Source organism: Plecotus auritus (genome assembly GCF_963455305.1).
Source record: "Plecotus auritus genome assembly, chromosome: 1".
Classification (NCBI taxonomy): domain Eukaryota; kingdom Metazoa; phylum Chordata; class Mammalia; order Chiroptera; family Vespertilionidae; genus Plecotus; species Plecotus auritus.
This window is the reverse complement of record NC_137770.1, coordinates 40,948,027-41,236,384: the sequence shown is the minus strand read 5'-3', so window position 1 is coordinate 41,236,384 and position 288,358 is coordinate 40,948,027. Positions and strand designations below refer to the sequence as shown.

The window sequence follows — 288,358 nt, the reverse complement described above, 5'->3', positions numbered from 1 at the left end:
TTTAAAGTTCTTAACTTGCCCTGTAGTAGATGCCTGTTGTCTTTTCTTGCTAAGTATGCTCTTCTCTGGTGATAAAATCTCCGTTTATTTCATTCTCTTCTCATGCGGAACAAGGGTGGCTTGTGGACCAGACCTTGCTAATCAGAACATCCCACTCCGCCACACATGGAATCAGTTCAGGGGTGAGCATGTCTTAAGCTGGACAGATAAAAGGCAGCCCATCTGGGGGGTAGTAATGCTGACGTTAAAGACTGTGGAAACCTTTCATTTCTGAGAATGCTTTTGTCCACCATGCAGACAACTCCTGCTACTACAGAGGAAAGCAAGGCCCTCGCATGTAATGAAACAGATTTCTGATGCCACCACTGACCCAGCAGAGCCTGAAGCCAAGCAGATCTACGAGCCATGGACTATTCAGTGGCACAAACAAGTAAGTGAGGCTTTTATGAAGGTAGCTTAAATTTCTCTCCCATTTTAAATCAAAACATGTTTGACACGTATCTGCCTTATCTTTAGGATGATGAGGATTTAGCCTGGATGCAGAGAAAATTATGAAGGCATCAATGGTGGGTGTCAATTAGTCAATAAATGGAGAGTACACTTGAGGGTAAGTTACACATAAGGCAATTTCACAGCAATAAATGAGTCTAGCTTTTAAAAGTATTTGTTCTCTTTTATAGGGAGTTCGACATTTAAAAATAAAATGGTTTATTTTACTGTAGAGGCCTAGGTGGTTATGACATGAAAACCAGTTTTCAAACCTGCTGGGTAAAGTCACTGGAAATCACTGCATGATCAAGCCAGCTTGAGGGAAACCCAATTGTTTTGCAAGCATTTGGAACTAGAGTGGAACAAATCAAATGACAAATCTCTCTGCCCTTCTACTCTGTCATGAAAATACGAGGTGCTGAGCCTTATCATTAAAATGAACGTGTCATGATACATAATTTATTTTAGCAATGGAATAATTTGCAGGCACTATAAATTGGTTACATAGCACAGACAAATCAAAAGCAACAGTGACTTGAACAGTACAGGAGCTTATGTCTATCTCATGGAAAAAGTCTGAAAGCAATCAGATCAGAGCTGCTCTGGGGCTCCACTGAGTCATCAGAGACCCAGTCCACTCCCAGCTCTCCACTGTGTCCTCCCAGGTACTCTGAGATGGTTTCTTGACATCCAGTGATCATATCCTTACTCTAAGCAGCTAGATGGATGTAGGGGAAAAGAACATACCCATCCCTTTAAGGAAACTGCCCAAAAGTCACATGGAAATCTATGGCCTAAATGTGGTCACCTGGTCTCTCTTCACTAGTTTTATGGCCTGGTGAAAAGTCTTTCAATTTAATTGGGAAGCAATATGCTAACCTGAATATCAGGGATTCTATTACTAAGAAAAGGGGGAGAGTAGATATGTGAGGGAGGGGGAGGGGGACAGAGTGGGGTAGGAATTCAGGGGTCCTGAATCTTTCAAGGTTGAAAGATCAGGACTTCTTAAACTCAATAATCTGCAAGGAAGCTATTGAATTGTTCATGATGATGGATACTTGGACTCTTTGAAAAATGTGTTCTAGCTTTCTCTGCCTTGTCTTTCATAAAAAATCTAGCCTCCAAGATGCACACACACAAACGAGGTATTTCCATCACCCATGGGTTTTTATTCATTGCATAAGCTAGGCTATTTATATATTTGCTGATAATGGGTGTAAGTCAAGATTTTAATGATAAAAATGAAATATGGATATGAATTTCCTCTCTTTCTATGCATATTTTCTAGCTCTTCCCTCTCTGCCAAATGGAAACCAAACAATCATAGCTCTTAGACTCAATGAAATTTCATTTGGTTTAAATAGTTGGATGATGGCAGAAAAAGGACAAATGCTATTTGGAAGAATTAGACTTAGGGTTCTTTTTCAACCATTCATTGTTTACCAACCTTGCACCACACCTTCCTACATCTCTGTAGCCTTCCAAAATCTAAAAGACATTTTATTGTGGGGGAGGGGGAGGGAGTTTCTTCCTGGAAACATGTGTGGATTTTGGTATGTGATTGTTTGACTGACTGACTGAGTGCTGAAAGAAAGAAGGATCAAAGAGTTAATAAAAACCTGTCAAGATGTCACAATAGGTTTATACTTTGATGTACCATGTGTGAAACGTAGCAAAAATTGGTTGATTAAGATGAACTATATATATAAAGCTGCTAATATTTGACAATTTTGCCAACAAACTTTTCATATTGTACAATCTAGTAAGAGAGAGAGAGAGAGAGAGAGAGAGAGAGAGAGAGAGAGAGAGGGCCCACATGATATAGCTAGGATAAAAAATAAGATAAATATAGCTTAAGACCAGATTTGGAAAATAATCACAACCTAATAAAAGGGGCTGAAACCACTGGACAATATGGCCCTTAGACTCAGACAGTGGCATATAGGAACTTGGCTCTTGTGAAGTAGTGAGGACTCAGAGTGCTCATTACAAGATCCTCAAATTAGCAAAGCTACCCGACCCTGACCCTGAAAGGAGTATGAAAAAAAGCTGCTTTTGACTGCTGCTTGGAGCAATGGCTCTGATAAGCTACAGGTCTAGGAAGATAGGAAGACCCAGAGGCAGTCTCCCAACCTGGAACCAAACTAAGCCCTTGGCTGTCGAGGTAAATCTGCTTATCACCATTATCACATCAGGGCAGAATGTGACCAGATCTGGGAGCTGAGTAATGATACCTACAAAACTACTGCATACGGAAAACTGAGCACAGAAGGAGAAAGAAAGGCAGTCACTGAAAATTGACCTGCAAAGCCAAATTTCAAAATATATGAAGCAATTGAATGCTAACAAAGATAGCCACTTTAAAAATCTTTAACATAGATTTATTCTAGAGGGAATAAATCTTATGTCAAAGTTTGACCAGAGACTTTAAGCCATGAAACAAAACCAAGGATAATTTAAACAAGAACAGGAAAATAAATAATGAGAAATTTTCAAAATTAAAAAAAATAGTCATGGAAATAACATTTTAACAGATGCAGTTTGCTCTAGATTGGAATGAATGACAAGACAATAAATGAATTGGTAATTCATCCAGAACACAGCACAGAAAGAGTTTAAAATTGTGAATGAATAGTTAAAGGATATGGTATAAACTAAAATTATCCAACAGATATTTAATAGAAGTTCTAGAAAAAGAAAAGATAAAGAATGATAAGGAGTAATTTTCTGAAGAGATAATAACTTTGACTTGCAGTTAAAAATGCATTTACTGATGTTTTGTGTTAGATTTCACTGAAATGGCAGTAAAATGATTAAAAGGACATACATCTGCAAAGTTATAGATAGGAGAAAAAAATAAACAAAAGTTAAGAAGTGGAAAAGTAAATGAATAAATTATAAGAAATTTGGCCTCTGGGAGTTTACATCTAATCCAGAAAAGGAGAACTTATAATAATACCCAAACTGATTTGTACCCCCAAATACAAATATGTTCAGAAATCTGAGGATTGGTTAAAAGGAGAATTGGTTGAAAGTTTTCATAACAAATAATAAGACACCTCATCCCCTCTCAGCAGGTCCAAGCAGTGGCCAGAATCACTTACTTTTCCAGTACACGCACAAATGTTGCTAACTTTCCTTAGCTTGGTGATCCCAAGGTTTTTATAGCCCTGGAGCAACATAGTAAAGCTGTAAATAGAAAAGTGATAAGGCCTTTTTCCTCACAGTGGCAAAAGCAGACTGTGAAATGGATTATTTGTCTGAAGGCAAGATCACAAGAAGGTCAGTTATCAGTAAGAGCGCACCTGAATGTCAAAGATCTTTCTTCAGATGGGCCTGCACGGACCTCCCCGTGGCAATGAGCCTTGGACAGGCTGGTGACTTCCCAGTGGCATGCTGCCCTGGTGGAGGTCTACTGATAGCAGCAGACCTGGGAGTAGCAGCGGCAGCCTGGGGCCCAGTCCAGTCTACCCCAAGGGAAGCAGTAGGAATAACCCAGTTTCTCAGTGGCCTGGAGATTAGATGCTAACAGGCTGGCCTACAGTTTGGAGCAGGAGGAGCCAAAATGAGAAGCCACCAGGGAGATAAGTGTACAAAGGGATCCAGAAGCAGGAATCGCTAAGACTTGACTCCCAGGTCGGGGACAGTCAAAGGGCCTCACTGCTGCTTCTTAAGGGGATTGTTCTCGAGAAGCCTCCTCTTACCTGTAGGAAGTTGGCTTTTGTCTGTTAGCAAACACTCTGCTGTTTACTGTAGGATTGGGGGTTTGGCCCAGTCGTAGGCTCACAGGATAGAGTGGCCTGGCAGTCAGCAAATTCAGCAACGTGGGGAGAGCAGAAAACAGGGTGTCCTGATCTTGGCCTACCTCTCCTGGCGAGGCACGTGAGTTCTCAGTGTTGCCTCCCAGCAGTAAACGATCCCAGAAGGAAAATTCCCACAATGGCAGGGGATTCATCGGCCTTAATGGATGGTGGGTTTTATGTCAGAGAAATGGCTTTCCCCCATTTATCTTTTGATATAAAATTTTTGTATATATGAAGCTCCTTTTTGTGTTGCTTGAAAATAGGATATTTAGCTATATCCCTCCTCATGTGTTTTACACCTATAAGTGAATGCAGTCAAATTGCCAGTTATTTTTTAAATTACCAGTTATTTTAAAAATTCCAGACCATAGCTGGCTAGGAAATGCCAGATACTTTCATGAGGTGTGGGTGGGTGGGTGGTGTGTGGGCCCACACAGCCCTTGCAGTGAGGTACCCATTTGAGGTCTGGTTGCCCCAATAACATATATAACCTCACACCACCAGCCCACACCAAACACCAATTACATATCACCTGATCCTGGCTGTTCTGGATTATTAGTTATATTTTGTTGCACTCTTGTTCTGGGAAGGTGGGAAGGCAAGAAGTACAGAGAGATTCAAGAAATTTATTAAAATTCTATGTAGTTGTTGGAGGGTTTGCTAAGCACCAAATGCTTTATGCCATTTTATAAAGGCATCCTATAATCAACAGCCAGGATGTAGGGATGTGATAGGACATTCCCATAGAAAAAAAGAATGAGAAAGAATATTTAAAAAAAGGTAGACTTCAAAAGGCCCTAGGAGATTATTTATACAAACAGCATCAGACAATGTGAACTGACAAAATTATTTTCCAGTGTTAGATGGCCTGGTATCACTGAGGGAACTTTCCATCTGATTAAAAATAATGATTGCTGGCATTAAATCCAGTTGGAATTGCCCAGCGCGATTTATCTTCTGGTTCACGCTGCTACCATATGCCTGACGTTGTGGAGCAGAAACATTCTCTTTCATTCTGATAAATAGAACTTGGTAAATATTTGGAGACGAGAGCTCTGGATCGCTGAACACTTCTGATGGGGAACATGTGCAGACGAGCTCGTTATGCATGTTCCTGACAGACTCTGAGGTGTAGGGACCGAAAGCATCCAGGGAGCCAGGTAGACCTTTCCCAGAAGTTTTGTTCTGAATTAGCAGCAATTGGAGGAGTGTGGCAGGGCTCTCCCACATGAGCCGTGCTTTCCAAAAAGGCACATAGACCTCGAGGAAGGCATCTTGCCGTCTGGCTAGTGCTGTGCAAGATGACAAACCGCCATGTGTATTAAGCTGGCTTTCTCTGGAACACTTGATTCAAGAAAGAAACCATACTCGACGTGCCCTTATTCGGAAAGAGGGTCTTTACAGAGGTGATCGAGTTAAAATGAGGTCACGGGGTGGGCCTTAACCCAGTATTTGGACACAGAGACATGCGTAGAGGGAGAGCAGGTGAAGAGACACAGAGAGAAACGGTTATCTACATCCCAGAGAGAAAGGCCTGGAACAGCTCCTTCCCTCCCAGCCCCCTGCCAACACCTTGATTTGGGACTTCTGGCCTCCAGAATTGTGAGAGGATCAATTTCTGTTGCATAAGCCACCCAGTTTGTGGGTCTTGGTTATAGCAGTCCTAGGAAACCAATACAGAAAGAAACCATCCCCAATAGTGTGTGGGGGCTCCTTTTGGGGAATTTGAGTCCCCAAAAAGAGAGGGTCTTCTGCTCCACTCTCCAGGCCAGAGGACTCCTGCTCCTCTCTCCCCTCCTGTAAAGTGCGGCTTATCACATCTCTGACACTGGGATGGGCAACTGTGTGTGGCATGTCTCTCTGGGACTGTCAAGCTCTCAGACTCAGCCTCCTCTTTCCTCCAGCTGCTTCCTTGTGGCAAATTGGTCAAGTCAAGCTGCACACTGCCTGTGGTGGGGCGACCCGCTTCCTCCAGAGCTTTCCTTGGACTCCCCCCATTCAAGGGAAGGAGTAAGAACTTCCAAGTCAGTCTCATACCCCAGCTGGCTCTCTGTCCAGAGTAAACAGTGAAAAAGTAGTTTGACATCTGTTGTCTCAGTTATTTGGGAAAATACTCTTGTCCGGGACTCTAGTACTCTGAATAAACCCCTTAGAGTTTATTTGATATAAATATTAATTTGGCCCTAGCTGGTTTAGCTCAGTGGATAAAGTGTTGGCCTGTGGACTGAAGGGTCCCAGGTTCGATTCTCGGTCAAGGGCACATGACTGGGTTGAGGGCTTGATCCCTAGCAGGGGGTGTGCAGGAGGCAACCAATCAATGATTCTCTCTCATCATTGATGTTTCTATCTCTCTCTCCCTCTCCCTTCCTCTCTGAAATCAATAAAAATATATTTAAAAAATAAATACTAATTTGTGGTGGTCCCTGACTGTTCTGGGGACTAGAATTGGGTTATAGAGCTCATCCTGGTTGAATAGATATGCGTGTGCCCCCCACATTGGAATTTTTGGAGGAACATAAATGGTAGTAATTGTAATACTCAGTTACTATTGGATTCAGATTGGAATTTTCTGTTCACGTCATTTGTGGACATCTAACATCTTCCTCAAAGAGAGGAAACTTGCTAGATTATCATTCTCTCTGTAATTGTTGCTGATGTTTCAAGAAGCCTATAAAAATCATTCTCTAACTCTTTCTAAATCATTCCTAATGTACTTTTTTTTAAGGAACATTTCATCTTCCAGGGATATTCTGCCCCCATTCTGGAGTTTGTAGCTTTAAACTTAGCATCTGTCAGGAGCAAAGATGTCTTAAGACACTAATTTATGTCTTACCTGTTCATTGTTAAAATTATTTACCATCTTGAATATATATCCCAAAATATTTTACCATCTATAATTTATCAGAGTGAGTTTTTATACTCAGAAAAGTCAAGGACCGGTAGCTCTGTAATACAGAAAATGAATTGCACAGAAAATAGTGTCAATTGTCATTAGAAACAAAGAACAAGATAGGAACAAAACGCAGGGCAAATGAGCAAAGTCATTGTTATTAAAGTGCCCAGAAAAATGCTCTAAGGAGTTAGATCCTGCTTTTCCTGTTCTCCTGAAATGATGGAACAGATTCCAGCCATGCAGTCAGACAGAGGGAGGGGGAGTGAGGGAGAGGAAGATGGAGATGAAGAATGGATATTAGCAAAGTTAGGAGACATAGAAAAAAAAGTAAAGGATGTTATGTGTCTGCATATATTTTCTCCTGATGGCACATGAACAGATAAAATTAAATACCAGGCTTTATCTAAATACTCACCAATTCCTATACCTAAATACTAGATTAAATGGTATATTTAAAATAGCATTTATATAGAATATAGGTCCATTGTTCTTTGTCTTTTATCATATAAAAATACTTTACATAGAAACACTTGAGTTTTTCCAGGTCCTGTACCAAACTGATATAGGTTAACAACTTGCTAATGGAAAAAAATGGATGGCTTGGAAAAGAGCAGTTTCAGCATTTTTCACTAACTGGTGAAAAGGAAAAGTTGTTTAGTAGCAAGAAAATATACATGCATGAGGACTGCTGTCCAAAGCCGTTATTAAAGGATGGACGCACAATTCATTTCAGAAACGTGTGCATTTTCTGGTTTTGACCACAGTGGACTCTGAGAGGGCCAGAGGAAATTTGGAGGTACTGGGTTCACTCGGATTCCTTCTGAAGAATCTGGCAAAGTCCATTGTGGAAATGGAGGAGGAGTAGCTACTCCCATCACTGACACCTGAGGAGACATCTCAGGGGGATGAGAGGTGATGCATGATGACAAATGAAACCTGCAGCTCCAGCGTATGTGTTGAGAAGTGTTGGAGTCTCTTTAGGAACATATGTGGACAGATCTTGCTTAGTGCTTCAGCGCCATCTCAAAGATACGGTTATTAATGTTGTGCCATAAAACTTCATGCTTATATTGCCCATAACTGGTATGAATTTTGCTCAACTACAATACTGGTTTGACAGGGGTGGGGGGGGGGGGGGGAAGGGACCAAGTAATGAATTCATTCCAGTACCAGGATGTCCTCACTGGTTTTTTTATATTAAATTAAATTACTTGGAATCCCACTGGCCAGAATGACACCCCCCCCCCCAAAAAAAAAAAATCATTCTCAGTGCTTATTGGGATTCACTGCCCCATCCCTTCACTCAAAGGCACCAGGGGTCTTACATAATCTAGCATAGTGCTTTTGTCTCCTGGGTGTTTCTGAGATGCTCCTTAACCAAATCTACACAATCTTTTACAGCAGTCGATTCTGCCACCTTGGGCATGGGGGTCTCTGAAAAGGCTGGGGCTCTAGAGCATAGGACATGGCCCTCCCTTAACATCACTCTGCCATTTCCTCATGAGTATGTCCATCCAACAGGAAGCCATAAAGGTTAAGTCTTGAAAACCCTGGGCCCTGAAAAACTCAATCCCAATCTAGTCTCAATTCTTTTTGCATCCTGGATCCCTATCTCATTTCCACCTCTACATCTCCAAATACTTTCTAGTAAACTCTCCGCCTCTGGCAAATCCCATGTAATTGTCTTTCAATGAGCCTTCCAGAAACACATCCTGAGGATGGGGCGGGGGCAGGATTACAGACGTTGAACAGTTCTTTCTTATCTACTCACCTAATTATACACTCATTTGGCATTTACCAAATAGAGCTTTATAGTTATGACTTGTTATCCTTTCAAGTTCAATGTCTCATCTACCCAACTAGATTGTAAGGTTTTTTTAGACACTGACCATACTAGGCACACATGATTTATTTTTACTAGTAGATGGAGAGAAGCAGTCGGCTAGGTGGCACTTTTTTCCTACTTATTTTCTCTTTGTTTAAAATGCTAGTAAGTGAGGTTTTTTGGTAGGGCTTTTTTGTTGAAAGGTGAAAGAAATTCACTATAATCTCTACGTGCTATTTATATGTTAGGACCTGATTCAACCACCACCCCATCTATGAAGCCTTCCCTGAGTTTTCTAAATAAGAGTAATCTTCCTTTTCTATGAATTCCTCAAATATCTTAACCCTTTCTTTCCTTTTGTAAGCTTTGATTTCTAGTTCTCAAGGAGGTAGTGGTGTGGAGTGACCAAGAGCACAAATTTTGAAACCAAATTGTTTGGGTCCAAAATTTAGCTATGCTGCTTCCTAGGTTTATGCCTCTGAGAAGGTTTTCTCATTAAGAAAATAGTGATAATAATGGTACCTATCTCATCTATGAATTATGTGAGTTTATACACAAAGCACTTGGGGCAGAGTAGCTATTAATACATGCTGAATTGTTTTTTTAAATTGATTTTTAGAGAGAGAGAGGAACATTGTTTTGTTGTTCTGCTTATCTATGCATCCATTGATTGATTCTTGTATGTGCCCTGATTGGAGATCAAACCCACTACCTTGGGGTTATCGGGATGACACTCTAATCAACTGAGCTACCCAGCCAGGGCCTTAATATATGCTGATTTGACTTATGATATTTTAGTGTTAATTTAGACATACCTAATCACAGTAGTAAATGATAAGAACATGGGGTAAATGAAAGAAAAAGAACATATACTAATAAAAATGAATGTTTAAAATAAATCACTGACTGAACATACACAATAATCAGAACTAAATTGATAAAGTGTTTTCTAAACAAGGCCTTTTGGTGGTCTGCTTTAAAGAGGAAAATAATCTATAGTTAGCATGTCAATTTTTGCAAAGAGTGCTTCTAAAATGTCTGAGTGTTGTAAACTACTTGGTCTGTTGAGCCCTAACAGACATAATCTGCTTTAAGTCTTGAATACTAGATATAAGGACAACATTTTACAAGCCAAATGAATAAGGGTATGGTTCTACATTTAACCAAAGAAGTCACCATATTACTTAAAATGAGCCCAGTTAAGCAATGTCTAAAGGATGAGAAACACTAACGTGGCTCAAATCAATGAGGTTTTCCAAGTTTGTGATTATTTATCTGAGTCTACCAAATACAAATAAGTTAGAATGCTACTAAGACTGAGTTGTACCCAATTTTTCAAAGGATAGTAGAGATGTAGCTTAGATTGATTTCCCTTGGAAACCATTTGAGATAGAGATTCGTTTGCAGGAGATTTGGGGGGAATGCTCTGGGGAAAAATACCTGGAAAGAAGGAAGGGGAGCTGAACTGGACAGAAATCTCTTTTGATCTTAGAGGGTGCTCTGGCTCTTCAGAGTTACCCAAAATTTAGGCAAGGGTCTAGCCTTTGTATGACTACTGCTACCAACACACACATACACATACACACACATGCACACACACATGCACACAAACATATACACCTGGCAAAGGAGGGACATTACAATGACAATTCCTAGAGGGTAACTTAACTGTGACCCTTTATTAGCCAAAACTCCAGAAAACTGAAGGAATGTGTGTCCAGATCCTGATACTGGGATATGGGTGCCACATTGTAATATCTGCTACAACCCACAAAAGAGACAACAATTCATATGACTTGATTTCAAAGTCCTGGTTAATAAAGGAGGTGATATAGACCCTACTAGTGGACCCAAATTTCAGTACTGTGTCTTTATTAACCAGGGTTCTTATATAGAAGTTAAGATGCTAGATGAAGAGTGACAGGCAGGCTCTTAGAAGAGTCACCTGATCTGTTTTAAATAGAATATTCATGAACAGCCATTATCAAGACTTATGCTAATCAAACAGGTTCCCAAGCCCTTATGATTTTTTCCCCTTAAGGCCAAAAGAACAGCTCATCCATCCCTTGCCTAGTGAATTTACCTTGAATCTTCATGGGTAAGAAAGGAGGAGAGGTGTCAATCTGGCAATTATGTGAACAATGAAATTCATAGGTAGTCTTTCTCACCATCAGATCTACACTGAAAATAAGGAAATAGAAGGATTATGCCTTTGTACTGGGGAGTTGGGCACATCTTGCTCCCTGGAGGTGTCACAATACAGGGCATTTGTTTCAAATCTGATTAAAACCCGAGTAAACAATGCATATTAATTGATCCATGCATTTTGGTGAACAATAAATTTGAGTCCCCAGATTGATTTTTTTCTGAGCAAGCCAATAAAGTGAGTAAACCTTGCATTATTTATCATTGGCCATCCAATGTAATGTTTAAGTCAACAGAACTGGTGTGCTCTCTGTGTCTCCTCAGGAAAAATAGCAGGCTGATTTGGAAGAGATTAGGATACAACATCAGATTTTTACTCTGAACTTTTCAAAAAACTCAGTAGAAGCACCATCTACAGTTTTCTGTCTTCTTTCTTGTTAGGTGAGTACACATGTATACAAGGAAAAACAGTCCATCTGTAACCTTTAAAAGAAGACAATAGACCAAAATGAAATCAAGTATATTTTTACCAGTCGGATGAGTCATTTTCCCCATGAGGTTAATTATCATTAATGGCTTTAATTAAGGAGTCATGCAAGGTATTTATCTTGGAAAATGTGGATCCATGTGGTTTGCACTATTGGATTTTAGCTCTCTGCTATGATTGCGCTCTTTCTAAACACCCTATTAATGTTAAATCTCTTTGGTGCTATGTGCTAAGGTTCTGATTCCTGAGGGCATATATTACAGTGACATTGGCTTAGTCTTGCATTTAACTAACTGTAGAGCTAGAGTTATTCTTGTGCATTTGAGGCTTCCACGTTGAAATTTGTAAGATAAATGAGTCAGTTGCATTTACTCTCTAGCAATTAACTGGTAATTGGGGCATTTAATCAGAATACTGACTTGAAAGACTTTAGCCTGATTAGATGCTATTGGCATAAAACAAGATTCAACTCCTAGTTCATCTCATTCATGTGCTATGTTCATACCATAAGTCCAGATCAAATACAAATCTAGCTTGTCAATGAATATTTTACAAATAAGTAGATTAAAATGCCTTCTAGTAACTTAATATGTTTAGAAGACAATCTACAGAATACTTAGGTCAACAATATTCATTCTACAATTTTTTATTATGCCTCTATTTGGTGCAAGGAAGTTTCTCATCCTATATAATAAAGAGGTAATATGCAAATTGACCCTCACACCCTTGTGTCACAAGATGGCCACCCCCATGTCTTCATAAGATGGCTGCCCCCATGTCATCACAAGATGACTGTTCCCACGTTGTCACAAGATGGCCACCCCCACATCATTACAAGATGGCCGCCAATTGATGGCTGCCCCCATGTCATCACAAGATGGCTGCCCCCACATTGTCACAAGATGACTGGCAGGGGAGGGCATTTGGGGGTGACCAGGCCTGCAGGGGAGGGCAGTTGGGGGGAACCAGGCCTGCAGGGGAGGGCAGTTGGGGGCGATGGGGCTGGCAAGGGAGCAGTTAGGTGTCAATCAGGCCATCAGGGAGTGGCTAGGGGGCTATCAGGCTGGCAGGTAGAATGGTTAGGGGCAATCAGGCAGCCAGGCAGGCGAGTGGTAGGAGCCAGCAGTCCCGAATTGTAAGAGGTTGCAGGCTGGGCTGAGGGACACCCCCACCCCCAGTGCACGAATTTCATGCACTGGGCCTCTAGTCTACACTAATAAAAGGGTAATATGCTAATTAGACCGGGAGACCTTCCAGATGTCCTTCCGGACAAAGCCATGATGGCAGGGCCGAGGCAGAGGCAGTTAGGGGTGATCAGGCCAGGAGGGGAGGGCAGTTGGGGGCAAGCAGGCCGGCTGTGAGGGGCAGTTGGGGGCAATCAGGCCTGCAGGGGGGGCAGTTAGGGGTAAGCAGGCTGGCGGGGGGGGGAAGTTGGGGGTGATCAGGCCGGCAGTGGGGGGCAGTTGGGGGTGAGAAGGCTAGCGGGGGGGGGGGGTGGGCAGTAGGTGGTGAGCAGGACAGCAGGCAGAGTGGTTAGGGGCAATCAGGCAGGCAGGCAGGAGCCAGCAGTCCTGGATTGTGAGAGGGATGTCCGACTGCCAATTTAGGCCCGCTAAACCAATAGTTGGACATCCCCCGAGGGATCCCAGATTGGAGAAGATACAAGCCAGGCTGAGGGACACCCCCCATGCATGAATTTTGTGCACCGGGCCACTAGTAGTATATAAACATTAATAACACAGCCATGAAATTCAGAAAGCTTTGGTTGGCCTAAGTTTTACTTCAATCAGATTATAAACCAAGGTAAATAACTGTACTTCACTGTCTTCTCTGTAAACCAGATAACCACCACACTTCATGACCCATGTACAAAGATGCAACAGACAAGTTTTAAGTTTTTATGGTTTGCACAAAAATAACCAAGATTAAACACATATTAGCAAATCAGTAGTGATTCCTGAACCCCACCCTAGACCTGTTAGATTAGAATATCTGTGCCTAAGACCTTTGCATTCATTTCTCAAGTGGTTTAGATTATTTTAAAGTATTAAGAACTGTTGACATAAGCAAAAAAAAAAATTTAAATTTAACTTTAAGGGTATGGATACAGAGTTGTAGCAAGAAGATGGAGGAATCTAACAGTCTGTGAGGCCATAGGAAAAATAGGTGTGGGTATACAGGGATGGAGGTTGGCACAGAAGCCAAGAAGCCATTCTCTGGCCATCTGAGTCTGGCCCTGCAGTTGCCTCTCCAATCATGAATAGTTGACTCTACTTATCAACGGAAAGAACTCAAAGATGATGGCCTCTGATTCACATCTGCCTCTAAATCTCATGGAAGTGTCATTTGAGTCCTTTTCACTTTTGCTGAATAGGAAGATACTATAAAAGGAAGGTGAAATGGGGCTGAGTTAGACAATCTCAGTGTTCCTCACAGCCATCCCCAGGAGATCAATCACATCCATTCTCTTGGTTTCAATTACTATATAAATGATGATGCCACTCAGATCAATATCTATAGCTAACACATTTCCCATGAGCTTCAGATTTATATATCCAACTACCTGCCAGACAACTCCACCTAGATATTCCAGGTAATGCAAAGTCAACATATCCTCAAATGAACTCATTTCACTTGTCACACTTGCCTCTCTTCCTATGCCTTCAATTACTGTGAATGTCACCCTTATTCACCCAGGCACCCATATAGTTCTGAAATTATATGCTGGGCTCCTTCCTTTGCATCATTCCCATATCCAATCTTCTAGAACTATCTGTTTGTCTTCTGAAACTTTCTCAATCATCCTGTCCTCTTCAGCCCAGCTTGCGCTATTCTAGTTTTAGCCTCCATCATTTCTCACCTGGATTTCTGCAACAACTTCCTAATTGATTTTCCCTAGGACCAATCTTCAACCCCTGAAGTCTATCCTCCATACAGTTGACAATAATTGTGTTTAACACAGACATGATCACAGCAGCTCCCTGCTTAAACCTCTTCCATGGTTCTTCATCACCCATTACAATTGCCTTGTACTCTGGCAGCACATTAAATTCTACATGGAGTATGTTATAAAACATATCTTGAGGTTTTAAAACTATCAATACCTGAGCTCCACATCAGATCAAGTGAATCAGAATCTCTTGGGATAGGGTTTTGGAATCAATATTTTTTAAAAGCTCCCCAATTGATTTTAATATGCAGCCAGTGCATATTAGATCAAATTCTCTTATGGTTAACTATTTGCTATACAACACAACTTGGTTGCTCAAAAACTTAGTGGCTTAAAACAACCACCATTTTATTATATTTCACAGTTTCATGAATTGTAAATTCAGAGAGAACTTTCTCGGGCAATCTCCTGCTCTCTGTCAACTGAGGTCACTTGCTGGTATTTAGATGACAGATGGACTGGTCTGAAGGGTCCAGGATAGCTTCACTGAAGCTAGAAAGGCTGGGCTCCACGGGCACCATCAGCTTAATGCCTCCATGTGGCCTCTTCAGCACACAGATCTCAGATTAACTGGACTTGTTTTATGATGGACTACTTATACAGCCTGGCTGCCCAAAATATGGTCCACACACCATCAGTATAGGCATCATCACCTGGAAACTGGTTGAAGAATGCAGTAGTGAGGAAAATTATCCCTAGACAAAAGACGGCGCTGAGCCTGTGTAAGTCTTGAGAAGATCAAACTGTTTCCAATTAACTGTGTTTCAGAACAAATTAAAAAATAGTTAAAAGAATACAAAAATTTGGCACTCAATAAAGTAAAACTCACAATGTTTTAGAACCCAGTAAAAAATTACCAGGCATGCAAAGAAACATGAAAATATGACCTATAATGAGAAGAAAAATCAACCAATTAAAATCGACCCAGAAATGACACAGATGATAGAAGTAGTAGGTAAGGACATTAAAATAGTTATTTTAACTGCATACATGTGATAAAGAATGTTGAGGAAACATGGAGCATATTAAGTAGAGGCATGACAGATATTCTTTTTTAAAAAGCACCCAAATAGAACTTCTAGAGATGAAAACTGTAATGTCTGAGGTGAAAACTACATGGAATGAGATAATGGCAGATTAGTCACTAACAAAGAAAAAATTAGTAAATTTAAAGATATAGCAATTGAAACTAACTAAAATAAAACACAGAAAAAGACTGAAAAAATAAATAAACAGAGCATCGGTGAGCTGTAACCTAATATACATGCTGAGTATAAGGAGTGACTTTTTAAAAATGCATATCTACACTAATAAAAGAGAAATATGCAAATTGACAATCACTTCGCGACGCCCACCAGCCAGTCAGGAGTGAGTATGCAAATTAACCTCATCGCCTCCATGGAGACTGACAGCAGGGAGGAGGCAGCTCCCATCATGGCCTACTTGGCTGTTGCCGTGGCGAACCAGGAGCAGGCCAGTGCGGCCCGCAGGCAGCTCCCAGCATGGCCTCAGCAACCCAGGAGCAGTGAAGTGCAGCCCACAGGCAGCACCCAGCACGACCTGCTTGGCAGTCGCCATGGTGTGGAGCAGGCAGGCCCCTCAGAGAGCAGAGAACCATGGGGAGCAGGCCTAAGCTGTCAGTAGGACATCCCCTGAGGGCTCCCAGATTGGAGAGGGTGCAGGTCATGCTGAGGGACACCCCCCTCCATGCACGAAATTCTTGCACGGGGGGGTGGTGTCCCTCAGCCCAGCCTGCCCCCTCTCACAGACTGGGAGAACCTCAGGGGATGTCCTACTGATGGCTTAGGCCCACTCCCCATGGGGAGTGGGTCTAAGCCACAGTCTGGCCTCCCTCTGCGGGAGATGACTGGGCTGATCAGGGGAAGGCGCCAGCCCCATCACCCCACTGCTGCTGCCACTGTCGCAGCTGCCAAGGTGTTTTCATCAACACAGACTCCAGTCCCTTCACCACGAAAAAATGATAACTTTCTTTAGGCATTTTCAAGATGTGTCTTTCATAGGATATGACATTTCTTTCTTTTTTTTATCCTCACCTGAGGATATGTTTCCATTGATTTTTAGAGAGCTTGGAAGAGAGAGGGGAAGACAGAGAGAAATATCAATGTGAGAGGGACACTTCAGTTGGTTGCCTCCTGCATGAGCCCTGACCTGCGGCCCGGCCAGGGAGGAGCCTGCAACCTAGGTGCATGCCCTTGATCAGAATTGAACCCGGACCCTGTGGCCGGCAGGCTGAGGCTCTATCCACCGAGCCAAACTGGCTAGGGCAGGATATGATATTTCTTAGCCCCTCCAGCAGTGGACCTTAGTTTTTTCCTCCAGGAGTGTGGTGGAAAAACCATAGATCACCTTCTTGGATTCTTATTACCCAAGTTACCAAGAACACTGAAAGTGGTGGCGTACAGGGAGCTTAGCCAATGAGTGGCCAGAAAAGGTGTTTCCTCTGCAGCTCATGCACAGAGGACCCCCTGCATTGTATCTGCTGGGCTGGGGGCATGCTCTGAGCCACGCGGCAGCAGCTCGGAGCACACCCCCAGCCCAGAAGCCCTGTGTTGTGTCCGCAGCCCTCCCTCCCTCCGCATCCTGCCCCGGCTGCTATGGGCGCTACCATCGTTGTGTTGGAGTGATGGTTAATTTGCATATTACCCTTTTATTAAATTAGATAGATACTAGAGGCCCAGTGCACAAAATTTGTGCAGGGGGGGGGGTGGTGTCCCTCAGCCTGGCCTGCTCCCTCTCCAATCTAGGACCCCTCAGGGGACGTCCGACTGCCGGTTTAGGTGCAATCATAGAGGAATATAGTGATACTGCAAGGATAGGGCCTAAACCGGCAGTCGGACATCCCTCTCACAATCCAGGACTGCTGGTTCCTAACCACTTGCCTGCTTACCTGCCTGATCACCCCTAACCGCTTCTGCCTGCCTGCCTGATTGCCTCTAACTGCCTCTGCCTGCTGGCCTGATCGCCACCTAACTGCTCCCCTGCCAGCCTGATCTCACCCCCAACTGCCCTCCCCTGCCAGCCTGATCACCCCCTAACTGCTTGCTCCCCCGCGCCAGCCTGATCACCCCTAACTGCTTGCTCCCTTGCTGGCCTGATTGCCCCTAACTGCCTCTGCCTCGGCCTCTGCCACTGTGGCTTTGTCTGGAAGGAAGTTGGATATCTGGAAGATGTCTGGTTGACCCGGTCTAATTAGCATATTACCCTTTTATTAGTATAGATATATATTTGAAGAAAATAACCAAAATTTTTTTCAAATTTATTACAATTTATAAACCTACCATTTTAAGAAGCCAAATTAACCCAAACACAAGCACAAAAAAAATGAAGAAAGAAACTTGCTTAAAACTGGTAATAAAGATAAAATCTAAAAGCAATAATAGCAAAAAGACCCATTATTTTCAGAAAACCAAAGATGAAAAATTATAGCAGATTTAATCACCAGAAACAGTGAAATCCAGGACACAGTGGAACAACATTATTAAAGTACTAAAGGTAAAAACACAAAATTTAGTATTCTGTAGCCTGCAAAAATATTTATCAAAACAATGGTTAAACAGAGACTTTTCAAACATTCAACCGCTGAGAACGCCTCCCAGGAAGTCAGCACTTCTGGAGGTATTAAAGGAAGACCTGGCAGAAGAGAACCAATACCAGACAGAATTTTGAATCTACACAAAGGTATGAGGCACACCTCATACAAGAAAATTGTTTCTTCTTTTTAATCATTTTAAAAGATAACTGACCATCTAAAACTCAAGTCATAACAATGTGTTCTGAGGTATACTAGTATAACATATGTAGAAGTACAATGCATGAGAACAGACAGTACACAAAGGCCTGAAGGAAGGCTATGCAAGCATGTTGGTATAAGGTTCTTATGCTACATGTGAAGAAGTATAAGGCCACTTGGCATTAGACTGAGGTAAGGAGAGCAGCAAGAGGGAAGGATTCTGGAAAGACATGAGAAAATTTGGGGGGTGACAGACATGTTCATTATCTTCACTATGGTGATAGTTTAGGAGTATAGATAGGTCAGAACAGCAGATTGTGCACTTTTTGCACAACTTGATGTATGCCAATTGTACAACAACAAAGCTGTAAAAAGAAAAAAAATACATGAGATACTGGGCCAGGCAAAAGAAAGTTTAAAGTTCATATGGGCAATAATATAATAATTAATAAATCATAATACAAGAATAAACTCTGTGTTTTGCATATTCACAACTATAGACCTCATTTTGCCCATCCCTGTATAATTTTACAGTCACCATACTTAGGAAATTTAAAAAGTTCTTAACAATATCAAGTCAAGGATATAAAAGGGAGTATGACATTTGCACAACCTCATTGGAAAGAAATTTAGCAATATAAAGTTGATGATGAACAGATGAACATACCTTTAACTTTGTATTCCTACTTTCAGGTAAATACCCTAAAAACACTTACACGTGTATTTTAAGACATGCATAAAATGTATTTATTGCAGTATTGTTTCTAGTAGTAAAAAACTAGACACAACTTGAATTCCCATCAATAGGGAACAATAAATATTTTACACATGTATTGTAATATACAGCATTTGTGTATTATATAGCACAAGTATGGTGTCATCATATAGTAAAATGCAATAAAGTAGGTTGCGTTTTCTTTCCTGACATTCATACGAAAAGGAACCCCCTGGGAATCTGGGGATCTTTAGATTTGAGATGGGGCTTGAGGTTCTGCCTTGTAAAGAAACCCGTGGTGATGTCAGTACCTCTGGTTCATGGTAATTTTGTGTAGCAAGCAATAATACATGAGTGAAATATATATATACATATATATCTCAACATGGATAGGTCAAAAATAGAGGGGGAAAAAGTAAGTTGCAGAAAAAGTTTGTACAGTATGATAGCTTTGGTGTCAAAGTTTAAAAATACAAAGCGGTACTATATATTGTTCATGGATGTGAATGGACATGAGATTAAAAAATATATTAAAAACATGGACATAGAGGAGGTGATTGTAGGTGGGGAGAAAAAGGAATAGTGCTGGAGAGGGAAACAAAATCCTCCACTTTAACCACAATATTTTATTTTGTTTATATTTAAGAAAATTGAAAGTAAAATCTAAAATTAACATTTTCCCTTGTTGAATGTGTACACCAAGCATGTCAAACTCAAAGGCTAACACAGGCCAAATAAACAAGGTTTAAGTTTATGTGGGCCGTAAAAAAACAAAAGCTTCAATTTTCATAGAAACATAGGTTTATTTTGATAGAGACATGCTGAATACAAAGGGCTGAAATAATGAGTAATCTTTAAAATAATAGAACATTTTAATAAAAATTAATATTTTTCTTGAACATTAACTTACCAGACACTGAATAACTGCACAAATTAATAAGCCTATTTTTCTTGTTCTCCGAAAGCGAAATACTTCCTGTTGCACACACCAAACAAGTCAGTCCAAGACTAACGACGTGGCAATCGGCTGTTAAAATATTCACTGCTAGTATTAGTGGAGAGAAATGGTGCGCCTGCGGGTAAGGTAAGGGAAATGAATGCAACACGATTAGAGTAATCAGTCATTAGCAAACATTGTAGTTCATTATTAACAATTATGTATAACAGGTTATTGTAAAAAAGTAAGTTACGAAATTTTTATTAAAACGTTTCTTACATACCGTTATATTGGCTGGGCCACAAAAATATTTGTTATGGGCCGCGAGTTTGACATGCTTGGTGTACACAATGTTTTATAGGATTCTGAGAATTTTGACATATTTTAAGCTTATAAAAACAAATACAAAAGGAGATTAGTACCCAAGTATAACCTATTACACAGTTCAACTTCCATGATAATAATAATAGTGCTAGAAATCTACACACCTAATGCTGACATGGCTGTGTGGCCACGGGGTTCTGAGGCCAGAGAGCCTCACTAAGGCCTCACAGAATGAGGCTGAATCCCCCCTTTGGTTATGTGAAGTATCTTGGTAGAGACCCTAGCCCCTCCCCTTTTTTTATGAACTTAGTCTCTCTAAGCAAATACCACTTTGTAATGAGGCTCTCTTTTGGCATCAACTGTGCCTTCTTGTAGTTAGAGTCTGTGGGATAGATGTATATGGCTGATGCAACTTGATTATCATATAGTATTTTGAATGTTGGTGGCAATGCTGTGCTGGAAGTGTAAGTATGGGAATGGTGGAAGCCAGGATTTTTAGGTGAGTTATTTCCCTCTGTTGCCTATGATATGACAAGACAGCTCAGCCGTCAAGCCTGGCTACTGTCTTTCAGAGACAGGTCCACATGAGCTGGCCTCCGAAAGGAAGGGCCCCGGAGCAATCGGGGGAATTAGGGCTGTCACCTGTTCTGTCTACTGCTATTGCAGCTGCTGAGACCTTTAAACATCTAGGCTGTTTCTTCCCCTGGGTGAATGAAAAAGAACCCAGCTTCCAGGAACCCATAGGCCATCAGAATAACCCCCTCTTTCCTGTCAGGTTGCACAGAGCCCTGCCTGAATGAATGAGAAACTTTAGCCCTTTTATTTTATATGAATCCAGCCTTTTTCTCCCCACTCGGTCATGGGAGGACAGAAGGTCGCATTAAAGTGTGCTTGTGCTCGGTGTGTACTCTGGGTCTCTGCTTTTGTGTAAAGGAAAAAGATCACACTTCATTTCCAGGACTAAAAAATGGACCTTAACCATCCTGAGAGATTCAGATGGGTGCAGGGCCCCTGCAGCGATCATGAGTGAGCCTCAAAATGTGATCCAGCCTTTCACTCACTCACACCGCCACTGTGGTCAGTATCAAGCTGAGCCAAAACCTGCAGCCCAGGGCCCTGGCAGGACCCCAGAGTGGCCCCTCTAAGGGTGGATCTTGGCTCCTGTCCCTCTAGCCACCTGCGGAGGTGGGCATCCATTGCACCTATTGTTCAGGAAATTGGAGTAATGCCTCTATGCCTTGAGGCCAGAGATCTTGTCACCATTTTGGCAAAGAGAGAAGAATGCTCTTCTGTATTTAGCCCAGGAAGGGGGTGAGAAAGAGAAGGAAAGTTGTCAGTGAGTTTTATTGAGCCCCAAAGTGCTATGGTGCTTAATATACAGCTCATTCCATTTCACACAATTAAGCCCTTTTTTCTACAATGATAAATGCTGTCACCTGGACTAGGTCAGGAAGACTCTGGTATCACCTGTTAGGCCATTCGTGCGATCACCTCTCCATTTTGGCTCACTGGGCCAGACTCCTTCTCTGTGATAACTTCTCTCTAAAGACTCTGTTGTCCTCTGGCTCCCATTAGGGCCAACCCAGTCCATTGGACATGGCTGTATGGTGTGATTCCCAGTAGTGTTCAACATTCAAGTCTTTTGTTTTCCCCAGGAGACTTTCAATCCCTGAGTAAATTAGTGGCTATAAAAGGAAATGTTAAGGGGAGAGTCAGAGTCCAAATCTCTTTACCAGGGGCCGCAAGGACTCAGTTCCTATCTAGTGGAGACTTTGTATTGTAAGCTTATTGACTTTGTTGTGTGTTTCCATCTGATTTTCACATGAATTCTGTGACCTGGATGATATTATCCAGATATTTCAAACTAGGCTCTGTGAATTATAAGTGAAGCAATAGGTTAGGGAAGAGAGGACTTGGAGAAGATAAAATAGGCTAAGGCTGGAAAGAGAGGATTTAGAAAGTGACTATGAAACATGGCATTTTAAGATGTTAGTCTTTAGAGTGCGTCAATCGGGCAAGCAAAGAACTCAAGGACGAATGAGTTTGGTGCACACGGGGAGCGAGTGGGGAGACTGGCCTCCTGAATCAGAGCTCATGGTGGGAGATAACTCAGATAATCTGCGTCTCCAGAAGCCTTCAAAGCCAGGCGGGTGTTGGAGGCCAGAGAAATCCAGTGTCAGTTATATCCAGCAAATACTGAAAGAGCGGCCTGGTATAAAAATAATGTGGGGTTGAAGACAGGGTCAAAAGAGTGAGAGGAGAGAAAAAGCATATGAAGAATAGAAACTACTGCAGGGAAAATCTGGCTTAAGATTGGAATGGAAAAGAAAGAACAAATCTTAGATATTTCAAAGGTATAGCTCATAGTAACACATAGAGGATAATCAGAATGTGAGAGTCCAACGTGATTTGAACCCTGCTATGGATGGGACAATTGAAAGGAAGAGCCATTTTGGAGGAAAGGACAAATTCTCTTTGGGATATGTTGAACTTGAGGTGACAGAACAGTCTGAAATCCAACAAAAGATAGATTGTTAAAGAGTCTATTAATTATGAATTTGAACTTCAACATCTGAGAGGAACAATTTAAGATTTAGTATAAAGTATTATACTTTATATATATTATAAAGTAACCCTGCAGTGCTAGGAATTTTCCACAGGTAGACATGGGCAAATGGTCTCAGGAATTAGAAATAAGAGGAACAGGCATCAGGATAACATTCTGAACTGTGGGATGATTCTGTTGAATGTCACTAAGACCAGAAGACACAGGTGTTACCATGGGGAGAATTAACCTATTCATTTCTTGTTCAGCCACATTACCTCACACTCAGAAGTATGCACACGTGGATAAAGAGAACAAGTGTCTGACATCTCCAGATGTTGAAGGCTTTGCATTTAATTTCAGTAAAAGACAGACTTTAGAGAAAATCCCAAAACTTTGATGGGAAACTTGGGGCAAAAAATGAGTAGATTCAATAATGTAAAGAGGAAAATTGCTATGTAGTTATGATTGAATTCTGGAAAACCATTTTAACTTGCTGGACAGCTTATAGGCTTTAATATTGCAAAGCTAATCCTGGAACTTCAGAGGTTTGAATGGCTCTGCATTAGAGTGAGAAGAATTTGGAGTTTGGGGCTTGGAGTGGGGACCATCTGGAGTGTGTGGGAGTGAAGGGCCAGGAGATGGGGTTTGAAACATCTCTGCATGGAGTCACCAGTGTGAAGCCATGATGGAGGAGAGGCCAGCCAGGATGTCTCCTGTTCAATTTAAAATTACTTGAAATCTCATGCTGTTAAAAACACCTCCTCTTTGGACTATACAAAGATTTGTCAGGTAGGACTGAAAATGTATGAACCACAAAAGAAAAACCAATAAATTTAACTTCAAAATTAAAAACTTTTGCTCTTCAAAGGTCAGTATTAAAAAAGTGACTAGAAAAGCCACAGAATGGATCCAGAGATGTGAACCCACATTTATGTTCAAGCCACACTTGTCTAGGTATTGAGAGGAAGGGATAGTCCAGCTTCCATGTGTGTTCTATTATGAATAACCTTCACCCAGGCCATTCTGATATGGCTGGCTGGGTTTGGATAACAATTTGAAACTTTTGTATTAGAGCTTGAAAATTGTTTTGGATAAACTCTCATCATCACTGATGTACTCAACAATAAGATCCAGTGATGACATAAGTTCAGTCATTAAATTCTATTTTCCTGCTCTTTGTAAAGGCTTACACAACCAATATCCCCCCTCTTGCTCTCTCTCCTTCCTCTTCCCACCCCCTCCTTCCCTTTCTTTTTCATCTTCCTCTTATTTTCCACTTATTTATAACTTTTCTACCTTTTTATAACTTCAATATTATTTTATGTAAAGCATTTCTCCCCTTGGTAAAAGGGCCAATAACTATGCAAGTATAAACACTTAATTAAGATTGCTTTTACAACATGAAGCACTATTTTACCTCCCAAAAAGTGAAATTCGAACTTGAAACAATTGGTTTAAATGGTAGCACCAATCAGAGTGGACGGAATCTATACTTTACTGAATTATCACCTGAAAAACATGAAACTAAACAAAGATCTAGCTAATTTATGAATGAGAGCCTTGAATCAATTCACACAAAGAACACAACTGTCCTTGTAGTGTCCTCCTGTTGAGACTTTTAAGTTTGTAGTGTTCATAGTAAATACTAACAAGCAATGTTAATCCAAGTATGCACAGTGCTGAGCAAGGTCGCTGACACGTGCAGAAAAAGATGTGTTATTTTTGTGTATCTTTTGTTTGGATTGTTTTAAAGTATGAACTTGGTAAAACTAAAAACACATAATCAGTTTTGAGACAGACATAAAAATCTTCTGAAATTCTCTCCCTAGAGAGAACAAAAATAGGCAGTTTCCAATGCAAGAAATAACTGTGGTTACATGGAAACCTTTGACTCTTAGATTTTTTCCTCTCCATCATTCCAGAGCTCCAAGAGCAGCTTACAATCATGGAGAGAAAACCTTTGAGAACTTGTTCTAAAGGGAGTTATTTTGGGGAAAGTGTAATTGAAAAAAAATCATGATTGGTTGGTTTAGAATTTGCTCATGTAAAATGCATGTGCCTTCCACAATGCACAAAGAATTCCTGTTATAAACCTCCCTTATACCAGTGAGGAGAACTGGTCTACTGGCAAATTTATCAAGGGATTTCTCAGCTTAAGTGCTATTTGTCTGTGAAATCTTTTGCAGATGGTGAAATTATTTTAGTCCACTCTGATATCCTCCAGATTTGTTTTAAAAAGAAGAAAAAATTGGACCGATGAGTTGTTAACAATGCCAGGATTTAATGAGATACACTATCTAGATATTTTGTAAGAATCCACAATATCCAGATGATTTCAACAACTCTTATTTAAAAATAAAAATAAAGATGTCCCAAATAATTTCATGGTTCCTGGCAGCAAACAGGAAAAGAAAAATAGAAAAGAAAATCGAGGTAGGAAGGGTGGGAAGGAGGGAGGGAGGGAAAAGGAAGGAAGAAGGAAGGAAGGAAGGAAGGAAGAAAGGAAGGGAGAGAGGGAGGGAGGGAGGGAGGGAGGGAGGGAGGGAGGGAGGGAGGGAGGGAATAAGGAAGGAAGAAGGAAGGGAGGGAAGAAGGGAGGGAGGGAGGGAGGAAGGGAGGAAGAAAAGGAATGGAGCTCCCATTCACTTTGAAAAGGGAAACTTTACTGGAGAATGAAATCCATTCATCTGCCACTAGAAGCAACAGTTTTCAGCTCATGGGTCACTGCTTCTGAACAGGATGCCAGTTGTGTGCCATGCATGCTGTTGACAATGAAAGATTTTGCTTCGAAACCTCTGGTTGGTGTCATATCACCAGGAAATCAAACAACCTGATGGTCCAAGGGTGTCATTTGTCTTTACAGACTAGATGAACCACAGAGCAAAGGGTGAGCTCCTTAGCCCACAACACTCAATCACATTAAGGACATTGTTTGACCCATATTCTCACCAGGGACTTGATGGCCCTGGCATCCACAGTTGGTGAAACATGTGAGGTGACAATGATTTAGAACATGTGGCTTGAGTACTCTTTCATTTTATTGTAAGCTTCTAGAGGCTAGAGCACACACCTTTGTCCCCACAGGGGAAAACAATAATGACTAAAGTACAAAAAAGAAAATTTGAAGGTTAAATACTGTGTTAAGGTCAGATAAAGAGATAGAAGCAGAGCAGGATTTAAACCCAAGTCATCTGCCTATTCCACACTGTCTCCCACTGCATAAGGAGAGGGCAGAATTAGGAATACTTATTATTCATTATTTCCAGTTTACAAAATCTTTTCCATGATTCATTAGTCAACTTCTCTTGCTTTACCCCCACCTCAAACGGTAGTGCAGGGAAAGGCAAAGACGTTCCCATGGACTAGACAAAGACAAAGATAAATAAATGTCAATCTACCCAAATAGCAGCAGCTATTCACCTCAACAAAAGCCTGTAGCTTTGGAAGACCATGTGAGGATGGAGTGGGAGGGGCAATTAGAAGGAGCAGAAATGGGGCCACCAAGATGCAGGATTCAGGATGCATTTTTCTGTTTAGTTTTATTCTGCAGCTCTTCAGTGCTTCTTCAATGTAGAGAAAGGGAGCTGTGAAGCAGAGAGCTGCAGAAAACTCCAAAGTGATTGGAAATAGCCAGGGGTCCAAGGGCTTTTAGCCAATAGGAGGAAGGGAGAGGTCATTATTTATGCTCTTCCAAGCTCTTGGGAGAGAATCTGCTCTGTGTATCTGATTTCATATGGCTGGCTTTCCAGGCCACAGAGGTGGATGAACCATTGTGGAATTAACTGGAAAAAAATCTTTTCTTTCTTCCTTCAGTATATAGTCTAATCTCAAGATAGCATATCTACTGTCTATTAGATATTCAAAAAGGTAAACTGGTTATTATGACTGTAAAGCACAAAGGGTACAGGCCGTCAAACATAAGGACCAAATAGCCAACATCAGAAACCTGGTGTATGAAGTGTTTGTGAAAGGGCAGCAGCTGGGGAGGGGACGCCCCCAGGGCAGGAACTCAGCTGTGCCACCAGCAGCCCTGAGTTGTCATTCTTTGTCAATTTCCACCCAACTCTGTTTCCAGACTCCAACTCCAACCTCCATCCTCAGTCCCATTGCCATTTCCCAAATTAACCTTCGGATTTCAGTAAGGAGCCATTTACAGTTTTAACAGCGCATTGGAACCCTTTGTGCCCTTGCAGACTTGACTTTTTCTAATCATTTTAGTCTAATCATTTTACTAATATAAATCTACCTCATTTATCTGAAAACGCTCAGCAATGACTCATCTATTTGGTTAGAGTTTCTGTAGAGAAACATCCTATGTCAAATCAGAGGAGTCAGTGTCCTAACCTTTGAAACAAAGCAGGACTTTTCCCAAGAGACCAACTCAGAAAAAAAAAAAAAAAAAAAAAGGCTATGTGAGTGTGGGAATCAAACTGTTCTTCCATAGTAATATGCAAAATAAAATAAAAGATTAGAAAGAAAAATTATTTGGTATTTGATTTAATTATGTATTCAAGTGTTATTCAGTAGTCCTGAGAATTATATTTTTCATGGGCCTTCTTTTTTTGATGCCAATTTTTTTTTGCAAGATTTGTGTAAATATAAGAAATCCTAATAGGAAAAGTAGCATTAACTGAAGATTTTGAGTTAATTCTTTTATGTACTTCCTGTCCATGTCATAAATTGGTAACAGTGTGGGTGGCCTGAAAACCACAAGTATAGGCTGCATCTGTGTTTTACAAATCAATTTGATAAGTGTCAACCAGCAATTTTTAAAATTGAAATAGAAAGAGGAAGCGTGAAACAGAAAATATCAGAGGTAGTCACATGTGGTATTTTTGTATGAAGTGTTTGTTTCAGTTGTGTGTGTGTGTGTATTGATTTTTATTTTACATCTATAGATCTCATTTAAAAGTTTGAAAACTGTAGGTTAGACAGATAACAAAGAAAATGGCAATTTCTCTTTTATTGAGAGTTGCTGGATTACTCAGGATGCTGAAAATCAAGCTTAGGAGCTTGACTTCATGAAGAATTCATCATACCTTCTTAAGCATATATTAAGAAATGATATGATAAAGGCGAAGTTTTCATAAGAGTTTGGCAGTGGTATGTATGAGTGATAGCTTAGGGGAAGGGGCAGATATAGAGATTGGACTGACAGAAACCAATTCTTATTACCTTAAGCATGAAAGGAATTTTTCAAGTGGCTTATTATTATGTAACTCACAGAAATGCTAAGAAGTTTAGAGAACCAGACTGAGGAAATGAGCAGAACTGAAGGGGGCTATATAGCCAGAGCCACAGTTGAAATCACAGTACCAGCATAGTGGCTGAGCCCTGGGCACTATAGCTATAGCTGACCCTGTGTGGCCCCTGTGTAGCACTGCCACTGCCGCCACTGCCACTGCAGCAAAAGAATTCTCAACTGTGTCCACCCCTGCACACCATAGCACCAGGCGAAGTATCTGGGATGAGTGCTTCTGCTTGGACAGGCCCCGGTGCAGGTACCTGAGCTCTAGCTGCAAGAGAGGCTGAGAGACAAATCATCTGCTGTTTTGGCTCCTATGGAAGAAAACAGTCTCTGCCTCTAGTCATTCTGAATCCAATTCCAACAGGTGGTGGTAGGGGAGGAGTTCCTACACACCACCCAGTAGTTCTCCGACACCACGTGGATATCCTACAATTCAACTCAATTCTGAAACTGTCTACCCAGACTTTGTATTAGATTCCATAGGTTAAGGACTCAGTCCCACAAGACTGCCCTCCACTTCAGGTATCAATAGAAAGTCAAGGTTGTCACCTGCACTTCTGACCAACTTGCTATAAATCAGAGGTTCCCTTGACCCCCTCCTTCCTTGGTCAGATTACTTTGCTACAGCAACACACAGAATTAAAAAAAAAAAAACACAAAAAACATTTTGCTTATTAGATTACTGGTTTACTATAAAAGGATACAACTCAGGAATAGCCAGATAGAAGGAATGCATAGGGCAAGGTATAGGGAAAGGGCGCAGAGTTTCGATGCCTTCTCTGAGCATGCCTCTCTCTCTAACTCTCCATGTGTTCACCAACCCAGAAGCTCTCTGAACCCCGTCTTTGTGGTGTGTGTGTGTGTGTGTGTGTGTGTTTATGGAGGCTTCATTACATAGACATGATTGATTAAATCATTGGCCATTGGCAATTGATTCAAATTCCAGCCCTTCTTCCCTCTTTGGAGGTTGTTGGTATGGCAGAGAGTAGAGTGTGTGTGTTGGGAGTGGGGGGGTCGGGGGGGGGAGAGGGGTGTAGAGTGAGTGGATTGAATGATCTAATCTCTAAATCACACATGGTTGGGTCCCCTGGCAACCACCCCCATCCTTTGGTTACCAAGGGGTTTTCCAAAAGTCATTTCATTAACATAAAAAAGACACCTTTATGCACATATCACAGCCTCCCATCCAGATTTACACTGTGGAGAGTTTTCTAAATACAGAAGAGAGGTTGGTTAATCATGGACTAGCTAGATGATTGCAGAATTCCAGCTGAGGTGATGAGGGTATGGAGTTCAATGGTGACAAAGAAAAAGAACCTCAAAGAACTAACCCAAGAGATTAATGAAGGAAGAAACAGCCGTGGAGATGGATTGTGTACAGATGACTAACAATGGGAATGGAAAAGGCTAACTCCAGGCTTCTGTCTTGGAGGAGATGAGAGGTTGGTCCTGCTGACAGATAAAAACCGAGAGAAGAGGAAACTGAAGAGTGATTGTGAAGCCATATTGATAGGTTATCATGGCTTACTCATTCTTGAAGTTAGTGGTCACAATGAAGAAAATACTTTCACTATACCCATTGTTTGAAATAATCTGTAATGACTAATAATCATATCATTATCTTGTGTGATTCTTCTATATATTATCACTGGTAGTATGATATTTTTGTGGGTTCAAGACTTCTAAAGCCAATGTTCCCATGTAGCCTTGTAGCCTGCATCCTGAATCCTTTCAATATTTATTGTTATATGCATTGGGAAGACTCAAACCAGAAAGAACCTTAAGAATGCTTTAATTCTCTTAAAACTGTAACACTTAACGCCCACATGAATCATAGTTTCCCAGTGAGATTCAGCATGTTAAAAGACTCAAGAGCATATACACTTAATGCAAACACAGAAGCACAAACACTAGATAATAAATCTATGTGGCTACTGACTGCCCTTGCTCTCCCTGCACACTCCCTCCCCAATGAGAGGTGTTCTCTATCTGTCACAGCTCCAATGCCCTTATTCTCCCCATTTGGAATTAGGACCAGAACTCCATCCATATCCATGGATCAAGTTGATGTGCGAACTTCCTCATTTGCATCTTGTGTCTCATTACAACTTTTAACTACTGTAGACCTTGCAATTCAAAAAGTATAGAGGGTTGGCTTATTAAAAAAAGATAAAAAGACCACACGAAAGAGGTGCTCAAATCAATTTGCAGCAGTTCACATCTAGAAGAGCAAACTGAAAACCACTAAAAGCCCTACAGCATTACTTACCGGGTGTCTCCTTTCCTAATTACTCTTTCCCACCTCCTTCTATATGCTGAGCTCACTTATGCGTTTCAAATTTCCTTGCTTTTAAGATGAAAGCAAGATATTGAAGTCTCCCTAGTAACTCTTAAGTCCTTATTTCCCATCTGGCTTCATGATCTCTATGCTTCCCAAGTTATGTGCTTTTTCCTTGTATTTCAGGAAAAGAAAGTAGGAAAATGTAAATGAGATTGAGTTTAATGGGAATTAGGTGAAAATCAAGATATTTGAGATATATTCCAATCTGGAATAATATAAAAGAAGACCAAAAACTAAAGCTTTGATGAGTCGAGAATGAGTTCCAATCAATTCTTTATTTTCATAATTTTTAAATCATACCAAACACATCACTCCAGTTTTACATTCCTCCTAAGCACAGTGCCTGCTGATTCGTGTCACCAGAAGGGATTGATGACTGGACATTATATTGTTCAATTACACCTACCTAAATCAAAGGAAAGATAAAAACAAGGTGACTGAAAAACCTGCATTTTGTGTGATTCAATGGTCAAAAGTAGTGATATACACTGGAAAATATGTAGGCTCTTTGCACGTGTGGCCCCTTCTACCTGGAATCTTCTACTCCCCTAGACCACACTCCTTCATCTAGTTAACTCCTACTCATCCGTCTGTCAGTTTTCAGCTCAAATGCCATTTCATCAGGGACATCGTTCCCTGACCTCCAGATCAGGTCAAGCCTGTTGTTATCTTCTTTTCATAACATTTGAGTTTGTACTTGTGGATCTGCTCTTCCACTACACCTGAGGGCAGGAGTGTGTCTTTTTGACTGGCTTATTTGCTCTGGTATCTTGCATAGAGTTTGACATATAGTAATTGCTCAACAACTATTGTCTTTTGTATGTATGTAATAACTATTATATGTACATATGTGTAAATATGTAATAACTATTGTATGTATGTAAGTATGTATGTGTGCATATATGTATGCATTTATGATCAACCAGGAGTCAGGGGTCCTGGTTTCTAATTCTAACCCTGCTTCTAACCTTGGAAGAATTTTCTTGTGACCTTGGAAAGATTATCTTCATCTTGTTGATCTTGATTTCTTCATCTCTAAAGTGAAGACTTGGGGCTGGCTCATAGCTTAGGACCTTCTGTTTCAAATTTCACAGTCCTGAAATGTTATGTGCAAGTACTTTTTTGATAAATTAAATAATATTAACATTTATGTCTAAGAAAAATTCTATAGTAAATTATTGATAGGTCAAGGTAAGAGACCATCCAACCAGTTCAAGCATATATTATCAGGATACTACCCTTTACCTCTTTGCACACAATATGCCACAACTGCCTAATCCTCACAGCTTCCAACTACACGGTAACATTTAGTCTAGTCCAGTGGTCGGCAAACTCATTAGTCAACAGAGCGGCAAACCGCGGCTCGTGAGCCGCATGTGGCTCACGAGCCGCGGTTTGCCTACCACTGGGATAAGTAAATTGATTATTCTGAGTAGGGGAGGATGCTTATTTTTAAGATGTTTGTAGATTTCCTGACTTCCTTAGGTTACCAGGTTTTGGGAAATTCAAACTTAGATAAATAACTGAGAACAGGGGTGGGATGAGGAGGCATCTATTCAGGAGAATTTAAAAGGCTGTTACAGAGCAAACTGGTGGGGAAAATAAGAAAAGAAAATTTTTGTATATATTTGTTAGTGGATCCTTTTGACAAGTGAATAGTTGTATGCTGAATTGTTTTGTAAATTCATGCTTTCAACTAATGAGATTCTGAAAGTGCCATCCAACCACATTTTGATCTCTCTGCAGGCTTTTTTGCATCAACTTCCTCATTCTACAACCTGAAACCAGTTTCCGAAAGATGCTCTAGTGGGGGGGAAGGCTGAGCTCCACAGGGGCCCTAAGTGGGAATGCATTTCTGCCTCTGCTCATGGCCAGAAGGAAATATCCTGTGCAGATGGTTGAAATTCAGATGAAGGCTTTCGACACTTTTAGACAAATATTTCTAGAAAATATTTGTCTAAAAAACCAACTGCATCCCAACCATCTCTGAAGCGTATCTTGTTTTACTTTAGGACATTTATCATCTTGGGTTCCTTCCTCAGCTGTGCTTTAATCTCATGCGAGTTTTCATTAAAAAGTGATCTGCAGAGTAGAAGTCATGTCAGTGTTATGAATGAGGACAGGTTTCTGATAGCATCTCCTATCAGTGTGGGAGGAGTGGTGTATTGAACTAGGTTGCTGGGTGAAAAGTAAACTTGAATGAGAGGCAGCTCTGGGTGGAACAGGGGTAGTGGTTGGTTGCTGAGCTGGTATTGGACCATCATTTCTCAGGTTTGGCAGTTCTGCCCTACAGACTAGGGCCTGTAGAGAACAGGAAGAGTACTGGGATCGCTGCCCTCAAGAACCAATACCTAATGTACGGCATGGTGACTATAGTTAATAATACTGTATGGTATGTTTGAAAGTTGCTAGAAGAGTAGATCTCAAAAGTTTTTATCTCAAGAACAAGATATAACTATATGCAGTGATGGATGTGATGATGGATCATTTTGTAATATATACAAAATTGAATTAGTAAGTTGCATATCTGAAACTAATATGATGTTATATGTCAATTATATCTCAATTTTAAAAAGTAATACAGGTGATGCTACTGTTCCTGAAAGCTTTTCTATAGATCACATTTTTATAAACTGACAAATTTTATGCTAATAAAATAACCTTTTTAAAAACAAAAAAGTAAAGAATCAGTACCATTCACTGAGGAAAGAAGAAGAGGCAGCCCAGAGTCTATTGTTCCAGGTATCCTCTTGCATGATGACCTTGGAGGTGCCCTTGGGAGTGCCCTTGAGAGTGCAGTGTAGCTTCCTCTTAGCTGCCAGTAACCCTGAAGGCCACATAGAGATTCCAGTTCAAGACACTCAAAGGATACCACTTCCTGGACCCTCATTACTCTTACATCTCTCCTCTCCTAGCAGGATTCAAGCCAAGAAACAGACAGGCTAATACAGCAAAACAATGATAACTAGTATTAGTTGAGTGGTTCTGGACCAGGCAATGTGCTAAGTGCTCTATATATACTACCTCTTTGGTTCACACAGAAATGGCTCTAATTCTTTTAAACGGAAGCATGGAGTCAAAACAGTAGTTATCTCTGGGTAGGTGAGTCGGGTGGATTGATTGGGTAGAATTATGAAAAACCTCCTGGGATTTGGGAAATGTTCTATTTCTCTATCTGGTTACACTGGTGTACACATATGCAACAACTCATCAAGCGGAACCCTTAATATTTGTGTATCTCTCTGTATATAAGCTATTCCACAATTTTCAAAAGGTTAGGAAAACGAACAGGAGCTCCATAGGGCAGAGTTTCATGTATTTTGTTCATCAGGGTGTCCCCATTACCTGCAGGACCTAATTAGTTGCTCAGTAGATATTTGCTGAGTGAGTGTAGGCACAAAATCTGGTTTTGCATCCTAATTAATCATATTTATTTCTATCCATGTTTTGTTTGTAGCTCCTGGTTAAGCAGGAATATGTGAAAACAGAGGCCGAGAAGTTGAATAAGTACCTGTCTCAGGATAACCTAGCTAATTAGAGGATGGAAGTTTCTGAGGTCTGTGCTCTTATACCACCACTCGAATGCTCCACACTCTGCTTCATGAAGAGACAGGTGAGAATCATGGGAATGGGGGTGTGCCCAGGGAAGAGGAAAACCATATTCTTTTCTTTTTTAAAATTTCTCACCCAAGGACATGCTTTTATTTGTTTTAGAGAGATGAAGGAAGAGGGAGAGAGAGAAACATTGATGTACCCTGACTGAAAATCAACCTGTGGCCTTTTGGTAGGGGCTTAATCACAAGGAACAACAACAGCCTGTAATTATTGGAATCGAGAGTCTAGTACAGGATGAGGCTCCAACAACTGAACCACCTGTCCAGGGCTATATTCTTGATCTAATAGCCATACAGGTAATAGCGGAGGCAGCCAGGGAAAGGAAAGGGTCATTTTTTCAGGCTCAGAGAAGCTGCTTTTGGACTCAGGCTGTGTTGTGAGAGTTCTCTGATCCTGGATCAGCGACAGTGGCCATAAGCACCGTGCATATGCAGTAAGGGGATCTTTGCTGAGGGCCCAGAGCTTATTATCTCAGCATTCCTGGGAAATCAAACAAACTGGTCATTGTACTGGAGGTCAGTCTAGTCCACACTTCATTTTGTGCCAAATGGACTGTAGTGCGGATGATGAAAAAGCAACCAGGTTCTGAACAAGCGAGGAGAATTCAGATCCCTGTTGACTGCGCTCTCCTTTCTCTTCCCTTTGCCCAATTCCACCCCGCCCCCCTCCCCCGCCCCAATACAACTTGAATGAAAAAAAGAGTCTTCAGTGATTAGTAAGACACAGAAAAGGCTGTTGGGACCTTTGGGTCTTGTGGCCCCAGGGACACGTAATTGATGGTCCTGAGGGTGGGGTCTTAAATGCTGCAGTGTTCCTTTCTTACTAGTAGGGCAGAGAAAATGGATGCACAAACTGCAACAAGAGAAAGTAAGTTCCAGCAATTTCACTTCTGGATATTTAGACGAAAGAAACAAATCACTGTCTTGACAAGCTACCTGTACCCCCATGTTCACTGCAGCATTACTTACAATAGCCAAGACATGGAAACAGCCTAAGTGTCCATCAACAGATGAATGGATTTTAAAATGTTATATATATATATATATATATATATATATATATATATATATACACAATGGATTATTATTTAGCCATAAAAAAGGAAATTCTGCCATTTATGAAACATGGATGGACCTTGAGGGTATTATGCTAAGTGATATCAGTTAGACAGAGAAAGACCAATATGATATGATCTTACTTATATGTGAAATCTAAAAAAACTAAACGCATTGAAACACAGAACAGACTGGTGATTGCCAGTCAGGGAGTGGGGGAGGAGTGGAGGGGAAATGGGATCTAATGTATAGCATGGTGACTATAGTTAGCAGTACTGTATTGTATATTCAAAAGCTGTGAAGAGAGTAGGTCTTAAAAGTTCTCATCATAAGAACATTTGTAACTATGTGAGGTGATGAATGCTAACTAAACGTATTGTGACTATTTCACAAAATATGCATATACCAAATTATTATGTCATGCACCTTAAATGAATACAATGTTCACATCAATTCTATCTCAAAGGTAGGAAAAGAGAAAGTAAAATGTTCTGCGAGAGGTGTTGGTAAACATTTCAAGGGGGTGTGAATGAGAGAAATGTTGAGAGATCAAGTAGCTAAAATTTCACGTAAACAGCACACGCGCGCGCGCGCACACACACACACACACACACACAGCCAGGAGCAGAACACATATTTGACTGAACGACTGCACCTTTTCTCCTTGGTATCTTTCTCACACCCTGATTTCTCTAAATGCTACTCAGAAACAGCAACCTTCATCTGTGACCCCTGCCATCCTATTATGGGATCTAGCAATCCCAAAGCCACCTAAGCTGCAGCAAACTCTTCAGTTCTGAGCGGTGCCTGCTTGGCTGACAATGTGTGGTACACGGGTGGGAAGAACGAGGAAAGGGAAAGCAGAGGAGAAGAGGGAGGTGGAGTGGAGGAAGGAAAAGAAGATAAATCCCTGAGAAAAAGGCTTCAGTAAGCAGAGGAGGCATCTGGGGGTGTTCATCTGTGTATTGTACTCCCATATGGCACTCTCATAGAATACAGAGGCCAGGGATTCAGGAAGAATTGCAGTCGATGAGGTGACCATCACTTTTGCACCAACTTAGACCACAAGGATGAGGCCACATGCTCGAGAGGCAGGAGTTGCAGGGAAATAGCCCTGGATTGCCTACCTCCAAAGAAATATAGTCCTCGCCTGTCTGAGACACAGTTATTTTGGGTATCTGTTATTCACAGTTAAAGCTCACCCTGCCCGAGACAGACATTTTTCAGATACAGCATGGTTGTCTTAACAAATTAAAATGTGAAAACCAATGACCAGATGATTACCATTACACCTGATGAGAGCTGATAGGATCTTTCTTGCAATTATATTTTAAAACTCAAAAACAATTTATAGTTCAAACAATATGAAGATATTTCAGTAAAGAGTAAAATTTTTTTGAAACTCCCTCCTTTCTCTTCCCCTAAATTCTACTCTCAGCCTCCAAAATAGGACTGTTAATTTCAGGGATTCCCCTTTAGGTCCTTATCTGGACACATACAAACATATATGAGAATTTCACATACACTTTTTTTAAAAATATGTTTTTATTGACTTTTAGAGAGAAGAAGGTAGAGGGATAGAGAGATAGAAACATCCATGAGAGAGAAACAGCATCAATGGGTTGCCTCCTGCACGCCCCCTACTGGGGACTGAGCCCATAACCCGGGCATGTGCCCTTGACTGGAATCAAACCTGAGACTCAACTGCAGGCCGATGTTCTATTCACTGAGCCAAACTGGCCAGGGCCATAAGTGAGATTTTGATAGGACATATTTCCAGAAGTGAATTTCTAGAAGGATTTTGACCTCCTGAAGTCAACTTTTACATTTCATAAGGATTGAAAGTCACATGGAGCTTTCATTGTCTTACCTCCCAAGAGCATCTACAAGATGCAGAACTAAACGGATGAGAGAGGGATAGCAAGAAGGCAAGAGTCTGTTTCCACCCTCTGTCCTTCTCAGCCTTAGGAGGCTGAAAAATATGCAGCTTCATGAACAGGGAGAGGGCCTGTGACTCCAGTGAAAGGACAGAGGGGGCGGGGTCACATCTGGCCTTGAGGTCGCTGAGCTGATCACCCCCAAGATTTTCCTCCACCCAAATGTACAAATTATTCTTAGTGGCTTATTGGGCATCAGGATCTGGATTCAGGAAAGGAAAAGACCTTCTCGGGGTCAATTATGCAATTCTGTCATTTGCTTTACATTCTTCTCATCCTAATTGACTTGTACAAACAATTCAAACTCGCTGCTGAGTGATGTTCATTTTCAGAGTGCCCAGGGATCTGTTGACACCGTCACCTTGGCTCATGGTCTCCAGTGGCGCAGATTCCCCAAGAGCAACAAGGGAAACCAGCCCAGAGCACATTTTGACGGAGAAGCTGGATCTATAAAGGCCAGCTATTTTGGGAAGGAAGCCAGAGGCTTTCTAACCAAACAAGTACAAACTTCGTTTTCTTTTGCAGTCAACTGTTTCCTCTTGGTCCCAGTCTATTTATGGAGCCCCTGGAATAGGTCACATCCTTCTCAGCATATTGTTGCTCAGCAGAAGTCCGTGAATTATTGACCAGCCCTAAGACTTCAAACGCTGGGCCAGAGGTCCTTGACCTTTCTGTGATCCATGAAAGCCCGCTGGAGGCCAGGGACTCCTTCCTTGAGGTTTTTAAATACTAATAATATGAAGGGGGTTACAAATAAGGCAAGTCATGTTGAAATACAGTTGTTAAAATGTTAAAAAATACATGTTATGTAATATGTATGCTTTTTCATTACTGTTAAATAACAAGTTAGCAGCAAGTCTTATAATGGCTATCATTTTTAAGAAGCGATGAGCACAAACAATATTTAAAGATGTTTGCAATAACCGAAAAAAAAGGATATGAATATATATGTGAGTCCTGCTAGTGACAAAGTTAGAGGTACTGCTAAGACTATTGTGTTTGCTGCCTGCACACATAGTCTGCCTGCTGTTTTGTCTGATTCGGCCTCCTGCCCACCAGCCTATCCTCCACCCTGCTGCGGGAGTGACTGCTTCAGAACATCAATATGCTCACATTCTTACTGTGCTTAACCCTTCCATGACTACAAGATAGAATCCCATCTTCCCAGGGTAGCACAGAAGGCCTTCTGAAATCTGACCCCGCCATCTTTTTTCACCCCTGTCATTTAATTCCCTCAACACTCCAGGTCCCAACAGCAAGGAAAGGCTTACACTCCTGGCTCTCATGTTCCAGGAAACTTTATGTGTCCAGGGACTCCTCCCTGCAATGCCCCTCTCCAACCAGGTCTCCTGGTTGGTGCAACTCATGTTGACTCATCAACTTATACCCCAACCCCTGCCTGTTGTGTGTCCATGTACACACGCCCCAAACACACAGTTGATTGACCATTTTCTCCTTCATTTCTTCAACACATCCATTAATAGCAACTATAAGATTTTGTCTCTCTTTTTTTTTTTTAATCTACCTTTTTCTTATCTTGCTTTTCTAGACACTAGAAGCCCTCCAAGTGCAGGTACCATGCATTTATTTCTGTTTATTTTCTCTTGGATTTGTTAACATCTAGCATAGTATCTAGCATGTAGAATAGCTTAATAAATTTATGGGCTTTTTTTTTCAAAAAGATAAATAACTGAAGAAGGAGTGAATTCATAGTGAGAAGCAAAAGATGCACCTATCATTTCTTGCAGTTAAATAGTGTCTATTGTAGCACTGAGTTATATTAAAGACAATCATGACGCTAAAAACAGAACCTTGGTAATCTCATTTCTGTTACTTCCATAATCTCATTTACTTTTTAGCCCTTCTGTTGAGCATGCGCCTCAGAGATGGAGGGACCAAGGGATGGAGGAGGCTGCTTTTCATCTGAAGTTTGAGAGGGACACTCCAGGACTTCATCTTTGGTGCAGCTGCTATCTTGCTATGAAATATGTTCTGAGAAGTATAGGCATTGCTGGCCCCAGAAACTCATGTTATCCTGCCAGTGAGGGAGCGTTCCAGTTCCTATTTGAAATAAATTCCAGGTTTGGAGGTCATTGAGAACAAGTTTCATAATGTCTGAAAGAACAAAACCAGAATTTTGGCTTTCTCCTGTATTCGGTCTATGTTTTCTATTTTCTGACACCAAATGCCCAACATTCTTCCTCAATGACCTGGTCCCTCACTCTTGAAATCTATTTCTTCTTTAAAAATGTGTTGTTATTCTCATTCACTCCATAAATGTGTAAATATCCACTAGACAGTACTCATATATTCATGCAGTTATCTACTTGTTCTGTACAACTTATCCCCAAATGAGTGTGGTAAAGTTGGGGTGGGGACATTTTCAATTTTCTATAATTCTTTTAAAGGAGGGGGCAAATTTTACCTTTTCACTTTGTCCTGCTCTGTGCTCAGTATGGTAATATTCTAAGGGTTGATAAAGCAAATGTTTGTGCATATTATGATCATTTTGGGGGGATTGCTATCTTTGGAAACATTTTTGCATTAATATCCTATTGCTATGTGTTGCTGGCCAGCAGGATTCTCCTTTGGCTATAAACTGTATGTGAAGTAGGTGGGCAGCAGCAGTGGCCTTCAGTGAAGTCACTAGAGCATTTTACTTCCTTGTTAGGAAGACCCTCATTATCACTAACTTGAGAACTGCTGCCAGTTCTAAGACAAATGTGTTGGTGCCAGAGCCATTCATCAAAGGAAGGGAGAGAGCAACCTTTGCCATCCATTAGGTGAGATGAAAGCTTTGGTGTTAGCTCAGTTAAAATGGTGTACGTGCCCATGCCTACCCTTTCAAATTCAGAGTCGGAGCACGGCTCTGAGTCATTGGACTGAGCTTTCTGCTCCTGCACAGAGGGATATTTTATGATCCACTCCCGAGTTCCATAAGTCCAAAGCCTTTCATTGTCACCTGCCCTGTGAGACACTTCTCATTCAGTGCCTTCCATACTTTTAAGAATGAGAGGCAGCTTTTGCTAAATGTTGTTGGAATCCATAGACATTTGGCTGCAACTTCTTAAGTTAAAAAAATCTCCCACCAGAGGTAGCTATCTTTAGCAAGGTCTCCCCTTCCTCTTTTTTTGGAAACACAAAGCACCCATATTTCTGGCTAATTAGTGTTTCAAAAGCAAGCTCAGAGAGAAGGCAAGGAATCCAAAAAACTTTATAATTTGTTGAAATGCTTTGTTTTTTATATAGGCAAGGCAATTTATTGTTTTTTATTTTTGTTAACATTTAAAAATATTTTTATTGATTTCAGAAAGGAAGGAAGAGGGAGAGAGAGATAGAAACATCAATGATGAGAGAATCATTGATCGGCTGCCTCCTGCACGCCCCATACTAGGGATTGAGCCTACAACCTGGGTATGTACCCTGACCAGGAATGGAACCATGACCTCCTGGTTCACAGGTCAACGCTCAACCACTGAGCCATGCTGGCTGGGCTAGCCAAGGCAATTTAAACACATACTTTGTCAGAAGCAGGAAAGAGGTTGGGAATGGGATCTGTGGTCTCAGGGATTCTTGAGCAGCAGCCTTTGGAGGACCTAAAGATCCTTGTGTGGACATGGTATCTTGGGATAAGGATGCAGCTCTAGCAAGGGATGACACAGGAGTGACCCCATCAACTACTGCCTGTATCACCACCTTCACATTAGTCTACTTTGCTCCCCTTTGCCAACCTCCCCGCACTCAACCCCACCACAGGGGCTGATTGCCTTAGAGACAGAACTAGGGCAAGAGAAAGGAGAAGTATCTACTGGGCTGGAGTGTTGTATGCTTCAAAGGAAGCAGAAAAAGGTGCTGGGCTGTCGGCGGAGGCTCCATGGAGTCAAGTCAATGCCAGAACCCTGTGCCAGGGAGAAAGTCAGGGAGCACCAGGTCCCAGGGGCCAGAGCCAAGCACACAGAGCTGTGTCCAGAGATGCCAAGCTGGAGGAGGAAGAGAGAGGAGATCCCAGCCACTAACCTCAAAGTCCAGGGATGGAAATCCAGGAGACACTCAGAGCATAGCTCATGAGCTAAGACAAAATTGGGGAGTTTACTATTTTTGAGCTGCACCATGTGTGTATTAAAGTAGTCAAGGGCTTTCACAAGTAGACACCAGTCCTCTTTCCTGTATCACAAAGAGGCATCTCTCCATCCTAGATTCTGGAGCAAAGGCCTCTGCGGGTATGCTGGATTCTATGTCCTGCCCTCTTCCCTACAACCATGCTGTGAATCACTCTATCTCTGGTTCCTTGGTCTCTCTCCAGTGGCTCTTTCCTATTAACTTATAAACCTATTCCATTTTCCCCACCTCAGGAGAAAAATATGCTTCCTAAATTCTGGCTTTGCTGTACTAGTAAGTAATAAAATAAGAAGGAATGCAGGAATGCAGGAAGGAAGGGAGGAAGGAAGGAAGGAAGGAAGGAAGGAAGGAAGGAAGGAAGGAAGGAAGGAAGAAGACAGGTTTCTGTTTAAGAAAGTGTGCGTGGGTTGTAAAACTTTTTAAAAGCTAGGAAATGATTATTATAAAGGTCAAGATAGAGGGGAGGGAGAGACCATACAGTAGCCTTCTGGGAAACTGATAGTATTCTATGTGTTTATTGGTTGTTTATTTTCCTATTATTTGTTAACTGAACATGTATATGGAATTTTCTACAACTGTATGACATCTTAAAATTTTAAGATTTTTTTAATTGAAAAAATAAAACAGCAACAAATTTTGTGCTTTGGGTCTATCCCTTTGTCACCTCTTATTCTTCCTTCCTTATGTGGGTTGATTTTCTTCTCAGGCAGATTCTGAACACAGCAAGAAAGTTGGACATTACCTCACAGTTTACAATCCAGATTGAGAAAGAATACTAGTCCTCTGAGACCTATTTATCAAATCTCTGGGCAATGTTCATTGCTTTGCATTGGTTCACACCCACATCCAGTAATGTGCGGTAAGCTGACTTTTGGTGGGGCGTGGGGCAGGGGTTGGTGTGTAGTGTCTGCCCACTTCTGTGGTTTAAATACCTTCACCATTGCTGATTTTTGTCTGTTTGTTTATTTTATGTTTTTTCAAGAAAAACGATTTTAAATATAATAATGTTACATGCAATAAACATTAATATTTTAAGAAAAATGATTTTAAATATAATAATGTTACATGCAATAAACATTAATATTTCAAGAAAAATGATTTTAAATATAATAATGTTACATGCAATAAACATTAATATTTCAAGAAAAAACGATTTTTAAATATATTATTACCAAAACTGTACTAACATAGTATAATATCACAAAAGTTTTAGGAAATATTAAAAATCTGAAAATAACAGGATTACTTCTATTATATTCTAAAATATTTTTTTCCTCTGGCTCTATTTTTGTTCATCAGTTTATGTTGTTCATTATATTCCACAAATGAGTGAGATCATGTGATATTTATCTTTCTCCCACCGGCTTATTTCGCTTAGCATAATGCTCTCCAGGTCCATCATTCTGTTGCAAACGGTAAGAGTTCCTTCTTTTTTACAGCAGTGTTTTATTCTATTGTGTAGATGTACCACAGTTTTCTAACCCACTCATCTGCTGATGGGCACTTAAGCTGTTTCCAAATCTTAGCTATTGTAAATTGTGCTGCTATGATCATAAGGGTGCATATATCCTTTCTGATTGATGTTTCTGATTTCTTGGAATATATTCCTAGAAGTGGGATTACTGGGTCAAATGGGAGTTCCATTTTTAATTTTTTGAGGAAACTTCATACTGTTTTCCACAGTGGCTGCACCAGTCCGCATTCCCACCAACAGTGCAAGAGGGTTCTGTTTTCTCCACATCCTTGCCAGCACTTGTCATTTGTTGATTTGTTGATGATAGCCATTTTGACAGGTGTGAGATGGTACCTCATTGTTGTTTTGATTTGCATCTTTCAGATGATTAGTGACTTTGAGCATGCTTTCATATGTCTCTTGGCCTTCCTTCTGTCCTCTTTCAAAATGTGTCTATTTAGGTCCTTTTCCCATTTTTTGATTGGGTTATTTATCTTCCTTTTGTTAAGTTGTTTGAGTTCCCTGTAAAATTTGGAGATTAAACCCTTACCGGAGATAACATTGGCAAATATGTTCTCCCATGCAGTGGGCTTTCTTGTTGTTTTGTTGATGGTTTCTTTTGCTGTGCAAAAGCTTTTTATTTTGATGTAGTCCCAATTGTTTATTTTCTCCTTAGTTTCCATTGCCCTAGGAGCTGTATCAGTGAAGATATTGCTATGATATATGTCTGATATTTTGCTGCCTATGGATTCTTCTAAGATTTTTATGGTTTCCTCTCTTATGTTTAAGTCCTTATCCATTTTGAGTTTATTTTTGTGTATGGTGTAAGTTGGTGTTCTAGTTTCTTTTCTTTCTTTCTTTCTTTTTTTTTTTTTTTCATGTATCAGTCCAATTTTCCCAACACCATTTATTGAAGAGACTATCTTGACTCCATTGTATGCTCTTGCCTCCTTTGTCAAATATTAACTGAGCATAATGGCTTGGGTCTATCTCTGGGTTCTCTGATTCCATTGTTTCTATATGTCTGTTCTTGTGCCACTACCAGGCAGTTTTGAGAACAGCGGCTTTGTAACATAGCTTCATATCTGGTATTGTGATCCCTCCAACTTGGTACTTCTCACTATTGCTGATTTTAACCTACCAACATGATGCCACTTGTGAGCTGGAAGGAGCCGGCTCTAACACATCACTGCCACATTCCTAATAAAATCAGTGTGGCCAGGGTGATTAGATGCTTACTGTTTCCTTCTTGGGGCAGAGGGCAAGTATAGTTTTAATAAGGCACCATGAAGATTTCCTTCACCAGAACTGCACAAAGTGGGAAGGGTGGCTGGTTAAAGGATGAACGAAGAAAATGCACCAGAAAAAATGAATGAAAACTGTACAGTTGAAAACAGCACATACCCACTGGACTCTGTTTTTTATTTCCTTTTCCCTTCTCCTTTCCTCTTCTTATTCTGGGTATGCTCTGTGTGATCTCATCCATCCCCATTGCATCAATGCTGACGAATCAGTGATTTCCAAAATCTACATCTTCTACCCAGAGCTGCCTTCTGAGTTCCAGCCTCACATTTCATCTATCAGTTGACGTTCTCCATCTGGATGGCCCTAGCAACCACAAACTGTGCACATCCATAATTGAATTCATCCTCTCTCCACACAAACATGTTCCCCTGATTCACTAGTTACAAACTTCAAAATCATCTCTGAACATTTCACTCTCCCTCCTTCCCTATGTCCCTGCCCCTGCAGTCTGGTCCGTGAGCCCCAGTTTTATTCATGTGTGCCTTTAAAATATTTGTGCGATATAACCCTTTTCTCCCCCTGCCAGTCGCATGGCCTTAAATAAAACACACACCTTGACTCTTACAGTGATCTCCTACCTGGTTTCCATGCCTCCTCCCATCCATTCAAGTTTCAAACAATGTAATCTTTCAAACATGCGGATGTGATTGTGGCTTTTCCTTGGGCCAGACTCCTTGAAAGGCCCGATGACAGTCCAGACTCCTTAGCATGGTGCACAGGGCCTCTGACTATGTATCCAATCTCATCCCCTGGGTACACCGGGCATCTTGCACTCCTGCGCCTTCACGTGTGTATTCTTTCTGCCTAGAAATCCTTCCTCACCCACTTGTCTGACTGTGAGTCATCCTCACTGCCCACCCTCAGCTCCAGAACAAACTGCTGCACTATCTGTACTCCCACAGCTTGTGGGCCAAACCTTAAAAATAATCCTTACACTGTATTATAGTTAGAAGAATATTAATAAATATGTTGAGTAAATGAATTCTAGATGAATAGCGAATGGAAAAGGCATATGGATCATACCCACCACGCTCTATAGTTCTGGTCTTTATTTCAGAGATCCAAACTCTTATTCTGCCTCACAGACAAGTAAGACTTCTGCTTTAGTGTTAATAACAATAATAAATCACCTGGGCAGAGACTTGACAGTTCAGGCCATAAGCTCATCAAACAATTGGCTGAATGATGCTGACAGTTCAAGAACACATTTCCTTTTTTTAAAAAAAAAAAGTGTATTTACATCTCATGTCCAGATGAGTGCCTTTCCTCTTATTTCATTTATAGTCAGATATATTTTAATATTAAATAATTATTTTTGAGATTGCCTTCTGTCTATTAGGTAGCACAGCACTGCAACGAAACCTCTTTGCAGTAGGGCTGGCATCACCACGAATCCTGCGGCACTGTCAGCTTTTGTGTGGCTCAGTCCATTCGAGTGCAGAGGCATTAACTCTCATTGTCTCTCACTTTGCCAGAAGACAAATTTAGGTACAAAAAAGTCAAGTTTGACTTAAAGGAAAAGAATTTGATCAGTGTGCTTCTATTCTTCGCTCCAGTTTCTAGGACACACTTATTTTCTTTAAAATATATTTTTGATTTCAGAGAGGAAGGAGAGGGAGAGATATAGAAACATCAATGATGAGAGAGAATCATTGATCAGCTGCCTTCTGCACACCCACTACTGGGGATCAAGCCCACAACCTGGGCATGTGCCCTTGACCAGAATCAAACCTGGGACCCTTCAGTCCACAGGCCCACGCTCTAACCACTGAGCCAAACCAGCTAGGGCCACACTTGCTTTCTTAATAAGGCTAAATAACTTCAAGTGGGAAATGAAGAGAACTGATTACTAAAGATATACGGATCTTGTTATAAAAATAGGAAGACTTAAGGAGAAAAACTAAAGCACAGGACCAAGGATAGACTATGGCACTAAAATTATATCAGACTGGAGTTTTTCCAAAATCTCATCTGTCAGTTGTAAATTCTATAGAACAATATAGTTTTAGAGTTTAAAATGTCATCCTAGTTATAAATAATTCCCTTTCTTGGTATTGGTATTAACATCTGAGTATCTGCAACATGAAAATGAAAACCATTCGTAAGCCTCAGCTAAATTACCAGATCAAAGACAACTCTAGAATAAAGTTACTTATGGCTCAGTCTTTACCCACTATGTCAAAGATCTAAGATAGGAGTAAGAAATATATGGAATTCTTGGTGGTTTTTCCCCTTTCTCCCATGCCCAAGGTCAACGCCAACAAAGAATTACAGCACTTGTTATTGTGGTCTGTTTGCCAGTCTTTGGATCTTCAATACAACATTATTGGGGGAGCCACTAATAGTCCATCACGGTTGACCCACATTTCAGTCGGGAATGCAACAGGAAGCAGATGGAATACTCAAATGGTAAGTTTTAGAGTGTTTACTGCAAGGACTTTTGCCAACCCTTGCCACTCCTAGGCCTGAAGGGACAAGTGATTTGGACAATCCAAAAGGAAAGGCTATAGAGAGAGAGCATTTGACAGGAGCTTGACTGTTGATGGTAAAGCAGCCAAGCCATTGCAGTCAGGCAGGGAGGGAGCTGAGGAAATAAATACCCAAGCCTCACACTCTCTCACCCTCCAGTCTCCTGCCAGTGTGTTCCATTAATCAAGTCCAGTTTGTACACTCTGTATCGGTCAGGCCCCTGTTTCACGGAGCGGAATGGAGCAGATTAGAGAGTAGATCTGGGTGGACAATAGAATATATCTGACTGAGACCAGACTGAAGACATGTTGCCATTTAGAGCTACCTTATTATACTCTTTTTCTATATACGTATGCAAAGACAAAACAGGCGGAGCTGCTGATGTTAGGATGTCATTGAACTTTTTACGTCTTCATTTCCCACCAGTTAAGCAGGAGTGAGCCTGTAGACCTCTGAGATGAATGATGCAATTCTCCAAGTTTAACATTCTAAACCAATTGAATTGTTGGCAAGAGAACACCAGCCGATGTTGTTAGAAAGATGTGGTAGACTATATCTTGTTTCTAACACGTCTCAAGCAAAGCACCCAAAGAAAATTTCCTCCTTCTTTTCATCTGTCTGCAGATGGGATCCTTGTTTCTCTGGAGTCATCTGCAAGTGTTACTGATCTCTCATCTGAATCCCCAGCCAGTAGAGAAGCATGAGCTTTCGGGAGAGTTTATTCATATCCAGTCTATATATTTTTGTTTGAAACTCGATATCTTGTCTTCAGAGCCAAGTGTCTTGTGATCTGCCATCTCCCAAATATGTTTGTAAGGCGTCATCCCAATGGTGTTTTCTTCTGCTGGAAATAGGATGTTGCTGGTATTTTTCTATTGTAGAGAATGTTTTGTGTGCTAGTTTTCAAAAATAAAAATTCTAAAACTGCCCATGGAACATTCTAGGAGGCCTCTCGAGAGTGGTGAAGGTCTTGTCCTAATAGGGTGTGTTTTGGCATCTGAACTGTGTTTAAATAATCACATTAGGAGAGCAGCTTGTGAGAGTTCAATTCAATTGAGATATATACTGTTAATGCAAAGGAGAATGGGGGGAAATGAGAGAAACTAATATTAAAAATGAATTTAATGTATTGCTTTTTCCCTTCCTTTGGGTACAACGATAAGTAAAACAAAGAGATATAAACATGAATTCTTTCTCTATAATTTACCACTATTTCTCATCTGGTCATTTAAATTTTTATTCAATAGATGTTTATAGTCAGTGTGGTCAGTGTATCTTATTTACAGAGTTTCATCAGGAAAACTAAAAGAAAGTCTTATGAGATATTTTCTACTTGTGTTAAGGACATTTGTCTCACTTTAATATTTAAAGACTGCATATGAAATAATAAAATCCCTCTCTTTTCTATACTTCATGTTTAAAGATCTTTCAAGCCTTTATAAATTATAAGTTCCCAAGTACTCTTGTAAAATTTGGTTTTATTCTCCCTGGGCCAGAGAAATATATGAGAAAACAAAAGCCCAAAGCCATGGGACAGGAAACAGGAAGCCCCTTTTCTGTTACCTGCACCCCTGCCCTCTTGCTGGCTCTCCTTGCTCCCTGTTTCCCTAAGCATGCCCTACCTTTTTTTTGGTCTCTTGTCTCAGTCTTCTCTCATGGTTTTATAATCCCCAACATAGTTTATTTATATGCTTTCCTCTTTTGATTTCTCTTTAACACTCACATTTCCTGCCTTTGCTGAGCCATCCCATCAATTTGGAGTCTAGTTGGGAGGTACTTAGGAATCTGAATACTCACCCCCGCCCCCCACCATGCCCTTTCCATCAGTCCACATGGGTTCAGCCTACCATGAGAAATACACCATATTCAGCATGTGGGGAGCAAAAGGGTGATTAAAATATGGTCCCTGCCCTATGGAGCTTACAATCTAATGAGGGAGCTAGAAATACATACACCCAATCATAGTTCAAAGTAATACTATCCATAATAATAAGTACAGAAATGGGAATCTTTATAAAGTGAGGCCTTCCAAGGTAGAGCTGAATTCTGACTAAGGATGGAGGAGATTAGAAGACTTCATGAAGGAGATGGCATTGAGGAAGGGCCTCCACCAGAGAAGGAGAGCAGAGGACCTCCAGCCAATCAGAACAGTCATGGTAGGGGGTGGGGCTAGAGATGTCCCTATCACCCTGGGGAGAGGGAGGGCTGTGAGAGTGAGTTGAAGCTCTGAGGAAAAGAACACAGGAAAAAGGAGAAAGCAAAAGGCCAAAGCTTGGAGAATGCCTATATTTAAGGAAGAGAAGAGAAGGAGGGCTAGTGAGGGGTCTTAGAGAAAACCATTGGAGATTGGTTAAGAGTTAAATGGCAGAGAAGAAAGGGATGAAGGAATTTCCAAAAGAAGGGATGGCTAATAATAGTTGTGAGGAGAATAACAACTAACACTTGTGGACTACTTACTCTGTGTCAGGCTTTTTGTTAAAGATCCTAACAAAGTTAAGGAGGGACGGAGTTAGGACTTGTACCCGGGCCTGACCGATGCCAACACTCTTCACTCTGCAGATGCTAAACGGAACAAAGACCTAAACACGCCATTTACCATGGCGATTAGGAACCTACTGGTGACATCACAAGTGAGAGATTTCAGTAGAATGGTCAGGACAGGTTGCAATAAAAGGAAGTAAAGGTATCAAGAGTTTGGAATCTCTTTCAAAAGGTTTAGCAGTGAAACTTAAGAAATGGGACAGTAACTTAAGAAAATAGAATGACATTTTTTAGAGGGGAGCTACTTAGACATTAGGTTGAACATAAGCTTGAAAATGTGAGAGGAGATTCTGGAGATTCCCAAGGCGAGGGGAGGAAGTGGGATCAAGGACACTCATAAATAGATTATCATGGGAATGATGAGGGACACTGCTTCCTGCCTTTGAGATAAGAGAAAGGAGGACAGGATGAGTGTGAAGCAAATCTGCTACAAAGATAGAGGAATTGAGGAAGTTCATCTAGGATGGCTTCCATCTCCTCACTAAAGATTGCTAATGAAAGGGGCTGGGAACGCTGAAAATAGAAAATAGAATGGCCACTGTAGATCATATGCTTGGTAAAGTTGATCTGCGCAAAGTGGTAAATGTCTACTTGGAATGCCTAAGAAGTCTATTTGGGACACAGAATGCAGAGCAAGAAAACAACACCACTGTAGCGTAAGATGAAAGACAAAAAAAGCAGATTCACATTCCAGCTGAGTGTCTCTTCCCTTCCAGGGTTTTTGGCTAAGAAAACAGTAACCAAATAGTTTGGGCATCTACCAGAGCGACCTCTGATAAATTAAAAGTCACCTTGGCAAAAAGCAATATTCTGAATGCCCACGGTATAACAAAAGGTCTTTTGTAGCATAAACCCACAGAAGGGCTTAAAGGAGGAGTTTCTGAAGTATCTGGAGAGCCAGATTAAGGACAGGGGAGAAAAATCCTGCATCACCTACTGACATAGCATTTGCCTTCCCGATTGATTGCAGAGCAAAGAACATAACCTTGAGCCCTAAGAGTCCAACGTCCAAGTCTGGGTCCTCTACTTTCTAGTGTGGGGCTTTGGGCAAGTTACTTACTCTCTCTGAACCTTACTTACAAAATTCAGATAATAATACCTACTACTTAGAGATGTCATAATTTAATGAAGTAACACTTCTGATTCCTATTCTTTCCCTACCTGCCTGGACACTGAAAACCTTAAATTCTAAGTGATGGGAGCATGTATTCATTGCATCCATCATAGTTCTCTACAGTCCCCTCTCAGAGACTTAAGCAGTTGGTTTTTTTTTAATGACAGAAATTATTTTATGTTGGTTAAGCAGAGAAAGAAATGATCAAGGACAAATCCAGTGTATATCTGGGAAAACCAAGAAGATGCAGGCACCTTTGTGGAATTCCTCTGGGGTCTCTTTATTGGTCTGTAGTCACTACTACTATCTTTATGGCATGCTCTCCTGAACATCTGAAAAGAGACTTAACAGAGAGGGCAACCTCGTGGAAGAGAGGAAAGGCAGGCACTCGTGAAATCGAGATAATGGAAGGCTTGGTTTCTCTTCAGCCAGGAATGACAGAATTGGGTATGTGAGACTTCCTCAAAACATCAGGAATTTGTTTCTAGAAAGACGGGCCTCATCCTAGGATAGTAGAGTCCTATACTCTTCAGAACATGATCGTTAGGTGTAAAACTAAGACTAGCAGCACAACTCTTAGGTTTCCCAGTCACAAAATTCTTGACACTGACATTCCTTAGCTTTGCAACAATGTTGGGAAGTAACTTCTGCATGAAGTACACACACTACTTCAGCAAGACAATGGGAGTGATCAGAGAACTGTCACAAGGTTCTACCTGATCTCTACTGACCCCCTGCCTCTCTGGCCTAGTCTCTGTCTTCTCTCCTGTCATTATGATGATCTCGCCTTGCTCCTGCCTGTGACCAATGTCCCCCCCTGGGCACTATCCCATCCCTCAGTCCTACCCCAAAACATTTGCTCCAGCAATTGTTCCCCCCTCTCCTGCACCTTCAATTTTTTCTTCTCTACAGGATCATTCCCATCGATATACAAACATGCTGTTATGCCTGTCATCTTAGAAATAACCCTCTCTGACCCCATTTCCACTTTTAGTTATACCCCAGTTTTCTCCTTCTCTGTAGACAAAAGCCCCTTAAAAGGCATCTGTTCTTGCAACCTCCAGTTGTTTCTCCCTCCCTCTGAACCCGCTCCGCTGACATTGCTCAAGGTCACCAACGAGTTACAGTATTGCTAAATCTACTAGTTGTAACTTCTCAAACCTCATTTTAATGGACCTACAAACAGCATTTAACCAGGTCAATGCCCCTTTCCTCCTTGAAATACTTTCTTTTCTTGGCTTTCAGGTTCTCTTGGTATTCCTCCTACCTCACTGCTCAACGTCTTCATCTCTTCAAACTGTAAATTTTGGGCTTCCCAGAGCTCAATCCTTGGTTGTTTTACCTTTCTAAGTACATTTACTCTCTTGGTTAATGTTGCAGTTTTATGACTTTATTTACCATCTCTGTGCTGATGACTCCCATAATGGTATCTTCACTCTAGACCAGGGGTGGGCAAACTTTTTGACTCGAGGGCCACAATGGGTTCTTAAACTGGACCGGAGGGCCGGAACAAAAGCATGGATGGAATGTTTGTGTGAACTAATATAAATTCAAAGTAAAGGAGCGGAGGGGAGAGCAAGAGGACCCTCCGCTCTTTCGGCTCCGCGGGCCGGATAGAACAGCCGAACGGGCCGGATCCGGCCTGTGGGCCGTAGTTTGCCCACAGCTGCTCTAGACCTTTCTCTAAACTCATAAACCACCTGTCCTCTTGACATCTTCAATTGGATGTCTACTTAGCATCTCAAACTTAATGTGTCCAAAACTGAGCTCCTAGCATTCTCCCCGAAACCAGCTTCTCCAGTTACCTGAGTAGGATGGCTATTCCGTTCTGCCAGTCGTATCAGCCAAAAGATCCTAAGGGCACCTTTGACTCTTTCTTCTCTCTCATGTCCTATATATGATCTTGCAGCAAATGCAACAGCATTCATTCTTCACATCACCTTCCTGTTATTGTCCTGATCCAGCTCTCCATCATCTCTTACTACTACAGTAGTCTGCCTGCTTCCACCCTTGCCCCCATCAGTTTCTTCTTACTCCAGCAGCCAGAGGTATCCTGTTAAAACACAAAGTCAATCATGACACTCCTTCCTCAAAACCTGAGGGTTTCCCATCTCATTCAAATTCACACAATGATTCCCTGTCATCTCTTGACCCCATTTCCTACTGATCTCCCTCTCAGGTATCTTAATGAAGCCACACTGGCCTCCTTGCTGTTCCTTAAATACACCTGAGGCATGTTTCTGCCCCAGGGCCTTTGCATTTGCTATTCCTTCCACCTGAATTGTTCCTCTCCCAGACACACTTATGGCCACATCCCTCACTTCCTTATTTGCTCAAATAAAATCATCTCAGGAAAGTCTATTCTACTTTCTGCTTCATTTTTTTCTCTCCTTAACACTTCTCTCTACCTAACTATATATTTTACTTACCTTGTTTATTGTCTTCCTCACTAGAATGTCTGTCCCACAGGAATGGAGACTTTTCTCTATTTTGTTCACAACTTTATGCCAGCACCAATAACAGTGCCTGGAACATAGTATCTATTGAAAGATTGAATGAATGAATGAATTTTATTAATTGAATTTATGTGAAAAGCTAAAGACATTGTCATCAAATTTTAAAAGGTATTTGGTGGGGGGTAGGCATGGCAAAATCTAGTAATCTGGAGTATTTAAATACATGGCAGAGATATCACCCAATAGTAAACTTACCCATGGTAATCAAGGATGAGATTATCAGGGATAGCATTTTCTTAGTTGCATGCTGATGGCAGGCCGCCAGCCAGAAAGCTCCCTGCTGCCAATAAAAAACCAACTGTATGGCTCTACCATTAAGAATAGCCCAGCTAGAGTGACTCAGTAGGTTGAGGGTAGTCCTGTGCACTGAAAGGTTGCCAGATTGATTCCTGGTCAGGGCAGATGCCTGGGTTGCGGCTTTGATCCCCAGTTGGAGTGTGTACGGAAGGTAACCAATGTTTCTTTCTCAGTGTCTCTTTCTCTCTCTGTCTGTCTCTCTCTCCCTTCCTCTCTCTAAGCATATCCTCGGGTAAGGATTTAAAAAAAGAAGAAGTGGAAAAAAGAATAAAACTGTGATGGTCACATATACCAAGTAAGGAATCCTGGACAGAGTGGAGTCACTCCTTAATGATTTATTATATGAAAGTGATATGATGAGGAAAGTCACGGTGTTATGGACTTGGTGATGGTCATGGATAGGGATGGGAAAATTTGTTCTGTCGAGTTTGTGACCCAGTCACATTTCCAGGGCTCAGGAACGTGAATTGAATTAGAGTTAATGTTTCTTTTGTATGAGTGAAACACGGCTCCTTCTTTGGAGGAAGGAAACTGTGCTTTAAGCATCCAGGTATAAGAGATTGGTGGATAATAAATACGATGTAGCAGCTGAACTCACAAAGAAAATTTAAAAATTCCCCCTCCCCTCCAAAAAATGCATGCAATGATTAGTTGTGTGATGTTAGGTAAGTCTTTGGCTTTCTGAAACTGGAGTGTCTGCATCTATAGGGTGGGCAATAGGATTACTAAGGTCTATGTTCTACTTTTATATTCTTTTGACATGACATCATCTAACCTTTTTTTCTGTAAACCAAGAGAATAAAATTTGTCCTGTGTAGCTCATATTTTACTTATAAGGATCAAATAAGATAATGTTTTTGAAAGCTCTTGGTAAACTAAAACACTTTGCCCATGCAAAGCATTTATTATTACTACGCTCTATGAGTTTGATAAGATGTGTTTATAATGTTATTGTCCCCAAAATATTTTTAGGAAAAGATACAACTCTAGTGAAGAGCAAATTTGACTGTGCTAATCCTTAAAATACTTGAATGATTATCCTTTGAGTTTTTTTAAAGTGAAGTAATTTTTAGAGCTGTATCCGTTTTTACTGTTTTGGTGGTAAGTGACTGCTAACTCAAGTCATTTTTGTAAAAGCTTGAATAAAAACTGGAGCATCCAAAGAAAATCACCTTCAGTTGTGGCTTTATTGGGCTTAAATAATATCAACATAAACTGATTATTCTCCTTTTATCACATCAGCTTCTTTCCTAGCAGGTCTAATCTCAGACCTTATGTAATCATAAAGTGTCTTCCACCAGATCCCAGAGCTACATCCTTTTGAGTTTGAATACAACAGGAAATAGAAAAGCCTTTGTACATTTAGTACATCCGGCAATTCACATATAAACTTTCTGAATCAATTTCTATGGCCAGAAAAAATACAATATGCTGATTGGTTTAGGCCTGGCCATAAGTTCTACCCTAAGGCCACGAGTGGATCCCCCAACCCAAATTGGCCCATTAACTCAGGAAGAGAGTCACGGTGGAAGCAGGCCCTGTGTGTACATTTCATAAGAAAAGCACGAGCATCTACTCTTGCCATGGCTGCTGTACACGCTTTCCAGTTGCCAAGAAAGCGGCATATTTTTTTTTACTGTGCCAACATGCACGCCGTTGGGAGACCGCATTAACTTTTGTTAATAAGAACGCTGAGTTTGCAGAGTGGAGCCAAATCTCCCGTAAGAGCCTGCGCAGTCAGATGTGTTTATCTTGTCCTTGCTGTCAGGTAAAGCTGCCTGGGAGAGACCAGCCATGCCACTAACAGCCATGAAAAGGGCATGTCCATCCCAAGCATCGGGACCACCTTTTCCAGGTGCACAGTTCGCGGGGAGAACTCAGTCTATCATCCAAGAGCAAATTAAACACAACTTTGTGGGTTTTGTGGTTAGCTGCCAACAAGAAGACTGATCTCTGAATTAACAGGTCATGACAGGATGACTTTGCGGAGTTCTTGGCAGAAAGCATTCTTTCTAATACGAATGCTCCTTTATAGCAAGAAAAGGCATCTATGCTAAGTGGCCCATAGTCACTGGTAGCATTTGCATAAAGGATCAGCTCTATTATTTCATTTAATGCCAAGGTTTCCCAAGATGAAGGAGATGGTGGTTCCTCAGCATGAATATGGTAATGAAGCTGGGCCACTACAAACCCTGTAAATGGTTTAACTGTGGAAGAAGGACCATCAGCGTGACAGGTTTTCACATGAGATTACACTCTCCTACGAATATGAATTTCCCTCCGTGGCCTGTGAGAACTGAATCTTACTGTGGAACCCTTGCTGCAAGGAGATTTGGTTAAGCTGTCAGACTGTTAAATCAATCGTCTCTTACAATTTGTTTATACCTCTACTGAGCACGACATTTCAATAAAGAAGGAAACTTTTAACTGCCTGAAGGGAGATGGAAAGCAGATTACGGCATCTACATTGGTGGCTCACCTTTATCTCATTTCAGGGACTTTATTGTTCTGAGCAGTGAGGAGAAAAAGGTAAGAAAGTTGCTTCTGAAGATTCAGGGGGGATCCCTGCATATGTTAAAATATGCCAGCTCTTTGTAGCCAAATCAGGGTCTTTCTCACCATAATTTGTATTGGAATAGAAGTCAAAGTCTATAGTTTCAAAGCAATCTTGTCTTTTTCCTACCTTGATTATGCTGCATCTTGATTTACTATGACACTATTGTCCCACCCATGAAGGCAAGATTAAAAAGCCAGAAAGAATAAAAAACCCTAAGGTTTGAGGTTCATGCTATTTCCCTTGCAAACTGTTTACCTGCCTAAAAATGTTGCTTGTTTTTGGCTTGTGTGATTGCTAAATTTTGTCCCCATATATTTGTCGCCAGAACTACTACAGGAAAGTTTGGCTAACAGTGAAGCCTCAGAAGCAACTGCTCCAGCTAATTCCAATGTTTCCAGCAGCCAGAACCAGCTTCTCTCCATACGAGACTCATCTCTGGCCATGTCTACACTCCTGTATACAAAACATGTGGGAGGGATGGGCTGAGGCATGCCAGGGAAGCCTTTACTTCTAGTGGGATTGGCAAACACATCCAGAACAAGCTTTTCCTCACAAATTTCTAGGGAGATAATCAGTTGCCATTTGTCAAGTGCAGGCAGGCGAGTGTCGTGGTTAAGTGTTCAGATGCTGGGAACAGATAGGCCTACCTAAGCCACGTACTAGCTGCATGACCTTCTGCAAGGTACTAAATCTCTCTGATCTCCATTTTTATCATTTCTAACATGAGGATAATACCAGTATCTAACGCAGTATTGTCTTGAGAATTTAATAAGGCAATGGGCATGCAGTTCTTAGTATAATTTCACACTCATATGAAGTATTATTATTATTACCTGATTTATCTTAAATATTTGCTTTTGCTCCCATGAGTTGAAAACTATAAAGACAGGGGAAAATGTATAAAAATGTTGGAAGATGCTTGTCTCCATGTTTTCAGCAATGAAGATGACCAATCCATTCTTCTTTAAAATAAAAAATTAGAGAATCAAGGTTTTAATCTGACGAGCCAATTAGCAGTAGTGAGGGATTTTAATTTGGGAGATAACATTAGTCTTATTCTAGGATTACCTTAATGAAACACATCATTAGTTATTTACTTTTACTTTGAATATACCGTTGCAGAAAAAAAACAACCAACTTTTAAAAAGTGCCAGATGCTGCTGTTAAGGTAAGTATAAGTGTAAAATTTCCCCAGTATAATACACACACACACACACACACACACACACACACACACACGCTGAAGGGGAATGGATTTTCCTCCAACCAGAACAGCTCCTTCCGGATTTGCTGAAATGTTTCTCTTAACAGTGGTACATCTGTGAAAGGGATTTAAAAACATGAAAGTTTTGTCTTTCTAGACTTGACAGAGCCAGGCATATCCCGGGGACACAGGGAGGGCCTGGGGGCTGAGATGCAACCCCGAAGGCCCCAGTTCCTATTGATCCATCCATCAGTCAGTGCCAGCAGCCACTGTAGAAGGTAAGGCCAGGAGTGCCAGGCAGCTGCTGCTGGCCACGTGTGCCCGTTTTGCCTGGCAGAGGGTTAATCAGACAGCCTTTCCCTTAAATGGTGTAAAACAAAGTACAAATACATACACACACTCTGGAAAATTATCATGTGGACGCAGAAGAAAAATAAATGAAAGCTTTCCCTTGCCCTTATGTTAAGAGAAAAACATTCCTCACATTTCCTTTCGGTGAAGAAGAGGCAGAAGGAATACTAAGTAGGGAAAATAGGTGGCGAGACAAAAAATATTTGTATTTCCTTGGCCGATGACCTTTGAGAAGTTGGAATTTTCTTTGGAGCAGTCAAAATAGAAAAGTAATAAGGAAAAACGAAAGCCTCCTCTGGCTTCCTTTGTTACGTGCACATTCACAGCCACGGAGTGGCCACTCCAGGACGATTTATAGGCGGTGACCGTTGAGTCGTGGTCTCAGGTGGTGCCTCGCAGGTCACCGGGGCTTTGGCCTGGAAATGGAAGGAGAAGGCCATTTATCAGTGTGGCGTGTTGCTCATTAGTGGCAAATTTGGCTGGTGCCTGCGTGTGATGACGCCTGAACGGACTCCGGCCCCATCTGCTGTGAAAATAATGATGACCAAAATGTTTTATGCGAAGGCTTTTCTTTCCCAGGGAACTCCTATTTGGTCTTTCACAGGAAAACCATCCACGGAGATTTTTAGTCTTGCCATGGCAGTTTTCCTTTCTTCTTTTGGTTGACTGTATAAGGGCTGTTCCTCCATGGTGTTTTTGTCCCGGGGCTGGTTAAAGAGCTCCCGATTTGAGGAGTTCCTGTAACCATGATTTAACATTATCAATCCAGTGATTGGAGTTATGTAAGTACCTGTCTCAGGAGTTTGGCTTTTGTGGCGGCAGGCAGCATGACCTGGGTATGGCTACATACTGTTTCCTTTGTTGGCTGATTCTCCCTCAAACCCTGAACCGTGCAGGAAGTATTAGCAAATGAGATCTAAACTTAGCTCTGTAGAGTACAGTAGCTTCCCTTTATTCCCTCCACCTCTCTGCATCTTTTCCTGCTGCACGGGCGCCAGGCCTCCGAAAGCTGATTTATTGGGGAACTGACTTTTCTTGGAGAAATTGTCAGGAGACCCTCCCTGTGGTTTCTGAACTGGGAAACTCTCTTCTTGTTTCTGTGTGTTTGTTTATTTTTTTTCCAGGCAGCACTGCTCATGTTTAATCATCTGTACCTGCGATTAAAAAAACAAAAAACAACAACAAAAAAAAAAAGGGACAAAAGGAAAGAAACAGAAAAACATACACAAGAAAACAGAAAAAAAGTGTGGCTTTTCTCTTACCAAAACAAGTCAGTAAGCAAAGGTATGGACCTGTCAGACCGGTTCCACTTTTTGTCCCTTTTCCCAAAGACTGAGCAGGGAAGCTGCCACTCCTTTGTTGTTGCTTTTGTTCTTTTGCCACCTAATCTATTCCTGGTTTTCCTGGGAGCTTTCATACATATCCCTCATCAGCTTGATGCTTCTAATAACTCCCATCCACTCACTTTCAGCCACATTTATTTTAAAAGTCCAGTAAAGCCCTGGCTCGTTTTCTCGGTGGTTCGAGTGTCGGCCCTTGGACTAAAGGGTTGTGGGTGTGATTCCTGGTCAGGGGTAGGTATCTCAGTTGCAGATTCCCCAGCCCTGGTAGGGGCACATGTGGGAGGCAACCAATCGATGTATCTCTCTCACGTCGGTGTTCTCTCTCTCTCTCTCTCTCTCTCTCTCTCTCTCTCTCTCTCTCTCTCTCCCCCTCCTCCCTCCCTTCCACTCTCACTAGAAATCAATGGAAAAATATCCCTGGGTGAAGATTTAAAAAAAATAACAGTCCAGTAAGAATGCAAGAGGCATGTACCACTTGCAGCAGATAACCATTTCTCTGTTAACTAAGTTATTTTGATCTTATTTCTAGGAAAGGGATTTTGCCTGTACAACCCTCCACTCTGTAGCCCAAAATAATGAAAGCTCTGTAAGAACCTTTGCTGATGAGTGCACCTTTGCGTTTACAAAGATTAATGATTTTAAAATTGACTCTACAGACCACTAGTAATGAAATTGACCATATCCAATTTTGAAAGCCCTAAGACCCGAGAGAAACTGCAAATTAGCAGAGAAAAGGTAGTGCGTTCCTGGTGATGTGGAGCAAAGCTGATATTAGTCCAGTGAAGTGTTGCAGAATGCAGCGGTTGGGTTAATACCGTAGCACTAGGTTAAAGGTCAACCCAGACATGAAATGTGTAGGCAAGTTTAGGAGACATTCACTTGCAATTCCTGAAGAACTTGAAATAGTAACAGGCCAGTGACCATATGATTATACTTGTTATAATTATTAGTTATTATATCCTACTGACATGAGATCTGAATGAAAAAGAGAAGGCAGTCGTTACTGTCTTGCTTCTGTTGAAATCATAATAATGGTAGCAGCAGTACTAGCTAGTTTTTTTTGAGTATTTGCTATGTTCCAGATGCAAGGCTTGGCATTTATTGCACATCATTTCACTTAGTTCTCACCAGAGCCCTTAGTGGTACACAGTATTATTATTGTCCCCCTTTTCCAATTGAAGAAACTAAAACTTAGCAATGACTTCCACGCCTTAATGAGCTGTCAAGTGGTAGGTATAAGGGTCGAACCTCCATCTACTTGATTTCAAAGTAAAAACATTTAGTCACTATCTCTCACTGCCTCTGTATAGAACACTGCTGCTCTATTTTATTGAATCCCCTGCCTGGGAAGGGAGAGCCAAGATGGACATTATGGCCAAGGCTTTAGTCAGTCATTTAAATAACATCTCTAGCTTCTTATGGGAAACATTCTCCTGTTTAACAATCAGATGAAATTCCTTTCAAACTCAATACTGTCCTTTCAAACTCTTAGCTGTCACATACATCCCTCTATGCAATCAGAAGCTCAATGTGATCCTCTGCCTCCTTCAAAGGAAATAAAAGCAAAGGTAAGTGCTGTGGTCTCTACACACCATAGTTAACATGTCCAAGTTGCCATCCAACTCTCAATGAGACCCTCATATTCGGGCACCTTCATGGTTGACCTGTGTGACCTGTGGTACTCAAAAGCCTGGACCCATCCACCAAGGGCCCTGCAGTGCTAAGGCACACATCACTGAGAAGTACTGTGTGTAAGCCCCCTCTCACTGTTCTCATGTAAATCCATTTCCCTTCTAAATATTGCAACATGGGATTTATAATTCAACTGAGGAAGGATTTATTCAAGAGTTTTTTTCCAAGTACAGGTTTTCCTAGACATCATGGGTTAAAGGGAAAATGCTATTTTGAAGATATTTTCATGAGAAGGAAAACTTTTTATGCTTCCCTGTTTCTCTTCTCTCCCCTCTCTCCATCCCATTTCCCATTTCCCAATGGCTTTATTCTCAGCAATACAACTTTTAAATTGAACACATCCTTTACAGTATCAAAGGCTAAAGAGTGGTGCGTATACCAGATTGATTTTCCATTTCTTTTCAAGAAAAACTAAGAAAACTTGGCTCAAAAGAAGGGCAATCACACATAGAGCATTCTGCCTATTTCTCAACTCAGTGCTGGGTTTTGGTTCCTTTTTTTCTCTCTCTCTCTTTTTTTTTTTGAATCTTAGTGCATATTTTGGACTACAGCCTTACCTGTACTACCCCTTAGGCCTAGCAATAAGTTTTGGCCAGTCTCCAAGTGAATTCTATATCTGTGATATAATACTAGAAAAAACAAAAGTAGTTTGTCATCACAAGCACTAGGAAAGTATGCCATACCACTCTATTATAATCCTCTTCCTTCTGTATTTCTCCCCCACTCCATGATGTTTCAGGGCAGTTAGAATACCCAAGACAAAGTTTTCACTGCCAATGAAGCTCCCTCAGGTCTAGAGAAAATAACATGGAACAGACAGATTATTTTGTCTGTCTTTACATGATGGTTTTATCTGTTTAAAGAGCCAATGAAACTGCAGGTTTGTACTTCAATCTCGTGAAAGATAGCATTTTTTATTTTTACTTTTGTAGCCACGTCACATTTCATCTAAATTTGAATATGTGAAACTAAGAATCTAGAGTTAGATTTTGTGGCTTATTTCTATAGCAACTGGAGTACAGAACTATATACGGGGGAAACCATTAGATAAATATATGCCAGCAGCACCTCCCCGCCTCATAAAGATGCTGGAACATTTGAGCAGCTTCAGAGGGGTGGATAAGAATGATGAGCACAAGAAGGCAAGAATGACGGGTAGGTTGTTGCTGATATCCAAGCTGCCTGCATCCTCTGTAAGTGATGGGGGTGTGAGCTGATGCCAGCTGCTGATTGCTATGGGAAATTTAAGGGGGATCCCAGTAAACCCACCAGAAAGAAAACATTTCTGAAACATACTGAAATGTATAACTGAAAGCATAATTGCTATTGAAAATTAGAGGAAGGGGAACTGTGACCCAAATTTGATAATATCATTCAATTAAAAAATATGCAGAAGCACAGATGACAAGGATGGAATTAATAGCACTGCTAAAGTGTCCATTCACAACTTAGAGAAGGGCTAGGTTGTGGTATCGGTTGAGCCTGGACAAAGGAGCATGGAAAGAGAAATTTTAAAAAACTGCAAAAAATTAGGATTTCATATCTAATGGTACTGCAGGCAGCCTTGCCTCCTCCTCTCTTCTCTCTGAGTCAATCATGGTGTGAAAACAGGGACCTTGGGGGCTCGAGCACTGGAGATGAAGTGCACAATGGGGGCGTAGAAGGAACTGGGAACAGTGTGTACCAGTCAAATATGCATTTGGAACCATGAGCTCTTTAAAACTCAAACCAACAGCAATGAGTCCTTAGGGGAACTGGCAGAACGGAAAGGCCCAGAACGGTCTGAGTCCTAGCTTTGGGGCAGGGGCCGTTACTGAAGTTTTCTGAACTTCAGGTGCTCGGCAGGCCTTGGGGCTGTGGGGCCTGGGTTGCTGACCTACTCATCCCCTGGAGCTGCTGTAAGAAATTAACACAAACTGGGTGGCTTCAAACAACGGAAGTTTATTCTCTCTCAGTTTTGGGGGCAGGAAGTCCAAAATCTAGATGACAGCAGGCCAGGGTCCCGCCAAAGGTTCTGGTGGAGGCGGGGAAGTCCTTCCTGCCTCGTCCAGCTTCTGGGGGCTCCAGGCATTTTTTAGCTTGTGGCTGCTTTGCTCTCATCTCTGTCTCTGTCTTCACACATCTTTATCCTTGTATCCCTGGCTTCTCCCTTTCTTATAAGGACACTTAGGGTTCAATTTAGGGCCCACTCAGTTAATATGGGATGATCCCATCTTAAGATCGCTTACTTAATCACATCTGCAGAGACCCTTTGTTCAAATAAGGTCACATGCACAGCTACTAGAGGTTAGGACATGGACATACCTTTTGCGGGTCACTATTCAACCCATGGTGCAAGTCCCAAGACTTGTCTGTCATTCATAACTTACTGTGAAATAGCCTAACCAGGTAACAAATGTGTGTGAAGAATAATAAGAGTTGCTTCACTGAGAACTGAGGGGGAGCCATCTTGGAGCTCCAGATATTTTGCAGGAGGGAAGATGAGGGTGGAGTACCACTGGCGGAGCATCAGGGGTCCTGGTAGAGGCTGGGTCACCCTGTCCTGGCATTGAGAGCGGGATGCAGGGGAGAAAAGGGGAACAGGAAGTTCAAGACAAACTTCACTCCCAGAGCCCCAGAGCTTGCCGAAGCTTCTCACAAGGAACAAGGACTCAAAGACTTAACGAGTGAGCCCAGAGTATTTTCAGACCTTATGTTCATTCCCAGAGCCCTGGAGCTTGCTGCTATCTATGTGTGGCACAGAAAATCACTTCAGTCAGTGCTGCTTTGGCACACTTATGTCGCCTGGATCTTACTTAGGCCTGACCTGTTACAGAAGCCTGAAGTGAATACACTGTCTCCCTAAAGAGCTAGTGTACATTTGAATTGAGTAGCCAGCCCCTGTGGCAGGTGGGAGTGTATGTTCTCACAGAGAAAGCCAGGGTGGACCTGGAGTCTGGAGCCTGGAAGAGGATGCTTTCTGTTAGCCTCCTCGTGTCTAACCCTGCTGGGTCTGCACTAACACACACCGCTTGTTAAACCAGTAGTGCATGGCCTCGTTAGGGGCCTGATCTTGGCAAAGTCCATCAGTGGGGCTGTGGGTGATCTCTGGGGGCATTTTGTATTGACTTTAACAATTTTGCCTATTCCTACCACTCCTGGAATAACTTTGAAGTCTAACGGGCATCTTAAGAAGAAGGATCTGGACTCTAAAGCTCTTCCTTGCTAATATCTGTTACATACATTCATTATTCTCAGTAATAGCTAATATGCAGTTACAGGGTAAGCACTCTTCTAGGTTGTTATAATGCATTATTTCTTTCATTCTCATGAGACTCTTGCAAGTTAGGTGTATTCTTGTCTCTGCTCTTAAGGTTACGAAACTAAGGACCAGCCCTAGCTGGTTTGGCTCAGTGGATAGAGCGTCGGCCTGCGGACTGAAGGGTCCTAGGTTCGATTCCAGTCAAGGGCATGTACCTTGGTTGCGGGCACATCCCCAGTAGGGGGTATGCAGGAGGCAGCTGATCGATGTTTCTCTCTCATTGATGTTTCTAACTCTCTATCTCTCTTCCTTCCTCTCTGTAAAAAAATCAATAAAATATATTTAAAAAAAAAGAAACAAACAAACAAAAAAGAAACTAAGGACCAGAGAATTTAAGAAACTTGTCCGAAGTCACACAGCTTATAGGTAGAGGATCCAGAAATGAAATCCAGGTGTCTCAACTACAAAGCCCTTACTCTAAATCACAGCTGCCCGGGGATGGGGAAGGCTGGTACTGGGGCAAGCAGTTTGCACAGTAGAAGGAACTGGGGAGGGAGCCAACAAAAAAGAAGCTTCTTACGAGGAACAAGGACTCAAAGACCTAACGAGTGAGCCCAGAGTGTTTTCTGACCTCGTGGCAGATACGGTCCTGCCCTGCTCAGCACCGGGCCTCCTCCGTGTCCTCGACTGGTGGCACACAGCCTTTCTCAAGCACTGACAGGACGGAACGGGGCCTCTGCAAGAAGGTGCTGGAAGAAGGAATGGTCGCGTTTCAGGTCAGCCCTTACTAAAAAATCAGGGAAGCCTGGAAAAATAACAACAAAACATTACAGGACAGATGGCTGTTCTCAGGAAGGCTTCCTTTAAGGAGTGGGATTCCTTGTCCCCATTTAACATAGTGCAAACCCTATCTTCGGGTGTCTTGTGTCTCTACCTCATTACAAGTATTCCAACTTTTTAAATGCAGGCCTGGCCTCTCCACAGTGATGCTGCGCAGAAAGCGGCACAGCTGGCTCACAGGAATTCAAAGGCGGTATACATGTTAGTTGATAGAGACCCTTTCACCGTTTTAACAAGTGGCGGTGAGTAATTCTGAACCTGAGACCACTAGCTGTTTTAAATGCTCAGTGATAATTGAATACAGCTGTTTGACCATTTCTAAATGATTTCTAGTTCAGAGTTAGAAAACACCAGAGAGACTTTCGTTGCTCCAGTTACAAAAAAAAAAAAAAAAAAAAAAAAAAAAAAGACGTTATTCTTGGGAATTCTAGTTCTAGAAAAATAATTGTGCACGTGTTGGAGGAGGAAAACCATGCAGACCTTTTTGACATATAATATATAAACATCAGTTCCAGGCCCTGCCCATCAGCTCCTGAAGGAAAAAATATGATTGAAAATGTCTATTTTTCAAGTGACTCCCATGAATTATTATGAAGGGGGCCATATTTTCTGTTCATTGAAAAATAATTTTTTTCACATGTTCACTTCAGAAAAGTTTAAAATAATGGAACTTTCTCCTAGAAAGAAAGTGTTCCAGTTACTGTTGGTGCATAACAAACAACCTCAAAATAGAGCAGCTTAAAACAAGCACCATTTTTAACATGCTCCTGGATTCTACAGGTCAGGAGTTTGGATAAAGCACAAGAAGGAATGCATCGATTCCGCTCCATGATAGCTGAGATCTCAGCTAAGAAGGCTTGCTTAAAAGCTAAGGGTGATTCAAATACTGGGGCTACAGTCCTATGGGGGCTGCTTCACACCCATATCTGGCACCAGGGTTAAGCTATAGTATTGTTGACCTGAGCACCTATGTGTGGCCATTCCGTGTGGTTTGACTTCCTTATACAAACAAGGCAGAAGCTGAATCACCTGTTATGACCCATAGCATCACTTGGATAAAGCACAAAAGAGATGCATTGATTCTGCTCCTCCACACTCTATTGGCTAAAGCAGTCAAAAACTCACCCAGATTCCAGGGGAGCAGGACACACCACCTATTTGTAGAGAAGTGACAGGTCACTTTGCAGAAGAGCATGTGAGATGGGAGTTGCAGTTGTTTTTGGAAAAATACCATCTGCCATAAAAATAGAAAGTACCAAAGTGGTTCAAGATGAACATTATCCAAGACATGAGTTGACAACTGGAGGGGAAAACTTAATTGGAATAAGTTCCTTGAAGGGATATGTACATATTTTATCCAGGATAGTTATCAACAGTAGGAATAATGACAGTAACTAAATCTTATAGTATTCACTATGTGCCAGACACTGTTCCAAGTGTCTGTATTAATTCAGTTCATCCTCAGTGGAAACCGAATTGCAAAGAGGTTAAGTAACAAGCCTGAAGTTACACAGCTGGAAATCGATAAAACCAGGCTTTGAGCCCTGGTAATTCAACTCCATTTGCTGTGTGCTTAACCATTCTACAATATTGTCTCTCCAATTCAATGGGAGAAATAGGTAAAGTATAATGAAAAGCAATCTATAAATTGACATTATTTCTGGGCCATGCTAGGGAATAGAAACTGATCTTCCTCCCTTTCTTCCTTTCCTTCCTTTCTTTCTTTCTTTCTTTCTTTCTTTCTTTCTTTCTTTCTTTCTTTCTTCCTTTCTTTCTTCCTTAATTTAAATATGTTTTTATTAATTTTAGTGATTGAGGAAGGGGGAGAGAAATAGAAACATTGATGAGAGAGAAACATTGATGAGCTTGTGATCAAACCCAGGGCATATGCTGACAGGGAATTGAACCGGCGACCTCCTGGAACATCGCATGATGCTCAACCAACTGAGCCTCACTGGCCAGGCAAGACTGATCTTTCTTGATTGCCTACCACATGCCAGGTACTATGCTCTACATGTTATAATAACCCTATGAGGTAGGTACTATTACAGCCATCTTACAGAAGAGAGAATTTAGGTTCAGAATTGTTAAATAACTTGCCCAAAGTCACAGAGCTAGCAAATGATGGCCCTGGGATTCAAAACCAGATTTGCTTATATATTTATTCAACTTACCTGCTTGTCTCATCTTTCCATAGCTACAGTCTACCTACTATCAAGGGGTTTTGTGTCAGGGTCCATTCCAAATCATTCACTCTGTAGTCTTTTGCTTCTTCTTCTTTTTTAAAATGGTGTCCACTTTAATAATGTTCATAAAGTTTAAAACTGCAAAGAACATGATCTCCATCAACAGAGTTGCTAAATAAATATATGTCCATACAGTGAAATAATATGCAGTAATAAAGTACAACTATAATACCATCATGGAAGGTATTGAGCGACTTGCACAATGCATATGCACAAACAGAATGCCATGTATGTGTTTCCAAAACACCCACAAAATAATACCACATACAGTTGGTTCTGCTATTGTGCTTGTTTTTAAAACAACTTGTTATGACCCAACTGATTAGGAAACTATCTGAGCATAACACAAATTTCATGATTGCTTAAGGGCAATTTCACCCACGAGAAACTAGGTGAAAACAGCAAGCCAGCCACATGGGAATCCACAAATCGCACAGACACATCTCAAACCCACCAGCCACCTCAATTTGTTGTGTGTGTTGGCAGCCACAACCCTCTGTTCCACTTCAGACAAGCCTCCTTCGGCCCATGTCTGCAAGCCAAGAACAGGGCTTTTTCAAGGTAAAAGCCATTTTTATTCTAGAAATTACATATTTCTTAGCAATTTACTATGTGCCTAAAACTGTGCTACAACTTCTATTAAGTTGCTAGACTTTAAAAATTTCACATTACTGGCAAGGGTTTTTAGCATGATGCCCCCCTTCCTCCCACTAGTCAGAATTCCTGTGGTTTTTTACTCTGAGATTTTAGCACAGTGGATTTTTAGGAACACACATTACATTACAGCAGAACTAACTATACAATGGGTACAAATGCAAGTAACTTGTTTCATTAAAATTGTTCGCACCACCGTTAGTTTAGTTTCATGTAATCATGCAAAGCAAGAGAACATATCATATTGTTCTGCAAGGAAAACTGGACTAAGGCTTAGGAGTCCTCATCCTATCTTTGACATAAACTTGCCATTTGAGTAAGTTTATGCTATCTGAGTCTGACAGTAGAGCAGCCGTCCTTACTTCACAGTATGTCCTCGCGTTCCCTGTCCTATATCCAACGGTAAAGGAAGCTCAGGACAGGATGAAACACTAAGAAGGTGATGCACCAGGGACCTCATGTACAGGTCTCCTGTTTCCCATGCAGTGTGGACAGCGGAGGCTAGCTCACCTCCTTTCCATTGTTGGCAGTGGTCCCCCAGGGCTGCAAGAGTCTTCAGTATTATCTTGGGATCGGATGTCCAGACCAGGAGGCACTGGAGTGTTGGGCTGCTCTCAAAGTCCAAATCCACACCCTGATCATCCTCTGACTATAGCTGGGAAGGTAAAACAGAGCAATAGGTTATATTCTTTGAGTTCTTGATGCAAAGCAGCACAAAAGCTCTGACCTACAAGTCCAAATGAACAGTCTAGACTCCTCTGGCCTGTGTATTTCCTGATTTTATTGTGTAACTATCCCAACTCAGCCAGTCTGACTATTATATCCCTCAAAGATGTATTTAGGGTTGCCTTTCCCTCTACTTTGTAACAATGCTCAGTGTTGCTCATCTTGATGATTTTGCCATCTATGCCCTGCAATACATACAAAATGTCTCTGACAAGGGCTGCCTCAGTAATTTCCACATGTCTCCTTGCCCTTGTCACATTGCAAAAAACAGTGTTGGGGATGCCTTTTAAGAAAGCGGGTTGTAAAGAAGGCTGGTTTGCAGTTAAAGTCCATGCAAGACATGACCCCCAACTGCTGTGGAAAACAGTCTTCTACTCCCGGGGTCTTGGTGAGACTGTGGGCTTGCACTGCTGGTGCTGCTGCTTCCCCTGGGGCCAGAGAGCCCTTTGCTGACTCGGGGCTGCAATCCTGGTGGTTCAATGGGAGAGTCCGAGGCCTGGCATAGGAGCAGGGAGGTGAGTGGGCATCTCTTGGTAATGCGAGAGCAAATAACGTGGCATAGCTAGAAACCTTGTTTGGCTGCTTGCATGGATCTTCACTAAGGCTCAGCAAGAGGTAGAGATGACTATTTTTCAAAACTCCTTATGAATGAAGTTTCTATGGAGTTTTGCAGACAATGCAGTATTTGCTTCTCTTCTTTGTCAAGTGAATACTGTCTTTATTTTTTTCAGTTACTAGAATTTCATCTCCTTCAACAGTTAAGGCGAAGTTGCTGCCAATAACTTGTGTGCCATCCTGGAACCGTTGGGCTACATCAGCTTCGCTCTTGCCCAGAATCCGGCAACACAGGTTCTGCAGCAGGACGTTCTGTGACTTCTGGTCAGGAGCTCTCATGGAGCCGCAGACCCCAGCCCGCCTTCCCTGGCTGAGTCCCGCGGTGCCCTAATGCCTGTGCCTGGCCCACACCCCTTGGGCTCCAGGCGTCCCCAAAAGACCCCGCTGGAGTCTTTTGCTTCTTGATAGCATGACATTTGGCAGAACGTAGCTGAATAAATCAGAACAGCTAAAATCCCCCGGGGTTGATGATGGAGCTTTTGGGACTAATGTTGCAACATTTGTGTTTTCTTTGTAAATTCCTGCTGGACATGACCCATGACTTTTATCTTAGGTAATGAGCCTGGATTCTGGAAGGATTTTTTTTCTTTCTCTCTAAGAATATGACTTATTGAATACCTGACATTTTCAAGAATTTATCTTTTGCCCTACCAGACCATTAAGTGAGCAGTAACTGCTCTGAAAATGTCTGTGTTTTGCTTGATCTTCAGCTATAATTTGATAGGCACTCAACCATAACATTATGATTATGAAGCACTTAGGGAGGACAAGATGCTCTCTAAATACTTTCTTATTTTGTGCTTTCCCCTCTCAGTCTCCAATCCCAACTGTGCTGGGACCCTTAACAGATTCTAAGATGGTTTCTTGAGTTGTCATGGAATAAAGAGGCAATTTGATTTAGGAATCCAAAGATATTTGTATGTTCTTCTGTATTTCGTCGATGTGACGGACAGCTTCAGCTCTTGGCCAGACTGCTCTCTTTGATTTGCCGTGCTGACAGCTGATGTGTTACTCATGAGCTGTAGATTCAGAAAGTTATACTGTTTGCCCCTTTCTTCAACAGCAAAAAATGGCCCAAATATATCATTGCTTAAAGACTGACACTCTGTTTCCAGGGCTAGGACTTAGTGGACTTTAACCATAAAGCAAGTTGAGGGTTTTTAATTATCAATGCTCTTCTCAAATTATAATGACATTATTTGGGACCACATCTGTTCCTAACAGGATCAAATTTAAACTAATGACAGGAGATCAAGAAGTCACAATGGTCTTAGACGGTTACAGAATCTATCAACACAACTTTCAGGCATCAATACATACAGGGGTCTAATGAGTAAATGGTATTTCTTATCAGGATAAAACACTTGGATGTGTGTGTGTTTTTTTGTTTGCTTCCTAGTCTAAAAAGCTGTTTTCATCTTAGAGTATGTTTAGTTCCCAACACTAGTTGATTTTTAATAGATGTTCATTGACTTGTTTGGAATTACCTCAGAAACTTGCTCAAGGGGCTTTGTTCAAAGCAAGAAAGGGCTGATTTTTTTATATGTGGTCCAAACCTCCCAAATCTCCAGCCCAGTGCTCTTCATTTGAACTCATGCTTAGCATTCAGTGGTCTAAGGTACATTATATAATAACTGATTTACTCATGGTCCCACTGGAAACTTTATAACTTGCCTAATCTCCTAAGGGCTCCAGAACCATTCACAAGGACTTAGCACATACAGTGGATGCTCAGTATAATTTGCTGAACAATTGCAATGACTGAATCATCCCTCTTATTAGAAAAAGCATTTCTATTAAGTTCCATCTCAGTCACAGAAGTTACTCATCAAATCCCATTCTGGGTGAAACTGCTGTTCTTTGCAATTATTTAAGAAATGCATGCTTTGGTGTTTGCCTTCCATTTTCTTCAGGGGGCACTAGCAGGAGTGGAGGCCAACCCCTCTGTCTCCCGAGGCATCCTAAATCCAGTCTTCATCCAGATTAAAAACATGCACATAAAAACAGAATTATCTTAATCTCATTACAGGAAAAAAAACACACCCACACACATACTCAAGCGAGTTGAAATAAAGAGGAATTTATTGTAAAGGTCTGAAGAAATCCTATGATTAATGACACAGCTCGGGACCTCTGGGGACCTCGTCTTCAGGCAGATCATTTCTCTTGCTCTTCCTCAGAATATTCTCTTTACTTCTCCTTGCATGTTGGATCCATCTTTCCTGGGGAAACCAGCTTCTTCCACAGGCCTTTTAGGTCTGCTTCCCCATAATTTCAGCTGCTTTTAACTTTGCATTTAGCTACATTTTAAATTTGGCTATAAAGCCAATTCTATTACCAGTTAATTATATTCAATCTATAGGCTCTGGAGCCTAACATGTGGATTGATCAGGTCTCTATGTTTAAATTTCCCAAATTTCTAGGAGAACATGAATGACCTAACTTGACTCACATGCCCACTATTGGTCCAATTACCAAAGGGATGAGTCCTATCTTTCAGGGATGTTGTGGAGCGAGCGCGAGTGAACGACCACTGGAGTCCAGACCAAATTTAAATTTAGGGAGCCTTTATTAGCCGGCCGGCTGCGACTGCTCTGCCTTTCTCCACACAGGGAGTCCAGAGAGCAGCACCTACCCTTTTTGCAGGACCACTTTTAAGCACATTAACCACATCCTGTTTTTGCAGAGCAAGTAACCCAAGATAAAACAGTTTTTCCCAAGCAACGTCAGGATCATGCCATTGACGACCATGTTATTCACAGGGTCATCCTGTTCTTCAGAAAGCTGACAGTGTTCTATCTTGCAAGGCTATTTTGTGAGGTGCAAGGGGAAAGGGGCCATGAGACCATATCTCAAGGCCTGGCCTGGTGTCAGCACTGACAACTCTATCTGGGGCATAGTCCACGGCCTCTCTGGAATGGTAGTAGTAAGCATGCTCAAAAATTCCCACTCTCTAACAAGGGATATGAAAGTTTATCCAAAAAAGGGCTGTGGGCAAGAAGAAATGATGGATTTATCTAGAACAAGAAATTTCAAAAATTACCATGGAAATCCGTCTTTGGAAGAAGGAGATACTCTTGATTAGATTGTGGTAAGAACATTTTAAATTAAAATGATGAAAACTCATACTTTGTAGCTAAAGCTACTTCACCTTTTATTGCTAAAATATATCTTCATCTTGGAATTTGTATCTCTCTTCCACAAATTATCTTTAGAGGATACTTTTTTTGAACCTTGGCCTTGTAGATCCTTCCTAAGTTAGAAACCAAATAATAAGGATAAGTCCTTCGAACATTTCTTGTTGCTTCTGGCAGTTTCATTTGTAATGATCATTTGGGCTAAATTAAAGTAAGTTTGTAGATAGTGGAACTCAAACTCCAGGGAAAAAATTGAAAAAGCTGAGGATACTTTTGAAGCTTAAGAAGATGAAAGAGATTGTAAGTAGTATTGAATTTTTCTTTGATAATTTACTCATTTAAAAATCTGCTTTCTTCCAAAATAGTACATGATTTTATTGAAGAATTAACTTTGAAAAATATGGATAATCTTACATCTTAAAGATTAAAATAAAGGCTGACTAGAAATTATTGTAAATTTGAACATTAAACTTTTAAAAATCGTGTCACTTTAATTTAATTGTGGAGATTTATAATGTTAATACCATGTTACCAAGAGCTTGTTTCAATTCAGCCTCAAATATCCCATTTACATTAAACATGTTTATAGTATCTACCAGCCCATAGTAGCTTCTAGTGAGGCAATCTGCACTTGAGAGACAGAGAAGAAGAGGGAGGGAGGGAGGAGGGAGGGAGGGGGAGAGAGAGAGAGAGAGAGAGAGAGAGAGAGAGAGAGAGAAACAGGAGAGATAACCCAGCCCAAGACTGACTTGTAATACCTGATGTTCAAAAGATGTGTATTCCCTCTTTCAGAAATGTGAAGTAAGAAATGCCAAGAGAAGGAACTCAGGAAGTATTATTTGGAGCAGAAGCTGACCCATTATGATTCAGAGGAACTTAATTTTCAATGTGTTCTGCAAAAGTCAGAGAGAAAAGAAAATAACAGCAGAGGAAACCCGCCTGGAGAGAGAAAGAGAAACACAGCAACACATTAGAAATCAGGCATCTTCTGAGGGGTTGATGGCCCACTGGTCCCTAGATCTGCCTCACTTCCATTTTTTTAAATATATTTTATTGATTTTTTACAGAGAGGAAGGGAGAGGGATAGAGAGTTAGAAACATCGATGAGAGAGAAACATCCATCAGCTGCCTCCTGCACACTCCCTACTGGGGACGGGCCCGCAACCAAGGTACATGCCCTTGACCGGAATCGAACCTGGGACCCTTCAGTCCGCAGGCCGACGCTCTATCCACTGAGCCAAACCGGTTTTGGCCTCACTTCCATTTTTAATCCATGTGGAGACTTACAGCAAAACCCTCTTTTCTTAATAGTATCATGAGTGGCTCTCTGTTACCTTCAACACCATCTTATCCATGGCTCATGTAAAAAGGCCAAGGGTTGCCAACTTACATCAGACAGTGAAACTTGATACTTTGATATTTATAATACTGACATTGAGCCTTTGAAAATGGAAATTTGAAAAAAATTGAGCTTGGCCTGTTTTCCCAGAGCAATGAGCTTCGACCTCTCCTTCGCCCATGCTGGTGTTAGCATTTGGCTGAGGACTCAGCTACAGTAGAAACAGCCACCAACAAAGGTGGCCCAAGTTTGGCAACTCCAGTCCAGGGGTGAGATGCCTGCCCAGTTCCTGAACAAGCAGGCAGTTCCTTGGCAAAACCATGAACTCCTATCCTAAGAGCGAGGCGTCAGAAGGGCACAGAAGTTGAAGTAAGCTTTTAGTAACTAGGATGGAAGTGATCTGGGGCGGAGGGGCGGGGGGGGGGGGGGAAAGGGGGGGCAGGAACAGGAGAGCTGGATGTGCCAGTCCCCCTGTAACAATGAGGAGGAGACTGAATAGGCTGGCTCACCGAGTGGAGTGAGAGAGAGAGAGAGAGAGAGTGTGTGTGTGTGTGTGTGTGTGTGTGTGTGTGGCGCTGAGGCAGCAGAGCAGTAAGCAGAGATGAGCGTGGCATCTGCTAAGAGTGAAATGGCTGTCTTGCATCTCAGGGAGAGTGTTAGATTCCTTAGATGGCCTGAGCTTTAAGCTTTATGTTTAAGCTCTCACTGAAGGGTCAGCCAGGACAGGTTCTGATCCCCGCCCTCGCGCCCCCCCCCCCCCCCCCCCCCGCAACTCCCACCGCCCAGTGTATTGAGAATAGGCATCTTTGGCCCTGTGCTTTTTAGTCACTTTGGGAGATGGAAGTGCATCCTACATGCTAGAAGTGCTGACAATGATAGACATATAAAAGGACAGTCAGCCAATAGGTATAAGTTAAACATTTAAAAAGCAATTAAGAGGCACTATATTGCATGGATTCTAGAACCAGATATTCTGGGTCTAAAGAACAGTTCCACTGCTTACTACCTGTGTAAACTTGGTCAAGGCACTTAAATTCTCTATGCCTCAATTTTTTCATCTGTATAAAGGGGATGATGAGCACTGTATCTACCTCATTTGGTTACTGTGAGGATTAAATGTGTTAATTTGTGTGAAGCCTGTACAATAGTGTCTGGCACATAATAAACATCCAGTCAGTGTTATTATTATTATCTACTGCACTCTATGTATAAGGCTCTCACTCCATGGAGACTTATTGGAGGCCATACCACAAAGTTTATGTTTGACACTGGTTCTTTTTTTTTTGTATTGATTTTGGAGAGGAAGGGAGAGGAAGGGAGAGGAAGTGAGAGATAGAAACATCAATGATGAGAGAGAATCACTGATTGACTGCCTCCTGCATGCTCCACCCTGGGAATTGAGCCCCCAACCTGGGCATGTGCCCTGATTGGGAATTGAACTGTAACCTCTTGAGCCACACTGGCCGGGCTTTTTTTAACATTCTAAAATAAAACTAAACCTTGCATTTCTCATGCCTCTGCAAATGAAGTAAAGTATTACCCATATTTTATCCTTAATTATAAGTGGAGAAAACTAAAGAATGAAAAGGAAAATTTCACCCTAAAGGTGATGTTGCTCTCATCTGCCTTCCCCCTCTAGTCACTGAGCTGTCTGACTTTGCTGTCATTCTCCCTGCAATAACATGCAGGAGTAGAGTCCATTGGCCGAACTCCAGGCAGTGCATGCCCTTCAGATGCTCTAGAAGCACACCATTAAAGCATCCCAGGGCTCAGCACAGGGTCTGGCACAGAGGAAACACTCACTGCTTATTCACTTATTCTAAGTGATTGAAAGTCTGCTTCTCTCCTGTCTTTTTGACCTCATCGCCTCCTGTCTCCAGTTCTTCAACAGGACTTCTCTTTTTCAAGTTTAAATTATGTATCCAATATTTCAAACCTTTTCAGTGATCTCACCTAGGGTGAACCTCCTTATCTCCTGTATCTCCTTGTCCCTTTCACTGTTCCTTGCTTCTTCAGTTAATGTATCTTCTTTGGCTGTGCTCTTAATCATTTTTATCCCACACATAGTACTAAATATAACTCCTTCTTTACTTGAACATTTTGTTTACACTCAAATTGCCCTGCTTTCTCTTCCTTGGAATTATAGTTGTAGTTGACAATTTAGAGGTATTTCACAACCCACATCCCCTCTCTTCCAAAACTTGCTCCATAGTAGCTGTATTTGAACTTCATGACCCTGCCTTTAACCCAGCTGACAGACCATGGGTGTTTTTTTAAAGTTTTAAGTCACTAAGTTTTTGTGGTGTTTTCGTTTGCAGTAATAAGCGATTTTATCATTATCCTCAAAAATTGCTTCATAAAATCTCTAATTGAGCATGAAAAATATACTTAGAGCTATAGACATTTCAACTGAATATACATATGATTTTATTACAAAATTATGGAATGCAAGAAACTTCCATAAGGAATACATTGAATATGATGTATGGTACGTAACATATGGTAAGTCTATGATAAATGCCAGAGAGATTATAAATTTTAAAATGCCCTGAGAAGGAGGGAGAGGACAAGCAATTTGATTTTTAATTAATTTATTTTTTTTTACTAGTTTTTAGTATCTGCTGGTCTGGACATAGAAGAAGATACAGTTAAAAATACTTAACATTGAGAAAATGTTCATAATTTCTTAGAGGAAATAAATTTGGTTCACTCAGTTAAGATTCTTTGGTGTATTTGTGGCTTGTTTTTGGTCAACTGCAAGTTCTTTTTGGCATTTTGACTTTAGCCAATCACAGCACAAGGACTGAACACACAAGAGGAAAGACCCCCTAATATAATTGACCGGTCACCAAGAAAAGAGAAAGGCTAGTAGGAATATAATTTACAGGCAGGTGAACTTTTGTGAGATAGCAGTTTTGATTTTTGTGGGCTTAATGTGTTTAACTCCCCCATTACTGCGATGAAGCCGCAACCTTGGGTTAAAGTCTTTCCTAAGGAATGAAAAATGTCATTTTGTCTTATTATTTTGCTTAGGGGAGTAATTATAATTTCTACCTATCTGGTGTTCGTTCCTACTTTAATTGTTAACCGGGAGGTCAGTTCCATCTGTGCCGAGCCGTGTGTATTAGTGTGCCCTTGAATGTCCTCTGTGAACGGGCACGTGGCAACGGAGATGAGGTCACTCTGCGGCATGTGTTGGTTTTGCAGCAAAACATACCTGATCACCCGTGCAGTTGCAATGGCTGAATGTAAAAGGTTATGCAAAGGTAAGAATAAAACAAGTGCATTCCGTTTCATTTTAAGGCAAATGGACATTCATAAGCAACTTGGAGATGGATGAAACATTAGATCAAAATTTGAGACCTAGCTTCCTGATATCAGCTCATCTTTTAGTACTTCCCTCATAGAACCATGCTATTGTATAGCCCTTGCCAGTTTAGAAAGCACTTTCATTTGGGTTCACTTCTTAGATTCCCAGGTCCTAGTTCCTACAACTGGGACATTTCACAACTAGCAGGAAAGTTACAGATTGTGCACACTCTGCAGCCAGAGTCCCACACCCTCCCTCCCGGTCCCTCATTCCGGCAGCAGGATTTTTTACCTCCTGGGTGGGAGCCTCTGGGACTCCTGGTCTCCTGCTGCCTTACTTGCAGCTGTGCCACTTGCTCTATCTATCACCGTGCCTTAACAGAGTAGGTCCTAAATAAACATTTATCGAATTGATTTATTATCACTGGGCTGCACAAAACGAGTACAAGAGCTTTCAACACGTATTTGTTAATTCATTATTATTTAATATTTGCACATCCTCCCTCCCACAATATTACTTGTGTAGTTTTATTAAAAAATGACAATACATGTTTTAATGCTTCGTAAGGCCTCTCTGTCTCCTGTATTTGAACTTCATGACCCTGCCTTTAACCCAGCTGACAGACAATGGGTGTTTTTTTAAAGTTTTAAGTCACTAAGTTTTTGTGGTGTTAAACAAATATGTGGCTAAACTAGCCTTTTCTCCACTCTTTAGGATTAACCTCTTTCCTTGAATCCCCGTCTCAGTGGTGAATGAGAGTAGGGAGGCCCTCTTCTAGGACTATCTCTTTGCTACAAGTTCTTTTCACTGTTTGCAGTGACTCTGGCCTTGGGGTAAGAATGTAAAAATAAATTCTTTTATTAAAAAAATCACTAATCATGTAGCTTCTAAAATGTGTATCTTGATTTCAGCAAAGGGTTTGTGATCTTATGATATCTATGTAGATAAAGTTGCTAGAAGATTTTATTTTATTATTGTTTCAATACCAATACCCAACTCTCCAGTGACTTCCACTATCAAAGAGAAAGAGAAGAACATTGTATGTTCACAGCATTACCCTGATGCCCTGTATGATCTGGCTCCTACCGACCTCTCCAACCTTATCTTATACCCCTTTCCTGCTCATTCAGTAAACTCCAGCAACATGAAGTTCTTTTTGTTCCTAACAGATGCCAAGTTCTTTGCTACCTTAGGGCATTTGTACTTGTTAAACCTGCTGGGTGGAATATCATCAAATCCCTCAAATCTCGCACAGGTGACTCTGCCAGTTAGTCATCTGCTCAAGGGCTTCTTGAAGGGCCTTTTCCTGGACTCCTTGTTAAGTCAAAAAAGCTAAGTATAGGATAGTGTATATAGTGTGTGGCATTTCTCTTTGAGATTATTTATACAAACACATACACAGAGAATAGCACGGGAAACACTCATAAGAAATTGATAACAGTGGTTTCCACTAGGGAGAACTGCAGGATGAAAGTCGGATTAAGAGACTTTTCACTCTTTTGTATTATTTGAATTGCTTATCGTCTGTGTTAATACCTATTAAAATAACTAAAGCCTCTTTAAAAGAATGAGAAAAAGAACTCATTGAATTATTCAAACTTTACAAATTGAAAATGTAACAAGAATAAATATTTAATATTTCACTTAGATTCAATAATTCAATTGTACAGGTCGTGGTGAAATGGACCATACTTAAAAGCAGTTCATCTGAAAAAAACCTAAGATTTTATTGATCACAAGTTCAATACAACCCAACCATGTGGCTATTTAAAAAAGTAAATGCATCCACCCAACAGCAGCAGAATACACACCCTCCTCAAGCGCACAGGTAACGTTCTTCAGGATAGATCACATGTTTGGTCACAAAACAAGTTTTAACAAATATGAGAAGACTGAACTCATACCAAGTATTTTTTCTGATCACAATTGACTGAAACTAGAAATCAATAGCCAGGAAAATTAGAAACTTGAAAAATGCTGTATGCAGAAATTAAACCCACACTCTTGAACAATCAATGGATCAAAGAAAAAATCAAAAGGAAATTAGAAAATATATTGAGACCAACAAAATTACAATGTACCTTATGGGAAGCAGTGAAAGCCGAACTAAGAGGAAACTTGGCAGTGATAAATTCCTATATTAAAAAAGAAGTAGGAGCTCTAGCTGGTTTGGCTCAGTGGATAGAGCGTCGGCCTGTGGATCAAAGGGTCCCAGCTTTGATTCCGGTCAAGGGCATGTACTTTGGTTGCAGGCTCCTCCTCCCTGGCCCTGGCCCTGGCCCTGGTCAGGGCTTATGCAGGAGGCAACTAATCAATGTGCTTCTCTCACATTGATGTTTCTCTCTTCCACTCTCCCTAAAAATCAATGGAAAAGTATCCTTGGGTGAGGATTAATAACAAGAACAACAAAAAGATCTCAAATAACCTAACTCTACACCTCAAGGAACTAGAACAAGAACAAACTAAGCCCAAAGTTAGCAGAAGGAAGAAATAAAGCTTAGAGCAGAAATATAGAAAATAGAAAAAGACTAGAAAAATCAACAAAACAGGACTGGGTAAAAAACATGGCATTTGCATGCAATGAAATATTATTCATCCATAAAAAGAATAAAATCTTGTCATATGCTACAATATGGAAGAACTTGAGGACAATCTGCTGAAGAAGACAGCAGGACAAATACTGCGTGATTCCACTTATATGAGGTATCTAAAATAGTCAAATTCATGGAAGTAGAATGTACAATGTTGGTTGCTAGGGGCTGGGGAAAGGGAGAAATGGGAGTTGCTGTGCAATGGGTATAAAGTTTCAGTCATGCAAGATGAAAAAGTTCTAGATATCCGTTGTACAATGTTATGCTTGAGTTAACAATACTGTGCTATACTCCTAAAAATTTGGTGAAGTTTGATCTCATGTTATGTATTTTTTACTACAATAAAAAAACTGAGTGCACCTCACAGTAGCAATCAAAGAAATGCAAATAAAAAAATTACCACCTGTCAAATTAGTAAAGATTTTAAAATGCTGGTGATAGTTCCCTGAGGCAGGCTCTCCCATTTACTGCTAGTTACAGTATAAATTGGCAGGCACAAACGTTTTTAAAAATGCTTTGGAAATATGCATCAAAGGGTCTTAGAAATGTTTATACCCTTTGATGTAGTAACGTTACTTGTAGGAATCTGTTCTCATGCAGTAATAACAAATGTAAATATGTTTATTATTTATAAGACCAAATATTAGAAATCTTCCAGACATTCCATAAGGGAATAGTTAATAAATGTTGATAGATATGATGAAACAACAAAAATGTTATGAAGTCTTAGGGACAAGAGAAAACTGCTCAGAATATATTATTAAGTGAAAAAATGCAGGATAAAAAACTGTGAATGGTGGTTATAGACAGTATTATCACTACTACATCAACAATTAAAAGTAAAAAAGATTAAGAAAACACAAAAAATGTTATATGGTGTTGTTTCTGGGTAATGAGACTATATATATTTGAAATAAGATTTTTTAACCTCCCCCCCACATTTTCCAAATTTCTGACAAAGAGCTCTCATTATTACTCTCCCAATCAAGAAAAACAGGTATATTTTAAAAATGAAATGTGATCTAGATTTCATGAAAAAGATGATCAGTTTGTCCAAAAATATATATTTTCACATATTGCAAGACTAAATTACTCTTTAGTCTTTGCAAACAATAAACATCTAAGGTGGAATGCAGAGTGATGAAAAATTAGACTCTTCATCCCAGAAATACTGAAAGGTATTTGATTTTTTTTAAATGTATGGCAAGATAAACATAAACTCTTTCACAAAATCTTTTAATTCTTACAAGGGGTAGACATAACAGGGAGAGAAATCAAGAAAAAACCTTACATTATTTATCTGTGTAGTAAACATATGCCCTCTCGTTGTCCAAGAAGCAGCATAACCTCCCTCTGGGGTGCTGTGGGGGGGTAATCTGATTCAGGAGAGTGGTTTAGGGGAGGCAGAAATGGAATGGCAAGCAGGGAGGAAAAAAGAGGGTCTGCCCTGGCAGCCAGGTCAGCCAAACCCTCTCTGGCTTTCAGTGTGTTGGCAGATGGCACAGCCAGATTGTCCCACCAGCCTGGAGCTACTCACTAAAACAATTACATTCAAGAAGAGATAAATGTATGCTACAATCAGATTCCTAATATTAGCTGAGGATGATGGGGTGATATTATAATTGGCTTAAGTTGTGAGAAAAAAAACTCTAGTCAGGGATGGGCAGAGAAAGGTATAAGCTGGCATCCTTAACAACACAAAAACTGACTCTTTGAGAAAATCAATTATGTCCCACCACTCTGCTCTTCTTCCTGCCCTGCCATTGAATCTCAGATGAGATGTGTTCTTTTACCTTCACTTATATGTTTCCTTGAAATCAGAGAAAGCAAATTTAGGGAATTTGGGGTGAATCTAGAAAATATAAATGGTTTTGGTTGGCCAGGGTGTGTACATATATAAAAAAACACACAAATCACAAAACAAAAATCTTGAATAAGTTGACAACAGTTAAAAATTGAGAGATTTGTCATAAAAAGAAAGATTTGGGGCTTTTAAAAATTAAATTTAGCATTGATGCATTGATATTGTCAAATGACAACAAATAGCTGGAGATGAGTGACATATGCCCCTTTTAGGTGACCAATTGGGCTCACCAATTTGCTGCAGTCCTCACTTAGTTCATTTCCATCCCCATTCCTGGCCCCTGCACACATTCCTGAGGTTTTCATGTCTCAGTGATTTACAAAACTGGTGCGTCAGCCCTGAGCTGCCTAGTATAAAAAGCTTCCTCTGATACAAAAGTCATTCAAAGCAACCCTTTCGGTAAGTAACTCTGATAAAGACACTATAAACGTGCTCAAAGATATGCTGGGAAAGTAGAAAGAAAGATACTCCTCTGGAAGTCAGGGGTGCCATGGGCAGACAGTAGAATAAAGGCCCTTAAAAGACTAGGACATCTTATGGGAAACTCACAGCCTAGTGTTTGGAACTTAGTAGGAGGTTAATAAATATTTGTTTCCATCCTCCTAAGAGCAGATGCAGAGCACAGCGAGGAGGAAATGGAGCCAAAACAGTGTAATGCAATGCACAAAAACACAGCATGCCAAGAGAGAAGGAGGGAGGAAGTAATTTTAGCCCAGAGAGCAGTTGAAGCAACAGAACAAGCCTAGAGAAGTTAGAATGACAAGAGCCAGGTACTATAATAATGGGGACTGCATAATTGTGACATGATTCTGACAGATCTTTGCTAGCCACACATCCATATGGTAAGCAGGAGCATAGAGTAGATAGATGAAAACAGCATGAAGCAAGCAGAAAACCAGACAGAAATTCACACCAAGACACTGGTCATGGGAAAGAATTCAACCCTTTAATGAAAGATTGTTGATGAAAACTATAACCATATATATAAAAATACAGAGAATATGTAAATTTTGCAGAATAGCTATATTTAGTTGAATAGAATTTCTATGCTTAGCTGAAATAAGTTGTTTAAAATTATGTTTTGTATTGTTTTGGGCTTACCTTTGGTGAAGCTTTAGTTACTTTAGAATAATTTATTTCTAAAGCCTCAATTTAAAACAATAGTTACTGCCCTGACGGGTTTGGCTCAGTGGATAGAGCGTCGGCCTGCGGACTGAAGGGTCCCGGGTTCGATTCTGGTCAAGGGCATGTACCTTGGTTGTGGGCACGTCCCCAGTAGGAGGTGTGCAGGAGGCAGCTGATCAATGTTTCTCTCTCATTGATGTTTCTAACTCTCTATCCCTCTCCCTTCCTCTCTGTAAAAAATCAATAAAAAATATATTAAAAAAACACACAAAACAATAGTTACTAAGTGAAGTACAATTTCCTGAAGCATCATGCCACTACAGTAATAACCTGTCAGAGAATGTTAGACAAAAGGGTGCTGAATGCTGGATGGAAGGTTATAGATGCAATTCTTTTCTTCCCAGCCCTTTCTTAGGGTCTTAGCCAACCAGTCACCGTTTATGCATAGGGAGCTTTTGCAGTATTTATTTCTTTAAATATTTAATAGTCTTGAGAGACAGTGACTGGCAGTAATATGTAGAGTTTAGAGCATGTTTTGAAAGCTTAATAAATGGTAACAATAAAATCCTGCATGATGAAAACAGCAGTCAGTACACCTATTACACTCTAAAATATTTTAAAGCCATAGAAAGAACTATTTAGAAAAGTATAAAAAGCAAACATAGTGCATTGACTAAATTATAGTAATAAAGGAACATTTATATTCACTAAAACGTTCAAATTTCCTCTTAAATTCCTTAAGGAATTGAGGGAAAGTATGGGAAAAGTGGATAGAGCATGGATTTGAAAATAAAAACACAACAAACTTTTTTTTAAAACCATGTGTAAACCTGCTATGGACGAACCCGTACAGCTACATCCTGTACAGTGGCGGGGTGCTCCAAGTGCCTTCAAAACCCTCTCTAATCCAGCACCAGTTGGCAAAGCCCTCCCACTTTTTAGACATCCTGAAGTTTTGAAGGAGTTTGGTTTTGGAAGAGGAAGCACGCGGGTGCGTGTGTGCGACACCTCCAGATGGAAGCCACGACACAGTGACACCGGGGAAACAAATGCTCTCACACCCCGAGAGGAAGTTCTTTATGACGTCTTAGCCAGGAACTAGGTTACCTAGGAACCTGGACCGCCGCCTTGGGGATCCTGCGCAGTCTTAATCAGCCCGAGAACTCGGCCGCGAGGGCTGAGGACCCCGCGCTGTAAGTTTAGGGAGGGAAGAGAGGAGGAAAAAATAGAACTGCTCCTTTAAGAACTTCCTTTCCCTTTTACTCTATGTTTACATAACACGGGGGCCGATCCGCCGCGGGGCCCGGCGGGGGAAGGCGGAGAGTGGGCGCGGGAGGCCCCACGCACCGGGGGCGGGAGCGCCGCGCGGGCCGGGGATGCCGGTTCTCGGCGGGGGGCGGGGCGGCTCCCACCTGCCCGCGCGGCGGGGCGGCTCCGCGGTCCTGCCCCCGCCCCTCCCCCGCCCTCCCGCCCTCGCTGGTTCTCTTCCTCCCTCCCGCGGGGTTTCGGCGGCGGCGGCGTTCGGCGCGGGCAGGTCCCCCTGCTGCCCAGTCCCATTTGTTGCCTCGTCTGGCTCGGGGCGGCCGCGACTCGCGGAGCTCCCGGGAGCCCAGCGGGGCAGCCGCGCAGCCAAGACGGAGCAACCTCGGGACTGGCCGCCCCGCGCCCCCTTCGCCGCCGTGCCCTTCCCCGGCGCGCTCACCCCCTTCTCGGGATGGGATTGTAGCGGTGGCGCGGACTCGGCGGGGATCGCGGCGGAGGAGGCGGCGGCGGCCGAGCGGGGCTCCATGTTTTCCCCCGGCCAGGAGGAGCACTGCGCCCCCAACAAGGAGCCGGTGAAATACGGGGAGCTGGTGGTACTGGGGTGAGTTCGGGCATCCCCGACCTCGGGGAGCTGGGGCGGTTGGCGAGCGCTTCGGGCTGGGTGGCCGCCGGGCGCACGCATCCCCTAGCGGGACCGGTGTGGGGGCTCAGGCGCTCTCTGGGGACCCCCGGAGCGCTCTCTGGGGACCCCCAAGGCACTCTTTAGGGACTCCCGGGCGCTGGGAACGGCGGGAGCGGCTCGGAAAGCTGGGACGGCGGCCGCTGAGGCAGCAGGCGGGATGCGCTCTCCGAACGGAGGACGACGGCAGAGAGAGTGGGGGAGCGGGGCCGCCCCGGGAGGCGGCGGCGGCGGCGGCGGCGGCAGGGACTGGGGCGACCCCAAGCTCCGCGGGGCTTGGGGCTTGGGGATGGAGTCTGTGGTAAAACTGCGGGGGCAGGAGCTCGACTTCCCCAAGCGCTCCGGGCCGCGGGGGGTCGGTTGGGGCCGGGGCTGAACAGCCACCGTCTCGGGCTCTTCGCTGTGTCGCACGAGACCCCCCGATTGGCGGAACGGAGAGGCCCGGAAGCCCGGCCCGAGTCCTGGGTCCCCGCTCTCTGTGGGCCGGGGCCCCGGCTCGGCCGCTGCCCGGGGCTGAGTGTCTGCGCGCTGGCGTCCCCGGGCAGCCCTAGCATATTGTTATGGTGACCGCGCGGTCCGCCGCAGCCGCGGGCAGTGAACTGTCTGTGACCCGGCGGGCCGCGGGCCGCGGGCGGGCGGGCCCTGGGCTGTCCGCGCCCGGGCGTCCCGGAGGGGCAGGGACGGGGCCGCACCCCCTCCGTCCCTCCGCCCCTGGCCGCTGCCTCGCAGAAGTCCTCCGGGCGGCGGGGAGCTCGCCCGCCTCGCTTCCTTCTCCGCTGGTGAAAACCACATATGAAGATAGTAATTATCTACAATCGTTAAACGACTGCAATTAGAGACTTCATCTACTTCCTGAGTTTCCTTGTGACATTTCTATTGTTTACCCTTAATAAGCCGGGAGGGGAGGCTTCCCCGGATTGAAGCCGGATAAAGTGGGCAGTGAAAGGGGAGCGGAGTGGAGACGGGGAAGTGCGGGAAACTCGGGAGAGGGGCAACTTGGGTTTAGTAACGGAGGAGAAAGGATTATTTTTTCCTTCGGATATGTCACTCCCGGGAACTCGCGCTTTTGTCCTTCTCTGTTGGAAGACCTGTATTCAGAACATGCTGGGTGTTGATAAGTAGGCTTAGCACACATGTGAGAAATCACGGGTATGGGAAAACTCAGAACTCTGAAAAAAGTGAACACCTTTGATAACTGAACACCCTGAAGTAAGTGCCGACTTAAAAATAATTGTAGAGAGAATTAAGAGAAGCTTCTAGATACAGTACAGCCCAAAGTTGTCTAGTCCTCCTCACTTGGTTGCTACAGTATTAAGTGCGTTATTATTGGAAATCTCTCTGCCTCTTTTGAAGCTGTGCGCAGAGAAGCGTTTTTTCTCACCTGCATCCAATTGCACTTAAAAGACAGATGTTAGGGTTCACTGGAAGGAGGGAGGGATGACAGGAAAAAAGCCAGAGTTTAGCTTGTCTTATGTAACCTCCAGCCCAACCTAATTTTGTGGAGTTTGGTTTTGTTTCTGTGGCTGGCTTCAAAGTATGTTTAACATTGTGAACCTGACAGGAAAGATTAACTTATGCCAGAACTTTATTTCATTATTTCCTTTTGAGGAAATCATTGCTGAGATCTTTTAGAAAAGCAATGTGTGAGTGGGCCTGGAGAGGTTTTGTGTTCATAGCTGGAAGTGCAGGGCATTTCAAAGCCCTGAAAAGGATTTATAACCTGGATTGTCCTGGTATCACAGGCTTATGCTAAAGTAGGCTATGTAAATGCATGGTCAATTGCCTGTGCTCTGTCCTTTACTAATGCTTTTCTAGGAGACCCTGAGTATGACATAATTGCCACTTACCAGACACTCAAGAGATGTATGCACCTACTGTGTGCCAGCACTGTGTAGGCATTGAGGATTAGCAGTGAACAAGGAGCTTTCATTATAGTGTGGTGTGGCAGGCATAAACAGAAAAAACAACATGTAAACAAATGAATAATAAATGACAACTCAGGGGTTGCCAAGTGCTCAACAGAAGTGAGTTAACTTAGGAAATGTCTGCTCTAGGCAGGTATTGCGTTCTTTAGCTAGGAGGTCGGGGCAGGTCTCTGGGGAAGTAACTGTGAGTTGAGACCAGACTGCTAAGAAGATGCTAGTTTGGTTTTTGAATACTTGAAAAGAATTGTGGTCTTTTCCTTTTCTTTTTGGAGAGTAGGTTTTTGACTTTCTAGCAGTATTGAACACATTGAAGAATGCTGGGCGGGGGACCATAGGTAAGAGTTTTAAAAGACCCTTAGGACCTGAAACAGTGCCTTCCCTCTTAAAACAAAAACAGTCAAATAAACATTAGTATCAACTTTGCATGCCTGAGCATCTAGGATATAAATACTGGTAAATAGAGAATTTCTATTAGGTTTTCTTATTGATAAAATTAATCTTGAGATCCCCAAATGCTCAATATTGATAGAAGCTTTTGCTTATAACATGCAGTACCTTCTTTTTTGGAAACTGTTGTGTGACACTCCTTTTTTTGTTCTCTTCTAAATTTCATAGAAAAATGTCACTGAGAAATCCTGGAGTGCAGACTGAGGAATTGTATATGTCTATATAGTGTGTATATATATATGTATCTGTGAGGAGCTATATTATGTATATGTCTGTGTCCATGTAGAAATAGTTTTATATCTTTTCGTGTGTTACACAATATTAAGGGAATTTCCAGGTGGGTAGGATTTTTAGTATAGTCATCATTTTCTTGGCAGGTAAGTGGAATTTACTTATTTCATGACTCCAACCAGTAAATGTATCATAGTCACAACTCTTTGTTGTGTCCATGATGGAATTAGAGGTAGAGAAAATGATTGGTCTGTCACTGGTTTAAACCAGGCTACACTGTGAAAGTTGGGGAAGTGTGTCAGGATTTGAGAGGCAGTTCAGTGTAGTGGGAGACCTGGGTTTTATTCCTGCTTTCTTGCAGGCTGGCTTTGTGATTTTGGCTTAGTCCCCCACTTTGTCTCTGTTTCTCTGGCACTAATGACATATGATCAATGGCCTTCCTGGTCTGTATCCTATAATACTGTTCATTGTCTGAAAAGTGGAAAATGTGTAATTAACATATTCTGGGTAACTCGGCTTGTGTTGATTCTGTATATCCGTGAGCTGGTGGTGCTAGAATTTGAATGGGAACTTCGTTTAAAAAGTAGATACACGAGGGCATTTAAATTTGGTAAAATTTTCTGTTCATGCCCTGACCGGTTTGGCTCAGTGGATAGAGCGTCGGCCTGCGGACTGAAGGGTCCCGGGTTCGATTCCGGTCAAGGGCATGCACCTTGGTTGCGGGCACATCCCCAGTGGGAGGTGTGCAGGAGGCAGCTGATGGATGTTTCTCTCTCATCGATGTTTCTCTCTATCCCTCTCCCTTCCTCTCTGTAAAAAATCAATAAAATATATTTTAAAAAAAATTTTCTGTTCCATGTTTACGAAAGGCATTGATGTTTTGAAATTAAGTAGGCTGAAATAGCTAGAATAAGGAAGAGACAATCTGATAGAATTTTAAAACTGAAAGGAGCCTAAGAAATCATGATACATGTTCAGCCCTTTTATTTTGCTGACGGAGAAACTGAGGCTCTAGGAAGGAAGATTTTTTTCAAGTTCATAGCTGAGCTGGGGCACTACACTGCCAGGTCACTTCAGTGCTGTCAGTTCCTCAGAGCTTCAGGGTTTTATTGTAAATTGCATAAGGGGAACTGAATCCCTTTTGGATTCAACTTGAAGCATGTAGTGCTCTTGCTGACTAATGGTCCTTCATGGTTTTTGGGAAAATATTGCTTATACTTTTAGTTTTCCTAACCTCACAGTTGAATGGATAGTGTATTTTTGCAAGGCTTTACTTTTCATTTGATGTTTCACAAGTGTATTTTTATTGGCTCTTTCAACCGAGGGTTTTTAACCTAGGGTCCACAGATGCAATCCAGGGAGTCCTTGAACATGGATGGGGGAAAATGGCATCTCTGTTTTCACTATGACTCAAACTGAAATTTAGCATCTCACTAAATTACGGGAATAGGCAACAAACAGACTTGCTGCCAGATTTGTTACTTACTGCATTGATACAGAGTACATATACTATTTTACCACAATTTAAAACTATCTTGATAACTGAATATAATCGACTTCACTTGTTATCTGTTGTATTTTACTTTATGCCCTTAAAAACATTTTTCTTAGAAGGGCTCAGCAGGTTTTACCAGACTGCCAGTGGGATCCTTGGCACAAAACAGGGTTAAAAACCTCTACAAATGAAGGCTTATAAATATGACAGAAAAGGAAGTATTTTAGTAGAAACTGACCAAGGCCCACATAAAGGTCAGGGAGTACCTGCCTTTTTTTTTTTGGATGGTGCAGCATTCTATCAAAGAAGACAGAGGACTGTTGCTTGAAGAGTTTATGGTCTTCTTTTAATAAGCAGCTCCTGATTTCTAGGTGCTGTTTTTGTTTTAACCTTGGCACTTTGCCTTGATTCCCCCTCCCCTTGGAGTAATAAGAAACCTTAAAATATTCTCTAACACTTTCCCTTTTCTCATCCTCTTTAATTTGGGCCTGAAGACATCAGACACTAGTATCCTTTCTAAACTAAAAGAGGCCTTTGAAAAAAAAATTTTTTTTAAAATGAAACAAAACCTTTACTGTCACTCAGTGTCTCGGCGTGTGGGGTGATCTGAAGAGCTCAGATCTGTTGGTGTGGATGGAGTGTCTAATTTTGTAGGCTATTATGGGTCATGATGTTCCAACTTTGGGTTGCTATATATTCCTTTACTAACTTTAGCCTTGTTTGGGGTGTGTGGCTGTCTGTATGATTTCTCGTCTGGCTTGCTCTGATTTGTTTCTCTTAACACACCAAGACTGAAACCTTCACTAGAACTTTTTATTTTTGGTTGTATTTTATCATGCAATCAATATTGGGGTATGTTTTATGTAAACACAAATAAAACCAGGTTCATTCAGGTCCCAGTAACTTTACCAAACATGTTTTATGCAAAAGATAAAGCTCGTACACAGAAAACACCAACAAACTCAAAAACGTACCAGTTGCTGTATTTGAGGGAGACTAACATTGCCCCTTCGGGCAGTGGTTTTGTAGCTGCTGTGCGGGTATCAGCAGTGGCCTCCCTAAAGTATGTATGTGGGGCTATAGATTGGCTTTTGAATGGAGACCACAGCAACTTTGTGGACTTCATTGGTATGGGAGAAAAAGGTATTTTTAACCTCTTTCAACTTAATTAAAGACTTCTCCAGGGGTGTGCAGAATCTGTTTCATAAAAAGAAAAGTGAGGATAAGAATTACTTCATTATTAGTTCTTATTAGGCTTATTGTCACCATCTTTTGGAAAATAAAATAATGAGAGCAGAAAGTGCTCATATTTCCAAGTTTTATCTAAATCAGCTATTTTCAACCACTGTCCCAACTACCTCATATGTGATGATCAATTTTGAGGTTGTTACCAGTAATTTATGATAAGTAATAAATAATAAACTGTGGGATCTTTCAAATGATTCAGAAATGTCCTTTTAATAATGTCACTTTTTTACCCACTTGTATTCTGATATATTTTCTCAAGTGGGAGAGAAAGGGTGAAGAAAGGGGCAAGCCAGGAATTTATTCATTCAACAAATATTTATTGCGTGTCTACTCCTCCGCACATGGGGAATACTAGTATAGCTAGACAAGCCGATGTTTCCTGCCCTCGTCAATTGCTATCTTATTCTTGTCACAGCCCCTAAGTGAAGAGCCATTACTGATATACAGTTCATTAATGTATTCCACTAATATATGAGCATCTACATTTCGTGTTCAATGCAGTGGTGAGTAAGGCAGGGCTGGTTGTTTTCTGTGGAGCCTACATTTCAGTTAGGAAGATAGAAAGCAATTTAGAGCATAAGCTATGATGGGGGACACATTAACAGGGTCATCTAACCCTGTGCCAGGATAAGAAGACAGTGGCCTGTGGAGGTGTGAGAGAGAGAGAGAGAGAGGGTGCTGTAGGAAGAGGAGACACCTTATTCTAAGACCTAGAGGTGAGTGGTTCTAATGCTCCTCTGAGGACCAGAGAAGAGTGGTTGAGTGAACTAGTAAGAGCTGAGAATGGGGGGACAGGTCATGAAAGGCTTATAAGTTATTGGAAGGATTTGGGATTTTATCTTAAGGGCATGGGAGACTAGCTGGTGGGAAAAGCAAAGAGGAATGCGATGGGAAGTGAAGGGAGAAGCTGAGGCTGGTGCCCCAGAGGCAGGCAAAGAGGGAACCAGAATGTGAGCCAGCAGGCAGCTGTCCTGGTTCCAGTTTCTGGTTCTGGTCCCCTGTGAGACCTTGTTACAGCCCCTTCCCAGAGTTCTGTGTGATGGGCCATTTGGTCACTCAGTGACCAGCACTGCCCTACGCACTGGGCCACATACAGCAGACTATGACCCTGCCTGTGTGGATGGTGATAGTTGAGCCAGCAAACGGGTAGATAAAACATTTAATCTCAGAGAGTGCTGTGAGGAAAATAAAGCTGGATAAAGGGGAAGAAGGTGATTGGGCCGGCAGGAGTGGGACTAATGGGGTAAAGTGCTGGGATAAGGTAGTGGGAGGGGGCTTATAGACAGAATACTCAGGAAAAGCTTTTCTGAGAAAATAGCCCTATGTCCTCTGGGAGCACCCACCTTTTTAAAATTTTTATTTACTTTTTTTTCTGTTTAAGCCACCCTGTGTGGGTTCTGTTCCTATAACCAAAGAATTCCAAGTTTTCCATTAGTTAAGGAGGCAAATATATACACAGTTTACCAAAGGGAAAATAGAAGTGTGAACAAACATGGGACATGTATTTAATATCTCTAGATACAAACAGGATTCCGTCCACTGTGCTGCTCGCCACGTGCCGGGAGTGGTAATTGCATTCCACCAGAGTTCATTGAAACTGTCCAGGCTTTCCTTTGAAGTTTGCCCTTTGAGGGCAGGGACCCTTAAAGTGTGGGATTCTTCTTTCCAGGTGCATGGTAGGTACTTACCAAATGTCTCGAAGGAATGGATTTCAGTGGCACACTCCAGGGCTCTGCTCTGCACTGCACGGAGGTGTCTCTGGGGCAAAGGAACTTGATTCTGTAGCACAGCTGCAGCTTTCTAAACAATCCTCCCAATCTTAAGGGCCCAAGTTGCAGGCTCCCTGCAGTACTAACCACCTCCTTTACTGACATCAGATACTCCAGTTTCAACCTTTGTTTGTTGTCCTTTTTGTCAGTCACCTAACAGTCATTTTGTCACCTGCAGAAAGTTCTGCTTTGAAGGGAAGCAGGCCATCTGTTCTGACTCCACCAGCTGCTCGGAGCTGCATTGCAGTGCACCACGGTGGCGTGGCGTTGAAAGGCTGTGGTCATTAGTGCCTGTTAATGATGGCTGGAGATACTATGGGATTCAGCCTCTTGGATGACAGAACTAATAAATATGCATCAGGGGTATTTTCAGTAGCAGGTTTTAAGACTATTGCAAGTCTTTCTCTATTGAGGTTTTAGTTCCAGCCATCCACTTAATGCTTCTCGCTCTGAGACACTTAACTCTGTTTATTCCCTGCTTGTGCAGAATCTGTTTTCAGGACAAGAATCATTGTTTCAAGCTTTGTACTTTCATTCTAATTAATGCTGGTTTAACAGAATCCAACCAAAGCAGGCAGTTGCATGTTTTGCTTCTAGGCTTTCAGTATAAAACGATTGTTTCCTATTACCAAACCCCTCAGAGGAGCCTTGGAAGTCCCTCCTCCTTTCCTGTCCTTACCTGGCCTTCATATGCTTCCTGCCACCCCGTTATAGGACATGGAACTTGTGATGGGTGAGCAATTAGGGTTTTCTGGAGCACTTGATTGATTGATTACCTTGAGGAAAGGCCCTTTCTGTACAAGGACGATAGACACAAAGGAGTATGCTTCACACCAGATCCTAGAAAATGAGTCAGACTGGATCCTTGTAGTACATGAGATTACTTTATAGTTTGGGTGCTTTTGCTATTATAAGCTCTTGGATAGGCTTCAGAGTGGAATCTGTATTTTTCCTCCCTGTTTGTCAGTCATTTATGCTTCTCAGCATAATTTTTCACATACTTGATTTATTTTCACTTAATAAGCTTTCAGTTGTTTGGCCCTTTAAAGCATCTAATAATGGCCAAGTTATTGAAGGGGACATTACCTAACTTCTCCAGTTGGTGTTACAGCCAGTTGGAGACCAGATAAGGGAACTCAGGGTTTTGACTTTATCCCAAGTTCTTTCTCTGTTATCTTCCAATGCGTTCAGAAACAGTTCCTCAGATATGCATGCTATACCTGCCAGAAGGAGGGGAATCCCCCTCTCTTGAATCTGGGCTAGTTTTGTGATTCACTTTGACCAGGCCCTATAAAGGAAGTGAAGCTTTGAGACTTTGGGATGTTGCCTTAAGGGGTGTTGTAAGCTTCTGTTTTTGTCCTTTGTATTAATTTGCCTCAATGGCCATAACAAAATGCCACAGACCGGGTGGCTTAAACAACAGAAATTAATTTTCTTACAGTTTTGGAGGCTGAAGGTCCAGGATCAAGGCATCAGCAAGTTTGGTTTCTCTCTTTTTTAAAATATATTTTGTTGATTTTAGAGAAGAAGGAAGAGGGAGAGAAAGATAGAAACATCAATGATGAGAGAGAATCATTGATTGGCTGCCTCCTGCACACCCCCTACTGGGGACCGAGCCCGAAACCCAGGAATGTGCCTTGGCCAGAATCGAACCTGGGACCCTTCAGTCCGCAGGCTGACGCTCTATCCATTGAGCCAAACCAGCCAAGGCTAGTTTGATTTCTCTGGCCTCTGCTTGGCCTGCAGATGGCTTCTCTCGCTGTGTTCTCTTTGTGTGCCCATCCCTGGTGGCAATTCCTTTTCTTATTAGGACACTAGTCATATTGGGGTAGGGCCCGCCCATAGGACCTAATTTAACTTTAATTACCTCTTTAAAGACCCTATCTCCCAATATCGTCACCTTCTGAGGTATACTGGGGGTTAGGACTTCAACGTATAAATTCAGGTCGTAATACCTTCTTAGCAGGCAATTGCCATAAAAAGTCTGACTGCCCTGCTGGAGAGAGTGGCTCTGGTGGGTGCGAGATTATAAAAGCAGAGACCTGCCAACCCCCAGCCAGTCCAGCTGAGGCAGCAGACCTGTGAGTGAAGCCATCTGGATCCTTGGGCCCATCAAGCTGCCCTAGTCCTGTCCACATGGAGCAGAGATGAGCTGTTTGCTCCAGCCTCTGACAAAATAAAGAACTGTTACTGCCAGTTGTTTTAAGCCACTATATTGGGATGGTTTGTTACACAACAATAGACAACTCGGACACCACAGCACTACATCTGCATGTGGTTCAGTTGTCAGAGACGACAGACTAATACAAAATAATTACCTGAGTTTTTGTTGAGTTTTCTGTTTCCTTCAGGTTATTGATTATTTTAATATGCAAATTTTTAGCCTTTTAGATGAGTTATTCCTATAGTACTATATGGTCTGAAAATCTTAGCTAACGAAAGCATTTATTTAATAAATTTATCATGTATAAGTCATCTACGATTCTCTTTGCATTTGTTAATCTCCATAATCAATATTATCTCATGAAATTCACTGAGAGCACGACAGTTGAAGAATGGCCTAGCTTAGCTGAGAACCATGCTTCTGGTAGACTCGAACATAAGCAGTTTTAACCTAGGACAGCTAATGCGTGACATGTTTTCAGGCTTTAAAGGCCTCCTGACATGAAATAATACAACTAACAGGTTTGAGTATGGGAGGTCATCTTTGCAGGTACAGGGTGGTGAATGGGCCAGAAGAATGTTTTAACACTGCAGTTGGGTGGGGAAATGTCAGGATGAAAAGATCACTTACATTGGTTATTCCATGTGGAAGTAGCAGGCACAGTTTCAGTTTTCTGAGAAGGTAAGTCAGCACATCTTTTTTCTTTTTTTTATATATCATCACCCAAGGCTATGTTTTTATTGATTTTTATAAAGAGAGAGAGGAATAGGTGGTGGGGGGCGAGCAGAGGGGGGGAGAAACATCGATGTGAGACAGAAACACTGATTGGTTGCCTCCCATACACACCCTGACCAGGGATTGAACCCCCAACCTAGATATATGCCTTGACCAGGAATTGAACCTTCAGCCTTTTGTTGTACAGGATGACGCTCCAACCAACTGTTCCACCCAGCCAGAGCAGGACAGATCTTATTTGAAATCTCCAAAATGGTCTGCGTTTTCTCTTTTGTCATTCATTTCCTCTTACTTTTGCCTCCTTCCTCTGCCACTGGACAGTGACTCATGCTGGTCCTAGCCCTCCCCCGAGAGATGGTAATGGTGGAAGAAAGCCATCAATTCTTTCACTTAGTAATGTGTTTCGGAAACTTGTGCTGGGACCTCTGAATGTTTTGGGGTCCAACTCCACCCAGCAGAACAATCAAGGATAAAAGAATCTTTATGCTCTTAGCCAGCTGTCCTCTGGTGCCTCGCTTTCCCTGAATGCCCAAGTGATGGTGTCCCGTGTGCATTGTCCATTGACAGAGAGGATCTGCAGCCCCATGGCCCTCCTTCCCCAGACTGAGGAGGTTGTGTGCAAACCATCTATGAATCCCCCTTGGGGAGGAATAACTGGGTTCTCTTCCTCCCAGGTAGGCCATTTTTTTCAGCCCAGCGTCTTGTCTGTCTCAGACTCAATTGTGCCAGCAGCAGAACAGGTGGGACTGTGTTGCCAGTAGAACAGCCCCTCTGGGTATATTGATCCTGTTACCAGGAGAGCAGAACAGATTTATGTTGTTGTGATGTTTGCAGTAGGTACAGGACCTCCGATCACTGTCCTTTTTGCTCACCCTGCTTGCCCATTGCTCCCATATCAACCTCTGTCTCATCTTCAGGGTTTTCTGTACCTTTTGATTTGAAGTGCAGGTCCCTGGTCAGAAACTTACAGTTTAAAATCATCATTAATGGGGGAGCATCAGGATTTGAGCTTTCTCTCTTTTTTTTCCTGCAAGAAGGAAGAAATTCTGGCCAGGCTGTTGCTACCTAGTGGCCTGGTTCTTTCTCACTTTGGGGAGGTGCACAGGATGATGTTTTAGTAACTTGTACTGAGTGCTTACTCTTAGGTCCTGTGCAAAGTGCTGCTCATGCTTGGCTTCCTTACGTTATGACGACCAAGGGAGTTGGGTACCTTCACTCATGTGCAGCCGTTGAGAAACTTTTCCAGGTTCACTGGATTGTTATGTGACAGAGCTCTGATTCGAACCCTGGCCTTGCTGACTCCAACACCCTTGTTCATAAATCCTGCCTCTACTGTGTGTGTGGTTTTGTGCCTTCTTTATTTTTTTAACCAAATTCTTTCTATACTGGATATTCTCATTAAACAGTGACAAACCTTTACTCATTTAATGAAGTTACCATTAAGGTTAAAATTTTTTTTTTAATGTTTACAACTTACATGTACTTTTTTGGGGGGAAATTACAAAAAAAGTACATGTAAGTTGTAAACATTAAAAGTACATGTAAGTTGTAAACATTTGGATTATATTATTTTATAATCCAAAATAATTCAAGGTTTATTTCTCTGGTTTTGAAGCTGTTCATTGAGGTGTCCTTTCTGGAGAACAGCTTTCTAATCTCATTAATTGTGGCATGCACCCCTGAAATCTTCCTTTTCTTATTTGCTGTTGTTGGTGATAATGTAGGCTAGCATTTGTGTTTTGTTTCCTAGCATGGAAAAGGAGCTTCAAGCACTGTCTTCTCAAGTGAAGGTCTGTCTTTTCCTGGATAGTGGTGTCTCTGCATGTTGATTTTTCCTTTCCCGTCTCTTGATCTTCCTGTTAGTATTGATTAAGGAAAAAAACCTTCACATCTCCTCTTGGTCTCTTCACTAACAGTTCTTGACACAACTTGTTCGGCAGTGGCACTACTTCAGCTAATCCGAAAAGCATAGGTCACGAAAAGTGCCTTTTATTTGTTTATCCTAAGTGTTAACTTAGACCAGATGCCAACTTTAAGGCTTTGATGGAAGTGTTGACTTGGACCCTTTTGGAAGCTGGCGTGGATTCATGCTGTGCAGTTTCGACCTTCCTGTGAAGGCAGTTAAGCCTTTTCCGTTACAGATGTGGAGAGGTGCATAGGACCCAGCATTTCTGGGGGGAAAATCTTAATAAACATGCGTCCTAAGATATCAGATGGCAAAATACCAAAGGACAAATATAGCATCTTGATAAGCAATATTAGATATTATATGGAGGAAAAGCAGAGACTTGGAAGCACTGCAGGGAAGTAATTCAATCTGGAGGTTCTGATAATGTAATAAACTACACAAGAATGAAACTTGAGAGGTTTACACACCCTAGAATACCCTTCAATTGAATTATGGTTTTATAATGGTTGTCTGCTTATGTACTACTGTTTTAAATATATATAAAAAAAATAACAACTCACCTTTCTCCCAGATGGGAGAGAAAAGAAACAAATCTTCATCACCTTAATAATCTGTGTGCCCATCTCCTCCTGCCCCCTTCCTCCCATGACTGTCAAAGCTCATGTTTTGTGTTTATTAGTTGAAAATCCTGTTCTGGGTAATTAAGCATATAGACTCTGTGTTGTAGGGGAAATCAAACTGCTTCTCGATTGTACTGAATACGGTTTAGCCATGGTGGCAAGCCTGCAGGCTTCTTTAGCTCAGAGGGGTACACCCCGATACCCTCTCCCAGCCCCCTACCCCTGTCCTGTCCCTCCCTGAAGAGAAGAGCATGGTTCTCCCGTTAACCTGTTTTTCAGGGGCAGCTGGTAGGGATGCTTCTCCTTTTGTAGCTAATGAGGTCTGAGCAGAGAGTCTTTCCCCTTACTGTGTTCGCCTGGCTCCTGGACACTTGACTCACTGCAGGAGGCAGTAAGAACTTGGGATCCCTTGCACGGTGTGAAAGGTTTGCAAGGGGGCCCAAGCCCCTGACATGTGCTAGTTGCTCCATCTCAGCAGGCCTCAGAGGATGCCATGTCATCTGCAATGGAGAAATGGGGAAGCATAGATGCCCGGAGATTTGAGTGACTCCTATGAACCTGCATAGTTGTTAGTTTGTAAAGGATTTTGAAGTTTAGAAATTTGAATCCAGGTCTCAGATTCTAAAACTTACACATATTGTACTTCCCAAAGTCTATACATCGTACATCACTGTCAGTAATAACTTTTGATAATGATCTGAAAGGTGTAGCTCTTAGTGTTTGGCATTAGGTTCTGAAGTGTATATAACAATAGAAATGCTGGCAATATCCCCGCTGGACTGGCTGGGATGGGTTGGACAATGGTGTAGCACTGTAGGCAATAGCCCTGCAGGGAGCCGGCCCCTCCTCACTGCTTGATGGCTCTGCCTGCTAACACTTCCCTTTATGTTCTTCTCCTTCAGGCCCACGGAAAGGGTCAGAGGTTGCCTGTTCTTGTTTTTCCTGTTACCTCCATTCAGATCAAATGTGGACAATAGCACTCTACTCCCTCAGGAGAAGGGCACTTCGGGGCCCCTTAAATTTAGTTGAAGTGAATTTCTTTCTGATCTCATTGTATTGCTTTTTTTTTAATCCACTTGAAGACTCATTATGTTAGTTACCATAAATCACGTACTCTTGGAGTTTGCTTGTGTAGTAATTTCACCCCAATTTCTCCTAGGGTTAAACCACTTTTAAGTTATGTGTCATAGACTCTGGTAAGTTTTAGGTGTCAGCACTAATCATTAACACTAATCATTTTGCTTTCCTCCATTGACAGATTTGTAAATGGAAATTTTTTTAAGGCAAACAATTTTTATTCAGCTAATACGGAATTAATTTAAAAAGCTGTATGCTAAAAAGATGACATATAAAAATTTGAAAGAAGGAAAAAAGTCACCCACAATGCTAATATTTTTATTTTTTCACATACACTTTTAGTTATTGTCTATGTACATAAATATTTTGTATACTTCATTGTATACATAGTATATGTCCTGCCTTAGTATATGTGTTAGCTAACTGGCCTTCATTTTAAGAATTTGATAAATGCTAGAAAAACATTTCAAGTAAGCCAAAGATATTTTTTCTTGATCAGAGCAGCTATGTTTTTATAGGTTATCTAACACAAATTCTGCTTTTTGGGGGGTTGGGGTGGAGTATCAGGAATTGCTATATGATTTCTAAGGTTCTTATCTGGAAATACAGGTTTATTATATCCACTGTTTCAGATCTCCAAAAGATCTCTGAAAGACTAGTAGGTGCACTAAAGGCATGGCTCCTGAAAATAAGTTTCTTAGGCATTTAGAGGAAAGGACACTTTGAAAGACACTAAATCCTAAACATTCTAAAGACACTAAATTCTCACCCAGTCCAGCCCAAGATAACTTACCTTATTGCCCTTGGGGCCTCCCTCCCTGCTCCCCATTATACCTTCATTCATCTTCTGTGCTTTTGCACCGCAGTTCCCTCTGCTCCGGTCCTGCTCACCTGCTAGGAGTTAGCTCAGGTGTACTTCCAGCATGATGCCCTTCCTGACTCTGCCTCCTTTCTCCTCCAGCCCGGAGCAGTTATTTCTAATGAGGTCTTTGTGCCTTGGAAATGTTCCCTTCTTAAAGGGCCCCTTCAGGCCAGTGCAGTTTCACTCACCTGCACTCTATCCCAGCACCTCGTGTAAGTCAAGGATATTTACCCAGCATATGAAGAAATGCTGCCCAAGAAATGTAAGCATTCTTATATGGATGGCTTTTACCCCATCCCCACCCCACCCCACCCTGCTCTGGTTTTAAAGAAGGATCATTAACTCTTAAATAGGTATTTGGTTTACTTATATTACTTTAATTAGCTTCCTAGAAGTATAGTTCTGTTTGTGTCTTCCGAGTTGCATGATGGGTTCTCCCTGACAATTGTCTGTTTGGCCTTGAAATGTGATGGTGGTGAATTTTTAATTTTCTTTTTAAACTTCAAGAAAGAGAAGGGGTTAAAGTGGATGAGTACTGGGGGGATGTGATCTGAAGCTGACAGTAATTTCAGCTTTAAATTATCTTAGTGTGTAGTATTAAAAATCTCCCTAGAAAAATCAACAAACCCAAACATGTTTTGACAGTGATAAATCTTTATTTTTACTCAAAATTAGTTGCTCTGGTGTCTTATCTTTTCACTCTGAATTCACAGATAAATATTCTTTCCATTATTTTTTCCTGGTGCTTATCACAGCTGGCTTTTGTGTTTCTATGCTGGCTGGTTCTGTGCTTTTTCACTCTGCATCTTTTTTTCCAAGTCCTTTCCTTTGATTTTTAGACAGCTTTGAGCTTATGATGTATATATGATGTTTACTGTTTAGCCAGTTTTCATGTGTTCTCTTTAAGGTCCCTACAAACATACTTGTTTGTTGACTTTTTCCTTCCTTCAGACCATGTTAAGTACAGCTTGTTATATATTTGAAGCAAAACAGCTGGGGTACTCTGGAAGCTTACTTGAGTTTATTTTTTCATTTATTTCCTTTTTTTAAATCATTATCCTGAAGAACCGGAAATCTTGCCATTAAGTTTTGTTTCTATTTTGCTGGAGAGAGGAATATAAACCATCTTTTTCTCTGGTTTTCTTTTATTCTTCCTCTCCCTTACTCCCAACCCTGCCTTCAGTTTGTAGAATTCGCCAATGAATGCTTGTCTCCTTTCTTTATTCCCACTCCAGTTCTTATAGGAACCATAAGAGATATGAAATGTCTCAAATGCAGGTTATTCATGGGATTTATAACAAATAAAACCGGAAATGTGATATAACATAATGAGGTACACATTGGAAAGCAGTATGTGGTGGTATAAATTAGTCTGAATTAAGTCCTTTTCCTTTGTGTTGTCTCTGCAACCCCAACGCTGCATTCTGAGCATCAAACCTGCACAAATCTGGTTCTGTAAGTGAAAGGGCGGGGAGACTCCATGTTCCTTTTGTTCCATGTCCTCCACCTCGTGGAATCAGGTTCCTGCCCTAGAACCTCTTCAAGAGCCCAACCCACACTTTTGGATTAGCCAATAGAAATGCAAGGGGAAGGTAAGCCGCACCCTGCCCCATGTGCAACCTGATCCCGACCAATCAGCAGAGATCACACTACCTCACCCCTCCTACCTCTCCCAGGCCCCCTATAAATCAGCGCGTTTGGGGGCTGACTCTCTCTCTCTCCACCTCGCCGCTGCGCCGGTGTGTGTGTGTGTGTGTGTGTGTGTGTGTGTGTGTGTGTGTGTGTGTGTGTGTGTGTGTGTGTGTGTGTGTGTGTGTGTGTGTGTGTGTGTGTGTGTGTGTGTGTGTGTGTGTGTGTGTGTGTGTGTGTGTGTGTGTGTGTGTGTGTGTGTGTGTGTGTGTGTGTGTGTGTGTGTGTGTGTGTGTGTGTGTGTGTGTGTGTGTGTGTGTGTGTGTGTGTGTGTGTGTGTGTGTGTGTGTGTGTGTGTGTGTGTGTGTGTGTGTGTGTGTGTGTGTGTGTGTGTGTGTGTGTGTGTGACTGAGCTCGAGCTAGCTCGATTAAAAGGCTCTTTGCTTTTGCATCGGACTCGGCTCCCTCGTGGTCTTTGGGAATCACGAAATCTGGGCATAACAATTGTTTTTGCCTTGTAGATTTTCTTTCTGAATTATGGGCACCTGCTCTCAATTTAAAAAAAGGATCCAGAAATTGCAGATATTTTCTCAAAATGAGAAATAATGTTCAGGGATGGTAGCCCAGAGATTTTGGTGGAACGTTGGTGGTTGATGAGTCAATTTATTACTGAAAATCTGTCTAAAGTGAGATTTTTTTTCCAAGCTGACATTTTTGGCTTTCTGTTATAAATCTGTTAGAGGCTCGGTGCACGAAATTCGTGTAAGGGGCTCTGCCCTCCCAGTCGCAGCGGCTTGCCTCAGCCCTTGCTTCATCTGGAAGGTCGTCTGGAAGGATGTCTAGAAGGTCATTCAGCTGTCTGGTCTAATTAGCATATTATGCTTTTATTATTATAGATTAGCTACACCTGGTGACTATTATTAAATTAAGAACAGCTTTATTTTTCTGTCAGAAAACATCCCCAAAGATGGATCTCTTGTCTCCTCTGGACCAGAAGTAACGGGGTAAAAAAAGACTAAAAATATGCTGCATTTTCTGCTTATTAAGAAAATTTAGACAAGTAGGTAACAAGCTCAGCTTTATATGTTAAGGATTTCAGTTAACCAAAATGTTTCAGGTGTGGCATCCTTATGGACTGTTGAAGTTTTAGGTTAACTGATAATTAAGTAGAAATCTCTATAAAGGATCCTGCCCCTCCCCCCACGAAATATAATTGACATATAACACTAGTTTCAGGTGTACAACATAATGATTTAACATTTGTGTGTACTTCGATTTGACCACTACAGTGAGTCTAGTTAACATACATCATCATGTATAATCACAAATGTGTTTTTTCTTGTGATGAGAACTTTGAAGATCTGTAGGGGATTTTGTTACAATACAATATATGGAGTCTACTTGAGTCTGTCTGTCATGGCTTAGGCTTGCCTTGTTGATCCTTCTGAACATCAGTCAGTGAATAACACTACATTTTAAAGGCAGAAAATGGGCCCAAGGGAATCCTCTGAAAATCTTTTTTAAACATTTATTCCTATAAATAAAATTTTGAAAATAAAAATTCTCTGTTAAAGGTAACTTAGCTCTCTGTAAGAGTGGATTGTAGGGAAGGCACATGTGCTGGTTGAGGGTTGCACTGGTTCACCTCCGTTCTGCATACTTGTGGTTTTCAGTATCTCCTGCGGTGTGGTGGAGTGCTGTGGTCCACAGCTTCTTTGGTCATGCCCAGAGGCTCTGGATTTAGGTATTTTGCCAGCAAAACAAACATATTTGCTTCTGTGGAGCATATAGTTTAGAAGCATCACTGTTAGCTGCCAGATTATATTTTTAACCTTTTAACTGGTGGTTTCTCTTAATGCATTGGGCTGTTGAAAATGAGATTAAATCAGGGTTTCAGCCTAGGAGAATTGGTACCAGAAAGCAAAGCTATAGATTGTCATGTGTGAGATATCATTCTGCAGGGCTGTTCATTTGGAGTGATGCCTTTGTTTAAACAAGAACAAAAATAACAGTTGACTCCTTCAGCCCACTGACATTGGTAATTGTGGCATCGTCTGATGTAATTTATTGAATGCCAACTTTTTAAATTATGTTTAAAGCATGGAGTTTATATGGGACGCCAGCCAATGGTCTCACTTTAAAGTGAATGGGTGTCTTTCTTCTCTCTTCTCCTTCTCCATTCCTCAGTCTCCTCCTCCTCCTCCTCCTCTTCTTGTAGGTGTGCACTCTGAGACCATTCCTTTTCAGAAGACTGGCAGTTTGCCTTTAGGAGTTTCACGTGGAGAAGAACCTGCCAGTGTAGAATTAGTCTGTTTTCCAGCTCCCCCTTGAAAAGCCACTTCACACATTTTCTCCTCTGGCCAGAGGTGACTGTTACTAGGGTTGGTGTCTGGTCCTACAGAACTGGGAAGGTTTGGTTGGGTGTTAGCATAACAAAGTGAATGTCACCCACCCCATAGAAACTTAGTTTTCATTTGCTTATTGCACTGAAAATGAGGGCATCAAGTTTACTGGTAGAAGTCCAAGATAGGGTCTGTCACCTCTTTCAGAAAGTGGTTTATGTCTTCTCATTAGCATAAGAATCCTAAAGTAACTTCTCTTTCCTTGGGAGATGCCTAGTAAGATGATTTTCTCAAGTGAAATTTAAGAATTTCTTTTCAGCTATTGGAATGGGTAATAAGAGAAAAAAGGACTTTTGTGGTCACATTAACAAGTAAGTGCTTCGTATTTGTATTAAAGTGGAGGAAAAGAATGAAAACCTAACCTACCCAGAGATTAGTGGGCATTAGATCCTGTTCTGTGGCCAGGACAGCACTTTTCCAGGTTCCCCTCACGGTAGCCTGATTCCTTGTCACCTCCAGAATGTTGCTGATCTGAATATTTTAGGTTTGATTCTTCTGCAGTGATTAGGCACGTGTAGACAAGGTGGTTTTGTACAAGCTTCCCCTCTTTAGGGCATGTAGGAGTATAGTTAGTGGAAGAAAGATGATTATTCACATTGACGTGTGGTCGCTAACATTTTCATCAGTCATTTAAAAAACAAGATCATGTTGATCAAATGGAGGCTGGCAGTTTGGTTTTAAGACCTTAAACTGTTCTGAGTTAATTTAAGTTGCTTATGTGCTTTATTTAGGAAGTCAAACATGGATTCATCTTTGCAGAAGAGTTCAGAACCTGTAAGAGTGATCATTCTTATGGAAATGTTACTTGATTCCAGATATTTCTGTTTGAAGTGGGCACAATGAGCCAATCTGCTCTGGGTGGCAGGTCTGGGAGGCTCCAGGATGCCTCCCCCTGCTCCTTCACTGCAGATATCCACCTGAGGAAGCTGCCCTGGGTGCTGTCAAGCGCTCAGAGGTGTGGAGGGGCCAGGCCATGTGTCCTGCCTCTCGCCTGCTCCCCCCTCCCCACCCCCCGACCCCTCCACCAGCTCACCAGGGCAGCCTGCATATGCGTCTGTTACATGCTCACCAGAGCATTACAGTGCTCAGAAAATTGCTTTCTCCAAGGACTGGCTGTTTTTGTTTAGAGTAGTCATTTTTCATGAGGTAAAAGTAACTTCAGGAGTAGTCTTTGAAAATTGTACATGTAGTTATTAGTAAAATGTGCTGAGTCCCAAAACAGATAGTGTGCTTTTACATAGGTTTTGACACAGCACCTTACATTTGGAGTTTTAGTCCTACCGTGGAATTGGAAAAGGCACTTTCCAGGATTTGAGCATTTCCTTTCTTTGGAATCCCCAGCAACTTTTTCATCAAGTCAAAATGTGATGCCTTTTGTCTTTCAAATACTAAAGTATTTATGAATTATTGTTTTTATAATATCTGAACAGGAAAATACTATGAAATTCAACTTCCCAAGGGGGATATTATCTAATAGGGTATTTGCAAAATTTGAATTTCTATAGCTCTGACTTTAGAAACTTTGTAAAATGATCTATTTGGCACATTTAAGAAAAAGTCGGGTTTTATTGTTAGAGATGTATGAATAATGATGGAATATTAAAGTTTTAAAGATTTAATCCACCAAGTTAATAATATAATTTATTTTATTTCTGACTAGTTGACTTGTGGCATAACTAAAAGAGTGAGCAAATTGTTTTCAGTATATTGTTATATTGTCAGTCTAGTAATGTCTGTTGTTCATTCATTCAATGAGTTTGAGGTCTCAGTAGCATGATTATGGAAATACTTAGTTCATGTTGAAACAATTATTTCTCCTGTGTTGTTGGTGTGTTTTCTCAGGTGCCTTTTCCCAGCCTGGCTTTCGCTTGCTTCCTGCTGACAAAGTTGATGAACATGTGGGGAAGTGGTGGGAAAAAGTGGGGGTTACAAGTGATTCAAGCTGGTCCAGTCACCGACAACTGGAGGGATTTTCAGAATGTAGGCCACACAGTTGCAGGGACAGCTGGATGGAAGTGGACTCATTGGACAAGCCACAGAGTCCTTAATTATCTAACTGCATGCCTTGCTTCTTGGATACCCTAAATCAGTGGTCGGCAAACTGCGGCTCGCGAGCCACACACGGCTCTTTGGCCACTTGAGTGTGGCTCTTCCACAAAATACCACTGCCTGGGCGAGTCTATTTTGAAGAAGTGGCTTTAGAAGAAGTTTAAGTTTAAAAAATTTGGCTCTCAAAAGAAATTTCAATCGTTGTACTGTTGATATTTGGCTTTGTTGACTAATGAGTTTGCCGACCACTGCCCTAAATGATAGGGCATCACATACCCAATCGTTTTTCCTTGATTTGCTTTTGGCAGGGGGAAGAGGAGAGGGAAGGAAGGAAAAGGAGACAGATGGGTCAGGGAAGGTGGAACTGTAGGAGAGAGGATGAGATGAGAAGAATTGTGGGGCTGTCAACAGAATGGGGTTGAAAAATTTTGGGTCGTCTTTCTTTGTATTTGGTAGTTTCAAGATTTAATTGTCTTAGGCTAATTATGAAACTGTATTAAAAATAGGTATATCTGTATTTTGTATTTGATTGCTTGTTTTCTAAGTAAAGAGTATCCTATAGTTTTTTGTTTAATGCTTTTAAAGTTCATTTCTTACTGAACTGACTCCTCTTCCCCCTATATGTTCCTTCTTTTACCATTGTTTACCTTCTCTTCTCTCTTCTTTGAGTATGTTTATATTCCAGTTCATTTTTTAAATCTTAGATTTACTTTTGAGTCAAGTGCCTTAGGATCTTTTTAAAATGCTTACTGCCTTTTATGTTTCAGCTTCCCTTTTTTGTTATTGCTGTTCTTCCATGTTGCAAAAAAGTTTTTAAAGTTAATTTTCTAAAAATAATAATTCTTAAACCAGTGAGACTCCACCTGTACAGATGAAGAATAGAAAACCTAGGGCTAGGAAAAGCCCTGACAATAATTCTATCACACCCATTCCATTTAGCAAGCTTCTGGTTGGTAAAATTGAGCTCCTTTCTTTGGAGAGGGTGGTGCAAACCAACTTCATTATTAAAAGGGAGAGGTGAGATTTTAGTATTTGAGACTTGTCATTGTTAGGACATTTCATTGTTGTTTAAATTGGCTTTCATCAGAAATCAATGACTGATTGTCTGAAAATGAGTTTTTCTTCCTTCCTCCCTTCGGTTTCCTCCCTTGTTAACATTTTAGCGCATATATGAATGAAATGAAAAATGCAGTCCTGTGGGTTATGGCTAAGTCATGCATCATGGCCCAAATGTGTAATTCAGACAGGAGTATCTCAGTAGAGTATACTTACATCTGAAAAGTTTGTAATTTGACAGAACTCATGCATCTTTTCCATTAATATATTTAGGAGTAGTAAAGAATAGTTAGTAACAAACCCCTACTCCCAAGACACAAACAGTTGAAACAAATTCCTTTCTCTAATGCCAGATACCCATTTAAAATGATTTAAAACAGTACCAATGTTTACTTTAAATGAACCATTTGAATATATTCATGTTAGGTGCAAATCTAATTTTTCAGAAGTAGTAACAGCAGCAGTAAATGCAACAGTAATGAATCCTTTATTTTTATTTTACCTTTACATGGGGTCTAAAGAGAAAAGGACATTAAATTTAAGCAAACCTTTTAAAATGACTCCTTCTTTGAAAATAAGTTCCTTTTGGAAGTTCCTAAGTGAAGACTTACAATAGAGGGTCATGTGCAGACACAGCATAGCCTTCAGCAAGTCACGAACCCTCTTTAAGAGGGTCTTTGTCAACATCTCCTTATGGAATGACAGCAGGAAAAGAGAATGTCCAAGACTTAAAATTATATTTAGTTTTAAATTTGATGCCAAGGACTTAATTGTGTTTTCAGTTTGAAATTTTAGTTCAACCACAAGACAGGGAAAAATTGGTGATCCATCAACTAGAGCCAGCGAGTGAGTTCTAGTGGATAAGTGGGCCGTTGACTTGTTATCAGGAAGATGGTGGTTCTCCTGCAGGCACTGGAGGAAAGGCCAAGAGAATGGGTGGGTACATGGAGCGTGGCAGGTTTGCTGGCCAGAGCATGTGGAAGTTGACACAGCAGCTGAGAGCTTATGTCTATCCTCTTCTCCCTCATCCATTATCATTTAGTTGCCCTATCAACTGAAGAGAGCATTAATTCAGTAATATAAGGACAGCAGCCTTGTCTAGTTCAGTTAGATCCCTGTGGGATCGAGCCTAAGCCAGGGATCGGGCCTAAACTAGCAGTTGGACATCCCTCTCACAATCCGGGACTGCTGGCTCCTACCCGCTTCTGCCTGCCAGCCTGATCGCCCCCTAACCGCTCCCCTGCTGGCCTGATGGACGCCTAACTGCTCAACTGCTGGCCTGATCGCTCCCAACTGCCCTCCCCTGCAGGCCTGTTCGCCCCCAGCTGCCCTCCCCTACCGGCCATCTTGTGGCGACGTCGCACAAGGGTGTGACGCCACCTAGGCTTTTATTATATAGGATAACTCACATACAGCACTCTTAAGTTTAAGGAGTATACACCATAAGGACTTAACATATGTTGCAAAATGATTGTCACAAGTTTAGTTAACATCTGTCAACTCATATAAAAGTATAACTTGTTTTAATCAGTTGAAGATGTGATAATTTGATTAACAGTGAAAACGTTTAACGCTTTTTGGGCATTATTCAGTGTACTATTTGTATAGATCTGGGAAATCGAGCGCAGGCATAGATGTTGGACCACAATATTGCCTGTGTCTTGAGTGCTCTTCAGGAATGTATGTAGAGGACTGGCTGGCCTGTCAATGGCCAGGTAGGCAAATACACACCTTTTCTTCTGAGTGGAATTTGCCTCATAGTTTTTAGTATGTAATTTATTTCATGGACCATATTAATGGATTTGAAGTATTTTAATACAAGGAAAATACTTTGTAGCATTGTACAAAGGATATTGGCAAAGCTTAAACAAATTCAGGTTCATTGCACATGACCATTCAGTATAGTAACAGCATAGTTCTTACCTTTTTCCATTCTAGAGTTCTTTCATGAGCAGTGATGTCTAATTTACTGTAACTTTAGTGGCCTCTGAAAAAGATAGCTGTGGGCACACAGTTATTAACAGTGGTCTCCGTTCTACCTTTAAAATATTTGCTCATCCTTTAAAATTAAAACAACCTCAAGTTTTCTTCAAGTAAATAAACAATACATACATTACGCATTTATAAGTCTGTGGAGCAAAACTGGGATATGATATGTCTTCACTGTTGTTCTTTCTCATGAGGTTTTGTTCCACCCACAGTGCTGTCTGAGAATACATGAAGCTCACACCAGGAATTTGCTCCCATTTACAGTGATTGTCCTCGGATGTCCCACAGTCAACAAATTTTCAGAGTTAGGAATTTAATGTTTAGAACCGATAGCTTCTCCACTAATCCTGAGCTTCTTAGCCAAGAGATATTAGATTTCAGAAACCTTTGAGTATGCTTCATACAGAGAGAGCATGTCTTCCCAAACTTGAAAATAAAATTATTTTCTGTTCTATCATTTCCCTGAACACTGTTATTAGAAGAAAGAGTTACAATAGGAAACCCCAGGGTTACCAGAAATCTGCAGATACAGCAGTGGCAAATTGAAACACCTCCTAATTTCTTCTTACAAATAATTGCCTGTTCTTAAGTAAGCTTCAGTGTATTCATTGTTGGCGATGTAGGAAATACAGAAATGTATGAAGGGGGAAATACTAGTAAGGCACCTCACAGGGCCCACCACATGGAGGAGAGAGTCGCCACCTGTGCAGTGCTTCCCTGACACTCCCTAAGTCCCTTTCTGCTCCTCTGCTGGGCAGACCCCACAGTAGTGGAGGGCCAACATGAATCCAATCCTTCGATATGCCTCTCAAACTGTTCATTGGCTGCCAGGGCATGTGCTTATGTGTTTTCCTCTCCCCACTCCTTAGTCTCTATCACAGCATCCTGTGTTCAATCGACTAAATTCTAGTGTTATTTTACATTTGTTTATTTGGCTTTTGTCTCTCTCACACTAGAATGTGTGCTCCTTGAGCCTGAGGACCATGTCACAGTTGTACCTGGCAAATGCCTGCAATATTGCAGGGACTTAGTAGAAATTTCTTAACCAATGAATGAATGAATCTTTCAGGCCCTTCTCTTTGCATACTCATGCACACATAATTACATATACTAGTACATTTATCCTTAACCAAATTCCTTACAAAATTCTCATTTCTTTTTCCCTTTTCATTTTTTTAAAATGTGTTTTTATTGATTTCAGATAGAGGGAGGGGAAGGGAGAGAGAGATAGAAACATCTATGATGAGAGCATCTTTGATCCGCTGCCTCCTGCACACCCCCTACTGGGGATTGAGCCACAACTGGGACATGTGCCCTGACCAAGAATTGAATGGTGACCTCCTGGTTTATGAGTTGATGCTCAACCGCTGAGCCACACCAGCCAGGCTTCCTTTTCATTTTAAACATAGAGGATGTGATTATAATGATGCTTCTAAAAAAAAAAGCATGAGAGATTGATATTTATTTTTAGTAGAAATAGGAGTACATAGTCTTCCTATTTTAAATTAGAATGATCCAGACTACTGCACTATATTTAAAACTTTAAAAAAATGCAGGGCCAGATTTAGATCTTTTTAAAATAACTGTAGGTCTTTTATTTTTGCTTTTTATGATATATAACTTTAATATTACATAAAAATTATAAAAATAGTACAGAGTTCATGTACACCTTTTACCCTGCTTCCTCTAGTGTTTTCAGCTTGCATAACCACAGAACAATGATCCAAGCCAGGAAATTAACACTGATAGACTAGTAGTACCTAAATCACAGATCTTATATGAATTTCCCCAGATTATCCTGTAATGTCTTTTTTCTGTTCTAGGATCCAGCCCCAAATCTCACATTGATTGCATTGGCCATCATGTCTTCTTAGTCTTCTCCAATCTATCTTTAATGACCACGACTCTTTTGATAAGTACTGGTCAGTTGTCCTGTAGATTGTCACTCATTTGGAGTTGGTCTAATGTAGGGGTGGGCAAACTTTTTGACTCGAGGGCCACAATGGGTTCTTAAACTGGACCGGAGGGCCGGAACAAAAGCATGGATGGAGTGTTTGTGTGAACTAATATAAATTCAAAGTAAAGGAGCGGAGGGGAGAGCAAGAGAACCGGATAGAACAGCCGGATCCGGCCCGCGGGCCGTAGTTTGCCCACGGCTGGTCTAATGTGTTCTCTATGCAGTTTTATTAAGAAGTCCACAGAAGTAATGTGCTCTTTTTAGTGTATCATGAGGAGTACACAGACATGAATGTCTTAACTTGATCACTTGGCTAAGGTGATGTTTGCTTAATTTCTCTTCTGTAAAGGTAGTATTTTTTTCCTTTATAATTGCTAGATATCTTGGGGGAGACACTTTGAAATTGATTTTTGTGTCTCTATTTAAACTTTCCTGACTCTGAGAAGAGGATAACTTCCCTTAGTTTAGCATTAGCCAGTGGATCGATCTTGCCTGTAATCATTATTACTGTAATGTTTGCATAATAGTGATTTTTTATTTCCTTCATTTCTCTTACATTTATTAATTAAAATTGTTCCATAAAGAAAGCTCTCTCTTCTGTTTCATAATATTTATTATTCATATCAAAATGAAGTTATAGATATTTATTTTTGGGTTACAATCCAAAAGTGTTACTATTTATTTTTTGCTCACATTGTTCAGCTTTCTGGTCATTGGGAGCCCCTTCAGGTTGGCTCCATTTTTTTGTAGAGTACTTCCTTGTTTTTTTGGCACCACAAGATGTTTAGACTCATCTTGTATTTTTCCTGCTCCAGCCCTGGAATCAACCATTTTTCCAAGAAGCTTTGGTTCATTTTATTGGAGAATGGTATTTAGAAACCCATATCTGGATGTTAAGGGAGCTGGAGTTCTTTGCTCCTAGGCCCTCTCTCAGTGGACAGAGCTAGGGAAAACCCCAGATATATACTAACTTATGCTTGCATGCACATCTATATTTATTTTTATATCTATTTATATAAATATACTAGTAGCCCGGTACACAGATTTGTTCACATTGAAAGGAAATTAATTAGAAGAAATATTTTAATATTGCTATTTGCCCTTTCTCTATAACAGAAGTGTCAAATTCACAATGACAGATCAAAACACACGCCTGTGATTGGCGCCAGTGAGAGCTTTATATTGTGCATGCGCGAGTCAACTTAGCCTTTTATATGTGCAGAATAAATTTGCTTAATTAGACCTGCTTTCTGATTTAGCTAAACTTTTTCCAGCCCAGTGAAGCACCCCAACTTCTCTTTCAGGTAATTGTCAGCAACACAGCAGTAAATATCAACATGAAGCAGATTATTATTGTAGACCACTCAGGGAGAACAAAGGGTAAAACGTTTAACTGCAGCAGTGTTTGACTTTATTCTGGGCAGTGAGAAAACCTGAAGTCATTTTCTGGGTCCACCATTTCTTATTTCTTTTCAGTTGGGTCAAGTTTCTAAACTTTCCAAATCTCTGTTTTCTGGCTAATGAAAAGAAAATAGGATTCCACCGAATCTCCTATCTACCTACTCCAGCACTTCTGTGAGGATCAAATGAGATGAGGCACGGGAAAATGCTTCACAGACATTTGGTTACAGTATGAAATGTTTCCACCTGGGTATAAAGCAAGTCATGTTCCTGGGCTGAAGAAATTGCAAGGAGGATAGTCGTCGCTAGGGAGAGGAAGCTGGGCTTTGCTACGTGATGTCATTACCCGGATGGACACTTAGCATATTAGCCTTTTATATATGTAGATATTAAAATCATTAGTTTGATGGATACCTCTGATTCCAAGCCAACACCTCATGGTTTATTCTAGCCTTCCCTCTTTCCTTATTTATACCTTCTTTCTTAGACAATGAGAAACCTGGTTCTCATTATCTATTTAGTTATTTGTTCAATCCTGTTGTATTATTGAGGGTTCAAACAGAAATGGAACTGGTAGAAGATACATTAAAGATTATTGTAAGGAATTGTCTCAGGTCATTCTGGATGCTGGCCAGGCAAGTCAGAAATCCTAGAGTATTCCATCAGGCAGGGCAGGCTGGGACTCCCAGGCACGGGGCGAAGCTGCCGTCCACAGGTGGAATCTCTTCTTCAGAGAAGCCTTGGCTTTGCTCTTCAGGCCTTTCAATGGATGGAATGAGGCCCACACAGATAATCTGGGATAATCTCCCTTACTTAAAATGACCTGATTAAGGACTTTAATCACATCTGCAAAATCCCCTCACAGAAACACCTGATTCGTGTTTGATTGGCTACTTGGGGATTTTATCTAGCCAAATTGACACATGAAACTGACCAGCACACTTCATGTGTGCATGAAGTAGTTACAGGTTTGTTTCTGTGAGAAACAAGATATCCCATTTTGGATTATAAGCACTGTTTTCTATGTAAAATTTATAGATGTGACAGTGAATATAGAATAGTACTTGTCAGAATCACCAATTTCCCCTCACTGGGCCCCTGTTCAGTCTTTCCCAGTATCCCCAAGATTTGATACTATGCCTGGTACAGTGAATAGCTGTTTAATTAATAAAATGAACAAGGTCATCCATCCTATTATTTCTTCTTTTAAATTAACTCTTTATTGTTGAAAGTATTACATACCATATTTTCCCGTGTATAAGATGCTTCTATGTACAAGACGCCCCCCACTTTTCCAACCCAAAATTAAGAAATCAAAATTTTAAACATTTTGCTGGTTTTCCTCTTAAGGCCTTTCTTTTTTGGCATCTTAAGTTGTTCTTCCTGTTTTCTCCACTGTCTGATCATACACTCAGTGGGAGGAGGTCCAAATTGTCTCTCTGCAGCTCTATTTCCATACTCTTTTGCATAGCTGATTACATTCAGTTTGAATTTTGCAGAATAAGACAATTGCTTACAGGTATTTATCTTTTTATTTTTTGACATCTTTAATGGGCTCAGAATGCTCCGTTCCCTGTTGCATCTGTGCACTCTCCACCTCCTCCTCCAATTATGGCATCAGCTGACATCAGTAACAATAAGGCTCATAATTGGAGGAAGCCTGTTGACAAGATATGGGCAGTTACGCACCTGCGAGGCTCCCGCCTCAGCTGACTTCAGTGTATAAGACACCTCTCAATTTCAGCCTAACGATTTTAGAAAAAAATAGCAACTTACACAACGAAAAATATATTTTCCTGTTTTCCCCATTGACCCCTTCTAGCCTGCCCTCCATCCCCTGCCCCAGTCCTTCTATTTTATTTATTTATTTATTTATTTATTTATTTATTTATTTATTTATTTTTTACCAACTTTCTTTTCTGCCAGTGTTTGCATTAGGAGAGAAGAGTGAAGTAGAAGACCCCTGTTTGGAAGGGGTACAAAGAGACCAAAAGATGGGTGTTAGGTTAAACCCTGGATTCCAAGGAAATATTTTACAAATGCTCTCTTTACTTTGAATTAGTACTGAAATACTTAGTGAAAGACAGAAACCCTTTTCTTTCACAGAATCCCTGCCAGCCTCCTTTCTCCTCCCACTCTCCCATCCCCACTCCTTCTATACCTTCTGATTGGTTTGTTTTTCTACCTTTGAGAAAAGGGTAACTTCCCATAGTTTAAAGCTTAAAAATAGGTTCATTGAGGGCATTCCCAGACAGTAGTAATGCACATTTTTGCTGTTTTGGACTAGTAGCAGCATAATGCAAATTGTCATTTATTCAACCGAATTTTGTGAGTGTTTTCCTATGCCATGCATTTGGGCTTTAGAGAGAGAAAGATATGGATTCTACTAGTAAAACATATATATTCTAGTGCAGCGGTCACCAACCGGTGGTCTGTGAGGTCCGAAAGGTTGGCAACCACTGTTCTATCTAGTACACTGTTTTTCTAACTTGAGTAATACATGGTTCTGTTTCAAAGGGAAAAAATTATCTGGCATCCCTAGTGTTGATTTACATACTTTCATAATGTTACTTAGGGATATACAAACACATAACTAGGAATAAACACCGTATGCTTATATCTATTTTACAACTATAAGTCAATTTGCACTGAAATATAAAATCACAAAGTCACTGGAATCCAGAGTAACTATATTAGTTTAACGTGATAGATGATATTGTTTTGCTAAAACAAAGCACCGTTTATGGCACGAAATACTGCATTGACTTATAAAGGCCAAGGTGTTTGAGTTCGGCATGCCTCTACTGCCATGGGGTGACTCAGTCTTTGTTGTTCTACAGTGCAGTGTGATTTCATTTAGTCTTCTGTTGATCCATATGCATCACCTGCCTCTGTTGGCTTCTTGTTAGTACCAGACAATTAAAGTGGTAATAGTTAGCTCCATCCTGATTCTAAATGCAGTACAACTGGGACACTGAGAAGGAAGATAGAAAACATACTTCTTGATACATTATGGGCCCCAAAGAATATGTCCACGAATCCCCATACATTAGTTGAGTAAAAAGAGAGGTGTGCAAACAGATTGGTTCAGTAAAGAGAGAGTCATCATATGACTGAGTGTAGTACTGGAGGTATGTACAGGTACACTGGGATGGTGAGAGAATGTGTCAGCATTTAGGGTGTGTACAGGTACACTGGGATGGTGAGAGAATGTGTCAGCATTTAGGGTGAGAAACTTGAAGGGTGAGAAAGACTTTAGAGAACTAACAGCCTGTAGAAGCCATGAGGGCTGGTGGCATGGGTATTTTGGTACTGATGGGCATACTACAAAGGAGAACTTTTGAAGTTGATGGTAGCATTCTCACACACTCCTTACTATGGAATTCTGGTGTTTACAAGCTGAGAGATAAATTTTGCTAGTATTATAGCGCTATAAGAGTAAAGCCTTCATTTTTCTGTCATTGAATAGTCTGTTTTTATTTTTCACAGGGTTATTGAGGTATAATTTCTATGCTGTACCATTTACCTATTTCAGCATACAGTTGAATGGTTTAGTAAATTTGTATACCATTCATTTTAAATTAATCACCACAATGCAGTTTATAACACTTTCATCACCTAGAGTTTGTTGTAAATTCCTGCTCCCACCCTCCATCTCTAGGCAACCGCTGATTCACTTTCTGACCATATGATTTTGCCTTTTCTAGAAGTTTCATATAAATAAGATCATACTGTATGTAGTCTTTTGTGTCTGGCTTCTTTCATTTAACATAATGTTTTCAAGCTTCATCCATGCTGTAGCATGTGTCAATACTTAACTCCTTTTTATGACAAAATAATATTCCATCTTATGGGTAGTTGTGTATCCATTCACCAGTTGATGGACGCTCGGATTGTTTCTAGTTTTTGGATTTTGTGAATAATATTGTTATGGACATTTGCATGCATGTCTTTGTATGGGCATATGTTTTGGTTTTTCTTTGGTAGATACTTAATAGAATTACTGGGTCTTATATTTAACTTTTTAAGAAACTGCCAGACTGTTTCCAAAGATGCTGTACTATCTTACTGGTTGTATAGACTTATTGGTAAGAATGTTGTCATTTACAGGTATGGGGACAGCAGCACGTGCACATGGGCAAAGGGAAGGAGAAGATGCGACAATCACTGTGATGGGATGGGTTGTTTCTTGGTCTCCCACTTGATCTGAATTCCTATACCAGCACCAAAGTGCATAGGGTGGCATTCTGAGGATATTGCTTTTTTCTGTTTAATGTTAATATAGTTCTTTTTTCTCTTTATGAAATCTGGTTTTATGTGAACTATTTGACACTGGGATGTTGAAGAATGCCCCTGTAGTAATCTTCAACTGGGCAAAACAGCACCCCATAACTGTCTGTCCTGTGATGGAACCCTCTCCCCCAGCTTTTAGAAAGTGAGGAAACGTGAGAAATGTGTAGGAGGATGAGTGGATATTTTTGTTAGTGTGTGGTTTCGGTGTGTGTTGAAAGGCAAACTAGAGTATTGTTATGTCCTCATTAACCCGGGCAGCATTTTGACCATAACTTATCAGTGTGACAAGTTGTCTTGAAATCAGATTTGTATGAGATGTATGTTCTATGTGTAAATAGCCTGGGAACAGACAGGTTGAGGTTTAATGTTTTAACAGCAGTGGATGGGAAGTACAGATTACTTCATGCCTTTTGGTCACAATATGAAGTTTAGCACCAAGATCAGTATCTGTCTTCCCTCTTCAATCTGATTCCTTCTCTGGGTGTTGGTACCACAAGCCATACCACCCAGAACCAGGAAGTTAGCCTCACTTCCCACATCGTATGGGTTACTAAGTTTTTAAACATCTTTTTCCTTACTTCCAAGTTGACTTCTCTTACCTATCCCAACCATGTCTGTCACCTGATTTCTTTTCATCTTTCCTCCATTCCAGTCCATCCTTCCCTATGCTACTAGAGAGATACGTTAACAATAAAAGGCAATTTATGTGACCCTATTAGGATTTATGTTAAAAAGTATGTGCATGTGTGTTGACTGTATAAAATATAAACTTTCCATGGTGTAAAGGCCGTCATAGTGCAGGGTCTGCCTGCCTGTCTCCCTTGGTCCCCTGCACACAGCCTACAGCTTCTTGGAACTGCTTGTGGCTGCTCAGGTGTCCCTGGCTCCCTGGAGCGGGCAGCCTTTGCAGATCCTGCTTGGTTGTCTCGGAGACCCTGTCCTTCACCACCCTTGTCCACTCTGAACGTATGCATTCACCCTTCCAAGACTTAGTGGTGGTACCCAGGCTACCTGACACCTTTGCTGACACCTTTCCCTTCCCACCCCTCTCTTCCTGTCGCCTCACAACACTACAAACCTCTCTATGTATTGGACTTTGTCCCAGGGTGCTGTAACAGTGTGCTTGCTCCTTTTCTCGTGTTTGTGACCCTGACATCTAGTACAGTGTGTGGCACCAAGTATGCACTCAATAAGGACTTACAGAGCTGAGGAGTCTGGGCTAAATGGGGCGGGGGTGGGGGAGTGGGCGACAGATACTTGTGAGAGATGAGAGGCCATTGGAGGAGGCATGTTGGGGCACTCTGCCTCTTTCAGGATTAGACCTAACCCACTGCTAATTGATAGAGCTTCATCGGATACCACTTCCTTATGTGACTTGTTTCAGTAATCAAAAGCCCTCATGCTCAGAAAGTGTAGACTTATATTTTATCCAATCCCTTTACACTAAGGTTGTAATAAAAATGAAATGAGGATTGTGAACTTGGATGCCAAAATGTGGGAACCTGTTAGATAAGCCTTAAACCACATACTCACGATTATTGAAAAGTGAGGGCTTTGCATACAGTGTCTCTTTTCCTGTTTAACTTTCTCTTTATGCGTAGTTCTGCTTTATTCTGGTTAGATATTCTGGATGCGGCAGCTCATTTTTTGTCCTTTTTTATTTCTACAACTTGCCAAGCATGATCACATGTGGAATTGTGCTTTATAAAAGAATGCCTGCCTGAAGGAGCATGGGACTCCATGAATACAATGCTAGGAAGGAAGAAATGTAAGACTATATCTCATCACCAAGTAGTTCTCCATTTGGTTTCAATAGTTCCAGTTTCCTTGGAGATGGGAGCTCACCTTTTACTTTTTTGTAAAACTACATCACAGTTGGGAAGAATCTTTTTTGTGGTTCTGCTCAATTTTTTACCTGAATTTCAGGAGTTGTATTGCCTCAGTTCATTTCCAGGTTGTATCCCTTCTCATACCTTTGAGGCATCTGCGAATAGGTTTTAAGATCTCTATTTAAAATATTGCATACCTTATATTTTTATACTTGGCCTGAGAGCCCGTGTCTGTCAGGGGATAATGCAAATATTTTGTCTTTTTCTTTTATTTTTAAAGGACATTTACTGTCTGTTGTCGCATGTACAGAAGACACATTTTTCCTGCCCTCTTCCGTTTTTGGTGATGGTGGGAGACTTTAACAGGTCTTGCTTCCCCATAATTTTCTTTGCTGGTCACAGCTGCATTGTGGACAGGATTGATGGCTTTTTGAGAAATCTGTGGGATAGTCATTACCAATATTGTTATTAAGAAGAAACTTTAAAACAGACCTTTATAATTATGCTTGCTATCTTCCTTCTGAAGGCAGGTGTAAGGGTAAATAACGTAAAGTGCTTTGATCTCCTCAAAAGCAAAACAGTTTAAGGAGGAAATATTATGGGGGATTATGTCCCTGGCAGAAAGCACTATGTAACTGTCAAGTGTGTGTGGTGGTTAACATTAAGATTCGGTGTTAAGTGCCAAAATGCCAACTTGAAGGAAACCATTTCCCCATGGATAACCAAAGTAAAGAAATTCATTTAAACAGAGTTTAAGAATGAAGATGGATTTTAATGAGTGCCATGTATATTGATTGATCCAATATAATCTTATAATTGATCCCATTTATTATCCCTTACCCTTTCGTTCTTTCCCCATTTTAAGTATTTTTTCCAGATTACTCTATATCTGATGTAATACTGCATAGTGGAGTATTTATTAATGAATTTTGGGATTAGATACTTGCTTTCTCTGTGGCCATGTTTCAGTATGGACGACTTGTGAGGCCTCTGTCCTAGTGATAGCAGAGTGGACTCTTGATGGCAATGGAGAGTCTGGACCAGGTGATGACCAAGGTTCCTCAACCCTAGATTCTGAGAAATCTGATAGAACTTTATACATAAGAAGACTGAAGTCTAAAAGATAAAATGATTTTGCCTCTTGGATGTTTAGAACTTAAGGAAATGACAGATTCAGGCTCATCTTTGTATGTTTACAGCTGGAGCTTAGAAAAAGATGAAAATGAGGTTGAGGGTAACCTGGGTGCTGCTGACCAGTTTTCTGGTGGTGTTGTCTGCCCACACCCAGCACAGTACTCTGTGGAGCCTCTTTGACACATCTTTGTCCACCCTGAGAGCTCACATGTCACATGGCCTTTGCATATACAGCCTCTCTGTTTCTCCTTGCCCCCTCCCCACCTACCTGTGAATTTTTATTTCCTATCCAATGCATTTCTTTCTGAACTCTCTTTTGACTATTGTTTACCCTATACTTAACTGGCCCCAGACATTCCATCCCTGGTACTTTGTTATTTACACTGATCTGTTTTAGAACAACTTTGTATGTAAGTGTTATTCATTTCTCAAGGGACTGAACTTGCTGAACATGTTACATGAACTTGATAATACCTCAACCATTGGAATGTACCTGTTCCGTGAAGACATTAAGTCGGTGTTTGGGTTTTCATCTCAGCTCTGTGATTGTGGACAGGTTGCTTAACCAATGCTTCATTTTCTCATCTATTAGATAAGGATATTCATAGGGCCTTCCCCATAGAATTAAGATCACATGAGTTAATACATGTAAAGTGCTTAGAACAGTGTTAAGTAAGCATTTAGTAAGTTTTAGTTATTATCTGGACCAAAGCTAAGAAGTTATTAAGAAACAAATTATTAGTAGAGTTTACTTAAGAAGACAAAGCAAGTTTGGGGCTTAAATAAAATGAGGTTAAGTTTCTCTTAACAAAGATCTTCTCCAAATAACCCAAATAATAAGGCTGAAATTTAATAGACATTTCCTCTCTCATGGAATAGTCCAACATTGAGCAATCCACGATTGCTGTAGTCCCCAGGGTCATTCAGGAATCCAGGTTTTCATGTTGTTACCCTCAGAGAGTTGGTCTCACTCACATAGTATAAGCTGTTCTATCTCCTGTATGTGTTCCAGCGCTCAGGGAAGAGCAAGGTTAGGGAAAGTGGTTTTATTTTTAAGGAAAGGAGCCAGAAGTTGTATGCATCACTTGTGGTGGTGTGCCATTGTCCTAAAGAGTCACACCTAGCTGCAAGGGAAACTTAGGGGACTTCCCTCTTATGGACTAGTTAAGAGTTCTGCCACTGAGTAACTGTAAGACATTGGGAAAATTGCTTCACCTTTCCGTGTCTATTTTTTATCTTTAAAACAGGGTAATAAGATGTACCTTATAGGGTTATGGTGATGGTTACAGTAAGCTAATACAAGTAAAGCATTCAGGACAGTGCCTGGTACAAAGGAAGCATTATTTAAATGTCAGTGATTATGACTATTATTTTATTAAAAGGAAGCAGGGAGAGTGAGGACTTGGGGACAGTGAACAGTCTTCCATGAGAGGAAAACCAGACCCAGGCTCCCTAGCCCACCTCACTACCTGAGGTTTCTGAGTGGCTGCAGCTTTGTTGTAGTTGCTGTAGGTCCCAGGAACTTTGGGGCCCCTGTCTTGCACAGGTTTTGTATAGGCCTCCTTGGGTCATTATGAGGAAGGTTTATGAGCTGTGTTTAGGGTTTTGACCTCTCAAATTTTCCTTTCCAGATCTTCTTTCATTGTAGCTTGTCATGTATATACTAAGGAAATAAATTAAAGGAAACATTCTATTTATAACTATATTAATTTATCATTATAACATCCATTCTTCCTTATATATAACAGTAAAAAGATGTCTGTAAAGTGAGGTTTCATTTCTTGAAATCCATTTTCAGTTGATGTCAATTAGAGAATGTGTGTTAATGGGAAAGGCAATATACAGTCCAGTTATTTCTAACTCCTCCTGCTTTTTTTCTTCAAGACATTATTATCCCATATCTTTTAGTAACACAGTGGGCTGCATGGTCTATATATACAGCAACCTTGGCAGTTCTCAAACTTTGCTGCTTTGGGCACTATTCTAGGAAATGGTTCTGCATATGCCATGATAGAATAGTAGATCAAATAAATTGGGAAATACTGCATGCTGTATCTGCCACTTGGAGATTCATAGGGCATATTAGCATATTAAAATTTCGAGAAAGGTGATAGCAGAAAAACCTGTTTAATTTTCTTTAGCTCACCTGACAAACTCTTGAAAATGAACTTCTTTTTTTGATTTATTGGCTTGTTTGTGAATACCACTACTAAAACTATTCTAGAAAACAGGGTTCTGTGTATTCGGGTTTGGGCAGTATGAAGAGTCCTGACCCACCTCAAGGTTTAACATACCAGGCTGCTAATTCTGTGAGGTGACTGAAATTTCTGCTCTTATTTGTCGTCAGAGTCAAGGTGTAAATATAAAGCCCAGTAACATGTTCATCTGGAGAGAAGGTATCAGGAAGATGGTCCCATGTGAGGACAATGGAAGTTTGACATTGCCTGATGGGTGATGTTGGGAATTCTCTTCTAGGAATTAATCCAGAAAGAGATACTTTATTTTTTAAAAAATATATTTTATTGATTTTTTTTACAGAGAGGAAGGGAGAGGAATAGAGAGTTAGAAACATCGATGAGAGAGAATCATCGATCAGCTGCCTCCTGCACAACCTCCTACTGGGGATGTGTCCACAACCAAGGTACATGCCCTTGACTGGAATCGAACCTGGGACCTTTCAGTCCGCAGGCCGATGCTCTATCCACTGAGCCAAACCGGTTAGGGCGGGATATTTTAAATTTACACTTTTCAGAAGTCTGTTTGTACTCTAATGATAAATTACATGAGTTAAAAATTAGACTAAGGTTCTACATAAAAGAAGCAATTATATCCATATCAAGAACATCTGTGGTCGAAGTAGAAAACTGGGGATTTTTTTACATTTAAAAAGTACAAATTATGATGGATGCAAAGTGTTTTTTTTGTAGAGTGACAGCTGTGAAAAACTTAGTTCTGCTTGTCTGCCAGAGATAATCCATGCATAAATGGTATTTGTGAATGTAGCCATTTAACAATTTAGGCACACTGTGGCCTTCTATTGTGTATAAATTTATATTTTCTTCTTACCCTAAGGGTTGATTTTATTTCTGGGTCTTATTTCAGAAATGAGCACTACTATACCATTAGAAATTACAAAAATGAGGCCACCTTATTATTTAACAAAATACATGCTTTTAAAAATGTTTAATTCTCATTTTAAAATACTCAACATAGACATTTAGAAGATATAGAAAATATAAAAAAGAATTAAATCACGTAATTATACCATCAATAACCATTAATATTTTAGTTTATATATTTCAATTTTTCCTATGAATATTTAATACTTTGAACATATTAGCAATATCATATGTACATTTTGTTGTACTATTGTTTTTGTTAATCCTTTTTCATTGCTATTAAGAATTTGTGGTAAATGTATTTTCACATGTAGTGTTACATTACCTACTTAATCCAGTGGTTGGCAAACCGCAGCTCACGAGCCACATGTGGCTCTTTGGCCCCTTTAGTGTGGCTCTTCCACAAAAATACCACGTGCGGGTGCGCACGTACAGTGCGATTGAAGGAGTACCCTAATTAAGTTAATAACAATGTACCTACCTATTAGTTTAAGTTTAAAAAACTTGGCTCTCAAAAGAAATTTCAATCGTTGTACTGTTGATATTTGGCTCTGTTGACTAATGAGTTTGCCGACCACTGACTTAATTCATTATTATTGAACATTTAGGTTATTTTCAGTTTTTTACCATTATGTATAATGACAGAATTTAACATCTTTGTGCATAAAACTTGACTTGCATTTTAGTACTATGTGCTGAGCATAGAACTCTCAAATTAGAATTACAGGTCAAAGAACATGAGTACTTTTATAAGGGTGTTGGTGTATGTTGCTAAATTATTTTGCAAGGAGATTATTACCAATTAAGATTCTCACCAGTGGTATATTAGAGTACTGTCGCACTTCAAAAATTTGGTAATTATATTGGAAAATAATGATATCTTGCTTTCATATGCATGTTTTTATTCCTGATGAGATTAAACATTACAAAAATCTAATAGCTACTATTATTTTTTTCTCCGATTTTCTATTCATGTTCTTACCTAATTTTCTATTGTGCATTCATGGGGATGTCTGTGTTTTTCCTTTCATTTGTAAAAAACATTTACCTATTAAAGATATTAAGCTTTTCTCATATTTTTGCAATATTTTTTCTAGTTTTGTTGCATGTGTAATTTTATAATTTTCGATATGAAGAAGTTTCAGATTTTTATGTATTTTAGATCTTTTTCTTTGTAATTTTTTCTCATTGCTTTTATGTTTTAAACATTTCTAATTCTGGAATAGTATATTCAACTTTGTTTTCTTTAGTTTTATGACTATTGTTCACATTTATCTTTTGAGTATTTTAGATTTTGTTTTGTGGTAGAATGTAAGATGCAGCTCTTAACAGTTGCTTTTGGTGGTGGTGGTGTTTTTTTCCTTTTAAAGTAACTGGTCAGTTTCTGCACACAATTAATTGAATAATCCAATTTCTTTCCCATTGGCTGCTGGTCCTTCATCTTCTTTTACTTTCTTATATAGTTAAGGGTCTATTTCTGGAGAGAAGTATCTTCTGTTCCATTGATTTGTGGCTTTTGTTCTCAAGTAATGTATTATTTTAATTATTATAGCAATAACACTAGTTTTGTGTATTCCTTTTCTGTAGTGTATGTATATCCTTTATTTCTGGTTTAATGCTTTTGGTTAAGCTAGGACTTTTAGACTAGTGTTTAGTACAAGTGGTAATAGGTGAAACATTTTTGTTCCTGATTTTTTAATAAAAATGTTTTAATGTTTTACTTTTAAATAATTTATGGGAAAGAAATACTCTTTTATTCTTGGCTTCTAAAAACATTAATCTGGAATGGATGAAGAATTTTATCAAATCCCCTTTAAGTATCTGTATTAAGCCTGAATTTAGAAGTTGTTTATAAAGTGAGTTTTTCTAAGTGAATCACATTTTACCAGAACTTGCACTGTGAATTCCAAAATGTGTCCCTAGAGAAAATGCTTTGGCCTCGAGCAAAATACATTTTTTGATGCCAGCATGTTTTCTTTCCCTCAAAAGGCAGTAGAACATTTTCTTAACTACCAGATAGAGAGAAAAACATCTTTAAGCAAGAGATGGAGTTTGAGAATGTCTCTTAGTCCTTGGCATTATTCAGAGGAGCTACGGTATCCAAAAACTATCAAATTCTAGAAATCTTTTTTTTTTTCTTCCAATAAATCCTTTAATGAGAACCGAGGTCTGTAACATACATAGCAATAACTGCCCTGGCCTTTGCCTTCTGCTCTAGCCCAAGTTTGGGGCTAACCAACTACATTTAATCCACATCAAATTCTAGAAATCTTGAGGGTAGAATTGCACTAAGGTTCAGAATCCTTCTACGGATAGGCTGTGTGACCTTGAAGGTGCCTCTTCATTGACTTGCTTGACCATCTGTACCAGCATTGTCCAATAGAATTTTTGTGATGGTGGAAATGTTCCGTAGCTCAGCACGCAACATGTAGACACTGTCCACCTGTGGCTGTTGAGCACTTGAAATGTAGCTCGTATGAGTTTAATTTTATTAAAATTTAACCCTGTGTGGCTAGTAGCTATTATATTAGACAATGCAGGTATATACAGTGAGTAAGTATATATCTTAGGTCATGTGTATTTCTCAAACAACTTCTTGTGATGATAGCTAGGCATTTCCTAAGAATTTTCTTATATTTTAAGAATTTGTAAATTGGGAGATTGTGGCAGGGTGGGGGAGGCTCTGATGTGTTCTGATTCTTAAATTATTGATAATATGCCCCCTGAATTCACATTATACTAGTATACATGGCTATTGACTGATTCCTATATCCATGTAAACATGATATTATTTATGGTAATTGACAAGTTAATGTATTTTCAGGGTGAATATGAAGGGTTTTTTCCTCCTTTTTGCAGCTGGTGGTTTAATGCTTTAAACCCAAATTAACTTCTTGATAATATGCATTGTAGCACTGAAGGATCGGTTCTTACACAAAGCAACCTTTTTATTTCTAATATTTTTTAAATCTTGTGTTTTAGCTATTAGTTATATGTAGGTGTCGTAGAAATTGAAAAATCTTCTTTAGAAAAGTTAATATGAAACGGAGTGGATCTATATAGCATCATTAGATATGACATACAGCCATGAATGTCTTCATGCTTTGTAGCTCATTAAAAAGTATTTATATTTAGTATAAAATTACCCCCCTGTCCCCCAATTCTGATACAGGTAATTGAATAAAGCACATATATTTTATATTTTAAATTGTCTTGAGGACTCAATTGTTGTATACAATATCAATTATATATCTTTTTAGTAAGTAATCTGTTAGGGCATTGGCCAGTACTGTTCAGAAGTTGGATTTGCTTGCTCTGGCATGTCCATATTTCTAGGACTTCCTAAAAATTCTCTATGCATACTCTAAAAGTTTAAAGTAAACATTAGTAAAACATATAGTAGTGCAATTTTTTTTTTTTTTTTTTAGGAGTAGTAAGAGAGCCATGCCATGAAATTTTTAAAAAGGAAAGGAGATTAGGAAGTAATTACTGGAAGTAGTTAGGACTAATTATAGTAAGTTATGATGCAGAAGAAATTTCAATGCTAGTTTTTATTTCTGGATTTAATACTCATACTTTGAGCTAATAATCAAATTTCTTTGTACCATCAAGTTCTTTATTTGCAATGCCCATAGCTTAGTACATGTTAAATGATGGCCTGAATGCTAGTTTAAGATGCTTCCTTTTTTAGGCAGCCACTTTTTAGAGGACTCTTACTGTAGTAGAAGTTGTGTAGAATCACTGCTTTACCAAATATTTACTAATTTTATCGTAATTCTTTTATGTCTAAATTTGGTTTTTAGAGAATAAGACTTTGTTTATACATTATATAGATTATTTGAGGGATGACAAATTTTGCCATAATGATTTATTGAAAGGGAAAAATACGATGTATAATTATATATTTCATCTCCCTCTTTGAAGAAGTATACATTTTTTTACAAATCCTGTTTCCTTATAGCCAATTTAAAAGGGGACACTTTGAAATTATCTCTAATTTTAGAATGAAAGAGTAGTCTTCTATATAACATTTTGATGGGTATATATTTGATATTGTGTGTATGTATCTTTAGCCCAAAGTCTTTAGGTACTGAGGAAGTCTCTTAAGTTAATTTGCTTTTGAAATGCAGGGTATCATTTAACTTTTGCCATATGATGCTGTGTAACAAATCATCTCCAGACTCAATGACTTAAAAAAAACCAATCATTTATTCTCATGAATCTGTGGGTTGGTTGATGTGTCTGCTTTAGTGGTTTTGCTTCCCGCTGCAGTTAAGTGGTTTGGGTCTCCTCCACGTGCCTCTTATCCTCCTTGGCAGGCTGGCTGGGACATATTTTCCTATAGCTGTGGCACAGGTGCCGGACAGAGGATAATCCCAACTGCCAAGCACATTTCAAGGCCCTGTTTGGATCACATTTGTTAACATCCTATTGGGCAAAGCAAGTCACAAGGCCCCACCCCAAAGTCCAGGGCAGGGAAATTAACTGTAAGGATTAAGTCATGGCTAAGGGCATGTCTTCAGTGAGGAGTGAAGAGTTGGGACCAATAGTTCAATCTATAACATTCAATTTATACACCTGACCATCTTAATTTAGGTGATAAGAGGCTAAAATAAGCACAGGTTAAAGTAATGGAAAAGGAATATGTGGGACTTAATCTGTTTCTCACATTTATAATTGATAAAATGCATAAAGAAGTATGGAGTAAGATAGTACTACTAATTCAAAAATAAGATCTGATAAATCTTGACCTAGTTGTTCTTGACTTGTACAAATCTTGTACTGTATCAGATCCATTTCTTGGGCTTTTCTCTGTGTGATATTTTCCCTTTTTTCTAGGAATTAAAAATTACTACAGGGTAATATTTAAAAAATAATTTTTGCCCATAAGGTAAAAAGTAGATTCTTTGACACAAAGCATTCATATGATATTAATAAATACTTAATCAGAAGTGTTTTGGACTGATGGAGCCAACGGCAGAATAAAAGAAGTAGTCTTACATGTTTTAAGAGTAACAGAAATAGCCTTTCATATTCCTGACTCATTGCGTACCTCCAAGTATTCAGTGAAAAAAGCTGTCGTTGGCCTGCTAGCAATGCTCAAAAATCAAAGCTTCATTACAGTAAAGAAAAACTAGATCTTGTGTGATTTGGTGATAGTACCAATTTGAAATGGAGAAAACTTCAAAGGAGCAAATGGCTAACTATTGGATAATATTCTTTTCATAAACAATTTATTTTTTAGGTAGAGTGGAGAGCATGTTCTTGTCCTTTGTTGGCCTGTGGGAGGAAGAAGCAGGTAGGGAAGTGTGACCCTCCTGAGTCCATAGATACTGAATAAGAAAGAACAGTGATTGCCCAGGGGTCAGGGTAGCTGTGGTGCTGTTGAGACTGGGGTCAGCCTCCCGGACTCTTCTGAGCTAGACAGCTTTGCCCTCATCTCTAACATGACACTGCACCAGAATCCAAACTGTAGAATGTTATGCCTCCTGACTTTATGGGGAAAGAAAGAGGTTCTGAGTATTTCAGGGACTTGTGCAAAGTCACACATGAGATTAGACGCAGAGCCAGGATACAGTCTCCCTCTTGCCTTCACACTCTACCTTGTGCAGCAGGGGGCTGGATGAGTGTGGGTGGGGATGAGGGCTATAAATCCTGGAAGAACAGCTTAAAATCTTTTGAGCATGGGGGTAGTACTATGTTCCTGATATAAAAAAAGTTTTTTTATGTTTCATCTTGGGAAATATTTTGTATGGGGAAACTAGAAAACCTTGAGATAAGAGCAAGGCAATCTGGAGGTATACTGGCCACATATCAACTGCCACAAGGATGTGGGAGTCTTTTGGAACTGTAGCCAGTAGTTAAAATAACAACTGCATCCTTCACCTTTCTTGGACTGGATGCAGATAAATAATTAGTTGGATGAAATGCCTTCCGTGTCCATATTGAATGGAAATGTGTACAAGAGGTTTGGGAATCTCTTTTTAAAATTGAATTTGTAAGTTTGTGTTTATCTTTGTAGCTGAGGAAACTGAGGCCCACTTAAGGTAAGCTTGCTGCACTAGCTAGGAAAAGCATTGGAGCTAGAATTCCTGTCTTGATCCCTATACCACTATCATTATTTCCATACAAATATGGTGACTGTTTTATTGAGCTTTTCCTCAGTTTTAAGGTACCATGCAGAGTGAAGGGGGAATGCAGAGAAATAGGAAACTTCTCAGCGAGCATCCAGTCCAATGATCTATAATAATCTATAATAATAAAAGCATAATATGTTAATTAGACAGGACAGCAGAACGTCCTTCTGGACAAAGCCGCAGCGGCTGTGAGGGCTGAGGGCAGGCAGCTGGCGGCGGCAGCAACAGCGGGGTGATGGGGGCAGCACTTTCCCCTGATCAGCCTGGTCACCTCCTGCAGCGGGAGGCCAGACTGCCGCTTAGGTAAGCGGGCCTAAACCGTCTGTAGGACATCCCCTGAGGGCTCCCAGACCGTGACAGGGGGCAGGCTGGGCTGAGGAACACCCCCCCCTCCCCAGTGCAAGAATTTTTGTGCACCGGGCCTCTAGTGTAAGATAAATGGAAGATTAACCTGTGTTGTCACACAGGCCTGGTATAGAAGACTATCATTAGGTTCCATGACATGAATCATGTGTAGGGCACCAAGACACCAGGCCAGTGTCTTAATTCAGAGCTTACTGTTCTGATTTATTTTTTTTGCCATTGTGTTTTGTTACTCAATTTCATTAGCATTTATCAGTGTTTTATAGTTTTGTTACCTTGTCAGCCTTCTCCAAGTGATTGAGTCATCAAGAGATAGGTATCTTTTTGTATCCTTTTGTGCTTCCCTCTAGCCCTTGGGGCTTAACTCACCTGAGGCACTTCATTTGATGTGTTTTGAATGAATATATAGATTTTCATATTCACTAGATCTTAAGTAGTTACTTGGAACAAAGACCGTTCCCAAGCGGAAATGGGACATTGAGAATTTTCATTTTAATGCCAAGCCTAGGAAGATTTACTGAATGAATTGATGTTTAAAATGCTTTAGCGGGTTATCACCAGAGGGCATAGACAGTTATGGTGCTGCCATCATTAGTTCTTTGGCTAGAAATGAAAGACTATTATTTATTTTATGAAACCCTACAAGATGCAGCATTTGCTAGGCACAGGGAAATAAATATTGTGTCCCTGGCCTTTATATGTAAAGTTCATTCAGGCACAGGGCGAGTCCAGATATGGAAGATAGGTTAACTAATAAGGAATCTATATATATATATAAAAGGCTAATATGCTAAGTGTCCGTCCGACCGGTCGCTGTGATGTGCACTGACCACCAGGGGGCAGATGCTCAACTCAGGAGCTGCTGTGATGCGCACTGGCCATTTACAGAGAAACGGCACCGCGGACCTGGCACCCACAAAGCAACACTCGGCTTCCCCCAAGTGGGACAGACCCTGCCACCACCTCAGAGCGCCAGCCTACCAAATCGCAGCTAATGCTGCTGAGACCCCATAGTGCAACATGTGGCCCCCAGCCCAGCCTGGAAACAGTGGCTGTGGGCGCCAGGTAATGATGTCATGTAGCAACACCTGGCTCCCTAGCAACAGGCCATTTAACAATAAACGGCACGGCAGATCTGGCACCCACAAAGCAACACTTGGCTTCCCCCAAGTGGGACACAGGCCCTGCCACCACTCCGGAGCGACAGCCACCAAATCGCCGCCAAGACTACATGATGCAAAATGTGGCCCACAGCCCAGCGCAGCCCGGAAACAGTGACTATGGGTGCCGGATAGTGATGTCTGGTAGCAACGCCTGGCTTCCTCTCCCTAGCAACTAGCCTCCTTGGAGTTTCTTCAGCCCAGGAACATGACTTGCTTTATACCCAGGTGGAAACATTTCACACTTTAACCAAATGTCTGTGAAGCATTTTCCCGTGCCTCATCTCATTTGATCCTCACAAAAGGCCTGGAGTAGGTAGATAGGAGACTTGGTGGAATCCTATTTTCTCTTCAATAGCCAGAAAACAGAGATTTAGAAAGCTTAGAAACTCGACTCAACTGAAAAGAAGTGAGAAATGGTGGACCTTGAAAATGACTTCAGGTTTTCTCACTGCGTAGAATATAGTCAAACACTGCTGCAGTTAAATATTTTACCCTTTGTTCTCCCTGCGTGATCTACAATAATAATCTGCTTCATGTTGATATTTACTGCTGTGTTGCTGACAATTACCTGAAAGAGAAGTTGGGGTGCTTCACTGGGCTGGAAAAAGTTTAGCTAAATCAGAAAGTAGGTCTAATTAAGCAAGTTTATCTATATATTGGGTGTACCGGTTAATAATGCAGATTTTTTCAATAGATGGAGTTACACATATGTTGATATATATGCGATTTGATATGTATGCTATTTTGTTGTATTGACAACAAGCTTCAAAACTTCGTATGTCAAATTTGCTGAAGGTGTTAACATCATAGATATTTTTACACTTAAAAATGTCGAATTTCATGCCAAAAAAGCATTTGCAAAAAGTTTTAATTCATTATTTTATTTTGAAGAAAAGTGCTGATGAATACTTTTGGAAGCTTATGGTGAACATGCTCCATCTCAAGATACCTGTGAACGCTGGTTTAAATGCTTGAAAAGTGATGATTTTGATGTGAAAGACAATGTCCAGGTCTACTGAAAAAGTTTGAAGAACAGCAATTAACCAGCATTATTGGATGAAGATGCATGTCAAACTCAAAAACAACTTGTAGAAAGATTAAATGTTGCTCAGCAAACAATTTCCAATCGTTTACAAGCAATGGGAAAGATTTTAAAGGAAGGAAAACGGGTGCCACATCAATTGAATGAAAGACAAATGGAAAACTGAAAAGTCATCAGTAAAATGTTGCTTCAGTGGCATGAAAGAAAGTCTTTTTTGCATCGAATTGTGACTGGCGATGAAAAGTGGATTTATTTTGAGAATCCCAAAAGCACAAAATCATGGGTTGATGCAGGTCTGCTATCAACACCAACTGCAAGGCCAAATCGCTTTGGAAAGAAGACAATGCTCTGCGTTTGGTGGGATCAGGAAGGTGTGGTGTATTAAGAGTTTCTAAAACCAGGTGAAACCGTTAATACTGATTGCTACCGACAACAAATAATTTGAACCACGCTTTGATTGTGAAACGACCAGAATGTGTCAGAAGACACGGCAAAGTAATTTTGCTTCATGATGACCCACCATCACACACTTCAAAACCAGTTAAAGACACATTAAAAGATCTTATCTGGGAAGTATTAACCTACCCACTGTCTTCACCAGACCTTGCTCTTTCAGATTACCACTTGTTCTGATCAATGGCACATGCACTTTCTGAGCAGCACTTCAAAACATACGAAGAAGTGGAAAATTGGGTCTTTGAATGGTTTGCCTCTAAACGAGAAAAGTTCTATTGGGACAGTATCCACAAATTACCTAAAGATGGGGAAAGTGTGTAGCTAGCAATGGACATTACTTTGAATAAAGCACTTTTGATGTTTCTCTTGAAATTACCATGTTTTCTTTGATTACAAAATCCACCATTATTAACTGGTACACCTAGTATATAAAGCTCTCGCTGGCGCCAATTGCACACGTTTCGATCTGTCATTGTCGATTGTGAATTTGGTTGACACTTCTATTATAGAGAAAGGGCGAATAGCAATATTAAAATATTTCTTCTAATTAATTTCCTTTCAATATGCACGAATTCGTGTACCGGGCCTCTAGGTGGGATTATAATGATGTACTGCGGAGCCAGTTGGTTTCTGTGCATTTTCTTAGACACAGTTGCATTCACTATTGTGGTGAGTTAGTTGTGCTCCCTGAAGACAGGTGCCATGTTGCAGGTTTATGAGACTCTGCCCGTCCTTTGTGTCTCTGGTCTCTAGTTGTCACTGGTCTGTTCATCTGCATTGCACAGTCTACTTCAGTTACAGTAGTTGCTTGCGATTTATCTGTGACAGAGACGTCACTTTTGACGGAGGACAGAGACTTTAGTCAGTAATGAGAAGCAGACTGTCTGTGGAACAGGATCATTAGATGCTGATGACTCCTCTGCTCTGTAGCCCACATTCTTTTCCCCAAGGCCATGTGGGTGCTGCTCTATGTGTTAAGGCTGGTTAACATCAAATGTGATGCCTCCAAATTGTGACTGGGGACCCCCTGGCATCCTCTCTCTTGCTGTTGTTTCCTATAGAAAATTCTATTTTGACAAATGCACTTTTAAATGGCAGACATCTTTTCAAGACTCTTTGTGTTGTATTCCAAGAAATTCCTTGAATTTATAGGTTGTCAGTGTCATCTACTGGAAAGAGTATGATATTTGGAGTCAGACAAAACCAGGTGTGGATTTGGGTCCCGTCTGCCCTGTCTTAGTTCAAATTTGTGTGTTCAACCATTCAAGCCTTCTATCTGTCCACTAGGAGTAATAACATTTCAGGGTTTATTGGTACATAGTAAATGCATAGCAAATGCTATTAAAAAACATTAATACATGAACTATGAATTTTCATCCAAGGGAAACCCTTTATTATTCTGAGGTTTCTTACACAGGGTTTTCATTATCCTTCACAGCTTCCAAGTACCTTTATTATGATGACCAACTATTTGCTTTGCCTATATGAATAGTTAAATTTTCATTACACATTTACTAAACAAGTCTCCAGACTTATTTTTAAATGTGAAGCTTGAAAGGCAACTTGTGGGGTTGAATTGAGGTACCCCTGTTCAGTAGCTGAAACAGGTATGTTGGCAGCACTTAGAAATCTTGTTTCTACAATCCTACTGACTGGACAGCTTGCTAGGCCAGGAAACATTCTGACCTTCTTTTGTGGAACAATAACTTTTTGCCTTGGTATGCAGAATCTTATCTTCATGTCTGGGCTCTATTCTGCTATACAAAAGACAGTCCTTCTGTCCCATCATGTAGTTGATTTAGAAGGTTTTAGTGCCTGCCGTGTTCCCCATGCACTGTGCCAGGTGCTGGAGATGGGCTCCCCATTTTCTAGGGGGGAGAAGGGCCAGATGGGGAGGCGGGAAGAGGGAGGGAAGACTCTGTGATAGTGTTCAAGAGGAGACAGTGCTCCACTTGAATTAGGTCAGGGGACGAAGGAGAGACTGAAGCAGGGAGAGGAGGGATACTGTGCTGAAGGGTTGGGCTTGTTCCAGACATCTATTACTGTGTAACCAGCTACGCCAAGCTGAGTGGCTTGAAACAACAACCATTTTATTTATTGATTCTCTGGGTAGGGAATTTGGACAATGTTCAGATGGGCAATTCTTCTGTTCCACATGGTATCAACTGATGTCACTTGGTGGAAGTCAGCTGATGGAATGGCTGGTCTGGTGGGTCCAAGATGGCTTCACGCGCACAACTGGTACCTTAGGGTGGTTGGGTGGCTGGGCGCAGCTGGGACTTCCAACTGGAGTGCCCGTGCATACCCTCCTCAGCATGGCGGTCCCAGGTTTCTTACATGGCAGCTCAAAGCTCCCAGGAGACCCAGGTAGAAACTGCAAGCTTTTTCAGACCTGGCTTTAACTTGCACTTCCTCCACATCCTGGTGGTAAACAAGTCATTATGGCCAGCCCAGGTTTAAGGAGGGGGGCTTAGACTCACTTCTCAGTGGGATAAGTAATGGAAATTTGCTTATCTTTGGTTTACCACACTGTGTTCCTTGATGAGTGAGCCATTGGTGGACTTTCAGGGAGACAGATGGAGTGGTAGGTGCATGACACATGACCAGATGCACTTTCAGATTTGGAGGCAAAGATCAAGTGGTAGTGGATTAAAGATTCAGTAGGTATTGGAAGTGGGATATTCAGTGTGAAGTACTCTTCCAAGATTCTTGGCTGTGAGGAAAAGATGGAAGTGGGAGTGGTGATCAGAGTAAGACTGACAGTTGGAGGGGATTGCTTTTTTTAAAAAAATCCTCACCCAAGAATATGTTTTCGTTGATTTTTAGATAGGGAGGGAGGAAGGGAGGGAGGAAGAGAGAGAGAGAGAGAGAGGGGGGGGGGGAGAAATTGATGTGAGAGAGAAACATTGATCAGATGCTTCCTGTACATGCTCTGACCAGGAATGGAACTCAAAACCTAGGTATGTGCCCTGATTGGGGATTGAACCCACAACCTTTTGTTGTGCGGGATGCTAATCCAACTAACTGAGCAATCCAGCCAGAGTGGGCTTGCTTATTTTTAACTTTGCTTGTGTGCTTTGAAGATGGGTGAGGTGACCAATGTCCTGATCTTTTCCAAATCATATTTGTGCATTTTTGTTCTACTAACTGATTAATGCTGTTGAAATTCTCTCTTGTCTTTGGTGATACAACTTTCTCTGGTCTTCATCCTTCTGCCTGTGACTAAGAAGGGGTTCTTTCTTTAAATGGTTTTATTTCCCAGCATCTGTCCTTGCCTTCTTTGCTTCTTTACTCTCATCTACTCTCACGATGTTAACTGCCACTTGTATGGTGATAGTACCCAAGTCTGTAACTTTTGTTGCCTCTTACATGCCTTCCCCTAGATGTTCCTGTAATTCCCATTCCTCTTTTTTTTTTTAAAATATATTTTATTGATATTTTACAGAGAGGAAAGGAGAGGGATAGAAAGCCAGAAACATCAATGAGAGAGAAACATCAATCAGCTGCCTCCTGCACACCCCCCACTGGGGATGTGCCCGCAACCAAGGTATATGCCCTTGACCGGAATCGAACCCGGAACCCTTCAGTCCGCAGGCCGACGCTCTATCCACTGAGCCAAAACGGTTTCGGCTATTCCTCTTTTTATTGATGCTATCACCCTGGCCTTGGCCAGAAGCCTATATGACATTCCCTTTCTCTGTCCCTTGCTCTGTGTAACTAAACAGGTCACAAAGTACTATTGATTTTTGCCATTGAAACCAAGGTTCTTGACTGTGGCTGCAAATAAGCATCACCTGTGGACCTTTTATACTGTGCACACCTGGAGCCCTGTCCCAGAAATACTGAATCAGAATCTCTTGAGACTCAGGCATGCCTATTTTTATAAAGCGACCCTGGTGATTATGATGTTCTCCTACCATTGAAAACACCTCTAAATTTTTTCTCTAATTCTCATTTCCACCATCACTGCTTCGGCTTAGGCCTGTAGAGTTTCCTGTAGCTGCCACAACAAATTACCACCAACATGATGGCTTAAAATACTGATTTATTCTCTCACTGTTTTGGAGGCCTCACCTGGAATCCAGGTGTTGGCAGGACCGTGCTGCCTCTGATGGCCTTAGAAGAGGAGCCTTCCTTGCCTCCTCCTGCCCTGATGGCTCCAGGCATTTCTTGGCTTGTGAGTGCCAACTCCAGTCTCTGCCTCCATCTTCACACAGTTTTCTCCTCCCTCTCCCTGGGTGTCTCTCCACTGTGCGTCTCTTATAAAGACATTTGTCTTTGGATTTAGGGCCCACCTGTAATCCAGGAAGGTCTCATTCTGAGATCCTTCTTTTAACTGCATCTGCAAAGACTTTTTTCCAGATAAGGTCACATTCACAAGTCTGGGACATGGACATAAGTCTTTTTGGAGGCTACTATTCAGGCTACTATACTACTCCTGTGGCTGTGACCCCACCTGATCTTCTGGACGCTAATCATCTGCACTGGGCTGCAGCTACTTTATACAGCATTCTTTGAATACTGTTGTTCAATGGAGTCATCTATCTATCTATCTATCTATCTATCTATCTATCTATCTATCTAAAGGCTAATATGCTAAATGTCCTTCCCACTGTCTGACCCGTCGCTGTGAAGCGCACTGACCACCAGGGGGCAGACAACGCAGGAGCTGCCTTGACACACACTTGCCATTTACAGAGAAACAGCAGCTTGGACCTGGCCGACAAAGCAACACTCAGCTTCTCCCAAGTGGGTCACAGGCCCCGCCACCACTCTGGAGTGACAGCCCACCAAATTGCAGCCGACAATGCCGAGACCCCAAGGCCAGCCCAGAAACGGTCGCTGTGGGTGCCGGTTAGTGACCTCATGTAGCAACGCCTGGCTTCCTGGCTTCCTCTCCCTAGCAACTAGCCTTCTTGCAGTTTCTTCAGCCCAGGAACATGACTTGCTTTATACCCAGGTGGAAACATTTACACTTTAACCAAATATCTGTGAAGTGTTTTCCTGTGCCTCATCTCATTTGATCCTCACAGAAGGCCTGGAGTAGGTAGATAGGAGACTCGGTGGAATCCTATTTTCTTTTCATTAGCCAGAAAACAGAGATTTAGAAAGCTTAGAAACTTGACCCAACTGAAAAGAAGTAAGAAATGGCGGACCTTGAAAATGACTTCAGGTTTTCTCACTGTGCAGAATATAGTCAAACACTGCTGCAGTTAAACATTTTACCCTTTGTTCTCCCTGAGTGATCTACAATAACGATCTGCTTCATGTTGATATTTACTGCTGTGTTGCTGACAATTACCTGAAAGAGAAGTTGGGGTACTTCACTGGGCTGGAAAAAGTTTAGCTAAATCAGAAAGCAGGTCTAATTAAGCAAGTTTATTCTTTAAAAAAAAAATACATATATTTTATTGATTTTTTTACAGAGAGGAAGGGAGAGGGATAGAGAGTTTGAAACATTGATGAGAGAGAAACATCGATTAGCTGCCTCCTGCACACTCCCTACTGGGGATGTGCCTGCAACCAAGGTACATGCCCTTGACCAGAATCGAACCTGGGACCCTTCAGTCCTCAGGTCTACACTCTATCCACTGAGCTAAAATGGTTAGGGCGTAAGTTTATTCTTTATATCTATAAAAGGCTAAGTTGACTCACGCGTGCACTATACATACAGAGCTCTCGCTGGTGCCAATCGCACGTGTGTGTTTCCATCTGTCATTGTTGATTATGAATTTGGTTGACACTTCTGTTATAGAGAAAGGGCGAATAGTGATATTAAAATATTTTTTCTAATTAATTTCCTTTCAATGTGCACAAATTCATGCACTGGGCCACTAGTTTCATTATAATGTTGACTAGAGGTCCTGTGCACAAAATTCATGCACAGGGTGGGTGGTCCCTCAGCCCAGCCTGCACCCTCTTGCAATCCAATATCCCTCTCACAATCTGGGACCACTGGCTCCTAACTGCTCGCCTGCCTGATTGCCCCTAACCCCTCTGCCTGCCTGCCTGATCACCCCTAACAGCTCGCCGGCCTGCCTGATCATCCCTAACCACTCTGCTTGCCTGATGCCCCTAACCACTCGCCCACCTGCCTGATCGCCCCTAACTGCTCGCCTGCCTTCCTGATTGCCTCTAACCACCTGCATGCCTGCCTGATCGCCCCTAACTGCTCACCTGCCTGCCTTATCGCCCCTAACTGCCTCTGCCTCAGCCCCCTCCGCAGCAGCTTCGTCCAGAAGGACGTCCAGAATGACGTCCGGAAGGTTGTTCGGCTGTCCGGTTTAATTAGCATATTATGCTTTTATTATTGTAAATGAGATACCATGGGAACTTAACTCTTGTTTATATTAATTAGCCTATAGTGACATTGGTTTCATTATGTGTCATTTTGGTTTAAGTTGCAGAACCTATTTAACAACATTATGTGAGGACTCATTGTATATCCATTCATTTTAGTCTTACCAGATTCCCCATTCTTCTGAGGGTATGCCCCTTATCATGGAGTACCAGGTGTGTAACCTGGTCCTTTTACCCTCCTTTCCCAATGTTTCCTTTCCTCTTGAACTTCCTGCTCTGGCAGTACTGAATTACCTACAGTCCTCCTTGCCTTTGTATACACTGTTGCCCTGTACTCCACATTTAGTTTTGTTTAGAGTTCAAGACAGTTCAAGCAGTGTCCCTTCAGTAAAGCCTTCCTTAGTGCTTGTTGCTACTAGTGCATAAAATGACGAATGCACTTACATAAGTGTTTTATCACACTTGGTTTTGTGCCTTTCTTTGCTTTTAGCGGAGAGTTTTATAAAGATAGGGAAGCTGATGTTCATTGTTGTAGTCCTAGTACCTGGCATTATAAATATTAATGAATGACCATGTCGCTTAACCTAATTAGAAACTTGTCTCATCTTAACTCTGGTTTTTCACTGCTATCTTAGTTACTTCCAGTAGGATTTTTCACTGACCTAAATGTATTAAGTAAGTAGTCAGTGTAAGTCAGTGGTTCTCAACCTTTCTAAGGCCGCGACCCTTTAATACAGTTCCTCATGTTGTGGTGACCCCCAACCGTAAAATTATTTTTGTTGCTACTTCATAACTGTAATTTTGCTACTGTTAATGAATCATAATGTAAATATCTGTGTTTTCCGATGGTCTTAGGCTCTACAGCAGCGGTTCTCAACCTGTGGGTCGCGACCCACAGGTTGAGAACCGCTAGCAGGGTCGCCTAGCAATGGTGCTCAGGCAATTTAAGTTAAAATATCTCTGCATAGGTTAAGGTTGACATTTCTGGTTTTTGTTTTTTCCCTCTATAAGTAGGTATGACTTGTAAGTAGCAGAAATCCACTTGAGTTAGCTGGAACTAAAAAGAATTTCATGAACAAGGACCAGAGTATATCTGGGCCAATGGAAGCCTTTAAGGATCCTCTCTTTTCACCTCTATTTGCTACTTGTCTGTTCATCCACTTCATCCTTCACTTTCTCTGCTTCTTCATGGACATAAAGATTGTGACATCCCCACAGCTCCCCTGCTTACATTTTACAGCTCTAGCCATCCACATAGATGGGCTGGTTGTCTGTCTCATTTTTGTATTTTCCAGGATAAGGATGTCATTGGCCAGCTTGGGCCAGATGTCGACCTCCATCCAGGGCAGGGCGGAGAGTGCTGGCCTGGCCATTTCATTCACAAAAGGTGTTAGGGCTCACCTTGGGCAGTGAAGGGATAGTGTTGCTGGGAGCAGATCCCTAAAACATGTGTGCCATACTCTTATTAGGTTAGATTCTATTGACCAGAGGATAGTCAAGAGGAAGATGCATCAGAGAGCTAGGAAAACGTGTATGTGTGAAATCTGACCAAATCTGGTACCAGTTGCCTCTAGGCTACAGTGGTGAAAATTTCCTCTGCATTGTTTAGAGTCCTGGTTGTAATTGATTCATAAATTCCTCTTAATACAGAATGTTCATCTTGATTTAAGTGATATGAAAAAATATTAAAGTGGGTTTTTAATGGTTGTTTACTCATGGATATGTTCATTATACTAATCACACATATGTTTTAAAAATAATGTACACTATTCTGATCTTGCATCAGAAAAAGGATATGAACAGACTTGAAATGAATTATCTCTGTATTCTAGAGACATTTTTATGTAGCTGACTTTCCTTTGTGATGGAAATGGTAATATTAAAATACAGCAGGAATAACTTCTGGTGAAAATTAAAATCTATTGTCATACTTTAGCTACTCAATTGTAAAACATACATACAAAACCACTTGATTTCAACCTTTACTGTTCTCTGGACCTCATGTCCCCTCTCTGCCATACTGGCCACCATGCCCTTCTTCTGAGTGTGAGTGGACAAGTGGCAAAGGCAAGAGTTAAGACAGAGACAAGCCACCAGTGCTGCCCCTGCCTTTGTGGTTCGGAAGGAACCTTGGAGCTGTCATACTTACTCATGTAAATATGATCTTCTTTGGATTCTCTTCTTGAAAAGAATTTTCCAAGGGAGAGGTGGAGAATCGTCATGTCAGTGTGGCAACTTGAGACAGTGATTGGACACACAAGAGCCAGTTAATTTAGAGTTAGAGAATACAGTTGAAAACAGAAACGCTGCCTGCAATCCTGCATTTATTTTTATTTATTTATTTATTTATTTTGATTTACTCACACTGGACAGTTATTGTGTTGGCTGTTAATGTTTTTTTAAAAATATATTTTTATTGATTTCAGAGAGGAAGGGAGAGGGAGAGATAGAAACATCAATGATGAGAGAGAATCACTGGTTAGCTGCCTCCTGCACACCCCCTACTGGGGATCAAGCCCACAACCCAGGCATGTGCCCTAACCAGGAATCTAACCCGTGACCTCCTGGTTTATAGGTCGATACTCAATCACTGAGCCATGCTGGCTGGGCAATTCTGCATTTATTTTAAACACTGGTATTATCTTAAGGTATCCTATATAATAAAAGCGTAATATGCAAATCAATCGAACAGCGGAAGGACCAGTCAGCGGGGGTGGGGCTGGCGAGCAGGTGGCTCCAGGCCAGCCAAGGCGTGTGCCAACGACGGGTAGAGGGAGGGGATTGGGATGGTGGGAGGGGAGGCAGCAGCGACCAGTGGTGGCGGAGGGGTGATGGGGGGGTGGGTCAGGGCCACAACGGCTGGCGCTGTCCCCTGATGGGCTGCCTGATCACCTCCCGCAGAGGTGGGCCTAAGCCGTCAGTAGGACATCCCCTGAGGGCTCCCGGACTGTGAGAGAGTGCAGGCTGGGCTGAGGGACCACCCCCCCTGCCCCCTGAGTGCATGAATTTTCATGCACCGGGCCTCTAGTTAATATAGGAAATCTGCTTAAGGACATCAGATATTTTCCAGATGACTTTTAAAGTTATTGGACAGTTTGTGGACTAAAACTCATCTTTTTTTATTTTGGATCACTTTATGGGCAATCTTCTGGTAGAGTCATATTTTATGTTTAATTTTTGCAAGCTATTTCTTGGCTAACCTGACTGCATAAGGTTCAAATAGAAATGGGAATGAGGGTAGAGAATTTAGAATGTATAAGAATGCAAGTAACTAAATTTGGTCTTCTTACAAATAAAGATCCTACAGATATTAACATGTTTTGAGAGTGAGAGGTGAGGTTTAATTAGTATACTATTTTCTAACTAGTTCATTTAGAAATATTTCTTGAGTGTTTCTCTGGGGTCCATTCAACAACACTGGCTGAATTGAGCCAGCACTAATACAGTCTCTGTAGAATTCTCATTTGCTTATTTATACTCTGTCTCCTTCCAAAAAGATTTGAAGAGTCTGACTTTATAGAATAGAAAACCTATAATTACATTGTACATCACTCCTAAATTAAGTTTCTGGAAGTGATTTGAATTTCATTTCAGCTGATGTCTGTTTTGCAGCCCTTTCCTTTTGTGGGGTGTTTAGTGGGCAATTCTTTATGACCATTCCTGTCTTTTCCCTTATTCCATCTAACTTTTCTTCTTAAAACTTAAAAAAAAAATCTTTGAATAAGTGAACTCTTTCATCTTCATTTATAGGTACAATGGTGCTTTACCTAATGGAGACAGAGGCCGGAGGAAAAGTAGATTTGCTCTGTATAAACGACCCAAAGCTAATGGAGTCAAACCCAGCACGGTCCACGTGATATCCACGCCACAGGCATCCAAGGTAGGTGGTGGCTCCTGCACCGTCAGGAAGAGCTCAGCGGACAGTGCCTCATGGTGATTCCTTGTTATTCCCTGTCCTTTCCATTTTATTCCTCTGTAGGACAGTGTTTCTCAACCATTTGAGGCTGGATAATGTTTGGTTGTGAAGGGCTCTCCTGTGCATTGTATGATATTTAGCAGCATCCCTTGATCCACTAGATGTCCGTAGCACATCAGTCCCAGGCCACCACCAACTGCCACCAATGTTGTGACAACCAAAAATGTCTCCAGACTTGCCACATGTCCTCTGCGGGTGGGTTGAGAAAATCCCTCCTGCCCATCTCAGTATAAATCTCTGCTTTAGGTTATAGTGAAGCTAGCATATATCAATTTAGAGTAGTTGTGGTTGAAAGTTAAATGATACTCTTTGTTCTAAAGAGTGATTTTTGTTAAATCTTGTTATAAACAACATCAAGATTTGTTATTTTCCTTCTATAGAGTAGTGGGTATTTTCATGTAATCTATGTGTATGTGAAATTGAATTTGTGTAATTTTTAGAAAGATTGGAAGTACACAGAGCTAAATGCTGTAAGAAGTCTACTACACAAATGTCTTCTCATAAATTTCAAGTGAATAAAGTGTTAATTTTTAGGATTATTTTATATGTTCTCTGATATATATAATGGGACAAAATCTCAGTTTCCATTTTGGTTGATATATTCTACCTGTTAGGTTTATGACAGCTTTCCTTTTAATTAAAGAAATTCTTTAGTGTATAATATAGTTTCCTTTTATAGAGAACAATTATATTTACCTGAAGTATTTCATATGGGTCACTGGTTGTACACATTTATCATCGTGGGTTTGGACCATCTGGAACAAATAAGAGACTTGATTCTGATTTTTACTGTTCAAGGAGGAATGAATGGTTTCATGGAAGCACATGTGGTATTTATACTCAGTCTTAGATCACTTTTGTTAATGTTTTTATTTAAAAGCTCCTGTGATTGTTTCTGAAGCAGTTCCTGGGAAAAGTTTGCTATAATGTACCAATTAATACAGTCTTATATTAATGAGGGATGTTTAGACAAGAAGTATCAAGCACCAAGGAAACAGGAAAGGAAAGATGAATATTTAGTGGCAAGATTTTTTGCTAGGGAAGGGGGAATAAAGTAAAAATTTTGGGAAGGGAAGGACACTTTGTAAGGAAAACAAAGAAATCAGCTTACAGAGATTCTGAGAAATGGAGGAGGTGAAATAACAGAATTGAAAAAAGTCAAGGAAATATGAGAAGCATTTTATAATCCAAACATATTTGGTGAAGTACACCAAAATGTTTTGAAGCATGGGATAAGTGCCAAAAATATTCTATATTTTAGACGTGGTCGTTAATAATTTTGTCTCTGTGTAGACATTTATCTTTCCTTCCTCTGACTCTGTACCTTTTTATTATATTTACTTATTAAAATCTCAGGTTTTATATTAATACAATGGTTTTAGATATTTTTCTTAAATTTTTATAGAAATCTTTGTTCAGGCTTCCTGTTATGATAGAATATGAAAATTAGGTCCTATTGGTAGATCATTGGCACTTCCTTACTCATTGCTCATCTCCATCTGCTTGTTTTAGCTGTTATGTTTCATATCTATACCTACATTTTACCTAAAGTCTTGTAGATTATAAATCTTTTGGTAGTTGTCTTTCTAAATCTGTGTTTAAAAATATCACCCGCAGTACTAGTAGTAGGGCAAATTGGGTTTTGGTCTTGACCCTCTCTCATTTTATAAACTGGGAAAAATATATTCTCAGGGCCTCAGTTTCCTCATTAACAAAATGAAAGTTGGCTCTAGGCAGAAGCCATGTTGAATCAGATAAGCTACTTTGGTGATAAGAAACACCAAAGATTCTAGCTTACAAAGAAAAAAAGTAAAAAAGTGATTACATCTCTCAGAATTGGGGGAAAAGTTGAGTAGGTTTTGTTCAAACCAGAGTATCAGCAGGAGTTAACATGGATATTCTTTCTAAGGGTGTTATAAAGTAACTTGGCTCCAATTACCTTCTATCTCTTTTAAAGGTTTTACATTTTCAGGGAAGAGAATCTGATAGGCCCTGTCTAGGGCAGTCAACCATGACCAAGGGAGATGTGTAGACCAGACATATTTCTTGTGAACTGATCAAACACCCTGTATTGCATTTCCCTTATGCATCTTATTCAACTTGGTGCCTATAGATTGAGGGCCTCAAACCTAGTATTCCATCCTACCTGAACCTAGCATCTTAGTCACAAATCCCTCCCTGCTGTTCCCTCTCAGACTCCCTTCCTGACCAGTTTTGCCCTGTCACTCTAGCTGTCACCTTCTCTGTTGGCCCCCTTGACACAATCTCTTATCTAACTTTTTCTTCAGATGTTCTTCCTACTGCCTCACTTTAACTGAATCCTGTTTTTTATCAATATATTCTTTTCACTCTTTTTTTTTTCACATCTTTTCCCATTCATGGACTTAGAAATTATCTTATTCTGTTTCCAGTTCAGTCTCTTCTTTTTAACCCTACATTGTTAACTTAAGCTGTCCTAACCCTACACCTGATCTCCCTGACCTACAGTTCACTCTCCTGCATATTTCAGTGATTCAGTGCCTAGCCAGGCCAATCTCTCTTTCTTCCCAGTCCCTGATTAGACATACATTGGCATCCATGGTTCATAGAGTGCTTTACCTCAGTTTCAGTGACTGCCCTTCCATTCCACTTTTCCCATTGACTCTCGAAAGTGACCATAATCTCCAGTTCATTCTACATATTTTTACACTTCTTATTCCATCAAGACATCTGGCCCCTTTGCTTGTCCTTACTTGCCTCAGTTGTTAGCTCACGTGACTTTTCCGTTTATGTTGTCGACTTCACCCCAGATTCCCTTTCTCTGGTACCTTTAGGTACCTGCTCTTGGTGAGTCCGTGGCTCTGGGCCCTTCCCAAGCTCTGCTGGATTGTTTTTCTTTTTCTTGCTCACCCCATTTCCCATCAGAGTGACCTTATCAAGAGTGGTTTGTCTGCTCTGAAAGTTCTGATATGCAGTATTGGTAATGAAAGGGTCATCTTTGATTGGAGTTACAAAAGTGAGAGCTAGATAGAAGGATGTGGTTATCATTACTAGAATTTGAACCCTTGGCCTTGCGACTATGTTGTTTCCTCCCTCTGCCATAATCATTTCCTCTGCCCCACAGTCTGGGGGCAAAACAGTGAGTACCCCTTTGCTGCTGGTAGTGGCAGTTGGAAATGGGGACCTCTTAGTTTTCCATGCATGCGAGTGTCCTGGCTAAGTCAGAGGAAGATGGCAAGTATGTGCTACTGTTGTGTAATCTGTTTGTGTAATCTTTAGTTGTGTACATATTTGCTCAAAGATACTTCTCCTATTACATAATGTGTTTTAAAAGACAGAATCCTTAAGTCCTGTTTTACTTTTGGCATTTCTGTTACACAGATACAGGGCAGTGGTCGGCAAACTCATTAGTCAACAGAGCAGCAAACCGCGGCTCGCGAGCCGCAGTTTGCCAACCACTGACATAGGGTATTTAGCAATTTATTCATTTGTTCATTTACTCAGCAAATATTTGTCTAGCTAGCTCTTTCTATGGCCAGGCATCATGCTAGCTGATATACCACAGTCAAGAAAACATGCCTGCTGCATGGAACTAATTGTCTAGTAGGTAGGCAAACAGTGAATAATCATGTGAATACATGTTTAACTGCATATTGTAAAAAAGCACAGTGACGGAAAAGAATAAAGTGCTGTGAGAAAAGGTGGTGCAGAGTTGAGGTTGGGTAGGCAGGGAAAAATTTGAGGAAGTGGCTTGTGAGCTGTTAGCTATAAGGTGTAAGGAGGAACTAGCCAGAAGAACACAGATCTGGAGTTCTTGTGAGTGTGGTTGGAGAATTTGGATTTTTTTCTGAGTGGAAACATTGAAGAGAATGGCATGATATGACCGAGAGTTTAAGTTTATTTATGTTTGTTCATTTATGTTTTAATGATGCAGGGCAACTATTTTGCTCTTACATAACCAGTAAATGGTATGATGATGGTGGTGGTGATGGTGCCTGATAGGCAAATATTTGGGGAGCAACATGGTTTAAATTTAGCAACATTACTGTGGAAAGCTCTTCATCATGATTTTCCCTTTTTAGATTGTGCTGTATGGACATCTCCTTTTTGGGTTATTTTTACTTCTAAAAAGTAACTGAATATCACTTGGTTCCAGTAGGCATATTTCAGGATGGAAAATATCAGTGGTCTTAAAAGGACAATTTAGAGGAAAATTAGGGCTTAGTGTGATTGGTACAACCAGGATTACTCTTTCGCTGTTTGTACTGGAATGGCTCTACCGGTCGATAAGATATTGAAAGTCTTCCTTATCAGTCAGTGAATAATGTACTGGCAACTGTGCGAAGTGATAGAATTAATACATAAATTTCAATGTAAGCTCTTTAGTTCAAGCTAATTTTGTAGGCTGTAGTCGGGTTTACTTTTGAAGCACTCACTGTCTGTCTGTTTATCCAGCCTGGATCTTGGTGGTAATGGATGACATATCCCCCATTTGGATACGTTTTATCCTTTTAGATATCATAAACGTGATATTCTGAATCTTAGAAGAAAAAAAGGAAATATTAGTAATAAACTGCAGCCCAACACATCTTTTGATAATATACAGGAATACAAACCTAAAACAAATAATTTTTATTTCTAGACTAGAGCACAACTTACTTCAACAAAAAATGGAAGTATGAACGACCTAACTTTATACCTTAAGGAATGAGAAAAAAGAAGAAAAAAGGAAGCCCAAAGTTAGTGGAAGGAAGGAAATAACAAAGAGCAGAAATAAATAAGATTAAAAAAAAATAGAAAAGATCAATGAAACCAAGATAAACAAAAATAGACAAACCTATAGAGAGACTCCCCAAGAAAATAAGAGAGGACTCAAATAAATCAAATTAGAAATGAAAGAGGAGACATAACTGATACCACAAAAATACAAAGGATCATAAGAGACTTTTATGAACAGTTATATGCCAACAAAATAGTAAACCTAGAAGAAATGGATAAATTCCTAGAAACATACAAGCCACCAAGACTAAATCATGAAGAAATAGAAAAACTGAACATATCAGTTGTTAGTAAGGATATTATTTAAATTTAAATTTGAAATAATTTTCTGACTTAAAGTATGTATTAAGACTTTAAAAATACTTTTATGTGAATGTATCATGGCATTTAATGTTCTAGTCCTGATTGTTGCAAAACATATCTATTGAGATCAGATAACAACTTTTAAAAAACAATAAATCAAGGCTGTGAAATTTCCATCATTATTGACATAGCTCCAACCATTTCACAAATAAATGCTTTAAGAATTTACTTAATGTGCAATATTTAAGACCTTGAGCATAGATGATGGGTTTTGTTGAATTTATAGAGTTGGAAGGAACAACATATGGGACATATTAAACTTTATTGTCATAATCAAGAAATATTGTCTCAATGAGAAATATCTGAAAACTTTGTGAATTTTGTACAGATGGTGCAAGTTTTGTGTTAGAGAGAAACAAGTTGTCTCAGTTGAAATTCTAGAAAAACTTTTGGATATTTTCATTTGATACTGTCTTACTATATTTAGTTATCGCCACATAATGCCATAAAAATATAAAAATCAAGTAAGCTACTTAACATTTTTTCTTGATATTTTTATATTTATCTTATATCAAATCTGTGCTACCAAGTTAAATAACATATCTAAGAACTTAGAATTAAATTAATGAAGTACTTTCCTTTGGATGGGCAGCCTATGGTATTAGTAATGCAGGCAGTTCAGAAATCATATAAAGACTTGAATATTCACTTTAATAAAAATTGTGAGATAGAATTTTGATTTTTTTCGAGATTTGGCTTTATTACATGCTATTCTAACCATTTTTTTAAAAATATATTTTATTGATTTTTTACAGAGAGGAAGGGAGAGGGATAGAGAGTTAGAAACATCGATGAGAGAGAAACATCAATCAGCTGCCTCCTGCACACCTCCTACTGGGGATGTGCCCGCAACAAAGGTATATGCCCTTGACCGGAATCGAACCTGGGACCTTTCAGTCCGCAGGCCGACGCTCTATCCACTGAGCCAAACCGGTTAGGGCTATTCTAACCATTTTTAATGCTTTGGTTTTAGAAGAAGGAAATTTTCAATTACTAAAATAGGTAAATTTATTTGACAGCTAATAGGCGATGAAACATATAAAACCAAATACAGGAAACTGTGATAGAGATGCAGAGAATATTAGAGAAACAAATTTGAAATAAAGCAAAATATTCGAAGAGAAAAACTATTAAATTATACAACAAGTTACATGAAAATACACTTATTTGATGGTAAATTTGAAGAATATAATTAACTTGTAATAACATCTTGTTAATGTGTTGATTCTTGGAATTTAGCCAGTTGATATTTTCAAGGCAGATTGAAGGTAAACACAATTTTGTAAAATTAAGCTAGGTAATTAAATATGACAGTCCCATAAGTGATTTCCATGGTTTTAGGTGGTAATAGTGAATATTAAAATCTCAATATTATCTCAAAAATAGAGTTTAATTGACATTAGTTTAGTAAATGGTAATAGAAGATATACCTTGAACAATATTATGTTATGGGAAATATACACTGAGTGGCCAGATTATTATGAGCACCCATCAGTACTTCATTGGGCCACCTTTTGCCTTCAATACTGTGGCGATTCTTCTTGGCATTGACTCCACGAGATGTTGAAAGATGATGCGAGGCATCTGACACTATGCTTGATGAATAGCACTGTCCAGTTCTGTGAGATTTGATGGTTGTGGAACCAGCTGCCTGATGGCTCTTTTAACTTCGTCCCACAAATGCTCAATTGGATTGAGATCTGGTGATTGTGGGGGCCACCTAAGCAAGGTAAAGTCTCCCTCATGTTCTTGAAACCACTCCTACACAATACGAGCACCGTGGCATGGCGCAATGTCTTGTTGGAAGAAGCCATCTCCATTGGGATATGCCATCAACATGATAGGATGAACTTGATCAGCAATGATACTTAGGTATGTTGTGCTATTCAGACATTGTTCCACACAAATTAAAGGGCCCAAATCATGCCAGGAAAACATGTCCCAAACCATAACACTGCCCCCACCAGCTTGAAGGGTTGTACTCATGCATGTGGGGTGCATGCTTTCATGCTGTTTCCGCTAAATTCTTACTCTGCCATCTACATGATGCAACTGGAAACATGATTCATTGGACCACATGACTTTTTTCCAATGCTCAACTGTCCAATCCTTGTGTTCCTATGCGAATTGGAGACGTTTTATCTTGGTAACTGCAGACAGCAAAGGTGTTCGAACAGGCCTTTGGCTTCCATATCCCATACGATACAGTGTACGGCTAATTTGCCTGCAAACGTCAGGTGGACATAATAATCTAGCCACTCAATGTATATCAAGACACAATTCACCCAGTGTCTTGTTTTTCAATTAAATGGGGGAAGCTATTGGAAAGATTTGGTTTGTTATTTTTAAAAAACTCAGACATTGCTTAGTTTGTGACAGATTCAGCAAATAAAGGATTACACCAGTAATTCTTAACACTTAACAGATGACTTGGAAATTATTAGCATGATTTAATGAGTGATTGGTACTTTAACTTGCAGCACTTGGGTACAGTTTTATACTATGTGCAGTTCATATTATTTAGAGAATAAATGGGACTATATTAAAATTTTATTTATATACTTAAATTTTTATTTATCTGAGTATTAAATATTATCACTCCTGACATAAATAATTTTCATAAATATATCAGTGATTAAGTGATTATTTCATTTTGGGTTTTACATAGCATGAATTTTAACATCAAGAATTGGTTGTTATTATTAACTACTACATTTCTGTAATTTTTGGCTAATCACTTTTATGTTTTTTGATAGTTTTGCCATCGTGAATAGTGTAAATTTAGTAATTTGGAGCTGTTATTTTTCCTTCTTATTTTTTCAGCTTAGTTTTTTACATATGTTGTTCACAAAGTAGCAAAAGTACGCTTTCTTATTTAAGTACATTTTCTTTCAAATCTCCTAAAGTATTGAGATTTTACTGCTCTGGTTAAGTTAGGCAGCTTGACATGCAATGAAGCAGCATAATTATTTATCACCATTTCCCCTTTGGATTTGTGTGAGTCTTTAAGGTAGTTTGTAAGATATTTTAATGTATTTTTTAAATTAAAATTTGCAGTATGATTCACAGTACCTACTATGAATAATTCCAGAAAGTTGAATTCAGAATATTACATTTTTCATAGTTTCTGCAGTTAATATAGTTCGACACTAACATTTTTGTTTTCTCTGACCCTTCTTCTAGCATAGATAGGTTCATTGTTGCAAGCACTGACAACTAATGGGATTTTTTGTGTGTACAGAATAATCACAAGTTCAATGCCTTCTTCATTTCTGTTCATTGATATTTAGCAAAAGTTCTGCTATGCTGTGTGGTGTGGGCAGAAGAATTGTTCATTGTTTCATAGTAAAAGACATTTATGTCTTTTCTGTACTTACGATGTTCTTAACAGAATAATGGCTCCCAAAGATGCCCACCCCTTAAATTCTGGGGCCTATGTTTAAGTCACCTCACAGCTGAAAGTACTTTGCAGATGGCATTAAGGGCATAAAAACGGGAGATTACCTTGGATTGTCAGGGTGAGCCCAATTTAAACACAGGAATCCTTAAACGTGAAAGAGGGAGGTAGAAGACTCAGAGATGCGAGGGAGTCTGGGCAGGACTCATCTTGCAGTCCATGAGCCAAGAAATGCAGCACCCTATAGAAGCTGAGAACAACTCGGGCAGGTGGCCTTTAGGGAAACAGAGACCTTAGTCCTATATTACACAGAACTCAACTCTTCTAGCAACCTGAGTGTCCATTGAAACAGATTCTTCCCCTGGACTTCTGTAAAGGGACATAGCTCTTGATTTTGGCCTTTGAGACTTGGGCAGAGAAACCCCCAGATCTGTGAGATAATAAATTTGTATTATTTGTAGCTGCCAGGTTTTGTGGTAATTTGTTACAGCAGCAAGACAACACACACACAGAGTATATATACATACACACATACATATACTATTTTAAGGGAAATTAAATACGAAGGACCTTGTATTACTGAGCAGCTCTTAACCTTGTGTTGGGGGGAAGGAAAAGATAGGGAAGCCAAGATGGAATTGGGGAACTGGGAAAGAAGAGATCTGTTTCTTCCTTTTTAAAAATTCTTTTGGATCCAGAGTGTTGGACCAGAAAAGCTTGACTCTAGCATTCAATAATTTACTTATCAGTGTAATTTTCTGTATTACTGATATATAGTAATGCTACTATTGACTTGATGCATGTATTAGAAAAATCATACTTAATTTGTGTGTCCTTAAAGCACAATTTTATTAAAGAGTTGCTTTTAGCATTTCAGTGTGGGAGAATACTTGTATTTATACTTATAATTGTGTCTTTACTCAAATTTACTTGAAGTATGACCCTGATTCAGGCAACTAATACTCATCTTATTTTTTTGTGGAGGAAAATAATCTTGTGCTGTAACTGTAAAAACATTTAACGTGAAAGTTGGAAGGAACTTATGCAGACTAACTCCTCATTTTACAAATGAGGGGCGTGAAGAAGTTCAGAGAAGCCCAGTAAGGAGTCTCAGGTCACTAAGCCAGGTGTGCTGGTCTGTTGTTGCAGGTGGCGGGTGGAAAGTGCTGAGAAAAATGGGAACCAAGCTGGGTTCTGCTCCTGATCCTCCCAACTCCTAGGAGTGTGACTTGGAAAATCCATTTATTTCCAAACTAGGACTGCTGTCACTATAAAAGAAAGGAATACAATTGTTAGTAAAAATGTAAGTTGCTCTATAGATTTAGGATTAGTGGCTCTGTTGGAATAAACTGTTCAATCTTAAATCAGATTCTGTTTAGAAAGAGTCTTTTCAATGAAAGCAACAGTGATGGAGGCTTGAGTTGAAGTAGTAGGTTGGTTTGCAGTGGTAGGTACCACAGTAAGTAGTAAAAGGTACATCAAAATTAATTCTGTGCAGCTGAAAAGAAGTCATAGCCTGCAAGGGAGGGTCAGAGAGGTGTCATTGGCTGAATTGAATTGGCTGTGGACCATTTTGTTACACCTTTGCCTTTCACATTAAAGTGCACAGTTGACCTTCTCTTTTGTGAGAATGTCCTTCAGCCTCTGTGAAGTCCCACTGCTGACTGATTCACAGGGATATCTACTTACAAGCTCTTCATTGATCACACCCATGTCACTGGTGAGGCATGAATGAGGGGCGACAGGAACCTTTCGTTTAGCCTTACAAAGTTAGAGTTGATGGGAGCTTATTGGAGCCTGGGCGCTGAAAGTACATAACTCTCAGACACATAACTCATCTTGCTTTGCTGTTTGTTCATCCTTACTCTGCTGCCAGGGAGCCCTGCAGGACCAGCCCTCTTTTCTCAGCTTTCCAGTCTGACCATTCAAGTGAAATTCCCCTGGTGGCCATTTTTCTCTCGCCTCCACATCCTTGACGTCTCATTTCTTAGAAAGTGCTCCAGCTTCTTATACTAACCTATACTCCCACTATCCTTTAAAACACAACCCAGTTGTCATTTCCTCCTAGAAACTCCCCTGACACTCTTCTCTTTCCCAGTTTTAGTGAAAAGTCCTTTTATGAACTAAAGTTAAAAAAACGTGAATAACCCTGCAAGTACTCTGACACTGTGTTAGAGTTGCCTACTGTCTCGGCATGCTGGGCAGCAAGCTCCTTAAAGGCAGAGACGGTCTTTTTGTCTATACTCCCATTATCCAGCACAGTTTCTTGAATGTGTAGCCAAATAGTGTGCCTTGCTCATGTGCTAGAACAGAACAGCTGGTTGTTCAAATGGTCAGTAACTTATGCGTTGGTATTCTGCAAACCCACAGGCACAAGCACAGGCCAGTTTATAACTCGGGCACATTTGATAAATTAAAATTACTCTTTTCCAATTGTTTCTGAATTTTCTCTGTTATAAATACCATTATGATAGCCAGCTTTATCAAAAACTTGTGTGTATCTTTGATCCTTTTCCCTTCTGATCTCAGAAATCACATATTTGTTATTGACAGTGTTAAGAAGAAATGGTTAAGTTTTGTAAATTATGAAAATGAGAGTTGAATGAAAGTCTGGGCTTTGGAGTTTAGACTTCTGAATTCTTAATTTCCCTCATTTACTAGCTGTCGACTCGGTGGCAAAATACTTTCCTGTGGCTCACTTTCCATTTTTAGTACATGGTAGTGATTAATTAATGTTTGATAATATTAATTGGTTTCTCTGAAGAGTATTAATTACCTGTTTTAAGAAATTATATTACATAAATATACTAGAGGCCCGGTGCATGAAAATTCCCTCAGCCTGGACTGCCCCCTCTCACAGTCCAGGAGCCCTCAGGGGCGGGAGGTGACCTGTCGATCAGGGGAAGGCAACGCCCCCATCACACCTCTGCTGCTGCCACTTCTGGCAGCGCAAGCCTCGGCTAGCCCTGGTTACCTGAGCCTTGGGTGGCCCTGGGCAGCTGGGCAGCCGCCATCCGAGGCTTGCCTGCGCCTCGGGCCGGCCCTGGGCGGCTAGGGGTCTGAGGGAACTGGGGGACTCTGGAGGCAGGTGTGCAGAGTGGCTGGGCCCTCCTGCCACCCCGGTGGGGCTGAGGGGACTGGGCACTGCCATCTTGTGGCTGTGGGTGCCGCCATCTTTGAGGAAGTGGCAGTCAATTAGCATATTCTCTTTTTATTGGCTGTGGGTGCCACCATCTTTGTGAGGGTGTGATGGTCAATTAGCATATTCCATTTTTATTAGATAGGATTTATTAAATTATATATTATTTATTAAAATATATATTAAATTATATTTATGTAATGTAATTTCTTATAACAGGTAATATTTCACCATGATATGATGAAACCTAGCATCCATACTTAATTATTGGTAGTTTGATTATATAAAAACTTCTATTTAAAATGCACTGATAAATTAAAAATTAAAACTGCAGCTTCATGATTTGAATATAGGTTTTCTTTGTAAACATTACAATTTAGTTTATCATTTTCTTTAGGATCACAGCCTAGAAGGTTGGATAATGAATAGTTCTGAATTTTTGAGCCCACTAACTTTGAATATCATTGTATTTCATTACTGGATATTGTACTTATGAATTAGAACATTTTGATAAGGCATTCTTATGTGAAAATGCATTTGGCCTCAATCCGTTTTGGTTTTTCATGCATTCTTCAGACTGCCAACATTAGTTTTATGAACAAAGGTGTAGTTTTATATATTCTAATGTAGAGCTACACCTTTGTTTCACATGAATAGTTAGATAAAAACTTCAGTCATTCTATAAAGCCTGTTTCAAATTAACATGAATATCAGTGATTTTCTCCTAGCATGAAAAGAAATTATTTTTATTATTTTATTTTGTAATCTAGTATCATAAATCCAAGGATACCATATTTTTAAATTTCTAAATTATCATCAATATTTAAGTTTTATAAACTAGGTAGAACTAATATTGTTAAATTTGGTTTCCCTAAAATGCAAAAGAGAATTCTGGTAAACAGATATTACCTAGAATTTTTTATTTTAAGAAGACTTTCTTTAAAGCATACAAGTAATAAATGTAGAATTTGATAGATTTTCATAGTTTACACATCCTTTTAAGTAGTAGCCAGCTCAAGAAACAGCATTACCAGTACTTAAGGATCCTCTTGTTCCCCATCCCAGACACCTTCCCACCCACAGTAATCAGTTAACTGTCATTATGACCCAATGCTGTATAGTTTTTGTACTTTATAAAAATTGGGTCTGTAGTATAGGTTGTTCATTGCTGTATAGTATTACATCGTGTGAATTTGTCTTGTTCAGTATGCTTTACAGTTTTAGACACACTAAAACTTTAGTTAAGTTTTTTAAATTATTAAAGTTATTTTTAAAGTTAGCTGTTTTACATTAGGATATGAAGTCAAAATAAACAGAGTCAGTAACAGCTACCAGCATGCACATTTATAGCTTATAGTACTTTATAAAAATCTAACTACTTATTGCACAAGTTAAAAATGTAACCTCACTTAGAAAACTGATTTGCCTGCTAAGACAGTAATTATAGAATTGAATATTTCAGTGAAGATCTCTAATTTTACACTGAACTTTGAATTTTATGCTATGTTGTTTTCCTCTCCTGAAAAACATATACCTATGTTACAGCTAGGGGCCTGCATGCCACATTTTTCTCAGTTTTTACATTTGTGAACTAGCGAGGATCATTTGTGATGTTGGAAGCAGGATGAACACAGACTCCGATGTCAGATGAACCTAACTGGAGTGAGTCTTGGCTCTTTCCTTTGCTAATCATGTGACCAGGACAAGCCACAGAGCCCCTCTGGGTGGAACAGCCCCTTTCAGCTGTGAGGTTTAGACAGAATGGACAGTACATACGACACATGCCTTCTGGCTAGGGTGGGCTCTTGGGCATTACTAACTGTTCTTTTAGTTCGCTCACAAGGCAATTGAAGGATGGGATAGAATCATATGGTCTTTTGAAAGTCACTCTGTACCCCTCCAGTATAGTAATTTTTGCTCAGCGTAAACATAATCAGTGAACTGGGAAGACTATCTAACCCTACAACTTAAAATATTAGAAAGAGAACAACAAGAAAAGCCCAGAGTAAGTAGAAGGAAGGAAATAATAAAGATCAGAGTGGAAATAAATGACACCGAGACTGAAAAAACAATGCAAAAGATCAATAAAACCAAGAGCTGGTTCTTTGAGAAGATAAACAATTTTATTTCTATTTAAAGGGAACTTACTTTTGTTTGTTTTTGAAAAATTGAATAAGAAAGCACCAAGACTTGGCCTGGGAGCTTAGTCAGTTGGAGTGTCATTCTGTACACCAAAAGGTTGTGGGTTCGATTCCCAGGTGGGGCACCTGCTGGAAGCAACCGATGGTGAGGATGAAAAAAAAAAAAAGTAGCTCCTATTAACCGAATTTTCTTCCACTTAGTGTTTTATTACACTGATGTATTTCTAGTGTTGTATGTTTCTTGTTCTTCATTACTCCCTAAACTGTGTCAGATTAACGGTGGTAACAGAGACAGGTTATGGAGAAGGTCAGGGTTTCTCAGCCTTGGCACTGCTGTTTGGCTGGATCATTCTTTGTTGTGGGGCAGTGCTGTACACTGTGGCATGTCCTGGTCTCTACCCACTTGGTGCCAGTAGCACTCCCTGCTCCCAGTGTGACAACCAAAGATGTCTGCAGACATTGCTAGGTGTTACCCCTGGGGGGCAGAATCAGTTTAGCAAGGCCCACTGATTTAGATGAAGCTTCAATCAGGATGGAGTCTGGTGCCGGGTGCAGGCTCTGGACTAAGATTCTCATGGTGAAATCCTCGCACTTCTTTGGCCAGTGACAACCAGTTTTTTCATCTCTCAAGTGACAAAAAATAATATAACTCAACTCATAAGTTGAAATAAGGGAGTTGATACAATGTAAAGTCCTTAGTTTTTCGCATGGCACCCGGCACATTGTAAATGCTCAGTGTTAACCATGATTATTATTACAGCTCATAAAAAAATTGGGTATCTCCTCCCTCCCTCCCTCCCTCCCTCCTTCCCTCCCTCCCTCCTTCCCTCCTTTTCTTTCGTCCTTCTGTTGTTCCTTATTTTTTTTCTGTGTCACAGAATAGAGATCTAGGAGAAATCGTGGTTAAGAAAGTTTCTCAGCCGATTAATCTTTATTTTAAAAGCTGCATTGCCTGTTGCTCTGGCAGGCAGAGCAGAGCGGCAGAGCGAGTTGATAACGGACTCTCTGACAGGGTTCCCTCTCCTTCAGTGACCTAGTGCCGCTTTGCAGACACCATGGCTCGAACCCAGGCTTTGGGGAGACGGGGGGTGCCTTACAAATTGACTTTCAGTATGGGGTTGATCTCTCTTTGGCCAGATTAAGAAGAGCTGGTCGCAGCTCTGGTCTCAGTTTTCAGAGCTTCTTTCTTCCCAGGGTTGGAGGCACATGTAAGAACTTCTGTCCCCAACCCAAGACAGATGGTGGAAAGAGACCTCCCTACGGGGTGAGGACTGGAACAACACTGACTTTCTGTTGCCCTAGTCAGTTGAAACTCCCTATTTTTTTAATTTAACCTGTTATCTAATCTGAAAGGATGAATTCATTCTGCCAAAGCCTTGATTTCCGCAGTCATTACTAATTTCATATGTTAAAAAAAAGCAGTGTTGGGGGAGGGGGCAGGAGCTTGGGTGGGGGAGAAGGAGAAGGAGCAATGAAGATATTTCTGAAGAAAAAAAATTTCTTTCAAATCTAAGAATGGAAAAGGACGAGGGAAGAAGGAGTTGCAAACAAATCTGTAATCGTACATACCAGAACAGACTGGAAACAATTTAAATCAGCAAAACATTTCCTGTGATGATACATGCAATTGAATTACACTTAGTTTCTAGGTTAAAAGTGCATATGAGTTAATCCCAAATAGGTTAATGACAGGTATTCTTTGAACATTGTATTGAGTTTCTGACTTTTAAAACACACTTTTGATAAAAAATAGGAATTTCCAGTTTCAAAATATATTTTAAATTAATATGAGCTTTTAAAAGGTAAGTCAGCTTTCTGTTTTTATTAAAATGAAAGGGGGTATAGTTTGGCCTGGTTTTTCTGTGTTACATTAGGAAGACTCTAGTTCCACCTGGTTACTTTTCCCAGTATGAAAACTGAGGCCTGCTTTACATCCCCCTGACTATTCTGTAGCTGCCAATTTGTACTTAATCCCTTCACCTCTTCCAACCATCCCCAACGCCCTGCCATCTGACCACCCTCAGAGTGTTCTCTGCATCTATGAGTGAATCTGTTTCTGGAGTGAATCTGTTTTCTTTTTAGATTCCATTGTTGTGATAGATACTTATTTATTGCCATTTTGTTCATATTTTTATCTTTTATAATTGAAAACTAGAAGTTATTTAAAAAATAAAACTGAGGCTCTGGCTGGTTTGGCTCAGTGGATAGAGCGTCGGCCTGCGGACTCAAGGGTCCCAGGTTCGATTCCGGTCAAGGGCATGTACCTTTGTTGCGGGCACATCCCCAGTAAGGGGTGTGCAGGAGGCAGCTGATTGATGTTTCTCTCTCATCGATGTTTCTAACTCTCCCTCTCCCTTCCTCTCTGTAAAAAATCAATAAAATATATTTAAAAAAAAATAAAACTGAGGCCTAGAGTTATAGGAACCTCTCTAGGATTGCTTGCCTAGCTTGAGCTGAAGGCTCTTAATTTTATTAGTATTTTTGTTACTGAATTCTTATTTGGTTTGGGAAGTTGATAAAAGTCTTTACCACCTTGCTTTTTTTTTTTTTTTTTTTGGTCAAAGTGTCACTGTTTCTGAACTTTGGTGGACTCTTATGCTGCAAAAAAAAAACAACAAAAAACACAGCTGAGTGAAGATGTTTTTATTGCCTCACTGGCCATGAGCATTCCCACTGCAGTGGTGGCGTTTCCAGTGTGTCCTGCCTCTCTCCCTCCCCGAGCAGAATCTGTTTCTGTCTCCGCACCCTGTTCCCAAACCTGCTTCTCTTCAGCCGACTCTCCTGTACTTCGTCTTTCCTCACAGTCCCATCACCACCTGCCTTGTAGTCTAAGTGAGAACCTGGTTGTTATGCTTACCTTTTCTTTCCCTTAATGCACCTCCACCTCCAGAGAGTCCCTGATCCTGTGGAATCTACATAGGCATTGACCCCATGCCCCCTCCTCCCCAACTCCATTGCAGTCCCTCACGCAGACACTTGCCGTGGTTCTTGAAAGGACAGATGGATAAACCCGTCCATAGATTTCCCACAACAGTTTAGGTCACAGTCTCTTCATGCCTATTAGATGTAACTCAGGTGTTAAATATGCTCTTAAGGTCATGTGAAGCTACCTCTCCTTCATATTGCCACATCTGCTCAGTGACATCACTTCATCCAGTTGAAGGGTTGAATCATTCTCTGTCATGTACGAGATATGGCCCCAAGTCCAGACACTGGCACGTGACATTTTTCACAGAGTGGCCCCCATACCTTCCCAGCATCCCTTTTTCCACTAGCCATGGGAACGCCAAAGACAGTATTTCTGGCATTCAAAATTCAGCCAGTGGGGAATTGTAGGAGATTAGTATGTTTATGATCTTGTCCTTCACATATGTGAAAATAAGGACTTACTGTTGGTTCTGTTATTAGAATTCAAGGGCCAGCTGTGTGGAATTCAGATATCCCGGCACTCAGTGTGTGATGTGATGGTCCTAATGAAAGCAGGAGAATTTACTTCCCACTGATGAGAATTAAATCTAAAGCTGTAAACTAGATGCTCATTAATTTAATGCTTTCCCTTGATATATGTCTATAGCTTTCAATAAAAATGTTTTTAGGCATCCATGCAGGTGAAAGGATGCATGCAAGCCAGAGGTAAATAAGTCTAGAAAATGAACATAATTCCTTTCTGGTATTTTTTGTAACAATCCCTGTAAAGGAGACCCCACGCCTAGAAAATAGACATGTTTCTAAAAATCTGTTGGGACTCAGTCTTCTCACTGTTTACTTGTAATGTTGTGTCTTTATGTTTGCTTCTTACCCTTTCCCCATTCCCTCATCTTCTAGTTAGGGACATGGGTGTGGAGAGACAAATAAGGGGATGCTGAGGGAGAGCTGTGTTTCACCTTCCCATGGGTAGCGCTCTGCTGAGGGCGCCACTTCTCTTTTTTGTCTTTGGCACTCCCGTGGCATCAGCCATTGTCACCTCACAGCTGGTTTGAAGCTGAAGCAGGTTTCAACAGCATCTGTTCGCTAAGGCAGTTAAAAAACTACTTGGGCATTTTAACCGCCATAAAACAGAATTACAGTGTGAAAGACCTTTCAGCAATTTAGCTAAAGGCTTTAGTGTCAGTGGAGATACTTTCATTTATGAAAATTGGCACTCATGAAACATGTGGGTATACCTTTCCTCTAAATGCCATCACCTTCTACATTAGAATACTAGAAACCACTCATCAGAAGAAATGTCCCACCTTTGCTGTTTTGGTTTATAGTCCACCATTTCTTAGATGGAGTGGTTCCACAGGGATCATTTTGGTTGTTTAAATGTGAATCAGATCCAAAAGTGACCTACAGATTTAGTGCAATCCCTAATCAAAATTCCAAAGGCATTTTTTACAGAAATAGAAAAACAATCCTAAAATTCATATGAAATTACAAAAGACTTCGAAGAGCCAAAGCAATTTTGAGAAGGAAGAACAAAGCTGGAGGCATTACACATACTGATTGCAAACTGTATTACAAAGCTGCAGTAATCAGAACAGATGGTATTGCCATAAAAACAGACACAGCACCAGCCGGTGTGGCTCAGTGGTTAGCATGTCAGCCCGCGAACCTAAGGGTCACAGGTTCAATTCTGGTTAAGGGCACGTACCTGGGTTGCAGGCTTCCCACCCTGTTTGGGGTGCATGTGGGAGGCAACCGATTGATGTGGGCTTTCTCACATCATTGCTTTTCTCTCTCCCATCTCTCCCCTTCCCCTCTCTCTCAAAAATCAATGGGAAAGTCTTCCAGTGAAGATTAACCAAAAAAAAAAAAAAAAAAGAAGAAGAAGAAAGATCAACTGAACAGAATGGAAAACCCAGATCAGAAATAAACCCATGCATATTTGACTAATTAATTCACAATGAAGAAACGGAGAGTACTTGGGAAAGGACAGTCTCTTCAGTAAATAGTGTTGGGAAAACTGGACAGCCACATGCAACAGGATGTAACTGGTTTCCTATCTTACACCATACATAAAAATCAACTCAAAATGAATTAAATACTTGAATGTAAGATTCAAAAGTCATAAAGTTTTTAGGAGGAAATACAAGGGATAAGTAAGCTCCTTGATGTGGGCTTCAGCAATGATTTCTTGAATTTGACACCCAAAAATAAAGACAATAAGTGGGATTATATCAAATTAAAAATCTTCTGCACAGCAAAGGAAACTATCAACAAAATGAAGAGTCAGCCTGTGGAATGAAAGAAAATATTTACAAATCATATATCTGATAAAGGGCTTATATTCAAAACGTATAAGAAACTTATACAATGTAATAGCAACAATGGCAACAAATCAATCTAATTAAAAAATAGGTAGAGGAACTGTAGACATTTTTCCAAAGAAGACATCCAAATGGCCAACAGGTACATGAAAAGGTGATGATCATCACTAATCATCAGATAAATACAAATAAAAACCACAGTGAGATATCACCTCACACCTCTTAAAATGGCTATCAAGAAGGTAAGAGGCCATGGGAGAACATATTTGCCAATGATATTTCTGATAAGGGCTTAATCTCCAAAATTTACAGAGAACTCATACAACTTAACAAAAGGAAGATAAACAATCTAATAAAAAATGGTCAAAGTATGTAAATAGACACTTTTCGAAAGAGGACATACAGAAGGCCGAGAGACATATGAAAACATGCTCAAAGTCACTAATAATCTGAGAGATGCAAATCAAAACAACAATGAGATACCATCTCACACCTGTTGGAATGGCTGTCATCAACAAATCAACAAACGACAAGTGCTGGCGAGGATGTGGAGAAAAAGGAACCCTCGTGCACTGCTGGTGGGAATGCAGACTGGTGCAGCCACCGTGGAAGACAGTATGGAGTTTCCTCAAAAAGTTAAAATGGAACTCCCATTTGACCTAGTAATCCCACTCCTAGGACTATATCCCAAGAAACCAGAAACACCAATCAGAAAGGATATATGCACCCCTATGTTCATAGCAGCACAATTCACCATAGCTAAGATTTGGAAACAGCCTAAGTGCCCATCAGCAGATGACTGGATTAAAAAACTGTGGTACATTTACACAATGGAATACTACGCCGCTATAAAAAAGAAGGCACTTTTAACATTTGCAACAACATGGATAGAACTGGAGAACATTATGCTAAGCGAAATAAGCCAGTCAGAGAAAGATAAATATCACATGATCTCACTCATATGTGGGATATAATGATCAACATAATTTGATGAACAAGAATAGATTGATCTAGAGACAAATGGTAGGGGAGGGGGGGGTTAGAGAGCTACCAAAGGACTTGTATGCATGCATATTAACATAACCAAAGGACACAGACGCTGGGGCAGTGGGGGCTTGCCCCAGGGTGGGAATGGCTGGGGGGGGAGTGTCATTTGGGGAAAAAGGAGACATATGTAAAACTTTAGACATTTTTTTAAGAAAAGATAAGAGGCAAGGATGTGGAGAACAGAACCCTTGTTCACTGTTGGTGGGATTGTAAATTAGTGCAGCCAATGGAAAACAGTGTGGATTTTTCTTTAAAAATGTCAAATAAAACTGCCACATGATCCAGCAATCCCATTTTTGGGTATATATTCAAAGGATCTCTAATAGATATTGGCACTCCTGTGTTCATTGCAGCATTATTTTCAATAGCCAAGATACGGAAACAACCTAAATGTCTGTTAGTAGATGAATGGATAAAGATGGGGTTTGTATGTATATACGATGGAATATCATTCAACCATGAGAAAAAAGAACACATTGCCATTTGCCACAGCAAGGATGGACCATGAGTGCATTATGTGAGGTGAAATAAGTCAGATAAAAACAAGTAATCTATGTTATTTCTATGTGGAATATAAATAAGCCAAACTCATAGAAACAGACCAGAGTGGTAGTTCCCGGGGGTAGAGGGTGGGGAAATGGGGAGATGTTTGTCAAAAAGAGTACAAACTTACGGTTATAGGTTCTAGGGATCTAGTGTACAGCATGGTGATTATAGAAAGTTGCTAAGAGAGTAGATCTTAAGTATTCTCACCACAAAAAAGAAATGGCAATTATGTGACATGATGAAGGTGTTAGCTAATGGTATGGTGGTAATCATTTTGCAATATATAAGTGTATCAAGCCAACATGTTGTACACCTTAAATTTATACAATTTATATGTCAATTATATCTTAATAAAGTTGGGGGAAATGTGAATTACATGTCAAAAAGCCTAATCTGTCCAGCCGGTAGTTTTGGATGCCATTATTGGAGGCTGAGGACCAACACGAGCTGTGCTTTGCATGTGTGGTCAGGCAGAATGTGAATGGTGCTCCTGACAGAGAGCCATTTCTACAGATGTCTTCTCAGTTGGTGGAATATATCTTTTAGGTGACTTCAAGATATCAATTTATGATTACCCAGTGTGGGAGTAGGGGATGGGTTGGGATAGAATTAGGTAATTACTCATCTTAATAGATGAGTAAAATAGAACACAGAAATGCTTAAAGTATTGCAGGTATTTCTCTCTTTCCGCGTCCAGCGCGGCTAGAGAGTGGGTCCAGTTCCTGAGGATTGAGAAATAAAAGAAAGAGACAAGACACAGAGATAGAAGGAAAAAGCTGGGACCGGGTGGGACCACCATCCTCTTCTGATGGAGAGACAGGGACAGGGACCCAGAGCCAATCCAGCGAGTTTATTTTATATCCCAAATATCAGGAAGTTTCACCAAAAGGTCAAGACAAAAGGAGATTATTTGCATTCTTGAGTAGGCCCTGAGCATTCCTGGTGCTAGGCTGGATTTAGATATCAAAATCACTTCCCCACACCAGGCTGAAATGAAGGTCAAGCTGACAACACCCTTGCCCTTTTGGCAAAGCATGTTCCCAGGGCGTGGCTTTGCCGACGCCACTGGGTTCAGCTGACAATAATTAAGGAATGCCCATGTGCCTTCCCAGGCGCTGTCTACAAAATATTAACTATGATTTTTAAGTACAGTTTCTAGGATGGTAGATGTTATACTAGTATTCTGCAAATAGAATTAATACCAAGTGAAATTTAAAGCTAGAGAGAAGCAAAAGATTCCTTAGGAGTAATTTCTTTGCTTTAAATAACTGTATCTGTTTCTTCCAAAGCATTTAAGGGCATACTAATTGTGAATCCTGAAACCAATGTGTTTGGCATTCATTTCGGAAGAAGGTACTTCGGAGTCTGTGTTTACTAAGAAATTTGAGCCTCAGAAAAATTTTAGTCCTTGATAACTTGCTATCTGGTGAAGAGACTGTAATTATGTCACTGTCTCTGGGTTGGTAATCTTTGCTTTGGAAAATGTGTAATCCTGTACTTCAAACAATCTAGATTCATTGCAGATGTGGCTGTAAAAAAAACCCTTAAAGCCCTTGCTTTCCTGCATTCCTTTCTCTTGCTGATGCTGTAGGGCCTATTGCTGTAATTACACTACTGCCCTCGTGAACCATTTTTAAGTAATTATTTTCAACCTTTTAAAAAGATTTTTCATTTTTTTTAAAAAAATTAATTTTTGTCAGTTAAGATAGGAAATTTGCTTAATTTCATGGCATTAAATATCTAATGTTTAAAATCCTTGCCTATTTTTGAATTATATTGTTTAATTAAAAAAATTTAAGACCTCTTTGTTATACATATTGCATATATTTTCTTTGTGTTTTAATTTTGTTCATGGTGTCTAATCCCATAACTGAGGTTTGTTTTTTAACCTTGATGTAATTATATCTGGAATTTTTTTCACTTATGATTTGTAAGTTTCCTGTTTTGCTTAAGAAATACTTATTATCCCAAGATTCATATCTTCTCCTATTTTTAAATACTTTTATTTTTTATATTTAGATATTCTTCCATTTAAATGTTTTAAAATTGATATTGATTGAGCACCTCCTATTTGTCAGGCCCTGGGCTCTGCACTGGGATGGTAAAACAGACATGGTCCATGCACTAATGGAGATTATAGTAGCAGAGTCAAGCAATAAATAAGTAACCAAACAAATAAATATTTAATTTTTATATGTGTTCATGAAACAAACAATGACGAGGAATACTGTGCAGGCCAGGGATACGGGCTTAAGTTATGCTGAGTTATGAAGGGGGGGGATACAGTATATAGAATTTAGCCTTGCAAAGAGAGGGAGAGAAAAATATAACCAGCATCAGATGTCAGAGTTGATTAACAGAGAGTTGGACCTGGATGAGATGAGTCTGGAAGTAACAGACCCTTCAAATCTTGGTAAGAGGCCTTGGTTTTAATCTAAGTGCAGTAGCAAGCTATTGGGGGTGAGATTAGCGAGAGGTTTATGAATGAAGAGAGTTTTCCGCTGTTGATATGGAGGGCGTAGATGGGAGCAGAGAGACTAGTTTGGAGGCTGCTACAATAGGTTTGACCAAAGATGAGGTGGCTTAGACAAATGAGATGGTTAATTTTATGTGTCAGTTTGTCTGGGCTATGGAGTCTGGATATGTGGTCAAACATTATTCCAGATATGTGGTCAAACATTATTCTGGATGTTTCTTTGAGGGTAGTTTTTGAATAAGATTAGCATTTTAATCAGGGACTCTGATTAAAGCAGATTGCTCTTCATAATGCTGGTGGGCCTTATCCAATCACTTGAAGGCATGAATAGAATGAAAGACTGACCTCCCCTAAGAAAGAGGGAATTCAGCAGATGGTGTTCTGACTTGAATTTCAGCTTCCGCTCTTCCCTGGTCTCCAGCCTCCTGGCCTACTCTGTGGATTTTGGACTTGGCAGCCTCCATATTCACAAGAGCCAATTCCTAAGGGGGAAAAGGTCTTTCTATATATATGCACATATATATTAGCTCTGTTTCCCTGGGGAAGAACCCTGATGAATACAACAGAGGTAGTGGCAGTAGAAATCAGAGAAGTGAGCATATTTTTGAGGAAGATACAACAGGACTTACTAAGAGGAATAAATTGTAATTGAATGGATGGTAATACCATTGACTGAAGGGAAGGCAACAGAAAAGAGGCAATTTAAGGAGAAATTCAAGAGTTTGGTTTAGGCACGGGGTGGGCAAACTTTTTGACTCGCGGGCCACAATGGGTTCTTAAACTGGACCGGAGGGCCGGAACAAAAGCATGGATGGAGTGTTTGTGTGAACTAATATAAATTCAAAGTAAAGGAGCGGAGGGGAGAGCAAGAGAACCCTCTGCTCTTTTGGCTCTGCGGGCCGGATAGAACAGCCTAACGGGCCAGATCCGGCCCGCGGGCCGTAGTTTGCCCACGGCTGGTTTAGGATCTGTGTAGTTTGAGGTGCCAATGAGATCTGAGTGGAAGGGTTGAGGACACAAATTGGAGATATATTTCTGGAACTCAGCAGTGTAGAGAAAAGGGCAACAGATTTAAGGCTGAGTACCGGAGAACCCAACATTTAGAAAAAGACGAACAAGGAGTGAGCAGAAAACTGGCAGGAGAACCAAAAGAGTGTGGCACCCTGGAAGACAAGAGAGGAGTGTCTCTAGAGTAGAAGTGGGGTAGAGTGTCTCTAGAAGTAGAGCAGGGTAGCTGACAACATCAGATGCTACTGAATGGTTCAGTAAGATGGAGATAAAAAAGAAGCAAGTGTTAGACTTGACAGCTTGCAAATGAGTGCTCACAAATTTTTAAAGCAAAGTTGATAGAGTAGTGGAAACAATGTTGAGAATGGGCTAAGGAGTGAACGGGAGATGAGGAAGTGAAGAGCCCACCTTTGGCAACTCTTTGGCCAAGATGCACAATGATAGGGAACAGAAAAACAGGTGGGTAGTTCAGGGTTTGGGGATCAAGAGAGGTATTTCTTTTTTACTTAAGATAGATGATAGGAGGGCATATGCATATGCTGATGGAGATGATCCAGTAAAGTGGAAGATTGATGACAGGAGAGAGAGGGTGTAACTGAAGGAACAGGGCCTGGGGAAAATGAAACAGATGTGTCTTAGAAAATAAGTAATTGTCTGTGTAGGTGGGAGTCTCAAGGAGGGGAGGGAAGGAAAATGGCACAGCTTTAGGCAGGTGTGCATATTTGCTGTGAGGATGAAAGAACTCCCATCTGATGGGTTTTTGTTCTCACCACGATGAAAGGGAATGTAGTGTACTAGGAGGGAAGTTTGAAGAAAGAGGTAGGAGGTAGAGTGGGAAAGCGAAATCAAGAAGCAAAATTGCTAAGGTAGTGTTGAGAGCCCATTGGAGGGTTGAGACTGATTTAAAGTGACACTAGTTTGTCTTTGTTTTCCCAGTGTAAATATTTTGCTGCTTGGCTGCAGCTGTGGAAAAAGAAGAAAATTGGGTTAGAGTCTGACAAGCAGGACAAAGAGGGAAGAATTTTAACAGGAGTGGTTAAAGTAATTGATGGAATTTCTGTTTGATGGAAAGGATACTGGTGAGTAAGTAGAGACATCCAAGAACTGTGATGAAGGGATTTGAGCAAGTAATGTGTATGGATGAGAGATTATCTATATGGTGTGAGGTAAGGGGTCCACGTGTATTATTTTTCAGGAGAAGCAGTTGTTCCCCAACCCCTTTATTGATCAGTCTATCTTCTCTTCACTGACCTTACTTGCCACTGTTCCCAGATATTAAATTTCTGTATAATCTTTGGGCCCTCTTTGGCTTTGTGTTCTGTTCCCCAGATCTCTTTGCCTTCTTCTGTTTTACTATGGGGCAGAGCAGTGTCCTTCAGGCACATGTGCTGTAGCTCCTCCAGACCTACCATCTAGAATGGAGTTGCTTGGTAAGACATAATGTGTTTATCCTCAGTGTCATTCTTGCCAAATTGTTCTCCAAGGTGCTTGTAGCATTTTATATTCCTACCAGCAATCTATAAGTTTCTGTTTTTCCACATTCATACAAATAATTGAGATTTTCAAATTCAATCATTGAATTTTGGGAGAGGATTTGGTTGACCTCCTCTCTTCATCATGCAGGAAGTTGAAAGTTTCAAGGTTTTAATTTTAATTCAGTCAGATAAATCTGTCTTTCTGCCTCCACAACCCTTCCCCCACTTTGTGGCTTTTCCATGTGTCTCATTTAAACAACCTTTCCCTAATCTAATGTCATAGACATTGTTTTTAATATTGTCTTTTAATAAGTTTTAAAGTTTTGCATTTCATAATTAGATCTTTAAGCCATGTAGAATTTATTTTGTGTAGATTGTAAGCTAAGTAAATATCCAATTTTGCTTTTCCCTGGCTTGACCCAATTTTCTCTGCACTTTCCCTCATAAGTTTTCTCAATGTATATGAAATTCCTATATAAACATGTGGACCCACATACATAGCTCTTCGTTCTCTCCCTTGGTCTGTTTATCTCTGTACCAACACCATACATTTAATTACTACAACTTTAGGATAAATCCTAGTGTTTGGTAAGATACATTCCACTCACCTTGTTTTTTAGGAGTGTCTTGGCTTGGTCTTTTTCTCTCCGTATAAATTTTAGGATCAAATTGCCAGGTCTCCTCAAAAGGCTTGGTAGGGTTGTGATGGGAATTGCACATAACTTATAGATTAATTTGGGATAAAAGTTGTACATTATTGAATCTTCCTATCCATTAACATGATTTCTATTTATTTAGGTCACTTTTTATGATTTTTAAATTTTATCTCCATAGAGATCTTTGATCTCTTTAAAAAATTAATTATCATTGCTATCATAAAATAAATCTATTTTTAAAGTTAAATTTTACAGTTTTGTTGTTGTTGTTTGTAAAATGGAGTGCTGTTGATTTCTATACATATATTCATATAGTAGTTGGTTTTTATTTTCTACCTAGTTTTTTAATCAAGCTTAATAATTTAACATTTTGTTTAAATGTCTTCCCTTTGCTTACAAAGTTATACATAACATACACATTTATTCTAATCATTTATATCTATAATTATATCCCCTTTTCTGTTCCTAATATTGCATATTTTTATTTCTCTTTTCCTTTTTCCCCTGCTTAGATATTATCTTTTATTTTACTTGTATTTTCAAAGAGCCAGCTTTTGACTTCAGTTATTTTTTTCCAATGTCACTTATTTTCTTAAATTTTATTAATTTTAGCGCATAAATTTCACTCCTCTTTTTACGGTAATTCTCTAAACAAAAACAATTTTACTGTCCTGATGTGTGAGCCAGAAGTTTCTGTCTTGCTGCTCCTGCTTTTCTCATGGGAGCCATTGCATGCTGTTCTGAGTCATCTTTAGTGACTGTCCTGAGTGTCTCCACATATCCATGTTTGGAAGTTGAATGTCTGTTTTGCTTGGGCTCTAATAGAAGCCATTTACTTCTGTTCCGTTTTGTGTTTATACAAGAGACAGTTTAGTCTGGGTCATTTCTCATCTTCCTATGTTGCTGCTGAGGTGAAATCCAGTTAAAGAACTAAGAACTATGAGAATGAAAGGGGCCAACTAATCCTAGATGGTAGATTACCCAAACTTAATTAAAAACTATTCTTTGTTATCAGGAACATTAAAATGGAAGGTTATATTTAAATTATCTCTTTAATTCACCCAGTTCTTTATGTTTTTTTTCTGTTGACTTCTCAGGATGTGGTTAGTAAAGAACTAAGGTTTATAACTGACAAGTCTGAGTGAAAACCCTCAAAGAAACAATTAAGTTTAAAGGCCAGTTTGATGCATTTACATCCAAACCCTACTGGTTATATAGACACGTAAAAATTGTTTTGACAAATTAAAATATTTGCCTGGTGGTGTGGCTCAGTTGGTTGAGCATCTTCCCAATGCACCAGGAGGTTGCTGGTTCAATTACTGGTCAGGGAACATGCCCAGGTTTCAGGCTCGATCCCCAGTAGATGGCATGCAGGAGGCAGCTGATATATGTTTCTCTCTCTCATGGGTGTTTCTCTCTCTCCCCTACTTTCTCTCTAAAAAAATTCAATGAAAACATTAAAAAAATAAGTATTTGAACATATGGGATAAATCAACCTCTCAGCTATTTCTCCAATATTTATGTATAACTTGAACTCAGTTTACTTGGATCTAGGGATTTAATTCTGCTGTATTGCAGGTCCTGCTTATGGTCATGCCATGTATTTCTTGAGGTAGTGATTGAGAAATCTTTCGTGACTTGATGTTGATTGAGTGTTTCTATAGTTTACCCTCATTGTAGAAGTCTACCTTACATGTGTGGCAACACGTGGCATACTCACCTGGTAGACACAGGTCTGTATCAAGTAGGTTTTCTGGCAGTCAGCAGTTTAAGTAATTAACAAAGAGTTCATCCAAACAGGGAGCAGTGATTTAAAGCCAGAATCAAAGGACTCAGTATAAATCTTTATGTCCTTTGTAATGTATTTCACAATTCACTTTCTAAATATTTATAGTTGTTACTTGAGGAAAACAGACTGGTTTTCTAACTACTCTTTTTTCTACTATCACACCACACTGCCATAATAATGAGAACTCAAATATAAAGTGCTTACTGACTTGCCAGATAGTCTATAAGATATTTTCATACATTTCCTTATTTTTCTTCTCAGCAGTCTCATGAGGTAGGACTTTTGTCATCCCCATTTTTCAGATAAGGACTCTGAGGCACAAAATGATTAAACAACCTTCCCAAAGGTCACACAGCTGGTGAGAAGTGGCCTGGAGATTAATATCTGATCTGTCTGATGCCCAAGTCTGTTTTCATAACAACCATACTCTGTATTCTTACCCTCGAAGGTGTAACCCAGAACTGGAAGTGATGACTAAGAAATCTTATTAAAAGATGGTGACATTATCAATAAAACCACCTTTCAACCAAAAATACATTCCTGTGTGTTGAAATACTGAATTTTAGATTTTTGGACTGTTCTAAGTAAACAGCCTACATATTCCATCAAAGAAGTACTCTGGATTTGCTGGAGGTTTTTCCATGAGAGTGTTACTTAGGAGAAAAGTAGGAGATACAGAGAAAGATGAGCTGGAACCTGTGACAAATTTTTCCTGTTTCCTTTTAGTAGTCTTGCATGGCGCCTTCTCCTTAATGTAAGATAGTCTTTCATCCTGGAGTCTTGCACCATAATGCATCCATCAGTGACATTTATCCAAGAAAGTTCTAGGGATTGTTAAAAGGATAGCATTGGCACTCCTTTTAATTTCATGCTCCCGTGTACAGCGAATTTTGCATGCATTCAACCAGAATTTATTAAAGGTCTATCATATAGATGTTATTTTTTTAAAAAGAAAGAAAACCTCCTCCCTATGTAATTTGGTTGAGTTGTATTGTCCAACTCCACCAAAAACCATATGGTGAAGTGAAGTGATGCTTTTGAGCTGCTAAATGGCTCTCTGCTATTTTAGTGGGTGGCTCAGTTGCACTGTGGTTTATCAAGATGTAGTTAGGAATGTTTAACCAAGAATTCCACTGGCTAATTATTTACAACTAGAGGCCCGGTGCATGAAATTTGTGCACAGGGGTGTGTGTCCCTCAGCCCAGCCTGCACCCTCTCCAATCTGGGATCCCTCGAGGGATGTCTGACTGCCCGTTTAGACCCGATCCTACCTCTCACAATCCAGGACTGCTGGCTCCCAACTGCTCGCCTGCCTGCCTGCCTCCCTGATTGCCCCTAACCACTTCTGCCTGCCAGCCTGATCACCCCCTAACCACTCCCCTGCCAGCCTGATTGATGCCTAACTGTTCCCCTGCCAGCCTGATTGCCCCTAACTGCCCTCCCCTGCAGGCCTGGTCCCCCCCAACTGCTCTCCCCTCCTGGCCTGATCGCCCACAACTGCCCTCCCTTGCAGGCCTGGTCCCTCCCAACTGCCCTCCCCTGCTGGCCATCTTGTGGTGGCCATCTTGTGTCCACATGGGGGCAGCCATCTTTGACCACATGGGGGCAGCCATCTTATGCATTGGAGTGATGGTCAATTTGCATATTACTGTTTTATTAGCTAGGATAATACCAAGAGCCTATGCTCAATCAGTATGTATTATTTTTCTGCAAAAGCTGAGTCCTTATTGCTGAGTCATTTTAAAGTTAAAACAGGCTTTTTAACCACAGGCTTTCAGCATTACTAATAATATTCACTATGATTGCAAAAATGTATTGAACATTTACTCTGTGCTAGGTATTGTTCTAAGCACTTGACATGTTGCAACTTATCTTATTCTCACAACCCAATGGGGTTAAGTTCTATTACCCCTATTTAATAGATGAAAAAACTGAGGCACAGAGATGATGAGGTAACCTGCCAGTGTCACACAGCTGATAGGTAACAGTGCCAGATCAGAAAAGCCCATGCTCTTAACCAACTTAAATTAGCCAACTGGGACCATATAAGGAATCTTTAGAAAGGAATACTCTCTTATGGTCACCAAATAACAATGGGAATGATTATAGAACACCATCCTTTTAGCAAAAAATATATATGTATATATATATTAGGAAATTTTGCCTGAAATATAAGAATAATCCTGCAGTTAATAATTGCTTCCTTTTTCCTTTTGGCTTAGTTATCAGTTTTTCCTTAATGGCTTCATACCTCCTCTCTTTGTCTCTCCAAATCTCTCCTTGGCATCATCTGGCTAATCAGTTATCTGTCACTTCTGTTTTCGTGAGTGGAGACAGCCCTCCTGGAACCTCCCCTTGTTCACGTCACTCTGAACTTGTTGCCCTTCAGATCTGCTGGCTGTCTCTGTCTCATCGGAGGCTTTCCTCTGTCTGGCGGTACTTGGATGTCTGTTCTAGTGTAAGGCTGGCTAGAATCTGGGTCTAGGGAAGGGGTGGGGCTCCTGCATATGGGCTTACCTGAACTATGACTGAGTAGGGACACAGCTGTGTCTTTTGAGCGCTGTGTCTCCTGATGTGATGCTATGAGAAGTGCACAACATATCATCTGAGTTATATTCTTGACAATATCTTTTACCTGAATCTAATATGAAGAAATAGCCAGCCAAATAGATCATGGGCATTTTACAAGTTACCTGGCCTAGACTCTTTTTTTTTTTTTTTTTCTGACAATAAATGTAAAAACATCTTTATTGACAGTGGGCCAATAAGAGCAGTCAAATTTAGTTTATAGGTAACCAAAAATATTTGAAAAGCAGACCGCTAAAACTTCCAAGGTTCATGTCAAGATGCAAACACAGTCAGATTGAACACCAGGTATAAAAAGAACAAATACTGAAATGCAAAGGGCCAGAGTTCTCAGTAAAACAGAGCAAATACTTTAACATCACTTAAACTGCCATTTGATTACAAACGTGAGTCTTTGGAACTACCAGATAGCTCCTGGTTAAGTGGTACCCAGAAGGGAAAAAAGCAGATTCCTCAAGGTCTAAAGGGGAGTGTGTAGGTACAGTACCAGATAGAAGCAAGAGTAGAAAGTGATGCCCATTCTCTATCATGAGCTGACAGCAGGATGTTTACAGTTCTTAATCAGCAAATAGAAGGGGTGGGAGACACTCATTCTTCATTCTACTGATGGATGCTTAGCTACTTACTGTAGACTGAATGTTTGTGTCCCCTCAAAAATTCACATTGAAACCTAATCCCAAAGTGATGGTATTAGGAGACGGGGGCCTTTAAAAGGTAATTAGGTTATGATGGCAGAACTCTCATGAACAGGGTCAGTAGTACCCTTATAAAACAGACCCCAGAGCTCCCCCTGCCCTTTCACATCAGACACCGAATCTGCCAGGGCCTTGAGCAGGGGTGGGCAAACTTTTTGACTCGAGGGCCACAATGGGTTCTTAAACTGGACCGGAGGGCCGGAACAAAAGCATGGATGGAGTGTTTGTGTGAACTAATATAAATTCAAAGTAAAGGAGCGGAGGGGAGAGCAAGAGAACCGGATAGAACAGCCGGATCCGGCCCGTGGGCCGTAGTTTGCCCAAGGCTGGCCTTGAGCTTGGACTTCCTTGTTTCCAGAACTGTGATAATTGAATGTTGTAAAGCAGCCCAAATGAACTAAGACATCACTTCATTAATATGTGTGTGTGTGTGTGTGTGTGTGTGTGTGTATACACATATGGAGAGAAAATATAGTATAATTTATATTTACACATATAAATTATACTATATATAATTTATTGTTACAGGTCCTTTTCAAGGTCACATAATTCTAAACAGAGATGGCAGAATTAAAACCCAGCTTTGAAAAGCCCATATTGATGTTATTTTGTTAGTCTAATTTTGGCCCCCAAATGATGCATTTATTTTTCACTCAAGCATATTGAGAAATAGCAAGTATTTTAGGCTTTTCAGGATATATACTCTCTGCTACAACTACTCAACTCTGCCATTATAGTATAAAATAGCCAAACAAAACATGTAAATAATGAGTGTGCCTGGCCTAGACTTTTAAGAAATCTCTATCCTGGAAGACTAAAAAATTGAACACACACAGACACACACACACACCACACAGGGTGGGGAAGCTGTTCTCTATTAAAGGAGATTAGAGATGTGGGACAGCCAAATGCAGGATTTAAAAAAATGCTATTAAAGTGGAATGTTTAAACACTTGGGGAAAATTTTAAACACTGGGAATTGTTTGATTTATTATAAAAACATTAATGCTTATTTCTCAGAGTTAAAAAAAAAAAAAGGCAGTGAAATAGTGAAAACATGCTGTTTGTGAGGCCACTTACTGACTTATAATTTATTTAACAAAGATCCACTGGGCACCTGCTTTTGTAAGATCCTCCTCCTAGTCGACCTTGCAGTCTGGTATAAGGTCATCTGAATACTTATGGGTGTGGTTTCTGAAAGGGATTATGGCTGTATATAACTGGAGCTCCCACCCTACTATGGAGAGGAGAGAAAATCAGCTTCTACAGAAAGTGACTTACTTTTCAACTGAGTCTTCTGAAGAATGACAGGGAGTTAGTTAACTCCACTCTCTGTTAAGTGAGGAGCAGGATGGGAGGGTGGAGAAAGTGTGGAATGAAGAAAGCCAGTGCAAAGCTTGTGGCAAGAGAGCATGATGGCGATTCCTGCAGCTGGAGGGGTTCGGTTTGGAGACCTGAGCCACAGCAGGGCTGCACTCCCCAAAGGAGCTGTCAGCCTTGAATATCAGGCAAGCACTAGGGCCCTTCAGCAGGGGACTAAGGGGATCAGATGGCCATTTAGAACAGTCCCATTGGAGATCACTTTGGCTTTGTAGAAATGATGAAAAGTTTCAAAGGTGGAGGTCAGTTAGGAGCTGCTTGCAGCAATCCAGGCAAGAGATGAGACATTTAGACTGAGCAGTGGTAATGGAAACAGAGAGAAGTGGACACAGGCACCTAGTAGGTTAATCAGAAGTCTGGATGGATCCTTAGACTTGTTGGATGTGGCGAGTGAGAGTAGGAGAAGGCTAGGATCACTCTCGAGCCTCAGACTTGAGGACATGAATGGTGTGATCCTGGAGGAGGATCCGGGTCTTTCTGCTTTTCTTGGGGGAGGAGAGGAGGAAAAGACTTCAGTTTTGGACATGCTGAATTTAGGGCACTTGTGAGACAAGTCAGAAAGAAGACTGTGAAATGTGTGGGTCTGGAGCTTAGAGTGAGGTTTGGGCAGGAATAGGGAGTTGTTAGCATAAAGATGGTGTTTAGAGAAAGAGAGAGTACAGCTCATCTTGGGGAGAGCTGTTTGATAAGAAGACTGGGTGTATTTGAAGGGCCTGGTAGAGAGGAAGGGTAGAGGGTGGAAAGTGAATGGGGGCTTCAAGACCAGAGGAATGGGCAGCAGGCTCTGAGGCTGTGCAGAGGTCAAGCAACGAGAGGACTGAAAAAGCCCCACGAGATTTCTCTGTGTGAGGGTCAGAGGGACCTTAACGGCTGCTATTTCACTGGCACATGGAGAGATGGGGGTGGTGTTGGGACAGACTTGATCAAATGGACTATGACTATGAGGTGGTGGGGAGGTGGCGACACAGAGCAAGCATAGGAACCTCACACAGTTTGCACGGGAGACGAGTGTGGTATTGGTGGGGGAATAGAGGCAAGGAAGGGTTTGTTCATTTATTTTTAAATATAAAAGTCTTGAATGTGCTTAAATACTAAGAGTCATGAGCCTGTGGGGAAGAGGAGATTGAAAATATGGGGGGAGGGGTTGCTAATAAATGATTGGGCAGAGTCCTGGAGAAGGCAGGAAACTGGCCTGAGCAAGCGTAAAATTCTCTTTCATTGTAACAGGGAGGAAGGAGAAAAGCTTGGCAGCATAGATAAAGGTAGTGACTCAATGGACGTTTAAAATGAATACTTAAAAAGCAAAACTATTCAGTGGTTTCGAAAGTAAGTAAAACTTTGTACCTTCGAAGAGTATTCATGTGGAGCTGAAGGTGTGGCATGTGCTCTTGTGGAGCAATGCCCACTCCAGGGATGTACCCAGCACCACGGCTGGCTGCTGGCAGGCACCTGTGCTCAGGGACACCTCAGTACTGCTGCTGGGTCTTGGGGTTGGAAAGTAGTTGGGAGAGGGAAGGGAGTGGTTAATTAAATGCAGTTGAAATAAAAGGCTGTTCTAAGTATCATGGGTGTTTAAAGGAATTCTTGGATAATTGGATTTTTTTCTCTAATCAGTAACCATTAATTTGATGCATGAAAAGACCATAGATAACCTACCAAATAGTAGTTAGCTTGCAAGCAAATGTTCCCCAGCAGGAAGCGTGGCAGCCATTCTGGAGTTTGCTCCCTTTGCCAAGGCTGAATACGGAGGTGACACACCTCATTTACTAGGTGGATGCAGGAGGAAGTGACCCGATTAGAACGAATGGTAACCACGGGAACTTTCTGGTATTCTGATTTACAGGTTCAGCGCCTCAAATTACTTCTCTTTACTTGATTGAAACGGATTAGTTGTGACTTGTTACCAGAGCTAATCAAAGACAAACAAAAATTATATTAGAAAGTGGATTTGCATATCATTCCTCCATTCCTCTTTCAAGGAAATTTTCAAGTTTTTCTTTTTAAAAATCCCTCAGCTTGTCCTCATCATCCATCATTCTCCTCCCCAAGTGAATTATAGTACGTTATGTCAGCATTTTAAGAGCTTCCTTCCAGTTTCACATCACTGCCCTGGTCACACCAAGTGCTCCAGTGTGTTGGCATTTCAGAGTTTGGTAAACGACTGTTCATATGCTGGGCTGGATGCGATATTTCTGTTTCCAATATTCCACTAAAGGCCACTTTTCCCCTAGTGGTTCTACACTTCTAGAATACACAGAGTGGTTTCCCTTCAGATGTTTTAAAATAACATAAAAACTTGGCATTTGTTGCTAGCCCATGCAGTGTTCTATAGACTTTGCCCTTCCTCCGGGAACATTTTCGTTGTTTCCTGCTACCCAGTGCTTTATCAATCCAACACCAGTTTCCCGCTCAGTGTGTGGCCCTCCCACACTGGCTGTTAGCCTTTGATGTGGAACTCTGTCAAGGGTTTGCTGAAATTCTACGATCACTGCCACTCCTTTTATTAAACTTGTCGGAACTGACCCTAGAGGGATTGGCTGCGTGTTATGTGAGGATGACTTGCCGTGCCAGAAAGCTTGTTGGCTGTGGCTAATCAAAATGTGCTCAACAGGTTACCAATTGAGGTTCCTTAGTTTTCAGTGATTACATGGCTATTGAATTGCAAGTCTGCAGTGAGATCCTGGGAAGACAGTGGAAATTAAAAACAACAAAAATTGCCATCCAAGAGCAGAGCAAACATAGGGTTTGAAGATTCATGAACTATATCATTTTTATTGCCCTTAGACACATGATAAGATTATTAGATCCTAATAAATAATATTCCTTGCACATTGCCAGTTAGGGCAGTAGAGCAAAAAATTACTGAATAAGCTCTGTGTGAACCCTAATATTGTTGAGATTGTCATCATATCCAAATCAGAACAGATTGCACTCTTGGCTCCTGACTGTGTCCCAGTCACTGTCCTCAGAACTCGATATCCATGATCTCATTTAAGTGCCTTAGCAGATAGTTTTTGAGCATCTACTACATTCCAGGTACACGGTAAGTACTGGGGATATTATACTCATTATCATTCAGGAATTCAGATTTTAGTAGGAGATCCTAGCAAGAAAATCACAAGTCCCATTAGAGCATGATAGTGCTGGGGCGCATTAGGAATAGGGAATGATTTTCGAGCAGGTTCATTTTCCTGCAGCAGATTGTATTTCCACAGAATCAATCTCACACAATGTGGGTAAAGCACAATTAAGCTTTAATGTCACCTGGACCCACTGGGGTACGGGGTGGTGTTATTTCTGGCAGTAGAGGGCTGTTGGAGCCTCGGTGTGTCACTCAGTGGGCACTCCAATGGGCACTCCAGTGGGCTTCAGCACCAGCTAATGGCTGAGGGTGGGGGGTGCAGCTGTCAGTCAGTCAGCTGAGCCCGCCCTTGTCTGGCCAGGGTGGAGGGTGCCTGCATCAGCAGGGTCCACTAGTACAAAGCAGTGGCCCCAGCCAGGAGTGTGGACCCTGTTGCCTTAGGCTGTCCTAGGGAGATAGCCACCCTGCCTTCTCTCTGGAAGGAGTCTGGACCCTTATCCAGATGCCAGGCACATTGGGGACTGTCAGAAATCCAGGACTAGGACTCACAAGGCAAACTCCCATCTTTTTCAGACACATAGGCAATAAAAGCCAGACACCTCTTGCATGCCAGGCATGGCATTGGTGCCTACATCCAAAGTGCTGTGTTGTCATGTATCGAGAAGCTTTATAGAGAGAGCTTTAACAGTTTAGGAGTCAGTCTTGAGTGCCTGCCATGGTGGGGGCCAACGCCAGTGGGGAAGGGATTCTCAGGATCCTTACTTGCCGTAGCTTACAGGTGTGTAGAAGTGCCGAGCAGGGCACCCTTGTCTGGTTTAAGAGCGTGTGCGAGGGCTCTCCAGGGGGGATGACATCCAAGTTGTGAAAAATGAATTGGAGGTGGGGGGAATGACTGATGAGATAGGTACAGCAGAATTTCCCAGAATTAGAACTATTTCCACTTGACAGGAAGATGTAGGTGTAGAAGAGAGAGGGCCTATTAGGAAACGGTTGCATTTGCCTTTCCTTCTGTGTTGACATTTGCATTTAAATGGTGCAAAAGCAAAGGTGGATAAAACTGCTGGCACCTTAGGATAAATCAAGGCAGTGCCTCTGAATGTACTCATTATGTTCTTCATTGCCACAAAGCCCTGCAATTAAAAAAAAAAATGCGGTTTCACTTGTTGAAGCAGTAAACGTTATTTTTTTATTAAATCTCAAGCCTGAGTACACACATCTTTTGATTATGCAGAATGAAATGGGAAGTGCATATAAAGAAGGTCTGTCACATACCACGGTATGTGAGTTGCATAGTCACTGGCTGGCTCCACCAGGAAGGTTGCCATGGGGTCATAATGTGATTGGGCTTTTGGGTTGGTAGGTAGCCTCTGAGTTGAGATGTCACTGCATTGTCGTGTCCTGTGTGTCACGTCCTGTGAAGCCTGTCCTCAGGCTGCCAATGTTTTTCCCCTGACATCCATGGCTGGGGTAAATGCTCGCATAGTACTTAGTGCACATCCCTTATGGGGCACCTTGTATTTTATACGGTACGTATTTTCAGGTTTGTTTTACAACTTTGTTAAGGCAGAGAACATATTTTATTGATGTTTGTTTCTTCAGCTCTAATCATATTGCATCTTGTGAGAAATACAGATTGTGGGGGTGGATGGATGGGTGAATATAAATAGACAGGCATTTGACTTACATCAAAATTTTAGAGAAATTTTATTATAGAAGTATTAAACAAACATGTTATTTTTGAATTTGTGATTTCCAGCTGGTAATGTTGCCAGACAGCTGAATTCCAAGTCAGAGGTGGGATGGGGTTACTATTAAAAAGGCTTTTTGATTTTTTTGAAGTTGTAGATGTGGTTTCCTTTTTGTAAGAGGAAAAATCCATGCTACCAAAATTTAGAAATTCATACAAATGCATACATGCTGGCTTTCCCCAGGAGAAGTGTAGTTCTGTGGAGCATTGAGATAAAAAACTTGAAGTCAGATAGTTGACTAGGATCTTCATCTGCTCAGCAACAATCTATAATAATAAAAGTGTAATATGCTAATTAGACTGGACAGCCGAACGACCTTCCAGACATCATTCCAGACGTCCTTCCAGATGAAGCCGCGGCGGCGGGGGCCAAGCAGAGGCCGTAGGGGCGATGAGGCAGGCAGGCGAGTGGTTAGGGGTGATGAGGCAGGCAGGCAGAGTGTTTAGGGATGATCAGGCAGGCAGGCAGGCAGGCAGGCGAGTAGTTAGGAGCCAGCAGTCACGGATTGCGAGAGCAATGTCCAACTGTCGGTTTGTGGGATCGAGCCTAAACTGGCAGTAGGACATCCCCCGAGGGGTCCCAGATTGCCAGAGGGTGCAGGCCGGGATGAGGAACTCCCCCACCCCCGTGCACGAATTTCGTGCATGGGGCCTCTAGTGTATATTAAGAAGACTTGCCTGTTAGGTGCTAGGGATAGCCCAGGTGGTCACTGTTTGGGGCAAAAACAACAGAGAACCAATTGTAGATGTCATCAGAGAAGAGCAAGGCAGTAAAATTAGCTGGAGGAGAAACAGGACAGAGACATAGTTTTCTTAGGATATTAAATGTGTGTCCAAACAAACCAGGGCCTGTGTCTGAAGTCCATGAAATAGTCTATTTTCTCACATTGGTAGGTTCTGAGCATAACTGAGTTTTAAAATTCTAGCCTACATTGCTTAGCTTTTATTTTTATGTTTTCATTGAATACATTCTTACTACTTCCTCCTGAACTCTCTTGCCAGGACCAACTCTCAGTAGGTCACAGACCCTTGGTCTCTGCTCCTTAAGAAGCCGTGACCCAGATACCACTTGTCTCAGGTATCCCCCCTCTCTTCCCTGGCAGGCTGGGCCCCATCTCCCTTAGGGCTGAGGCTCTGTGCCTACAACCCTGACCCCCAGGTTTAGCTGAGCAGGGGAGTTGGAAGACATGATCTATGAGATGAAGAAAGGGCGGTGGGTGACAGGCATTCTGAAGACAAGTGAAGCTCCTTGGTGCTGCCTTATTGGCTTGCTTTTGGAGGAAGAGGAGTCTGATTCTGAAATGTCCTGTGGGAGTTGCATTGCAGGCGCATGCAGTCAGTGTCTGGGGGTGATGTGGAGATCAGCAAGACTCACACGACTCCTCTCTTCCTTCAGCACCTCCTCACCGGCAAGTGTCCCTGAGGCTGGACACACATGTTCCAGGGGACAGGTTGGCATGGGCATGGGCTGAGCACATGCCTGCCTTGCAGGAGAGGTGAGGCATGAGCCATGCATGACTAAGAAATCAAGCTGAGGCCAGTGGCCAGATGCACCAGGGATTGGGAGGCAGAGTCCAGAGGAGGTTCTTGGTCTACACAAGCTGCATGTGCCTTTTTTGGGAGCCCAGACATGAAAGTGGATGGCAGGGGCCTCTTCCCCAACCTGCAGCTTGCCAGCCATTGCCCTTCACTCTTCTTATTGACTCTGGTCCATCTTGAGAAGTATTCCTAAGCTAGAAAGTGACTGTACAGGCAGACTGCCTGGAGTATCAGGTTATAGAGAACACGAACTCTGGCCTTGGGAGACATCCTTATCACGTACTCAGGAAGTAGAGACACAGCCTGGGTAATGCTATCTGTTCTCCTCCAACATGTGGGTACAGTTACAGTTTGTATCAATATGAATTATTTTGATACCTGTTTTGCATCTGACCTTTTGGTCCATGCAAAGGTTTTGCACAGTAGAGGCAGAAGGAGGTCCAGAAAGGAATGAGTATTGCAAGTCTCAGAGCAGCATACTCAAGAGAATAGAGGGCAAGATCAGAGTTAGCAGGGGAGGCTCAGAGCAGCCAGGGTAGCATTGGGCAGTTCCAAGGGGGAGAAGTGCAAAGGCCAGATTGCAAAGAATAAGTGGGAAAAGAACCAGGATTCAAGCAGCAGGATTCAAACCCTGAGAGTTTGGCAGTTTGATGATGAAAGGTAGAATTAATTATAGTGTTGTGGTGGTATTTTTAGGATGGTGGAGACAAAAAATGAGTTTTGGGAGAAGCTTAATAAGCCAGTGGTAGAGAGAGGGGGCTTGCAGTAATAACACAGGGGCTCAGAGTAAGCATTATTGATAACTAGAGGTCCGGTGCACGAAATTTGTGCACAGGGGTGTGTGTCCCTCAGCCCAGCCTGCACCCTCTCCAATCTGGGATCCCTCTCAATCCAGGACTGCTGGCTCCCAACTGCTCGCCTGCCTGCCTTCCTGATTGTCCCTAACTGCTTTTGCCTGCCAGCCTGATCACCCCCTATCCACTCCCCTGCCAGCCTGATTGATGCCTAACTGCTCCCCTGCCAGCCTGTTTGCCACTAACTGCCCTCCCCTGCAGGCCTGGTCACCCCTAACTGCTCCCCTGCAGGCCTGGTCACCCCTAACTGCCCTTCCCTGCTGGCCTGATCGCTCACAACTGCCCTCCCTTGCAGGCCTGTTCCCTCCAACTGCCCTCCCCTGCTGGCCATCTTGTGACGGCCATCTTTTGTCCACATGGGGGCAGCCATCTTGTGTGTTGGAGTGATGGTCAATTTGCATATTACTCTTTTATTAGATAAGATAAGAAAGAAGATGCCAGCAAAGAGCTTAGTTTTATTTATTTAGTTGGTTTTCTCCTGGGGAACATACTGGTTTTCTGAATGACTAATATGTGCCTCACGCAGCAGTAATTTTTAAGAATTTATTTACAAGATTGGTCCTAATATCACTATGATATCCTATATAATCCTATCTAATAAAAGAGTAATATGCAAATTGACCATCACTCCAAGACACAAGATGGCCGCCCCCATGTTGACACAAGATGGCTGCCACAAGATGGCCAGCAGGTGACCAGGCCAGCTGAGGATGGCAGTTGGGGGATACCATGCCTGCAGGGTAGGACAGTTGGGGGGACCCATGCCTGCAGGGGAGGGCAGTTGGGGGCAACAGGCCAGCAGGGGAGGACAGTTAGGGGAGGCAAGGCCAGCAGGGGAGGGTAGTTGGGGGGGACCAGGCCTGCAGGGGAGGGCATTTGGGGGGGGGGACCAGGCCTGCAGGGGGGGACCAGGCCTGCAGGGGAGGGCAGTTAGGGGTGACCAAGCCTGCAGGGGAGGACAGTTAGGGGAGGCAAGGCCAGCAGGGGAGGGCAGTTGGGGGGGACCAGGCCTGCAGGGGAGGGCAGTTGGGGGGAACCAGGCTGGCAAGGGAGGGCAGTTAGGGGTTACTGGGCCTTCAGGGGAGGGCAGTTGGGGGCGACCAGGCCTTCAGGGGAGGGCAGTTAGGGGTAACCAGGCTGGCAGTGGAGGGCAGGTAGGGACAAACGGGCTGGCAGGGGAGTGGTTAGGGGATGATCAGGCTGCCAGGCAGAAGCGGTTAGGGGCAATCAGGCAGGGAGGCAGGCGAGCGGTTGGGAGCCAGCAGTTCTGGATTGTGAGAGGGATCCCAGATTGGAGAGAGTGCAGGTTGGGCTGAGGGATACACCCCCCCACACCCCCGTGCATGAATTTCGTGCACTGGGCCTCTAGTTTTTCTCTGAATTCATTTTTGGATGTTAATGGCACTCCCCAGTTGGGCTGATTGGGTTTGGGGAGTATAGTTTGGAATATCCACAAATGATAACATGTCCATGATCATTGCTTTTTAAGAATAGCCTCATTTTTAATCTCTCTTCTTCTTCCCAGCCCTCCTCCTCAGCTTGTCCAGTGGGATGAATATTTTTTAAGTGGTTTCTTCTTGGTTTGGTGCCTTGGTAGGAAGAGAATTCAGACCCATGTTACCTAAAGGGAAAGGAAGGTGAAGTCAGTTGTGATTATGCATTGGGCACAGCCTTGGAGGGGGTATATACCTCTAGAGTTCGGGGGGTATATTCAACTTTTTTTTCGATGAAACACTTAATATATATTTGTAACTATGAGATTGTCACATATTGAGGGGCAAAAACACCAACATTTGAAATACTATGTTTGGTTAGCAGGAGAGGTTGGTCAGAAGGGTAGACAGGTGGAGAGGCACTGAGAATGTGTCGAATGCCACATGGAGGGTGTCCCTTCAGATTTGATACCATTTGTGGTGTGCAGGGACCTAGGTGAGAGGTGGCAGGATAGCGAGGCTAAGACAGGTCCTACCCTCAGGGTTCACAGCTGGGGAGAGATGTCCCAGGAGATAAACAGTGCCGTGGTGTGCCTACCAGCTTTGATAGGAGAACTCACAAGTGGAGGAACTGCATGGGGTTAGTACTCTACCTTTTTCTGTTGTGTGTGTGTGTGTGTGTGTGTTTTATTATTTAGAATACTGGGAATTTTTGTAACTTTCACTTAAACCTATATTTTGAAAATTTTGGAGCTGATCAGTAATTTGAGACAAGGTGGTATCAGTAATAACTATCTGGTTTTCACTTAGCTTCAAGATGCCTACATATCTCATTCATGAATCACATAATTGTAATTATTTGGGTAATTGTCTCACTTGGTGATAGAGATGATTTCAAAATAGATCTTTATCAGGTTTTTTTTAAGGCTCAACAATTTTTCTCTTATCCTCAGAAGTATAATGAACCTAGTAGGAAATAAATATTCTATAGTGATAGACTTTAACATGTCTTTCAGGCTAAGCCCTTTTCATGGAGCACAAGGGGTTTGGGGAAAGGGCATTTGAGGATAGATGCCCTGTCATACTATTGCTGTAGCAAAACAACCACCAGAAAAACCAACAGAAGGGAAATGTTGCTGATTGCATTGTTAGTGAATATACTTTTGTGTTCCTTTCACATGCTTTTGGGTTTCCTCAAATAGGTGCATAGAAGGAAACAATACTTGTTTTCTAGATTTGACTTATTTATAGCTTTTAAAAAACATCATTAGTTCATGAACCCAAACTAAAATAATTGATTTAAAAAGAAGATAATGTAAACTGATTGTTGAAAAATTCATGTTTGGTGTTAAACTGGAATAATGTTTTAACTGAAGTCTATATTTTGGTGGCAGCACACATGAGTTATAGAGCATTTCATTTTCAAAATTAACTGGGTCTTAAGAATCAAGTCTTGAAATGTAGCCCAGTTTTGCAAATAAAAACTTTAATTGAACTCATGGTTGTTAATTACACCTGTCAGCGATTGTCAGTTCCACCACGGGAGTGGAATTCAGGTACCTGAGGTTTGTGAGTAGCCATCAGTGGCTTAAAGCATATGGAATGTGACTGGGAAGTAATAACACTGCAGTGGCTTACAGAAATCATGCAGTTTTTATTTTGTAATCACATGTCACATTGCTATGATGCTGTGGAATATATGTCCCATTTGTGCTAATGTTACAATTTTATTTTCATATGGGAAATACATGTCAGCACCATTTGAGACCTTGCTTAATCTGGCTTTTGTATTTTGCAAAGAGGTCAACTCTGAACTTTCAAGGTAGTATTTAATTTTGCTTCATTGTTTAATCAGCACTATGAAAAAATAAAAAAATAAAAACCTGTATGCAGTTGCTGATGCATTTACTTTCCATGTACCTATGAAAAAACTTACCTTTTATTTGCTTCAGATTTCATGTGTGTGTGTGGGTTCTTGACTGGAGGGTGGGTGGAGCTGTTAATGGTCTTGAAGTCACGCTCAGTTGGGCTTGTTCCCTTGTTAGGGTTCCTTTCTGTTTTGTTTTCTGCCTTCTTAGCCAGTTATGGAGTTGCCTTGTGTTCAATCTTGTTCTCTAGATTCACTTCCAAGTTTACTATAGCAGTATATTAAACTACTTGTTTAACAGAGCATGAGGTAGTATTGTTGGATGTTCAGGTAGGACTGTTATTTTGTAAAATACACACATTCATATCAACAAGACAGGCTTTTCCTGCTGCAAACATAGTAGCTCCTAAAGGCAGATATTTCACATAATTTGTATCATTTTTGTCAAATGTGTGACTGTCATATTTGTAGTGACTGGGTTTTCATACATCTGATGACAGTTTTTCAGTGAATACTGCTAAGCAGTTATAAACCAATTGTGATTGCATTCATTTTCATCTAATTCACAAGGAAGAAAGGGACAGAATTCTGCAGGCAGGGGTCGTGCTGTGTTCAGAGCTCCCTCGCTATCAGGATTCATGTCAGCATGGCTCAGTCTTCTGGCTCCTTTAAAAAGCTAATTCAGTTTCTTTAGGCATTTACTTACCCAGCAGACAGTTGGCTCTTTGCCATGAGCTGTTGACAGTTCTTGCTTCTCCTGAGGATGATTAGCATGCAATGTTATAAATGTCCCTAAGAATAATTTTGCTTATCTATATAATAATTTAATCATTTTCAAACATGTCTTGAGTTATCCAGTTCTTTGTCAGCATCTCAATTCAGTTCTGGAACTTTTGGGTATTCTTTTTCAGCTTTGCTATTCCCCTCCCTCACTGTAATAGTGTATTAAATAAATTAAGGAATGTGTTTCCAAGTAGGTTGTTTCTAATAACACATTTCCTTATATTCTTTTGCTGCTTTATAGTGTCACACACCTCCCATTTGACAGCAATAACAGTTCTGGGAGGCAGAACTATTAGCAGTGTCTCCCCTTTTCACAGATGAGGAAACTGAGCCCTTGAGGGGGCAGTGGGTTTGCCCAGCTCCACAGCTTGTGAGTGTTGCAGGCAGGTCTGCACCCAGCTAGCCCCTCTGCTCCTGTGAACTTTACAGGTGAGCCTAGTGTTGTGTTGTCACAGTAGGAGGACTCCTCTGGCTTTGAAGGGGCCAGGGCTCCACCAGCTGCCACTTTGAGAGTGACAGCTGAGGCCAGGATCATTCTTTGCCCCCCTCACTACACCAGGGAGCCTTCACAGCTTTGGATTAAACAAAACATTGAATACCTTTTTATTCTGCTCCATACTGGAGGCTAGACACATATTTCATTACAGGAAGAACAAAAAACGCATATACTGAAAAAGTCAATTCATGTGTTTGATCACTGTCTAACCTTGGAGATTTTAACATTGTGGCAGGCATCTCTCTGTTCTCTTTTGTTGCGGCTGTTTTGGTCCAATGTGTTGATGTTTCTCCTTGGTAGCTTTGCCTCTGCCTTCTGCCCGCCTCACATAGCATTTAGCTAACACTTACTTGTACACTCAAGCTCATGCTCGGGTAGCTAATAAAGAGCTACTATTTATTAAGGATCATTTGCCAGGCAAATACTTTCTAAGCACGTTTCACACAGTGTTTCATATAATTTCTCCCAGCCACTCCATCAGTTGGTTCTAGCCATCCCTCACTACACTCACCTTTTCATTTTATAGATGAAAAAGTGAGTGTAGTGAAGAAACCTGCCCAGTATTATACAGCTGAGGGCTACAGCTGAGATTGGAGCCCTGTTTTGTCTGACTCCATAGCCAGTGGTCTCATAAGTGAGCGGACTAATTCTGTCCCAGCCTTTGCAGTTTCAGTCACCATGCTCTCTCATTATTTTCTGGGACCTCTATTTTCAGAAAATGTAATCTGGTGTTTTTGTTTTTTAATGACTAGATGCTTTTGCACTTAGAGGTGTTTTTTCTATTCTGATGTTCAATCAAATTAGTCTAGTGTTTAAAATATAAGCCAAGGATTTCATCTTATTATTATTTATATCTTTATGGTTGTAGAGCAGAGAAGTTATTCCAGGTGGATCTTTCAATAAGAAAATGATTGGTGTTGTAACCAACACAACTACTTCTTTAATCATTGCCAATTTGGACATTTTCGAGGACCGTGTAGAAACATTTTGTATAGAAGTTAATGTTTTGTGCCAAAGTTTAAAGCTACCTTATTGTTGCTTCCTCTTCTACCTCCCAGAAGTTTTCCTTTATTTTCCCAAGAAATGGAAATGTTACTCAGTTTTATCTTTCTGGATAATCTATACTAATAAAAGGGTAATATGCTAATTAGACTGGGAGACCTTCTGGACAAAGCCATGGTGGCGGGGCCAAAGCAGAGGTGATTAGGGGCAATCAGGCCGGCAGGGGAGGGCAGTTGGAGGTGAGCAGACCGGGGCAGGGTGGGGAGCTTTTGGGGGCGAGTAGGCTGGTGGGGGGGGGCAGGTGGGGGCAATTGAGGGTGATCAGGCCGGCAAGGAGGGCAGTTGGGGGCAAGTAGGCCAGCGGGGGGGGGGGGGGGGCGGGGGTGCAGGTGGGGGTGATCAGGCTGGCAGAGGCGGGCAGTTGGGGGTGAACAGGCTGGCGGGGGGCCTGTTGGGGGCGAGCAGGCCAGCAAGGGGGGGCAGTTGGGGGCGAGCAGGCCAGCAGGGGGGCAGTTGGGGGCGAGCAGGCTGGCGGGGTGGGGGGTCATTTGGGGGCAATCAGGCTGGCAGGTGAGCGGTTAGGAGCCAGCAGTCCCGGATTGCCACAGGGATGTCCGACTGCCATTTTAGGCCCGATCCCACAGGAATCATGCACCAGGCCACTAGTATGTTTAGAAAATCAGGTCCAAGACTGTGTGTGTGTGTGTGTGTGTGTGTGTGTGTGTGTGTGAGTGAGAGAGAGAGAGAGAGAGAGAGAGAGAGAGAGAGGGGGGAAAGAGAAGGAGGAGGAGGGAGAAGAGGAGGAAAAAAGAGCAGGGGGAGGTGGAGGAGGAGAAAGGAAAAGAGAGAGTCAGGTAGGATTTGATTTGCCAAGAAGATTGCTGACTAAGCTATAAAAAGCTATTTACTTGAAACTATGATGTGCCTGTAGCATGCAATGTGGTTCATAGACACAAAAAATTTAGTCAAAATTATATGTAATGAGAGTGTAGTCCTCAAAGATGATAAATATGAAGGGGGTGGTCCTGTGATGGATGTTGATGCAGCAGACAACATTCTTGTGCTGCTTTGGCCTGGACTTTCTAAGATGCCTGGATCTTGCACTTTCTTGGGCACGAGTAGGTTGAGTTTCTCATCCTTTCCTTTCACCTTTTCTAATAGTAAACAGACTCCTAAGAAATGAAGATAACTTCAAATACAAGCCACTGGTATTATGTCTCTTAATTCTTAATAGTTTTTTAAAAAAATTAATATTGACTTACCTAAAGTTAAAAAAAAAACAACTTTTTAATTTTTAGCATTCTGGTTGTTTTTAATGTGTAGGTTCCTACTCTTTATCATCCTTCCCTCTCCCAGTAACTGCAAGATGATTTGTTTTCCCCTTAGCACTCGGCTGTTACAGTTGCACCTCACCTCCTGCAGCAAACCCCCCATCCACCTTGAACAGGCTGGAATAGACAGTTTTAGCTAAGAAGTCAACTCAAAGGTCTATGAGCTGCCAAATGCTCATAAGAGATTCCTTCACTCTCCTCCCAGGATTCACTGGTTGTTTACTGGCAATCTTAACCAATTAATCCGTTTCCATTTCTGTAGGCAATTTAAAGGCAGAAAATGAGATGGGGGAAATCATACTTAGGTTGGTAAACTGAAAAGTGACATGACAGCCTGACTGGTGTGGCTCAGTGGGTGAGCACTGACCCAGGAAGCAAGAGGTCACCGGTTCAGTTCTCTGTCAGGACACATGCTAGGGTTGTGAGCTCAATATTCAGCAGGGGGCATGCAGGAGGCAGCCAATTGATGTTCTCTCTCATTGATGTTTCTCTCCCTCCCTCACATATTTTAAAAAGTGACATGACATTTATTCATTTTATTCAGTTAGACTCACTTGTTTATTTCTACGTGTTCTACCTTGCCCCATTCCACAACATATTTCTATAAGGATGTCCTTTCTATAAGGACATCCTTATAGAAAGAGTCCCTTGTTGTGTCTATAATGGACACAGGCTCCTGGAAGAAGCTCCAGATAGAAAAAACTCATGCTACAGAACAGATCACTTAAATGTTCTGTAACACTTTTTGTTGCTCAGCAGTGCTTGCCATGGGAATGCTATCACAAGCAGTCCAGCTAAACTTAAGCCAGTGGTCGCGAGCCACATGCGGCTCTTTGGCCCCTTGAGTGTGGCTCTTTCACAAAATACCATGTGCGGGTGGGCGCGCACGTATAGTGCGATTGAAGCTTCGTGGCCCAAGCGCAGAAGTCGGTTTTCGGCTCTCAAAAGAAATTTCAATCGTTGTACTGTTGATATTTGGCTCTGTTGACTAATGAGTTTGCCGACCACTTACTTGAGCCAACAACAGACACCAAAAACTTCCCTTCTTTACTAAATATGTTTCTTATCTGCAGACTGCAGACATTTAGCTGTAGCTGTTCCTTGCCTCCGCTGTCTTTATAAGGCACCGGACAAGAGGCGCACCAGAGACGTGTCCCAGCTGCTGACTCCTGTGACAGAGCAGGGCCACCAGCCAGGGTGACTGCAGGGGCTGCACCACAGAATAATGGTTTAACTTGCTGCAACTTTAAAATCAGATTAATTTCATTTGTCAAAGGTGCAGGGGCAGGGGAGTGTTTTACATTTTGACACACAGATGACAGTCTGGCTGGGAGCTAGTGTTTGGAGGAAAATAACTGAAAACAAAATGATATTTTTGAAACAACAGCTATAAGACACAGCATAGATTTATAGTTTTTTTCTGAAAAAGTCAACATTTCACCCCAGAAAAACACCCAGAAACCAAGCAGTACTCTTTTTGTGTTTTGGCATTTATATAAAAAGATCATACTGTATAAAGTGATTCCAGTACTGTTTGCCAATTTTGCCAAAGTCATGAGATTAAACAGTCTGTTGGTTCTTTTGATCAGAAATTTTTAAGTGTGACAATGCAAAGGACAAGGGAGGGGAGGAAGGAGGGAGGGAGGGAAAGGGGAAAATCTGCCCTGTGATTGCAGAGGACAGGGTGGGAGCACAGCCTTAAAATCCAGGTCTCTCCATAACAATTGGTAGACAGCCACTGCCAAGGTGAGAGGAGCTAAAGGAGATGTGCATGAAAACAGGAAGGATGAAAGGCTACCCAGTGGTGCTAACCTTGGTGACTAAAACCCCGGATCCTGTAAGGATTTCTGGAAAATATATACAGTGTCATTGTTCAGGTTGTACAGGTATTACTTTTATTTAGTTTTCAGAAATACATGATCCTGTCCTTAGAGCAGTGCTGTGAGGAGAGGAGGCATACCTCACCCAGTTTATACTAGTAGACCAGATGGACAGTGGGGACCTATGCTATTCTGTGACATGAACCGCTGAAGCAGACCCAAAACATAGCCATGCTCACAACTGGCCATGCTTTCTAGGAAGCTGTAGTTGCATCATAGAATACACCCGAGACTTCTAATATCTGATCCTAAAAAGACCAAACACCAGGTGTAACACTTCCTTTAGACAGCTGAGGAGAGGAAAGGCCTACCTAAGGAGAATCTGGGCCCAGGAGCATCACTCAGTCCCTGAGACATGAAAAGGAGCAGCTGAGGCCACCTGGCTGATGAGGGATGGAGCAGGTTAAGGTGAGACAAGCAGAGGAGGGTGCAGAGAAGTATGTTTCCAGTCTCAGCTGGCCCAGGACCTGTGGTGTTGGGAAAAGATCCCACGGTTTTGCCTGCTAACTGTTGAAGCAAAAATTTGGAAATAGGTACACATTCTTCAATGCCCCAATCTCTACATACCCACGTGCTCAGGCATAGTCATTTCATTTGATAAAACAAATTACAGGAGACTCGTGTTTGCCACCTCCCAAATTGGGATTGAGTATCTTCTTTAAAATGTCCTTAACTGCCAAGATAATATTTCCTCTATACCTAATGGCCCGAGGCTGCTATTCTTTTTTAGTTTTGGACTGCTTTTGAATTTTTCTGCCTCCTTTTCTTAACTTTCTAAAAAAGTTAACTGAGCTCCTATGTTATGCTAGAAGCTTTTATCTATGCCACCTCATTTAATTTTCAGAGCAAGATGTTCTTTTCATTGGTGTGGCTTAATTAAATACATTTTGCAGCTGTGATAGGTTTTTTTTTTTAATTCCAATGCTTGATAAAGATCAGAATTTGTTCACTTAATTAGTCGAAGGTAGCTATCCCTCACATCACTGTTAAAAGCATTTGAGTTGCTAGGCAAAGCCAGCATTGAATGACACTTTAAAGGGCTAGAGTAACAATATCTTACACTTAGTGGGAGCTCACCATATGACTGTGTACCAGGCACTACTCAAAGCCTTTTATTTATTTATTCATTTATTTCAGTTAAAACAGCTCTATTGGATTTAAATAGGAACTCTTTGTCCATGGGAAAAGACTAATGTAATATCATGCCTTAAAATTAAAAATATTCTAATTAAAATAATTCAAAAAGAATTTGTTTGGTTGGAAGAGCTGTCTTTTTAGTTCACAGTGACGGCTAAGGGGCAGGGGCAGAGCTAGAGCTAGCCCATACAAATGAGAAAATGGTGCCCTCTCTGGTTAGATCCTGCCATTGGGGCACAAGGCTTGGTGAATGGATGGTGCCTTTGTGAAAAATAGAAAAGGCCTCCCTTTCTCTGGTGGACACAGCCCATCAGCAGGGTGTGTGGCTCAGGGAGCGGTCTGGCCAGACTCTACACAGTACCCCAGGTGTATGTGTGTATGGGGCCTGGGGGGGAGAAAGGGGGAGTGGAAGAGGCAGCAAAGATAGTGATGGAGAAAATGCAGAGAATAAATGTGGGAGAGGAGAATAAGTACAGGGGAAAATGATAGTTTAGAACCGGTAAACAATCAAAGAAATAATTTCAAAATGGGGTGGAGGGTGGTGGTAGAGGGGTGTGGGGAGAATGGCCACAGCCAGGCTCTGCTAAGGCTAGTAAGGCAGTTTGGTCCTCAAAGTAACTCTAGAACAGTGGTTCTCAACCTTTCTAATGCCGTGACCCGTTAATACAGTTCCTCATGTTGTGGTGACCCCCAACCATAAAATTATTTTCGTTGCTACTTCATAACTGTAATTTTGCTACTGTTATGAATCATAATGTAAATATCTGTGTTTTCCAATGGTCTTAGGCGACCCTGCTAGCGGTTCTCAACCTGCTCTAGAACCTATGGTCAAAACCCAAAGACAGGGCTCTGCAAACCCCAGCAAAGTCACACTGCTTTTACCACCACCCTGCCACCGGGAAATCTCTCCTCAACTCCTTGCACTGGTCTTCACTTCTCTAACTGCAGATTTAAACACAGAGCTTATTCTTAGGCTCCCAAGACTCCCAGGGGCAAAGGAATTAGAGACACTGGAGAGGTGGTGTGAATTGCACTGGAGCTTTGGCATTCACCCCCTTGCTGATTCCCTGCCACTGAGTCTTCTTCGTTCCAGGGGTGGTGGGAGCTGGCCCTTGGTCTTTGAAGAATAGCCTGGGCTCTACTTCCATATTATCCAGTTTCCTTGTGGACTGCAAATGTGCAGAGAAAGGCCAAAATTGTGGGTTGGATGTAGTCCTAATAATTGGAACACAAAATACGAAAGCAGATGTGGATTGGATGTGGAGAAAGAAAACTCTAGTTGTAAAAGGGACTATGTATAGAGGATACACATGTTGATTGTTTTCCTTCTTTTCATACAGAAAATATCTGATCACTTATTAACCTTAATGAGGGCCAGGCACACAGATTTTACAACCATGCGTAGTAACTTCCTAAAGCTGCAGAAGGGTGAAAGAAATCACAGTAGTGTTTTATTCTTTTTCCATGTTTGGAAATAATTTACTCTCATTTCACAGGAAGTGGATGCTATTTGCTAAAATTCCAGAAGGAGATTAATTTGCCAGTTTGTATCATATAATGCCCATTTTCCTCCACTCGGCCTCATTTTGGCAAATGTAAATGTGGTAGGATGTGAGAAAAAAATGACTTCATAGTCTACAAAATAGCAGGGCAATATAAACTGGCCATATGTGGGAGTATGGATAAACACGGCTTTTAAAAAGGAGAAAAGAAAGGGGATTGAGGAATGTGTGTATGAACTTTAAAAGTTCTGGTTTAGAACTCATGACAGGTTCAGAAGTATCCAGAGTAATACCTACATGGTGTAGGTATCCATTTGTATGGACTGGCTTCAAGCAAAGTGCTCCATATTCAGAATACAGTACTTGCTTCAGCAAAGTGATTTCATATTGCTTTCAAATGTAGAGACTCATGATTTAGACTCAGGAGATTCTCTGCTCCGGCATTCAGCTACTTGATCTGTCCCAAATCTCCTGTTCCACCAGGTAACTATGACTTGATGCACTTTTGCATAGTTTTTGTTAAGTTGGAATCTCCTAACTTGGAAAGTCCACTGCTATCTTGCCTTCTAATGGCTTTTTTTTTTTTTAATGGAATTTTAGAGAGAAGGGAGAGGGGGAGAGAGAGAGAAACATTGATGTGAGAGAAGACATCGATTGACTGCCTCCTGCATGTCCCCTACCTAGGATTGAGCCTGCAACCTGGACATGTGCCCTGAACCACAATTGAACCTTTCACCCACCCAACTGAGCCACACTGGCCAGGTCTCTAGTAGCTTTCTAAAGACTCAGTAATAGTTCATTCTGCAACTTAGCTGGTAAAATTGTTGGTCTTGAGAAAAGGGTCATCTGTTCCAAGTTCAATGGGGGTAAAATTCCTACAACATAATATAATATGCTTTATAGCTTTCTCTCCTTTTAGAAACTGAGCTCATAGACAAGTTCCACCCTCTATAGTTTGTCAGAAATTTGTTTTCATCAGTAACCCACAAAAGCAACTCAGAATTTAAGTAATCTATTTTATGTGTAATAGTTTAATTTCTATATGTATAAATGAAATGAGAAGGTTTTGCTTCATTTGTGCAGGGCTTGTCGTATTACTGTATTTTAAGAAGGTAATTTTCCCTTCATTGGACTTGGGAGACTCATGAAAATGTCAATATGTAAAGTATAGTTGAGTGGAAAGGTAAAGGCCTAACCCAACATCTGCCCTTCCGTCTGCTTTAGCTGCCTTCTCTGAGTCCCCTCATGCTCTGTGCATAATCCTGTCATAGCAGCAGCCACACTGTTGACTTGAAGTTGGTTTCTCCCTCGGTGCTCTGCCTGATTTGAGGGTGTTGGTTATGTGCATATATCTGTGTATCTTCGGTGTATGTGGGATGCTTGTATGTGGAGAGTGAATAAATACATGTAGACATGCATATACAATCATGTTTGCTAATGAGGACCAAGAGAATGGAGGTCTGACCCTGGCAAATGGGGAAAGGAAAACGCCCATCCAAGAATGCAGAGTAGCAGTCGTGTGGACTTGGGGGACTCCGGAGATCCAGGTTGGGCATCAGGCTGCTGTGAGGAGAACAGTTTTGAAGCAAGGCAGAGAGGCTGGCTTCTCCAGAAATTTGGGTATCTGTGGAGGTCAAATTGAACACAGGAAGGAGGTGAAACTGCAAGAAGTGACAGTGACTTCAAGGCTATAAGGGCTAGAAAAGGAACCAATAAAGAGACCCTGGAAGCTTGCGATGTGCTGGTCTCTTCTGGAGCTCCCTGGGTGATGTGAGATGAGGTCCATCATTTTGAACTGAAAAATAACAGGGCAATATAAGGTCCTGTGCTAGTTGTGTGCAGTGAGGAGCCAGGCTGTCCTCCCACAGGCAGGCAGGAAGCTACAGTGAGGGAGAAGGGAAGGTGCCCTATGCTTTGGTTGTTCTCCACTCTTTGTGGATTGTTTTGGTCCTAGAGGAGGCAGAAGCTACCAAAGAGAACCACTGTGGGAAACCCATCCAGAGAAGCCTTCTAACTTGGGGCAACCCCCAAAACCACTTGGCCACAGCTGCCCGTCTATGTTCTCCTACTTCTCCAGGGTGGGAAAGGGATCCTTGCTTCACTAGTTACCATTCAGGTGTTTAGGATCCATGTGTCTTGTGCAAACTGAGGCACAGAGAGGTTGTGACCTTGGCGCAAGGTCATCCAGCTAATACACTATGAAGCCTGGATTTGAACTCAGAGTGGTTTCAGGATCTGTGCTTATCACACTAGTCTACACTCCCTTGGCTAGTGTAGGAACCGACTGCCCTGGGCCAGGTTGCCAGGGGAAGGCTCAGAGTACAGGTTAGAAAAGCTGCTTCTGGCTGCAAAAGTCAGGTTAGTGAGCCGAATTAACTCCCAACTCCAATCTCTCCAAATAAACTATTGTATCTTTGCTGAAAGATAATATGACTATTTGGTTTATTCCCCCAGCAGTTGATACTTTCCTGCATTCATTGGATGAAATATTAATGAGTCCTTACAAGTGTTTAGTCTGATCCTTCTCTCTCCTCTTTGAATAGAATCCTTTGTATATCATCAATATATCAATCGGTGCCACAAGGAAATGAAACATTCATCTTCCATCCTTTCATAAGGATGGCTACAAGGCAGGTCGAGATTCCAGGAATGGTTGCTGTGTGTGGTTAGGATTCTTTTGATGCCAGAAGAAACTCACTAGAGCTAGGTCAGCTCGGGTTGGCAGAGGACAAGGGGTTGTAAAGTGATCACCAAGGTCTTGGGAAAATTCAGATGCAGCTGGGCCTCTCTAGTTCTTGCTGATTCTCTTTAGGAACCTGCTCAAGTCTCCTCTCTCCCTCTGTCTCTCTGCTTATGTAGTTCTGCACCCTTGTGCCATCAGCCTAGATGTGGCCCATCTAGGTTTCTGAAACCCCAGTACACTTTCCAGTTTTCATCTTCTCTCTATGCTAAGGGGCATGCCAGTTAGGTGACTTTTTAGAGCCAGACCTTGAGCCTCTGGTCAGCTTGAGGACTGACTGCCCTTTACACAGGCTGCCAGCCCTGCCGTGGTCACATGTGTGCAGAGATTGGTCCTGTCTGTAGTGCAGCCCAAGGCTGACCACGCAGGCAGTAGTGTTGCAAGCCGTACTTGTTTGTGGGATAGCCTGTTCATGGCAGACCTAAATCTTGCAGTTTTATGAAAGGATGGAAGATGAATGTTTCATTTCCTTGAGGCATTTCTAATACATAAACATCTCCCTTGCAGAAGGGAGCTGTCTGCCCAGTTTTTTTTGCTGGCTCATACCATGCCTGCTTTTAAACCAGGGGGAAGACAGTGAAGGGAGAGACATTTCTTCATACTTTCAGGTGGGAAGGAGTATCTTGTTTCTAGATGGTGGGGATAGATCTTGACCACTGTGTTTTTTTATTCTGTTACATTAGCTTTGTGATTACAAGCAATCAAGTTGTTTTTGCTTCTGTTTCGGTGCTAGTGGGATTCTTCTCCCTCACATCTCTTTTTCTGCATCTTTCTACATATTTAGTGAGATATTAGAGGAGGTTGCATTAGGAGCTGTGGCTGGATAACCTTTTTATAAACTTGACTGAACATTTTGACAGGTTTGAAGCTGTGATTTAACTAACATTTGTTCCTATGTGTATGGCATCAAACAGATAGTCTAATGAACCTACTTTTATTTATCTCTCTGATTCATCACCATCAACTTTGAGACTGATAGTAGTGTTAGTGTCTGGACCATGTCATGCCTGTCTGGAGAAGGAAACAGATGAGGCAATCCAGGGTCCTGAATTTTTAGCAGTGTCAGATATCTCTTCATAAGGTCATGAAACCCAGCAGAATGAGAGTAATGCTGTCCTTGGCTGATTTGCTTGACTCATGTTGTATAAGTGCACATTAGAACAAGAGGTGCAAACTTCTAGTTATAAAATAAATAAGTCACAGGGATGTAATGTATAGCATATGGAATATAGTCAGTAATATAATAACTTTGCATGGTAACAGATGATTGCTAGATTAATTTTAGTGATCACTTTGTAAGTTATACAGAGTGGGGCAAAAATAGGTTTATAGTTGTTCATATGGAAAAAGACATGATTATTACAGTAGCTCTATTAACTGTTTCATGTCCTCACAACTGTAAAACTACTTTTCCCCCACACCATGTAAATGTTGAATAACTATACTGTACACCTGAAACTCATATGATATTGTATATCAGCTACACTTTCATTTAAAAAAAAAAAGAATGAAAAAGAAAGAAATACACATTAGCACTCAAGTGTGAAGCTAAGGAAAGAACATTTGAAAATGGAGCATCAATGAAAACAATACAGAAAGTTGTTTGTTATTTAAACTTTGGTTAACCTCTCCATTTTATAGTGAAATTTTCCAATGTTTAATTTTGCATTAGTCCCACATCCAATTGTCTGAAGACTGACTTGGAGCCCACACTAATAGGACTATTTCCCACCTTTTCCTCGATTGCTTTTTGCAGAGAAAGTGACACATGGGTTGAGAGTAGACATGATAGTTTCCAAGTAGCAATATCTGCTGGGAGTTCATGCATCACTTCAACTAATTTATGTTCGTTGTGATTGTTTTTAGTCAACTCTTTTGTGAGGTTGATAGAATTAAATTTTTAGAGTTTATAAATTTGACCACTTTTAGCTATGCTAAGGTGTTTCAAAATAAGCCTATTTTGGTGTATTAAAACATGTACATAGGCATTCATGTACAAGTACTGACATAGCATTGTTTTAACTACAGCTCTTTGTACAGAGATAAGGTGTGTATGATGAATACCAGGAGAAGACTTATTCTTAGGTTTTAATTACGTTTTGTGTGTTAACTTTTTCAGCAGCTCGAATATTAAGTTGCTTTTGAGGAATGAATATGATTTCCGAGTTTCCAGAGCCCTAGCCAGCTTTGAATATTGTGTGTGTGATGCATGCTTATGCTTGCCTTTCGTTTCCTGTTTAGGATAAAGGCAGTAGCTAAAGCTTTTATAATTCTGATTCTACTCTCTATTGTTTCTGCCTACTCATTGTGCCTTGCTTTTGTTTGTGTGTTTTTTTAGATCTTACTTTTTTTTTTTTTTTACTGTGAGTTCATATTTCTTAGAATTTTATCTGTGGTAATTCTCTGAGGCCAGAGTTAAGGTTGGGGTCTTCCCCCCCGCCCCCCCCAACCCCCCCCCCCCCCCCGCCCCCAGAGGTATTACCTGTGCTTCTTCCAGGTGACTGAAGGCACTCCTGACCCCAACCACCTCCACTCCTGGAAGCTCAACTCTCCATTTGAGGATTTTTGCACCTCAGGTTATTTCAGGCTAACACTTGTATAAGATCTAGCTTGTGATTATGAGCTCGTATAGGTGCAGGAGTCTCCCCACTACACTTAGCACCAAGATTGAGACAGGTCATTGTGTTTATAGTCCTAAGGTGTGAGTGTAATTCCAATTCTCCCAAACTCTGAGGGTGTGGTCCTTTGGCATGTCTTATCAGACACTCCAATTTGGGCAGGCCCTGGGTTTTTTGTTCTTGTGCACCTGCCTTGAAGCACCACTATGAGACTGAAAACACAAACTGAAGGCTTCTTGGTCCAGCCATTGCCACTACGACCCCTGCTTACCTCTAGGACGTGAATTCTGGAAAAGGGACTGTCAGCCCCATTGTCATATTCACTGCTCACTACTTGTTCAGAATCCCATTCTAGTCAGACAACTCTGATTTCTAGATCCTTTTTTTCTATACAGAACTAAATTCTAGTTTCCTTTAATTTCTTGAATATTCTAGTCCTTGACCAACACAAGATAAATCTCCCCCCTCCATATGGCAGCTCTTTAGGTCTTTCCTTCCTCATTATTCTCCTTATCACACTAAGCTTTGTGGATTGAAGGCCCTAAAATCTCCATCCCCAAACACAAGGATCACTGAAGATTTCCCTCTCTTTGGTATCTAGTCAGCTGCTGGCCATTGCATATTCAGAATTGCATCAAATATTCCAAATATGGTCCAGCCATGTCAGAGTATGTGGAGGGCCCAGATACTTCTTTCAGTGCCCTCTGTGGCTTTTTGTAAGTAGCTTTTATGGTTCATTACAATTCACTGAGCTAATAATCACTTTTTCCCTCCCCACTCCATACCCCCTCTACCCTCCAACCCTGATCTTTGTCCTGTGAACTATCTAAAACCAGCTCTTATTCATCCTGAAATTATGGATAATAAGTATTTTAAAAAGGTAAATGATGTGCTGTTATCTGATTCCTCCCGGAATGGGCATATTAAGTCCCTGGTATGATTTTATTTATCTTTGCTTCAGAATAATTGACTTGAATAGAAAATAATCTACAATCTCAAAAACACCTAAATTATTGGTTTAAAAGCCTAGAACTTTGACTTGATAGTTTTCCAATCAATTCTGTCTGCTGAAGTTGATAGTTACTCAGTTATAATTGAAAATAACTAAATCTACTGAATTAATATGCCTCTTGCAGTTATAGTGGCTCTTAAGATATTTTACAGAGGAGTTTCATTTACTATCTTTAATTTAAGTGAAGAGATTAAAGTTCTTAAAAATCTCATTTTATCCAACATTTGATGTCAATTGCTATTTTATATTGACTGCATTAATTAGGTTTCCTGCTGATTTCAGTCTTCCACTACATAATATTTCAAAAAATCTATTAAGTATAATTTAGATTCTTGTCATAAATATTTTAGGAGGCTGCTCTAGCAGAGGTAGTAGCAGTTAAAGGTGTTTAATTTTCCTTAATCCATCTCTACAATTATTTTGTTTTTCTCAAAATAAAACCTTGGTTCCTCATTTTTCTATTGTGATTTTGTGACTTTTGATCATGGGGCTCACTAGTTTGTGTAGACGTATTATAATTACATTTATGAAAAGATTTGTTCTAAATTTCAGGCAATGAGTTTGGTGTTTATTTAATAAGTTACTAAGATGATTTATGAAACTAATTGTTAAGGACATAAAGCATGTGTCCAAAAGCTAGCTGAGTGGTAGCTTCGGTGTCTGTGAACTCTTCTGACAAAGATGTTAACCAGGAGGAGTTACAGGTTAAATTTATTTTAAGGTTCACATGAAAAGATTTGTTCTGTGAATAAGAAAGAAAAAAAAAGTCATTGCCTAGAGGTAAAAGAGGTTTGGTTAGTAGAGTAACAAGTGAGGAAGGTAGCTGAAAACTTCTTGAAGTTATTACTTAAAGCAGCTCAAGCAGTAAATTAAACATGCTTTATAAATGGTGACAAATGTTTTTTCATTGATTTTGATAGGAAATATCAATTAATTCTAAATTGTGGAGAGGACTTTTTATGTAAATACTGTATCTGCTAGTGACCTGAAATATTATTTTAAGGGTAAATTCATCTTAATAAAATGGTAAAACCCACAAATAATCTTTATTACCTGCCTTGGTCTGTATAGTTTCAAACTGCAAAATACTTGACTTTATTAATGTTAGATAATCTAGAAATATGAAGAATAACATCAGCCAAGAGACTTAACGATTCTTCTCTGAGGAAACAGACAGGACCTACAGAAAAAGGCCTTACAAATACCAAGTTTTATAAATCTGCCTGCTTCAATGAAACAAATGGGACTCTTGATTATTCAGTATTGTCCCTGAATGAAAGAAAAAACTAAATATTTGTTAACCAAAGGTTAAAGCAGCTATCAATGATAGGAAGATAAAGGTGAAAGAAGTCTCCCAGAAGGTAGAACAATGAGGAAGGAAAAAAAAGAATATTTGAGTTTCAGAAAAAGTAGTGGGGAGAAAGTTACAAAGAAGTGATTCAGTAGACTGCGTGTGCCTACAAAATTAAAAGTACCATCATGGATTTTACATTCTGTTGGAATTCCCTTAAAAATACAAATGACTCACACTAAGGCACTTTTTGTGAAATTGCATAACACTAGGGATAAAGGGAGGATAGTAAAAATGGCCTGAGAGCTCAGAATCTGGTTACATGTTAAAGATGAGGACTCCGGCAGCATTGAACCTCTCAATAAAGCGATATGCTACTGATGAGGCGCAATGAGTTCCCTCCTGTAGTTCTGTGCCCAGCCAAACCATCAAGTGTGAGAGGAGAACTAAGCCATTTTTAGACATGTGAGAACTAAAAAATTTACCTACTTGGGATGTACTCCACAAAAATGAGGGAGTAAAATTAAAAAAGAGGAAGATATGTGATCCAGAAAACGAGCTCCAACGCAAGAAGAAAGCCAAGGGAATTCCCAGGATGGTGACAGGGCACACGGCTGTGTCATGGTCCCGGTGGCCAGCCTACCCAAGAGGCAGAAGCCTCTGAAAGGAATGGCTCTATGTGATGGGTGTGAACATCAGGCAGAGTTGCGGATAGGTTACCTGATGGGTTTCTGCTAGCTGTTTATAGTCATATCAGAAGTTTTGGGAGTAAATTAGTTGTAGAAAAGAGAAAATGAAGTGAACATAAAGTTATAATTAATTCCAGGAGAGAGAGTTATTAAGAAAGGAAATACACTCATGGTATACTGCAGACTCAGCTGTGAGCATTATATACATAGCTACAACCATGAAAACAGTGACTATCAATTTAATAAAAAAAATATAGGAGCACAATGGGGGAGGGGAGTCTGTGTGAGAAAGCTAAATGCTTGCCTTGCAAAATAGGAAGTCAACACTAACGTGTGAATAAGTTTGTAGGTCACTTAACACTGAGCTAACTTGCCAAAGAAGTCTGTGTAATTTCCACCCAGTGTGACTTAACGCACAGTTTAGAAAGCCGTCTTTCAACCCCTTGATTGTTGACTTCTCTAACCAGATTTCATCTTGAGGGTAGAGGGATGACTTTATAGCTGCAGCCCATGAAGGGGCTCTCCAGGACTTTCTAGGGCAAGCATGTTTTAACATAGTCCTTCTAAGGAATACATACCTTTGGGTTACAAGGACTGCCTCAATGCATTCATTTTACCCAACAGGCTCTGATCTCTGAAGTACGTTTTTTCCTATTTGAGAGGGAGCACAGTGTGGGAAGAATACAGGCTCTTGAGCTGGACTGTCTGCTCCCAAATCCTGGTTCTTTGTGACCTTGGGCAAGTGAAGTCACACCTCAGTTTCCCATTTATAAAATGGGATAATAATGCTACCTCCTTCTTAGATGGTTTTGAAGTTTTGAAGAGTAAATCAGTTAATATATGTTAAATCTTTCACCTAGTGCATAGTAAACATACAATTGTACATTATTTTAATATTTTTTAAATCTTTTAATTTTTTGCTGTTACTATTACTGTGTTTTCTTTATTCAGTCCACAAAAAATGGATCACTAATTCAGAAGTGGTTCATTGAAATAAAAAAAAAAGAATGACAGAAATAGAAATAAAACACTACAGCTCAAAATAACATCATAAACATAGTGAACAGAAACTCAGTGTAATTATAGAATGTGAATCTTAATGTCCAGGGACCAGTGGATCTACCAGGTTGATGATTTCACTCAAGTAACAGAAAAAGAAGAATTGTAAACAGAAAGAATTGCAGCTCTCTGAAAATTGAATTTTACTTGCAGGTGATTTATTTGTTCATAGTCTCCAAAGCCTTCTCTGTTATGAGACATTGTCAGGTCGTGGCATGAAACCCCATGCTTTTGAGTTATATTCAGGCAAAGTACAGTGGCCTTTCTAGTAAACCAGTTGAGTCCTCCCAGATCAAGAACATAATGTTTTCCAGGGTGAGGTTTATGAATTACTTTACTAGGGACCCAGAATAGAATAAAACCTCAGAGACATCGAAGTTGCATTCGTCCTAGCAAAAGCAGATTTTCTGAGAAGTTTGCAACATCAACCTCAAAGCTGATGGCAAACATACTCAAAGGGAAAGAGGAACAGATTATAGAAAAATCCCTTTATCAAATGCTGCCCTTGCTTGTCACATAACATCAGTGGTGTGGTAGTATGGGAGCACACCACGTGTACGTGAAGGAGTATTTTACTATAGTTCCTTGAACTCAATCATATGGGTCAGCTCTTAGCATATGTCTGGTAGCACATATCAGGGAGAAGTGATCAGTGATTTTTCATTGAAAAACTTTGCTTCAGAAGGAGAGAGTTTTTAGTTGCTTTTTTGTGGGCTCTGATGTCAGTCAAAAGGTTCTTTGATATTCCTGATGACAGAGCACCAATAAGCAAGCAACCAAGAAGATGTCACTACAAATAATTGTCCACACTCCACTTTTTCCACCAAGAGGGTGATCAAGGCTCCATCATTAAATATATATTTTCCACTGGGCTGTAGGAAGATATATTCATCAAATAAGTATCTCTGCTTTTCTACCTTGAATTTTGCTAGCTATCAATAATATATGTGTTCATGGTCCTGTTGTGAGTAAAAACCATTTCTATGATATCACTTGGTTTAGTCAGGTGGTATATCACATTTTTATCTTTTTTTAAAAGTCCTCTCTGATTTTAGAGAGACAGGAAAGGAGGGAGGGAGGGACGGAGGGGGGGGGAGAGAGAGAGAGAGAGCGAGAGAGGTGGGGAGGACAAAAATACTGATGTGAGAGACAAACATTAATTGGTTGCCTCCTGCACGTGCCCTGACTGGGAATCGAACCCTCAACCCTTTGGTGTACAGAATGATGCTTCAACCAGCTGAGCCACCCAGCAGGTCTTATCTTTTCTAATTTAATCTTTCTCTTCCTAGTCAATGACAGGAATCAGATACTGAGAATTTTTAAAAACTGGATGAATATGCTGACAACTTGATCACTAAGAATTTGACTCATTTCTTGCATATGCTGATTTTCATTCAAAAAATATGAGGCAAGTGCACACAAAATAGTGAATGAAGAAGCTATTCACCACTTCCTCCCAGGGTGAAGCATTCCATTTCCCAGCTTTTAAGGATGACTTAGGTTTCTAAGAGATGCTAAAAGAAATCTTTAAGAAGTTTCTCCATGATAGGTTTATCCTCAATGCCAATATCTGTACAACCTACTGGAACAAAACACTGTATCCATTCCCAGCTGTCTATGTCACAATGAGTTATGATTTTCTAATTTATTTAAATTAAAATATATTAATTGATTTAGATTTAGATGCAGGCTACTGCTCAAGCTAATAATGTAATTGAACCTGGATGTATTATTTTTAAATATTGTGCTTTATTGATATTCAGATATTTATGATGAACGTATAAAATTTGTTCAATACCATCATTCATCTGCATGTGTACCATATGCCCACTGAGTGAACACATAGCTGGCAAAATTTGAGGTATGCTGCCTTAGAGGTTGGTAGGTTATTATTCTGGTCTGGTGTTTGACTTGTCTTATTCAATCTGTACAGGCAAATTTTCTTCCTATGGGAACTGTTTCTTCATCTATAAAAGTGAGAATAGCCAGACAGTTTCACTCATTAACATATTAGTACTTACTAAACTGATAGACTTTTTCAACTGAATAGCTCCTTTGAATGTCACAGACCCTATGAATCTTAAAGTAACAGGAGACTTTAGGAGCATCTTGTCCATCCTTCCTCAGTAGGCACCCATCTCCCCTGTAGCACACCTGGTGCATTCTTTCTGTGAACTTTTCCTCATGGGGGGCACAGCAAGTGAAGCTTCCATCACGTGGGAAGGATGACGGGTCCAGTGCTGGGCGACTCAGTTCCATTTTCAACAGCTGAAATGCTTAGAAAGTTTACATATGAATCTGATCTCTTTCCTGTAACCTTTATATATTGGCTTTTGTTCTGACCACCAAAGCCAAACAGAAAAAAATTCAAAAAAAATTAAATTAATAGCCTTTTAATTATTTAAAGTCAGCTACTAACCCTTCTCTAAAATATCACTCCCAAGGCAAATTGCTCCATTTCTTTCAACCCTTCTTCCTGTCTGTTTCACATCTCCTCTGTTCTCTTTCTCCTGTGTCTCTTCATCCGAGTGCTCTTCAGGACAATTGTGCTTTAGCTGTATTGATTTAAATGATTTTCTTGTTATGTAAGAAGTAGTGTTTACTGAGGTAAGCCAACTATGTGCCAGGAAGTGTAGGCTTGGCACAGTCCTGTGTTATTTAACCCATATAACTTTGCAAGTAGTCTTGATTACCGACAACACTGATAAGGTAGCTAAGACTTAGATATTAAGTAAATTGCTCGAGGTAACTTACCCAGGAAGTAACAGAGCTGTGTCTCCTATTCCCTTTTATTATTTCATTGCACCATTGACTCATATTGCACAACCTTTCTTACACTTAAGAAAGTGTAAGAAACCCTTTTTTGAATTAAAAGTATTGCATGGGTTCTGAAAACGTTCAAATTATACAGAAATATAATTTCACCCCAGTAACTCTGCTGGTAATGTGAAATGTGATTGCTTTTTACATTCTTGCTCTACCACTCGATTTCTGTACCTAAATAAAATGAAGATAAGAATATGTATCTGTTTCATTGTAAGGATTGAACAAGTCGATATTTGAGAATGTATAGAATAGTGTCTAGAACATATAAGAGCTCAAATGTTAGTTGCTCTTTTTTAGACAAACACATGGATATTCATATATATGAAAATAAATACACTACAGTCAACTAATATTTGACAAGCAAGCCAAGAATACTTAATAGAGAAAGGATAGTCTTAAATAAACCGTGTTGGGAAAACTGGACAACCACATGCAAAAGAATGAGATTGGAACCTGTCATACATCACTGATAAAAATTAACTTGATAAGATACAGACAATAGAGTGGTGAAGGCTTGAGGGGAGGGTGGGAGAGGGCATGGGGGTGGGGAGAGGACATATGTAATACTTTCAACAATAAAGATTTGTATAAAAATTTTAACTTGAAATGTGTTAAAGACTTACACGTAATGCCTGAACCCATAAAACTCCCGTGAGAAAACATAGGGAAAGAGCTCCCTGACAGTGGTTCTTGGCAATGATTTTTTAGATATGACACCAAAAGCCCAAGTAATAAAAGCAAATAGATGGGACTGTAGCAGACTAAAAATGTTCTGAGCAGCAAAAGAAACAACAAAATGAAGAGGCAATGTGCAGAATGGGAGAAGTATTTGCAAACCACAGATCAGATAAGAAGTTAATTTCCAAAATATATGAGGAACTCATACAACTCAAATCCAGTTTAAAAAGAGATAGAAAACCAGAATAGGTATTTTTCCAAAGAAGACATACAAATGGCCAACTAGTATATGAAAAGATGCTCAAATTCACTAATCATCAGGGAAATGCAAATCAAAACTACAATGAAATGTATGGCTGTTCATCACACTTGCTATCATCAAAAAGGCAAGAGATAAGTGCTGAGGATATGGAGAAAAGAATCCTTGTACACTGTTGGTGGAAATGTAAATTTCCACTATGGAAAAAAGTATGGAAGTTCCTCAAAAAAAAAAAAAATAGAACTTCCATATGGTCCAGCAATCCATATCCAAAGGAAATGAAATCACCATCTTGAAGAGATATCTGCAACAATGTTCACTGAAGCATTATTTACTATAGCCAAGACATAAAAAGAACCTAAGTGTTTATCAGTGGATGAATGGATAAGGAAAATGTGAGATATTACTCAGCCATAAAAAAGGAAATTCTTCAATATGAAACAACATGAATGGACCTTGAGGGAGTAATGCAAAGTAAAGTACATCAGACAGAAAGACAAATACTGTATGATACCACTTATATGTGCAATCTAAAAAAAGCTAAAATCATAGAAACAGCAGAATGGTGGTTTCTGGAGTGTGCAAAATGGGGAAATGTTGGTCAAAGGGTACAAACTTGTAGTTATAAGATGAATAAGTTCTGGAGGTCTACTATACTAGTAAGCATGTGACTATAGTTAATACTGTATTATATACTTCAGAGTTGCTAAGACTGTAGGTCTTAAATGTTCTCACTAAAAAAACAAAACACAACAGTAGTTATGGGTGGTGATAGATATGTTAACTAGCCTTATTGTGGTAATCATTTCACAATATAAATGTGTATCAAATCAACACATTGTACAACTTAAACTTACACTATGTTATATGTCAATTATATCTCATTTAAAACTTGCGGGGGGAGGGGTAGAAAGGTCTTCCCCACACAGGCTAATAGAACTCTTTTCCTTTAAAAAAGAAACACCTGAATGAATGAGTTTAACAATAGTTTAGAGACAGATTAGAATCAGTATAAGAAAATATCCCGAATAAAAAGAAGTCATAGAATAATTTAAAAACTGCTTAATCAATTAAAAATAAAGCTTAAAAAGTTATTAAAACAGGCTGAAATTAGTCTCTTCCATGGGATCATGAGAAAAGCATTTCACTGATCCACACAGGAGATTGTGGTAAGGTAATTTATATGTGATGCAAAATCAAGGGAGTTCCCCTCCTGGATTCCCAACGTCCCATCTCTGTTCATCCCGCCATGGAAAAAGCCCAACCGTGTTTTTAGCAAGGCCAAGACAAAGGCCAGTGTCCAGAGTTTCTGCTTCATCTTAGTCCTTTGGAGCCCACTTGGTCTGCTGTGGGCCCAGTAGCTGCTAGACCCACATGATCGAGTGTTCCTGGGTGGGAGAGAAAGCTGAATAGGGCAAGTGCCTTACTAGGTGAGCAAGAGAAGAGTTCTCCTCCATGCACCCCCCCCCCCCCCCAATCCCGCAGGATTATAATCAGGAGCTTTTTCAAAATAACCAATCAACTTCCCAACTTTGGCGGGCTTGCATTGGGTCTACCACCTAGCCAATGATCTTTTTCCCAGGTTAGACCGACAGGCCTCTATTATCAAGCACTTCCCCTGTGCCATCTTGATTTCTGTTGCACATGTGTTTGCCTCCCCCTTTTGTTCTATCCACTCCTCCAGTGTTCTGCAGGGAATGGGGGGGGGGGGGGAGGGGGGAAGCTGTAACTTCCTGGTGAAGCATACAGGCTCAGTGTCCCAGACCATTTGGCTCAATAATGTCTGACTCCCCTTGCTCTCTTCCTATTTATCAATAACTAACTACCTACAGTAACATTTCCACAGGTAGGACAAATAGAAAGGAAGGAGTAAGAAGATAAGTAAAACATAATTATATCTAAGTAATTATAATGAATTAAATGCCATGGTAGATGTTCCAATTTTTTTAAAAAATGAAAAAGGTACATACATGTGGAATTCTTTAAAATCAAAACAAGAATGGGGGCAGTCTGTATATAATATCCCCAACCTGCTTCGATCACCTAAAATGTATCATAGTCTTCCATATCATTATATGTCAGTATACTGTAGTTGTTTTTATAGCTGCAAAGTATATTCAGTTAATTTATTTAGCTCTTCCCTTGTTGATGGATATTCAGGTTGACTTCATGCTATTACAATAATGATGTAGGGAGCAGTCTGCACACATATCTTCATTCATGAGGCTTGATTGTCTGAACCTACATATAGAAATTTACATTTGTCTCTTAGAAATATTTTATCTTGGTTGACTTGACCTGTTTTTATAGTATATTATCATTGGATAGATTTTGACCCTGACATCCAGTGAATTAATTCACTGTCTTTGGGTTTATGTCTTTTTTTTTTTTTCTTTTTCTTTTTTTTTTATGATCAACCTACTCTCCTTGACATCTTGAAAATTGTGGATTTAAAAGGTTGAATTTAGAAGAGGTTAGAACAAAATTCTTGTATTTGCCATCAGAGGGCTCCTGTTAGGTTGAAACTGATCTTTTAGGCATAATCATTCACCCAAGTGTAAATCATTTTCTAGCTATATTTCTCCATTGTATGTAAAAGAATGTCATGGCAGACCTTATTAGATGCTTCATTAAATCTTGTTAAGAAAGTAGTCATTTAGTGAGTAGACTTTGCTACTTAGTCTGGAAGAATGATAAATTACTCTAAATTTGGGGAAACTTGAAATATAAACAACAGATGTCTATAGTTTGGCAAATGTCTGAAATATGTCTAAAAATGCCCACAGTTTTATTACACACACACACACACACACACACACACACACACACACACACACGCAGAGTATGAGTGCTAGTTTGATTCTGTTAGGCTACCTGCCACATAACTGAAACAGGCATTTGCAAGTTTCTATTTGGAAATTTTTTCTCAAGCTTAAATTTATTATTTTTTTAAGGATTTATGTATAATATATACAATTTTTAAAAAAACTTTATTCAGATTATTACAGATGTTCCTCTTTTACCACCCCCAATAGCTCCCCTCCACCCAGTTCCCACCCTACTCCAGGCCCTCACCCCCCCCCACTGTTAATGTAATTAGTTAAAATATATTTTCAGAACATTGAGTTGATTTAATCTCCATTAAAAGTGGTTGCATGAATGTGAAAAAGCAAACAAAAATAATTTTCAGTGTCTATTATGCTGTTAGTATGCAATGAACATGTCACATGACCCAACTAAACATTGGCTTCATTCAACATAGTCAGTGATGAGAACGTTAAGTTCTGTGCACCGTTTTATTCAGTCTTACACTTTTTTAGGTTTTAGAAGTTAGGAACTACATATATCCCCTGATTTGAACCTTTCAAAGAACTCTGATGGGACAGAATACAGCTTATTATTCCCATTTTTAAGCTGAAGGGAGTGATGCACAGAGAAATAAAATAACTGCCCAGAAAAAGGGGTGATTCCTTCTGATCATCAGGAGAGTCATGGAAACCTTCACACATGAGGTAGCTTTTAACCAGGGCTTACCATTTTGTTAAGGGCTGGTTGTGAAAGGGGGCATGAGACCTCGCAGGGCCAAGGCAGAGAGGCATGAAAACCCCAGGAGGGTTTGGAAAGCAGAGTGGCTGGCACATATTAGGAGATTGGGCCAAAGGGTAATGTGAGGCCACTTCCTAGCGAGTCCTGAGTGCCTTGTTCAGGAATTGGGCTTGCATCTGCAACAGGGAGAAGCCAGTTGAGAGGATTCAAGGAAGGAGAATGGCTCTCATAGGGCCAGAACACTGTAGACACCTGCTGCTACTTACTGTTCCGAGGGTTAGTTGTTTAAAACCCACAAATATTTTATTGCCCAAGGGAAGGACAGCACATGCTAGTTGTCTGTGTTCATACCATTTTGGAAGAGGGTTTTCCTCTGAGTGAACACCTCATAAACATGGTTACTTGCCAGTTCAGAAATGAAGTGCACAGTCTTCTCTCCCAGTTGTTGCCTCGCCTTCTGTTTGCTTGCTTCTGTTGTGCCTGTCACATGCAGGTGTGAGTGCTTTATCAGCTCCCCCTGGAGTAGTAGTTCTGTGAGTTGGCCACGGAAGGTGGATTACTTGATGCTCAGATGTATTTATTGGTTTTAAAAGATTGATATGGGGTATCTTTTGGTTTCTGAAAATTCACATGTGAGATGTCTAAGCTTAAGGAATTAATGTCTACAAAAATTCAAACAATATTGAGCATTTACTCTGTTCCAGGCACCTGTCAGGGTGGGAGGGAGAAATGTAAGGCAAGTCCTCCAGGCAGTTTATAGTTCATCTGTTTGTTTGGCATCATTTACTTATGTTCTCTATTTGTCTGTCAGCCCTTGTCACAGTGCTTGGCTGTTCGTATTTACAAGTCTTGTCTCACTGTGAATGCCTTCACTTCCCCCAAGATACTCTTTTCTTATTCTGTCTAAATCTTGCTATCTTAGCATCCCCCTCAAAGACCATGTCTTCCCAGAATCCTTATCTTCCAAGCCATGGTCAGTTTAATTCAACAAATCCTTCTGGAGCATTCTGTCAGGTACAGGGTCCTAAGTGAGTAGCCTGGAGACAAGAACTGTGTCTGACTTCATCTTTATAACCTCAGCCCGGAGCAGAGCAGGGGCTCCAAATATGTCTGTGTAAGTAGCTTATAGAGGAATTGCTGTGAGAAGAAAGCAGTAGGAAGTGCGGGGAGCAGGAGAGAGCCAGAGAAGAAGCTGAGAAAATGTGCTTCTAGCTCAAGTGTAGCCCCAGCCTGATCCCAGGGAGCTCCGAAACATGGGGCCACATGTTGCCCACTGTGTGTGTGGCAGGGGCTCAGCCTTTTTCATTACCACGGGCTGCAGGCTGCTCCAGAGGGAAGAACATTATCTTCCAGTCATTTCTGAACTAGGTGGTACGAGGGACCTTGCCCAGAAAAGGGCTCCATTGTGAACCATCAGTAGCCAACACTTGCTGCCCACACAACCTACAGGGATTGGGATAGGCGCACGGCCGCTCCACTGATGCAGGCGGTCTTTAGAAACAGAAGCCGACATTTGTACTTGTTCCCCTGAGTGTATCTCCTTCCTTTACAAGTGGATTTACCCTCCTAGGAAGATAGTGGTATAATATTTGTGTAGCACTTTGAACTTAAAAAAATTAAGTTTATCTTCTTGTTTTGTATCCCTGCAAAACTGTGTAAGGAAAATAGGATAGTTATTATTGATGTTTTACATGAAAACATAGTAGCATATGAAGGGTAAGTGACTTCAGGTCAGGTAGCAGTAGTTTTCACTGGGTACTCGGCTTAACCCTGCAGCAGTCCTGTGGGGAGGGTATTGTTATCCCCAGAAGTTGTGATGCAGGGAGGTAAGTGACATACCTGCATTCGCAGAGCTGGTATGCAGTGGAGCCTGCTTGACTCCACACCTGCTTTAGTCCCACCATAACCTGCAGCCTCTGCGGTGGGTAGGCAAAGCCAAGTCCCAATCCCAAGTTTTTGACATCTACACCTCTTAGAAAGAGGCCTCTAAGCATAAATGAAGGTCCATTTAGCATAAAATTTTAAATGCCTCAATTGTTTAAAGCTAGCATAGCATATCGGACAGAGTTGTTAAAGCTCTGGGGTTGCTACATCAGTAGTAGCCACATTTGTGATATTTTATTTTATTTTATTTATGTATGTATGTATGTATGTATTTATTTATTTATTTTAAAAAATATTTTAATGATTTTTCACAGAGAGGAAGGGAGAGGGATAGAGAGTTTAGAAACATCTATGAGAGAGAAACATCGATCAGCTGCCTCCTGCACACCCCCTACTGGAGATGTTCCCACAACCAAGGTACATGCCCTTGACTGGAATCGAACCTGGGACCCTTCAGTCCGCAGGCCGACACTCTATCCACTGAGCCATACCGGTCAGGGTGACATTTGTGATATTTTAGTTGTTCAGTTTATGTTCATCTTGTATTTCTGTCTTGATTAACATGACAGTTTGAGACTCCAGGCACTGCGTACCGTAATTCTCTTGTTTTTTTCATAGGGAACCATAAATGGATTGTGAGGCTGAACTCTGAGAATTTTTAGTTAATTTGAGAATAGCACAGGGTAATATCTCAGGCATCTAGAATGCTTGAGAGGATAGGGTACTATGGCTCAATAATTGATTAGTTTGGCAAACACTGTTGAGTGCTCCGTGCTGACATTGTACTCACTAGACAGTAAGGAGGTGACGTGTATAGACAAGTAAACTTTAAGAAAGGGAACTTAGGCCTTTAAAATTATGCTTTTAGCTAATGGTAGTAAATCCCTGTTTTAAAGTAAGACTGACCAAAGCAAAGATGTTCGTTCCTACACTGCGTTCATTAACACAACAATCTTTATTGGAACAGCTGTGGTGTGAGAATAACGCAATCATGTCATTTGCCACGTCAACCAGCTTTGAAAGAAGTCTTGGGAAATACAGTCATAACATTATTTATGTGAAAACACATCTAATCTGGACATCTAACCTGTAACATATGCATGATGGAGTCAGTTTGAGTTAGGTAAGACAAAAATCATTCAGTTCAAAATAAAAAATAATTAGAAATGTCAGAAGCCAGGTGTGGTTCTGGAGAAAGAGGATATCTAGAAAACATTTATTGAAACCTTATTGAAAATAAAAATGAACTTCAATTTGTCCCTGAATCTGTTAGCAAGGATTTTATGATGAGGCTGAATCTTAAAGTTTGGCTTCTCTTCTTTAACATAAATTGTACATAGTTAGAAATCACAAAACCTCAGAAATTCTTAGGAAATAACTAATAAATAAAATAAATCACTAGTTAGCCTTGCCTATAACTTAAATAACAAAATATTTTGTTGTAGATAGATGGATATCAGGTCTCCCCTCCTTCATCTGATTAATATAGGTCATATCTTTTAAAGTGACAGCTTTTGAGAACATATGTCCTGTCTTCTGTACATAGCCTTTATCTTCAGATTTGTACTAGTATGTGCTGTTAAAAGGTACCAGGTGCCTGAATAGTTCCCTAGGATGCTCTGCATTATTACATAATATTTACTTTGACAAGCATCAAAGTTATTTTTCCTTTCAGAATATGAGTTTGAGTGTTTATCTTTTTCTTCATATTTGCCTGCATATATAGGACCCTATTTTAAAAATGTATAGTGGACAATCAAGGACAAGTAGGATATGCCTTAACCAAAATTAGTTTTATAGCAAATAAGTATGTTTTCTACTGTAGATGTACACAATTGTTGTATAAAGTAGACACATACTGCATATGTATCTGTGTACCAGAAACTTTCTAAGTACTGGAGATAAAAGTAGTGAACAACATAGAAAAAGTTCCCACCCTCTCAGAGCTCAGTTTCTAATGTAAGCTGGGAGGAAGACAATAAGCAATAAAATAAATATAGGCTATTAAGTGCCCAGAAGAAAATAAAATAGTATTAGTGAGAACTAGATTACTATTAATATTTAATGTTATTAGGAGTGTTATCATTCAAGAAGTTGAATTGCTTATGGTTAAAGTTGTCATCACTTCAAGTTCTATCCCCTAAACCCTCCTCGAGATTTCCTAAATGTATACAAAACAGAGTTCTCTTTCTACCCATGGAGAATTAACTGCTACAGAAATTCTCTCCCTCCCCCTGCTGTAAACAACTGGAACACTGGACAAAATATTTTAAATAACTGTTTGCAGGGATTGCACAACAAGCAGCTCAGGGCTGTGATCCCTAAGAGAAGGGAAATAAAGGAGGGAAGCATCCTCCCCGCATCTTATTGCCTGAAGGCAGTTTCCAGGCATAGGCACAGGGATGAGGAACCAGACAGCCCTGTGATCTCACTGATTACAGTTGAGGCAGCCAGGATTTGTGAGGGAGAGCACCAGAGGTGAGGAGTCTTCCTAGGGAGAAAGTTCTGCATGCCTGCAGAGGGTGCCCCTTGAGCCCTTGGCTAAGTACTGCTTTGCTCATGTGTAGGACAAAACTCCACAGGGTGGGAAAAGAACCACTGGGGCCCTAGCTGGTTTGGCTCAGTGGATAGAGCACTGAGTCTGAGGACTGAAGGGTCCCAGGTTCGATTCTGGTCAAGGGCACATACCCAGGTTGTGGGCTTGATCCCCAGTAGGGGGCGTGCAGGAGGCAGCCGATCAATGATTCTCTTTCATCATTGATGATTCTATCTCTCTCCCCCTTCCTCTCTGAAATCAATAAAAGTATATTTTTTTTAAAAAAAAAGAACCACTGGAAAGCAATAGGTCAAATATTTTCTGCAGCTCACAAAGGGATTAGTTCATGTTCCCACCTGCAATGTGGAAGGACCTCATAAAACAAGGGAAATAGGATAGAGTCTGCAGAAGAGTATCGCCTAAGTAATGAGGCTGAATTATCCCTAGATCAAAGTCTGCTCTGGACTTGCCCCAACAAAGCTTAAAAGCAAGCCTTGAGAGAGAAAACTGATCTGAAGTAACTGCTTGCCAGAACAAGTCTACCTTTAACAAATCCAGCATCCACAAACAAAGCTAAGTATTTGGAATACAATAAAAAGTTACTAGAAATGCAAAAAAGCAATAATGCAAAAAACCAATAAAATATGACTGATGGTGTGTGGGGGGATCAACTAACAGAAACAAACCCAGAAATTACAGATGGAATTAATAGAAAAGAAGTTTAAAACAGCTGCTACAATTATAGTCCTTATGATCAAGAGTGTAGAGGAAAACATAAACATGTTGAGAGAAATGAAAGTACAAAAAAGACCCAACCAAAACTTAAAAAAGTGAAAAATGAAATGTCTGCCGTAGAAAATGAACTAGTTGAGGTAGTAACACATTGGAAACTGAAAAAGAAAAGATCAGTGAACTTAAACATCAACAGAAAGCATCCAGTATAAGGCATAGAGAGGAAAATGATTAAACAGAATGAAGACAGACAGTATAAACTGTGGAAGAATATCAAGTGGTCTCAAATATGTGTAATTGGTGTCTTAGAAAAATGGGGGTTAGAAGAGGAAAGAACAGATTGGCCATAATTTTTTTTTCAAATTTGATGAAAATGATAAATCCAAGATTTAACATGGTCAATGAACCCCAAAGAGAAGCAACATAAGGAATACCACAGTAAGACACATTACAGTCAAATTGCTGAAAACAAAAATGAAAAAATCTAGAAAGGACCTAAAGAAAAATGAGGCAATATGTGCAGAAGAACAAAGAGTGAAAAACCAGAAATATCAGAAATGCTGCAAGCAAAAAGACAGTGAGTCAACATCTTTAAAGTACTGGAAGGGAAGGACAGAAAGATGGAGCAAAAAGGGAAACTGTCAACCTAGAATTCTATACCTAGCATAAAAATCTGTCAAAAAGGAAAGGAAAATAAAATCCTATTTTAAACAAAGCTATAAATCGTTCCAGCAAACCAGCACAAGAAATGTTAGTTTTCCAGGCAGAAGAAAAAAGATACCAGATGGAAATTTGGCTTTACACAAAGTACTTTAGACATGGTAAAGATGAGGTTAAATATAAAAGATCTTATTACCTCTTTAAAAGATAATTAACTAGTTAAAGCAAATGAATAATGTATGGGGCTTATAACACATAGAGAAGTAAACTGTATGACAATAACATTAAGGGCAGGAGGGAGGAAATTGTAGGATTCTTGCATTGTTTATCCTGGGAATGCAAGGTTGGTTTATCATTAAAAAAAAAAAAAGTAAGTCAATGTAATTCACCATATCCACTGACTAAAAAAAAACCCCAACACAACCCATATGATCATCTCAATAGACACATAAAAAGTGTGAATCCTAATAAAAGAGTAATGTGTAAATTGACCATCACTCCAACATAAGATGGCTGCCCCCATGTGGACACAAGATGGCCACCACAAGATGGCCAGCAGGGGAGGGCAGTTGGGAGGGACCAGGCCTGCAAGGGAGGGCAGTTGTGGGCAATCAGGCCAGCAGGGGAGGGCAGTTGGGAGGGACCAGGCCTGCAGGGAAGTGCAGTTGGGGGGGGACTAGGCCTGCAGAGGAGGGCAATTAGGGGTGACCAGGCCTGCAGGGGAGAGCAGTTAAGGGCAAACAAGCTGGCAGGGGAGCAGTTAGGCATCAAACAGGCTGGGAGGGACCAGGCTGGCAGAGGAGGGAAGTGGGGGAGATCGGGCCTGCAGGGGAGGGAGGGAAGTTGGTGGGGGGGGGGGTACCAGGCCAGCAGGAGCGGACAGTTAGGCATGACCGGGCTGGCAGGGGAGGGCAGTTGCGGGCAACCAGGCATGCAGGGGAGGGCGGTTAGGGGTGACCAGGCTGGCAGCGGAGGGCAGTTGGGGGCAACCAGGTCAACAGGGGAGGGCAGGTTGGGGTGACCAGGCCAGCAGGGGAGGGCAGTTGGGGGTGGGCCAGCAGGGGAGCAGTTAGGCATTGATCAGGCTGGCAGGGGAGTGGTTAGGGGCAATCAGGCAGGCAGGCAGGCGAGTGGTTGGGAGCCAGCAGTCCTGAATTGTCCCAGATTGGAGAGGGTGCAGGCTGGGCTGAGGGACACCCCCTCCCCAGTGCACGAATTTTGTGCACCAGGCCTCTAGTAATGTTAATGTCCATCAGCTAATGAATAGATAAGCAAGTCACAGTATATCCATACAATGGAATACCACTAATAAATAGAAAAAGGAACAAACTACATAACTATACACACAACATAGATAAATCTCAAAAGGTTTTAATAATTTAAAGAAGCCAAATACAAAAGACTATACATTAAATTTTCATGTATATGGTATTTTAGAAAAGACATAACTCTAGTGATAGAAAGCAAATCAGTGGTTGTTGGGAAAGAGGAAAGGAAGGGGGATTGGCTGTCAGGAGTCATAGGGGAACTGGGATGATGGATCCTTTCTATATCTTGATTGGAGAGGTAATTACATGATATTCATTTGTCAAAACTCATCTAATTGTGCACTTAAAATTGGTGAATTTTATTAAATGTAAATTATATTTAAGTAAAACTGATTTTAAAGTATGCAAAATAGGTCTTTATTAACTGTATTTGAGGGTTTGGTGATCACCTTTGTGAGAGTAAATAGTATGATGAATACCTCAAGAAGCTCACATAATCTTATGCCAAGGTAGTACAGCATTTTGTTGACTGAGATGTCCAGTTATGGAGCCTTCAAAATGAATGTGGACAGGCATATCTGTGTTCAGAGTAGGATAACCAGGAGAGTAAAGAAAATGGGAGAGGTATGTTTTGATGAAAATCAGAAATGAGAGGTTTCACTAAGAAAAGGAGGCCCTGCCCTAGCCGGTTTGGCTCAGTGGATAGAGTGTCAGCCTGTGGACTAAAGGGTCCCAGGTTCAATTCCGGCCAAAGGCACATGCCTGGTTTGTGGGCTAGATCCCCCCCCCCCAGTAGTGGGCGTGTGGGAGACAGCCAATCAATGATTCTATCTCATCATTGATGTTTTTATCTCTCTCCCTTTCTCTCTGAAATCAATAAATATTTTTTTAAAAAGGAAAAAAGAAAAGAAAAGGAGGCACTGTAGGTGATGTGCAAAGCAGCTGTCTCTAAACACTTGTATGGAGCTGGGACTTCCCTCTGCCTCCTGAATGTTCTTGCTATAGGGAAAAAAGGTTTTCCAGTTCGAGTTTGGCAACTTTTTGGACTGGATGGTTTGGGCAAGGATGGTATGCTATCAAGGAAATTCTAGAAACTACTGAATACTAGTAATATGCCTCAATTTTAACTTGTGTTGATATTTTTAAACTGTATACTATGGTTGCACAAATGACTTAATTATTTGGCCTCCTTGATTTCTCCAGCTTAATCTCTCTGCCCCAGGTGACAGTTTTGATTACTGCTTGTTTTTGTAACTCATTCTCATAAATTTTACTTTCATACAATGCCATATTTTCCTGGTTCTTCCTCACTTCTGCTTTTTCACTTCTGATGATGGAAAGAGGGTTTGATAGGTGACTGAACTACATTGCTTTCAAAGTGATGCCAAAAGCTGTGACCTCATAAATTAGATTATGAAAGTTTATATAAACCTTCTCCCCCAAACTTGGCAATTCTTCTCTAAAAAAAGCAATGAAGCATAATAGCAGAGTATGCACTGCAGTGTAGACTTACCCATTCACTTAGGAAATCACTTATCCACTCCAAGTCAGATTTCTTATTTTACAAAATGGGGATAATTATACCTATGTCATGGTTGCTGTGTGCACAAATTATTAAGTAAAATATACACGAAAATGCTCTACCTTGAAAAGGCACTGTATATGCAGAAATTATTACTAATTTGGTTATGGGTACAGATGTTTATTTTATAAATCTGTTTTTGGTTCCTTATTTCTAGAGTGTATGCAAGCAGATGATTTTATACATGTAGATTGATAATCTAATTAGACTTAACACATAAATATATGACTGAGAGTGTTGGCTTTTCAAGTACTATAAATGAGACTTGTCTACTCTGGTTGTATAGTTTTATTCTTGAAAAGTTGCTTTGATAGGCGGCATCTTAAGAGCTTACCATTCAGCATAGGCTTCATCCACTAGGTAGCAACACATTTTTTGGGTGAAATATATTCATATTGTCTCTTCCCAAAAACTAGAGGCAGGACTGTTTATTTTAAGCAGCAATCTAGAGGCAGAGTCCTAAGGCAAATCTATCCTTTCATTTGTCTTCCTTTAGCTAGCAATATTACAGCATTGGCCTTGGTCATTTTTAGCTGCAGTTCTAGGAGTTTTGTTCCACAGCATCACCCAAGGAGTAAACATTGTGTTTTTTACTGCATGGATAGATCTTCTAATCAATGGTAATAATCTTATTGACTTCATAACCAAATCAGATTTGAATCCCATTATTCTCAATATCAAGCCATTTTACTTTCCCAGTAATTTTTTGATTATGTATAAACTAGAGGCCCGGTGCACAAAATCGTGCATTACTGGGGTCCCCCGGCCTGGCCTGCAGGATCAGGCTGAAACCGGCTCTCTGATATCCCCCAAGAGGTCCTGGATTGTGAGAGGGCGCAGGCCAGGCTGAGGGCCCCCACCAGTGCACCATCGGGGTCGGGGAGGGACTGTGGGAGGGCTCCAGGGCATGTCTGGCCCATCTCGCTCAGTCCCGATTGGCTGGACCCCAGCAGCAAGCTAACCTACTGGTCAGAGCATCTGCTCCCTGGTGGTCAGTGCATGTCATAGTAAGTGGTTGAGCAGCCTTAGCATATCATTAGCATATTACGCTTTGATTGGTTGAATGGATGACCAGACGGCCTGACACTTAGCATATTAGGCTTATATAGGATGGGTTGTCTACAGATTTTCCACATTAGACTGTTTTCTCTGAGATGTTCCAGTGCTGTCCTGGTCACCATCGGATTTTTGTTTAGATGATATCCCTATTCCTTTGAATACATTTGTCTTCTCATCAACAATAGCTAGAATGTAAAAGTTTTAAGATAGAATATGCATAGGAGAAAGCATTTTTGTAAATAACACCTTCTATTCATTTTTGTTAGTGACTCTTTTCATCTGAGGATTGTTCAAAAGGTTATTTCACAATGCTAGATGCTCTGATTCTTTTGCCCAAGGATTTAATAATCTAGGGACCCAAGCTTTCTTTACTTACCCCAAATTTCTTTTAAATATATAGACAACAGACAAATATTGGTGAACATGTAAGAACTCAGGACATATAATTTTTATAAGCTCTTGCTGAAGAAATTACCAGAAGACAAATTTCAGCCAAATAGGAGGTGAATGGAGACTCTCAAAGAGACTAGCATCTAATAATTGAATTCAGTGTGCTCTGAAGAACTAAAACAATAGAGAGTGATTGCTACAGGATAGAATATAAAGGTTATAAAGTCTGACAATGTAGAAATAATAAATAATAAAATAAAAGGTGAGAGAGGGAAAGGTGAGAGGTAGTGTATGCATGTTAATATCCTCAGATTTTATATCTGGGAGACAATATCTATAATTTAAAACAGAAAGATGTAAGTATGCAGTGGTTTAAAAAAGCAAACTGCAAGAAACATTATCAAATCAATAAAAAGTGTATGGAGGAGGATGGTAGAGAGGAAATGAAAAAAATCTCATTTATCATTGCTCTTATGAGAGAGTTAATGAGTGCATCCATGTTTATGTAGTTGTATATATAAAAGTAACCACAAAAGTAGAAATGTAGCTCTTCTGAGTAAACATGTAAAATCCTATCTAAAAAAAGAGTGCAAATTGACCATCACTCCAACACACAAGATGGCTGCCCCTATGTGGTCAAAGATCCTGCCCCCATGTGGACACAAGATGTCCACCACAAGATGGCCAGCAGGGGAGGCCAGTTGGGAGGGTCCAGGCCTGCAGGGGAGGGCAGTTAGGGGTGACCAGGCCGGCAGAGGAGGGAAGTTGGGGACAACCGGGCCTGCAGGGAAGGCAGTTGAGGGGGACCCAGGCCTGCAGGGGAGGGCAGTTAGGGGTGACCAGGCCTGCAGGGGATGGCAGTTAGGGGTAAACAGGCTGGTAGGGGAGCAGTTAGGCATCAATCAGGCTGGCAGGGGAATGGTTAGGGGGTGATCAGGCTGGCAGGCAGAAGCGGTTATAGGCAATCAGGAAGGCAGGCAGGCGAGCAGTGGGAGCCAGCAATCCTGGATTGTAAGAGGGATGTCCGACTGCCGGTTTAGGCCCGATCCCTGTGGGACATCCCCCGAGGGGTCCCAGATTGGAGAGGGTGCAGGCTGGGCTGAGCGACACCTGCCCTCCCCCCTGCACGAATTTCATGCACTGGGCCTCTAGTATAGAATATAAGGCAAAGATAGCATGGACCGTAATGTGAGGGTTTTGTTTTTTTTTTTAAAGGCACTGCAGAAGCCCGGTTCACATAGCATCAAACATGTAATGAGCCTCATTATTTGCAGAGTCCATATTTGCAAATTTGCCTGCTCACTAAAATTTGTAACCCTCAAATCAATACTCGTGACACTTTCCCAATCAATTTTGGACATGAACAGCTTAGTGAAAATTTTGAGTTGCTAGCTGAGGTTGAACAAGGCAACACTCTGCCATTTTGTTTCAAATTTCACATGGGAAAAAGTTTAGCTACATCAGAAAGCAGGTCTAATTAAGCAACTTTATATATATAAAAGGCTAAGTTGACGCGTGCCTGAGTGTGATACAATATAAAGCTCTCACTGGCGCCAATCGCATGTGTGTATTTTGATTTTTCATTGTCGGTCATGAATTTGGTTGACACTTCTGTTATAGAGAGAAAAGGTGACTAGCGATATTAAAACATTTCTTCTAATTAATTTCCTTTCAGTGTGCACACATCCATGCATCAGGACACTAGTGTATTCATAAAAAATACTTGTACATAAATATTTACAACAGCCTTATTTGCAATAGACAAGAATAAGAACTAACCTGATGTCCATCAGCAAATGAGTGGATGAACAAATTGTGGTTTACCCTTACAAGGGAATACTACTTAGCACTAAAAGTAATGGTCTATTGATACATGCAACAACATGGATAAATCTCCAAGTAATAAGCAAAAGAAGCCAAACCAAAAATAAAAAATAAAAAACATAGTGTAAGATTTCATTTCTATGAAACATTAGAAAATGCAATCTAGTCTATGGTGACAGATCAGAAATCATTGGCTGCCTAGGCATGAGGAAGTGGTTGGAAGGGAGGGATGAATACATACGGGCACGGTGAGGAAGCGTCTATGGGTTGATCTCTAATAGAAAAACATATCCTCAGGTGAGGATAAAAGAAAATAATAATTAAAAACATGTTAAGCTTCAGTCACAATAGAAATGTTCATTAAAAGCACAGTGATGTGATTTTTCACATACCAGGCAGTACGGACCATAACACTTAATAATTCACTGTGAGTGTGGGGAAAACCCACTCTTGTACACATCTGGTGGGAACTTAAGTTGGTATAACTTCTGTGAAAAGTAGTTTGACAATAGCTTTCAATATTGAAAGTTCACATACCATGTGATCTAGCAATTTTATTTCTAAGAATTTACTCTATAGATATATCCTCCCATATGCAAAATGAATACATGGATGTTCATTGCAGCATTGTTTGTAAAATAGAAAAAATAATCTTTTATTCCATAAATTAAAAATGAGATTTATTGGATAAATAAGTCTATGTCTATGCATCAAAAAGATGAGACAGCACTAATAGCTAAGGCTATAGACCACTCTACAAGTTGTACTGTTAAGTGAAAGAAGCAGGGAACATAATGCCCTGTACAGTATGCTATCATTTCTTATGCATATTCGGTGCTAGTATAGACATAGATTTTCCCTGAAAGGATCCACATGAATCTAGTAATAGTGGTGCTGTCTGATTCAGGTCTGGAATTGGAAGGAGCATTTGATACTTTGTGTACATATTAACTAATTAAAAATCTTCTTTGCCTTAGAAATCAGTCCAGAACCTGGAGGACCTTACAAAAGTAAGTATTAACTTATCTGATAAAGATTATTAATGTTTTAGTAATAAAAAATAGCTAAATATAACAGTAATTATTGTATGTTAGGCACTGCACTCTGGGTCCTTTACAAATACCATTTCAGTTTTCCAATAAACCTTCAAGGTAGTTGGGGTACTTTACAGGTTAGGAAATAGATTCACAATATCACCCAAGGACACACAGATAGTAAGGCTATTTTAAGGTCAGTTGATTGAGGCTTGAGGCGTAACATCCAAAGATATATCCAAGCTTCTATCCATAACATTTGTGAATGGCATGTGTAGTGGCAGACCACACAAGTCAGTTACATGTAAGTTTCCTGTACTTCCAAGGAAAGACAGTTATTGTCTTACTTAAAATTTTTTAAATTAGGATTGGAACTTGTATGATTCCAGCAGGCTCAACATCTTGAAAATACCAACTGCCAAGATAAATGTTTTCTTTAGAGAGTAAATATTTTCATGTTTCTATATAACTATGATGTGGCCTTCTTGAACTGGTTTTATTCCATAAAAAAAAAAATGAGATTCTTTAGCAGATGGACAAATTTTAAATGTGGGCCAAGCCTTAAAAATAAAAATCGAAGTAAAATGAGGGGAAAAAAATTGAAAACATCCCCTCTTTTAAATGAGGGCTTTTGCTTCTGGCACTATAAATAATCAATAGGTTTTGTATTTTGTTTTATTTTGAGCAAGGGTAAATTTCAGTCTTTTCATTCTTCAGTACTCAAGGGATCACTTTGACAGCTGATAAACCGGCCTATATTAAAATAATTATATGGCAGGTCTTTGGGTATATTAGTATGAAATCGATTTATGTCAGATTCAGTTTATAGCATCTGGAAGTTTGCCTGCTCATGGCAACGGATTAGGGCTTGCATTTACTATTGACTCACTGTGACACATAGTTGAAGGAGGTTACCTATGTATTTTTTACCCAATACTCTTTAGAAACAGGTATATCTTGTTTATCCAATAAATGCATTATTAAAAAGAAATACGTAAATTAATTACTAAACAATGAATTTTACTTTTTCAACTTCATCATCTTGCAAAATGTTATATTTTTATTTATAATTCTTATTTATTAGGGTTCATTGTTTCAATTAGCTTTGTTTCCTGTGGAAAGTAACTCATATGTATGCAAATACTTACTCAGATTACAAGATGTTAGATGTTGTACCAGGCAGATTCGCATGCATCCTTTAAAGCATTGTCCATGACTAATTAATTATCTATCCATAAAGTTTACCAACTCCTGTTCTTATGTGTGACTAGTTAGATTTCTCTCCCTCTCTTTCTTTTTTTAAAAAAATATATTTTAATTGATTTTTTACAGAGATGAAGGGAGAGGGATAGAGAGTTAGAAACATCGATGAGAGAGAAACATCAATCATCTGCCTCCTGCACACCCCCCAGTGGGGATGTGCCTGCAACCAAGGTACATGCCCTTGACCAGAATCGAACCTGGGACCCTTCAGTCCACAGGCCAGTGCTCTATCCACTGAGCCAAACCAGTTAGGGCTCTCCCTCTCTTTCTTAGTCTTAAGGTGTACAACAAAGAAACCTCACCATTGTTTTAATGTTCACTGGAATAATTGTCATTTTGCAAATATATTGCATCTTCTCTTCCCATGCCCCTTGTTCATATCTAGAACCATAAAATGTTTAAAACCAAATGAATAGCTGTTTTGAAGAATGGATTTGTTGGAGGTCTATTTCCCTTTTCCAGATGACCCAAGGGTGGTCCTCGTTGCAAGGTTAGATTAGACCCTGGGGTAGCCAGTGGTTCTGATGTCTACTGTGTGCATTGAGATGGGTGAAGTCCAGAGCACTGCCTTGAATTTCCAGGATGGTGCCCCTTCCTTGTCCTTTCCTGCGTTGTGGGGCGCTGCCACTTAGAGTCAGTGTGGGGAGATGTCTCCTGGGCATGCACTAAGGTGTGCACTTAGAAATAGTCTGTCTATTTTGCTATACTTAAAGTTGTCCCAGAGGCTCCTTACACTATCTTCATTTTTTGGATTCTTTTTTCTTTTTGCTGTTCTGAGCGGGTGTTTTTTGCTTTCTCATATTCTAAATCACTGATTTGATTCTCAGTGTCCTCTACTCTACTGTTCGTTCTTTTTAAATTATTCTTCATTTCAGTTAGTGCATGCTCCACTTTTCACTGGTCCTTTTTTATGTCGTTCATGTTCTCACTGAGTTCCTTGAAGTTCTCAGTAAGTTCCATGAAGTTCTCATTAAGTTCCTTGAGCATCCTTAACACCATTGTTTTGAACTCTGTATTTGGTAGCTTGCTTGTTTCCATTTCATTTAGTTGTTTTTCTGGAGATTTCTTCTATTTTTTCATTTGTCACGTGTTTCTTTGACTCCTCATTTCATCTGCTTCTCCGTGTTTGGTTCTATGTATTAGGTGGAGCCGCTATGCCTCCTGGAATTGGTAGAGTGGCCTTGTGTAGTAGGTATCCTATAGGAGCCCAGTGGCTCAGCCTCCCCAGTCACCTGAGCTGGGCACTTTCGGTGTGTCCTGTGTGGCTGTGTGCACTGTCCTGTTGTTGTTGGGCATTGATTGCTGTTGGCATCACTGGGAGGGATTGACGGCCCCACACCAATTGGCTGTGCAGACCAGCTGCGACTGCAGCAGAAGGGCTGCTGTGCAGGAGATTCCCCTTTGGAGCAGGACTTGTTTCAGTGGGGCTTTGGTGCTCTCCACGTCTGCCCCTTAAGTGTGTTGCTTGTGATGTGGTAGGGTGGTCTGAAGCTGACCACTGGGTGCACTAGCTCTGGGGTCTCCAGGGAGGTGCAAAATCAGCTAACTGCCCGTGCCCTGCCTGGGGCCACCCAACACAAGGTACAGAGTGATCCGCAGATGGCTGCTACTTGTGTTGGGCTTCGAGGTGCTCAGGAGAACCAAGCAGAACGCTGCTAGTGCTGGCCCTAGAGCCACTTATCAAGAGGTATGGGGCACACTGAAGCCAGCTGCTGCTTGTTTGAGAGATTTTGGGAAAGTCTGAAGCCTGGGTTAGGACAGGCCATTCCTATGGAAAAGCGACTGCAAACAGCTTGGGTGGGGCTGCAAATTGATTGGGTGGGGCAGGGTCTCAGGAAATCACCAGGGTGGGGCAAACAGTATGGGCCAGATTGATGGAGATTCAGATTTGGTGACTGCCTGTTGGCACTGTGGCAGGGAGGTGTCAGCAAAGGAACAATGACTTCTGCTGGCACTTTTGTCTGGGAGAAAGCTGCCCCCTTTGCTCTGTTGCCAGACAATTTAGTTCCTCCCATTTGTTGATGGGTCCTTTTAAGCTGCTGCCCTAGCACTGAAGCTCAGAGAGAGTGAGTCCAAGTAAGTTCATCACTGGTCCTTTAAGAGGAACTGCCTGGGACTCCAGCAACTCTCCTTATCACTCAGCCACAATCCCTGCTGGTTTTTACAGCCCAAAGTTATGGGAACTTCACTTCCCATTACTGGAACTCTGGGCTGAGGGGTCTGGTGTGGGGCTGGGACCCCTTGCTCCTCACAGGAGGCCTCCACAGCCAAGATAGCCCTCCCACATAAAATGCCACATGTGGGTGTCAGACTAGCCTGTTTTGTGCCTCTGCTCCTCTTACCAGTCTCAATGTGGCTTCTTTAATTCTGTAGTTGTGGGACTTCTGTTCAGCCAGATTTCAGGTGGTTCTGAAAGATGGTTGTTCTGATTTAGCTGTAATTTTGATGTGGTTGTGGGAGGATGCGAGTACCGCGTTTACTTATGCTCCCATCTTGACCAGAAGCCAACTTCAAGCATACCAGCATTTGCATCATGGGGATACCAGAAGGGGAAGAGAAGGAGCAAGAAATTGAAAACCTATTTGAAAAAAATGACAGGAAACTTCTCTTACCTGGTGAAAGAAATACACGTACAAGTCCAGGAAGTGCAGAGTCCCAAACAAGATGAACCAAGATACATCATAATTAAAATGCCAAAAGTTAAAGACAAAGAGAGAATCTTAAAAGCAGCAAGAGAAAAGCAGTAACCTGCAAGGGAGCACCCATACGACTGTCAGCTGATTTCTCAACAGAAACTTTGCAGGCCAAGAAGGGAGTGACAAGAAATATTCAAAGTAATGAAGAGCAAAGACCTACAACCAAGATTACTCTTCCCAGCAAAGCTATCATTTTTAATTGAAAGCCAGATAAAGAGCTTCACAGACAAGAAAAAGCTAAAAGAGTTCATCACCACCAAACCAATATTACATGAAATATTGAGGGGTCTTCTTGAAGAAAAAAGATAAAAAAATATGAACAATAAAATAGCAATAAATACATATCTATCAACAATTGAATCTAAAAATCAAAATAAATGAACAAGGAATCTAATGAACAAAATAAATTGATGAATAAAATAGAACCAGAAGCATAGAAACATGAAACAGTGACAAATCTCAGAGGGAAGGAGGTGAGGTGGGAAGAGATTAAAGAACTTATATGTATACATCGTTACCCATGGACATAGGGTGTTGAAATCTGGGGTGGGGTGGGATCTGGGTGGAAGAGGGGCAATCAGGGGAGCAATGGGGCGACATGTGGAGTGTTCTCAACAATAAAGGTGTGTTTTTTAAAGAAATAGGTGTTATTTAGGTAACTAGTGCAGACAATGTGGTTGGTAATGTAATATGTTTATGTATATAGACGTGTGTCCCTGTGTGGGAAAACAGCACTTCACCCCTCCTTCCAAAAGAGATGAGATGAAGTAACTGAAAGAGGAGATTGTACATTAGGTTAGCTTAATATGTTTTAAAAGTACAAAGACATAATCTATAAAAACTTGAATCTGAACCTCTCATTGTTCAGCACTTTGTGATGAACTGTGTGGATATAGAAGTAGCTGAAGCATCTTTGCCCTTAGACAGCAATGACTTTCCTGGACACAGTACCAGCACCTGTAAGATGACAAAACTGAGGCTCGGGGCTTAAGTAAGGTGCCGAGCCCTCAGCCAGTCATTGGTGGAGTGGGAGTCCAGCCTGACCTGTAATGTCAGCCATGCATTGAAGACTGGTTTAAAAAGACAGGAGTTCCTGCCTTCAAAGGGCTTTCCATCCGATGTAATGGTGGGATTCCTGGGGACAGATGTCCGCCAGGCACATGATTGTGTTCCTGCCCAGCTTCCAATTGCAGCGCTCGCTATGTTATGTTTCCTGAACTGTATCTGAGTCAGGTCATACCTGTGAACTGGTGCACCACCGACCAAGTTCACCCTCAGTGGAATTAGGAGCGACTCCAAATTAAAAACAGGGTTTCCTCCAATGTTCTTGCCCTCTCTGTTATCTGTGTGTGCTGAATTGCCTGCCTCCGCCCTAGCCCCTGTCCAGCACTGTGCAAGTAATAGGTTCTCTGCCAAGGTTTATCCAATAAGTAGCTCAGGGCGCTGATCCCAGATAGGCATGGGAATGGCCCTGTGCCAAGTTCAAAGTCATTGCCTCTAACAAATAGACATCACTTTTTATTTATTACATATAAAACACCCTTGGTTTTGATGAAAACCAAGTTCGCATTTTGTGACTTTCTAATCATAGCTATGACTTGGGCACTCATTTGAAATATGAACTATTGAAAAGATAGAATATTTGAAAGAGCATGTTCATACAAAAATAAATTATGAATTCCTTTAGCCTAGCCAGTTCCTCTGTTTAGAAATAGCACTCATACATATTTTATACATAAATTGACAAGGATGGCAGAGACCTCGTCTTCCCTATAACACTTTGAACCAGACTGATTGAGGATTTATTGCCTAATTATACTTGACAGCCTGACATAAAAGTCATTAGTTCTGGAAAAACATGTTTGTCATACTGGGAGTATCTCTAATTAATGTAGTCAATATCTAATATACATTTTAAGCTAAACAGAGTAGTAATCTCCCAAGTGTATGTTACAGACTATGAGGAACTGATGGTAAACCCCTTTGGGTCGTGAGGCAGTGCGCTCGGTACAGGTTTGTATTGGAGGAGAGACTATCCCATGTTATATACTATTTCCTCTGCTCTCGATACAGTGAAATCAATGCTATGGACATCCACTCCCTCTGTTGATACAATGTAAAGATAATAACTACTATAAAAACTCAGAGAGTTTATGTGATTTGATTACAGTTGGTGAGTGACTCAACTAGGATTCAGACCTGGGGCCCGGTGTGTTCTTTTCTCAACATCAACTGCACTAACCAAGTTGTTCTCTGCAGTGTCCACACGTGGTCTTATTCTGTCTTCCTTCAGTACATATAAACCTGGAGCTCAGCAGGACAAACCAGATAGTCATATTAAGACAACGATCTGGCACGAATGTTTTCTTTTGCCCAATGTTCAGCCATGTGCTGGGTTATCAGTAGTAGTGCAGTGAAGTGATGCACTGTCAGTGACCTCCTGGGGCAGCTGTCATGTGACCGTATGCTGATAGCCTCCAGTACAACCCCCTGCCACTGCTCCGACCACAGTGTACACAGTGCTGCATAGTAAAATCATTCAGCAGTTATTTCTGCAGAGTTCACCACAAACTCATTCATTTGCTCACAAATGTGCACATTTCTGCCATAAACATAAACATCAGAAGTTGTTTTTGAACGGAAAAGGTTCGATTCATTGGCCTCATTCAGTCCTGCACCAAACAGATTCCATTATTATGTTTTCCCACACCAATTAAAATGTTGTTTCTGTAGCAATGCACCCTGTCATTGAATGCTTTTACTTAGGAACCAGAACGTCTGTGAAAGGCCAATGTAGTTATTTTCCATTTTATCAGTTCCTTTCTGCAGCAATAGTTTTGCAGTTATTTATTTAAATTGTACTAGTATAGTGGGCTGAAATAAATTAACAGTTAAAGTGGCTGAAATTAAACCTGCCTAAAACATGCAGAATAATTGGCCAGGGAGCCGGTACTTATTCTACCATGCCTTACTTAAGAGGGCGAGTTGTGGGCATCATTTCGAAGGTTATTGGGAACACAAGCTCAGATTACATTCCTTGGTGGAACTCCAAAGACAAAGAGGTCACTGGCTCCCCGAGGAGAGTGTACAGGACATTTCCTAGGTCTTTCCCCAGCAGATAGCTATCAGCACATCTCTGACTTCTTTCTGAGGGGTTCTGTTGGGCACTGACGGATGGGGTGCAATGAATAGCATCAGAGAACACAGCTGTATTCGGGCATGTGATGCAAAGCTCTTCAGAGCAGCTCTGTGAAAACTTGAGATTCATCTAGAAAAGGTCCTTCAACACATATGCCTCAACAAGGCCCTCTCTTTTGAGAGACAAAAACAACACTAATTATATCTACTCATGGAGCAAAGAACATAAGCGGGTTGCTGGTGTTTCCAAAATCGCATTCATTTGATTTAGTCAGGTGCTATGTAACACAGGAGCAGGGACTGCCCTTCTGTAGCCGTCAGCATCCAGGACGTCTGGACAAGAGGGGTTGGTCAGCCCTTGAGTCTTTTGCTTCTAAGACACAGTAACAGAAAATTAGGTGTGGATTTGAAGAAAAAGAATTTCATTTCATTTCATTTCATTTGAAACTCAGAATTCACACGCACACACACACTGAGTCTAGGTTAGTAAGGAAGCCCCATTTGTATACCTAATATAGGTGGTTTGCAAAGTTGGGCTTCATAACATCTGACATAACTAGTTATTTTCTTCTCCTGATTCCTAGTATCTCTACTATTCCTACTCCAAATGTATAAGGACTAAAAATTGTCCATATGACATGCTTTTGCTTCCTCTGAAAATTCTTTGAATACGCTCCAGATTCCTTTTATATATTGATCTATAAATATTCATTTTATAATATGACTCCTAATATAAAATTTTCCTCACATCTCAGTCATCCAACAACTGAAGATTATCCCACAGATGATGCCTTCCTGTGTTCAGGAGCACATGAAACTTCCTTTAGGAACACAGCCTCTCTCTTTGTAAAAGCACCCTGCTCCCCACACCTGTCCCGTGCCCTTGGGCATGGGGAAAGTGAGCACACAGATTACCATGATGTTTTTTGTGATTTATCATAAATACTAATAAATAAATTAAAAATGCCCTGGCAGCAGTAGGCCTTGAGAACTGCTTGGTTCAGTGATATTGTGTAGCTAACTACTGCAAAACTTAGTGGTTTAGGAAAAAAACATTTAATTTTGTTCGTAATTTTTGCAAGGGTCGGGAATTTTGAAGGGTACACATGGACATTTTGTTTCTGATGCACATGGCAAATGCTGGGGCAGCTGAAACTGAAGGATTCGTGTCCACGGTGGCTCCTTCTCTCCTATGTCATTTCCGTCTCCAGGGACTCACCTCCTGGTCTGGGTTTCTTATGCGATGGCTCAGGACTCCAAGAGCAAGTGTTCAAGGGTGGCAAGGGGAAGCTGCAAGGCTTCTTCTGACCTAGCCTCTAAGTTCCAGATGTCACTTATGCTGCCTTCTGTTGGTCAACAAGTTACTAAGGGCAGCCCAGATTCAAGGGAAGATGAATTAGATTACACCTAATCTCCAAAGTAGAAAGTTACGGGCTGTCAAGGAGCTGATTGTAAAACTCCTTTGGGGAATCAATCAGTTTTGTAATTACTGGTTGCCCAACAACTACTTTGTATTTGAGGAGAAAAGTGAAATGTTGCATATGGTTTCTTCTATTTTGTATTTGATTTTTGCTTCATGCAGTGAAATTGGTGACCCTGGCTTTGACTCACCATTAGTTTAAGTATGGTAATAGTGCTAATTGTATATGGACAGCAGTGGCAAGAGAGGGCTCTGAGATGACAAGAAGCTTTTAAATCAGAGTGATTGGGAATGTAGTTGTACTTTTGACTGAAATAGGAGACCTAGGAGGAGAAAAAACATTTGGGCCCAACAATGTAATGATACTTTCTACTGCAGGTAACAAAATACCCAACCAAAGGCAATCTAAAACCCTCATTTTTCTCATAGAAGTCTGGGCAGATAGTTTCAGATTTGGTTCAACTCAAAGATGTCCAGCCCCAGACTGCTTTTCTGAGCATCTTTGGCCTTCCTCTCTTGTTGCAAGATAGCGACCTCAGTTCCAAGCATCACATTAAATTTTTTATTGATAGAGAAAGGAAATGATCCCTCTTGATTTCTCCCATCCCTAAGAGCTCCACACTGGTCAAGATTGGGTCACATCCCATGTGCTAGCTTCAGAGGAGACTGGAAGAGCTGGTCATGGCGTGCTTTGGCTTTTTAATTAATGGGAAGCCAGCTCTGCTAATAGGGAGAAAGGCGTTAGGTAGGAAACTAGCGTCTGCCTCAGTGATGAATTCCATTTTCTCTCCCTAGGCTCACTTAGCAGCCTTATACTAGTAGAGCTTGAACTAAATGGGCTAAATCATAACTATGATAAATTAGTATTTTTTAGAAACCAGTTTCTCAGTGGGCTTTTTCTCTTTTTGTGATTGAGAGCTAACCCACTGCTTCTTAACAAATAAAAAGATTTGATTATTTTCCTTACACTTTTAAAATATGAATGAAAGCTCTTTGGCTGCCATGAAGACATATATCCATCCCATTATGCATCGTGCAGGATTGCCTTTCTGATATCATTACATGTTATACATCTTCCTAAGTGCCTTCTGTGTGTGTGAGTTTGTAAGAGGAAGAGAATTTCATAGACATTATGAACCTTGTTTGTTTCAGAATCGAGGCTCAGAACCAGGACAACCAATTCTCTGTTCCCCTGAATGGCAGAGGATGACTGAGCTGGGCCCATGGCACAAGCAGAGTAAAACTCAGAAAGCATAGATCTCAGCTAGAGAAAGGAAGTGTTTTGGCTCAGAATGGGCATAATGTAGGCACCTGGAATTGCAGAGTAGTGCTTAAATTCCTAAGCTGGGTAAAGTTGGAAATCCTTTATTCTGTGGATCTGTAATTGTAATGGTCTATGCTGTAATTGTCCAATGGTGATATTTTTAACTGGATAAGATTCACACGTAATAAATTGGGGCTGAGAGTGTCACTAATGGTACCTTTGCTGGTGAACAGTAGGAGGAGGAAGGGAAGACCTGAGGAAAGAAGCCCTGACTCTCATCTTGCATCTGGAGCAGTGTATACTTTCCTCTGGCATCCATTGAATGCCTACATGCCCACAGTGCTGGGCACGGAAGAAGAGACCAGATCAGGCCTGCCTCTGAGGCACTGGCAGCAGCCACCCTGCCTTCTCATCACTGTAGAAATTGAATGTGGGAAATCACTAGTGTCTACCAGCAAGCCAGTTGAGCTGGTTTTCCTTATAATTTTAAAGTGTTTAATTTTCAAATTTAAATTGGTATAGTAGAATCACATTATATTACAGTAATTGTGTTTGAACTAAATTATAGTGAGTGCCAAGAGAAGGCCTTAGCCACACTCCGATGTTTCAGAAATAGATTTCAAAGCAACTTGGTGCCTTAGGGAAATTTTCATTTCCATAATACCTGAAAAGATTGACTCAAGTCAATGAATCTGTCATTTACTAAAAGGTGTATTTCTAAAAGTCCTGTTTTAAATATTAAAAGTATTGTTGAAAATTTGATATTTCTAACCAAAATAAAAAAGCTTAATGCCTTATATACTTCTAGAAAGTAAGCAAAAACTGGTGTCAAGCTTAAACTCCTCCCCTTAGCTTCCCCTAACTATGCAGATCTGGCCCCACTCTATCTTTAATATGCAAACAAGATTACATGAGCCCTAATTCATGTCATCAGGGGAATCGGGCACCTCTCCCAGTGGTGGCCTTAGGTGTCCTGGTTTTGACTGCCACTTTTTGCTCCAAATCTTAATCCTGGATTGAATCCCAGGCTTCTAGGGCCCGCTCATTGCCATGTCTCTCCCCGCTGTGGGTATAGCCTGTTTGGGCCCCAGGGCACTGGCATTCAGAGCTCTTTTATGGCAAGCCTCCTCTCCTGGCTCAGCACTAACAGGGGAAATCACTGCAGAGTGAGTTAGAGGTGGCTGGCACCCCTCGCTCCTCTGCCATCCCTGTTACAGGGCACTGCATTGCTTGCTGGCTGGGGCCACCCACCACCTTCTGGGACTTGCTTCTCCCTGCAGAATCTCTTTTCCTACTTCCCAGTCTTTCCCACATCCAGAGGCTTCCAGAATGTACCCTGGGATGGGACTTCCTTAATCACAAAGTCTCAGAAAAGTGTTTTTCTAACCCCAAATCATCCTAACCCTGGTGATTCAGGTTTAGCCATATTAAAAAAACAACAACAACAACACAAAAAAAAAACAAAACCTGCCAGAAGTTTGAAATTATAAACTTTCTTTAATGGGCTTAATGTTCAGGGTGTCCTGGGTCAGGCATTCAAGGCCTCAGAGTCCCTGAGCTTTCTTCCCTGTTTGGGGTTGGCCGGCAGGGGTTCGCCTACATCTTTGAGTTTCTCTTTGCTCTGGGCATTTCCCAGGTATGGCGCCACTTCCTATAAATAGACTTTTTAATATGTTTCATAGGCATATAATAGTTTGAATCAGAAGAATAATTTTAGAATAAAACACCTTAGAAGAATTGGGTCCATTAACAACTTAGGGCCTATAAAAGGGCTATTTCTGGTGCCTGCCAGAGTGGCACAGAGGTGCCAGGAGTGTGTCTAGGCTGTGTGAGGTCATGGGGTGAGTACAGCGAGTCTACCTGGGGCACCGATGTCCCAGCAAATTTGGAAGACCTGTTTAAATGTTAAAACTACAAGCATGCTATGGAGTAGAATACAAAGTTTATAATAATTTTAAGGTAGGATGTTTTACGCATGAAGAGTTTCACGTCAGGGCTGCTATCCCAGATGGCTCCAGGGGGTCAGTTAAGGCAACTATGATAGAAGTTTGAGAAACACTGTGCCTAAGAAAGTACCATCATACAAAAATGTGTAACTTGTAAAAGGTGTTATGTTATAGCATTTGTTACTCCTTATTCTGCAGATAATTGGCAAACTACAGACATTCTTGTTTTGTGTAGCATGTGTGCCATGAAAGTTACTAGGTGTACCAGTTAATAATGCGGATTTTTTTCAATAGATGGAATTACACATATGTTGATATATATGTGATTTGATATGTATGCTATTTTGTTGTATTGACAGCAAGCTTCAAAACTTCATATGTCAAATTTGCGGAAGGTGTTAACATCATAGATTTTTTATGCTTAAAAACGTCAAATTTCATGCCAAAAAAAGAGCATTTGCAGCAAATTTTCATTATTTTGAAGAAAAAGTTTTCATATACCTCAGGAAACTTAAACGCTTTAAAAATGATGATTTCCATGTGAAAGACAAAGAACGTCCAAGTCAACCAAAAAAGTTTGAAGACCAACAATTGCAAGCATTATGGGATGAAGATGTGTGTCAAACTCAAAAACAACTTGCATAAAGATTAAACGTTGCTCAGCAAACAATTTCCAATCGTTTACAAGCAATTGGAAAGATTTTAAAGGAAGAAAAATGGGTGCCACATCAACTGAACGAAAGACAAATGGAAAACCAAAAAGTCATCAGTAAAATGTTGCTTCAATGGCATGAAAGAAAGTCTTTTTTGCATCAAATTGTGACTGGCGATGAAAAGTGGATTTATTTTGAGAATCCCAAACGCACAAAATCATGGGTTGATCCAGGTCAACCATCAACATTGACTGCGAGACCAAATCGCTTTGGAAAGAAGACAATGCTCTGCATTTTGGTTGGATCAGGAAGGTGTGGTGTATTATGAGCTTCTAAAACCAGGTGAAACCGTTAATACTGATTGCTACCGACAACAAATAATCAATTGGAACCACGCTTTGATCGTGAAATGACCAGAATATGCCAAAAGACATGGCAAAGTAATTTTGCTTCATGATGACACCCCATCACACACTTCAAAACCAGTTAAAGACACGTTAAAAGATCTTGCCTGGGAAGTATTAACCCACCCGCTGTATTCATTCACCAGACCTTACTCCTTCAGATTACCACTTGTTCTGATTGATGGCACACACACTTTCTGAGCAGCACTTCAAAACATATAAAGAAGTGGAAAATTGGGTCTTTGAATGGTTTGCCTCAAAACAAGTTCTATTGGGACGGTATCCACAAATTACCTGAAAGATGGGGGAAATGTGTAGCTAGCGATGGACATTATTTTGAATAAAGCACTTTTGATGTTTCTCTTGAAATTATCATGTTTTCTTTGATTACAAAATCTGCATTATTAACCAGTACACCTAGTATATTGGAGTTGATTCATTTGTAAATTGAATACTTGTAAATGCCATAAACACTTTTTTAAAAACCGTAAAAAAATTATTGTATACATACTCCCTGGTTATTAGTTTTGTAAGTTTGAGTTTAATAAAGTTATTTTTCTTAAAGTGGACTTTTGTCACTTAACTATAAAGATAAACATCAACTCATCTTAAATTGAAAATAGTGCTATATTAATTTGACTTTCTAAAAATGTCATGTTATCAATACCATTGAATTTATCTGATTTGTACCAATAAAAATTTAAGATTATGTTTGTTGCTGAAGTGGAGTAGTATAAGAAATATTTTTTAGGTTCCTGATCATACAAAATATATTTATTTTTATTTTTAATGCTTAATATTATCTAATGAAGCCCATACAACAGAACATCACTTTGGTCATGAAGTTTCTCAGGGCAGCTGATTAAATAAGCATGAGATGAACCAGGCTAACTTCTAACTTGATTTGGAATGTTATACTATTTATTACTCTAATTATGTGAGCCAAATATAAATGTTCAGACATTTTCAGTAGTACACTGTATATGTCCAGCTACTTCCAAATGCTTTCTTGATCTTCAGACAGTATCATCTTCAGTAAGTGTCTAATAGGTATGCTTATTAAAGTTTTATTATACTTAATGTAAAGGAGTGGAGATGAAGATAAAGTAGAATGGATAAAATGTCATTGAAATAATTTGAAGTACAATTTAAGTAAACTTTGTTGTTAATTTGGAAATGTAAAAGTATGTGATCACAACTTAAGATGTATTCAAATATATCATTATGGAGGAAATAAGAACAATATTGTATTATTGATTTCTAGATTTTTTTGAATAAGACTAGTCTAAAAATATAAAGATAAAACTAACTTAGCTACCTTATTTATTAATTCAATAACTATCTGGGTTAAGCAACTGCTTATAGAAGATTTAAATAAGATGTAGAACAGTATAAGTATGATTATCAGCTAGAAAAGTACATTATTATATAGATATTCTTACAGAACATTAACAATTTTTAAAAAAAATATATTTTATTGATTTTTTACAGAGTGGAAGGGAGAGGGATAGAGAGTTAGAAACATCGATGAGAGAAACATCCATCAGCTGCCTCCTGCACACCTCCTACTGGGGATGTGCCCGTAACCAAGGTACATGCCCTTGACCGGAATCGAACCTGGGACCTTTCAGTCTGCAGGCTGATGCTCTATCCACTGAGCCAAACCGGTTAGGGCGCACATTAACAATTTTTTCAGAGAATCTTTTACTATGATTATAATCTCTATCACACAGGAAAATACCAAAAATGTTATTGATTTATGTAATGTGAAATAAGTTTTAAAATTTTAAATCAATCATATTAGTCTAAAATTTTATCACTGAGTTAAGTAACAGAGAAAGTGGATGTTTTCTGGGCTATGATTAAATCAAGAATTGCAAACTAGTAAATTAGCTTTGAGTTGAAATAACTAAAACATTTTTCATGTTAAGATAAAATATTGGGTAACACCAGAATTTCAACTATTGGCTGCTCTGTAATCAGGGCACAGCACAGGGACAGGCTCTGAGTGTTAGGAAAATGCTGACTTGTGTTGGGTTTTGCTGGTAGAATGATGTCTCTACTACAGACTGAATTGTGAGTAAGTTGTTGAAATTAAATTTTAACAAATTTTTACTTTTTCTATTTCATTATTAGGCAATCAGCTGCAAAGGTCAACATAGTATATCATACACTCTGTCAAGGAATCAGACTGTGGTGGTCGAATATACACATGATAAAGATACGGATATGTTTCAGGTAACGTTTTTTTTTTTAGTGGAAATTTTAGGACATTATTCCTTCAGTTCTATATTTTGATATGTGATCAGACCTTCTAGCACATTAGCTTTTGGTGATGCCCAAGGGGAAAGAGGTGAGGATAATATAAAAATTATTCCTATTTGTTTTTTGAGAGACTAAGAAAACTTAATTCTAAAACTGCAGAAGGAATTATAAAGGCTACATTCTCAGATTTCAATGTAATAAACATAGACTTTAATAATAAGAATAAAATTTTTATAGCCAGCTACTTTTAAAAGCCAACATGTTTAAAATATTTCCTAAATAACACTTGAATGAAAGGTGACATCAAAAATACAATTTTAGGCCTTTTTAAAAACAACTGGGAACATTATATAGCAAAACTCATTTGATATGACTGACAGCATACTCAAAAGAAATATAAAAACTTTAAGTGCTTTTATTATTTGGAAGGGAGGAAGCAAGGGAGGGAAGGAGGGAGGCAGAGAGGGTCGAAGGGCCAGGGAACTGAACATTTATCTCAAAAAGTTTTGTTTAAAAAAATGACACTAAGAAAGTAGAAGTTCTGGAATAGTTCTAGTGATATATATTAGAATGTCCAGAAATACATTAAAAGAAAAGAGGAGGAAGGAAGTAATAAAGGGGGGGAAATCATCATTAATTTTAAAAGAGAATTACTATATCCAAGATTTGGTACTTTAAAACAACAGAAAATTAAAATCAAGGCTAATAAAAAAAAAGCAAACACAAATTGGAAGCCATGAGGCTTTGCATTTATATATGGAGAGTTAAATTATTAAATGATGTTGAAACAAATGTCAAAAAAAAGTATAGATACATCAAAAAGCATTAAAATAACTCCTGCAAGTAAGAAAATATGCTCAATTTATCAGACTGGCAAAAATCCAAAAGGTTTTGTCAAAGATGTGGGAGACAGGCTTCTACATGCTATAAATTGGTATGATCTCTATAGGATGGTGATTTGGAAATACCTATGAAAAATACAAAATGTTTACACTTTTAGACTCAGCTCTTCTCCTAAAGCTCTTTTCTTCCTAGAGATTTACCTCAGAGATACCCCTCCATACTTACAAAATGACATTTTTATCAAGTTTTACTGTTTGACGCATGCTTTACTAACAAAAGATTACAAAAAACCTAAATATACTTCAGTAGGGGACCAGTTCTGTGAATTTGGGGACATAGTCGGGGCCTCCAAGACTATAAAACAGAATAAGCAGACACAGAAAGAGTTCCAAACATATTTAAAGAATTAAATATTAATACTGTTTAATATATTATATTTTGAGTCATTGATAGCATTATATTCAGTTAATATTAATGTTAAATGTTAGTAAAGTAAATAATATTAAATATATTAAATTGTAAATAGGATATTAATCATTAAGTATTAAATAAGTATTATTAAATGTTTAAATAATGCTTATATGCATTAAGTAAAGCAGTTCCCTTTGGGGAAGAGGTCTAGGCAGGTGATATACAGGGAGGTATTTCATACTTTTTTATTTCTTGAATGATGTTAATGTGTTAGCTGTTTTATAAAAAGCTAAACAATTTTGGGTAGATAGAGCCATCATCATAGTCATAGTCATAGGTATAGACATAGTATTTAAGTGCTAGTTTGAACTCAAAAGTAAGATTTATCAAATTCAGACAAAATATTAAGTGGTTTTACTCTTCATGCCATTTTATTTTATAATATTCCCAATTATTTTCTCATTCTACTGAATAAAATCTCTTAGTAGTTTTAGAGGTTAACATTAGTTATCTATATAGTTGAGGAAAATGTTTAAGAATATCAATATTTTTTCAATAGTTATTTCTTAAAACGTGTGAGTGTGTTTATTTCACAGTGCTCAAAGCTCACTGTCATAATCCTCCATTCATCAGTTTCATTTCATGAGTGCCTACTGTGTGTCAGATACTCACCTAGTTCCTGTACATAGACCGCTAAGGCTATCTCTCATGGAGCCTACATTCTAGAGAGGCAAATAGACCACAAACAAGCAGGCATTCCAGGCAGAAGGCCAAGGCCTCAGGGGTAGGAGCAGAGTGAAGAAGGAGGGAAATGACCTGAGATGACCTTGGAAAGGTAGGCAGAGGTGGGAAGAGGTAGGGCCTTTAGGCCAAGTAAAGAACTTGGGTTTTATTCTAGGAGTTTAGGAGAAACTGTTGGAGGATTTTAAGTAAGAGAGAGCTATAATCTGATTTATGTTTTTAAAAGATATCTCCAGCTACTTTCTATAGAGGAGAATGTAGGAGGCCAGTGTGAAACTGAAAAACCAGTTTGGAGGCTAAGGTAATGCAATCCGAGTAAGAGGTGGTGGTAACTGGAACAAAGGTGAGGAAAGATGTGTTTTGGAGGTAGTGTGGACAGGATTTCAACAAGATTAAACATGGGTGTGGATGAAGGAAACAAGGATAATTCTTGGGTATTGATTTTTAACTTGAGCAAATTGGATGCCAATCATTGACATAGGAAATCCAGGGGCTAAAGGGGATCTAGGTTCTGTTTGGAACAAGTTACATTTGATATTCTTATTAGTCATCCAAGTATCTGCATTGGGTGTGCTAGTCTGAAGCTCGGGGGAGAGATCAGGGCTTTGCAGCTAATAGCTGGGATTTGATTAGATTACCCAGGGAGAGAACAAAAAGAGTAGGAAAGGGAGCTATTTACCAACTAGCCTAGAAGGGTTTCATTATTTGAATGCCAGGTACAAATGTGTCAGCATATGCTGGCTGATTATAAGCACTGGAAACCTCAGCAAGAGCCTTGGGGAGAGAAGCTCCATTGCAGTGGGTTGAGGAGAGACGTTAAGGGAATGAGTAAGGAAATGGAAGCAGTAACTAGTGAGGGGTTTTCAAGAAGTATTGCTTGTTATTAAATGAATCAGAAATGAGGTAATAGTTTGAGGGTTGCCTGCAGGCAAAGGAAAGTGTTTTTTAAAGATGAGAGACTAGAACAGTGCTACTCAAACTCCTGGGCAGAGCAGCTAAAAGTCTGTTAACAGTAAGTGGGACCTCGTTTCTCAAACTTAATTTGTTCTGTTTGAGAAGCAATGTGTTCGAAAACCGAATCATGTTTTTTCCATTAGAAGTCATGTAAATTGAATTAATCTGTTCCAGACCCCAAAATGATTCAGTTTTAACCATTCTTATATATACTACATGTCTAATTTACTGTTTAATTTATAAATATCCACTTCTTAAATTTATCAAACCACCCACTAACTTTAAATGTATTTTTCATATATCACTGCTTCAGAAATGCTATCACTAGCTAACTGCTTTTCCTTGATCCAGTCAACAGCAGTTTTTCTACCTATTCAATTGCCTGTGGTTGTTGTTTTGTGAGCATTTTCACACTCTTAGCAACATTAGCACTCCTGATGGCTTCTTTATGTTTTAATTGTGCTAATAGTATATTTGGCCAGCAACAAAAGCATTCTCTCTTTTGTTTGTTGCCTGAGAGATGTTTTTCATCTTGCTGAGGTATCAGCATGAAAGGGTTGTCAGGTCCAAAACTGAAGGTTTTGGTCAACCAAGTCATTTTTTTATGAAAAACTTGGTCGAGAACCAAATTGTTCAAGATGGGAGCTGTTTGAGAACCGAGATTCATGCAGAGTGAGATGAGTAGGAAATTGGAAGCTGTTACAGCAGTTTGGTATTCCTGAAGTATCGGAACAAGTGATCATTTTTCTAATACTCATGTTATTGTATTTTTATAAGGTATCAGTGGCAAGTTGAAATTTACAAAACAAGAAAACTGGTTCTTTCCTCCACAGAGGCACAGTTTGAGAAGCTCCAGGATGTGTTTGATAGCTGATGGCATGATCCAGTCTCCAGAGAGAAATTGATGATTCAGGAGAGAGGGATGGCAGGAGCAAATATTGGGAGCAAAATCCTTAGGAGGCGGAGAACATTGGGATCTCAGGCATCAGTGAAGAGATTGGTCCTAAATAGCAGCGGCAATATCTCATTCTTGTCATAGGAGGGAAGCCAGATAATGTTACAGGTGCAGGGCCGTGGGAAGGATTGGTCTGGGAAACCTGAGGGAGGCCTTTTCAGGTGCTCCCGTACTATCTTACCTGTACTGACTTCAACTGACAATCAGGCAAACCCAAACTCTTCTCAGATATATTAAAATTTAAAGTGCTGAATGATGCTGTGTCTGTATCAGTAGTAAGGGTTAAAGTTTTCCATGTGGCTACTGTATGAATATCAGCACTGTATGAATATCAGATGAAATACAGAAACATCTTGGCTTATCTACATGACTGCTCTTAATGTAAAGTTGATCCAGTAAACAAAAGAAAAAACAGGACCAAGTTTTTCCACAGTGGGTGAATTTTCAAGTAGGAAAGTGGCTCAATTTTTTCCTGGCAAAAGCCCCCTGAAGTTTGTGTTCTGCAGTATCTATAATAATAAAAGCTAATTAGACCAGACATCCTTCGGGACGAAGCCGGAGCTGCAAGGGAAGCCCCGGTCCCAGATGCCAGAGGGAAGCCGGTGCGGGCAGCCAGGGGAAGGAAGGCCTACTCTTGCACCAATTTTGTGCATCAGGCCTCTAGTAAAATTATACTAGCACTCTGCAGGTTAGTTTTAAGTGGAAGTGAATTGATAAACAAATCTTATATGACCAGTCAGATAAGTATCATGACTTGAAATAATTGATCCTAGCAGTATGTTCCAGCTGGAATAAAATGTCATGTATTACAGTCAATTTCAGTTAATTCATCAAGACATTAATTTAATACCTTGGGATGAGATCAGAATGGCCTTTCTTGAAGAGAATAATCTCTGTAGACAAGGAGCAGTTGTGTGACATTCTATTGAAGCGTGGTTTTAGCTTTGAACTTATAACAGAGCTTAAAAAGGCATGGAGTTGACAAATGAGGTCAGAGACTGTGTCGTTATGAGAACTCTGGATTTTGTGACCAGGCAATTTTAGAACTTTTCACATTTTCTAAGCTTCATTGGAATAGAGGTTCAGGATGGGTTTGTTTCTGAGCTTTATTTTCTCCTTTATGCTTTCCTATATTTGTGAAATATTTTGCATAAGTATTTTTTACTTCTTTAATTGAATAAAAGTCTTTTAAAATGAAATATGTCAGAGAAAGACAAAAGCTGTGTAATATCACTTATATGTGCAATCTTTAAAAAAATGAAAATCAGAGAAACAGAGACTAGAATGGTGGTTTCCAGGGGCTGAGGGTGGAGAAAAGGGGGGTTTGGTAGAGATGTTGGTCAAACAGTATAAACCTCCAGATGTAAGATGAATAAGTTCTGGGGATTTGATGTACCACATGGTGATTAGGTTAATAATGCTGATTATATACTTGAAAGTAGCTAAGAAAATAAATTTAAAAGGGGCTTTAAAAAAAATTAGAGTGGTCTGATTCAGAACTTCTGAGTTACACGCCCAACTTTTAAATGAATCTAGCAGAGAGGAGAGTCTGCCACTTCAGAAAGATGAATTGTATGATGATATGATTTTGTAATACCTCTAATTTACATTTTATGTTGCATTTTTAAACAAGTTACAGGCTTTCTAAACCTGAAATACATACATTCAGGCAATATGCATCTAGTTAAGTTGATGAGTTTCCGTGAGCCCAGTGGTTTAGTTTATTCTAGGAATATTTCATTAGGACAAGAAATTAAGGTTTGTAAAAGAAAAAAGAAAAAAAGAACAGGAGAAAAGAGATGTCTGTTGTTGGTTGGTTTGCGATAGTCTATGTATAAGAATGTATATGTGAGACTTACAAAAGAAATTTAATATTGTTCCAGGAAGCAAGTAGAGCTGAATTTATGCACTGTATATTAATACTTTCCCTTTTATACATTTGGATAAAAAGTACATTATATTGCTTATATTTTAGATAGAATTTTGAGATCCGGATAAAGATTCCTGGGAAATTGCCTTTTGGGGACCTTACATATACACATCTGTGTTCCTCCCATTGGCAGCTTCAGAATCAAAGTCACTATTGTTAGAATATTAATATGTTTAGCAAGAAATTATTCACTTACATATAAGTGATTTTAAATTAAGAAGTCTCTTTGGCATATATAACATTACCATTTTCCAGTAGAGATTCATAGAAAATCATTACATAAACATTTTACTCTTTTGTCTTGAGATTTCTTTATTTGTAAACAAATACTTCTGTTCACAGAACAATTCCTGTCTTATTTGGGTTTATTGAATATGAAAAGCTTTGTTAGAACTGTAAGATCTGGCCAATGAAATATATGCTTCTTGGCAGCATTTAAACTTACCAAGGAAAGAAAGCCAATATAATATTATTGGCAACTTTTTAGACTTTCCCAAGAGAATTTTTTAAAAATCCCTAATTGAAATATTAAGACCAGCTTTTTAAATCTTTCATTTGACTGCATCCAAACTTCGGCTGACTTGGATAGCCCTGTACATCCTCCTTACACTGAGGAATGGTAACAGGTTTTTGATCTTAGGTCTGAATTAGGGCTATTTTTTTCCCCTTAAATTCTGACCTTCAGAGCAGAGATAAGGAATGTTAAAGGGTCCTGAACTCTCACTCCATTTGAGCAAAGTATGATGACATGATATTTTTTAAGTGAGTTATGAGTGCTTTTATTTACTCAGGTGGGCAGATCAACCGAGAGCCCTATCGACTTTGTCGTCACAGACACAGTTTCTGGCGGTCAGAACAGTGACGAAGCCCAGATCACACAAAGCACCATATCCAGGTTTGCCTGCAGGATTGTCTGTGACAGAAATGAGCCTTATACAGCACGGATATTCGCAGCCGGATTCGACTCTTCCAAAAACATATTTCTTGGAGTAAGTACTATTAATAATTACCTTGTTTCAAGGAAAGTACCCACTGTCTGGCCAGTGTTGCTCAGTGGTTGAGCATTGACCTATGAACCAGAAGGTCATGGTTCGATTCCCAGTCAGGGCACATGCCCAGGTTTTGGGCTTGATCCCCAGTGTGGGGCCTATAGGAGACAATGATCAATGATTCTCTCTCATCATTGATGTCTCTCTCTCTCTTTCTTTCTCTTTCTCTCTCTCTCTGTCTTTCCCTTCCTCTCTGAAATCAATAAAAATAGAAAAAGAAAAGCACCCATTATTATCATATATGACATATAATTGTGACCAAAAAATGTGTTTTACATGATGCCTCTACTTAAATTTTGAGATTTTAATTTTCAGATGGCCAGTTTGCAAAGCTGTTACTAAAAATCTGAAAATAATTGCCATTACTTGTTTTATTTGCTATGATAATTATAATGTGTATAGTAATTAATTTTTTAAAGTATATATCTTAACATTGTGCATAATGTATTATGATAGTTTTAAGGGGGTTTATTTTATAGGGAAAATAAATGTACAAATCTAGATAATTAGAGTTCAAAGGAAAATGTTAATTATTCATTCTTTCAGAAATTGAGTGTTTGCTGTGTTCCATATTGGGTTATAGATGTGATATCACAGAGAACAAAACATTAAAATTTCTGCTTTCATAGGGTTCCATGTAATTTAAACCCAAAAGGTTTAGTGAATATCCAGTTTTCATATAGTTCTTTTTAAAATATATTTTTATTCATTTCAGAGAGGAAGGGAAAGGGAGAGAGAAAGATAGAAACATCAATGATGAGAGAGAATCATTGATTGGCTGCCTCCTGCAGGCCCCACGCTGGAGATTGAGCCCGCAACCTGGGCACCGGGCATATGGCCTGACTGGGAATCAAACCGTGACTTCCTGGTTCATAGGTCGATGCTCAACCACTGAGCCAAACTGGCCGGCCCATGTAGTTCCTTTTTGAATCAGGATATTTTTGTAGGGAAAATAAAAACACTCAAAATGGCCTAAACCATAATAAAAATGCATTATCCCACATTACAGGAAGTGCCAAGCAAGGCCAACTGCAGGGTTGCTTGGTTCAGTGGTTCTGTGACATCTGAGGAACCAGTTTTTTCTGTCTTGCCCTCTCCCTCTGGGCACATTAGCTTCCTCAGGCGAGGTCGTCCCATGGGTGAGAGATGCTTCTGCACTACCACACACCCCTGCAGCACGGCAGCTTCTGGCCGAAGAAGAGGCGGCAGAGGCAGCTTATCCCTTGTCTCTTGTCTCTTACTAGAAATTTTACCAGGCAGCCTCCCAGAAGACTCAGTCAGGTCCCATTGGCCAGATCTGCCACATGCCCACCCCTAAACCAGCCATTAGCAAGGAACTGGAATCATCATACCTGGCTTAGCATACTCAGGATTTACCCCTAAGCCATGTGAACAATATCCGCCTCGAGAGAGGAGCAAAATCCCTGCAGCACAGTCAATTGTCCAGGTGTCTGTCCTGCTATGACAACAAGCTGCTGAGCCTTCCTCGACATCCTCTGTCCCGATTCAAAGGAAAACAATGGCCACAGATTGTTGGCTTCACATTTGTTGAAATTTTATATGTTTAATAGAAATGTTTTCCCTTCCTCTGCACATTTCCCTGATAATGAGTTCTTGCAAAGCATCTTTAGGTCATGAGATGAAAGCACTGCACAAATAAACTGAAGATTCTGGAATCACCTGGAGGGAGGTGGGTGGATTGTGAAAAAGAATCTGTGAGGGAGAGGCCCAGGCTTCAGGTTGTTTGTTTTTAAGCTCCCGAGATAAATAGAATGTGTCTCTGAAGATAAATTATTCATCCATTTTACCACTTCTTCCATATTGTTGGACTAACTGGATATTTTATTCTGATTGGCTTTAAATTGAAAATGAAAATTCACCACTTCCATCCCCTCCGCACCTACCCAATATTTTAAAGAGATTCTAGAATCCCTTAATTTATCATGCTTTCTCCACTCTCCAGGAAAAGGCAGCAAAATGGAAAAACCCTGATGGCCACATGGATGGGCTCACTACAAACGGGGTCCTGGTGATGCACCCCAGAGGGGGCTTCACTGAGGAGTCCCAGCCCGGGGTCTGGCGTGAGATCTCCGTCTGCGGAGATGTGTACACCTTGCGAGAAACCAGGTCAGCCCAGCAGAGGGGAAAGCTGGTGAGTAGACTTCACTCTGAAAAAATGCAACCAGCTACAAAAACCTAACTTGAGGACTGTCATTTTCCTCCCCGAAATTCAGAAGCTTTGTACAAGTACGGGTGCTGGGTACCACTGGCCCAGGAGGGTGAGAATTCTGCAGGCCCTGAAAGCATGAGGGAAATGGCCCTATTTCCTCTAACGATTAAGCTTTCCTCATAGCAGAACACATTATCTTTTGCTCCTTACAACCTTAAGAGCATAATCATTTATTATGTCCTTCACCACAAAATTCCACTTACATTCACTAAGAATAAACTTATTTTTAGTGTAAAACTTTACTAATTTGGAAAAAAACTTAAACAGTCTAAGACTAATTAGTGAAAATTTTGATTTACATAATTATTTACTAGACCTTCTGGAACTAAAAGATAATTAGTTTTTTTTTTGAGTTTGTAATAAGAAAATTAATACATAATTCCCTATATATATAACTCACCAGAATCGTGAGTTATAGCTTTTTATTTTAAATAAGTCATATGTGCATTGACTTGGCATGCTAATATTTTCCTAGAACTATTATTACTTATCCCAAATGCCCTAAAGCACTTGGTTCTTTAACCCTTTCTTCTATGGACAATGATCTTGCCACAGCTATGGGGCACAGTGTGCAAGGTTTTTTTAAATTGAATTTATTCGGGTGACATTGGTTTCAAGTGTACAATTTAATAAAACATCATCTGCACACTGCATCATGTGCTGATCACCCAAAGTCAAGTCTCTTTCCGTCCCCACTTATCCCCCCTTTGCCCATTTCCACCTCCCCCATCCACCTTCCCTTCTGGCTAGCCCCACACTGTTGCCCATGTTTATGTGTCATATATATATGTTTTGCTTAATCCCCTCACCTTTTATCACCCAACACCCCAAACCCTCTTTCCTCTGACAGCTGTCAGTCTGTTCTATGTGTCTGTGCTTCTGTTTCTATTTTGTTTGTTGAGTATTTCGTTGATTAGAGTCCACATTTGAGATCGTATGGCATTTGTCTCTCTCTGAATGCCTTACTTCATTTAGCATAATAATTTCCAGGTCCATCCATGCTGTTGCAAAAGGTAAGAATTTCTTCTTTTTTTTTTTTACAGCCTAGTAGTACTCCATTGTGTAAATGTACCACAGCTTTCTTATCCAATCATCTAAAGGTTCTTAATAAATTTCCCACTCACTCCAGTACTTTTAATTAATGGTTAGATAGAAGCTAGCACAAGAAAGAACAAATGGTTTCTTCAAAATTCCCATAGAAAAAAAACAGGGAAATAGAGGATTGTTCTAGCATTTTTCAGAGAGAAAGATAATAACCAAAATTTTTAAGGTGGAAAACGAAGATGGGGGGCTGTTTTACTAACCTGGCTTTTCTCTCCTTGCTATTTATTATCAAGGAATGGTTTTTAAATTTCTATTTTATACCATCACTCAGCTACAGGTACAACTTCTTTGATGATAAAGCCCAGTCTTGGAGCATCATAGCTGAGTACATATGAGGAGTGTTTTTTAAGAGAGGCCAAGCAAATTCAATAAACTTTGTCTAAACGCTTTTAAAGAGATTATAAATAGGGAAGAAAATGTGACAGCAGTTTTTCCAAATAACTTTTTGTCTCTGATCACCAGATAGTGTTACACAACACTGACCTATGTTGGCCAGCCTGGTTATTACTCATTCTAAGAGCAACAGTGAGAAGTCAATAAAAGATTGCTGGGTGCTGGCACTGCATTAACATTTCAGAGACATCATTAACTCCTAATTTAATCTTCACAGCAACCTTGTCAGGGAAGTGGAATTGTCCCACTTTTATGGGTGAGGAAGGTATGGAGTAGAGAGGTTACTATATTTTTCCATGTATAAGATGCTTTTTCTAAAATTGTTAGACTGAAAGTTGGGGCGTGTCTTATACACGGAAGTCAGCCGAGGAGGGAGCCTCGCAAGTGAGTAGCTGCCCATACCTTGTCAAACAGACTTCCTCCAATCACAAGCCTTATTGTTATTGATGTCAGCTGATGCCATAATTGGAGGTGGAGGTGGAGAGTGCACAGATGCAACAGGGACAGAGCGTTTGAGCCCATAAAGATGTCAAAAAATAAAAAGATAAATACCTGTAAGTGATTGTCTTACTCTGCAAAATTCAAACTGAATGTAATCAGCTATGCAAAAGAGCATGGAAATAGAGCTGCAGAGAGACAATTTGGACCTCCTCCCACTGAGTGTATGATCAGTGGAGAAAACAGGAAAAGCAGCTCCTTAAGATGCCAAAAAGGAAGAAGGCCTTAAGAGGAAAACCAGCACAATGTTTAAAATATTCATTTCTTAATTTTGGGTTGAAAAAGTGGGGGGTGTTTTATACACGGAAAAATACGGTAAATATCGCCCAGTGTCACAGAGTTAGAAAGTGGCAACAGATTGGATTGAAACTCGGGTCCCCCTGATTAAGAGTCTGGACTCCTGGCCATCACTCAGTACTATCTTGTGAGGAGTCACATTTGGCTCTCATCTGAGATGGTCACACCAACGCATTTGCCTCCTGGGCAAATGTAAAGCATTCGCAGCAATCCACAAAAGGGCTTGTTCGTCCCGGAGGACACACTTGGGATGCGTGTCTTTCCCACTCTGGGAATTGTGTAGTGACCCAGCTCACACTGCTGTAGTGTGCCAGAGAAGTCTACAGTGCCACAGAGACCACGCCAAAATATGTTACTATAGACTAATGTTAGTTTTCCCTGGAAGTGACCCTGAGACCTACGTAAAGCTGTGCTGTACTGTCTGGTAGTACATAATTGACCCAGCCAACAGTAAAGGTTTCCAGTTTCTGTCAGTCTGGTCTTGGACTTGTGGGTGACACTGTGGGGATGAAGGGACATCCTCCTGCGATCCCCACTTGAGAACTGGGAGAGCACTTTATCTCTGTCTGAAAAAAAAGCCTGCTGATTCTTTGCACTTCCTTTCCAATGTGCGACACTCTGGTCCTATGCATGTTACCAGTAGCAGCTGATAGAAACTGTGTGTCTTGAAATAGCATTTGTAATTTAATATGGAAATATTGAAACTAAGGTGGTCAGCTAAAAGTCCAGAATATTAGTTATGACAACAGTCTTTGCCTCCTGGTAGAGGGTTTTGTATTAACATCATACTCAGTGTTTAATGTGAATCAATATACTTGCGTGTTTTTAACAAGTCACCACAGTTGCTCATTATTACAGCACATGATGAGCCCTTGGTACTTTAATTAAGTGTGGGGGAAATATTTTTTCAGGAGCTTAAACCCCTGAGTAAATGAATAGGCAAATGAACTGTGAATTGTGTCCTACTCATTTATCTAGTTAACTAGAGGCCTGGTGCATGAAATTCATGCACTGGGGTGGGGTGGAGGGGTGTCCCTCAGCCCAGCCTGCACCCTCTCCAATCTGGGACCCCTCGGGGGATGTCCCACAGGGATCGGGCCTAAACCGGCAGTCGGACATCCCTCTCACAATCTGGGACTGCTGGCTCCCAACTGCTCGCCTGCCTGCCTGCCTGCCTGATTGCCCCTAACCACTTCTGCCTGCCAGCCTGATCACCCTCTAACCACTCCCCTGCCAGCCTGATTGACGCCTAACTGCTCCCCTGCCGGCCCGGTTGCCCCCAACTGCCCTCCCCTGCTGGCATGGTCGCCCCCAACTGCCCTTTCCTGCGGGCCTGGTCACCCCTAACTTCCCTCCCTGCAGGCCTGGTTGCCCCTAATTGCCCTCCCCTGCTAGCCTGGCCACCCCTAACTGCCCTCCCCTACAGGCCTGGTCTCCCCCAACTGCCCTCCCTCCCCTGCAGGCCTGGTCACCCCCAACTGCCCTCCCCTGCTGGCCTGATCGCCCACAGCTACCCTCCCCTGCTGGCCATCTTGTGGTGGCCATCTTTGACCACATGGGGATGGCCATTTTGACCACATGGGGGCAGTCATCTTATGCGAGGGCGTGAAGGTCAATTTGCATATTACCTCTTTATTATATAGCATGATAACATGGTAATATGTGTAATACCGCTCTAGTAGACTCGAGTATTTTATTAAACTATATGGCTTTCTGTAAAATTAGATAAATTCAGTTAAGTTGATTTGCTTACCTAATTTTAGGTGAAATTATAAAAATAACCATAGTGTTGCCCAGCCAGAGTGGCTGAGTCAGTTGAGCTTTGTCCTGTGCACTGAAAGGTTACGGGTTCGATTCCCAGTCAGGGCACATACCTGGGGTGTGCATTCAACCCCTGGTCAGGGCATGTATGGAAGGGGGTTGATCCATGTTTCTCTCTCACATGTATATCTCTCTCTCTCTTTCCCTTCCCCTATCTAAGCACGTCCTCTGTCCCGTGGGTGCAAGGATTAAAAATAAAAAATAACCATAGTGTTACTACACATAGGCTGTACCAAGTGTTCTGTGTTAATTCTCTCTCAGACATCACTCAAAGCAGCCGTAGGAGGTCAGTATTGTTACTGTTACCATTTACAGGTGAGGAAACCAGGCTTTAAAAGGTTGTCACTTGCTACAGGTGGAGGATGGGGCTTTGAATTCTGTTTTCTAAGCTTAGCCATCTGATATTTTGGGGCCATTAGGTTTTAACTATCTCTCACTTCCACAACCCTGTCTATTCCTTCTGCCTTCTCTTTGTCCCCCTTTTGTAGAATCCTATATAATAAAAGGCTAATATGTAAATCATCTCCTCAGGAGTTCAACCGACCAGGAGTTCGACCACTCACTATGACATGCGCTGACCACCAGTGGGTGGCGCGGAATAAAGGAAGGCCCCATCAGCAGCTGGGGGAAGGAAGGGCCCCAGCCGGCAGTCCGGGGAAGGAAGGCCCTGATCAGCCCTGATCGCTGGCCAGGCCTAGGGACCTTACCCGTGCACGAATTTCATGCACCAGGCCTCTAGTTTAAAAAATAAAATCCAAATCCTTGCCTCTGCATAGTGGTATCTACCCCATTCTGCCCCCTACACTGTATTCTGGAGAAAAGCTACACATTTTGTTCATAGATAGAGGTGGCACATAAGAGAGAACAGATAAGAGGAAAACAGGCCACTGTGTGGGCAGCCACTGTGGTTCCGAAGGCAGGCCACAGGCTCCAGTCCTGCTTCTTGCATGTAGTAGCTCTGCATTCTGAATCAGTGACCTCCCAGCAAGACCTGAATGATGAGAGGGAGTTCCCCAGGCGAGGGGTACATATGGGGTGGGGTGTGATGGAGAGTGCTACTCAAAGGGCACTTTGTGCGCATGCTGTGGCAGTCCAGCTCAGTGCATCCATAGACTTGAACTGAGTGCACTCAGCACAGGCAGCCCTGTTTCACTGCGAGCTACAACAGTTGAAGTCTAGTGGCCATATTGTGAAGGTTAATAGTTTGGGCTTCATCCTGATGGCAATGGAGAGCCAGCACAGTCCTTTAGGCCAGAGAATGACAAAATTTCTGATCTTCCCCTCCCTCTCTTCTCCTTACACGGTTCGTTTCCTGCACCCCAGCCTTAGTGGGGGGTGCCCTGGCTCTGTCCTCGGCCTCCTGCCCTCCCAGGGATCCCGGTGGGCAGTCTCGTCCACTCCAGGCTTCACCTAGATGCTGATAAATCCCAGATGTGCTTCTCTGAGCCACACCGGCCTTCTGTGTATTACACTACAGACACTCTGCACAACCCAAAACTACACACCCAAAACTGACCTTACTATCTTTCCTCCCAAATCTGCTATTTCTTCTAGATCATCTGTCCCCGGAAAGCCCCGTTCTATATAGACAGTGAAGCCAGATACGTAAAAGCCTTTCTTCCTGAATCTGGAGCTGAGGGCTGTGAGTCCAGTTCCTCCACATTTAATACCTGTGCCACCGATATTCTCTTTGCTGAGCTGCGCCCACCCTCTTTGCCTGGAGAGAGAGAGAGCTCCCACCGTTTCCACTTCCAGTTACAAACATCAGTCCAGCCTCCACACTTCTGGAAGGGACCGTTTGGAAAGGCAAATCATTGTTTTATAACTTCCTAAAACTGCCCAGGGACACCCTTTGGGCACTGATCTCTCCACCCTGGAACTCCTGACCTGCCCCCACAACACCCTGCGCCCCATCCAGCCACGTTCAACTACCTGTTGAACCTTGTTGAACCCCTTGTTCCCTCAATGCACATGGTGTTTGGCCTTCTCCTGCCTCCTCCTGGTGTGCCTCCTCTCCCACCTGCTGACTCCTAACTACATCTTTTTCAAATCTCTGTTCAAGGAAAACCCTTTAAAAACCATTTCTGACTTTGCCATCATCAGTAATGGTACCAAACATTTATACAGTGCTTACTGTGTGCCAGACATTGTTCCAAGCACTTTACTTGTAATGACTTTTTAACCCTTATAATCCCCTAATCTGCACTTTACAGAAGAGGAAACTGACACACTGGGACTCGAAGGTCATGGAGCTAGAAAGTGACAGAGCCTCGATTCAGACCCCGGCAGAGTCCCCGTGGGGACTGCTGTGATGTGGCCTCACATAGCACTTGCAACACCTTACTGACCTTTAGCTAGAGCCTGTGTGGCTCCCACTACTAAAGAACAAGGCTCTTCTGGGTGGGGGTGAGGTTTTATTGGTCTTGCACCCCAGGGCTTAGAGCACATGCCCCGGCCTGAGGCAGCAGTCAGATTCCTACTGACCCAGCTGTGCTTGTCAGCTGTTCATCAGTCTTGTGAGCACCTTGGTGCTTAGTCCAGCCCCCAGCCATCCTCCCAAAGTGAAGGCTCCCACTGAACACCTGTGCTCTGGCCCTCAGGAGTGCAGGGTAAAAGGTGGGTTGTTGGGAGCCAGGAGTCACCGGAGCCGCGTGGACACCACGGTCATGATTGCAGGGCCCCGCAGGGTCTCTGATCAGCTGTGGTGAAATGTGTGTGGTCGTCACTGGATGGACTGGGTGGACATCTCCGGCCCCTGATGAGATCAGAGGGTAACTGTGCTATTGACTTAAGGAGGAAAAGTAAAAACCTAAGGAGATTTGTGCTCACTGAAATTACCACCACATTAACTGGACACCTCCAGCTACACAGGTTGTGCCTAGGGCTTTGCGACTGTGGCATATGTAGTACTAGAGGCCCGGTGCACGAAATTCGTGCATGGGGTCAGCCCAGCCTGCACCCTCTCCAATCCGGGACCCCTCAGGGGATGTCGGACTGCCGGTTTAGGCCCGATCCCGATTTAGACATTCTCTCACAATCCTGGACTGCTGGTTCCTAATCGCTCGCCTGCCTGCCTGCCTGGTCACCCCTAACTGCCCCCCCACCCCTGCCGGCCTGGTCACCCATTACTGCCTCCCCTGCCAGCCTGGTTGCCCCCAACTGCCCCCCTCTGATGGCCTGGTCACCCCCAACTGCCCCCCCTGCCGGCCTGGTCACCCCACGCAGCCTGCTGTTCAGTCGTTTGGTCATCCCTCACTAATTCCCCTGCCAGCCTGGTTGCCCCACGCAGCCTGCTGTTCAGTTGTTTGGTCGTCCCTCACTAACCCCCCAGCCAGCCTGGTTGTAGGCAGCCATCTTGTGAGGGTGTGAGGGTCAATTTGCATATTACCTCTTTATGATATAGGATATCCAGTATTCAAGAGAGGAAACTGAGGCTCAGGGAGAGTAAGTTACTCCCCCAGTCCTGTCTTTAGTGTGATAAACTGCCTTCCCATGCTTACTTCAAAGATGACGTGTTTATTTTGAAATGGGAGAATGTCAGCGCTTTGCCAAATTTTGTTTTTTAAAGGCCTGTCTGTCCACTTGCTCTAGGTGGAAAGTGAGACCAACGTGCTGCAGGACGGCTCCCTCATCGACCTGTGTGGGGCCACCCTGCTCTGGCGGACAGCCGACGGCCTCTTCCACGCTCCCACCCAGAAGCACATCGAAGCCCTGCGGCAGGAGATCAATGCGGCGCGGCCGCAATGCCCCGTGGGGCTCAACACCCTGGCCTTCCCCAGCATCAACAGGAAGGAGGTGGTGGAGGAGAAGCAGCCCTGGGCCTACCTCAGCTGCGGCCACGTGCACGGCTACCACAACTGGGGCCACCGCAGTGACACGGAGGCCAACGAGCGGGAGTGTCCCATGTGCAGGACTGTGGGCCCCTACGTGCCTCTGTGGCTCGGCTGTGAGGCCGGATTTTACGTGGACGCAGGACCGCCAACACACGCGTTCACCCCGTGTGGACACGTGTGCTCGGAGAAGACTGCAAAGTACTGGTCTCAGATCCCGCTGCCGCACGGAACTCACGCGTTTCATGCTGCCTGCCCCTTCTGTGCCACGCAGCTGGCCGGGGAGCAGAACTGCATCAAATTAATTTTCCAGGGTCCAGTCGACTGATGCCCTTGGCAGCCATCTACGACTTTATTAACAAGTTACTGTGAAGATTTTTGCCACTAACTCTCGATTTTACCTTTTTATAGTGTTGTTTATTAAGGGAGGGGGCCCGAGGCTGGGAGGAGGGGGAACGTGGTGAGGAGACGCACTGGGAGTTTGAGACCAGTGGTGTGTTGCATGCTCCAAACAGCGGCATCGTCCTTGAAATCGGCCTGGTTAACCACATGATCTCTGTAACGATTGGACTTAAAGCGCCATGCTTTTATTTCAACCTTGGGTTTTTAACAAGTCCTTTTCCCTTTGTAGCCTTGGATAAAACTTTAAATCATATTTTACAAATGAAGAAATTTATTCAAAAGTTGTTGGCTCATAATACGCCATAGTCCGTGCTGCAGGGTGTAGGTGTTACCTGAAAGACCTACGATGTCTGGAAATACTTGATACAACAGGCTAGAATCTGACCAGATACCAAACGGTGGCTCTATAAAGTGTTATCGATGGTCAGGAGACCTTAGGCACAGGTGGTGGTTTTGAAATCTGGGGCTTTTTTCTGATTTATTTTTCTTACTTTTTGGGGGAGAGAATATTCATATGTTGTCCTGTTTTCTTTCGGTGGAATTTAGTTATTTTATACACACATTCACCAAATACCTTGGCATTTCAAACAAAGAACTTTCCATAACTTTTTAGTTTGCCTTTTGTTATTTCTAATATATTTCGTCCCCGATACTCACCGTGCATGGCCAGAACTGTTCAGTTTATTAAAATGTAGCAACTTTGAAAAATCCATTCACTGAGGGTGATTATTGCAGCAGTAAACATGGCCTAGGTACTATAATACCAAGTTTATTTGCTTACTGGATTAAGATTAAGAGCGATTAAAAGTGAGATTTTACTTTATAAAACCACTCGTTGGGGCTTCATAAGTTTCTTTTTCTTCCTAAAGAAAGCCAAAATTCTGTGAGCCTAAGAGCAACACGTCACAATGACACAGGCGTTTTTATCTACTCCCTCTCCGCCATCTGTCACCTTCCCTCGCAGCTTACAGAGCCCTGGAAGTTTTGGAAATGTTTGCAAATCAAGCTACATTTAAATGTGATCATTAGATATACACAACACCAAGTGGTACATCTGCAGAGATAATTTGAAATTCCTGATTTCAAGAGGGCAAATGAGTGTTTACTGAGGAATAATTAAATCAAAATTTCAGATGAGCCCCTCCAACCCTCTCTGTTTTTTCCCTTCCACTTGGAATAATAATCCGTGGGTGCCCGTTCTGTGTGGTATCAGGAGCATCACTGCTCCCAGAATGGAAATCCTACAGGACAGAGCTGGCTGAGATGGTGGGTCCCTGCCACATGGAACAAGTATTTATTTAAGCTAACATCCTCTTAAATTGACCACTGCACATTCGTACTACATTTTTTAACCTTTGTAAAGATACCTAATTTATATGGTTCTAATATTCTATATCTGTACTTGAATTGGTTTTTCTTTGTTTTGCCTACTGGCAAATATTTTGCTTATTTTCAATTGTTCTGACCTATTTTTGAATGTCCTTTTCCTTAAAGTGGTAAGCTATATTACTCTTGATTGCTGCTGCTTAATTTGACTTAATATATAAGAAGTTCAGCTTCTGTTATAAAATAGCTTTACTTTTCCATGGAGACTGTTGTGTAGGATGAGATGTTTTTGTTTTGGTAGGTTTTAAGTGATGTGAAAATCCAACGACAGTGCTCTTACTGATCGCTTACCCTGTTCTATGTAGCGTATTCTACCTGCAGACAGAAAAGAACGCAGTGGGGTTGCCTAACTAATACGGCAAATGCCTCTTAATTTAGCCAGAGTCTCCAGTGATTAGCTTTCACTGATAAGAGTGTGTCCTTTCATTTGTGATTCTTCGGGCTTCACAAAATGGTAAAGGAGGCACACAGTCCCTCTTCTTGCTATAGAGCTAGAAGGTGATTTGAGGACTCTAGATACCCTAAAGGTATCTTGTAAGGTAAATGGTCGAGCATCCAGAAAGGCTGGATTTTGCCTATCAAAACTTTTTTTTTCCAGAAAGTTGTGCTGTGATACAATTTTCCATTTCAAGAACTATATAGGAGTCTGGCAGTTCTGCATACAACATATGCCTCCAAACAAAATTATCTTCCAACCTGAAAAGTTTCTGACTTTTAGCAAATTTGGATAGCTAAATGGAAGCTGAAATTTGGAAAATAAATTTGAAACTCTTAGAAGGCGCTACATCTTGTCCTTTAACCTCCATGTGAGGTCCCTCCCACCTGTCTAGGACACCACAGCGCAGGGGCAAGTCTGCAAAAAGGAAACCATGTTCATCTTGGCCATGTCTAGTCAGATCCCCTTATGATCTTGGCTAATGAGATTTCTTTCTCAGAGTTGAGAGTGTCAGTTTGTAGGAATAAAGAACTCTAATCACCCAAGTAGAGTAATCTAGTTCAGAAAAGGTAACCTCTCAGAGGTCACTTATATTTTTATGTCTTGCTTGTCACCACATTGAAGGGTGAGTCTCACTCCCCTATGTGCATTCATAGGAAATTACTGACCAATTATCCCCATCTCGGCCTGACTGAAATGTCTTTTGTAAATTAGGTTTCTAGAACTTTGGCCCCAGTGATGTATTCCCATTGTTTTTTTGTTTTTTTTTTTCCAGTTGTTTACTACCAAAAAAAAAAAAATTAAGAGTCAATGGGGTTACAACTCAGTATTTTTCTAGTCCGGAATTTTTTTATTAATAATCGGTGCTGCCGGGTCATGCATGCTGCAACTCTTAACATTTCCCTTATTTGGTTATGCTTTTTGCAAAAAGGGCTACAGTTCACACTGCGGAGTATTAAGCTTTCTGGGTTTTTTTTCCCCACTGTGGCCCCAAAGAATTAAAATCCTTTAATATAAATAGAACGTATTTATCATTCCTCGATAGTTAATTATAGAGTTTGGTACCTTTGTGCCTCAGGGAAGCCACGTGATATAACTGGTTATAGAATTTCAGGGTTAGGGTTTAGAGAAAGGAGAAAGCCATTGGAAAAACGATGGGCTCCATTAAGGAGACTAATGAATCTGGATGCAGAAATATGCCAGGAACTGGCATACACATGATTGTAGTAGAATTTATTTCCAGTATCAATAGGGAAATTATTTTTAAGTTTGCCATATACTGTATCAGGAGAGTTGAGGAGAGTGCTTCGTAAAGCTTCAATGCTTTATTTTTGCTTACACAGAAAAACTCCAACTCCTGTGATGTGGGAGCTCAGTATTGTTGTTTGGGCACTTTTGAGAGTGTAAGGGAAACGTTTCCCCTGTCTTGATTTAAGTGTGACACGGGTCACAGAGTTGTCACCTGCCGTCCTATGATTTTGATCGACTTCTTTTGTTTTTAAAAGTCATTCTTTTCTCTGGACTTGCATGAAAGGGTTATGATCACACCATTGTTAATGCTGGCTACTACCTAGCTACTTCGAGTGATCCTGCCTTGTGACATGGAATTCTGATAGACAAACCATGGAACCTTGATTCTAAGCCAGGTCCAGCTCCGTTCCCTTGCCTGTCAACCTTACATCCCCACAGTCCAGCCTCCATGGGCTGAAGGTATGAAGAGCCGTCATCGGTGCTGGAAATGGAGCCACCCTGTGATCGCTTCTTTATGACCCAGTCAAAGGCCAATGAGGAAACTAGGATCTTTTGGAAAGAGTGTAAGAATTATTGAAGCAGTAAAACAAGACTTCTCAGTATTTTTTATAAAACTTACATCCTCTCAACTAAGTTTTAGCCCTCGTGAACAATCCTTAGAGGAAGATAGGGAAAAGCAAATATTTTTCCAGTTCTATTTAACTTTCTAAACAAAATAAACTCAATGAAAGGGAAGCTGGGTTTTTTTGTTTTTTTGTTTTGTTTTTAGTGGAGATGACAGATTGCTTCCCTGTATTAAATAGTCTAAGGGGTGGTCATATTTACCATGTATAGTGTTATGAGCAGTTAAATTTTATGGCTATATTTGTAAAACTGTTCTTTTATATTTCATGTCAAATTGAAAAATTTATTTCTTCACTATTGTACCTGTGGAAATACAAGCCATTTTACAGGAAAAACCTTCAAAAACTATTAAACGGATCTCAGTATGTTTCTGAGTGGTTGTCTTCAGACTCTGTGGCTATCCTGGGTTCATCAGGACACTCACTAGGAAGCTAATACAAAAGCAGACTTGATTCTTGTATTTAAGCTTATTGTTTTATATTCCACACAGTGCGGATATATTAAAATCTGGATACTGAAAACCCCCTTAATTTACTTATGGAAAAAAACTTAATTGGTGCTTATATTACTATTTCTTGTGACATTACATCCCTGTCAAATAAATCTAACTTCTAGGAGATCTTAACCTGGTTTGTAGGATTAATGGATTCTTTCTGACCATTAAAGTCATATTGCTACTTTTGTGGAAATCTTCATTCATGTTTAACAACATAAGGATTATGTGTAAGCCTTCAGGCCTTAAACTGATGTCTTTCATAAGAAAATATATGTATTTATGATAATTTTTTCCATCACGTTGATATTTAAAGAATCTTAGTATTGTTGAGACAGATTTTTCACTTCCACCAAAAGAAAATGCACATTTATGTGGGCTTTTATTTCAGGAGTTAAGTGTTCAAATCTATCATGCCATGAATTGTAACGTGTTATTATGGATGTGTTATTATGGATGAAGGTAGTTATTATTGTAAAAAGATGCATCCCATTCACAAGGGCACAGTATTCATGGGGAAAGAGCAGTGTTCAACAAGTAGAGTTGGGACAACTAAATATCCACATGCAAAAGAATGAAGTTGGACACCTACCTTACACAGTATACAAAAATTAACTCACACTGGATCAAAGGGCAAACACTATAGAATTCTTAGAAGAAAGCAGAATAAATCTTTGTGATCTTGGGTTAGTCAATGATTTCTTAAATACCACACCAAAACCTACAACCAACAAAAGAAAAAGATAAATTTGACTTCATCAAAATTGAAATGTTTTGTGCATCAAAGGACACAGTCAAAGTAAAAAGACACCCAGAAAATAGAAGAAGATATTTGTAAATCATATGCCTGATACGGGATTTGTACCCAAAATATGTGAAGAATACATAACTCATCAATAAAAAGCCCAGTTTAAAGATGATGAAAACATTTGGATATTTTTCCAAAGAAAATATACAAATGACTAATAAGCACATAAAAAGATTCTCCATATCATTAGCCATTAGGGAACTACAAACCATGAGTTACCACTTTATAGCCACTAGGATGGCTAAAATGAAAAAGTAACAAGTATTGGCAATTTGTTGAAAAATTAGAACCTTACACTGTTGGTGGGATTATAAAACTGTACAACTTTTTGGAACACGCAGGTTGGCAGTTCCACAAAAGGTAAAATATACAGCTACCATGTGACAGCATTTTCACTCTGAGGTATATACCCAGAAGAATTAAAAATGTGTTGACACAATTTGTACATAAATGTTCATAACAGTGTTTATAGTTACCAAAAAGTAGAAATGACCCAAAAGTCCATCAACTGATGAATGGATAGATAAAATGTCATGTATCTATACAATGGAGTATTATGTGGCTATGAAAATTAATGAACTGATACATATTACAACACTCATGAACTTGGAAACATGCTAAATGAAAGAAGCCAGACACAAAAGGTCCTATTCAGTATGTCAGAAATAGGTATCTCACAATACCTGATTAAACATATCCTGGGTACATTTAAGACACTCCCATAACCACCAGCAAGAGCACTGAAGACTAATAAGCAGAGAAAAAATATACTCTCAAAATTGAAGTGGAAGTAAGAAGATGGGAAGAGGAAAACCTTTGAAAACAATATGTTGACAATTTATTATTCATTTTCTTTGTGTTTAGAAAATAAATTAGTTAAGTCTCGGCAGATACATATTGGAACTGTGGAATTTCTGTAGGAATAAATGTCGGTGTGCTCTCGGGTACTTGCCAGAGTTTTAACAAAACTATGGACAACATTAAGAGTAGCAAAAATCACCTTCAATATAACCTTTAACAATTCATCAGTTAGTTTAATGTCATCAAAATAAGTATGAACAAACTTGGACCAGTCTTTTTTTTTTTTTTTTTTTTTGCATTTTCTTCGTTTTCAAAGACGTTTTAAGTGATTTCTCTTGTTTTTACTGCCTAATTTGAAAACACCAAGCCCTTGGGTCGGATGTACCATGCCCACGTGAAAAATTAAGCATCCAAAGAAAAGCCAACTTACCACAGCTTTGGGGAGTAGAGAGTGAAGAGGGCAGACTGGTGAGGAAAAGGGCAGACCTGTAACTGCAGTGCTCACTCCCAAGGGTGCAGCATCCACAGCGACCTTTCCAGGGACAAGATGGACAGCACTGCCCCGCAGTACAATCTGCACCGAGTCTGTACTGAAAGGAGAGGTAATGATTCATCGGCCGAGAAAGACCTGGACAAAAGCAGCCACTTCTGGAGGAATCATTTGTGCAAAAGCAATGAACACTTCCTGGAGAGCCATTGCAGGAGGCAGATGTTTAGATAATATACATCTGCTTTGTGTTTCTATAAGGCCTTCCGCCTGAGAGCTGCAGGACCTAAGACAAACATGAACTAATAAATTAAGCCTCGTGGCACTGCTGCATGATTGATATACGTAACAGCCATTTCATACTGCAGGAAAGGCAGCCCCTGCTCAAAGGTGCTAAAGTCATTTACCCAAAGGAAACAATGGCAAACTCTTCCAAAATGGAGTGTCGGTCCTCCCCACGCTCAATCAATGTGCTTTCTCACTTGGCAGGTCAGCAGTTTCAACAGCATGTTTTCTTCGGTGGGACACTTGGCGACGATGAAGGGGGTGCAACGTATACCCTGGTTTCCAGTGATTCGTTCCAAGAGATCCATCTTCAATGTAACTGGGAGTTGGTTTGAAAATAATAAGCCTTGGATCAAACCTTAACTCCTTTCTCTCTAGTTTGCCCAGGAATTAATCTGTTTGCTAATGCTGGTCTCTCCTGGTCTGACCGTGGCCTTAAGCTCTGCAGTTGTGTGCTCATGTTGCTTAATCCAATTATGCAAAGAACTTAAAATATTACACAAATATCAAACAACCCCAACAGGTCTGTGTAGGCATTAGTGTAATTATCTGTTTTGCTATTTTAAGTCCTGAAAAGCTCATGAAATTGCCTTTGAAAATAGGGTGTGACATCTTGACAACAGACAATGCCGAGCACTTGAAGGAATCTAACTGGCTTGGTCACACTTCCCCATGTAGGTGCCTACATCCTACTCCTCTCCATTATCACCATCTGTTCTAGTGGTGGCATCTCTGTCCTCTTTCTCTTCCAGACTCACATGATTTCAGTAGAATAAGTCAGAAGGAAACAAAGCAAGGAAGTCAAACAGAAAACCCCAGAGCTCCTAGTCCCTTTTAGAAAGAAAACGGCCACCTCCCTTTCACAAAGGTAGGATGATTCTACCTTGACCCATGTTTTCAAACTTCTCAGAGAGTAGCCAGCTTACCTCAGAGTCACTGGTGTTCTTAATTCCCATGTGTTCTCTCTTTTCTATAGCAAGAAAGAGGAGCTTCTTTTTTTCATAAAGCAGGGCATCATTTACTTGCCACTGTTTGCCATTCAGTCTCCAGACCCTGTCCTGTGCCCACACCAGTGCCCACGCTGGATAAGACTATTACTCAAAATGCTTACAAATTACATTTAGTGCTTTGCATCCTCAACCCGCCTGCACCCTTTTGTCTCCCAGGCCCTCCCAACAGCCCAAATGCTGGCACTGACTGAGCAGTGGTGGGGTGACCTGGCCTTGAGGTGGCAGAGCAGGGAGGGACTGCACCTCCTGGTTTCCGCCGTGAGTGGGGAGCCCTGGGATCTGCGTGGATGGGATGTAAGCCCCAGCCCCTGGGACTGGTCATTCTGTAGGAATTCTGTCACACGTGCCCCAGTCATCTCCATAAGTGGTGGGTGCTTATCCACATGGGGGGCTGCGCGTGTTAGGAGAAGGGCATCAGTGAATGGCCATAATTTAGAAGAAAAAAACACCCTAAGTGATTCTGATACTGTATCTGGGAGGCTGGTTAAAATCCTCCTCCTCGTAGACTATGTAGCTTTTGAAAAGCATCTTTTGTCCTTGAGTTTCTGACTGGTGTGGGTGAATCACCAGGGCGGGGGGTGGGGAGGAAGGGGAGAGGAGTCGGGGAGGGTGTGTGTGTGTGTGAAGGACAAGTCAGCAGAAACAGCACATAGTCAACCAGCCACCTGAGCCTGCACTTCTGGCCTCTACAACTTCCTCAGAACTCTTGTGTGTCGAGGTTGATAAACTTAAAGGAAGAACTAAAGATCTTGTGAGAGAAGAGAAACCATCCCGAAGTGCTCTGGAGTGGGAATGAGATCATTTCTCAGTGTGGGGCTCTGTGGTTTGGCCTTGGGAGCCTGGGTCCTAGGCCATGCAGGGCTCATTTGTCTCACTTGAAGAATAAGCCCGGAGTTGGCTGAAGGACCGTCCCTGCTGCTCACACCCTCATTATTAAGGTTTTTAGGGGCGGAAACAGCCTTTTCCTTGGGAGTTTGTATTGCAACCTTTGAAGCAACCATAACAAAAAACCAGAGTGCATGAAATCATTCCTTCTGAGCTTCCAGAGAATTCTTGTTTTGTGACAGAAAAGGAAATACTTTCCTAATCATTGGAGCCCCTGCTAGACTAAAAATTGGCAGGGTTGAATGGTTTTGTGACAACAGGAAAATTTATAGCTACAAATTTAATTAGGATCCTCACTTGAAACTGTCAACAAAATGAAAAGGCAAACTATGGGATGGGAAGAAATATTTGCAAATCATATGTGATCAGGAGTTAATATTCAAAATATACAAAGAACTCACATAATTCAATAGCCATAAAACAAACAACCCAATTAAAAAGGGAGCAGAGGAACTGATTAGACCCTTTTTTCAAAGAAGACATACAAATGGCCTATCCTATATAATAATAGAGGGATATGCTAATTAGCCCAGATGCTGTAATAGTCAACGACCAGTCAGATGTGTAATAGTCACAACTGGTCAGGCCTGGCCTGGGAGCGGCCTCCGGCGGGAGCGGCCACCGGCGGGGGCGTGCGCAGGCCCGCAGCGTCCCCACCCTGTGCTGAGGTGGAGCGGCCCCTGGCAGAAGTGGCCACCAGCGGAGGCTCGCGCAGGTCTGCCCAGTGCTGATGTCATGCTGCCTGCCTGTGTGGTGCTGCCTGTGTGCATCCCTACCCAGTGCTGAGGTGAAGCTGCCTGCCCGCATCCCTGGCCAGGGATGTGACACTGCCTGCCTGTGTCCCTGACCTCGGACGTGGTGCTGCCTGCGTGCGTCTCCGCCCAGCGCTGAGGTGAAGCTTCCTGCCCGCGTCCCTGGCCAGGGATGTGACACTGCCTGCCTGTGACCCTGACAAATAGCAATATTAAAATATTTCCTCTAATTAATTCCCTTTTAATGTGCATGAATTTCGTGCACCAGGCCACTAGTGTGTGTGTGTGTGTGTGTGTGTGTGTGTGTGTGTATATGCATAGTTCCTACATATTATACATATATTACCTTTTTTTAAAAGCTTGATAAGTACATTTTAATTGAGTTAAAATACATGTCACATGAAGTTTGCCATTTTGGTCATGTTTAAGTGTACAATTCAATGGCATTAAGTACATTCACATGTTGTGTAACCATCAAGCTAATGTCAGCTAAGTTTTCCCTCTGGTGAATGTGGTCAGAGGGAACTGGAGATAATTCTGTGGAATCCAGGATGGAAAGTGATCCATTGCAAGCAAAGATGCCTGCTGCACCTTTTCATGCCCCATGGTAGCAGCTGGCACATGTATTTCATACAGCTGCATGTCTTTTGTTACCACCGTGGCTTATGAGCACGTAGCTGTTGGTTTGTGCTCATAAACCACAGTGACTGCCCCAAGCCCTTTGGTTCCAGTGTAGCCCATTAACCTCGCATTGAGACGTCTTTCCAGCTCCAATTGGTTGTTTCATAAATAACGCCCCAGTGCAAAATTAGGAAGTTGAGTAAATTCCTCTTAGGAGTCAACTCCTACTAAATGAAATGGTCTCCAACATAACTCCAGTAAAACTGCCATTGTCCTGGTAATTGAGAAATTATTTATTGTATTTGCCAATGTGTTGTCTGCAACTGCATTGCAGACACATTCATCACTTTTTTTTTTTCATTCATTTCAGAGAGGAAGGGAGAGAGGTAGAGAGAGAAACATCAATGATGAGAGAATCATTAATTGGCTGCCTTCTGCACACCCCCTACTAGGGGTGGGGTCATTGAGCCACAACTCAGGCATGTGCCCTTAGGCAGAATTGAACCTGGGACCCTTCAGTCTGCAGGCCTAAGCTCTATCCACTGAGCCAAACCAGCTAGTACTTCATCACTCTTAACATCTCTGAGAACCTCTCTCTGGCCCCCTCCTGTCACAATTCTAATGCCACTGACTTTGCAAAGGAGCCACATCCCCAGTATTCCCAGGCCGGGGAGAAGTTTCCTCCATACAAATAAAAGTACATGGGAGTGACACTATTGATGACTGCCATGCAATCGATTCCATTGTTGGGAACATTTGGAATTTTAAAAGCTAAATAGTTTAGATCCCTGCAGTTTATTATGCCCTTTAGGTTAGTTTTCCACATTTCTTGACCACACAAGACAAGTTATATGCCAAGTAAATAGATTTATGAGAGCTTCGCTCGCCTCTCAGAGGCCTTGACGTCGATGTTTCCAGTACCCACATTAAATAACCTTCATCAGAAAGGATGGAGCTGGGGAAAGGAAAACTTCTCAGGAGAGGGCTGAATGCCTTGTACCAAGCAATACACCTAATTCACGGCCTTGCCTGGACCGATGGGAAGCAGGTAGTCCTGACTGATGTACAGCTTCAGAGTGGAGAGGCCAAGTTTGGGGATTCAGAGGTCATTGGACAATTTGAGCATGTATATGGGGTGTCCTGGGCCCCACCTGGTACAGCTGACATGCCCTCTCTGCTCGCTGTCCAGCACAAGCAGCATGTCACTGGGTGGCAGCATGTCACTGGGTGGCAGCTGTTCCCAGTACTGTGGAAACAAGCAAGCCGTTGGTGTCTCAGACCTGTGAGATTAGACAATCGCACCCTGTCCCTCCCCAAGGCTGTGTGTGGCACCCAAAAAGTGCTGTTCTGACTGTGTCGACTGCACCTGATGCCTCCATCTTCCAAAACGTTCACTGTGATAGTTCCCGGGTAAAAATGGACAGCAACACCCAGCCTGTTGTGCATGTTGGACCCACGATGGCCAGAGGCTGGAGGTGGCAGCAGCCTGCATGCCTGTATTAGGGGCCATGCTCAGAAGACTCTTCATAGGTGCCCCGCCTGCCCAGTGTTTGATGTGGACAGTGATGTGCGCTCCATCAGAGCCACTGTGGACTCACAGGTCGTCAATGCCACTGAACTTCCAATAAATAAGATTTGTGGCTTACGTGCATCCAAAACGTTAGACGTTCCACCTAGTGGTGAAGACACTTGTCTGTATACCTCACCAGTTACTGATGAGATGCCTTCTGTGGATAAAGGGACAGCCTCTTAGGGAACAAATTCCGACACATCCGTTTCTCCCTTTTCTTCCTGTTCAGAGCCTCTGGATCTAACTCATATACATGTCAGTAGATGTAAGTCTGAGGGTAATGCCCTTATTTGTCTAAGACAGTGGTCGGCAAACCGCGGCTCGCGAGCCACATGCGGCTCTTTGGCCCCTTGAGTGTGGCTCTTCCACAAAATACCACGTGCGGACTCGCGCGTACAGTGCGATTGAAACTTCGTGGCCCATGCGCAGAAGTCGGTTTTCGTCCTGGGCGACTCTATTTTGAAGAAGTGGCGTTAGAACACTCAAGGGGCCAAAGAGCCTCATATGGCTCGTGAGCCGCGGTTTGCCAACCACTGGTCTAAGAAAAAAGGCCTACTTGAGAGGAACTGGCCTGGGTTCTTCACACTTGGTCCTTGTGACCTTTGAGAAAGAGGTGACCTGGACCAAAAGAGTCACCATTCCAGGCATCTAGCTCCTGATCTAATAGCATTTAATCTTAAAGCAAAGGCTGTGGCAGTGGCTTCCAATACTTACAACTTTTATCTATTCTATCAATCCATCATGTATGCCAAACATCCAGCAAATTCCGTTAGAGAGCAGTGAAAGACCAAAAGGTGTATGTTTCTTGACAGAGAAATTATTATTAATTTTGATAGGAAAACAAAAATCCGCTGATTCAACACGTCTTCCTTCTTCCAAGTCTGATGAGTACATCATCCGCTTGGTCTTTAGAGAAGTGATGTTGGGAGAGGAATTTCTGGTAACAGTCAGTGAAAACCAGAGTGGTTACTCCACTTTCAGTGCTCTGTTAAATAAAGCAGAGAGGAAAAAGCGAATTGAAAGTCTTTCCCCAGATATCTGTCACCAAAACAGAGGGCTCTTGTAAACAGCTAATAGTAGTAGTCAAGGTGGAAGGCCTGGAAGGCTCTTTATTCAAGAATTCAAAAGCCCTCCATCCAGTGTCTGTGATGACCGCCACAGCCCTGGAAAGTCCAGATGCCCAGCCTGTTAAGCCGTCAGCGACGCTACCCAAATCTAGCAGCACACCAGACTACACCAGCTCCCCGGAACCTCTTCACTTTCCTCAAAGAAAGAACTTACAGTGGGAAAAGGAAACTTATCAGCTCTCTAAGGAACTGGAAATTTTATCTGGGAAACTGATTGAAGTACAGCGACGTCTTTCTGAACTCACAGATTCCCTCTGTGGAAAGAAATCCCCTCCAGTGGATCCACACTCTCGGGATCTGCCTCATGTCTACCTCTCTTACCAGAAACGCTAGGTAGCATGTGTTGTTGAAAAAAAGAGACGTGCTTCTCTGCAGTGGCAAACTAAGGCTCAGTACAGGCCAGCAGACTTTCGGTCTCACTCCTGTTGAAATGCTGTGTGACTCCCGCTGGATCCTTCTCTTTGCTGATAGTGAAGGCTTCGTCCCGTTCACTTTCGCAGCCACACAGGAAAGAGTCATGAGAGGTACAGCAGCTCCAGGTCAAATATCTTCAGAGACTCTGTCTCTTTCTCCCAACATCTTTAGAGACCTAACAGCCCAAAGTTTAGATGCCACCAGGTATTTTAACCATCGAGGCAATAGGACCTGAGACTTATTTGTAGAGCAAGCATGTCAAACTCAAAGGCTAACATGGGCCAAATAAACGAGGCATGCGGCCCGCGGCCCGAGAGTTTGACGTGCTTGTTGTACAGTACTTGCTGCATAGCTTTTCAGATGAGACAATTACAAGTAAGATCTGGTTTCCACTGTGGACTCCCTGACTTTCACGGTGGGGAGCACGGAGGTGAAGCACTTTCTGTGGTTGGTTCAACCACTTTCCCCGCCTTCGCCCAGGCTGAGGCTCATCCTCAGAGCTCAGAGCACAGTCTCAGAAATTGCTTACATAGTCATGAGGTGTGGTTTTGTCTGAGTGTGGGATTCCCAGAACAAGGGAATATGATGGTGCCCTATGGATTGTGTTGTATGGTTTCTCTGAGGCTTTCTGTCCCTAGCCCAGAGCTGTGGTAAAGCTGTCTTAGAAGCACTTAAAAGGTACCTCAGCACTGTCACAGATCTTTCTCTTGGCTTAAAGATGAGGGTAAGGAGGGCATACCCTCCAGCATATCTTTTTAGCCCAAACCAGCAGGAATCTCCAGAGCTCAAAGGAAGATCAAAACCCATTGACTGCTATCCCCAGGGCTCCCTAGAACAGAAATTAGTTATCATGTGGGCTGGACCTCCCAGAATTTATACCTAATCCTATTGCTTTGCTTACTTAGAAAATCCTGGCCAAGGTCCAGATACTCCTAAAAACCGGCCTTGGGCAAATTTCAAATGACATTTCAGTGTTTTGACCCTTCTAGACCCCACTTGGATGTGTGCTGATGTTACTAGTACAATGCCAAGAACAGGCGAGTACTAAAGCGTGGTTTCCTGCTCTTGCCTCTCCTGATTTTCTCCCTGAAACTCCCCCCCAGTTGAGGCCTGGTGCACGAAATTTGTGCACTGGGGGGGGGGGGGTGGTTTCCTTCAGCCCAGCCTGTACCCTCTCCAATCTTGGACCCCTTGGGGATGTGGGATCAGGCCTAAACCAGCAGTCAGACATCCCTCTCACAATCCAGGACTGCCGGCTCCCAACCACTTGCCTGCCTGCCTGCCTAATTGCCCCTAACCGCTTCTGCCTGCCAGCCTGAACACCCCCTAACCACCCCCAACTGCCCTCCTCTGCCTGCCCAATTGCCCCCAACTGCCCTCCCCTGCAGGCTTGGTCGCTCCAACTGCCCTCCCCTGCAGGTCTGGTCCCCCCCAACTGCCCTCCCCTGCAGGCCTGGTCCCCCCCAACTGCCCTCCCCTGCAGTCCTGATCCCTCTAACTGCCCTCCCCTGACAGCCCAGTCACCCTTAACTGCCCTCCCCTGCTGGCCTGATCACCCACAACTGCCCCCCACCCCTGCTGGCCATCTTGTGGTGGCCATCTTTGACCACATGGGGGCAGCCATCTTTGACCACATAGGGGTGGTCATCTTGTGTGAGGGCATGAGGGTCAATTTGCATATTCCCTCTTTATTATATAGGATATCCTATTTTTTTCCCTCATCATCAACTCTTTTTTAAAAAATATTGTTTTTATTGTTTTTAGAGAGAGAGGAAGGGAGAGGAAGAGAGAGACAGAAACATCGACGAGAGAAACATCAACATGGATTGGTTGCCTCCTGCATGCCCCCTGCTGTGGATGTACCCTGACTGGAATCCAACCAATGACCTCTTAGTGCATGGGTCAACCCACTAAGCAACACCGGCCAGGCTCAACTCTTAAATTGTAACTTTAATTTTGGTATTTTTCTTTTCTTTCCAGTCAAGTGTTAGAGACCAGCATAGAGTCTGTGAGAGAAAATATTTCAGAAAGTTGGAAATTTCACGGAATTGGGGTAGTTCTAAAAAGTATCAGTTATTATAAATAAGGGCTAAAGGGCCAGCTTAGTATAGTGGAAAGAGCCCTGACCAGCTCTAGGTAGACACAGCACTTCTCACTGCCTTCAAACACGTTATAAATTTCACTTATGGCAGAGTAACCCATCGGTCTGTGTGGCTAGTCAGCACATCTGCAGATCCATTGCTGCAGCCATAGAAGCTTCATTAGCCCATACTAGTAGTCATTTTCCCCCATTTCCTTAAAAATTATCTGGAAAGAAATATTTTGCACCCTTGGGGACTGCTGTTTATCTGTTATAGTTTATGAAAATGGAGCTGGGTTAGGAAGGAAGCAAGGGCCCATTTTGTGGCTCAGATGCATTCGAGAGTTGGTGGGACCATGGAAGTGAAAGCCACTGGCCTGTACTCAGTTGCTTGAGAGCAGTGTCTGAGGTCTGAGGCCTGGCTACGTTTTCTGGGTGAGATGAAAGCACAGTACTGTGAAGCCTAAAGAGGGGGCTGGGGACCCTGTAATAAGTTCAAGGTGGGTGCCTCAGTGTGTATGTTACAATCAGCATTTCACTGGCCAGTCTTCAATAAAATCACTCACGGTTGGTGCAAAAAAATAGATTTATGATCCATCAGGTTTTCTAAAATATATTTTTATTGATTTCAGAGAGGAAGGGAGAGGGAGAGAGAGATAGAAACATCAATGATGAGAGAGAATCATTAATCAGCTGCCTCCTGCACGCCCCCTACTGGGGATCGAGCCCAACCCCGGCATGTGCCCTTGACCTGAATCGAACTTGCAACCTTTCAGTCCACAGGCCAACGCTCTATCCACTGAGCCAAACCAGCTAGGGCTGATCCATCAGTTTCCATACAAGTATTTTAAACAGAAATTGGGACTGGTATACTGGTGGGGAAGACTGCCTCAGAGAACCCTGATTCAAAGAAGTTTGAATAATGTGAGGGCAGAAGTGAAGAATTACACCAAAAGGCAAAAAAGTTTTCATCTATTGTGCCCAACTTAACCAAAGCAGGGAAATGAGAGTTGATGTCAACTGTGTGATCTCCACACTGTGATCAGCAGCCCTAGAAGGGTGTGAGTCCTCAGTGTTGGATAAATTCCAGTCTCGAATGCAAGAGGCACTGAGAAGGGAGAGAGTGCCTGCAGGCTGTGGGCTGGGCTCTGGCTTCTGCATTGTTCCAAGTTGGTAAGCATCCTGGGCCACGGGATTGAAGGTGAGTTCTAATCTAAGGATTAGGCAGAATCCTTGCCCTGGGGAAGCACCTGCTTGCTGCCATTCAGAAGCAATGATGCCACTCGCTCCTTCGAGCTCAGAGTTTTCTGACAGCGTCATCTCTCTGCATTCTCTCCCATTTCCTCCTCTGATGAGAATCAGCTATGGAGTGGAGCTGGAATTTTAGGCAGCTTTGAAAGGAAATCTTGTATGCCTTCTTACTCTGATTTTCCTCCACATGGTGAGTAGCTAGCAGACAACATCACAGAGGATTAAGTCACAGATTAATTTGATTTCTGGTGCGGCTGTCTCCCCAAATTGCTTGTCTTCTCCTTTCTAGGCTCTTGCCCAGGAAAGTGCAGAATCACACCTTGATGAGTTACCATGGCAACCTCTATACATTATCTTTTCTTTAATTGATTTTAGAGAGAGAGGAAGAGAAACATCAATCAGTTGCCTCCCATATGCACCCTGACTGTGGATGGAACCTGCAATCTAGGTTTGTGCCCTGACCAGGAATAGAATCCACGACCGTTTATTGTCCAGGATGATACTCCAACTGACTGAGCCACGCCAGCCGGGGCCATACATTATCTTTTTAGAGGTTCTAGACTCCATGGAGCACATGCCCATGAAGCCAATGCCGGGTGGATAGTTACCTAACAAGATCAGGGTCCAGTTAGAAAGGAGGGGGTAGAGATTGAATTCCCAATCAACATGGTCCACCTCGGTGTCCTTGAGGATTCAGGCACGCCAAGATGTCACCTGTACAGTTGCCATAAAGCTGATAATTCAAACCCAGTTTAATCCGCAAAACCAGTACACTTCCACGGGGCCACTCCCATTCTGCATTGATAACCTGTAACTGGGAACTGCCTTGTGCCCCCGACTCTTGGGTTCCAGTGGGTTGTTACTGACTAGAAATCTGTGCTCCTGGATCTGCCACAGAAAGCAGTTGGAATTCTGTATAAACACAGACGCTTCTGATGGTTTCTGGGGAGAACCATTTAGTGTGGGGCTTTATGCTATGAGTTCTCACTGCTCCTATTGCTAGCAGGCATGCACAAAAGGAAGACAGAGTCAAATACTACATTAGGGAAGGCGCTATAAGCCACACTAAAGGGGAGTCAGATACCACTGTTTGAACTGCTTAGTCTCGTTTTTGAAACACGAGACTATTTTTTAAACACCTGGGCCTTAAATCTGGAGACTCTGCCTCCCTTTCCCTGTGCTCAAATTTCACGGGGTGCTGCTGTAGGGATGTATTTCTGGGGATGACAATCGGTATCCGGGAGTCAGTGATGAATGCGTGGACATTACTGGGGCAATGCGGTTTGCAGACAGGGACTGCGTGAGAATATATTTTCGCGTGCTTCTGCTGGTATTTCACTTGGAGACTGTATATACAGTAAATCAGGAAGGCTGATAATACCATGCATGGGGCATGTTTTATGTATGGTCCAGACAGCGTATGAAGGCTGCCTCGCAGAGAGGGTGTGGATTTATGGTCTCATTCTTGCAGGTGGTGGCAGCTAATATGTTGTAGCTCTCTGTCTATACCTGGGAGTATTTATATTTTGGTTCATCCTGAGGTGAAGGCAAAGTATAAGGTAAACTATGGGCTTTTTGACATAAATGCAACCTGTGCGATGATTACATAGATTCTAAAGGATGGGGAAGGAGTCGAGATACAACACACTTCTTCCCAGATCTTGCCAAGACTCGGTTTCTTGGGGGCAATATCACACAGGGGAGGTGAGGTGTCTGACTCCCCGGTGATCTCTCATTTCACCTGTGGGGCAGGGATGACTTACCCAATAGGAACAGTAGGTGCAGTGCCTGGAACCACAAAAATGTTTTAAATTTCTCTTACAATCAGAAGATAAAAATTAATATAATAGTAATGAAGATTGTAAATAATGATGGATCCAGTGGAGCTGATACTTGTTTTTGCACTAATGAAGTTGTCAAAAAATTTTAATGTGATTTTTAAGTGGGGGAAGGAGCACACAAACAAAACAAAACGAAATGCCCGCGGGCCGTGAAAGTTACAACGTGTCCCTATGGCAGAGGAAGCACTAGGCTTCAAATCCAACTGCTGTCTCCGCGGCAGGCACGGACCGGGCCTGGGGCCTTTGGGGAGGGTGAGCTGTTCCTGGTCTAGAACTGTCTCTGAAGAACCTCAGGGAGGGATGGGGGCTGCCTGTGAAACAGACCCCTTTGCCCATCCAGAAAATGCTCCCACGACCAATTCTCTCTGCACCCCACCTCAGCATCACATGACCTCTCAGCCGCCTTGTGAGTGGCTCTCCAGTGCAGTGTTTCCTAGGGCTGCCATAACAAAGCACCACAAGCTGGGGAGCTTACACAATCACACTGGTTTCCCACAGTCCTGGAGGCCAGAAGTTTAAATCAAGGTGGGGGCAGGTGGCTCCTCCCCAGAGCTGTGAGGAGGAGTCTATCCCACGCCTCTCCTGGCTTCTGTGGCATCGCCCCGACCTCTGCCTTCGTCTTCACCTGGCATTCTCTCTATGAGCGTGTCTGTGTCCAAATTCCCCCTCTTTATACCGACACCAGTTATTAAATTAGGGGCCACTCCAGTATGACCTCATCTTAACTCATTACATCTGCACCCACCCTGTTTCCAACTAAGGTCACATTCTGAGGTGCTGGGAGTTGGGATTTCAACATATGAATATGGGGGGGGTGGGGAGGCACAAGTCAGCCCCAAAACAGCAGTTCACACTAACCCTGTGTTCTAAGTATGGGCTTCGAGTGAGAGCCCCTTAGGCCTGAGGTTGCAGAGAGCAGCTCAGCATGAGCCCTCTGCACATCTCTCATTTCCCTCCTTCCCTCCCATCACCAGGGTGGTGTGTGCACTCTCATTCCAGGGGTGTGAGCAGGGGTTCTCATGCCCAATGCTAGCTGGGGATTAAAGGAGACAGAGGAGGGGTCTTCGTCTTGTACCTTCACAAACCCCAAAGCCTGCTTTTCAGTAAGAAGAAGAAAGTAGAGAGTGTACTGAGGCGGAGAGAAGGTGAGACAGAAGGTCACCAGACATGAGAACAGAGGCGGGGGGCGGGGGGGTGGTAGGCAGGTAGGCAGAGCCAGAGGGCTATATCTGATGGTCTGTGTGTCAGCTGTTCATTAGCAAGGGTGGGGGGCACTGCAGGTCGGGCCCAGGAGCGTGGATGCCGCGGTTGGGACGCAGGTGTGGGCGTGGGGAGGTAGGGGGGTGTTTGTAGGGCTGGCATGGCGCCCAGGTTGCGTGGGAAGCACTGAGCAGTTCCACAAAGCAGCTGCAGGCATTAGCCAGTTTACTTCATCAGCAGCGTGCGCCGCCAAGGCCCGTCATCTTTGTGCAAATGTCACAATGCACAGGAGTGGGAGCAGTGGAAACAGAATAGACTTGGGAGCCTCACAGAACTGGATTTCAGTTCCAAATTCTGGGTCTACTTGGCTTTAACCAAATCACTATCTCTCTGGACTCCAGTTCCAACATCTTTAAAATGGGAAGAATAATAATAGTAATACCTATCCCCTTAGATTGTTGGGGACCCTATATGCAGTTCTATGAAGTGTCTGATGGAGTCCTGGTATGTGGCAGGTGATGAACAGATGGCAGGCAGTAATGGTGGTGACAGAGTCGGGTACCAACCCAGTGCCAGCCTGGTTCAGACAGGCGAGGTGCCTGAAGTTGAAACCAAGGCTTGAATCTTCAGGAGTTGTTCTGAGCTTAAAATGCACACACAGAGTCTCGGGAATTGCCCCTGGATTAAAATTGTCATAAAACAAGTGTATACATGTAAAAGGAGCCAGGATGGCACTGGAAATTTTGCCCTTTACTGTCATTGACCAGGTGGCTGCCTGCTTAGTTCCCTGGCATTTGACCTCTGCTCTGATCTGTGAGTGGGAAAGTAAGGAGAACAATAAAGGCTTATGGGGTGTTCACCATGTGCCAAGTCCCATTATTTACATTTTCGTATGTTACTTCCTATAATCCCACAAAGTGGAGATTGGAGCGAATGCTGTTATTATACCCCCATTTTTACAGATGAGAAGTTAAGGCGGCAGAGTCTGGTTCCGGAGCACTTGCCAGTCACCAACGCTCTTCTGCCTCATATCCTGGATTCTGTCTACTCAGTGACTCTATTGAAGAGGCGTACATGTGCGTGTTGGGGTATAGAGGGCACCCAGCCCCCACCTCTCACCCCTGTGCAGGAGGCAGAGATGGGTTGTCTCATTTCAGCTGTTCTCTGTTATTTTTTATTGTTATTTTTTTTGCAGAACTTCTTGTTCCTTAAAGGATACAGGAAATTAAGGAGGAAGAGTTTCAAAACAAAACTGAGACCAAGGCAGCTCTCCTCTTAAGCATATCTGATAAATAAACACACCCAGTAATAAGCTTTTTGGTACCCGACCTCTTTCTCTGCAATGTTAATGTGACTTCTTCACGAACTATATCATGACGTCTGCTCAAATATCTCCCTTCCTTTTCCCGTGTTACAATGGCTCATCGACTCTGTGGACTAGTATGCTGCCTTTAAAAATGGCAACTTTTCACCCTTACCGGCTTGGCTCAGTGGATAGAACATTGGCCTGCAGTCCAAAGGGACCTGGGTTCAATTCCGGTCAAGGGCACACATCTTGGTTGCAGGCTCCTCCCCGGCCTGGGCCTTGGTCAGGGCGCGATGTGTTTCTCTTACATCGTGTTTATCTCTGTATGTCCTTCTCTCTCCCACTCCCCCTAAAAATCAATGGGAAAATGTCCTTGGGTGAGGATTAACAAAATAAAAATGGTAACTTTTCAAGTAAAAATGTGTAACAATGTGGAAAATTATTTACAATATACTGTTCTGTGACAGTTGCACACTAGACGTGCATGTCTGTAAAACTTGGACACATGAGGACAAGGCCCTGAGAGACTTGGGAAAAGAAACTTTCCAAAAATCACACACTTCAAGTTTTGCAGTTACTTTAAAAAATGGAAAGAAAGCAAGATGTTTACCTGTGCCTTCAATTATAAACCTAATACGTACACATAGACTCAGTTTCTTAGAGCTGGGAAGGCTGCTGAGATTGATAAAAATACCTATTAAAATGACAGAGAATTTGCTGGATGCTGGGAAACGTATTATAGGATAAGTAATGTGCTTTTCTTATCCTGCTTGAAATTCCTAAGTGGCTGGAGAACTTGAGAGGAGGAAGGAGATGAAGACGAAGAGATGATCTTTCCCTTTAAAATGTTATCTCACTCTGGGTGCAGAGAATAAATGGGAAGCCTCTGATCCTTTGAGGAGGGAAACAGCACACAAATAACAAGTAAAATATGGACTAAATGAAATGTTATTTAAGCAATCTCCCTAGACACATTTTTCAATGAAATCTATTAGGTATGTTTTAGTTCTTCATTTTCTTTGCTAACTGAAAGTCTTATTTGCCCCTGTTGCTTTGCTCTGCCAATAGTTTACTCATTGAAGCATTTCTTGTCAGCTTTGGATACCTAAGGTTTCCTGGAGTAAAGTGAATTTTTTTTTTTTTTTAAATTCTGACCTGAGGATATTTTTCCACTAATTTTTAGAGAAAGTGGAAGAGAGGTAGGGAGAGGAAGAGAGAGAGAGAGAGAGAGAGAGAGAGAGAGAGAGAGAGAGAGAGAGGAGAAAGACACATTGATTAGTTGCCTCCCACACGCTCCCTACCCTGGGACTGGGACCTGCAACCTAGATAAATGGCCTTGACAGGGAATTGAGCCTGCCACCCTTCAGTGTATGGGCAGACACTAACCACTGAGAAACACCGGTCAGGGCTAAAATGAATTTTTTATAATTCAGCTCTTCTTATTAAGACTTTTTTTAGATATTGCACGTAAGAACAGTATTCTTTCAAAAAAAAAGTGCCACGCTTTTGTGCATCTGTAATTCATGTGCTCAGTTGGTCTGGGTCACCTACAAGTTCAATGCCTCCTTAGTACTGATGCATCAAAGGACTAGGAGAAATTAATCAGCTGCATTCCAGAATGGAGCCTTCATTCCACAGGATGTGTGGGTCATTAACAAAAGCTCATTTTCCCCCATTGCAAAATGTTATAACATAGAAATGAATATGACTTGGAGTAAGTCCAATCCAAGCCTAATTTCCATTCAGGTAAGCCCTTAGGTTAGGTTAGAACTAGACAGACTAATTATCTTCCAATCCTCAGAGGTAAAATCCAAACATATTCTGTGTCATTCCTGTTGCCAAAGTCCCTAGAACAGGTGATGTGTTTCCTTAAAGACTTTGGTATTAAGGAGATCCCTTGAGAAATCAATATAAATGATGAGAGAGCAACAAACTCGGAGCAAACAAACTTGCTGAGAGGGTCCAAAATAAACCCATTGTTCCTGAGTAAAAAGATTCTAGAATATAATGGCCAAAGAATAGGTCCCAGGGCCCCATCTGGGTGACTCAATTGGTTAGAGCATTGTCCACTACACTAGAAAGGTTGCAGGTGCACATACCCAGGTTGTGGGTTCGATCCCCAGTCGGGGTAAGTATGGGAACCGAAAGAAATTTCAATCGTTGTACTGTTGATATTTGGCTCTGTTGACTAATGAGTTTGCCGACCACTGGCCTAGTGTCTTTAGCAGTGGCCAGCACACATAATTGCTGGGTGAATTAATTTTTTGAGCCCAATCCAAACCATTGAATTAAAATCTCTGGAGGCAGGTCCCAAGAATCTGCATTTTAACATCAGCATCCTCAGATGGTTCTTAGACACAGTCAGCTGTGAGAACCATTGTGCTACTGGGCATGGTTGCTGACCAATACACTAATAGGCTTGAATGGTTCCCCTGAGCAGACCACACAATCTAGATGCCTACAGACGGAGGAACAGCCATACCTTGGTTTCTACGGCAGCAACAGTGACTATTCCCTGACATTTCATAAAACATTTACACCCATTATCTCCGTGTCAGATTAAGCAGTTATTCTTATCCCCATTTTACAGGTGGAAAAACATGGACATAAGCAAGGCCAAATAATTAACAAAATAGGAATCAAAACCTACCCCGGCAGACAAAGGTTAGAAAATGCTTTTAGCTCCTTGGGCAAAGGCTCTGCATAAATCCCCAGTGTGATTATTCCCAACACTTGGCACAGTATTAGACCACTTTCCCATAATCACTCCATTCTCTTTTATGAGACTTGAGGTTTAATTGGGGTTCCAATAAGAGATTTTATGTGTTTAATGGATTTTGGTGTAAAGAGCAGACTCTGAAATGCTAGTCAGAAGGCCCCCTGACTTCTAATGAAGCTGCCCTTGGGGGAGTAGATTTTTAAAAAGACATTACAAGTTTATACTCTATAGAAGCAGACATGCAAATATTTAGGGGGGAAATAGGGAAGGGGTCTGGTGACTCCTAAAACTTTGGGGTCTGACAGGCATGTGCATTCCAACACCTACTGTTAGAATAGTGACAGAAATGTAAATTGTGGATCAGCCAGCACTGGTTTTAGGAAGAATCCTGTGGGGGTAGCAATGGGACGCTTGGACAGCTTCTCCCATTAGTCACTTCTGGGGGCCTGGGGGAGTGGGGCACCTTCTTTGCCCTGGGCTGCCCTCCTGGCTCCTGCACCTGTTGGTCTTCCTCCTGCCCTCCCCACCCACCCCCCGCCAGAAGGAACACAGACTCTCCAGCTCCCCTAACCACACCCCTTCTTTGCTGTCTCCGAAATGTGCATCGCTCACTTCTTTTTAAATACTTAATGAATTTTTCAACTGGGCACCAGAAGGAAATGGGATTAACAAAAAGAACAAGAAATGAGGAGATTAAATGTTATGGGAAATCTTATACTTCTATCAGAGCAATTTCCCCCAGGAAATTTTATGGCATATTGCTGGCTAGGCATTGTTTCACATTCCCAGCACTCTTGGGAATATTTTAAATACCAGACAGGCACAGAGACATTTTAAATTTAATGTACTTAGTATATTATATAGTACATATGTCCTCACTTAAGTGCTTTGCCTACACATGGAAGCCAGCAATTCATAAGTGAACTCACCCACAACCAATGGCCCTTTGCCCTTCCTGGGTGGGAATGTGAAAAACGGACCTTCTTTGCATCTCCGTTCAGGTGGCAAAGCTCCTTGTCCCGGAACTTCACTAATTCTCTCTGCCTTTTATGAAATGTAAATGATGCTAACAAGTCTTTGTACAGACTCAGTGTCCAGTGGTTTTCAAACTCAAATGTGCATAAGAGACATTCAAGGTACTCATGAAGAATTTAGGTTCTAGTCCCAATCCCACAATTGATTCAACAGCCCAGGGGTGGTGGGGAGGGGGAGGGTGGGATCTGAATCTGTAACGATCTCCAAGGTGATTCTGAGGACCTGCACTTTGAGCACTGAAAGACCAGACCTGTGAGACATGAATAAGACTTGGGGTCACTCTTGGGGTCCCTTCCAGAGCTATGTAAGTTCTCATGGGTGAAACTATAGGCTTGTGAATGAAGAATTCTTCCATGTGTGTGACCTCTGAGGCTTCCTCCTGGTGGGCTGCAGGGCACCGTGTATTAATTAGGATCATTAATCAAGCTCCTTCACCTATCTGGGAGAGCCTCAATTTCTTCAATATTTATTTAGTTTGCCAGCAACTCTGGCTGGCCATTTCAGACTGTGGGACTCAGTTTCTTCTAAAACTATTGCTCGGTTGGTCCTCAAACTTGGATGGGCACTCTGTCATCGGCACAGCTTCTAAACATAGGGTGCCACATTCACCCAGGGCCCATGCAGCCAAAACTCATGGTGTCTGTGCCAGGGATCCTGTGACTGTGTATTTCACAAACTCTACTGGGGGTTCAGGTGCCACCAACCATTACGTAAGCCAGTTATTCTCAAACTAGAGGCCCAATGCATGAATTCTTGCATGGGTGGGGTCCCTTAGGTGGCCTGCGGGGATCTGGCTGAAACCCGCAGTCCAGCACCACCTGCAGCTCCTGCCTGCTGCTCCGGCTCATCCTGGTCCCACTGCACCTGCCGCAGGCTCACGCCCAATCAGTCCAGATGAGGAGAGGCTCACGCCTCCACAGCAGTGCTCGCCAGCCACGCGCCCTGAATCTGGCACCCTCCCGAGGGGAGTGGCCTGTGGGATAGGGCCAAAACCCAGCTCTCAGACATCCCCCAAAGGGTCCTGGACTGCAAGAGGGTGCAGGCCAGGCCAAGGGACACACCGGTGCACAATCGGGGCTGGGGAGGGACTGTGGGAGGACTCCAGGGCATGTCTGGCCCATCTCGCTCAGTCCTGATCGGCTGGACTCCAGCAGCAAGCTAACCTACTGGTCTGAGCATCTGCCCCCTGGTGGTCAGTGCACGTCATAGCGAGCGGTTGAGCAGCCTTAGCATATCATTAGGATATTATGCTTTGATTGAATAGTCGACTGGTCACTGGACAACCGGATACTTAGCATATTAGGATTTTAGTATATAGGATGTCACGTGCATTAAAATTACCTAGGGGTCTTATTTAACCCAATCACTGAGTCTACCTGCCAAGTGTCTGGTTTGGTAGATTTGGGTGGGGCCTGAGAATCAGGATTTCTAGCAAGTTCCCTGGTGATTCTGATGTTTATGGCCCAGGGCTCACACTTAGAGAGCCACTAAGTAAGCAAGTATCTGGGCCCAAGTCATATGGCACATGGCACCATCATACCAAACATTGGTCCTTAAAACAGCTTGTTATAAAGAGAAAAGCTTCCATTAAAACCCATGAACTTCCTGCTTCCAGCCTGAGAGGGCCTTTTGTTCTCAGATCACAGACAGTAGCAGAGGTGTTTGAGAGACCCTATTTCTCCAGATGTTTTGTGCTGCCTCTCTATAACTCACCTGGAGAGCAGCCCTGTCACCTTAAAGTCACCCAGGCCATAGCCATCACAGGCCAGAGGAGAGCTGGCCCTCACTCACCCTTTGCTCATCATGCTGTGCTGTCCAGTTCAGGCTTAGGTAGCCTGTAGGCAGTCCTTGCTCCCTCACAGGCACTGTCTCAAAGACTGAGCCCCTCCTTTCCATCCCTGCCCCCTCAACAGAACTACAAAGGCATTAGTTGGTAATGTTGATTTTACAGGCTGCTTCATGGCAGATAGAGAAGAGATTATATCACACACTGCACAGCAACACATCTACTAGTAAATCTCCACCTTTGTTGTTTCCCTCTCTCCTCTGTCACCCTGTCTTCTCCCACCAGTTTTTTCTTAGTCTCTTCCTCTAATCCTGAAGAATTCAGGTGCCTTACCCACCAATTTGTATCCTCTGACCTGAAGCAATCTAACACCTCCATCTTCCTCCAGCAATGAAGGAGTTTTCTTTGGAAAAAATTCTCATTACAAATCAGGAGGGTTGTAAAATCATTTTCTAGTCCCCAGTCCCACCACACCTTGCCACAAACTCTAGTAGAGATTCTCTTTAGGCGAGGAGATTAGACTTTGGGGAGATTGTGGTCCACCTCTCTCTTCAGTGAGATTCTTTTTCTCTCCATGCAAGGCTAGCCCAGGCACAGGTGGGCAATGGGAAGTTTTCTTCTTCTCTTTCTGAGTTCTCTAAGGTTGATCACAGACAGGCTGTGGTATTACATCTGCCACTTGGATGAAGTATGGTGCTCTGGAACCTTTTGGGAAGATGGGGGTGGAGATGCACTTGGAGATGCAATGTGGACCCCCTGAAGCCTTTTCTAGCTGGGAGAGGACAGGAAATGTACCTCAAGTCCTCAAACACTTGGAGAGGCTGAGATCTACCCTTAGCTACATCACCATCAGGTTTGGACTATCCCCATGAATGGACACAGACCTTCTCCTCTGCCACTCTCTGTGGTTCTTGAACATGACACCCTGTCCCCTAGAAGATGAGTTAACCTGGAAGCTGACTACAAAGGGCTTCGAGCTTCTTTTGAGTCTCCTGCTGCATCCCAGAGTTCCATGACACAGCATGGAATGACTCAGCAAAGTCAAGGGAAGGCAGAGAAGACAATCAAAGGGAATTACAACTTTTTGATTAGAGCAGTGAATAAAGGCTATTATTACAGTGTGCCCACAAAGCTCAAATTGCCCAGATTTGCAGTGTCACCTGCTGACTGGGGCCCTTTTGTATTACTTTTTTTTTTTTTTTTTTTTGCACAGACTAGCATTTTATTGTGTTTTGGGGGGTGGAGAATGTAGTAATTTTTTAATTAAATTTATTGAGTGACATTGGTTAATAAGATTATATATGTTTCAAGTGTACATTACTATGATACATGGTCTATATATTGCATTGTGTGACCACCACCCAAAGTCAAATCATCTTGTGTCCCCATATATTTGGCTCCCTTTACCCTTTACAATCCCCCCACCCTCCTTCCCTCTGGTAACCACCATACTGTAGTCTGTGCCTCTGAGTTTCAGTTTTATATCCCACATATGAGTGAAATCATATGGTTCTTAGCTTTTTCTGTCTGACTTATTTCACTTAGCATAATATTCTCAAGGTCCATCCATGTTGTCACAAATGTCAATATTTCATCTTTCCTTATGGTTGTGTAGTATTTCATAGCATATCTGTACCACATTTTCTTTATTCAATCATCTATTGAAGGACATTTTGGTTGGTTTTATATGTTGGCCACCGTGAATAATGCTGCAATGAACATAGGGGTGCATATACCTTTGCTAATAAATGTTTTCAAGTCTTTCGGGAAGATACCCAGGAGAGGAATATAACAACTCTATTCTTAATTTTTGAGGAACCACCAGACTGTTTCCATAGTGACTGTACCAGTCTACATTCCCAGTGAATGAAGGTTCCCTTTTCTCTACAATCTCTCCAACACTTGCTATTACTTTTCTTGTTGTATTACTCTTGTACTGGCCTCTTTCTAGAAGCTATTCTCTGGGCCCCAAGCATGGCCTGGATCTCTAAGGCCTTTGGAGTCTGAACACAGGAGACTGTTCAGGGAGGCTGTGTCTCTGAACTAGACTTCAGAAGAGGTCCTTCTCTGAGTCTCTCTCATGTCCTCATGGAACCTCTTTCTGTCCTTGAGGAACTTTATTATCTAAAACTCAGAAGGATCTAAAACTGTTCAAAGGTGTTGAAGATGATGAAAGAAATAAAATATACTAAACCTAGTAGCTAAATTCGTCCTTTTGATATTTTGCATGTGCTTAAAATTCTTTAAGCTACTGTAAAATGATCACCCACCAAACTATTAATGTGGGTGTGTAAATGGCCACGGTCCTTCCCTTGTGCCCCTGCTTGTTAGAGATGCCTGGCTGCGGCCCAGCTCTTCAGTGGACCAGGGTAGCTGTGGCCTTGGAATTACATCTCCTCTATTTGCTCTGCCCCGTATTGATAGACATAAATGTGTTTAAATTTGCTAATGAAGATAGATCCATGTTTCAGGGAAGGCTGATTATTTACCAGTGTGTTTCATCATAAAGGAAGCAGAACTACAGAGATGCGTTTGGAATTTGTCTTTAAATTTGAATGCCTCTGACTTTACTGCTGTATGCATTTCTCTGCTGATGAGTGAAGAGGTTTTCTATGGGCACCAAGGTTAACTCTCTTCTTTCTCATCACCTGGAAGTGTTCACAGCTGGACCTCTGATGAACAACTTCTGGGCAGCATCATGCTCTGACAGCTTGCTTGATGGATGGAGCTGCCAGGCATATCCTCAATCCAGAGACGGGAAGGACATTGCCTCACCTATCAACTCTATAAATCAGCAAATAAAAATTAGTAACAAGCTAGGCCCAGGAATTCTTTCTCAATATAGTATTCTCATAGATCATAATCTTTGGAATGTGTTTAAGGGGAAAAAAGAGACTTTACCGTTTCTTTGCTTTAAAGAATTAGCATTGATTTACTCAATGAAAGGGTTTATGAGGAAGACATCTGGAAAAATCTGTACTGTAGGGACAAACCTGTTCTCAGTGGCCTGGAATATCTTGCAGGGTTGCTGGAGATCTGAAGCGCAGTAAGGGAGATGTGAGAGGAAATATCAACACCAAAGAGGGGCTGAACAAAGTGAGCAGGGCAGAGGTGAGAGTCAAAGTGAGACAAGCAAGAGTGCTCCTCACCTATCAGAAATGATCACTTCCACAGGTCCTAGAACATTTATTTATAAACCTACCTACTTACTTCCACATTAGTTTTGCCCGGTAGACTTTGAACCCTTTGATGGCAGACCTATTCAGCTGTGTGTCCCCAGGTTCCCAGCCCTGTGCCCAAAGCAGGGACTCAGTATAAGGTCAATAAATGAATGAATGGGTTTGGGCACTTTAGCAAAAATAATTAGGGTAAGTCCTGTTGAAGAAAGAACTCCATAGCTTGGCAGAAACATGTAAAAAACATTACACAGATTATGAATATATAAGAAAAAAATTATGGGCCCTGGCTGGATCGCTCAGTTGGTTATAGCATCATCCCAATATGCCAAGGTTGTGGGTTTGATCTCCAGTCAGGGTACATGCAAGAAGCAACCAATGAATCCATAGATGAGTTGAACAACAAATCGATGTCTCTGTCTCTGTCTCTCTCATCAATCAATACAATTTTTTTAAATGGAATTATGGGGAGTGATTGCACTGATAAATAAAGGCTCTCTTACTTTATCCTTAGCTGGGGAAATAAAATTCACAGCAAACAGATGATGTTCTGTGTGTTCTATATCAAGTTCTTCCCTGGGGCTGGGCTGGGATCTACATTTTTCTAGGTCTCCACATTTACCACTTTGCCCTGCTCCGAGCTGGCATTCATGGAATTGGTATTCTTTCCCGTCTCCTTCATGGTTGTGTCTCTCCCTTGGGACTTGGGTGGGTTTAAGCCAACCATGATGCAGCTTCTAGCTCTGCCTGGCCCTCCTGTGTTCATGTTACTTAAACTTCAGGGTCTCAGCTCCTCCATCTGTGAAATAGAAATGACAAGACTTGTGCCTTGGCTGCTAAGCAAGATGTGGATGGAAAGTCAGGGAGGTCTGGAAGGCGTTTGCATGGCACAGGGGTAAAAATAGCCAAAAGACAGATAAATGCAGTCAAATATTTTGTCATTTGCTTTGCCTTAACGTTTTCTTATTCTTCATGAAAATAGAAAGATGTCCTTTCGCAGGGTGGCAGCTGCTGTTGGTTGCAGGAAGCTGCTGTCTGCTACTGATAAACAAATGACAACTTCCCCAATGCCTCCATACATTGCCTCAAGCAGATCTACGATTAATTTTTTGCTGTTTGTTTTTTATTTGTTTGTTTGTTTTGACCATTGAAAAAGATTTGGCTGGAGTGGGTGTATTTCCCTCTTGACTTAATCCTTTTGGTGTTCTGAAAACTTTCCAAGTGAGAAAATAAACCCTTTTACCCAGTTTGAGTCAGCTGCTCAAAACACAAGCTAGAAATAGCTGCTTGGGAAGCTGCCAGCACTGCTTTGCTCTGCCCTCAGGATGGTTAACCCCTCCCAGGGCCTTTCAGTGCCATGAGCATCTCCCCTGGCTTTTACTAGAGTTGGTCCTTCTCGCTTTTCATTTGGGTTGTCCTTCATGTGACCCATGCAAAGTCGCTGTGATTAGGGAGGGTTGGGTGTGATCCAAACGACAGTGTTCTTTGCAGACCTTCTGCATGGAGGTGCTTTCCCATCGAAAGGATGAATTTCTGGATTTAACTCTCCTTATTTCTAAGGGGCTTATGCATGCAATTCTGTCTCCTGGGCAATTTAATGAATCTGATGCATCAGTATGTCAATTGTAATAACAGCAAAAATAACATTATTGATATTAAAAGCTAACATTCAGTGAATACATGCCAGCCACTTTGTAGGGATATATAAACATTATTCCATTTAATCCTCGTAACAAATTCGTGAAATTCATGCTATTAATAGTCTCCATTTTACAGATGGAGAGAATGAGGCTCAGGGAAGCTGTGTGACTAGCCCAAAATTTCAGAGCTCAAAAGGGCAGGTGAGAATTTAAACTCAGGCCTGTCTGCCCAGAGTCTGAGCCCTGAGCCAGTGTGCCAGGCTGAGCAGGTGGTGTCAGGCATGGCATCCTTCGGGCCTGTCAGTGCTGAAGTTCTGGGTCTTAGCCTCTCCCTTCACATTTCTATCTCAAACAGGTTATTCAAAGCCAAGGCTTGGGTGAATGTAGGTCTTAACTGCAGGCTGCAGTGACTATGAGGTGCAGGTGGCCAAAAACCTAGCACCCAGGCTCCTTTGAGTGCCACAACTCCCTACTGGCCTGGAAAAGTGAGTCATTAAGAAGGACATGGGCCTGGAGGCAGCATGGCAGGATGGCTTTATTCTTATTTGTTTGGAAATTTGCTAAGATGTTGTATTCATCCAACATCTCTTGGGCTTAATATAAATTCTTCTTAAAACTGGGGATTGGAAGTAAATGAGGGTTAATCCATAACCCAGTTGGCTGGAAATGTACACATCAGTAGAAGGACTAATGTGTCTGAATCCCGTGACAGGACCCAGGTTCACAATCAGAGGGGGTGCAGTACTTTTTCTCAGACATCCCTGTTTCATCCCTGTCTCACTTGTGTGAAGGGAGACAGCAGAGCCAAAAGCACAAGGCCACCTTTGGATGATCCAGGAAGACTGGGACTCATTCACAACCAGGCCACCCAACGGTGAGGCAAGAACTGGGTGGGTGTCTTTCAGGATCTAGGAGTAAAACTCACTCTCCTGGGTTCATCTAACTCTTACTTACATGTAAGGATAAAAGTAAAAATATAGAGCATGCATCTAGTTGGTTATCACAGGAATAATAGCAGTATAAAACAAATTACAACATGGGAATCTGAGAACCTTTCATTTCATCTTCTCTCGGTCCCTGTCTGTGCAAGCTGGCTGTGTTTCTGACGATACAAAATTCTCAAAGACCTTCAACTCTAGGAAATTTTCTTGTATTATTTAAAAAAATAATTATCCCCTCCTAATTTTCTGTTACATCTTAAACTCTTATTAGTGGAATGTTGAAGTTCTCAGAGTAATCTGCCATGTTTATTGTTTTCTCTTATATTTTACGTCTTTGGGTATTTATTGTTTCAGGTGACATCCTCCCAAGTTTCCTAATAAATTATTTTATTTTAATAATAATACTAATTTTTAAGAATGTTTCCTATTCTGTTATTGCTACTTTTTCCATATTCTTGTTTATGGATACAGAATTCTCAACACTGTGACATATGAATTTGAATTTTCAAACTGTTTTTTGTTTCAGATAGCATCTCTGTTTTCTCCAGAACAGGTGTATTTCTTCTCCTCCCCTCCTTCCTTCTCCTCATCTTCTTTTTATTCTTAATATTCCTTCTTAATCCATGCTATTGGTTTTCCTCAAATGCCTGACACCTTGTGAAGGACCATGCTCATATGTAGGGGCCCTCTCTCTGTCTGTTCTCTGGCTTCTCACCTGAGAGATTGGGGTGACTCTGGCTTTCATGAAAGTGGAGGGGTCATGTCAACAAATGGCTTCCTCTGAAGGAGCAAGGGTAAAGAACACCTCCACAGCTACCAGAATAAAGCTGACTTCACACTAGGTGGACAGTGTGGGAAGTTCTTTGGTGTATTTCTCTCTGGAGAGAGTTCATCTCTCTCTTCCTCTGTTGCAAAGATCTGGAGTTCCTCCGTACCCCTCTCGCCATGGCCCTTTTCCAAGCAATACTCCTATTCTGTTTACTATTACTTCTGTCTCACTTTCTGCCACGTGGGAAGGAGGGAGCGGCAGCCAGGAAGTGGGGAGCATCTCCCCTGCCTTGGCTGTCCCAATTTGGAGCCTGGCTCTGTCAAGAAAATCACTCCTGCCCTTACTGGTTTGGCTCAGTGGATAGAGCGTCAGCCTGCAGACTGAAGGGTCCGAGGTTCGATTCCAGTCAAGGGCATGTACCTTGGTTGCGGGCACATTCCCAATAGGGGGTGTGCAGGAGGCAGTTGATAGATGTTTCTCTCTCATCGATGTTTCTAACTCTCTATCCCTCTCCCTTCCTCTCTGTAAAAAATCAATAAAAAATATATTTAAAACAAAAAACAAAAAACCATTCCCTTCTCTGCCACAACAGCTCTCCTCCCTGCCAAGCCTTCTACACATGTTCCAGCTTTCTCTTCTGTTACTTCAATTTACCCACCCATATAATCCCTGTTTACTTTCTCTTCAGGAAATTCAGAAAAAAATCTGATCTGCTTATAGTACCCTTACTGTTTTCAATGATGCCATAGGTATTTTTTTTCTGTTAAATTTTGCCACCATTTCTATCAAATCTTGAGATGAAGGGAAGGAAATGATATACACTCAATTTACCACTTTGAATTTGGAGATACAACCTGAATTCTTGATGATCTCAGGGCTTTACAATCTTGGGCAGGTGGTTAGGTGGAACATAGTTAAAATTCTGATGTAGAAACCTTAGGAATACCTGCCCATTGAGATCTGACTATAACTACTTGTCAGTCTGCTTCAATGTGCTTCCATAGGTAATTGTTTTATTTTTCTCCCCTTTCTTACCTGCATTAGACAGAGAGTAAAAATTTCCCACACCCTGGGAATATTTGAAGGTAAGTCCTCTCTGCTTTGAAGGAAGGAGGGGGTCACTTTTTGTTGGGTTGGTTGGTTGGTTGCTGATAATTTTGAATCTATTTGTAAAGAATAAGAGAATACATTTGCCAGCTGGGGTATGTTGAGGAATAAAAATAGGGTATAACTGGGGATTGAGAAAAGGCTGGGTAAGTTGAAGTGTTTGAAGAGATGGCTTTTAGACAGGGCCTTGGGCATCAAGGAATTAATTTTGGAAAAGTTGTCCAAGAAGAGAGAGATTCTGCTTGTAGGAAAGCACAATGGAGTGAGGGACATTTTTCATGCTCAGGAATTGCCTCAATTTCTATAATACAGCAATCATCTACACTAATAAAAGAGAAACATGCAAATTAACCATCACTCTGCTACACCCACCAGCCAATCAGGAGGGAATATGCAAATTAGAAGGAGAAAGATGGCGGCCGCCCAGCTGCTCCAGGTGCAGTGGCCAGGCAGGGCAGGACGCCTGCTATGAGAGGGAGGGCGGGGGGTGAAGGGATCTACAGGAGCGGCACTCTGGCCACAGCAAATATGAAGACTGCAGACTCCGGAGTCTGCAGCGAAGATGAAGATAGCA

At 41.2% G+C, this 288,358-nt stretch overlaps 1 protein-coding gene and 3 pseudogenes across 5 annotated transcripts; 3 read left to right on the top strand and 1 right to left on the bottom strand.

The window, feature by feature from the left end:
- Positions 1-67,363: 67,363 nt before the first annotated feature.
- LOC308258071 (gamma-tubulin complex component 3-like) lies at positions 67,364-68,625 on the bottom strand (annotated as a pseudogene). The gene has a single exon. The product of its transcript is annotated as a gamma-tubulin complex component 3-like (transcript).
- A 14,645-nt stretch (positions 68,626-83,270) lies between these two features.
- Positions 83,271-258,361, top strand: PELI2 (pellino E3 ubiquitin protein ligase family member 2). 2 transcript variants are annotated; one of them, XM_080657750.1, is made up of 7 exons: positions 83,271-83,576; positions 140,206-140,335; positions 221,420-221,452; positions 236,397-236,498; positions 243,151-243,348; positions 245,372-245,560; positions 253,343-258,352. In XM_080657750.1, the coding sequence occupies exons 1-7, from the start codon at positions 83,500-83,502 to the stop codon at positions 253,907-253,909; spliced, it is 1,296 nt and encodes a 431-aa protein (XP_080513876.1). In that variant the 5' UTR covers positions 83,271-83,499; the 3' UTR covers positions 253,910-258,352. The 2 variants fall into 2 exon arrangements, with proteins under 2 accessions (XP_080513876.1, XP_080513877.1); XM_080657751.1 differs by lacking the exon at positions 221,420-221,452 and having other exon boundaries at positions 83,297-83,576; positions 253,343-258,361.
- Positions 258,362-264,771: 6,410 nt separating this feature from the next.
- LOC308257981 (WD repeat and coiled-coil-containing protein-like) lies at positions 264,772-265,575 on the top strand (annotated as a pseudogene). The gene has a single exon. The product of its transcript is annotated as a WD repeat and coiled-coil-containing protein-like (transcript).
- Positions 265,576-265,645: 70 nt separating this feature from the next.
- LOC308257920 (WD repeat and coiled-coil-containing protein-like) lies at positions 265,646-267,168 on the top strand (annotated as a pseudogene). The gene is made up of 2 exons: positions 265,646-265,657; positions 265,943-267,168. The product of its transcript is annotated as a WD repeat and coiled-coil-containing protein-like (transcript).
- Positions 267,169-288,358: the final 21,190 nt, after the last annotated feature.

Excerpts from the sequence above, each read along its gene's own strand:
- PELI2 (XM_080657750.1), top strand. The coding sequence starts at position 83,500 with ATGTTTTCCCCCGGCCAGGAGGAGCACTGCGCCCCCAACAAGGAGCCG. Across the intron at positions 221,453-236,396 it reads ACCTGGAGGACCTTACAAAA|GCAATCAGCTGCAAAGGTCA; the intron begins GTAAGTATTAAC and ends TTTCATTATTAG. Across the intron at positions 243,349-245,371 it reads CCAAAAACATATTTCTTGGA|GAAAAGGCAGCAAAATGGAA; the intron begins GTAAGTACTATT and ends TCCACTCTCCAG.